Source organism: Leptinotarsa decemlineata, unplaced genomic scaffold (genome assembly GCF_025532065.1).
Source record: "Leptinotarsa decemlineata unplaced genomic scaffold, Ldec_3_MD MMD2_tig00026307_RagTag_RagTag, whole genome shotgun sequence".
Classification (NCBI taxonomy): Eukaryota; Metazoa; Arthropoda; class Insecta; order Coleoptera; family Chrysomelidae; genus Leptinotarsa; species Leptinotarsa decemlineata.
In genome coordinates this window covers 7528641-7735749 of record NW_027412681.1, presented here as the reverse complement: position 1 = coordinate 7735749, position 207109 = coordinate 7528641, and the positions used below count along the sequence as shown (strand labels likewise).

Sequence of the window (207109 nt, the reverse complement as noted above, 5' to 3'; positions counted from 1 at the left end):
TATGAAGTTCTCTCGAATAAACTCATTATTATATGGCACAGTCGAGGCAATAATTTTATCGATTTTTTTGGGGAATTACTTTTCCGACAATCTGAAATTGCAATGGATGCCATTCCTAAAAAAGATCGACATAAACTCAAATTTCGTTCAAAAAAAATTACTTTTATTTTGAGGAATAACTGACTTTTTGCCTTGATCTGTCTCTTGCAGTGGCGTACGGAAATTATACTGAAGAGATGAGGAAAAATTATGATAAAATATATAGAATCACAACTTTGAGAATGTTTTCATTTTAATGCAATACTATTTTTGAGAATGCAGTGCCTGCTATTATGGACTTGAATTTCAATTTTCAATCTCAATTCTTTATTTATCCATTCGAGCAAATACAGCTATAGGACAAGTCAAAAAACATATAGACACACAACAAAGTACAGTGAGTAAAATGATGAAATAAAATAAATTATGTACATGCATAACAAGGATTGCAGACAAAATACAATTAACATAGGATAGTGAAATAATACATGTTTACAGGTTGTTCTTTAAAAACCATACCATATAAATATCATAGTTTCTAGAAAAAATATTCAAAACTCATTTCATTTCATTTCAATAAAAAAATTCAAGTCTTCTCACTTCCTGACAAAAATTAAAATCTACATTTTAAATTGTTTTTGGGGTTAAATCGTTGAAAGCATCTCTTTTTATGTCTACGAATTCTGAAATGAATTGCAGTTAAATCGTATACTTCAGAAACTACGTTTTTTCTCAAAAAGAGTTAGAGGCGTCATATCCGATGATCAAGTTGGCTCTTCTATTAAATTACGATTTCCTATCTATCGGTTTGGAAAATTGTCAAACCCGAATGAGTTTTCAACAAGTTTTAGCAAGATAAACATTCAACTAGTTTTAGCAAGATGAAAATTATCTATACCAAATCATAGGTGAACATGGTGAAATGCCCCCTGCATTACCTGATATGAAACCCTCATATTCAGGATTTTTTTGGACTAATCACAAGCACTATAGGAAAATCCTTGAGGCGCTCTCAGAGGGGTGCCTGCTAAAAAGTGGCGATTCACATTGGATTTGAGTCACTGGAGAATGAATCCATTTGGAAAAACGGAAGTTCATTCCACAGAAATGCAGTTCTCCAGATGAAAGAGTTCTCAAACAGTGAACAGTGAATCTCAAAACGATGGGCAACCACAGTCCGTCGCGTATTTTTGATATGTACTGCTCTTGCTGGAATGAAATGTGTTAAGTCACTGAAGAATACTTCCCGTGAAAGTTTCTATAGAAGAGAGACAGATCTCCAACCTTTCTCCGATGTTCCTGTCTATCAAGGTTGCACGTGATGTTCGAGTCTCCAATCAGGCGGATGGCTCTTTGCTGGATAGAATCCGGCAACTTCAGGGTATTTTTGGGGGCAGAGCTCCATACATGAAAACAATACTCCAAAGATGGTCTGGTCTGATCTTTATGAAGCATCAAAAATTGCTGAGGCGTGTACATAGTTTTTTGGTTCGGAAAAGTGTTTCAAGCTTTTGAGAAGCAGCCTTTGCAATTCCAGCGATATTATTGTGTCATATTGACATATTGTCCCCAATAAACTTATCGAAGCAGAAAGCGGAATTGTCTGACCTGACATTATAATATCCGGTTCGGAGACATTTATCTTCTTGGAGAAAACCGATGGCTGGGTTTTTATGGCATTGAATTGAACCTGGTTTCTTCCACCCCGATTCGAAATCACTTCTAAATCCTTATTGAGATATGCAACCTCCTGCTGCCAGTGAAGATGTATCTCCGTAGCCGATGTCTTGGAATCCAAATGGAATGACGAGACAAGTGTGCTGTCGACAGCAAAGCAATATATTGGATTCTTGTTTTTTTTTCAAGTCGTTAATATACAATAAACAGAGGGTTGGAGACAAAATGGGTCCCTGGGGAACACCAGCATTGCTGGTGACAGTATTTGAGAGATATCCATCGACGGCTACTTGCAGGGAACGTTGTTTCAGGAAGCTGGAGAGCCATAAATAAAAATGATTCGACAAGCCATGGTATCGAAGTTTGGCCAGTAAATCTTCATGCCACACACGGTCAAACACCTTAAAAATATCAAGCGCAACAGCTCTTGATTCTTCATGTTTCCCGATTCCAAATATGGGTGAGATGAGATAGAAGGTCGCCGGTTGATCTTTGTTTCCGAAAGCCATATTGATGACCGCTCAAGATGTTGAAGACTTCAAAATATTTGAGGACTTCCTCCTTGATCTTTGATATCACTTATAGTAAAGCGACTGATCTTTAGTTATTTGGAAGTTTTTTCTTGTCCTTTTTGTGAATAGGCTGAACGCGAGAAATCTTCCAACAAGAAGGAGAAACCCCTTCCTTGTAAGACAGGTTGAGAAGTCTGCAAAATACTGGTGCGAGTTCGTTTAGGCACTTTTTAAGTACGATGACGGGCACTTCATCAGGGCAAGGCGTCTTGTTGACATTAAGCTGTTTCAAAATTCGCCTGACTAGACGCTGTAGAAAAGTAATTTCCGGCATTGTGAATTCTAGTGTGGGGAATAGTGGGTAGTGCCTTTCCCAGAAACTAGAATGTGGATTGGGATGCAAATTGTTAACCTAGTAGATTTGGCTGTTGTTGCAAATGAACCATCCACTTGTGTAAGTTGTGGAATTGTGGATTTTGTAAACTTCTAATCAACAGCTATAGCTACCGATCAGAAGGATCTAGTCCCGTTGGGATTGGCAAGCAGTTCATCCGCAATACTCTGATCCCACCCTTAAAACCGGAAACAGCGGCACAGCAACGATACGTTAGCACGAAAGCAGCTTCACGCTGCCTAGGCCGTTGAATGGTATCTCACCGTGCGATGCCGGGTGGGACCAGAATCTACCATGTAATGCATTTAACTAGAGTTTCATTTCAACACCTTAACACGTGTTTCAATCAGCCAGTGATCATCTTCAAGAGAAATAATAAACTTCCCCTTGAAGATGACCACTTGTTGATTGAAACACGTGTCAAGGTTTTTGAAATAACGATTTTTTCTGGAAATAAATGTAAGATTCATTCAAGTTGACTTGGAAACATTTCCTTGAGATCAGTACATTCCTTGCACTAATTTGCAAGTTTTATCTACTAGAATTAAACGATAATCTGAGCACAAAGCCTAGTATAAAACGTCCGAGTTGTGAAGAGAACCGAACTTAATTGTTTCACCGACATGACACAGATAATCTAACAAAAAAGTTTTCGAACTATGACAACATGGGTCAGTTCTTTATATACGAATGATAATAACTCGGGAACGGCTGATCCGATTTTTGGGATAGAGAATTGAAATACTCATCAAACGCTCCACCAGAGTATCTCCTTATCTTTTTTCTTTTTGAAAACAAGTTGGCTAACCTTTGGCTAACTATAACAACATCTGGTTTTAACATAATGGTGCTCCACCGCACACTACCAATGAGTATCTATTTACCTGACTGAAAGGTTTGGTGATAAATGGAGAGGGAATAATAGGCCGGTGAGGTAGTAAGCAAGGTCCCCAGACTCAAGTGTTATAGATACATTTTTATGGTGTACACTGAAAAATGAAGTTTTTGATTCTGTCTTTTTTTTATTGGCTTTTCAAATGAACCAAACTCGGTGAGATTTTGATCCAATAACTTGAACATAGTTCGATGTGGTTTTCGTCTTTCGTGATACAAGTTTAAATACATTTCCGATGTCCTAACACTGTTTCTATCGTATTTGTAATAAATTTGTATCATATCTCTCTTTTCTTCATTCGTGAAAGCCATTTTTTGCCAAAAATCCAATGACTTATACAATAATAAAATATCACTGAGTGTAACAAATTAAAAGTCAAATTTAGAAATATCAAAGTTAAAGCCTATTATGATAAGAATTAATTTTTTCAATATCTCTAACTTTTCGAAAAAGAATGAAAACTTATGATACATCATTGAGAAGGTGGAATCTAGTTCTATTCAAAACAAAAAGAATCCAATCTAGCGCCCATAAGAAAAAATAAAGTTGATGATTGGTGGCCGGAAGACAAAACATCGGATAGCAAATCTGAAAACACCATTTTATAGGAGGGAAAAAGTTGCAATGTAGAAGTGCCATGTAGAAGTTCCGGTTTTTTCTCGGAATTTCAGAATTTTCTCAACGGCAAATTGTTAGTCAGGTAAATGCGCGACTTTGCCCACATTTAACTATCTTCCTATCTCTCATAGTTTCTGAGATCCTAATGGTGAGGATCGTATTTGAAGCACCCTGTATAATACTGTTCAGCTCCAAAAGGTGAATATTGTTCAATCACTGAAAAATTTTGAAGTATTTCAGCAGGTAACTGTTAAACCGTTTCAACTTACCCACCTGGTCAGTTGAAACGAAGTAAGTTGATAAATATCTGGAAGAAGCATGATTTACACAATCTTATAAATTATAAATAACCTCTTTTCATCGAAGGTAATTACCATAAGCCAAACATGTTTTTTCCAAAAACTAACCTTTTCAAAGAAGTTACTAGACCGTAGAAAGAGCACGTCAGAAGGTAAACACCTGCAAGAGTATTATCGGATAATTTCAAGTAGTACATGCAGTACATACAATCAGTGGAAAATATTACCTTTGTTAAAAAAAATAAACATGGTAGTGGAAGGATTCCATCAAAGTATATTACTTGGAAATGATCGCAAATATTAATTGATACAGAATTGTTTACAAAATGTGGATGATACGTTAATAACAGAAGCGAAAGTCCGATCACGGAAAAAACATGTCTCACATTGAATATTCTTTATATATTTTTTGTACAGTTTGGACGTTCTAGGAAATATTTGGCATGTACAGAGTGGCCAAATTGGATACTCTTAAAGAAAAACTCCTGTTTTCAAATGGATAGATGAAAACTGATGGCCGCGTGCATTTTTGAAAATTTGTTGTTACTTTTTTCCTGTCAGAAATTTCTCGTTTCATGAAAACATTTTCGAAGCACTTTTTTAAATATAATTCGATGGTGTAAAAAACTTATTTTTTCAAATGAGACATCAATAGTTTTTGATGGAAAACTATTTTATGGGACACCCTGTATATTCCTGTACCCTTAGACAAAGTCATCGGTACTTTTGATGCACTGTGTTTTATCCCAACACCAAACCGTTATTTCCAACTCCTTTCATCTTCAGGAGAAAGATTAAGGTGTTAAAAATAACGGTTTGGTATCGAGATGAAACTCTAGTAATATTCACAATCATCAATTTTCATTTATCCAGTTTGAAAATAGGAGTTTCCCTTTGAAAATGTCCAATTTGGCCCATTCTGTACAGTCTTCTACATGACGAGAAAAACTCCGAAAAACAAGTGTTCTCCCAGACAAATTCCCATTCAAGAAGTACTTTATTGTGAGATTTTCACAGTTTTACGGAAACACAACACGTGTTTTGCCATACAAGGCAACACGTGTTGCGTGTTTTTTGAGTAAGTTATGGCTTTCCAGACAAAGGTTCCGAAAAAGAAGTCGTCTAGGGAAGATGGGCAGTCCCAAAGAAGCATTGAACAGTGGAGCACGAAAAATCGCGCGGAATAGCAAATGAGAATAATCCAGAAGACAACAGGTCCCGACCAAAGTTTGCGAGGCTCACAACTTATCCTGAAGTTTGTCCTGAAGTTGGTAGCGCTACGGGTCTTGATGTGATAGGTCACGCGGTCGATTTGCTGAGACCTGCTGCTGAGTAAGTTGAACACTTACTTACTTATTGACTACAACATTGTGCATTTTACTACATTTTCGAGTCTTTCGGTTCTCTACTTCAACCAAAAAGTTAATTCGACAATAACGTGCCATCTACGTCGGCGTCGTGCTTTGAAAGAGTGAGGTTTTGATGGGCGTTTTGTCAGCTGTTCCAATGGAATGTTTCCTGACTGGGTGAATTTTGGTCTTCTGGGATTCCCACAGTCCTTTCTTCTCCTTCGAACTGAGTGAGGTAGTTGTCCAACAGGACGGCAGTATTGCACTTGATCTTCTGACGGTCCTTTATGTGGATCTTTTTGTGGGCAGAAAGAGTGAATATCACTATCGGTGTAGTATGTCCATGTCTATCACCATTTTTGAGGTAGACACTTAGATGTGGCCAAACGTATCGGTCGTGAAAGAACCCCAATAACATTGTCTGACCAATATACTTTTCGTCACAGTTCTCACAGTTTATTTCATACAGGGCGTTCCAACGAAAACCTGACTCCTGTAAGTCAGAAACAGACGTGTAATCGAGAATTTCAAAGAATACGTCATTTTCATTCCTAGAGAGACTAATTCTGATAACGAAACTGCCCCTATTTTTTGGCATGGCATGGCATGGGGGAGTCGAATGATACATAATTTGGAAGGTCTTTTGTCCCTCTATTACCTCTATAATTTTTATCGAAATTTGTTTATTCGTTATTGAGATATTAAATGTTGAACATTTTATTTGAGAAAAATGATCAAATTCGCTGTCGCTCATTTTATGGAGGAAATCGATCTACAAATCTAGAAGACTCGACGCAGGTTTTCTAGATTTGTAGAATTTTTTCAATTAGGAGTAAAAGTTTTGAAATGCACTGTGTTTCAAGATGGTTCATTTTACTGGAGAAAGAATAGAAATTGTAAATTGATGGATGTAGCCGTTACTACGTGGTAGGAGATCATAAAGAAAAGAGAAATGAAAATTTCTATGTTTTTTACCACTTTTAATTGTAACTAACGTTACTGCAGTTCCGTCCTATATGGACATTCTCAAACTAATACAATAAACTAACAATCATTCATTACATTCGCCAATATATACCATTCAGGTACTTGATTGAGTACCTGAATTTACAGTTCACAATGCGGATGTGCCAATTTAAAAACCGGAGAGTAAATCAAATCGATTTGATCATTCAACAGGTTGCACCAGCAATGTTTATGCTTGTAAATTTCCAAGGATTCTAAATAAATGAGTTTGCAACCCTTCCTTGCATAGTGCAGAATTTCCGTATCGCTTAGATTCGGAAACTTATGGTTGCATGCCAAGGAATGGTTTGAAAATGTCTAATCATTTTTTTTTCTAGTCTGAAGGACCTTTCATGTTCAGCATGCCGTTTTTGGAAATTTTGTCCGCATTGTCCCACATAAACACTATTACACTCCGGACACTTAAACTTATAAACTCCAGATTTTTCCAACTTGTCGACCTTATCTTTGGCATTGAAAAGGAAATGAGGTAACCCGGCATGTGGTCTGAATGCTACTTCCACATCGTTTTTCTGAAGAAACCTGCGATTATTTCTATTCTTTCTCCAAAATATGTTAGCGGTATCCATTTCTTGATTTCTAGTTGTTTGACCTGAGGATATATTGATCTGTAAGTGAATTTCCGGCTTTGTTTCCTGACTAACTTCTGGATAGTATCTGTATTGAAACCATTATTATGACCTATCTGTGTAATTGTATCAATTTCCCTAGCTAGATTGTCTGCAGACAAAGGCAGTGAGAATGCTCTATGCAACATTGAATTGTAGGCTGCTAATTTATGACTGTCTGGATGGAAAGAATCGCTTGGAATGGTGATGTCTGTATAGCTAGGTTTTCTGAAAACATTGAACTCGATTGTTCGATTCTGATTGTTCTTGGAATAGTGAGCCATTGAAAACAACAAAAAACTTTATATTGGGCTCATATTACAAAACAAATAAAAAGAATGAACGGGTATGTTCAGAGACCATAACATGTACCGTGTAAAAATATAACATGAGAGTAAAACAAAAACGATAAGCAAAGATGTTTGAAAGGTAAGATCAAAATCCAACAAGAAAGCATGTCTAAAAAAGCTGATTCTCAAACAAACCAAAAACCAAAATTACCTCATTCGAAATTGGCGGACATTCTGAAGTGAACTTGCTTAAACGCCGTACTATTTTTTTAGCTCCAAACCCTTGTGTACTAATTGCTATGTCACCAAATAAAACAACAATTAACTCACTGACCGCAATTTCCCGTAATACCATTATCGCAAAATCACTTTTCGGAAAGTCCCTTGTCGCAACCCTCTTCCGCTACTGACTTTCGCGACCGTTTCGCGACCCTCTTTCGCAACTGTCCGATAGCCACTGTCCCAATTAACCACCTAATGAGTATTCCCAAGTCCGAAAAACTTTTCCTAACACTCAACCCTTTTACTGTCCCCTGTGTGTTGTGATCTCTGGTTAAAATTCCCGAATTTTTCCATAACCCTTCCTACTCAAGACCTATGTCCTTCTTTTCATCGAAGTCATTGGTCAGTTTTTATTTTAAATAAATTTTCGGGCCCACCTATTCAGATATGGCCGAAACAGGATACATTTGTTTAGTCTAGCCTGAACGAAACATAACCTTCATGATGCCGCCAAAATTCAACAATCATAAATTGAATTCAATGCTTACTATTTTATTACTATTATCGATTTCGAAAAACCGGGTGACCGACCCTGATCTTTTTGAATGAAATAATATTTTTCTTTAACTATCGTAATGGCAGTTATTATCCTTCAGACCAAGTAATTGTATTCATGAATATTCTTTTACGACATTTCGTCATGAAGGATTTGTCTACAATATTTGGCGGTTTTACATAAAACATTGAAAGTTGTAGAAATATCATTATGAATAAACAAATGAACATGAAATCAAGCCACTGAAGTTGAACATAGATGAGAATGCATTTACCATGTGAATGAAACAATAGCTAGGCAAATACGGATTTAATTTCATTTTGCCTACACATCATATATATATATATATATATATATATATATATATATATATATATGTGCCTACACATATATATATATATATATATATATATATATATATATATATATATATATATATATATATATATATATATATATATATATATATTATATAAAACATCTGAATATACCGGATAATTCCCTACATCTGGCTAAAAAACATTAAACCACACAATTATCAACAATATACAATGAATTAACATTCGAGTATATTTGTTGTGCGAAACGAAAAGATTCACAATTGAAATCATTTTAATTCTACCTGACTATAAGTATTTCATTCACTTCTCTGAATACCTACATTTATGGTTTCATTGTTTTCTCACAACTACTTTGATTTTCTATAAATATCATATTATAATTGCTACTTGCCATAACACTGGGTTTTTCAATTACAGATTTTTTTGTTTCACCTTCATAAATAACAGATAGAAAAAACCGTGTATTTATTTCTAAACTGATCCAAGCTAACTTATTTAACCTGTGTTGTCATTTAATATTGGTTCTGAAACTCTTTTTAGGGCTTTTTCAGTATAATATATTATAGTAATACAGTCTGACGATTATTCAATTCTTCTCTTTCTTTTTCTAATATATATATATATATATATATATATATATATATATATATATATATATATATATATATAATAATAATAAAGGTCTTTATTATTTTCAAATAATATACATATAGATTTTAACATTGTATGCAAAAAAAAAAAAAAAAACATTTCTGAAAATAAAGGGCGAAGTTCATTTTCTGCAGACAAACGATAGTTTTACTACGAAAATGTTCTTCCACATATATAGCTGGGCTGTTACAAAGAAAACTCTCTTTGTTATATGTCAAGCTTTCGGTATATTTCACACCTTCGTCAGGACAACTACAATAATAAGATTATATATCTTGTAAAAAATATATAAATATGGAGAACTTACTAACGTGAGAATAAAATATAAAATGGTTCAAAAACAGATAGAAAAGCATTAAATAATGACAGTTGATAAAAGTTTTTGGCTGACAATGTCAAGTGGTGCCTGATGTGGTTCTTCTCGACCACCAGAGCAAAACGATATTTGTCGTGGAGTTTTCAGCTCCTGGCGAGACGAATATCGTCAGAAAAGAGAAGGAAAAACGGAAAAAATATCGAGATTTTCTCTTCGAACTCCGCAAACTCTATCCAGATCATTCTGTCAAGATGGTTGTTCTGATTATTGGAGTCCTTGGTGGAATGATGTCCTCTCTACTCTCGAATCTTAAAATCATACCGGCTTGCCGCACTAAGGCAGAAATTTTAGCCGCACAGATGCAGAAGGCTGTCATTCTTGGCTCACTGCCCTTGCTCAGGGCACATGAATGTCGGACCCAATGATCACTTACCCCACGGTGTGGGGATTGGTCATTGGTTGATAATGCTGGCGTGCCCTCTCGAATGTATCGGGGCTTCGGGAGATAGGGTCTGACCAGCGCACACTACGGCGAAAAAAAAATATTTATTTGCATAACAAAATATTACAGATATAATGATAACACAGAATTGCAAACAAATACCGTTGATACTCAATAAGTGAAACACTTGTTTTGAGTAACAAATTAAATTGAAAGTCAAAAATTTAAAAATCTGGTCATTACACTAAAATATAACATTATAATAAAATTCTTTCAATTTAAAAAAGGAATAAATATTGGACATTTCGCAGTTAAATCACAAAAGTTCTAAATATCCCTATGAAATGAGCAATTTTTTGCCTTGTTTGGACAAAAATGAAACGTTTCAAGGACTTTTTGAATAAGTGAATCACATTTATGTTACGAATTAACTCCGAAACTGTATTGAATAATTTTGGATTGGGTAGAGAAGTGCGTAGGCTTAAATAAAACCAATTTCAATAAAAGGAAAATGAACAGAAAATTAAAAATTGAACAATTTAAACAGAAATGAAAAATTTTAAAATTAAAAAGTTTTCAAACCAAGTTACTTCATGACGTTTTGATTGATTCACAATCGTGTTCAGGTGATGGTTATTATCCTATCGCCTCTTTCTTTTCTATGGTCTACCGGTTCAGAGGGAGTTGACCGTTTTTTCGCTTGATCACAGGTTTCCATATGTTGTGTATCTAAACGATAGTTTGGCTGAATGCGTCGTTGGACAACACATATGCAGCTTCTTTGAACTTCTTCTTGAAATAGTGTTCCTCTCTGTAGATCATCTCAGCTTGGAACCACTTGATGTTATCTTGATGAGTCCAAACATGCTCTGCTATTCCCAATTTGCTGTGTGTTTTTCTTGTGGAACTCACAGGGTATCCGGTTGAATGCAATTCTAGGAATCGCAGTCCGCGTTTGGTGGCCTGGTTTTCGTGAGGCAGGTTCTGATGTTGTACTTGGACCCAATTCTTCTGACGTAGAAGCCGTCACAACACTGATTGTGATGGCTTCTCTTCCTTGTGAGGCTCTTACTGTCTTCTAACCAAAGTCTGTTCTACCATGACTCTGCAGTAGCCATTCAATTGAAGATCTTTTTTTATTGGTGCTTAGTTTTTTCTCGGGACCTTTGTCCGTATTACAGAGCCCAAAGCACGGTCTACTAGAGTCGTGATAGGTGGATTCGTGATTCAGATATTGCCCCGTGTGAGTGGATTTTTGGTAAACAGAAGTTTTCCCCTTAGTGTCGGTCCTTTTCACCAATACGTCTGAGAATGGCAATTTGTTGTGGACTTATTTCTTTATTATGAAGTTGATGGAAGGTCTTACGCTATTGATGTTCTTCAGATAGGTGACTAGTTCTGTATTTCCATGGTTCCATACTATGGAAAGAATTCGTCCTTCAGTTGAAAATAGCAGTTTCGTACACTGCATCCTTGTAAGTCTATGATCACTTTTATAGGTATTTACGTTCTATCTTCCAGGTCCTTTTCTTATTTTCATTGTATTGTAATTGCAATTCACGTTTTATTGCTTGATAAAATTGATAACTTCAGTTATTCATTACAATCTCATTTGTTTTTTTAGAGATTACAAATCATATTAGAATCATATCAGACAATGGAAGTTCGAGCTAGTGAAATTCATATTTCTATATCTTGTACAAATAGAAGAATTAATAAGAGCGAATGCAGTGTTGGCAAAAAATACATTCTGCTAGATAATTTTCCATTTTTTCTCAACACAAAGCATTTTTTTTTATTGTAAAAAAATAATGTTTTTGACAGATTCAAAATGTTGGATGGTTGCCAATCCAATCTGTTTTTTTAACTTCTCTCACAATTTCGAAAACAAAAGTGTTTCCAAATTCTCCCATAATGATTATGTAATTGGAGTAATGAATAGAACTTCAGGAAAATATTTTAGGTGCAGCAAAATGAGAATATCAGCAGGAAACTGCCGATATTATCATGAAAATCAAAGATTGATTACGACTGACCGCCTTTTTGAGCTCGGTTAATCTTTGATTTTCATGGATTGAGGTTATTTATGAGCCCATAGATGTCATCTTCATCTTCTGTATATATTTGAAGTTTGCGATCGAGTATAAAGATCCACGGTTGCGTCATTTTTGAGGTGGAATAAGAAATAAATCAACAAAACTTCGTATAACAAAAAATGTAACTCAAATAAAAAAACATTGGCGCAACCTTCATACAAGGAGGTAGTATTTCGTTATATTATTAAATTAAAGCTATACTGTGGAGATCTCATTTCAGTTATCTGAGAAATTTTTCAAAATTATTCAACTGACTTTTCTCTTCAACTGTATTCTCGTCGACATTATCAATTTCGTTATATTGACTAACACGTATGAGATTGCGAGTATGCAGCACATTAGGAAAATGGCAACATCTACCATGAAGTATTCAAAGAATGTCATATCGGCTGCAGGACTGCGGAGATGTTTGGCTCCCTGGTGTCTGATTACATATTCAACCCACCAAACTGCCTTTTCCAACCCCTGCAGCGGTTGGTCTGTCAAAATGTCTTTTGCTTTCCGCACTTGATCCTTATATCTGAAAAATAAAGTTAATCGATAATGATAATTGTAATATTCAATGCCAGATGCAACATTTACTTTTTAGCACAGTACTGTTACTGGTTTTGAATTTCATTGTCTATCAAATTATCGCCCAATATCATTGCTCACGACCCTATCAAAAATAATCGAAAAACTTGTAAAGATTCGCCTCATGGCCTTCATGGAACGCCACAACCTATTTAATCAAAATCAATTCGGTTTTCGAAGCAATAGAAGTAGCAATGATGTTCAAACTTTTGAAACACCTATATGGTCCAACAAACAATAGAAGAATAGTTGCAGCAGCATTCTGTGACTTAATAAAAGCCTTTGACTGCGTGCATCACAGAATATTGTTGCGAAAACTTGAATATTATGTATTCAGAGGATGTATCCTCAATTGGTCCCAGTCCTACTTAGAGAACCGCATATAAAAAGTGTTCATCGGACAAGAATCATCAGAATACAGGTACATATTGCGGCGTTCCACAAGGATCAGTTTTGGGACCAGTCACTTTTTTTGTTATGCTTGAAAGATCTGGCACTTCTTAACGTTCAAGGCAAATTAACCCTTTTTGCTGATGGTACCACCATCTTGTGGCACGGAAAAGATTCTTCAACATTAAAGATAACAATTCAATTTTTTAGGTCAAAACACAAGCAGTACGGGTAAATCTTCGAGGCGCCTTCAGAGGGATGCCTGTGCTAAAATAGCGATTCACATTGGATTTGAATCGCTGGAGAATAAATCGATTTGGAAAAACTTTCTCAGGAAGTTTATTCCACGTAAACGCAGTTCTCCAAATGAAAAAGTTCTCAAACAGTAAAGTTCAAAGTGTACTGAGTAGAACCTCAAAACGATGAGCAGCCACAGACCGTCGCGTATTTCTGATATGTATCGCTCTTGGTGGAATCAAATGTGTCACTTGAACACCTCCCGTGAAAGTGTCCATTTTCCAACGTTTCTTCGATATTCCAGGCTATCAAGATTGCACGTGTTGTTCGCGTCTCCAATCAGGGGGATGGCTCTTTTCTGGATGTATTCCAGCATCTTCAGGGAATGTCTGGGGGCGAAGCTTCATACATGAGAACAATACTCCGAAAAAGGTCTGATCTGAGCTTTATAGAGCATCAAAAGTTGCTTAGGTGTGCATAGTTTTCTGGTTTGGAACAGTGTATCAAGCTTTCGAGAAGCAGCCCTTGCAATTTCAGCGACATGATGCTGCCAAGATATATCGGTGTTCATTTTAACCCCCAACAAACTTATCGAAGCAGAGAGCGGAACTGTCAGACCTGACAATATATATCTGGTTCGGAGATATTTATCTCTTTTTGGAAAAAACCGATGCCTGGGTTTTTGTAGCATTGAATTGAACCTGGGGACTTTCACCCCAATTTGAAATTAATTCTGGATCCTCAGTGAGGTATGCAACATCCTGCTGCAGATGAAGATATGCCTCCGTAGCCGATGAAGACAAGTGTGCTGTCGTCGGCAACGCAATACATTGGATTCTTGTTTTTTTCCAATAAGACGTTGATATACAATAAAAAGAGGGTTGGAGACAATATAGATCCCTGAGGAACACCAGCGTTGATGGTGAAAGTATTCGAGAGATTTCCACCGACGGTCATACGCAGAAATTATCCGACAAGCCATAGCATCGAAGTTTGGCCAATAAGCCCTCATGTCACACACGGTCAAATACTTTAGAGATATCAAGCGCAACAGCTTTTGATTCTCCATTACTCCCGATTGCGTTAGTCCAAATATGGATGACATACGATAGAAGGTCGCCTGTTGATTTTTGTATTTTGAGGTTCAGGTGAAACACACCTTACACCTTGCCTTTCATGTAGACCTACGACTTTGTAGGTACGTGTGGCAGATACTCAACGGAAAAACAACAACTAACCCAGCTGATGCCGCGCAGAGAGTTGAAGTAAAACCAACAGGCGCCTTCGCAACGTTTTCGATTTGGAAGATTCGTCGCAAGTTATTTTCCACTATGAAAAGCTGAAATTAATTTCGTTTGGTCGATACGACCAACCGATTGGCCGGTTTTGGGGTACTTGCCCCATCATCAGTTCCGAGCATCAGTTCCCACTCCTGGGTGGGAGTCTGAATAATGATTAATATTTCGGAGAGGTGCATATGACATGCTCCAGGTTCAGGTGAAAAACACTTTACCCCTTGCCTCCCATTATATTTTTTCATAATAATAAAGTACATTCTCTCTCTCTTTCTCCCTCTCTCTCTTTATCTCTCTAAAGTAGTCCTGGAGTAAAATGAAATGAAGCTTTCTGGTTTTAATTTTTGCATCTTCATACAAAACACTGTGAGAAACTTTCAAAATACTTAAAAATCAATTCAGTTCGGAATAAACTCTTCACAAAGCAGTGACGGCTCGTGCGTTGGAGAACAGGGGAGGCTAAAGTAATAAAGACTATATACACACAGAAAAGCCCGCCGGAAGCGCAAAAATTTTTATGTTGTTGCACGCTTTGCTTAATACTAAAGTTAGGAATGGGCATGAGACATTGCGTAGAAAGTGCATGAGGAGCTATGGACTTTATTTCTAGTTTGTGAACCATTTAAATGGCCGGTCATGACCGCAGCCCCATCATCGGTTTGCGCAATTAACTTTTGCCTAAAATTATAGGTGTCACACGTACGAATTAAAAAATTAAACAAATCGTCAGCTGTGCGCCCAGATGAAACATCATGAAAACCCATAAAACGTTCTACCACATTACCATCTTTGACATATATAAAAACAATTAAAAGTTGTAATGTACAGGTAATATAGGTAGTTTCTTCAATTTCCCATGCAAAAAAAGAAACACTTTCAATCTCCATGCTTATATTTTCCTGAATAATATATGCCACACTGTCTATAAGCTCATTTTGGATGGTTTTTGAGGTGCCCGAAAAACGCTACCGTTTAAAAAAGTGCCAAATTATGAATCATATTTGTCCCATAACATTAAAAGTTCCTCGTAATTGCCGCGATTAATCGAATCTTCGGTTTCATCGTGTCCACGAAAAGCTAATTCTTGGGAACCAAAATAAATCGTAATATCGATAAGTCTTTTTGAATTCGACCGATTTTCCCTAACCTGATTTTTAAAAGAAACTATGGCCTCTTTTTGAGCTGTATCTGAAGCTGTTGCTATATTTTGTTCGCTAAACAATTCTAATTTACAATACGAAAATATATGCTCCTTAGATTTAAAATGTCTTTCTGTAGAACGAAGTAAATTTTTTAAATCGGAGTATTCTATTTTAAACCACGCTTGGTATTCGGTTTGTACGGAAAATGAAACACAGTGCCAACAAAAAAGTTTTTCTCGTTTAATGGAGCCGGTTAACCAATCGCATTTATCGTACCAACTAATATTATATCCTTGATTTTGTCGATTATCTGACGTTTTAATTGAAATCAAATTTGGTTGCTTCCCAGAGCTTCCCAGAGCTTTAATAATGTAAAATTTATTATCATAAGATAACGTATGTCTCTGGTTGGATCGGTCTCGTGGAGCCTGTGTTTTTTGAAGCGGTCGGAGGCTTGGCTCCCTTGCAACGTATGACATTTATTATTTCGGGTTGATGGTTTATTCGTTATTCGTCCATGGGCGGTGCGTTTGAGTTTTGTTGATGCAGGATACAGTGTGGTACGTACTACGTAGTGGGTGATAGTGTTTTTTCGGGCATACTATGTATTTATATTAAAAATTAATAGTAAAGTAATAATAACCAAGCATTTTTAGAAAAAATGTCAATATCTTTTAATTTATTGCGATGAATAGCCTCAAATTTTATGAGGAGGCTAAGCCTCCCTTGCCTCCTCTGACGAGCCGCCGCTGTCACAAAGAAATTACTGAATTTTCAATACATTCGCTTGAGTCTTTCTAACGCCACCGAAGAAAGTCAAGTTCCTCTACGGCAACGGAATTTCGCTGCGGTTGGCCACACTGATAGATTCTGAGGATTTGAATAGTATTTTTTCAAAATTTGTATGGTTTAAACCATTTTTAATATTCGTTATCGATCATTCACAACCGCGTACCTACCTCTTGTTCTCTGCTACCTTGAGAATAGCCGTTTTCAGTTGATTTTTCGTCATTGTTTTGTGATCTACTCCAATTGCTATTCCGAAATCTTCGAGTTTTTTCACGTTGTTTGGTTGATCACTCATGAAAGGCAGTCCAACCATTGGTACTTCATTACGGATGGCTTCTTCTATAGACTGAAGACCTCCTTGAGTGATGAAAGCTCTGACGTTAGGATGACCTAGAATTATAACGCAACTCTCAGAGATCGTATTCAACTTTTTTTTATTTTATATAGTACACTCTTCAGATAAAACCGATTACAGAATGGGAAAACGAAAATTGAAATAAACAAAAACAAGTCCAAAAAACAATGATGGAAACAATACAAACGAAAAAACTCATACATACAGGGTCGCTGAGATGTATGGAAGTGAGATAGTTAGCGAAAAATGTTAAGATACAAAAGTTTTAGGGTTTTTCAGAATATATCACACTGAATAACAATTAAGTATACAGGATCAGTCAGAAAGGCTCGAAAAAATAAAGTTGCTTTTTCGTTAAGAGAACATTTTTTAAATTCAAACTTTTTCGAGATATCGAATTTTGAAAATAACTTTCTAATAAATTATCCAAAATTGTTTCAGTCCATTAAGTACATAGTCCATCAAGTTTCCTTTCGAAAGTTTCCAGCTCCATAACGACGCCGCGTCATTCTTTTGTCTAACGGTGGTGATTTTAACAACAACTGTCAAAAATACATTAAGTGTAAATAATTTTCGCGCAAAAATAGCACGTTTAACTGATACTCGGCTTATTGAAATTCTAATGATCATAGGATACAGTGATAGAAGACGAAATTGAGACCCCAAGTACTGGATGAATTTCACTAATATAAAATGATTTGTAATCCCTGAAACAACTAAAAAAGAAGAATTGAAAATGAATAGCTGTAAATAACAATGATATTTAGCAAAAAAACCTGAAATGAAATAATAGTGAAATAAAATACAAGTAAAAATAAAACAATTCAACAAAAAATAAAAATAAAGAAATACAAAATGAAAATTTTTATAAATATAAAAACTATAAAAAAGATGAGAGATTTCAAGCCAAGTTAGCTGACGACGTTTCAATTGTTAGTATCCACAATCGTCTTCGGGTGATGACTAGACTGATTCCTCTGAGAGATGACTATTTATGGGTCGTTCGAGTACTTTCACTTATCCCCGCTTTCCCGTTTTTTCGCTTCACTGGTTCAGTGGGAGATGACTGTTTATTTTGTACAAGAATTGATCCAAGACTATTTCAATCGTAGAATCGAGTTCTTTGAACCACATATTTTTTTCTGACGAATCTACATTTTGTTTAAATGGGCACATAAATCGACATAACTGTGGTATTGGTCAGACCAAATTCCACATTGGCTGGAGGAAGTTCATACTTTACGGCCACAAAAAGTAAATTTCTGGTGTGACATTATTGGTGGACACGTCATAGGACCCTATTTTATAAACGCAAATTGCACCTCTGAACGACATTTATTACTTTCATGACAGCATATTATTCCAGGGCTTAGACGATTATTCCCGAATAACAACAATCTCAATTTTCCGGTAGAACAAATATATGGTTTCAACAAAATGGGGCTCCTCCACATTTTGGAAGTGTAGTACGGGTATATCTAGATGAAACTTTTCCTTACAAATGGATTGGACGTAGTATACAAGTTTAAGTTTTTGATTCAAATTTTGATCTGACAAGCACATTCAGAAGAACAAAGTTAATTTTACTCTCACACAACCAAGAGTTACGTAATCGATAGATATGGTAGAGCTTATGCGGAAGATGAATATGAATTTTTCGTCAAATATGATGCCTCGGTACTGAAATTCAGTTATTCTTAATGGAGTGTGCCCGCTCATTGCTTGAGATAAACGAATTGGTTATTTTTACGACCATATGACATCATATTTCACTTCGTTACAATTAGGACAAAAGGTTTGTTTGGTATCAGTTACGACTTTAAACTCAAAATTTCAACTGTAGTGTTGTAATTTCGATTCAAAATTTCAGAATTGAAGTCGACATTTCAAAATTGAAGTCCAAATACTGTTTTGATTATCTTTCTGTCTCAGTTGTGAAGTGATGAACCAAAAAATTCAATTATGTAATACCTTTTTATCAGCAACAATTCGAATCTCTTGAAGATGTTCAAAATGCTCTCCTGTAAAATCGAAAAAAAAACGTCACTTTGTGTTATTGGCAGCGATAGTCGGCCTCTAAAATTTTTAGAATTATAACTTGAACGATTCTATGTCCATTGAAGACCTCAAAACCTAGCCCTGAAATTCCAATTCCTGTTGTTTGTGATTTTCTATGTATGAATTCAGCCATTATTCCAATTATTTGTGAAACACGGTTTTTCCAAAGTAAGCACTTTTCCCAATCACCAGAAATGGTTTGATGTGTAGGGAGTATTGCGTTAGGAAAAGTACTCGTTTCGGATGCATCCTACGTCAAAGATTCCACTTCCACCCTTTATTCAAACACGGCAAAATCAAAGATAATTTTTAAACAGCGCAAAATCATTTCACTTATAGAATTTCAGTACTACCGAAAACTATTTCCACGATTAGAAATATATCAGGAAGCCATTTCTTCATTAACTCTAGTTTCCCATTCATACATCACTAGTTCACTTACCAAGTACATCTTGCTGGGGAATCCATTTCTTCGTCATCACGTTATCTGGTTGACCAGGCAAATAATCAGTTTCCCATTTCCAAAGAACTTTATAGGGAAGTTCAGATAGAGCCTGAATTATAACGTCTCTTATTCTGGTTGACATATTGGCACTGATAATGTTTGTACCAAGGCTCAAGTAGATCACACCTTCTGTCGCAGAGTCGAGATAATCTTGTAGATCCTATGAAATCAATGAAAACTTCTTATTGTACGAGCAGAAGTCTAGGCGCATGAAACATGTATTTACGTTATATCATACAATAGGTCATGAAATTGAACTGAATGTGGTTGACGTATAAGTCACTTCGGAAAAATTGCCAATAAATGATTACATCATTGTAAGAGTTTTATGAAAATTATCAGGTTTCCAAATAAAAACCTTCGAATGTTAACATATCATTCTAGAATAGGGGTCGGTCTCGCGTTCACAATGGGTGTAGACAGAGACGGATTCAGGAGAGGGTCCCGGGGCCTCCTCAGGAGAGACACTCCGACTATAAAGATATGTTTGTTTTCTTGAGTAGATTGACGCGTTGATAACCGTTTTCTCATCAAAAATACAGATTTAGGAAAGAATAATATTGAAAATATCAGACTTCCTTTCCAATACTCAATGTAGAAATGACACCCGGTGATGTGCGTTCATGAGAATCACACAACTTCCATAGTTTCTTGAGTAAATTAACTTGGCGATAACAGTTTTCTTGTCATCTAAACAGATTTCAAAAAAGAAAATCATTGAAACAATCAGATTCATTTATTGAGATTCCTTGTAGAACTGGAACCAGATGATGTGCGTTCATGGAAATCACACAACTCTTATCAACATAGTGAAAACTGTTTTCCTGTCACCCATACAGATTTCCATAAAAATTGTTGCAACAATCAGACTAACTTTTTAAAACCCCTTGTAGAATTGGAACCAGATGATGTACGTGCATTAAAAATCGAACAAATCTTATGGAATATTGAGTAGATTGATGTAGTGATAACAGTTTTCTTGCTACCCAAACAGATTTCGAAAAAAAAATGTTGAAACATTCAGACTCATTTTTTACGATTCCTTGTAGAACTGGAACCGGATGATTCCTAGCCCCAATTCACTTTATGAAATTTTCAATATACAAATAACAGGTTTTGAGAATACTGTAACGAATCTGAAGCCCCTGCTGACCAGTATGCCGGCTGAATCATGTAACAAACACATGACATCAAACCGTTACATTATATAAGCCCCGTTTCCCCACCCAAGAGGTCAGTTCAGAAAGTGAATCGTGCGGCTAAAAAGGAAATTTAAATAATGGAAATAAATTAAGCGTTAGTTGCTAAGTGTTGTAAATAAATTAGTTTGTCATCAGTGAAATATTGTTGGAAATTAATTTGTTTGAGACAGTTAATTCTTCAATTTGCCACAATATCTTCAAACTGGAAGAGAAGCAATATTCAATATTCATTCCTATTTCAATTTAAAAAATATTTTTTTCGAAATCTGTATGGATGAAAGAAAGAAAACAAATTCAACAACATCGATCTACTTAAGAAGTTGTGAGATTTTGATGAACGCAAATCATCGGGTTTGAATTCTACGAGGGGTATTGGAAAGTATAAATCTGACATTTTCAATAATTTTTTCCAGGAATCTGTTTCGGTGACAAGATAACAGTTCACATTACGTTGATCTACCCAAGATTCAATAGGAGTTGTGTGATTTTCATGAACGCACATCATCAGGTTCCAATTCTACAACGAATCTCAAAAAACTATCTGGCAAAAGTCTGATAGTTTCAACAATTTTTTTTCGAAATCCGTTTGGGTGACAAGAAAATTAATATCACTATGTTAATCTACCCAAGATTCCATACGACTTTTTCAATTTTTATGCACACACATCATCTGGTTCCAATTCTACAAGGGGTTTCAAAATGTTAGTCTGATTGTTGCAACAATTTTTTTTCGAAATCTGTATGGGTGACAAGAAAACGGTTTTCACTATGTTAATCTACCCAAGGTTCTATAAGAGTTGTGTGATTTTCATGAACGCACTACTCCTGGTTCCAATTCTACAAGGTGTTTTAAAAAGTGAGTCTGATTGTAACAACAGTTTTTCCTGGAAATCTGTATGTGTGACAAGATAACTGTTATCACTACGTCTATCTACCCGAGATTCCATAAGATTCTTTCGATTTTCATGCACGCACATCATCTGGTTCCAGTTCTACAAGGGGTTTGAAAAAGTTAGTCTGATTGTTGCAACATTTTTTTATGGAAATCTGTATGGGTGACAAGAAAACGGTTTTCACTATGTTAATCTACCCGAAATTCAATAAGAGTTGTGTGATTTTCATGAACGCACATAATCTGGTTCCAATTCTACAAGGTATTTTAAAAAGTGAGTCTGATTGTTTCAACATTTTTCCTGGAAATCTGTGAGGGTGACAAGATAACTATTATCATTACATTAATCTACCCGAGATTCCATGAGAGTTGTTCGATTTTTATGCACGCACGTCATCTGGTTCCATTTCTACAATGGGTTTAAAAAGTTAGTTTGATCATTCCAACAATTTTATTCTCGAAATCTGTATAGGTGACGAGAAAACGGTTGTCATTATGTTGATCTACCCAAGAAACTATGGAAGTTGTATGATTTTGATGAACGCACATCATCGGGTATCATTTCTACATGGGGTACTGGAAAGTAAGTCTGATATTTCCAATATTATTCTTCCCTAAATCTGTAAACGGTTATCAACGCGTCAATTTACTCAAGACTCCATAAAAAGTTATGCACCAAATAGTCTTAATAATTCCTCGTTCAACCTATAGTGATAGGTATTTCCAGCCACAGATATTAGTGCGGGTGCTAATAATTTCGTATCCCAACCACAGATTTTTATTTCCCTCTATGTCAGCATGTGTGGCTAGAAATCTGTGGTTAACTTCACGCCAATCAAAAATAATACTTTCGTTATGGATATATCAGAAAGCCCTGATTGCGAATATCCATTTAAAATCAATTTTTGATTTGATCAAGCATTCAGTGGCAATATATTCTTTAATTGATAATTTGTAATTTGTACCTATGGATAAAAGATAAATAAAATGAGTAAAATGAGTCCAAAAACGGTTGACCATGCGGGTGATCCTAATAAATTCTGGCTTCTTCGAGCTCAAAAATTTTGAAAATTATTTGACAAAATGACTGCAATGAAAATTTTCAAACGACACTATCTACTGAACGCGTCAATTTTCGTCCGTTTGTTGAAGCTACATATTGTTGTCGGCGATCCTACATCTGTCAAATTAGTTGTCATTTATTCAATATGTTTTGCCAAATCACCATTGACGGATCAAGCATTCAACAACACATGCAAATATTCCATTATTGGCATCAGGAATTTTTTTTCTATATGTAGATCGGTATCTACTATCCTTGTATTCTTATGTATCATCTGGTCACAACATACCTAGAAAATGTTTTTGTCCATATCTATTCAAAACTAAATTATATCATTACATCATTTCTAGTGTTCTACATGACAGGATTAATGAGTTTCCTCCAAGTATTTAATAGCCATGACCAATCCTGTGGGTTGGGCTACCTATCGGGCGCGTCCCCAGGTGGTGGATAGGGAAACGGCCAGGGAACTGGAGGTCCTATCCGGGAAGCCAATGTGGCCTTACATATAGGGTTGCCGGAATCCTGGTCAGTGGCAGCAGTAAGTAGAGTGAGGGGAACTAAAACTTCCCAAAATCCTTTGCAAAACATGCCACCGTGGACCAGCCTATCCAAGCTAAGGTGTAAAGAATCGTGCCGACAACTGAATAGCCCCAGGGTGATATGCGGTTACGAACACTCCCCTTAGGGAACTAGGCTCTTCCAGAGGTGATCAACTCTTCCCTTGCTACTCGTGGGAATACACATGAATAAAACAAACACAAAAACAAAAACAACAAAAACAAAAATCAATTTCGAGGCTGGACAAGAGTGCTCACCTCAATCTATGGCGGTGGCTGGGGAAGAAGAGAAATGTCCACCCCAATCTACCGCTTGGTATGAGGCTGGACAAAGCAGATCACCTCGTGATGTAATACAAAGACCAAGGCGTGAGCGCATTTGCGGCGCCGAGGCCAAAAGGAGAAAGAAAGCGAAAAAGGCAGAAATGGCAGCAACTACAAGTGCACCTTCCTCCTCCCCCATTCCACCTCCAACAGCAAGGGCACTTCCTGCAGTGGGAGCCAAGAGTTCCGCCTTGAATAAAGGCAAGGAACCGGCTGCCCCTGCAGGAAAGCTCCAATAAGGTTGAAATAGCGCAACGACAGTAATGTCGCTGCACCTTCCAAAACCTTCGCGGAAGTAACCATGAGACACCTCAAGGTTGCCAAAGAGAGTGTATTTGGCGAGTCTTGGCCTACACCTGCCAATATAAGGAGATCTAGTGACCTGTCCACCTTCCTGGAAAGGACAGGATGGACGATGACCTAGGAGGACAACTCCTTGGGAGGATGTACAATGGGTCACTTGTGACCCAAGTGCTGTAGGTCTACACTCACCCTTCCTACTCATTCATCATTAAAAATGAGGATGACATCTGCAGTGTTCCATTTTTCGATACAAAAATTATAAAAAGGAATGACAATACTCTTATTGAATCGTGGTATACAATGCGCGGCTCGGAAGATTTCTCCACTTCCATTCTCTCCATGATTATGACCAAAAGATTATTCTGGTCTCAGAAATGAAGATCACAGTTTGGTATATGCTACTCACTTACTCATAACATGGAAAGTAAGGAAATTATAAATTCATAAATTAAACTCAATTTGAATAACTCTTTGTCCTTGCCAGATATCATACTTTGGCCACCAAAAATATTGCTATTACTTTCATTATTATATAATTATTGATTTATTGTTATGTTTCTTTCTGTATTGACTAGTGAAATATTGTCACAAAGGTGATAATTTCACTACGAAGTTTGTTTTATAATAGTTATTTCAATAGCTGAATGAATTGCGTAGTGATATGACATTCTCTTTCGAAACAATTTCTTATTGACTTTGAGATTCAATATTTTTAGTATTTTAAATTCAACATCAATCATTATTGCTCATTATTCGATATACGAAAGTTTTATTGTCAAGTAACAGGTGCAAGCACTGATCTGAAAATTGAAGAACGACCCGGTATCCATTTTGGTCAAGGTCATTCAAGGTGAACTGGCGAACGTTGCACTGATGCATCTCGCATGCAGAGGTTAAAGCACTGAAGGTAATTTTATACCGGGAAAAACCAACTCGATTTCAACAAAAACCCTAATCAACGAGTTATGTGAACGGACAGAAAAAAAAGAATTTGGAATAAAAAATATTTCGCGATTCCTTCGACATCATTCAAAACCTGTACGTTTTATTACCGAGATTGAAACTCCTCTTTTTATCAGAATTTTTGGCAGGGGTGGTTTAATATTATGGTAGATAAAATCGTATTCGTTTTTGAGAGACATGTTTACAAGGTGATTCTTGACGATAATAATAATAATAATAATAATAATATTCATCCATTTGAAAGGTTCCACACAACATAATAATAAAAATAATAATATTACCTGATTAAAGAAAAATGGCGATAAGTGCAAAAACACTTGCTTCGCATAACAGGAACAATATTATCTCAAGAATTTAGTAAAACACAGATATAATATGCGATTTGCGAAGCATAAAAACTCAAAGTCGCCTCCGCAATTTATTGTCACCCTCAGATGTTAGAACGGTAAAACCATCAATCAGTATATGTTTCGAACCTATAAAAGTTCATCATCAGCTAATTATTTGAAAATGCTACAATAAAATTAGAACAACATAACAATAGTTGATACAATGAAGTATAAAATACTTACATGGAGAAGAAAATATTTTGACTTCGTATATTATTTCAAATCTTAACTCACCTTAGGAAGCGGCTTCTTTTCTTTTATATGCATCTGACTGACTTGAATCACATTCGGAACGTTGGCTCTGACATTGTGGACGATGCAGTTGCCGTTGACCAAGAAGATGCTCGTGTTTCCAATTACATCTCCCAGGTAAGGAACTTTGTTTCCTAAGTACTTTCTCACAGTCCTGTCTGCTTCTGGAAGGATGTACCAGTAGTATACAGTCCTATACCAGAAGTTGAATAGGACACTTTGAACTCTGTCCATGAAAGATAGTTTCCCTTCGAACCCTAGTATTCCTGAGAGGGGGGATATGACTGGGTGGGTTGGGTTTCCAACAGCGTCGTGGAATTCGGGAAATATCTCAAAAGAAGACATTCCTGAAATGGAAAATGATTATGAAAATGATTTGTTGGTCGTTTTCATGGAGTTACAGGAGACAATTGAAAAAGTACCTTATTACTATCACATTTTATCAACATATATACAGTGTTCATCTACCAAAACCTAATCATGAACTCAATAAATATCACATCTAACTTTTCACGTAGGAGGAACAATGTAATAACTAACAAAAACTAGGTATGTTAGTATTTCCTAGCTTCGGGAATAGAAAGAGTCATTCTCAGTTCAGAAATTAAACGACGGTCCTGTGCCTCATACAATGTAACATTTCAGGCAGACTGTGAGAGTGTTTATTAGAAATGTATCTGCTTGTTCCTTGGCCAGACGCACCGTCATGAGAAATTCTTACTCTATTCTATTTATTTCGTGTGGGCCCATTTTGATGAGAATGATATGGAAAAATCAGCTACCATCTTACTAAGGCGGGGCCACATGTCAGAAATGTGGAAATTTCATCCTGGTTTCAGAAGTTGGTCGTGCGGAAATTTTTTAGAAGGAAGTCTTTCTGGACTTCGAAGAGTTTAATATTTGAAAATAGGCGGGTGGCGTAATTTTGAATATTTTTTTATTCTGTCGTAAGAATAAAGAAGTGTCTAAGATTCGAGCGGAAATCGAGCAATGTTGTGCGTAAATTAGAAAAGATAATAATTCAGTAGGCCGAAACTCTGTATAAACGAGTTATAATTGAGGTGAAGTTTTGCTACGATATATTTTTTAGGACAACCTACAGGATTAGCCGGGACGACATAGACAAACCGCTGTGAGTTGAATATACATGTGGAATAAAATTTTTTATACATTTTTGGGAAAGAGTTAGCCATAAGAATCAGTATACAGAGTGGTTGAAATGATTGGGTTATAGTATTGGTCAGAAATTATCGGCCAAGCTAGCGTATTACAGACACTCTCCTATATCATAGAAATTCACGACGAAAGAATAAATTTTAGTTATATTCGAGATTTGGTTATTGTTATTTTTTTTAGAGTTTTTCTTTGTCTATTTTGTTGTATCATTTTTTCTTTTTTTTTTCTATTGAATATAGTATCTTTTAAGGTTTGAGGCTGGCTTTCATTTAATGATCTAGCGAAGTAACCAGTGTTTGCGAATTCTGAAGATCTTCCTGAACTGCAATCAAAGACCTCCTCTTCGTGCAGGAGGTCAAATTCAAGCCCCTTTCGGAATTATTCAGCATCCGAAATTTGATGTGGAGAAATCCCCATCTGATAACAGCAACTGCCAAATTTAATTTGACAAAACAATCACGGCATTAGCGAGAGGGTTTTCAAGGGTTGACCAATAAATAAGAATAAATCTAGCTGTTGCAGTGGTGAGGCCAGTACGTTATTACAGTGGTGACTACTACACCTTGAGTCATGTTTGATAAAAACTTTCGGTGCGAGGGTGACCTGCAAAGTTTCAGCAGTACTCGTCAATAAAAGCTAGTGAATGTCGTTGTTCATATGTTGACAGTTACTCACCAAAGTTTTAGCCATTATAGACGCGCAGTTGTTATGTAACAGTCGTTTGAGTTAGTTGACGTGAATGTTTTTAAGGAAGTGGACAAAATTGGGAATCGGTCTATCATTAAATATTTGTTTTTAGAAGGCAATTCGCCTACGCGAATCAAAGATGGATTGGATTCTGTGTATGGTGACTTTGTATGGTGTATGAGCAACATCAAATGCTTTCACTGGAATTGTACCTACCCAGGTACATCAGTTTCTACAGCATAAAATCACAAAATATGAAAGACGAACGACGTTGCTGCTTTTGTACCGTGTAGGGTACACTCACAACGTTCAACTTATACAAGTAGCGCGCTCGAGGATCGTTGTTAGAAGTTATGAATTCAATCATGTGTTGTCATGTCATGGCGGTGTAGCGAGTGTGTGTAACTAGTATCACGTGATTATAAATACTACATTTTGTAATAGAATTCTGTTGGTAACTGAAAGTTTCTTATACGCCCTAGAAAATATATTGCAAAAACCATGTACCTGCACAACGACAAATGCACTTTGGACAGAAATAGTTTTTGGTAGAAATTCGTCTAGATGATATTCAGAATGGATAAATACTCTCTTTGTTTCAGAAAATGTCATTTAGAAAACAAAAGGCTCCCACAGAAGAGGAATTACTGCTGTTTTTGGAAAATTACGATTTATCAGATATCGCCGTTTTATCTGACGATGATTTGGGATGGGATGAGTCGGAAAGTCAGCATGCTGACATTATGGATGAAGGAGGACCTGTTGATGATCCGGAGAGTGGGAGTGAAGCCGATTGACAAAGTGATGGTGGCTTGGATGGAGTAGCGGGGCCATCAATGGTGGGACCATCACCGTCTACAGTGGAGCCAAGCCTGTCAACGGCAAGACCAGGACCAGTGCCCTCAACGGCAGAATCTGTGCCGCTCACGGCGGGACCCAATGTAAATGAAGCTGATTATGTTGAAAATTTTTATAACCAGCACAATCTAACCAAAAAAGGAGATATTGTGTGGGTGGCTCATGTACAATATCAAACCAGATTTGTCAAATGGCATAATCGAAATAACTCATCTGAACTTGTAATTGACTTGCCTAGCCCAGTAGATATTTTCATACGGTACATTCCGAATAGTGTATTTGAAAAAATGGTGGATATGACGAATCTGTATGCTAATCAGCAAAATATAGCAAGATTTCCCCAACAAATATTGAAGAGGTGAGAAAATTTATTGGTATGCATATAATTATGGGAAATTTGCAGTTTCCCAGAGTTGAAATGTATTGGAGCAATGCATATGGAATTTCAATCATAAAAGATAATATGGTTTTGAAACTGTTTTATGAACTTAGACGTACTCTGCATTTGGTTGATGTAACTAGTAGAGAAGCTACTAATACAGATAGACTGTGGAATGTGCGATATATATATATACAATGCCCTACGGAAAAGATACCAGGAACTGCCATTAGAACGCAATCTTTGCGTCGATGAACAAATTATCCCTCTCAAAGGCCGGTTGAATATCGAACAATATATCAAAAACAAACCTAAGAAGTGGTGGGGAGTGAAACTATACGTGTTGTCTGGATAAAGTGGTATGATTTATGATTTCTTCATTTACCAAGGATCAACCACAGAAATGAACCCACTTTATATGCACTTTGGTGCATCAGCTGCTACAGTTATGCAGCTTTCTGATCGAATTACCGAACCTAATCACGCTTTGTTTTTTGACAACTACCTACTTCAGTTCTTATAACTTGTTTCAGTACCTTTGGTCAAAGTCAATATTTGCAGTGGAAATAATAAGATGGAACCGTTTCCGTCCTCAAAATTTGCCAAATGATAAGGATATGAAAATGAAAGGGAGAGGATGCTGAATGCATCAGTAAGGATGGCATAGTAATTACGAAGTGGTACGACAATGAATCAGTCATCCTGGCCACAAATTTTGTTGGTATTGGAGAGCAAGACCTCTATAGGAGATGGGATAAAACGAAATAGGAATATGATGAAGTGCCTAGGCCACAAGCGGTAACGAGGTACAACAGCAGTATGGGAGGTGTGGATAAACATGATTTTCCGTTGAGTATCTACCTCTCTTACGTTCGATCAAGAAAATTGATAATAAGGCTCATTTTCCACGTCATAGATCTGGCATTAGCAAACACATGGTTGGAAAATAAAAATGAAGCTTCAAATTTGGGTCTTCCACAACAAAAGAGCCTAGATTTACTAGCCTCCCGTCAGTCTGTGGCTGAACATCTTATTCTTACTAAAACACCCCCGAAAAGAGGCAGGCCTTCAACGGAACTTCCCAATGATGACCTTGAAAATAGACCTCAAAGAAACAGATATGAGTCTAGACATCTGAAGTATTCTAGATATGATGAATATCAACATATTGCGGAATATGATAAAAACAAATATAACTCAAGATGTGAATTGGAAGGGTGCAAGGAAAGAACACGTGTTCACTGTAATAAGTGCCAAGTGCATATATGTTTGCTGAAAGACAGAAACTGTTTCAAAAAATTTCATAGTCGATAGTTACTCAATTTCCAACTGTTCTGAACAATACAATCTTTCTTTACAATAAAAACAGTATTTTAGTTTAAATCCGTAAACTGGATTTGTCGTTCTGGAGCTACATGTCCTAAAAACTGATGGGAGGGGGTAAATGTTTTTTTTTCAACTGAAATATGATTGTTGATCCTTTATTAAATGGGTGAATATATCAAAATAATTTCACGGCATTTGTTTAGACAAGTGCCAGTGAAAGGAACGAGTACCACAGTGAAATTTTGGGCAGCTGAATTTAAACGTGGCCGTATAAGCTTGGCACACGATAAGCGTTCGGGACGTCGAAAAACTGCCGCTACCGACGAAAACATCGCTAAAGTTCACCAAATAATGCTAGATCACCGAATTTGAGTGAGATAGATATCAGAGGTTATGAACATGCCAAAAAATGTCTTTGTTACTTATTGAATCAACATTTAAGCATGAGAAAACTACGATTGCTCACGTAAAGCCAAAAACGTGTTCGGATGAACATTTCCAAGGCTCTGTTGGCGCAGTTTAGAGGCAATGAATCCGAGTTTTGGCGCCGATAAATTACCGAAGATGAAACTTGGATACACCATTATATACTCGAAACAAAAATGCAGGTCCAAATAGTGGACTGCAAAGAAGGAACCGGCTCCAAAAAAGCAAAAACTGTTTTTTCGGCTAGGAAATTGTAGACGACTGTTTTTGGGATAGCCATGGAGATATTTGAAAAACCATTACAGGAGCATACTACACATCATAACTTGCCAAGCTGAAGGCAGAACTTGCGAAAAAATGGCAACATTTTCAGAAAAAAAATCTGTTCCACCAAGGCAACGCACTGTCTCACACCTCAGCGGTTTGAACTGCTTGACTTTCCGCCTCTCTCACTAGATCTGGCCCCAAGCGACTTCTGTTTCCTATTGCTGTGAGCAATACTGCAAAATAGGTCTGATCTGAGCTTTATAAAGCTGCTGAGGTGTGTGCATATTCCTAATTCAGTACTGTGTCAACAAGTGCTGATTATTGATTTTGCATGTTGGATAACTTTTATTTTATTGAATATATCTCAACCAAATGGTTTGTTTTTTTCTATAATGGTAGTCTGAACATAAAACAGTGAACTGCATTTCGTTTTATCGATTCAGTGTATTAAACTATTATATCGTGTTTCTGATTGCCTGCTGTCAAGTTTTTCCGGTGAGAAAGTTCTCGAAGTACTTGAAAAGAGAGTAGTTGATTAGCGAGAGGTCTGGGGAGTATCGAGAGTGAGGTAGAACTTCGAAGCTCAATTCATTTAATTTTTGGACAGTGATTTGTGAAAAGTGCGGACATCCGTGAAGCAGGACTGGACTTCTCCTGTTGACCAATTTTTTATGAATTTTGTCAATTTCCTCTCATAATAGGACTCTGCTGTGATAATTTGTCCCGGTTGCAGAAATTTATAGTGAACCACACCAGCCACTGACCAACATACATTGAAATGTTTTTTTGTGGTGGGTTTTCGCCTTCAAGGAATGCCTGGGTGGCCAATCGGTGTCCAATCAATGTCCTGAACGTCTTCTGTTGTCGTAGAGGATCTACATTTCATCACACGTGATGATACGACCCAAAAAGAATCGTTTTGGTTGCACAAAAGCAAAGAAGAACAGACCTCGGAACTGTAGTTGTTCGTAAAATAATTTTTTGCTGCGAACTGGTTTATTTTGAGCAAAAAATTCGGAAGAAATTTTTTGTTCAGAATGAAACAGGCTATCGAAAATGAATTTTAGGGTTTTCCACCCCTCACAACCATTGGGTAAAACAAATAAATTTCTGGCTAAGTGTCTTTTTGGTAGTACAAAACATCAGGTTGATTTCAATATTGTTACTTTTTCAGTGCTTGTGAAAAAAATTGTTATACAAATTTTTTCCCTTTTTCAAGGGGCTGTATCTTAATAAGGGATGCTCCAATTGAATTTCTTTATACGAAAGATACCTTATCTTTTTTTCGATGAGGAATCACCTCCTTAAATGTTTAACACTTATTTAGTTACACCCTGTATAGAGTACAAAGTTTCTATACAATATAATGAATATTTGCATTTCATTAGTTTAGAATTCTATTGTCACATATGATACAAATTGATTTGAAATCCCTGAAAGAATCTTCAAAAATTAAAATGACAAGCTAAAAAATAACAATAATATCAAGCAAAAAAACTGCAATTACAATTTAGTAAAATACAAGCATCAATTGAAAATTGAACTATTAACAAGAAATGAAAATTGTTGCTTGTATTTTATTTCATTGTTATTTCAGTTTTTTTTTGCTCAATGTAATTATTATTTTTAGCTAATATTTTTAATTTTTATAAATTCTTTCAGAGATTTCATTGTATTGGTTTGGAATCTCTCAATTTTAATTTTCATTTTTGTTATTAAATTTTAATTTTCATCTTTTGTTAATAGTTCAATTTTTAATTGTTGCTTGTATTTTATTTCATTATTTCAGTTTTTTGCTTAATATAATTGTTAATTTTCAGCTTTTTTTTTATTTTCATGGATTCTTTCAGGTATTTCAAATCAATTTAGGTATATCATATTAGACAATGGAAGTCCGAACTAATGAAATACATCGTGTGAAGTAATTGGAATCTTTTGATTTTCAATTCACATTTTGAATTCTCTTCTTGACATAAAAATATCAAAAGAAGTTAATTTTCTTGGAACTATTTCAGATGAGAATCTCACCTGAAGAAGTCACATATAAAAAGTGTACAGTAAACTCAATTCAGCGTATTATTTGATCAAACAGTTAAAAAATTGTTTAGATAGGTTTGATTAACTAAATGTTTACTTTGCGAAGGAATTTTCTAGAGTTTTCATCTCTCAGAAACGACTGATAAAATTGATATTCAACCTAGGATACCAAGAAAGTTGTAGATCCGTTTTCAAAAGAGAACACTTGTTGTATGTGTCATTTTTGTGCACAGGAATCTTGACTTGTACATAACGAACTTGAGCATTCAGGGTCGTGATACTCGCCATGCTACTGATCTGAGGGTCCCTTCGCATAAGAGTGGTCATTTCAAAAAATCTCCATTATATAATGCCATACATTTTTATAACAGACTGCAACTTTCTATAATCTATAAAGAGGTTGAATTCTGCAAGTTTGTTCAGTAAGAAAGTTAAAAACTTATTACTGGACAAATGTTACTACAGTCATAAGGAATATTTAGAGGATTCTTTCACAGAAGAATAATAAGATATATAATCGTTATAATTTTTCACTTGCTGTTTTGCTTTAGTTTCAGTGTTCTGACTGGCGATATGTGTTTGTATATATGTGTGTATATGTATGTAAATATATATATTTTACTATTAATGCAGGTTACAAAAAGGATTTGAAGCTCTATGACTTCTATTTGATTATCTGCGAGCGCTTTAGACAACTGGTCGTGCTGTCATCTTCTAGGCACTCTTCTATCTGAACGTGTTATCCTGTTGTGTGTCTTTTTATACGGTCCGAACGCCGTATATATATATATATATATATATATATATATGTGTATATTTATTTGACTACGGCAAGCAAAATTGCCACATTTTATTTTATTAGTATTCTATATGTCTTTATGTACCAATACCTTTGTATATGCAAATATCAGTTTTTATTTAAGCTTCGACTTCATTATTTTATTCATAAGTGACGTACTGTTCTTTGTTTTACCTAATGAATCATTGACCTACCATATATATGCTATGTATCACAAATGGTGAATATATATTATTATTATTATTTTCAATTTTCATTTCTTGGTATTACTTCAATTTCTAATTGTTGCTTGTATTTTATTTAATTGTAATTTCAGTTTTTTTGCCTAATATAATTGTTATTTTTTAGCTTATTTTTTTAATGTTATAGATTATTTTAGAAATTTCAAATAATTTTATATCATATTAGATAATGGAAGTCCGAAATAATGAAATGCACCACGAAACATTGTCAACCACCTTCAAAATAACAAAGAATAAATATTTATTGAGATATGGAGCTACAAAAATACATGACCTCAAAATGGACACATTTATTGGAACAGCCTAGAAGAGTTGCTCGAAAACTATTATCATTTTTCACATTTTTCAAATGAGTTGAAATATCGAGGGTAGATTATTTTGAATCTGTCATTCTGTGTTTTAGATTGAGTTAACCTTATTATTTGAGACTAATGCTGTCATTTTGTATGAATATTACATTTTTCTCCACTTCATTCGTTTATTTATTTCCATTACTACTCTACTTTTTCTTACAAATTTGTAGAATTATCCTCTATGTAAAAATCCGAACACTACTCAACATGTAACATCGAACGTTGTTACATTCAAAGAAATCTCACCAATTTGTTTTCCAAATTACTTATTCATGTTTCTTGTTATTTACCAGACTTTATATTTGTATGTGCGTAATCAATTTCCCCTTCGTTCTCATTATGTTGGGTATTTTTGATTTCATGAGTAAATTTCATGTATATTGTATCATGTGAATTGAATTATGCTGTTTCAGAACTGACAGTGGGAATTCCGGTTTGCATGGGCCTTATTTATTATTTTATTATAAACCGGTAAATCCTAAATTCTGATGACCTTTATTTCAAATTTGCGTGCAGTATCGCCATTCTGTGAAATGGAGCATCATTCTTGTCATGAAACATGAAAACCCTTCACTTTTCGGAAATTAATTGTTACAAAATCCTAGGTTTTACGAGTGAATATTAAAGAGCTACGCAAATTAATGTTTTATGCATGAAGTCTTATATTTCATTCTAATTTTGAATTATTTGAATTTACATACTTAACCTTATCATTTCACAAATATGATTATCTATATTTGTTGATGTCGTCAATATTTGTGTGCATTGAAATAAATTGTTTCGATATAATCTCACGAGTTTAAATCTGGTTACTTTGCTGGCCATTTTATAGGTCCGGTTCTGACATTTCATCACCTTCAAAATATTGGGTTGAGTTATTTCCGAACTGCATCTTCAAGGTATAGGGAGCTCTGTCTCGCTGAGACCAAATACTTCAACTGTATCAGGATCTTTCGCATAAGGTAGGAATATCCAAAATGCGATCAGATCCAACCAGTCGAGATACCACCACACCAGCTCAGAATTTTTTGTACTAGTGAAATTTTGGAGGGTGGCAGTTTTGGAATCCGAAAGCTCTAGAATGCATGCATTAGGCTCATTACGGGTACGAGGACATGAGACCATATTTCACATCTTTTCGAGGATGTGGGTTGGTTGAATATGGAATCTAGACGAACATTTCATTCTGCAACATTTTCTCGAAAACTTCCTAATACAAAAAACCCTCTGATTTTTTCGAAAAAATATCCTTTATAACTGACATACACCATCCTAACTAGAGATTCAGAACACATTTAACAATATCACAGCATAAAACCTCTCCATTTCGTGGATTTTTCACTTACCATATTGCCTACTCATATAATCGGGTACCTATTGAATATAATAAACCTCTGCCAATAGGAAGTTTCAAACGAAAGATGAAAAACTATCTTCCTACAATAAATAGATCCAACTAATCGAATTATGTCGGAAATAATTAACCTTTCTCCAAACTCAAAAAATATATATATTTCGTATTTCAATTCCGCTGTGTATAAGGTTTGCACTGTTCTTGATAACATACTATATTTTCTTTTTTTTTTTTTGCGCTTACGGTTGGATGAAACAGCAATCTCTGCGATAATTAATCATATGCTGATATTGAATCCTGCCATTTGATTGTTTGTAATTGTATGGAACCATCAATAAAAGTCATAATAATAATAATCTACATGCTATATCCAGTAACATTCTATCATGGAGAGACTCCAAACTCAAAAGTCTACGGCCTCCCTGTTGTCGGGGGAAGTACAATCGAGGAACGGATGATTTGGGATGCAAACTCCTATAGAGATACATCATTTTTCGGGTCTTTACGTCGAGTTGATACAACTCCTCCCGAGTCCACTTAACTACTCCAAACGAGCAAAGACCGGATCTGTCATAGTTTGTGCCGCGGAGAAAGTTCGTCACTGCTGTTACCTCTTGTGAGTGGCGTTGTTCCACCCCGAGGTAAGTATAGGTCTCTCTGGCCTCCAAATGGTGTAGAATGCTTCCATTTACGAACTGCTCTCGGTAGTCCCAGCATCGTCCTCTTTTGAGATCGACCATTGCACATTTCTGTATCCCCAATTCCATACCGATAGTATGCGGGTACTCTTCCACCAGTCTCAAGGATTGATGAAGATCCTTTTCTCCAGAGGTATAAAGTTTGAGATCATCCATATAAAACAAATGGGTGACCTTGTGCCTTCGATTTCCGGGGGTGCCACAGTTATACCCCCGAGTATTGCTGAGCATAACGGACTATTATTATTATTATTATTTTTACCATAAGAGCCCTAAGAACATAATAAATCTGCAAGGGCCACTGCTCGCCTATACAATAGGAAACATCCCGTCACCAGAAACTGGTAACGTCAATAACAGGAATTGTATCTGACTTAGTTTTACTGTTCGACTTGGACAAGACTTCGGTTTTGTTTAATATGAAGAAATGAGAAGATAATTTTTTCGTACTGTCAACAACAACTTTTCATTTACAAATCTACCTCTCAATTGTCTTTTATACAGGGTTAAACAGGAAATTTACTATTATTATTTACGTACTATAAAATTAAATGAACAAGATTATCAATAATAAAGTTTTAAATTACACTTCCGCAGGAACACTCCCTCCCAGTAATGAATTCTTATTCATCACTATTCTTCGTGTTTATGAACATCTAGAAGACAAAGTTTGGTAACAGGTCCTCTGTATGTACCAATATTTGTTTTTATATCGACCACTTGTACTTTGCCATCTGAACTTGGATATGTTGCAGTAACTATACCTTCGGGCTAAGGGTTTTCTCAAGAGTTGGATGTCGACTATAATCACCATGTATCCAACCTTGATTTTTCTTGTGGGTGATGTGCACCATTTTGTTCTTCTGGTTAATACCGGCAAATATTCTTTGATCCAATTTTGATATTTGATATTTTGACTTTTTTTTATGCAAACTGTCAGTCTACTGACTTTGACTTTGTTTAATATGAAGAAATGAAAAGATAATTTTTTTGTACCATCAACAACAACTTTTTATTTATAAATCTACCTCTCAATTGTCTTTTATACAGGGTTAAATAGGAAAATTACTATTATTATTTACATACTATGAAATTAAATGAACAAGATTAACGATAACAAACGTTTTAAATTAAACTTCCGCAGGAACAGAAATAGTCAGGAATAGTCAAAAACGAAGGCATCAATGTTGCAGCTCTAGGTTACGTTGCCTTGATGGAAAATACTCAGTCTTCGACTAAGTTATCCCAAGCATCAGAAATGAGCCGTAAAAATGTTTTCAGAATACTTCATCAACACAAGTAGGTACCACCCTAACAAAATGAAAATTTCTATTTACAATCCCATCGGTCATGTAACGAAGCAGAATAAATTCACCCTAAACTAGATACATTCTGTTGTCAAAAATATATAGTCGGATGCGGCACAATACCACTTGCATCGATGAAATATAATAATAATGATATAAAAACTTACCTATTACTGGCGCCTTGAATTTAGCCCCGAAAATATAAACTAGTGGATGCAGAGCTTGCACCAACACAAGATCGAAGTGATTTTCATCATACTTCAATAATTCTTGAACATCCCTCTGATGCAACTGCGATTCGACAAGTTCCTTCATCATATTTTCAATAAACACGATTTTTGATACGGAGGATTTATGTTTCCCTAAATTACCAGCCAAGTCCTGTTTGACGAGCAAATCATATGCGAATCTAACGTCTATTTCGGTGAGGTTTCTCAAATTGGGGTCGTTCAGAGGATTGGGGGTTATTACAGTAACTTCGTGCCCCCTGAGAGAAAGTTCTTTCCAAAGCGGTTGGAAGATTATTTGGTGGCTTAACGAGGGAAACTGAAAAAAACCCAAAATCTTCGCTGAATCTGCACACGAAAAACAGACTAACACGAACAACAATAATGTTGACATGATGAATTGCAGAGTGATACTAATTTTCAAAGGATGCAGGAGCTCCTTGAATAACAGCAAGTCGGCGGATCCTTCCTTGAACAGGTTAATTAAAAGGAGGGAAATACCGAAGACCGCCGTTAACTTACTCGAGTGTGTTTTCAAGTTTCGTAAAGGTCAGGGCAAGTTGGATGGCCATGCTGGGTTTTCTATCATTATCACATCCAAACCGTTTGTAATCAATGATTATGTGAATTTACATACTCCGAAAAAAATACATTTCAATAAACTTTCAAACTGGCAAATTGAAAATAAATTAGAAAAAAATCTGTGTAATTCATGACTTGTTTATTTTGTGGAAATTCATGATCACTTTGTTGAAATGAATGAAAACATTTTTGGAGCTTAACGTCTTAGATTTGACTATTTCAAAAGTTAACAATAGTTTTCAGTTTAATACCTACCGGGAAAATACCTTCAGAGATCGTACAATTTCCTTTGAATCTTTCAGTTCAATCTCACATACATTCTCCGCTTTCTTATTAGTCAGTGGGCTATGCTTGAAGACTGGCAGTAAACAAATCTAAAGAAATGAACTTCAAATGTTCAAGCCAGTCTCGGATATACCTACACAGTAGGTTGAATGTACTGACGCCTATCAGAAAACAACTACTCCCCTGGCTAATACCACAAACGGCGTTGGATTATATCAAACAGGCGTCAGTGCAGGAATCTTCACAGAAAATTTCCTGCATATGCAATTGACAATACAAATGAAAGAGTCGACCCTCAATTTTGGAACGGGCACACTTGCAGACCGGTTTCGGGCTTATTAGCCACTCATCAGTGCAAGAGAGTGACCATCATCGACCTAAAGTCAATGATATTCCACAATTGAAAATCGGAATTTTTTCAGAGTATTTCATTCCTCGTCTTGAGTTGGAGCTAACAACAAAAATGTCACTTCATCCAGTTGACGAGGTACTAACCAACTGCGTATCCGAAATTTTCCCGATTCCGCTGAAAAAGGAAGAAAAACTTTATTATTAGTCAGTGGTCAGTCTTCAAGCATAGCCCACTAACTAATAAGAAAGTTTTTTTCCTTATTCAGAGGGCAAATTTCAGATATGCAGTTGGTTAGTACCTCGTCCACTAGATGGAGTGACATTTTTGTTGTTCGCTCCAACTTAAGACGAGGAATGAAATACTCTGAAAAAATTTCGATTTTCAATAGTGAAATATCATTGACTTTAGATCGATGACGGTCACTAACTTGCACTGACGAGTGGCTAAGGAGCCCGAAACCGGTCTGCAAGTGTGCCCGTTCCAAAATTGAAGGTCGACTATTTCAGCTTAAGATCAGTTCAGAAGATGCTCGAAATGGTTGTCTTGAACTTCTTGACATATGAACAGCCTATCTGATATTTCACACTGAACATTTTCGAACAGAGTAACGTCAATATCTCTAGTCAATATCTCTACAAATATTCATTATTCTCATCCGTATCTCCAATATTGAAGCGTGTTCAGTTTCGTACACCTTTCGCTTCAAATATCCCCATAAAAAAAGTCCAAATGTGTCAAATCTGGCAAGCGGGCTGCTCATTCTGTAGGACCTCGACAGTCAATCCAACGACCGGGAAAAGTAGTATCCAAACAGTTTCTTACTTGTCTAAAGTAATATGGTGGTGCTCCATCTTGTTGGAATACAATATTCATATCGAATTTATTAGGATTCGGATTTCAGCGATGGGAGGGTCAACATTAGTTTCCAGCATATTCGAATACAGTTCTTCAATTAAATTTTGATCAATAAATAGAGGTCCTACAGTATGGTTTCCCAATATTCCTGCCCGAATGGTAATTTTTTCTGGTTATTGGGTATGTGTATCCCGGAAAACGTGAGGGTTGCTGTCAATCCAATAACGACAATTTTGTCTGTGAACATTGCCGTTTAAAAAAATGTACATTCGTCGCTAAAAAAAATATTGTGGAGATAGGTAGGATCCTTGCAATGGTTTCCGTCATGATTTCGCAGAATTCTGTTCTTCGATCAGGGTCATCTTCAGTTAATTGATGTACCATTTTAATTTTGTATGGATGATACCTATTCCTCTTCAAAAATCTCCACACAGTAGAAGCAGACACCTCACAAACATTCGCGATGGAATAAGTAGACTGTTATGAATTTACTACCATCTCACCAATTATTTGCACTTGCTGTTCTTCCGGAATGGACGGATGACCTGGGGGCTTTTTGTCATGTCCACTACTGGTAGTTTTGAATTTGGATATACGTTCTCTCAAATATTTCTTACGGATAGGACAATTCGGAAAACGTTCATCCTTTCGGTTTCGTGAAAGTTACGTGTCGCACCATAAATGAAAATCGCTTCAATTTTTTCATCCAATGGACGAGAACTGACCATTTTCGAGATTGTTGACGTGGTACCTTTCTACTAGTAAAACCGAAAACTAAATGAGAATATAAACTGAACGATGATGTTCATTGTCGACATTTCTTGTAGTTTTTATGAACAAAAAATAAGTCAACAAACCTTATCGGGTTTGGAATTGTCATATGGCAGATAAAAAGGAATATTTCCAGAAATATCGATATTAATGTGTTCGTCTTCAGGAAATTATGAAATGTTCCACCATTTTGTAGTAGGTGAAGGTATTGACTTTATATTCTAGGGTTGTGAATTATTCTTCAGTAGCTTCAAAATGATGTGTCTCAAGACCCCCTTTCCATTTAATTTTTTTCCCAGTGACGTCCAGTCGCCATCCTGAAAGCTTCATCTGTCAATTTCACTTCAAAATAAAGTATTCATGCATTAATTTCATTATCCCAAATTTCAATTTTTTGAGTTGACCCGTTCAAAAAATGAAAGGGCGGGGGGATTAAAGAAATGCACTGTATAATTAAACTGTTTCGGTGAATAAATATTGTTGTGTCCAAACTTGAACAAGTTTTTGAAAGAGGGTAATTCGATTTGTCGAACACCAGCTCAGTTTGTTCGAAAAATAAGCCTTTCATCTTCCTTTATACCTTATATAACAATATTCCTCATTTGCTTGAAATGATTGAAATCAATTATTTCAACTATATGTATCACACCCGTCATGTATTTAGTTGTATCGGGGAGCCAAGAGCCATATGGTTCAGTGACTCTTAAGAGTAGCGAATAGTGCTTGTTTAATTATGTTGTCGGGTCTGTATTTGACCCCAATATTTGAGTTCAACTTGACTTTCATCCAAATTTTCCCAATGTTATTGAATGTTTCAATTTTTGTCATATCATCTCATTTATTATGGAAGTTCTCGGAATTTCAGTGAAGAAGGTTAATTGCAAACTCAGATTCAAAAAAAGTGTTTAGTTGACAAATGAAAATCAAAGTTCATTATAACTAGCACTTGTTACCCTTGAAATATTAATGTAAACTGAGTAGAAATCTTTAAAAATGTTCGTGAAGTGACAACTGAAATTTTAATTTCCGGAAATTATAATTTGCATTGACAAATCATTCCACATTCACTGAATGCTTTTCACATGTGACTCGCTAAACTGGTTGTTGTTTATTTTGGGTTTGGAAATACATACAAGTATATAACCCAAACTTGAAGTTAACCATGTACTATATAATTACTTGAATCGAATTTCCATTCCGAGCAGTTATTTAAAGTGTCAGTTTTACAGTCTTCGTAGATTTTCCAATTTGATTTCATTATTGAATCTGAGTAATGTGCTCGTGATTATAATTGAAATTCGTAAAATCAGACAACCCTAGAATATGAAGTCAATATCCTCACCTACTACAAAATGGCGGAACATTCAACAATTTCCTGAAGACAAACACATTAATATCGATATTTCTAGGAATATTCCTTTTTATCTGTCATATGGTAATTCCAACAACCCGATAAGGTTTGTTAAATTAGTTTTTGTTTATAAAAACGACAAAAAATGTCGACAATGAAGATCATTTTCCAGTTAGAATATTCTCATTTACAGTTGAGAATTCAAATGATTTCGTATGAACAAGTCATATTCATTAGCTGATTGAAGGAAGATGATTTCATTCATGACTTCGACCCTTTGCCATAACACAAACGATAGAGCGAACGGTATTTCAATTCACTTAGGCCTGAAAAACAAATATTCCTTGATACAATACAAGATAGTGCTGCAACCGGGGCAAATCATCACAGCAGAGTCCTTTTGTGAGAAATTCAACGAAATATACCGAAAACTGTCTAAGCAGCAACTGGCACTTGTCAACAGAAAAATGCCAATTCTGCTCCGCGACAGCACCCGTCCGCACGTTTCACAAATCACCTTTCGAGAATTGTAAGGACTAGGACTAAGCAAAAACGGCCTTCGTCGATTCATCGAATTTCGAGCACGCAATTTTAATGCTGTAGGAATCGATCGACACGTGTTACGTTGGCGAAAGTGAACTGATTGGAATAAAAAAAAATGAATACAATACTAATGTATCAACTAGAAACACCTGATGAGAGTAAAAACTGAATTGAAGAAAACATTTAGGAGAGTTAAGCAAAAAATTAGGTGAAAACTTGTGTGCAGCAAACTAGGAGGGTAATTGAAAAAAAACATAAGTCAGGCGTAGTAAGTAAAAACATAGTTCAGGTGTATTACAAAAATACATAATTTGGCTGTATTACAGTAGTAGTAATAAGCTCACACGGTAAAGTAAGTTTCAAGTTAGGCTGATGTATTTTGACTAGAGTGTAAAAGTTTCTCAACAAGGTTCTTAACTTGACCAATAGGTTCATAATATATGTAGAGATTTTCACAGAGTTGATTGTAGAGTTTGCTCATTGCAACAACTGGTGACTTGAGTAATATGTTTGTTCTAGAATTTGGTGGATAAAAAGTCAGTTCATTTCTAGAATTAATTCGTGGAACACGAAAGTTGAAGTGGGAGAGTAGTTCGGGACAGTCAATCAGTTTATCCACTAGTTTATTAATGAAAATCATAGAGTAGTAGGTTCTTCGGTTTTCAATTCAATTCGGTTCAAATATACTTTATTGTCTGAAGAATAAATTTTCATTGACAAAGCCTTTTGCGAAATATAAATAATATATAAATGAAATCACAAAAGTAAAATCTCTAAAAGTAAGTGATAACATGAACTGAAAATAGATATGTAAATAACAATAACCTATATAAAACAAACGTTCAGTATATAAGAACATGGTCAATAAAATGAAATGAATCAATTCAAACTAAATTGAATCAAATTAATAAAATATCGTAGATATTACAGTTAGTCTACTCAATTAAAATTATCATCGTAGAATTCTGCTGAGCTATAATAAGGTTTCACAGAAAGCAAGTCTTTCAGCTCTTTCTTAAGAGCTCTAAGGTCATTTATAGGGCCGTAGCGAAGAGAAAAACCAAGGGTGGGAGGAAATCCAAATTTTCCCAACTCCACCAGCAAAATTTCCCAACTTTCGAAGAAATGAAAGCCGAGGTAGTAGTTACTACTATAATATATTAATTTTCTTACTTAGCTATCCAAAGATTGGCTGAATGCTTATACCCGTTAGGGTATGCACAAACAAAAATAAATTTTGGTGATTATAAAAATAATAATGGGAATTATTCTACTTTGGACCAAGGTCCTTGATAAGGTCCTTGATCTTCCACCATGTTCACCATGTAAAGGAATATTCAATACAAATGAAAGGAAGCAACACTTAAATAATATGGTGCTTATTGTTTTCTACTATTATTTTTTTTATCTTCACGGCTCGAAATTTCCCTTTTCGGAAAAACAGCAAAAAGTTGGGAATTTTGTAAAATTGTCACTTCAAAATTTGTTGACTATTCAGGACTGTTTTCTTACTTGGGAGAAATCAAACTTTTTTGAAGATTTCAAACAACTCTTCAAATTATGCATGTTGGGAAATCCCAACCTTCTCCTGGTTCTTTTCCTTTTCTTATTACCTCTTCTTTTCTTTTCTCTCATTTTTATTTTTTTACTATTATTTTTTTCTATCTTCATGGCCCAAAATTTCCCAACTTTTTCCCAAATCGAGAAAGCAGGGGGTGGAGGTTCCCCCCGTCCCCCCATGGCGACGGCCCTGGTCATTTATGATTCTTATAGCTTGAGGAAGGTGATTGAACATTTTGAGACCGTTTTAAATAATAAAATTATTATTAGAAGCAAAAAGAGGCCGACAAGAGTTCCTAGGCTTCCTAGCTTTGCATATGCATCGTATTGCACGTTTTTGTATTAGTAATACTGATTGAAGGTATGTGGTAGAAAACACACCCCAAAAGCAAATACCATAACGAACATGGGATTCAAAAAGGAGATGATAAACCATTCCAGCTTGTGCAGATCCGAGCTCAAATGCAGTTACTAGTATTGCATAACATCCAGAGGAGATCTTGGATTTCAAAGTAACTACATGTTTTTTGAATTTTAAATCATTGTCAATGAACAAGCCAAGGAATTTAGAAGTTGATAAGTTGTCAATTTGAATATTATTTAGATGTTCTGCTGGATCTGGCAACGATAGGATTACTTCTGTTTTTGATAAATTCAAACTCAAGAGATTTGAGTCAAACCAGTCTTTCACTTTCGTGATGTCATTCTCAATAACTTCATACAACGTATGATTGTTAGGAGCATGCCACAACATAGTGGTATAATCAGCAAATGAAGTATATTTTCCTTGGATGTTATTAGACGATAGGTCATTAATGTAAATTAAGAATAAAAGTGGACCCAGTACCGAACCTTGTGGGACGCCGCAAGTAATTGTACCTGCATTTGAGTATGAAATGGTTTTGACCATCTGGGTGCGATCTGCTGAGTATGACTCAAACCACTTATTCCAGTAATACCGTATCTACTGAGTTTCCGTGAAAGAATTTCATGATTCACGCAATCAAATGCTTTGGCTACATCACAGAAGACCGCATCCACTGTTTCTTTGTCATTTATGTCATTGTAAAGAAATGAAAATATGGCATAGGAAGTGTTTTTTTGCTTTTGGAAACCAAACTGGCAATCAATTATTATTTTGTTCTCATTCAGAAAGTAAAGGAGTCTTATTTCAACTAATTTTTCTATCAATTTGGCCATTGCAGAGATTAGATAAATTGGACGAAGACTTGATGGACCATTAATGACTTCTTCAAAAAACTGAAAAGATTCCTTCTCTAAATGAATTATTTATTAGACCAACTAATATGTCGAGGATTCTCATAGGAATATTTTCTAGGATTTTTATAGAGATTTCATCTGAGCCTGTGGAGTTTTTATTTTCAATGGAAAATAATGTTTCATGAAGTTCGGTAATATTCGTATCATATAATATAAAGGTGTTCATAGCTTCAATATTCATAGTCTAAGGGGTCACCTTTTATATTTTCCGTCAAGTCCTCCGCAAAAGAGCAATAGAAATCATTAAGTTCAGTAGGAGAAAACGGAATGTCTACAAATTTTTTGTATCTCTTGCCAGTAAACTCATTAATGATACACCAAGTTTCTTCTGATTTATTCGTAGCTTTATCCATTCTACTTTTATAATATCTGCTTTTGGCTAGTGAGAGAGTAGTTCGGGACAGTCAGTCGGTTTATCCACTAGTTTATTAATGAAAATCATAGAGTAGTAGGTTCTTCGGCATATTCCAGCGGAGATTTGAGGTATGCATTGAAGAGAGTTAAAAAACTGTCTCTGCTACGAAAGCTCTTACAGTTACAATAGATGAGACCTAGCATCCGTTTGGCTGAGCATGTCATTGTGTCATAGTGTATGACACAAATGTGAGGGTCAAATGTAACACCAAGATCCCTTTGATGAATGCTTATTCGAGGAGGTGTGTTATTCATGCAGTAATCATGAAAAATAACATAATGTTCAAGGATGTATTTTGAGTATTTACATTTGTTTGTGTTGGGGGGAAGATTCTTTTTGGTACACCAAAAGAACAAAAAGTCAAGGTCTTTTTGTAAGATTAATATATGGGGCCAAAAGATTTTCAAATCATCTGCAAAGAGTAAGAAGTTACTTATGTCGTTAATGAAAAGTGAGTCGATTGAATCGACTGAGATATTACATTTTGAAGTAGACTCATAAAAACGGAAGAAAAATTTGAAACAATGTAATACATATGAAATGGAACTAACCTAAAAATCGCAGTGTTGTTTATTCCTTGTCATCATTGGAAAAATATTTACATAACAAATAAAAGTAAATTTTCACCTCCTAATGAATATCGAGCAGTCCGCTAAATATTCATCATTCACAATGATGATCAGAATAACAAACACTAGTGCGATGTGTCACTTTATTTGGAGACATAATAATAATAACTTTATTTTCCAACAGTTACCTATTTACAGGACAATATAAAATTTTATTCACAATGCTTAACCATAAACGAAAAATAAAATTAACAAAAATGAAAAAATAATTCTAATTGCCTACTTCAAGTACATGTTAGCAATTCCAATAATGTTGTGAATGTTAGTGAAAAATAAATCACCATGGGCACAAATGCTATTGAAATTTGTGCACATAACATATATTGGGGAATTGAGCATAATGTTAGTTCTTGCTCTGAGAGGTCTAAAAATGGATTGAGATCGTGAAGCTGGTCGTGGTACATTGAAGTTGATTCGTTCAAGAATTTCAGGACAGTCAACTCTCTCATTCACTAACTTGAATAAAAATATGAGCGACGCACAATTTATGCGATGATCTAAACTAAAAAGTTCCAAACGTTCATATATGACATCATTATTGATACCTCTCTCAGGGTAAGAACCATCTATTCTGAAAATAAGAAATTTACAAAACTTCCTTTGAACTCTTTCAATGGCTATTTTATGATTCTCATGGAATGGACTCCAGACGATACCTGCATATTCTATCTTCGAACGTACGTAGGTGAAATACAACAGCTTCATGGCTTTTATATTATGAAAGTTTCTGCAATTTCTAACAATGAAACCATAAGCTCTGAGAGATTCTGAAACTTTTTGTGAAATATGTCTACCAAACGTTAATTTATGATCAAATATTACCCCTAGGTCTTTAATCTCATCACATCTCAGCAGATCTGAATCCTGTATTATATACGTGAATGTATAAACCTCTTTTTTTCGACTATAACTCACTACTTTACATACATTTCTCCACATTGAGTTTCAATTTATTATTGCTACACCAATCAACAAAAAATTCTAATTGAGATTGAAGATTTACACAATCACCTACTTCCTTAATTACAGAAAATAATTTCAAGTCATCCGCGAAGCATAACCGCTCATAAGCTAAACTTTCACATAAGTCATTAATAAATAATAAAAACAAAAGTGGACCTAGGTTGGAGCCCTGAGGCACACCAGAAGAAGCTATATATGTTCTAGATTCATGAACATTATAGGAGACGAATTGTTTTCTACATGTCAGATAGGATTGCATCAGCTGACAGGCAGTATTCGAAAAACCAAAACTCATCAGTTTATTGAGCAAGATATAATGATCAATTTTATCAAATTCTTTAGAGAAATTCGTGTATATAACATCAACTTGGCCATTGTTATCTAATGCTTCTGAAATAAATTGAGTAATAGTGACTAGATTCGTAACAGTAGAACGCTTAGTAACAAATCCGTGTTGATGTCGAAATAGTTGCCGTTGAACAGAAGCATATATGCGTAATTTTGCCAATGCTCCTGCACAATCCTTCAACAAAAATGATGGGATCATATCTGGGCCTGATGTCAGTTTGTCCTTTAGTTTTTCAGTTGCAGATATAACCTCATTTTTTTGGATAGGACAAAAATGAATATGAACATTATTATTCACTGTACCAACTGAGCCAGATTTTGAATACACCTCACTGAAAAAATTACTGGAGGCATCAACAATATTTTGAGGATTCTCGAGTTTGTTTCCTAAGTAGGTTACTGATCCTGGTATTCTTGTGCTGTTATGAGTGAACATATGACCAGAATCTGCTAGGATCTCTAGACTACATTGTTTGTATATTTGCAAGATAGTTATCATGTGATTGTACAAAAGCGTAAAAAGAACACAATTTTATTATTTGTTTCTTGAAAGTTCCGACTTCAATCTCGAGATTTCGACTTTGAACTCGATATTTTGACTATAATCTCACACTTCCACTCCACAGTAGATTTTCCGGTAACAGCACCACTATTCCCACACTAGAATCCACAATGCCGGACGACTGCGTCTGGTCAGGCGAATTTTAAAACAGCTCAGTATCAACAAGGCGTATAGTCTTGATGGAGTGCCAGTCATCGTATTTGAAAAGTGTGCTAATGAACTCGCACCAGTATTTGGCAAACTTTTCAACCTGTCTTACAACAAAGGGGTTTTTCCTTCTTGTTGGAAGATTGCTCGCGTTCTGCCTATTTCTGAAAAGAGCCAGTAAAATCTTCCAAACAACTATAGACCAGTCGCTTTGCTATCGGTGATATCAACAATCATGGAAAAAGCCGTAAACCACCATATCCTTGAATATTTGGAAGGCTTCATCATCTTCATCAGGCTCCTTATAGAACTGTTCGAAGTTCATAATGAAACTGCATGATAGAGCTTTTACCAGATTCAAAAGAAGCAAGCTTCCCTCCTACTGGGATTATTACAAGCAAATGAGAAACCTCACAAACCGCACAATTAAGTTGAAAAAGAAGGCCTACCTTTGAAAGGATTTATCTTCCTTAGGCATACATAAAAAATTCAATAGAACCATCCCTGAAGAGCTCACTAATGCCAATGATCTCAATACCTTTTTTTGTAAAGTACATGCATGTACTTTATTTCACAAAATAATAAATCACATGAAGCCTGCTTATCTCCACAAAAAACTCAGGTTTTGGACCGACGTTCATAATCTCAATTTGAGATTCAAGAACTTGCTCACTCCCCCCTCACCACAATACTTCCCATTATCGTGGATCGTTTTCTTATTACATAACCTGGCTCTTTAACAAATTACCTAAATAACTAAAGAATTCAAATTGTATTATATTCAAGAAGAAAATCAAACATTTTTTGGTTATGAACGAAATTCCTAGCATGCTGAATTTTAAGTGCTAGTATCTATTTTCGTTTTTTTTTTGTTGCATGGACTTCTTTTCTTTTTTTTCTTATCAATTATAGTAATATACATGTGTTCAATGTGTCTTACATACCGTTTTATGCAGTATATTTTTAATCGTGTTTGTTTGGTGAAATGTTTGCTTGTGTGCACTTGTGTTTATGTTTACATAGTTGCACACGTTTTTTGGTTGGATGCTAGAGCAACGTCTGCTCATGTTGCGTTTTTTTCGTAGCATGATCAGAAATTGAATCCTGCCATTTGATTGGAGGTTATATTTTTATTTATATATGTATTTTTCTTTGTATTTTGTTCCTATCAATAAAAGCAATTATTATTATCAAGAGATTTGTCAATGTTACGGTATATCAAGAAGTTGGTAATTGTTTGTTTCTTCAAAAGAAGTTTTTGTAGAGAAGTCAATGTTTTCTTACTGTTTCTGTGCCAAACTTTTCACAACCTGAAAAACAAACAAACTCCTGATATAACTTTGTTTTTCTGTCGTGACAGTTCACTTTAATTTCTGATCCACTAATATTCTTGAATATTTTAAAATAACAGATTCAGCCCACTTGATAAGAATATGTCTCGCATGTTCGGTTTCATACTACGTAGTAGTAAAGACACGCTCGACGAAGCCATAGTATGGCGAAACACGTGTTGCGTTTTGTAAAATCGTTTGGAGAAAATCTCACAATAAAGTGTTTTTTGAATACCTAATGTTCCATCTGATTGTGAATCTGAAATGTTTGAAAATTAAATGCACAAAATGTTACAATTCTGAAAGACTTACTGGCGAATGTATATGTATATACTGGAGTTGGGAGAAAGAAATATTAAGAGCAGATAGTTGTTGGTTCACAGATGGATCGAAAACACCTTCCGTTTCTGGTGCAGGTGTTTTTACTCGCAGATCTAGGACAGTGTTATCTACCTGCCTAGAAACTTATGCGACTGTATTTCAAGCGAAAATTTACGCTATTGATATGTGTGCGGAGAGGTTGGCCAAATCCAACCTCACTCACAAGTCAATAAAAATATTCTCGGACAGTCAAGCGGCGTTGAAAGCTCTTGGCTCCTACCGAGCAACGTCTAAATTGGTAGCAAACTGCCAAAAAAGACTCTCCCCGAGAGGAAGACTAAACAGATTGCCTCTGGTCTGGATTCCTGGCCATACTGGCCTGGAAGGTAATGAAGCTGCTGATTCTCTTACAAAGGATGCTGCTGCAAGCGGCTTCATTGGACCAGAACCTGTCATTGGCATCGCTTTGGGCTTTGCCAAACAAACACTGAACACCTGGATGGCAAGAAGAGTTGTGGACTTCTGGCAGAAACTTCAAGGATTGGTTCACTACGAGGCGTTTATTCACCCTTCGAAGCTTGATTCCAAACAGTTGTTGGACTACAGTAGGGATGAACTACGATGTCTAACAGGCCTTCTTACAGGTCACTGTCATTTGAATCATCACATGCAGAGACTCACACTGTCGGAAGACAGTGTGTGTCGCCTCTGTCTGGAAAATGAAAACTGCAGAGCATATACTTTGTGCCTGCCCCGCTGGGGACCGAATCAGGTTCTTTGAGTTCTGCAGATCCATACTCTCACCATCTGACCTGAAAGACCACTCACCATACAAACTAATCGGCTTCGTTAAGAAGCTGGGTTAATTGGGCCGACTGTGAATAGGTGTGAGCCATAATAAACCCTTATGGGTTGCGGTGGAGGGGCGAATAGACCCACTCACTTTAGATCTACCTACCTACCTATACTGGAGTTCCAGAAGACTATGAGATTATTGATTTCCAAGGTATCATATTCAATTAGCACTTGAAAAAACTGATAATATAATCTGTGACGTATATGAAATATTGTTATAATTATATCATTATTCGAATATTGAATTTCACTTTCGATCAACATGAAATCCACAAGAACAAAATCATTTTCATCCAATGATCAATTTTTGTGAAACCCATTTCATCGTTATACAAGAGAATTTGAATTTCAACAAATATAATAATCATAACTTGTGTACGTCCATGGTTTTGTTGAAACAAAAACCGGTATACATTGCGATTATTGAATTAGGAATGTCAGAATTTCTCGAAAAACCAGTCTGCTGGGAAAAATTGAAACTCTTTTTATTCTTATCTTTTCCCAGAAACTAACACAGATGCACATTTATACCACTCCTTTCTCTGAAATTGCACATTAAAATATTGGAGTCAATGACATGCATATTTACACATTAGAATGCAGCGTATGAAACTGAGAAACAGTGAAAAGTATAATTAAATAATTATATGAGACTGAAGCGAGTTGCGAGTGTTTCTACCAGCGGAGTTGCTTTAAAAAAATAACTTCGTGTTTTTTTGATGGAGCCTGAAAAGGATTGCACATGTAATAATTACTGTATCTCACGGTACTGCAATGTGAGAATTGCAATGTCAAGGAGTCAGTCACTCAAGAACAGCTACTCCAGCAATAATAATAAACCGCTCGATAATGATAATGATCGATTCACTCAACTCAAAACATGAAGTGTATATACAGGGTACAGTAATTTTTCAAGGACAAAACACAAACACTACAGGAAAATCTTTAAGGGGCTCTCAGAGCGAAGCCTGTGCGAAAGTATCGATACACATTGAATTTGAATCGCTGGGGATTAAATTCATTTAGAAAAATGTTCTCAGTAAGTTTATTACACATAAACGCAGTTCTTCAGATGAGAGAGTTCGAAGTGTACTGAGTTGAACCTCAAAATGATGAGCAGACACAGTCCGTCGCGTATTTCTGATATGTACCGCTCTTGATGGAAACAAATGTGCCAAGTCACTTGAACACCTCCAGTGAAAGTATCTATAGAAGAGAGACCTTTCTTCAATGTTACAGGTTATCGAGGTTGAAGGTGATGTTCTAGTCCCCAATCAGGCGGAAAGCTCTTTTCTGGATGGAATCCAGCAACTTCAGGGTATGTTTGGGGCATCAAAAGTTGCTGAGGTGTGTACAGTTTTCTGGTTAGGAAGAGTGTTTCAAGCTTTTGAGAAGCAGCCTTTGCAATTCCGGCGACATATTCATGCCGAAATATATTAGTGTTCATTTTAACCCCCAACAAACTTATCGAAGCAGAAAGCGGAATTGTCTGACCTGATATTGTTATATCTGGTTCGAAGACATTTATCTTCTTGGGGAAAACCGATGCCTGGGTTTCTGTGACATAGAATTGAACCTGGTTACTTTCACCCCAATTCGAAATCCCTTCTAGATTATCATTAGGATTTGCAACCTCCTGTTGCCGATGAAGATGTGCCTCCGTAACCGATATCCAAATGGAATCCAAATGAAATGACTATACAAGTGTGCTGTCGCAATATATTGAATTATGGTTTTTTCCATGGAGGACTTACAAGAAGAGGTATCCTGTTGGTCTTTGTTTCTGAAAGCCATAATAATGATCGCTCAAGATGTTAAAGCCTTCCAAATATTTGAGTATATGGTGTTTTACGACTTTCTCCATAATTTTTGATATCACTGTCTGCAAAAAGTCTGCAAAATACTTCATCAGGACCATACGCCTTGTTGATATTGATCAATTTCAAAATTCGCCTGACTAGATGCTGTCAAAAAGTGATTTCCGACATTGTGGATTCTAGTATGGAAAAAGTGGGTGGTGCCTTTCCCAGAAAATCGACTGTGGAGTGAGACGCAAATTGTTAAGCTTATAGATTTGCTTTTTCTATTACTGTTGTTGCAATTGAGCCATCTGCTTGTATTAGCGGTGGAATTCTGGATTTTGTGAAGTTCTGATTAACAGATTTAGCTACCGACCAGAAGGATCTAGTCCCGTTAGAATTGGCGAGCAGTTTATCCTAAATTCTCTGATTGCGAAGTTATTTGCTTTCATTCATCCTAAGTTTGCAGCTGTTCGAGCATTGACAAACCTAGTTCGGTTTTTGGCACTGAGATTTTTGCGCCACTGCCGGTAAGCGAGATATGTTACTGTTTGAATTCCTGTACTAATTTATATTGACGTTGAATATTTGTATTAGTTGCTAAGATGAAATATTGAATAAAGTATGGTTTTTGACTCTCTGAAAGACGAATTTCCAAAATTATCAAAAATCGGTCATTAGGCCTGATATAATGAAATCATATACATTTTAGGTAAGAACTTCTGTTACGACGTAGTCAAAGGCTCAGGGAAAAGTCTGAAAGTCAGAAACTAGCTTCTCAAGTTCAGTCTCGTCCGGTGCTATTGAAATCTCATAGTTCCATAACTGAAAGAAGTTAAACCAGACTGCCGAAGACGAATATGAGCGTAACATTTGAAATGCCTAATCCGGTACCTTCGACGACAGCAATTTTTGTTGAACAAAGGTTGGCGGTTGGACTATGATGTATGGAGACAAATTAAAAATATTGTTTATGCAAATCCTGCACCAAGAAGGAAGGATATGGTTATAAGACGTAGATAAGTACGTCCTAGATGCCGATGAAAACAGTCATCCTGTTAATAACAATTTGAGTAAATCAATTATTGAAAATGGACAGAAATGTTTTCGAACATATTTTGGAATGATTATTATATTTTGCGTGAAAAAAAATGCTTATATTATTGATTTTTCGCTTCTTTTATTGAACAAATAGGATACACTTTTTTTAATTCACTATTCATTCACCTGAAACACTGAATTGAACTCAAACCTTAACGGCAAATCAATCAATCAATCAAACAAACATTTATTGAATCAGTTTTCCTTCACAATCACATTAGACAAGAAAAAAACATACCATCATCATAAAATACTGACTGATTCAACAGGTCAAACAAACATAAAAAAGATGAAAAAGTCAATATAAAACATAAAACATAAATCAAAAATAAAAACTTAATGAGCTACAATCCAAATTAAGAATCATGGAGAAACTCATTCACAGAGTAGTATGCCTTCTGCAATAGAAAAATCTTGAGTCGCCTTTTAAAGATATTGATATCTGAGGATTTAATGTCTCAATGAGCTTACAACATAGCCGAATGCACATGGGGTGATTCTTTGATACTGTCAATCTACTATAAGGTTGATGTAGTTGACAGCTATTTCTGGTGAAATATTCATGGATTTGCTCATTTCTAGGAATAATATATATATATATATATATATATATATATATATATATATATATATATATATATATATATATATATATATATATATATATATATATATATATATCAGTGTTTGATAGATATACAAACTTGCCATTGTTAATAACCTATAACGAATGAATAATGGCTTGCAGTGTCACTTGAAGATGCACCAGCCAGAATTTTGATTACCTTTTTCTAACTAACAAAACTTCATCCATCAGCTTCAGCTGATAGGCTCCACTATTCAAGACCATAGGAAATTACTGACTGAATTGAACTGCGGTATGGAAGTTTGAGAACATCAAGAGAGACTGTTTGTTTTAACCTACGAAGTAAATATATATGTTTACTGAGCTTCAGTTTGACACTATCAACATGGAACTTCCCGGTAAGTTTAGCATCAATATCAACACCTAAAAATTTAGTACAAGTAACTTGATGTATAGTTTCATTATTTAATCTAACCAAATAGCTTTTATCAATTGTTGTATTTTTAGTAACAAAGTTGAGCATTTGAGATTTAGCAGAATTTAACAGCAGGCCATTTATAGAACACCACTCAGAAATTTGATCAGTTACTTCATTAGCTTTCACAATTACTTCGGATATAGTTCCCGCAGATACTAAGATGTTAGTATCGTCCGCAAAAATAACAGTAATGGAAGCTTTTGAACAAAATTTCGGAAAATCATTTATAAAAACCAAAAATAGAAGGGGTCCAAAACAGAGCTTTGAGGTACCCCTCTTGATATACATTTTCTTTCAGAATTCATTCCATTCACACAGACCATCTGACTACGATCAGTCGGGTAAGATCCAACCCAATTCAATACAGAGCCACGTATACCATAAAACTGCAATTTGTGTAAGAGTATAGTAGTCTACGAGGTTAAAGGTTTTGCTCAAATCAAAAAATGATCCTGAAGTCTGCTGTTTGTTTTCCAAGATTTCCAGCGCATGTTTAATGAGTTGATCCAGGGCATGTTTAATGGGTGGATCAATTGCACTAACTGTAGATTTATTTCTTCTATAGGCATTCGGACTAGAAGAAAATAATCTGAATGATTTAAAGTAATCATATAATCTTTGATAGAAACAGTATTCAATAATCTTAAAAAACTGACTAAGTAGCGATATAGGTCTGAAAGATGCACAGTCAGATCGAGAACCCTTATTTTTGTATATTGACAAAACCTTTGACCTGACCTGACCTTTATGAGTCAAAGGCTCAGAAATCACATTGGCAAACTTTTCAATAACATGACCAGAAATTTCATCAATACCGGTCGATTTTTTCTTACAAACTTTTTTGATAACTTGTTCAATTTCCATTTCAGTTGCTGAATATAAATAGCTCTAATAAACCTTCTGAAGATTTTGTAGCCCGTAAATTTACGGTGGACATTTTCAAGAGAAACTGAAATATCTCGTGAACGCTTGATATTTGATGTAGGAAATGTTTCATGAAAATGAATTAAAATCATCTCTGAATTTCAAAACTATCCTAAAATATAGAGTGTTCACATCACATTCACGTGAGATGCCCATGTCCTCAAATCGCTCCTACAGAATATCTAATGAGGCATGATCTGTGTGGCACGTAGCGCCGTCCTGTTGAAATCACATGTCGTTGGTGTCCAAATCATCCAATTCAGGCTAAAAAAATTTGGTAATCATCGATCTATTGTGCTCGCTGTTGACAGATGACCTAGCCAATGTCGTTCTCAAAGAAATATGTAGATACGACGCCGCCAGCCCAAAATCCACACCAAACAGTAACTCTTTCAGAATGCATTGGACGCTCTTGGATCTCATGTAGATTGGTATCGTTCCAAATTTGATAGGTTTGTTTGTACACGTATCCATTCATCCAGAAATGGGCCTCATCGCTAAAGATGATTTTTCAATGAAAATTAGGATCAATTGTCAACTACTACAGAACCCACTCAGCAAACACACGTCGTTGTCGTTCAGTTCCTGGATCAGTTGAATTTTGTACAGGTGAAGGCACATGTCCCGACACAAAATTCGCCAAGCTGTGGTCTGTAGAACAAAACGAGTTCTTGTGAGCAACGCGAAATCGACTGCCTGGGATTCTCCTGCACACTCTTACAGCATGGGCGATGTTTTTGTCAGATCTTGCGTTTCATCGACGTACCGTTGTTAGGCGATCGTTTATCCGCCAAATTACGAATAGTTTTCTCGGTAGGACGATTATGGCGACTGTAAAATGGGCGAAGCGCGCGGTACGTTGCTCGGACAATTGTTTTAATAAATTGATGGATGTAGCCGTTACTACGTGGTAGGAGATCACTTTTACCACTTTTATAAAAAGTGGTAAAAAACATAGAAATTTTCATTTTTCTCTTTATTAACAATTCTTTTATTTGCACGTGTTATTGAATGCTATATCTGTCCACGGTGATTTGGCAGAACAGACTGAATAAATGACAACTTATTTGGCAGATGTGGCTTCAACAAGATAACCGTTATCAATTGTCAAAATCGGAAGTTCCTGTTGGAAGACCATTGAGATGAATCTTATTTCAGCTGTATATTTTCGAAAAACCATCCATTACAGAAGCCCTATATTGCCCATTCATTTTAGTCTGATTCAGTAAACGCTCCATATTATACGAGCAGCAGTCTGATTTTCCTTGAGCATCCACGAAAATCTCTGATAGAAAAATCCGTTTCACTACAATGTGTTGGTTAGAATTGAATAAATATAAGATCAACAAATCGTCAATTTACTTACGTCATCATTCAATATTCTTTGTAAATCAGAATTTCTATATTATCACTGTTGTAGAAGTTTGTATCAATAGTTTATGAACAACAAAAGTGCAAATGATACAAAGCAGTTGTGCAAAAACAGTAATCTGTAGAGTCCCGTGAAATATCTTAGTTCAGAGGATTGGTTCTCAGATACTCGCTGGCTTCACTGATATAAGAATTGCTTCAGAAAATCACGAGCTTCCTACCAATCAGAAGTTTTGCAGTTTGTAACACAATAAGAAGTGATTCACTATAGTCGCGGGAAAGGTGTATATACAGTGTCATCCCCAAAAAATGCATCAAATTATTAAGGGTTTTTCGACAAAATGTTTCTTGATAGGAGCTTGTGCATTCACTAAAACTAAACATGCACCAAGAAAATACAGTAAAACACACGTAATATACGAGGAGCCTTCAATATTTGATTTTGAAACAAGAGTAAAGTACTCTTATTTTGAATAATCTGGAGAAATGTTATTTGAAAACGTTGTTCAGCATTAAAAAATACATCTAGATTTGAAGTCATGACTATCTAAGCAAAGTATTATTTTTTTACCCATCCGAAAAATGAAAATTTGCTAAAACGATAAACAGACAGCATCACGTATACGACAGTTTATTCAATTACGCAACTAAGGTGTTAACCACTGTCAATTTTTTTGGAGATTAAAATAGTGTTCAAAGTTTTCAATACAGTTTTTGCACCCAAAAACTTCGAAAGTGATGTTACTTTTCAAAAAAATTGACCGTGGGTAACACCATATTCGTGTGATTTGTAATATTGTAGGCTTTCAAAATAAACCGTCGTATACAGGATGCTGTCTATTTATCGTTTCAGCAAATTTTTCTTTTCGTAGTCCCCATTAAAAACAATGGGTACAAAAATAATACTTCACTTAGGTGGCCATGACTTCAAATCTAGATGTATTTTTCAATGCTGAACAACTTTTTTTGAATAACATTTTCCGAGGTTTTTCAAAATAAGAGTACTCTTGTCTCAAAATAAAATTTTTGAAAGCTCCTCGTAAATTACGTGTGTTTTACTATAGCTACAGTTAGTGAATGTTCAGTTTTAGTGAATGTACAAACTTTAATTAGGAATAAATTTTTGTTGAAAAACCCTAAATAGATAAGTTTCTCATATAGTGCATACATTGAGGATGACACTGTACCTTCAATGGCCATGATGAAGTGCCCGTCATTGTACTTGAAAAGTACGCGAATGAACTTGCACCAGTATTTTGCAGACTTTTCAACCTTCTTGTTGGAAGGTTGCTCGCTTTCAGCCTATTCCCAAAGAGAGCAAAAAAATCTTACAAATAACTATATACCACCATATCCTCGAATATTTGGAAGGCTTCAACCTCTTGGGCGATCATCGATATAGTTTTCGGAAACAATGATCAACAGGCGACGTTCTATCGTATGTCACTCATATTTAGAATAACGCAATCGAGAAACATGGAGAATCAAGAGCTGTTGCGCTTGATATTTCTAAGGCCTTTGACCATGTGTGGCATGAAGGTTTGCTGGCGAAACTTTGATGCTATGGCTTGTGAGATCATTTTTGTGTATGACTCTTCAGTTTCTTGAAAGAAGGTTCCCTGCAAGTAGCCGTCGATGGATATCTCTCGAATACTTTCACCATCAACTCTGGTGTTCCTCAGGGATCCATACTGTGTCAACCCTCTTTTTATTGAATATCAACGACTCATTGGGAAAAAACCAAGAATCCATTGCTTTGCTGGCGACAACACACTTGTCTCTTCATTCCATTTGGATTCCAGGACATCGGCTACGGAGACACATCTTCACCGGCAGCATGAGGTCGCATATCTTAAAGAAGATCTAGAAGTGTTTTCAAGTTGGAGTGAAAGTAACCAGGTTCAATTCAATGTCACAAAAACCCAGGCATCGGTTTCTTCCAAAAAGATAAATGTCTCCAAATCGAATATAATAATGTCAGGTCAGAGAATCCCGCTATCTACTCCGATAAGCTAGTTGGAGGTTAAAAAGGACACCAATATCTCTTGACATAATTATGTCGCTGGAATTGCAGAGGATGCTTTTCAAAAGCTTGAAAAACTGTTCCAAACCATAAAACTGTATACACACCTCAGTAGCTTTTGATGCTTTATAAAGCTCAGATCAAACCTTCTTTGAAGTATTGCTCTGATATATGTAGCTCTGCCCCCAAACATACCCTGAAGTTGCTGGATTCCATCCAGAAAAGAGCCATCTGCCTGATTGGAGACGCGAACATTACGTGCAGGCTCGATAGTATGGAACATCGAAAAAAGGTTGGAGATTTGTCTCTCTTTTATAGATACTTTCACGGGAAGTGTTCAAGTGACTTGGCACATTTGTTTCCATCAAGAGCGGTACAAATCAGAAATACGCGACGGACTGTGACACCTCATCGTTTTGAGGTTCAACTCAGTACACCTCAAACTTCACTGTTTGAGAACCCTTCCACATAACTGAGTTCATGTGAAATAAACGTCCTGAGAACATTTTTCCAAATGGATTTTATCTCTATCGATTCAAATCCAATGTGAAACGCTACTTTTGCACAGGCACCGCTCTGAGAGTTTTTCAAGGATTTTTCTGTAATGCTTGTGACATTGTCCTTGAAAAAAGAGTTAATTTTGCGTGGTGTGCCTGATTATTCTTCATTGTAGACGTATTCAAAATTGAAAATATCATGAGGAAAAAAGAGTGTTGAAATTGTATGAATCAATTCTGTCGATACTAAGATCATTTGATCTATTGAATCCATATGGGTGAAACCTGTCTTATTTGGTAACCATATCGAATAAGTGAAGTGTATTCCGTAATTGTTTTTGAAAAAATACCTGGAACACATTTAGTATTTTCTGTTAGCAAGCGAACTCATAATTTTCTGTTTCTTGCATCTAAATAAAGGTAAAAATTGCTACAAGTTTTCATAATCATTTATTATCTTCAATAATAACAAAGTCATTAATGATACTTCCTTTGTTGAATACTGTTAAGTTGGTTTCGCTCTGTTATTTATCATTTTGATTTAACATGTTTTATTATTTCTTCCTAAATTTTACTATCAAATATTTTGTGATAGTGTCAGTCTAGTTTTCCCTAAATGCTGATACTTGGCAATACGAATGATATCCTCTCGAACGATCGGTTAATTCGCTTTCTCTTTTGTTAGTCCTTTCTTCGACCGACACCGACACCACCTAATCATTTTCACTACCACGTATGTGAGCAAGAGTGCACAGAAAACGAAAAAGAGTGCCACGTCTACGAGAAAGTATTCAAAAAATGACAAATCTGCCGCAGGGCTCCGGAGATGCTTTGCTCCTTTGTGGCGTATGACGTACTCAATCCACCAAACAGCCTTTTCAACCCCTTTCATTGGCTGATCTGTCAGGATGGCTTTGGCTTCCCTTACTCGCTCCTTGTATCTGAAACAGAATAAACGTTCAAATGTATAAAAATTGAGCTGTGAAACAACGAAAGGGGTATACATTCTGAGATGTATTACTCAGGCTTACAACAAGATTCTTGAATGGCGCAGTCATTCTTCAGTGAAAAACCCTAAATTTGAATTGAAAATGGCCATTCTTGAGCAGATACACGATCTTTTTTTTTAATAATAATAATGTTTTATTCATACTATTTCATTTATATATTTCAATTCTACCAATCATAAAATGAACAAAACAGAAAAAACCACAAGGTAATGAATTCGCGCGTGGCATGAAATCTTTGTCCGAACATTAGACGTGAACATCATTAGAATACAAATATTCTCTAATTTTGTTTAAATATAAAAACATACAAATCTAAAATTTGTTAATACTAGAAGATTTGAAATCCAAACCAAAGACTAAACAATTTAAAGTGGAATAAGATTATGAAAGTTCAAGTTATGTTACATTTCTAAAATATTGAATTTCATATCAGATTAAAGAAAAATTTTGGCACTAATATCACATTACAATAATTATATCAGAATAATTACATCTGCAGATTATATTATGAGTAAGTCCTCATGCAAGTCTATAACATACTCTGCTTGTAGCTATAAAGCTTTCTAGTGTTTCTGGCGGAAAAGTGAACAGCCAAGATCTGACCCTTTTGATCGTTGATCGTTGATCGTTTTGAGTTGATCGTTTTGAGTTCGAGCGGTAGCTCATTAAAAAGTTTTGGTCCCAAAAAAGTATAAAATTTCTGCCCTTTCGTTTTTTTTAGTTCTGGGTATCACAGTGTTAGTTTTATGCCTTGTGTTGTAATGGTGCTGAAGAGGTACCAACGACGATTTATGTCTATACTGCCTCAAGAGGATCGCAAAAACAAATATCTGACTTACATTCATTATCGTCGTTCCTTTATATAGGCTACATGACGGATATTCTCGCGGTTTTTTATATATCATGTTAAGAATGAATTTTTTAATATTTTGTATATTATTAATAAGTGTTTCCGAGGCTCCTCCCCATGCTATGATTCCATAGGAAAGATGGCTTTCGACCAAAGCATGGTACAGTATTTTTAGATATTTTATATTAATGATGTTAGATATGTTTTTGAATTTAAAGACCATGAATCGCAACTGTTCAATTACATAATCAATTTGATATTCCCAATTCAAATGAGAATCTCTATATATATATGCCTAGGTATTTAAGCTTATTGACGGACTCTATTTTCAGAAGGGTTCCGTCGTCATGTTGTATTTCCAGTTCTTTATATGGTGGTAAATTTGTAGAGTTGAATGTAAACGGCAAAAAGTGAGTTTTTTTATAATTGATTGTCAGTATTCTATCGTTGAAGAAATTTATTATATTTTGAAAGTCAACCTCCATGTTATTTTTGAGAGTGGTCCAGTCAGTTCCTTCGTAGAAAACGGCAGTGTCGTCCGCGAAACTTACAACTTACCTACACGTATCTTGTTCGAAAAGATCATTGATATAAAGATTGAAGAGAGTTGGCCCCAAAACAGTACCTTGAGGCACTCCATATATGATCATTTGATAACTGCTCATAGCTTTATTGATATTGACACATTGTTTCCTGTTACATAAGTAACTCTCAAATAATTTATGAGCCACTCCTCTTATGCCAATATTTGAGAGCACTGTCAGTAGTTTTGAATGTTCATTTGTATGTCAATAATCCTGTTGACATTCTGAAGCCGTTTACTCACCCCTTCATAGCTCCTCTCATCAATTACAGTATAAAAACAAAACAGTTTTCCGATAGAATGCCCTATGCCTGAATAGATCTCCTGGATCATAAAGGACGCGAAGTAAATTTTTTTAGATTTTTGTAAGTCGTCAAAATCTCAATAGATAAAAATAAAACCACAGTTCCTGAAATAGTACATGTGCACAGTGAAACAAAGTCACTGAATGAACAATTCGATCCACGAAATGTTAGTCACAACTCCGCTTTCTGCTTCGATAAGTTTGATGAGGGTTAAAATGGACACCGTCATATCGCTGGAATCGCAAAGGCTGCTTCTCAAAAGCTTGGAACACTATTTCGAACCAGAAAACTATACACACCTCAGCAACTTTTAATGCGTTATAAAGCTCAGATCAGAACCTTCTTTTGAATATTGTTCTCATGTATGAAGCTCTGCCCCCAAACATACTCTGAAGTTGCTGAATCCCATCCAGAAAAGAGCCATCCATCTGATTAGAAACGGGAACATCACGTGCAACCTTGATAGCCTGGAACATCGAAGAGAGGTTGGAGATTTGTCTCTCTTCTATAGATACTTCCACCGAAAGTGTTCGAATGACTTGGCGCATTTGATTCCACTAAGAACGGTACATATCAGAAATATGCGACGGACTGTGGCTGCTCATCATTTTGAGGTTCAGTTCAGTACACCTCGAACTCTACTGTTTGAGAACTCTTCCATCTGGAAAACTGCTTGTGTTTTGTCCTCAAAAAAGAATAAGAAGATAATATGAGAAAAAAGTGTTGATGCTGATTCGACCAGTTTAAAACCCTCTACCGCCCGTTTTTTTTTTTTCAATGAAAGAAAAAATTCGAAACTGATTTTTTTTTATTGAAAGATTAATTTCTCGAAGTCCTGAGTATACAAAAAAGTTTTCACCCCCCTTACAAGTTTGTGGGAGGTACGTTACTTGAAAGTAACACTGAGCGTTAATGGGTATGGAATAGCATGAAACAGTTCGAGTTAGGTGTTATACATAAATGTACATTACACTTCACACAATACATTTTAGGTGACCCGTTACAGTGTGGATATTTACATCTTCCCCTTTTTTCAGTAAAAGTTGGGCAATGACCAATTTGATCCTTGCGAGTATCTTCCGTTGGCATTGTAGCTACTTTTCCTCTTTTCTTTTTATTATCTATTTCTTTCTCAACAATAAATGAATTTGGTCTTCCTCGTTTTTTCGAATCAACTTGTGCTCCACTGGAGCAAAGAGTACTGGCCAGATCAATCTTGAATTGAAGTAATGACATCTGTTCTTTTTGTGATATATTGCATCTTTTGCAATCTCGTCGATATGAAAGCCAAGCGTTCACTACGCACAGGTCCATGAGGTGAAAATATATTTTGTTGTACCATTTTTTACTCCGAATTGAAGTTCTATAGAGAGCAATGAGGGAATCAACCAAGTCAACTCCTCCCATGAATTGATTGTAAATGCAGACAGCTTGTGGCCACAAAACATCAATTTTGGAGTTGGTCTTTTTATCCCATCTCTTCACTTCTTTTGTGGGATGAATGCCAACAAAGCTACTCAGTAAATGAACTGGCTTATTATCATACCATTTTATGGCCCTTAGATCAACTCCATCTATGCATGCTCTTTTTTCTTCTTTGCCAGCATATAATTCCCAGTTGTATACAACACCATCAGAACCACACAAGACAAATGCTTTATATCCCCACTTTCTGGGCTTAGCCTTCATATATTGCTTCAAACAATGTCTACCTTTGAAGGGAATCATCTGTTCATCAACACAAAGCTTTTCTGTTATCGGAATATTATTGAAATTTTTCACAAGTTTGTTGATAAATGGACGCAGTTTGAATAATTTATCATTATTATTATCCTGCAGCAAATCATTGTTATTGAAATGGAGTTTTGATTTTATTTGTTCCCAACGATTACGAGACATTGTTTCAGTTACTTTTGTTACATGACACTCTTTTTGCTAAAACATGCGAGTTTGTGGTAGGCCATAAACTGACATGCAGAATGTTATTGCAATAAACCTCTCTAGCTCCTCCACGGTCATCGAAAGTGGTTTATTGGGATCGCACTGGCAAGAAAACAGATTACTCTGTTTAACTATGAATTCTAGTAGTTCACCATTGACAAATTTTCTAAAATAATGCATATGAGTATAGGGAACATCGGTAGCCAGTGGTAATTCTCCTTTCCATGGTGCAATGGGTTGTATTGTTTGTGTTTTTACTGCTTTCCACAGTACTGTATCCTTATTGGGACCTTTTCTCCTTTTCAATTGGTTTGATACATCATTGAGAGGCAAATCGTCTTCGTCAGCTTGATTATTTTCATCTTCAGCAGGAGAAATATAATGAGCTAGGGGGTATCATCTTCAGAAGACCAATCATATTGATGGCCAGGGTCATCCAAAGTATTTTCTATTGGAATATCTTCATCACTACTATCATCTAACATGGAGTCTTCAGAATCCTCAGCATTTCGTATAATTCTAGTTAGTATTTCTGGATAATTATCTTTTGCGGTGGTAGGGTTCATTGCTGAAAATATCAATGTCAATTCATATCGGTCCACCGTGACTTTGAAGTAACATACCTGTTTCTGGGTAAATTTCCAACTATTCATTTTATTTCAATGATTATTATAATGGTAAACTGATTTTGAGGCATCAACTTCTACCACACGTATTTTTATTACACCTTTCACACAGTAATTTACAGTAGTTTAAGCCATATAAACCTTCACTAATGAAGCAGCCATGATACAATGGCCAATGTGTCAAATCTCATCATTATTTCAATTAATATCTTATAGATGGCGGTAAAATATAGAAGTGAAATCGTCCATATGTTACTCCGGATTAACAATGAGCTTTCATTGGACTTTGTGATGGAAATGAAGACAAATCATGATAAAATATAGTACGTTACTCTGGAGTAACACAGGGCCATAGAGGGATAACGAATCCAATCGATTCAGAATAGTGTAGTAGGGTGGTCAACAGTGGATCAGTGGTACCTAGACAGTGAATCAGTCTGTTATTGGTTTATCTATTGTATGTAGGCGCTTGCGCGAGATGCACGTGGTAGGTAATGGTAATGCCTCTTAGACTCACTTCGAAGCTGAGCGGTTCAGTTGATAGTCGAATTTTTAACAGTTGAATTTGTGTTTTGGAGCCTCCATTTCTTATTACCACGTAAGTCGAACTTTTTGTGTAATTTCATCAATTCTTCTATGATAGAGTTCTGGATATTTTCATTGTTTCAAGAAATCATCAGCATTCAACTTATTTTGTCGAAACCACATTTTGGTCTACAGCGGATCAGTGCACATGGTTATCAGTGGATCATGATCCACTGTGTACTCTACATCAGTAAACCTAATTCACGATGAAATGGACAAAACTATAGAGATTCTTCTCAGATAATTTTGTTTTCCCCAATCAAACCTAATTCAAAACACATCCAATTGAAATATTTTAAGAACAACGATTCATTTCACAGGAGCTTTGATTAGGTTCAATGGAATTGCTATTACAGGGCTTACATTTGAACTTTATATACCAATTTTGTTAATTTTGTTACAGAAAATGCCTCAAAGAAAAAATTTTGAGAGAAACATTGGCAAGCACACCCAGGCCCAGATAGAAACCGCGTTTCTAATGATTGAAGGTGGTTCGAGTATCCACCAAGCTGCGACAGAAATTGGTGTTCACGACATTAAAACGTTATGATGGGAGACGAAAGGCTGCTGAACCTAATGTGCAGTCGCGTTTTACTCCAAATTATGCTGTAAATAAAGTGTTTTCCGACCAGCAAGAAGTATTGAAAGCATATTACAAGAAATAAGCGCTATTATTTTACGGTCTTTCATCAAAAGATTGTCCTCAAGTAGCCTATCAAATGGCTATGATTGATAATCTAAAAATACCACCCAATTGGAAAGCGGAGAAGTTGGCGGGGATTGACTGGTTCCGATGTTTTCGCCAACGGCATCTCGATCTGAGTTTTAAAAAACCGGAGGCGTGCAGCCTCGCAAGGGCAACGTGTTTCAATGAAGAGGCTGTCAAGGCTGTCAAAATATTTTTTGACAATTCGGAAAAAGTAATCCAGCGTAGTCCAGCTTTTGCCGATGGAACTCGGATATACAACTTAGATCAAACAGGAACGACCACGGTGAAACCCCAGAGAGACCTTGGGCCGAAAGGCCACAAGAACTTGTGCAAAGTTACCAGCGGTGAAAAGGGAACATCATGCACAACTTTCTGCATTATTGGTGCTGGTGGTTAAGCATTGCCACCTGCCATTATTTTCCCCCGAAAAAAAGTCAATGATAGAATGACTTTTGGGACAGCACTTGGAACTCTAATCCTGGCAACATCTTCGGGTTGGATGACCAGTGAGCTGTTCATTGAAATAATGGGGCATTTCATCAAGCACAGCCAAAGCACGCCGGATAATCCCAGTATTCTGATAATGGACAACCACCACCACAGCCAAAGCACGCCGGATAATCCCAGTATTCTGATAATGGACAACCACCACTTAAGTATAGAGGCGCTTGACTTAGCAGAAACATCCGGAGTTACTGTCCTTACACTTCATCCTCATACATCAGCAAGAATGCAGCCCTTGGATGTGGGAGTTTTTGGTCCGTTCAAGAGTTATTACCACAATGCTATATGGACTCTTGGTTGATGCGTCATCCAGGTTGCCCAGTTACCATATACGATGTTGGAGAATTTATTGAAATAGCTTTTACAAAATCAATGACCATTTCTAACATAACGAAAGCCTTTCATATAACTGGAATATGCCCTTTTGACAGGGATATATTTTCCGGTGATGATTTCTAGCCCAGCACAGTGACATATCGACCGTTCCCAGCCAGCCTCGTTCCAGCCCAGTCTAATATTGGTGCAGGTAATATGGTATCATATAATGGTTCTGTTGTTGGACCATCCAATTGCAACAGTAATTTCGTATCACCAAAACAATTCAGGGCACCATTGAAAGCCAATCCTAGAACCAATAGAAGAAAATCAAGAAAGCTAGGAAAAAGCATCATAGCCAGAGATACTCCGGAAAAAAATGAGATAGCAACGGCCAGAGAAACAGCTCGTCCAGCAGAACAAGATGAATTTGTGCTTGTTCTATTTTGTACAAAAAAGCAAAAGGTTTTGTACACTGCAAAGGTTTTGGATACATTGAATCATAATATGGAATATTATGTCAGCTTTCTTAGATGTAAATCACAGCAACAATTTTGTATTACAGATGTTCCTGACCAGGCGTTTGTCAAAGAACAGAATATAAGACTCATCTTTCCGAATCCAACAATTAGTGGTACAGCTGAGCAACAGTCCTATTATGAATTCTCAATTGATCTTTCTCTATTGAAAATGCGTTAATTTTTTATTTTCCTATATTTCATCTCGAAAATGTATTTTTTCTGTTTTTCCATAATATATTCCTTTTGAAAACATATTGTTTTTCTATATTTTCATTTCTAAAATGAGTTAGTTTTTCCATTTTGAAATACGCGCATTAATCTTGCTGACTGATCCACTGTTACCTGTAGGCCGATCCATTGTAGACCACCCCTGGTCAACACTGAATCATTGTGCACTAAAAATTGAATATTTTTTTTATATTCTACTTGTAATACGACAGACTTTGAATTATCATATTTTGATAATTTTATAGTCCATGAAACTCCATCCAAAATTTCAATAAACTTTATGTATTATTTCACCAATTTGAAAAGTTGGTGATCCACTGTCGACCACACTACCCATCGAAATACTGTCATTATCTGTGTGATGAAAATATTACATATATCTCGAAAGTTTCCATTAATATATGGAATTTTACATATTTTTGTTATCATCATCACCAAATCAATTAAATTGTGTGCGTCACTGTCTGTAGACTGTAGAGAGAAAGTCACCGTCTATCGTAGGTCCCTATTTTCCTGTAATCCGAGTGCCCTCGAAATTAGCGTCTTCAGCACAACCTGTATCGTATATATTGAATAATTTATTCTTGACATACATAGTCTCAACGTATATACCCGGCTTATCATGGTTCCACATTATCCTTCCCCAAGAAGTTACGTGTGATGTAACTCAAGGTTCAGTTCTAGGGCCACTTCATTTCATTGTCTGTTGTAATGATGTTCTTGAATATATCCGTTACGTCAATGATGTTTCAATAAAAAAAGACGCCTTTTCTTGTCAACTTTATTCAACTTTAATGAATTTGAGTGTAAAATAAGCGACAATTTTGCAGAATATCAATAAATGGCTGATTCTCAATCAATTCACACCTAATGAAGCTGAAATTGGGGAAATCAAATTCACTTCGAACGGTACTTTGAGTCGACATAATTTCGAACGAAAGTATCATTTATAGTTTCAACTAAAAACTAGTTCATACAAAGATGGATTTCAAAAGAATATACCAATACTATCACATGACACATTGGTTTGAGAAAGAAGACTCATGAAATTAATGAACCGTTGTAGCGTTACCTTACTAAAAATACCTCTCTGAGAAAATCGAACTGACTGAATCTTACATAACACATAATAATCTTGCACCAAACACCTAACATTCGCCTTGCGAATGATACAACTGGTCATACAATTCATCGATTGAGGTTCAAAGTCCAACTGAAAAACTCTATATCTCGAACGTTCATGATCTATCTGTACTCCGACAACAGATGAATGGTTTGAAACGTTAAGCCATTGATCAAGTTCTGATGAAATTATCAACCTATTACTTACTTTTTATTTCCCGCAACTTCTAAAATAGCTCTTTTGAACTGATCCTTCGTCATAGTCCCTGGGTTTAACCCTATTGCGATGCCAAATTCCTCAAGCTTCCTAACGTTGTACGGTTGATCGGTGATGTAAGGTAAACCAACCATCGGAACTTCGTTACATATGGCTTCTTCGATCGACTGCAGACCTCCTTGGGTGATGAAAACTTTTATGTTTGGGTGACCTGAAATACACATGTCAATAAAAAAATTTTCGGACAGTCAAGCGGCGTTGGAAGCTCTTGGCTCCTACCGAGCAACGTCTAAATTGGTAGCAAATTGGCAAAAACGACTCTCCTCGATAGGAAGAGTTAACATATTGTCTCTGGCCTGAAAGGCAATGATGCTGCTGACTCCCTTGCAAAGGAGGGAGCTGCAAGCAACTTCATCGGACCAGAACCTGTCATTGGCATCGCTTTAGGCTTTGCCAAACAAACATTGAACACCTGGATAGCAAAAAGATGTATGGACCTCTGGCAGAATCTTCCAGGATTGGCTCACTCCAAGGCGTTTATTTACCCTTCGAAGCTTGATACCAAACAGTTGTTGGACTACAGTAGGGATGAACTACGATTTCTAACAGACCTTCTCACAGGTCACTCTCATTTGAATCATCATATGCAGGGACAGTCGGAATACAGTTTGGCAAATGATGAAACAGCAGAGCACATATTTTGTGCCTGCCCCACTGGGAGGCAGAGCCGAACTCTGAATAGGTGTGAGCCACAATAAACTCTTGCGGGTTGCGGTGGAGGGTTGAATAGACCCACTCACTTTGGACCTAACCTAACCTGAAATATGAGGGTATTGTAAGGGACGTTAAATGAGACTTTTGAATCGAAGTAAGGAATTTCATTTTCAACCGTCATTATGTACATCAAATATACTTCTAATCTTCTCTAAAGTCTAGTTGATACATTTTTGCTTCTATAGAACTTGGACAAAGGACTGTAGGTACGTAACAAATAAGTATTTGCGTGATATAAATGCATCATAGAGTTTGAAGTAACAGAAAATAATGCCTTGGTTTCACTGTTGAGTTAATATTTCTCATTTCCTTATGTTTTTTCATGAATATTATTACTGTGCAGGAACAAATACAAACACTGGAGATATATACATATACGTATTATTGTTCACTCCCAAACTCTGAAAAAGCGGAAAATACATTCGTGAAATGTTAGCAGAAGCATTGATTGTTTTTTATGCATGAATACATATTTTTTGCATGAAAACGAGATGAGATTTTGAAACAATAACTTCTCATTCTCAGTTTCAAAGATTAAGTGTGGTGAAAAAATGTTCTGTCATTTCATAAATATTATATACGAGGTATGTCCAGAAAATTAAGTGAAATTTCATCTTTCTCAAAAAAAATATATTCATTCCTCAATTTCCATTATGCTCCAATCAGCGGCGGCTCGTCAGAGGAGGCAAGGGAAACTTAGCCTCATCGCAATAAATTAAAAGATATTGACAAATAATTATGATTATTTTTTTCTGAAAATGCTTGGGTATAATTACTTTACCATTAATTTTTGATATGAATACATAATATGCCCGAAAAAACACTATCACTCACTACGTAGTACATACCACACTGTATCCTGCATCAATGCACCGCCCATGAACGAATAACGAAGAAACCATCAACTCGAAATAATGAATGCCATACGTTGCAAGGGGGCCAAGCCTCCGACCGCTTTAAAAAACACAAGCTCCGCGAGATCGATCCAACCAGCGCCATACGTCCCGATTTGTTATTTCAGTTGCAGAAATTATAGCGTTAGAGGAGGCTAGCCTCCAGTTGGTCTCCGTTAGTGTACGACTGCGTTTGTTTTTTATTTAATTATTCGGACGGGACGCGGTGACAGACCGGGACTGAAAAATATTTCGGTGAATCGTTTTAGGTTTTCTTGATAATATTTGTTATTTGTGTATAAAACAAGCAGTATTGTATTATAGCACTGCTTTTTGGTAATATGTTTAATGTGTTTTCAAAGTGTTCTCTTTCAATTTCAAGGTGTTCTCAGGTTTTCACTTTTCGGTAAGTTTTTTTCCATTTAGGTATTATGGTTAAGTTGGACGATAATAAAAAATATAAGCAAGGAGATTGAAACTGTTTCTTTTTTTTGCATGGGAAAATGTTTAAACTACCGATATTACGTGTACATTACAACTTTCAATCGTTTTTAGATATGTCAGAGATGGTAATGTGGTAGAACGTTTTATGGGTTTTCATGATGTTTCATCTGGGCGCACAGCTGATCATTTGTTTAATTTTTCAATTCGTATGTGTGACACCTATAATTTTAGGCAAAAGTTAATAGCGCAAACCTATGATGGGGCTGCGGTCATGGCCGGCCATTTAAATGGTTTCCAAACTAAAATAAAGTCCATAGCTCCTCATGCACTTTTTACGCATTGTTATGCCCATGCCGTAAATTTAGTATTAAGCAAAGCTTGCAACAGCATAAAAGATTTTTTTTCAAGTTTGTCTGGATTTTCGGCATTCCTTTCAAAATCCACCAAAAGAAGCCATGTTTCAAATGAAATATGTGGTAACCGAATGCCAACTTTTGCTGCTACGCGTTGGAATTCTAAATCTACAGCAGTAATTTCAGTGTATTCAAACAAATTTATCCTACACATTGACTTTCTTAAAACCGACGACCAAAGTCTTAAGGAGGCGAGAGGTTTCAAATATATTTTAAATGATCACAAGTTTTGTTTCTTGTTATAAATATTCAAATTAATATTTGAACATACCGATGTTGTTTTTTCTATTCTTCAAAATAAATCAACAGATATTAATTACTCAAAACAACGGTTAAACAATTTAACAGAAATTTTGATGAATTTTAGAAATAACGATACATTTTTTAATAATATTTTCGAATCAATTGATTTAACTCTTGAACCGCCGGCGCCGAAAAAAAGAAAAACCAATTCAGACTTACCCGATATATATATATATATATATATATATATATATATATATATATATATATATATATATATATATATATGTATATATATATATATATATCTCTTTAATTCGTGAGGTTGCAGTCAATAGCTGGGCTGTTACATTTATTAATGTTTTTCTATCTGTTTTTGAACCATTTTATATTTTATTCTCACGTTAGTAAGTTCTCCATATTTATATATTTTTTACAAGATATATAATCTTATTATTGTAGTTGTCCTGACGAAGGTGTGAAATATACCGAAAGCTTGACATATAACAAAGAGTTTTCTTTGTAACAGCCCTCACGAATTAAATCGATTTATAGTTAATCCAGTCACTAATTATATATGAATATATAAATAATATATTCATATATATATATATATATATATATATATATATATATATATATATATATATATATATATATATATACAGTGTGACCCATTTAAAATGGAACCACCCCTGTAGAATGTGCATTTTTCAATCAATCTCAATTTTTTTTTATTGAAATATTAAGCATGAAAAACTGTATTTCGACACTAACTTTCACAATTTTAGTTTCATTTCCAAGGCACTCTATGGTTTTTTTTGTTTGTCAAAAACGGCAAAAGTTTATTAGGCAATTTTTGTTTTCAAATTTGACTACACCACTGGATTCGTAGTCGTTATAAATCAAAACTGTCAAATTTTCATTAAAAAATATTTGTTAACAACGAAGTTTCAACAACTTCAATTTTGGAAACAAAGTATTTGTTTGTAATTTTTATTCAGATTATAGACATATTTGAGATCTGACAACACTGTCATCACCAAGTAGAACACCAGTGAATTTGTACAGTGAAAATCCGAAGTCAACAGCTCAATGCGTTCTACAGTTATAACTCCTGAAAATATGTGAGAGATTTGTGGTGCAAGCGTTTTGTAATAAAAATCTGACTACGCCACTGGATTTGTGGATAATATTCCCTTAAAATCATTCATTTGAGTGTAGGTTACGAGAAGTGAAAATTAAAATAAAAATTGAATAATTGAATAACAGAAAATTAAAAGTTCATTTTCAAGTTACGCAGTAGTAGACCAAGTTCAGAATCTCATGTCATGGGATCTCCCAATTGCGCTTTTACCAAATCTTGATAGAATCTTGAAGTATTAATGGTCATACTTGTAAACTTTTTGGAAGTTTCCCAATAATAAATAATAGTACTTCTGTAACAGCGCACCTGGAAAATCACATTTTATGAGATTCTGAACTTACTCTACCTTCTTCTATAGCTGATGAAAATAAAATGTATACAAACAAGTTTCAAAGTATTTATTCAACAATTAATTGCCATTAAGAAAAAACTGATACTAAAATAAACATTGATTTAAAACTAAACATTCAAATTTTTGTGGCTTCTACCAAACCTCCATTAAGTTCAATACATTTATCGTATCTCTTCCGAATATTGTTTACACTATTTCTTATTTGTTGAACTGTAATTTCGGCACAAGCTTGTCGTATCCTTTGCATGAGTTCAGCTCGATTCGTTGGTCTTGTTCTGTATATTTTTTGTGTCAGAATACCCCACAGAAAAAAGTCTAATATTGTTAGATCAGGCGATCTAGGTGGCCATTCAATTAAGTCACTACCTCGTCCTATCCAATGATTTGGAAACTGGTTATTTAGCCACTCTTTAACAATCCTCGAATTGTGCACGGAACAGCCGTCGAGCTGAAAATATAAATTTACTTGTTCCGCAAGAGGTATTTCATCTATTTCGTCCGATAATTGGTTATTTAGAAATTCCAAAAAATTTTGCCCGTTTATGTTTCCATCAAAAAAATATGGACCTATTATTCTATTTTGTACTATACCACACCAAACTTTTTCGGAATATTGACTTTTACAATTTATGATCCAGTGCGGATTTTCCGTAGCCCAATACCGAGCATTTTGCGATGAAACTACCCCATTGGTGCTGAAAGAAGCTTCATCACTAAACATTATGCAGTTTAAAAAATTTCTTGTATTCAGGTACTCGCCTTGTGCCCACAAACAAAATTCCATACGTTTCACTTCATCACCTGCCTTTAAAGAGTGAAGAAATTTAGGTTTAAATGCTCTCATTTTGTTTTGTTTAAGACATCGTCGAATAGTCTCTCTCGGTAAGTTTAAATCCAAACTGGCGACTCGTAAACTTCTGTTTGGGTGGTTTCTAAAATAATCTAAAACAGCACCTTCGTTTAAATTTCTTCTTCGGTGATTATTTTTTAAAATATGTTTGCTGACTGCACCGGTTTCTTTAAATGTTTTGTTAATTTTACTGACGGTGCTTCTGTCAATGGGAAGTCGATTTGGATGTCTGTGATTAAATATCCTAGCTGCTTCTCTTTCACTATGATAATTGTCCCCAGAAATTCTCACAATTTCAATTCTTTCTTCTAATGATAATTGCAAAGCCATTATTAAATGCACGTAACTAACAACTATTATTTTATTTATGATTAACTGTCAAAATCACAGCCTACTGTTGATTTATTATAAAACCTTTGCATAATGAGTTCAGCTTCCTCAAATTATTGATATCTCCTCTAAAAGATTATTTCAGCTGAGTTATGAAGAATTCACAGGAAACAATTTTTGTCCTGCTCTCTGTTTTATTATTGAATAAATGATTTCCATGCTTTAAATCAATTTGATTTTAGCGGCTATGCGGAAGAATGTACTAAGTACTGCATAACTTGAAAATGAATTTTTAATTTTCTGTTATTCTAGAATACACTTCTCGTAACCTACACTCAAATGAATGATTTTAAGGGAATATTATCCACAAATCCAGTGACGTAGTCAGATTTTTATTACAAAACGCTTGCACCACAAATCTCTCACATTACCATATTTTCAGGAGTTATAACTGTAGAACGCATTGAGCTGTTGACTTCGGATTTTCACTGTACAAATTCACTGGTGTTCTACTTGGTGATGACAGTGTTGTCAGATCTCAAATATGTCTATAATCTGAATAAAAATTACAAACAAATACTTTGTTTCCAAAATTGAAGTTGTTGTAACTTCGTTGTTAACAAATAGTTTTTAATGAAAATTTGACAGTTTTGATTTATAACGACTACGAATCCAGTGGTGTAGTCAAATTTGAAAACAAAAATTGCCTAATAAACTTTTTCCGTTTTTGACAAACAAAAAAAACCATAGAGTGCCTTGGAAATGAAACTAAAATTGTGAAAGTTAGTGTCAAGATACAGTTTTTCATGTTTAATATTTCAATAAAAAAAAATTGAGATTGATTAAAAAATGCACATTCTACAGGGGTGGTTCCATTTTAAATGGGTCACACTATATATATATATATATATATATATATATATATATATATATATAGTGTATATATTTATATACAACTCAGTAGCACTTGTGCTGATTTGAACTACGCCTTTTGTTCAGCAACTAGCTTTGTAATCCTGGAAAACAACAGATACGATTATTATTATATACACTGGTTCGCACTAATATACAGGGTTTAACAGAAGTACGTAGAAATATTCGAGTGACGTATTCCAGAGACAATTTCAAGAAGAAAAATTTATATAAGCTTGTGTCCGGAAATGCTTCATTTCGGAGATAAAGGGTGAATTTTATTGTTCGTTTTTTAAAAATAACTTTTTCAAAAAATCAGTTATTTACACTAAATTTGGTCTCCGGGGTTGCTTCATCATGGGAAATTATAATTTCGTATTAATTACTATATAACATCTAGAGGGCGCTGCGGACACTGTGATTATTTATTTCGAATTTTTGACAGTCAAATTTTGGTACAATTTTCGCTAAGAGAAAGGCGCTGAGTGAAGTTGTTGAGAACATTACAAAAACTAAGTAAGTGGTGGATCTAGTCAAAATAAACAAGTCTTTCCTATAAAATATTCTTCTAAAAATCATCCGTTTTCGAAATACAAATTGTTGAAATTTTTCAAAACATGCTTCGTGTTTGTCATAAGTTTTTTGCAATTTTAGTTATACGAATAAAAAAATGTGATAGATATCCAACGAAGGACCTGTAATATGATTTTCGAACACAAATGGAATATGTTGCATTCAACAAAGTCAGTTTATGGCTTATTTACTCTTGAATTGAAAATAGACGGACATATTCCGTCATATGCGACATCTTCTACCCTTCTTTCGAAATTTCACCCCCCATACAAAGTAGGATATAAATCAAGATTGTTGAAATGAAAATAATTGAACCGGAAAAAACGAAAGAAACCCATGTGGCTTTTTCAGAGATTTGGAGAAAAGAAAAGTCAGCTACCACATACCATACTGAAAATGCATTCCAACGCGAGTGCTATACGAAATTCACTGGATGCTTTGGAAATTATGATGAAGTACTATCGTTCTGAATCCATTAGTGAAGCCAAAACGCGTAATTCCAGCGAGCTTTTTGTAACACTTCGTGTATCAATGAAACTTATCAACTCACCCAAAACATCTTGCTGGGGTATCCACTTCCTAGTGAGAACATTATAGGGTTGATTTGGTAAATAATCTGTTTCCCACTTCCACAGAACTTTATAGGGAAGTTCTGATAAAGCTTCAATAATGATGTTTCTTATTTCGGAAGAAATATTCGCACTCTTGACGTTTGAACCAAGACTGAAGTAGACGACCCCTTCGGGTGCAGAATCCAAATAATCTTGGAGGTCCTGTAATTTTAACATAAAACTAGTTTGATGTACCCTCAGTCAAAGTATTACAAATGTTTATATTTTGCCTATCTCTTGAGACAATTTTTGAATTCGAGTTACGAAAATTTGCCATGGAAATGAATATTTTGGATGAAATATGGAAATAATATTCCGAAAGGAAACCGATATGCAAATGTGGTTTTCCTCTATTAAAAGCACAAATGTGAAGGATAAGTAGTTGTTTCCTGGCAGACATTTTTCAGATCCTGAGGTTTTGGAACGTTGAAATTTAATTTCAATTTTTTGAGCAAACATCAAAAATATCGATTTCTCTCGGACGAATCAATTCATTTCCTGGGGACGTATTGGAGCTTCGATTCTACACATTGAATGAAGCTCTTCGGAACTGTTCATGATTGATAGGTAAAAGTCAAACTCAAGTTGTTCATTCATTGGGTAGATACACCTTATCAAATCTAGAAAGAGACCTGAAATTTCTTACAACCTGCGAGTTCTTTCTTTCTTTGACATTGACGACAGTCGTCGTCTTGAAAGTTTTATCTGTCAATTCTGCTTCAAAATAAAGTATTTAGGCATTAATTCCATTACCCTAAATTTCAATTTTTTGAGTTGACCCGTTCGAAAAATAAAAGGGGGGACATTAAAGAAATGCACTGAATAAAAGCCTATAACCGTTTTTACGTGAACTATAGCCGTTTACCACAAATTATAACCGTTTGACTCAAACTATGCATAAATCTGTAGCCGTTTCTTGCATGAACATATAGCTGTGTTTGCATAAAGAAAAACCTTCAGCAGTTTTTGCAGCTTTTTAGCAGAATTACCCCGCAGAATGGGATTAGAAATAAATCCCTTATGGCAGTGTAGATGAATAAATAAATAAGTAAATACACAACCAAACGCCTTTAGCCGTTTTTGCATGAACATATAACCGTTTATGCATAAATAAAAACCTCTAGCAGTTTAATTGATAAATACATAATAAACGTCTTCAGCCGTTTTTGCTTGAACCTATAATCGTTCATGTATGAAAACCTATAGCCGTTTCTTCAGATTTTTATCAGAATAACTCCGCAGGATAATATTGGAGCTGACTCACCTTTGGTAGTGGCTTCTTTTCTCTGATGTGAATCTGGTTAATCTCAATCATATTTGGAACGTTAGGCCTGATAGGATGAATGATTGGATTGACTGTTGTCAGAATAAGGCTCATATTCTTTTCCACGTCTCCCAAGTAAGGAATATTCTCCCCAAAATGTTTCCTGGCTACCTTGTCTGCCATTGGAAGGGCGTACCAGTAATATAGAATTCTGTATAGTATGTTGTGGAGTACGCTAGATATCTTATCAAAGAAACCCAATTTTCCGTGGAGATTAAGCATGATATCTGGAGCTACCAGTGGATGGGTTGGATTTCCTACCGCATCATGGGCATGAAGGTACAAATCCATGGAAGATATTCCTGAAATAAATGATGTTTTTACTGGAATCCATTAATTTGAAATGATATTATACTAGAAAAAAGTTGATAGTGAAAATTAAGGAATAAAGTACAATTGATCTACAGTTAAAATTTCCCAAGGATACTTCGAAGTCCAGAGTCTTCTGCATGTTCCCCAAGAACTATAGAGATTTCATTCCTTTTCGTTTCCTTTCGTATCGTTTCTTTTGGTTTCGTTTCGTTTGCTTCCGCCCCTTTTCGTATCGTTTTTTTCCATTCCATTTCAATCCCTTTCGTTTGTTTTCATTTCCTTCTGACTTCATCTGTTACGTTCTTTTCGTTTCTTGTCGTCTCTTTCAGTTTTGTTTTCTTCCGTTTTGTTTCGTTTCGTCTCTTTTCGATTCCCTTTGTTTCCTTTCATTTCATTTTGTTTCGTTTGGTTTCCTTTCCTTTCTATTCCTTCCATTTCGTTTGGTTTCATTTTCTTTCGTTTCGTTTCCTTTTCTTTCATTTCGTTTGCTTTCGTTTCTTTTCGTTTTCTTCCATTTCTTTTTTTTTCATTTCGTTTCGTCTCTTTTTATTTCGTTCCGTTTCTTTTGCTTTCTTTTGGTTTGCTTTCGTCTCTTTTAGTTTCTTTTCATTTCATTCCGTTTTATTTGCTTTCATTTCGTTTTGTTTTCTTCCGTTTCGTGTCGCCTCTTTCCTTTTCTTTTCCTTTCGTTTCGTTTCGATTATTTCCGTTTGCTTTCCTTTTCTTTCATTTCCATCCGATTCGTTTCGTTTCTTCTCATTGCGTTTCGTTTCGCTTCGTCTCTTTCCGTTTCGTTTCGTTTCGTTTCTTTTCATTTTTCATTCGATTGATGACCTATTCATTTTGTAGAATTCCATATTGACTATAGGATGAAGAAAATAACTTTCGTCTGAAGTCTACTGAGTTTTTCATTTGTCACGACCGGTTTCAGTTTGTTGAACCATTTTCTGTCAAAATGAATCAGCTCCAAACTTGGAACTGAATTGATGAACAACTCATTTTTATCGCCAACATTCTTCGAATTATTTGGTAGATTGATCCGTTTTTGTTATTGTGATATTCAATTTTAGCGTTTTTCACAACTTGGAATTACTATTCTGCAATTCATATGTGAAATATGCGTTTGACATCATTATTTTAACATAGTTCCGCATATCATTATGAAACTGGACATTTGTTTCGTTTATATCTCCGTGAGGTGGTCCGACTCCTCTGTACCTGTACGTTAAGGAGGTTGCGTTGATGACCATGTTACGTGATGATGATGATTACGTGATGAATCACCTTCAAACAGACCATGTTACGATTGCACAAATAAACACAGAACTGGCTGGTATCTCAATCGCCACAAAAGAAATAACCAGGAAAGGAATTTCTGGCAGAAACATAACAACCTACACTCATAGTAGACACGCCCTATAAACTTTGAACAGACAACGTGTTATCTCAGGGCTAGTACTAGAGTCCCATCAAAATGTAGCCAAAGCCTCGGTAAACAATAACATTACCCTGAGGTGGGTGAAAGGACACGACAGGAGTGAAGGTAATCGCAGTGCTGACACCTCAGTCCAGGAAGCGGCTGGACTAAGAAAATTAGGACCCAGTGACATCTACGGCCTGATGACTTCGACAATTGCGGAACTTGCCACATGTCACACCCATGCTCAATCCCTAAAGAGATGGGATAGAATTGAAAGATGCAGTCTTGCCAGGATCACCCTGGACGACCCTGGGAAGCTGGCTCCGAAGAAATATCTGGCGATGACCAGGAAAAACCAACGCTCAACAGTAGGATTTCTGACTGGCCACTGTCAACTAAGAAAATACCTCCATATTATGGCGCTAGTAGACACACCTCTATGCAGGATGTGTGAACAGAAAGAAAAAACTGTCAGGCATGTCTTATGCGAGTTTCCGGAGTTATCATTAATAAGAGAGTTTGTGTTCGGCGAGTCCTGGAAAGGGCAGGATGGACGATGACTTAGGAGGCGACTCCTCGGGATAATGTAAAATGGGTCACAAGTGGCCTAAGTGCTGTGGGCCTAGACTCAGCCTCCCTACCCTACAGATACAGATCTCCGTGAGGCCTTGTCCCTCATTTCGAAAGTATTTTTTAATCATGCTGACTCGTGGTCGATACTGTTGACACCCAAAAAACAGCAAATAAAAAGGTTACAGCTTGTATTGAAAGTTTCTTCTTATTCGAAAAATGAATGTGAAAACAACAGCCGTTTCACAACTTCATTGGTGTTCTTCGATCCCTGAGACATTCCACATGTGCATTCGTGATTTGCTTCGATTATAACCTGGTCTGTTATTTGAAAGGATTGCGGTTACTCACCAATGACTGGAGCATGAAATTTTGCTCCAAAACCATACACCAAGTGATTGATGTAACTTGTTTGTACAAGCACTACATCGAAATAGTTTCCATCATAATTCTTCAAATTCTTCTTGTTCTAACTCGTAATCAAGAATATCCAGATAACAAGTGAATATTTTGAAGATGGAACTCATTATGAAATTTGGTGATTTAACTTTACTAGTTATGTCCAACTTTTTCCATAATTCGTAAACGATTTCCACATCTATTTCTCTGAGGGTTCTCAAACCGGATTCATTCAGTATGTTTGGTGTTATTACAATCACTTCATGACCCTTTACTGCGAGCTCCTTCCAAATCGGTTGAAGAATTATCTGTCCGCTCAATGACGGAATAGGAAAAAATCCCAAAATTCTATAACCAACGCTGAATTGAGCCAATACCGTTAAGCACACAAATATCTTATTCATTTTCACCAAACTCAAGTTGATGACTGATTAAACTTTGAAAAATAATTGGTTGGAAAACCTACTGCATTATCATGGGTAACGAGGCGTAAATACACGGAGCCAGCATTATGACTGATAAAGTATGAAGAAAAACTAATGATAATCAATGACATGCAATTTTTTGCAGTTGGTAATCATTGGAATGGAGAATGCAGTGTTAGGCGAATATCATTTTCTCGGCGAGGTTTCAATTATTCGTTTACCATGAATATACCGTAATGCTCAACAAAAAATAGGAATTGATACATAACAAGTATGGAAAAACGTTGAAAATCATGTCCCGGAGAATAATTTTATTAAATTCGAAACGTCGGCAAGAAAACACTTTTTTTTTAAGAAAAAATTTATCGAGTTACCCAATCAACCTTATCTCAGAAAAATTAGTGTATCACTAAACTAGTTAACTAAACACATTAATATCGATATTTCTAGAAATATTCCTCTATTTCTAGAAATCATGACGGAAACCATTGCAAGGCATCCTACCTGTCTCCGCAATATTTGTTTTAGTAACAAATGTACATTTTTTTAAACTGCAATGTTCACAGACAAAATTGCCGTTCAAATTATCTAAGAAGTGCAAGTGTGTTCCAATAATTGAAAATCTATTGCGGCAGTTGTATCGCCAACAGCATATGTCAGATATAATCCAACGCCCTTCGTGGTATTAGCCAGGGGAGTAGTTGTTTTCTGATAGGTGTCAGTCCATTAACCTACTGTGTAGAGAGATGAGACTGGCCTGAACGAATTGTTCTTAGATAATTTGATTTATAGCCAGTCTCCAGGTATGCCCAGGTATGACACCAACCCTCACGTTTTCCAGGAAACACATACCCAATATCCAGAAAAAATTAACGTTTGGGCAGGAAGTTTGGGAAACCATATTGTAGGACCTCTATTCATTGATCAAAATTCAACAGGAGAACTGTATTTGAATATGCTGGAAACTACTGTTGAGCCTCTCATCATTGAAATTGTCGAAGCGAATCCTAATGAATTTGATATGATTATTGTATTTCAGTAAAATGGAGTACCACCACATTACTCCAGACAAGTAACAAACTATTTGGATACTACTTTTCCTGGTCGTTGGATTGGCCATCGAGGTCCTACAGAATGACCAGTCCGCTCGCCAGATTTGACACCTTTGGGTTTTTTCATGGGGATATTTGAAGCAAAAGGTGAACGAAACTGAACCTGCTTCAATTTTAAATATACGGCAGAGAATAATGAATATGTGTAAAGATATTGACGTTACTGTGTTCGAAAATGTTCGGCGTGAAATATCGGATAGGCTGTTCATATGTCAAGAAGTTCGAGGCAATCATTTCGAGCATCTTCTGAACTGACCCCAAGCTTATTACCTCATATTATGTTGTTAAATGTCAATGTATTCAGGCAATTATTGAAAGTTTCGCCATTTTGGAGTAGTTGAAAATATTGACATTATATCCTAGGGAGCATTTGTCAGGAGCTTTAAAAAGCTCCCCCCTTTCAGTTGTTTTTTTCTCCAGATCTTGAAAGTATCATCTGTCAATTTCACTTCAAAATAAAGTATTCATGCATTGATTTCATTATCCCAAATTTCTATTTTTTGAGTTAACCCGTTCAAAAAATAAAGGGGGGGGGCATTAAAGAAATGCACTGTATATATTTGTGAACTTATAGTCCAGTGGTTCTCAACCTGGGGCACGCGAACCACTAGGGGTTTGCCAAGTGTTGCCAGTGTGTTCGTAGAAACATCGTAGAAGTGCAATAGCGGAACTTCATGAATAAAATACTTATTTCCATTCAGAAATGTAAGTACCGACAAAAAGTTCTAGTCATGCAGCATGACTTCGTGAACAAATTTTCCAAACACGTCTGAAATGATTCTGCGCTTTTATAATTTTTACTCCACTCTAAAACTCTATAACCATACTGAGTAAACGGCTACTCCAAAGGAAAAATCGTAGTGCTTCGGCGAGTACAATCAGTTACGAAAAATCTCTTGAAGTCAGAGGAAACTCAAAATGAAGAACTCTAGAAGCAAGCTTTCTTTCTCAAAAGACATTAATGAATTGGTGACGAGGGTCAACTAAATCGCGTAGATTCCTGGATATGTCTGATGACATTGAGAAAACAGGTATTACAGGAATAAAAACAGCAAGTACTGTGCAATCCAAGTCAATGAGAGTACAGATGTGACTAAATGTGCCGTACTTCTTGTAATTGAACGATATATCTACAACAACAGGAGCCAACATATTTATCGCTATTAATGGATGCTTTATGGAAGATGACATTTTCTTGAAGAAATGTTATGGACTACCTACTGATAGAGCGTAATCTATGTCAGGCTGACATAGACAGCCTTGACATAGACAAAGAGGTGGCAGCCAATATAACATGGACGCACTGCTGTACTCATAGACAATATCTTGCTCAACTACAGATCTGAAATATAGATTGACAAAGCTGTGAAAATCATTTATTTCATAAAATCAAAAGCCCTCAATTGAAGACTTTTCAAATCACTTTGTGAAGAAATTGACGGAATACAGACACGTCAACTTATACTCTCATATGGAAGTTAGGTGGCTTTTTCGTAGCAAAGTCCACTAATGGCTGTTGAAGCTGAGCTACGAGGTAGAGCAGTTTTTTTCAGAGGAGGAATTGGAGCATTTCTCTGCCCAAGCAACGGGGAGATACAAACTCTGTCTCCGAGTTAGAAACCGTCTAGCAAACGGCCCATTTAGAAGTCGCAGTGATCACTCCACTCATTTGGCTTGATGGGTATAGAGGTTCCTGACAAAAGGAACAGGACCTGCCGCTAGGGGCCTGAGACCTTAGCTGTCAGCATGTTCAGTATATGCAGTTCCAGCCTATATCCGTCAATATAACACGGCCCTGGTAGTACTTTTTTACCACCTACAATACTTTTACGGTATCAACGAGATTTATTTATTTATTTATTTGTTTTATTGGTCACAAGTACACCATGGTGTCTGGACAAGTCACATAAAATACACATATATAAAATTGTAAATTATAAATTATTTACATTATAAAATTACAACATGATCACTAACAGATGACATATGAAACAAAATTTAAAAGTGAAACATAAACATATTAAGGTCCATATATATTATTAACAAATCTGTAAGTCATATTTATAAATAAGAGTTAGGAGTATTATGTAATAATTTGAAACAAATTAAACCAAAAGAATGAAAAAATAACAGGAAGTGTGATTCAAATTAACTTAGGACAATTCGAAATCATTTACTTCGTAGTAAGCTTTCCTCAACAGAATACTCTTCAGTTTCTTTTTTAATATTTCCAGGTGTGTATCTTTCATTTCAATAGTTAATTTATTGAACAGTCTCATTCCTAGATAATTGCGACTAGTACTTGCTAATTTATGTTGTGGAATCAGCAGGTTGTCTCTATTTCTTGTATTATAATTATGATTATCACTAAGTGTCTGATAGTTGCTGATATTTTTTTCTATGAATACCAAGTTAGAATATATGACTGATGAAGGTAACGTCAAAATACCTAGCTGTACAAACCACGGCTTACAACTTTCCAATCTGTTTAAACTTACAATTGCTCTTTTTTAGAGTAAAAAAATAGGTTGTAAGTAGATAGCGTGTCCCCAATTTAATAATCCATATGTCATAACATCATGAAATAGTGAATGGTATGTCATAATAGCCGCTTCCCTACCTTAATTAATTTTAACTTGTCTAATAGCATAAATGGCCTTAGATAACCTACTCAAAAGATTGTCTGTGTGAGTTATTGGTGAGATATTGGTGTTGCCCTACGCTCCGAGGGATATTGAATCCGTTTTGGAGAACGAACAGTGTCGAATTTATTGGCACTATCTGTTTTCTTCTATACCCATAAAAGCTAATAAGCTTGATGTAGTTCTTCCCGACCATCAGAGCAATACGATATTTGTCGTGGAGTTTTCAGCTTCTGGCGAAACAAATATTTCCTTCGGCAGAAACTCCAACAAATCTTGTATCAGAACTTTTAGCTGCCACAAACATGCTTGCTTTTTCGATCCCATTCTATTCTAATGGACTTGAGAGGAGCTATGCTAATTAGGACATAAAGAACGATACACTTTTATAGGAGTTTACATCCCGAATCCCCTGACAACTGAGGGGCTGTGGACTTTCGAGTTTGGAGTATTTCCCTAACAGGATTGTTTGCGCAGTTCCTCTGTATGACAGTGACTATGGAAACGCAGCTGCTCGATTTGGTTCTTGACACTGAAAGGCGTGACCAGAGTTCTGTCACCCAGGTGGAGCATGTTCAGCCAAAAGCTCACAATGAAGCCTCAGAGTTAGGGAAATTAGAGTGGCAATTGCATAAAACAAATTTTTGGAGGTAATTACATCGATAGTGTCGCTCAAACTAGAGAAATTGAATCAATTTTTTGAAAAAACTCTCCTTCTTGTCTGCAAAATGAAATTTGGTTGCCTAACTGATGACGAATGAAACCCATAGACATTTTCCCGTTATGTGACTATTTTGTATCGGAATGTATTGAAACGTTGACGTCACCAACACATACCGTCTTCCTAACATCACAAATATTTTTGGCTCCTTACGCGTTTGGTGGCCTGGTTTTCGTGAGGCTGCTACGGATAGTGTTCCCAGATCTGAAACAGGTTCTGATGTTATACTTGGACCCAATCCTTTTTATCCTTTCCGACAATTCTCTGATGTAAGAAAGTACAGGTACTGGTTGTGGGCGTTTCTCTTTCTTGTGGAGCCTTGATGTCTTCTAGGTAAAGCCTGTTCCACCATCACTTTGGAGTAACCATTCTGTTGAAGGCCTAGTTCCTTTTCAAGACCTTCCTTTGCACTACAGAGCTCGAAGGCACGGTCTAGTAGAGTCTTGATGATTCCTCTCTTAGTCGATTGATGGTGGTTGGATTCCTGGTTTAGATACTGTCCCGCGTGAGTGGGTTTTCGATATACAGTTGTTTCCCATTTAGTGTCGGTCCTCTTCACCGATACGTCTAAGAATGGCAATTTATTGTGGACTTCCATCTCCAATATGAAAGTGATGGAAGGACTTACATTGTTGATGTGCTCCAGGAAAATGTCCAGTTCTGCATTCCCATGGTGAAGATGTCGTCAACGTATCTCGATCAGACGCGGGGCTTCCTGTGGGCTTCTGCAATGGTCAGAGTTTTAAACCACTCCATATATATATATATATATATATATATATATATATATATATATATATATATATATATATATATATATATATATATATTGGCTATAACCGGTGAAAGTGGCGATCCCATTGACAGTTCCTCTTCTTTCGTAAGAATTTGTCCTTCAGTTGAAAGTAACAGTTTCTTATATAGCATCCTAGTAATTCCATGCATCGGTAAGTTTGTTCTATCTTCCAGGTCTCCATTTTCGGATAGCTTCTTCTATATGATTTGAAGTGCTTCTTCAAATCATACAGGAACGTTGGTGTAGAGGCTCTCCACGTCGAAACTGATCAGTTGATCCTGCTCTTTGACTTCGATATCCCCTAGTAGTTCAACAAAATGTCTTGACTTTTTCACAAAAGATGTTGTTTTTTCTTGCAGGGGTTTAATTATTGGTAGTAAAAATCTTGACAATTATGTGTAGCTGAATCTCTGGAGCTGATGGTCGGTCTGAGCGGAACATCCTGCTTGTGGATTTTGGGTATTCAACACAAGTGTGGTGCGGTGTTAGCGATGATCTCTCTTTTTCCGAAAAATAGACTTGGTATTTTTTTCAAAGTCTAACACTTTCTTTCAATTGATGTAGTAGGGTCCCCTTATGATGATGTTGTCTCTACGTAGCCCATTCAGGGCTCTTCGTTCTTCATTTCTGATGTTAGATGTTGGAACTGGTTCTCGATCTAGCTGTTCTCTTATTTTCCATATGAATTCTTCTGCCTTGATCTGATCAATAAGGGAACTGGTGGATTCCACTGCAGTTATTATTTTCAAATTGGTGCAATGACTTTGATATCCCCTAGTAGTTCAGCAAAATGCCTTGAATTTTTCAGAAAATATGATGGGAGAGAGGAAAGAGGAGATGGGTAAACTCACTCGAATGACCTATAAATAGTCGGATTTCGGAATAAAAAGTCCAGTCATCACCCGAAGATGATTGTGGATACCAACAATCGAAACGTCGTGAAGTAACTTGGATTGGAATCGTTTAATTTTTTTATTTTTATTTCTTGTAAATATTTTTTTTTAATTTTCAGCTCGTGTTGATAATTCAATTTTTTTAATTTTTTTTGGTTGTTTCTTGTATGTTAATTCAATGTAATTTCGGTTTTTTTACAGATTCTTTCAGGGATTTCAAATCAATTTATATCATATTAGACAATGGAAGTCTTGACTAATATAATGCACCACGAAACATTGTCAACCACCTTCAAACAAATATTGTTCTCATGTCTGGAGCTCCGCCCCCAAGCATACCCAGAAGCTGCTGGATTCCATCCAGAAAAGATCCATCGGCCTGATTGGAGACACGAAAAACACTTGCAACCTTGATAGCCTGGAACTTCGAAGAAAGGTTGTGGATTTGTCTCTCATCTATAGATAATTTCACGGGAAGTGTTTAAGTGACTTGGCACATTTGATTCCACCAAGAGCGGTACATATCAGAAATACACGACGGATTATTGCTGCTCATCGTTTTGAGGTTCAACTCAGTACACCTCAAACTTCACTGCATAAGAACTCTTTCATTTGGACAACTGCGTTTACGTGGAATAAACTTCCTGAGAACGTTCTTCCAAATGAATCAATTCTCCATCGATTCAAATTCAACGTGAATCGCTACTTTGGCACAGGCACCACTCTTAGAGTGCCTTAAAAAATCTGTAGTGCTTGTGTTCTGTCCTTAAAACAATGTAATAAATATTTCCGTTTCTCTTTGTTTCTCCATGTTAATCCCAAATCTATTTTTTTCACACTTTTTATGATCAACCGTTACTCCATTTCATTTACAGGTCACAAAACATTTCCATATTTTCAGATAATTTATACACTAACACGCAAACACACAAATAGACCGGAACGTAATAATTTTCACAATATCGCTATGTGTTCTGATAAAGAAATTAAAAATAAATGGTGAGTTGGTTAAACTGTAACAAACCATGTAATGTCAGTGTTTTCCAATTTTTTTTTCAGATATCCATTACATTATCACGTTAGATCACATTTTTTTCAGATATTAATTTTTCAGCCATCTTAGAAACGGTAGGTTCTACAAGAACGGTTGAATGGAACAAAAGTTACCTTTTTAGGTATGTAAGATAATGGTATTCTCAGATCGACAAAATCGACAACCGTTTCTGAGTTATTTGCAAAAAAACTGAAAATGATAGATTTTTTATTGATCTACCGCCTCCATTTTCAACAATATCAAAAAAAAAAACAGAAAACTTTTTGAATCATTCCATGTTTTTCATAATCTGGTCCATTCCATTTTTCATTGCTACGTTTCGTTCATTGAAGTCCATCGTCAATATATTTTTTTAAACGAAACTGTATATTTTTACATTTTGGTAGTCATTGTAATATCAATATTATTGACATATTACAACATATGTATTTCTCGACGTTTCTTTCAAAAAACACTTCATCAAAATTCCATCATTTGACTTGTTTCTCAGTGAGAAATCAAATTTTCAAATATCGTTGCAAGCATATAGTTAAGAGTATTGTAATACACCACATTAAAAAAGAAACAATTGCGAATGAGAATGTAACGAAATAATAAACCGTAAAAAATGAACATCATAAGGGAATGCCTCATATTACTTTTTTTTTATTTCTCAAACAAATACTTGCTCTAGAAATACTGTGCTTGTGGCAGTTCTCTTACATCTGTGGAGTGATAGCGATCCAGGCACTCCTTATTGAATCTTTCAATTCCTCAATTTTCAATTAAAATTTGTTCTGAATACTTTATCCTTTATGAAGCCCCACAACGAAAAATCTAGAAGGGAAAGTTCAGGTGAACATAGTGGCCAATTAATAGGACAATTATTTCCTATCCATCTCCCTGGCATACCTGTATTCAGGAAATTTCCGCACAATCTCCTGAAATGGACACAACACTCCAAAAAGGAGGCAAACTACGGAAACGTGTTTCTGGATATTGGCGAATCGTTTTACTTCTGATTTATATCATACACACTCGATAAAATATATATCTGTATTCATTTTCTGAACCCGGATTTCACGTAACTAGCTATAGCTGCCTACGTGGTCACGTTAGATATAGCCTGGGAATTCTAGGTCTTCTTACTGGAACCACAAATGTGCGGTGGGTCCTGTTGTTAACTCCTTGCTGTTGTTTCCTGTTTTCGGCAAAGAAGTGTTGCCCATCTTTACACTTGGCTGCACCGCTGATGGGGCCAATAGCCAGAAACACGTGTCCGCGGTTTGCCCCGTTTTAGGAGTGTTGTGTCCACGAATCGTTTTATTTTTGATTTATATCATACACACTAGATAAACTATCTTAATGCTAGAAGTTGCCCCTTTCCTCTCATGCAGACCTACGACTTTGTAGGTGCCTGTGGCAGATACCCAATGGAAAAACAATAACTCACCCAGCTAATGCCGCACAGAGATTTAAAATAAAACCATCAGGAACCTGAGTAACGTCTTCGTCTTGGAAGATTCGTCGCAATTTCCCATTATGAAAAGCAGAAATTAATTTCATTTGGTCGATTCGACCAACCGATAGACCGGTTTCTGGGTGATTGCCCCATCATCAGTACTAGGCTTGATCTCTTCAGAGTTGTTTCCTGGCTCTGGCTGCAGGTGGAACAGTGACCATTCCACTGAATCAACTGCAGAGAGATTCTATGACTAGCTGGAGTTCTGAAGAGACCCTGCCCGGTACTGATGATGGGGCAATCACCCCGAAACCGGTCTATCGGTTGATCGGAACGACCAAACGGAATTAATTTCTGTTTCCATAGTGGGAAATAACTTGCAACGTATCTTTCAAGTCGAAGACGTTGCACAGGTGCCTGATGGTTTTACTGCAACACTCTGCGCGGCATTAGCTGGGTGAGTTGTTGTTTTTCCATTGGGTATCTGCCACATGGGTATCTGCCAGCTGTAAAAACCTGAGCCGGGTGTACAGCATACATTTTATATCGGCCAAACCAAGAAAAAACTGATCCAAAGGTACGAAATGCATACATAAACCCAATAATATATGAATCAAACCTCGCAACACACGCCATACAAAACAAACATAATTTTCCCCCACCAGAGAGCATAAAACATGAAACTGCATGGACATCTAGGAAAACTTAAACGTCCATAAGTACAGCAGTCATAATTCACTTATCGAGGAACAAATACAAATCAAAACACAATAAAACCTAACATTCAATATATTACACAAAACAATGCACACTCCTAGAAACAGTAAACCTAAAGAAAATCCAATACAAAGAATATTACCTGATATAACCCAAAATCAGGCAAATTTACCTGAAGTAAGTGAAGTACCTGCACTAAGGCGTTCGGACCGCATAAAAAAAGGACAAACAAGAGGTTGACACGCTCAGTTTGAGTAGAGCCTCAACGATGACAGCACAACCAGCTGTCGAAAGCGCTCGCATATTAATAAATAGGAGTTATTAAGCTCAAAATCCTTTTTATAACAAATATTAATAATAAAAATATATAAACGCATCAACATGCAATATATAAAAGGATATTCAATCACTTTTGAAAAATCTTTCAGACCATTTTTTAACCTCAAGAGGTTGGGAGTGAAAAGTAGTAGTTCAACACCTTTTTTGCATATTTTTGAAAGACGATTTCCACAATCCTTTTGAAATCTTTACGATTATATCACACTTCACATTTTTTCAAAAAATATGCATAAAGAATTTGGAAACTTGTGTGATATCCAACTCAACTGAATGAATAATCAGAAAAAACTCACCGATAAGGGGGCTCTCAAATTTTGAGGCAATGCCATGCACTAAAGGATATATATGACTGAATTGAACAAGAATCACATCGTAATATTCAGTCTTATTATTAGTTATAGATTTTACTTCTTTCTGTTCGAGCTCGATGTCCATAACTTCTTGAAAAAATGTGTAAATATTCATGATGGATCTCATTTGATGATTTTCTAAGCTGATTTTCTTGGCTACATTCCATTCCTCCATCATTTTGTAGACGAATCCGACGTCTATTTCTTTTAATTTATTCAAATCGGGCTCATTCAGCACATTCGGTGATATAACTGTCACATCGTGGCCACGTAAACTGAGTTCTTTCCAAATAGACTGAAAAATTCTCTGATGACTCAAAGAAGGAATAGGAAAAAATCCTAAAATTCTGGAAGAGTTTCCAGGACTGAAGAAAACAACTATTGTTATTAAAATTCTGAATCTCATTTCAGCTGAATGCATGAACAAACTAACTATGAATCACTATGACGACCTTTTCATGTATGTTAATTATACTGATACTGAATATATCGTTGAATAGTAATACAGGGAGAGTCAAAAAGTATTTTCAGCGATTCAGCAAGAATATGATGTTCGGCTGTGGTTTTTCAATAAGTGGTACTGAACCGATCTTGAGATGTCTTATCGGATTTGCCAAACCTATCCATGAGAAAACTAATAATTCTTCCTCATGAATTTGTAGTCAAAACTTTTTTATTACGCATAGAATAATAGATATTGACTATTGTCAGCTGAAATATAAGTGTAGCAGCAGAGTATACAGTCCGGTTCACGAGTTCCATTTCATAAGCAACTTGATCTCCAGAACAGAAAATATGCTTTATAGATTTTGTTCGGTTAGGTTAGGTAAAAGTCAGTGAGCCTATTCGATTCTCCACCACAACCCGCAGTAGTTTATTGTGTGATCTTTCAGGTCAGATGGTAAATGTGTGGTTCTACCAAAATATGAAAACCTGATTAACTCCGCAGCGGGGTAGCCACAAGGTACATGCTCTGCTGTTTCATCCGTTTCCAGACAGAGGTGTCACACACTGTCTTCCGACAGTCCGAGTCTCTGCATATGATGATTCAAATGACAGTGACCTGTAAGGAGGCCTGTAGTTTCTGAATCTGTGTCTGTAGAGTAGGGAGGGTGGGTGTAGGCCCACTGCACTTGAGCCACATGAGACCCATTGTACATCTTCCCGAGGAGTTGTCTTCCTAGGTCATCGTCCATCCTGCCCTTTCCAGGAAGGTGGACAGGTCACTAAGAGACATCTCCTTTATATCAGCAAGTGTAGGCGAACCACACACTATGCATAGACGTGTGTCCACTAACCCCATAATATGGAGCTGTTTCCTTAATTGACAGTGGCCAGTCAGAAATCATACTGTTAAGCGAAGGTTTTTCCTGGTCACCAGATATTTCTTCGGTGATAGCTTCCCAGGGTCGCCCAGGGTTATCCTGGCAAGACTGCATCCTTTGATTCCATCCCATCTCTTTAGGAATTGAGCATGTGTGTGATATTTGGCTATTTCCGCAATTGTCGAAGAAATCAGGCCGTAGATGTCACTGGGTCCTAAAATTCTCAGTCCAACTGCTTCCTTGGCTAAAGAATCGGTGCCCTACAACCCACTTCAAAATAATGTCATTCATCAACCGAGGTTTTGGCTAAATCTTGGTGGCACTCCACTACTAGTCATGAGGCTAGTACTTGAGTAGTTTGTCCCTTTTGTAGTCCAACACCTGTTTCTGATTAAAAAAAATATCTGTTTTTCCATCAACCAGCTGTCGCACCCCTACGAACGACACCCCTCAGAAGTCGAAACTTGTGCGAGCCAAGGATTAAAGGTCTTACCTTTCAACGTGTGATTTCTAACACGGGTTGGACGATAGTAAGTTCAGACTAGAGCTTGAACCACCGACCAACACGGCAGTCAATTCGAGTGAGTGAACAAAGCACCCACGTCGAACCGACTGGCTGCCTGGCTACCGACCGATTTCAAACTTTGAAGGATGAATGAACGCTTTGGAGTGAGCTAATCCTGGAAGATTTTGTCAGAAGTGTTTAAATATTCTTGACATCCAGGTGTTCGTTTGACAAAACCTAAAGCGATGCCAATGATAGGTTCTGGTCCGATGAAGCTACTTGCAGCACCCTTCTTTGCGAGGGAGTCAGCAGCCCCACTGTCTTCCAGGTCAATGTGGCCAGGAATCTGAACCAGAGACAATTTGTTAGGTATTCCTATTGGGTAGAGTCGTTTTTGGCAATTCGCTACCAACTTAGAAGTTGCTTGGTAGGAGCCAAGAGCTCCCAACTCCGCTTGATTATCTGACAAAAATTCAATTCAATAGCATAGATTTCCACTTGAGATACAGTCGCACAGGTCCCTAGGCAGGTTGATATCTCTGTCCTGGGTCTGCAACTGAAAACACCTACACCAGAGCCTGGAGGTGTTTTTGATCCATTTGTGATCCTACAACTATCTGCTCTTGATATTTCCTTCTCCCGGAGGATCCAATCCTCTCTACTCTGAAAAAGTATTTTATAAGGAAGTTCGTAGTTAACAGTTGGAGACATACTGTCAGGAGTCATTCCCAAAATGCTGTAACTTCTAGTGTCAGCCAACAGTTTAATGTACTCTGCATTAGATTGCAATTGCGGATGTGCACAAGTCTATATGTAGTCCATATAGCCTCTCTCTTCAGAAAAATGTGGATAGGAGGTAGATCTAGAAGGATCTCCATGGCCGCTGACGATGTGGTATTGATGGCGCCACTGATGGCCAGACAAGCTTCGGCTGAGCCATTGTCTCTAAAGCCTTTGGCCACCAGACAATTGCTCCATAAGTGATCATTGGTCTGACAATCATCAGGTATATCCAAAGGAATGACCTCACAGTTGAGGGAAAGCGCTGAATCGGCCAATTTTCTCCTACTGGTGAATGGAATTATCACAGTTGTTCTGAGGTTGACAGACATCTGCTGCCTCTGGTACCAATTGTTTACTTTCTAATACAGTGGATATTCTTCAAACAACCCGGGTACTTCTGGGACGACCGTCGACATATATACAATTAAAAAAACGATGATGAAAAGTGAGTAAGGTTAGGTAATGAATTAAAAATGTCAATGGTTGAAAATAGATGGGGAAGTGACGGTGTTGATCTGTTCAAATTAGTCACGTAGCATTTTATAGTCAGATATAAATTCTCTATCATCCACTCTATATTTATTCATTTTTCTGTTCTCCTTTATGTTTGAGATGAAAGCATGTTTTAGAGTTTTGAACCAAAATAGAAAATATATCTGTATGTATGGCTTCTCCTGAATTTTGGTACTTTGGTGTGGAGAGATATTCCACTGATCTAGTTTGTCTTTCTTCCAAGGTTTTTTAGATCTGTTTTTATTCATAAACATCCATAGTAAACATTCTTGAGAGTATAGGCATCGTAGATCGAAAACTTTTACAACTTTGTACAGTTTATCAGTAGAGTAGAGTTTTGATCTTCTAAATGATACTTTGAGAAAAGGGTTTCGAGTAGTTTGTAATCAACATAATGTAGTATCGTACATTCTACCCCCAGGCAGTGTTCCAATATGTGGAAACAAACCGATTACGCTTAGGAAGTGTACATCATTATCAGATTTTTTGTCAAATATTTCGCGTAGAGTATAAACATTCCTCATCGAGATTCTCAGTCGTTTCACTACGTAGTTAAGATGAGCATTCCATATTGAGTATTGGTCTATCATCACCCCTAAATATGTTGTATCTTCTGGGAATAGTTTGTTATATCTAGGTTAATCACTTTTTTGTAACGTTAAGATTAAAAATTTAGTTTATTCAATATTCAAACTCAATTAGTTATAGTTCAGTCATGATTATATGTCACATAGTACTTCTTCTGAATCATTGTATACCTTTCAATCAGATATTTCAATCAGATATCAAGTGTTCAAGACATCAAGTACCCTTCAAATTCATCAATTGAATCGATACTATTTATATAAACGAGACACAGTATTGTACCAAGAACTGTTCCTTGAAGTACCCCTATTGTGACCTCCCTAAGAGTGCCTTGATGACTGTCAATTCCAGTTTTTTGTATCCTATGATCTAGATAATTCTGAAGTAAACGGAAAGTTGGTCCTCGTGCACCATACTGATATAAAAAGGAAAATTGGTATACGTTTTTCAGACTCATCAAAAGCGTTCACGGTTTTCTCAGTCAGACCATTATAGCACGTTCGTTATTGAAATAACTGACGAAACTATACAGCTTTTTTGTTATAACTTGATTGTCAGTAAAGAAACTCATCAGCCTTGTCTTTAGAGAGAGTTCAAAATGCTTCGCGAAATTATAGGTCTATAGTTCCCAAGGAAATTTCGTTTTCCTGTTTTCTATACCGAAGTAACAAGTGCCTGTTTCCATTGGGATGGAATTTTGTCCATTTTGATGGTTGAATCCATGATATGATGTTATGTATATATGGATATTCTTCATAAATAACGTCGTTTATCCATCTGGTCCAGGCGAACAATTATTTTTCAGTATAGTAATCAATTCTATACTTCCTTCTTTTGTTACTGTGGTCGAAGAACATGGTAGACTATACCGAAAAGTTTTTCAGAACAGGCAGTGGTAATGATTGAACTTTTTCCATTGAAATGTCCATTGAAAGCACCCAATTGAAAGTACTTCTTCTTGTGCTATCTCTCGATGCATGTTTCGCATACAAAATCACAATTAAAACGCCTGAGGAAGTTATTATATAGCGAAACACGGGTTGTGGTTTTGTAAATTATCCAGTGGAAATCTCACAATTAATTGTTACTTGAATAACAATTTATCTTCGTTAAGAGATAACTAGGTTCAACTGAATTTCTCAACTTAGAACTTCTATATATATATCGACATAGATATAATAAGATTAAAACTTTCTCTTTGAAGATGATCACTTGGTGATCGGAACACGTGTCGAGGTGTTAAAAATAATGATTTGGTGTTGGGAAAAAACTCCAGTAATATTCGTTACTACACCAAAGGTTCCAAACAGTGCATCATAAGTATATAATGTATCAGTCAAAGACCTCCATATATCGGATCACTATGCCCAAATAATTAATATTCCTCTTATTAAAGTACATGAAAAGGACACAAAGTCTAAAAATAGCTATAGAAGGCAATTATCGGAAGAAAATATTTCAACTTTCAAAATACTCTTAGCTAGCGAAAATTGGGATGACCTTTATGTTCAAAGCTGTCCAAACAAAGCATATGACGAATTTCACCAAACTATTCAATATTACTTCGAAGTAGCCTTTCCTATGAGACGTAACCAGCCCCGTTGATCAACAAATTCGTTGATTTGAAAAACTTGATGTCTCTGTACACAGATTGGGCTAGAACAAATAATGTGTATAAGAATATTAGTAGGCAGTTAACTAAACCTTATAGAGAGAAACTCAGGAATAACAATATTATAATCAATAATCGCAAAATAAACTCTACTACCAACAAAACAAAAACCATGTGGCAAACAATTCGATAAATACAAAAATCGGGTAACAAATATAAAGAAAATATAATCTACAATGAATATTACTGGAGTTTTTTCCCCAACACCAAATCGTTATTTTTAACACCTCGAAACGTGTTTCGATTACCAAGTGATCATCTTCAAAGAGGAAGATTAAAACTGACCAGTTTTAAACCAGTTTTAATCTTCCTGTTTGAAGATGATCACTTGGTGATCGAAACACGTGTCGAGGTGTTGAAAATAACGATTTGGTGTTGGGAAAAAAACTCCAGTAATATTCATTACTACACCAAAGGTTCCAAACAGTGCGTCATAATTTATAATCTACGATAGTGAAAATGAAGTTTCAAGTACTGATGTGGCCAATAACTTCAATATCAATTTTACTGGCAAACAGTGTGCGGATTTGGCACACCCAAAAACATACGAATTACGCAAAAAATACAAAATAGTTCTCAATATTTTTTTGCATACTTGTGATGATCACTCACCAACAATTGGGGATGGAAATCTAGCTCCAAAACCGTACAACAGAGGGAGAAGATGGCTGAATTGTATCAAAATGACATCAAAATGTTCGGTATCACTGCGTATAAGTGCCTCAACGGCCTCGTGCTTCAATTCACTCCCTATCACTTGCTGTACTATACAGAAAAAGTTCCAGATGATGATCAGTGGTGATTTATTCGAAGCAAGATTCTGAATTAAATGTGAGTTGTGCGTCACTTCATATTCGCCTAGAACGTCGATTTCCGTCAAGTTCTTTAATCTGGGATCGTTCAGAACGTCTGTAGTTATCACAGTAACACTGTGTCCTCTGAGGGAAAGTTCTTTCCAAATCGGTTGGAAAACTCTTTGATGACTGAGCGAGCGTGCCGGAAAAACTCCTAATATTTTCGTACCTAATCCGCAGTCTAACAATATAGCGAAGAACAACAGGCGGGGGTTCATTTCAACTAGATTTCTTTGGTCAACTGCTTTTCAGGACGATTCACTATCAACTGCCTTTGTTTTTTCACATTCATTTCGATTATAATTACAAGCGATCAGGTACAGCCTTATTCACAACAGGGAAGTTAAAACGAAAATAATTAGTGAGTACTTACATTTCATTATCTTTGCATAGGGTTATCATTCATTTCTTAATGAGTACTATTCTACGTTTGTCAAAAAACAGGCAATTGACTGCAAAATGACTGCAAAATGAATAAACTTTCCTGAATTTGGGAGAGTTCTTATGAACTTTCAATTGAACTTTCGTTGCCTAAAAATAATAAAAGAGTTTGATTTACGTAATTTGTATAAATAATCTTGATCCACTGTTTCTCAACGTTTTATTACTATAATTGTTATGTATCAATTCAGAAATGTATTTTTGTTGATTATTATTATACATTCATGATAGACGAATACCTATTTTTATCATTAGAAATGTTTAGTCTGCTGAATTTCTATCTCATCTTCTATCTTATCTCTTATCCATTTTTTTAAGACAAAACACAAGCACTACAGGAAAATCCTCAAGGCGCTCTAAGAGCGGTTCCTGTGCGCAAGTAGCGATTCACATTGGATTTGAATCGCTAGGGATTACATCCATTTGGAAAAACTTTTTCAGGAAGTTTATTCCACGTAAACGCAGTTCTCCAGATGAAAGAGTTCTAAAACAGTGAAGTTCGAGGTGTACTGAGTTGAACCTCAAAACGATGAGAAGCCACAGTCCGTCGCGTATTTCTGATATGTACCGCTCTGGAACATCTCCCGTGAAAGTATCTATAGAAGAGAGGCAAATCTCCAACCTTTCTTTAATGTTCCAGGCTATCAAGGTTGCACATGATGTGTTCCATGCTTTTGAGAAGCAGTTTTCACAATTCCAGCGACACGATTGTGCCAAGACATATTGGTGTCCCTTTTAACCCCCAAGAAACATATCGAAGCAGAAAGCGGAATTTGTCTGATATGACATTATTATATCCGGTTTGGAGACATTTATCTATTTGGAGAAAACTGATGCCTGGGCTTAAGTGGCATTGAATTGAACCTGGTTACTTTCACCCCAATTCAAAATCACTTCTAGATCCTCATTAAGATATGCAACCTCCTGCTGCCAGTGAAGATGTGACTCCGTAGCCGATGTCCTGGAGTCCAAAGGGTATGACGAGACATGTGTGCTCTCGTCAGCAAAGCAATATAATGGATTCTTGGTTTTTTCCAATAAGTCGTTGATATACAATAAAAAAAGGGTTGGAGACAATATGGATCCCTGGTGAACACCAGCGTTGATGGTGGAAGTATTCGAGAGCTATCACGTTATTCTCCTCACTATCCTCGAATTCATTGGTTTGTCAAATATCGCGATTCAACTTTTTGAAAACTATTCGAGCGAGCGAGTGCAAAGAATTAAACTAGATAATATAGTATCCAGTCCATTGAAAATAAATCGCGGTGTTCCACAAGGATCGATTTTAGGTCCTCTTCTATATATATTGTATACCTCAAACTTTGTGAACAAATACTCCAAAATAAACCTATACGCTGATGATACACAATTACATCTTTCATTCCACCCTTCGGACATGATTACTGCAATGCAGATGCTAAATGAGGACATAGCCTCATTGATTTCTACCTCTGCGCAGCATTGTCTTCAAATCAATGCTAGTAAAAGTTCAGTTTTGGTCTTTGGGGCTAAGAGAGAACTGAATGGCTTTCAATTAACTGTAGACAAGGATATGGTTGCACCGACTGAACATGCAAAAAATTCAGGTATCATCCTTGATTCAAACTTCAAATTCAAACATCACATCAATAAATGCATCAGTATTGCCTATATGAACATCAAACAAATTTATACCAACAGACAATGTCTCAACAAAAAAGTGGAAACCATACTCTGTGAATCTCTTGTATTATCCAGATTTAATTTTGGAAGCACAGTCTATGGGCCATGCATTGATTATGAAGATAAACGTAGAATTCAGGTTGTTCAAAACAATTGTCTATGTCTAATACACGGCATCAAACGTGGCCAACATATATCTCATAAACTCAAAGATACCAACTGGCTCAATATGGCAAAACGGCAATCATTACATGCTGCTTGTCTATATCATAAAATTATCACTGAAAAAGCTCCCAAATATCTATACAAGAAATTGTCATACCGTTCAGATATCCACAATATCAACATTCGTTACAGGGGAAGACTAACACCCCCCCATACACCGTACAGAATTATTCAAAAAATATTTTTCATACCAGATCACACGAGTGTACAACCTCAATCTCTGATGAATTCAAACTGATGTCTTATTGAAAAAATTCAAAAGAGCATTGAAACGGAAATATTTGAACGAAATCTAATGTACACCCATTGTTAATAAGAATGGTAGTTCGTAACATTACTACCTTCTTTTTTCTAACCGTTTATAATTATGTCTAATATACTATTGTGTCAATTATATATTTAGTACTTTCACCCAACAATTTGTAAATAGTTTTGAATATTTTTCTCTGTTATTTTTTCTGCCGATTTTTTTTTCGTTTTTTTTGCATTACATATGTGTATGTGTGTATATAGGTACATATTTGTGTATATGTATTGTGTATACATGTATATATAGTTCTTTTTTTGGCCTGAGATGAAAAACAGAGGTTGCATCTTTTGGTGCAAACAACTGATCTTCAGCCTTTCCCGTTTATTTATTGTATCATTATGGGAATGAAGACTTATTATTATTATTATTATCCATTGACGGCCACTTGCAGGGAACGTTCTTTCAGGAAGCTGAAGAGCCATACACAGAAATGATCCGACAAGCCATAGCATCAAAGTTTGGCCAGCACCCCTCATGCCACACACGGTCATGATCGGGTGCAAGTAGTTTGACATCTTCAAACAGTATCGTATGATCTCCTTCGCTAAAATCGGCTACTGCCGATTTTTCTATATGATCTAATCTACAGTTTCTCCGATGTTCATTCAACCTTGTACCCATGGATCTTTTGGTTGGCCCGAACACCAAAATGCAATATACCAAAAAGAGAAATTGTGGCCTCAAAAAACCTGAACTCAGAAGAGGAGATCATCATTCTACCAGCTGACACGGGAAATGCCACAGTGCTCTTGAAAACAGAAGAATACATAAGAAAAATTTAAGAACATCTTGACCCGTCCAACTACCGCAAGCTGAAAAAAGACCCAACACAATCAAGGTTACGGAATATGAACCGTTGGAAACCACTCAGAAGAGCATTTCAAAAACAGAAGCCGTCCGCCAAGGCTCTACGGTCTTCCGAAGATACACAGAAAAGGTTCCGTTGAGACACACAGTGAGTGCAACCTGTTCGCCTATGTATTACTTATCAAAACACCTTTCATTGCTCCTGCAGCTTCATGTTGAAAAAACAACCTCGTACGTCAAGGATTCAACTGACTTTGTGGAAAAAATTGAGAATATAACTTTGGAGCCAAGTGATATTCTGGTCAGTTTCGACGTTGTGTCCTTGTTTACCTACGTCCCGCTGGAAGATTCTTTGAGAGAGATAGACAACCTGTTTCCTAGTGATATTTGTCGTACTCTTCGAGGCCTGCCTCACGAAAAGTTATTTCCAATGGAGGGGAGATTTCTATGAGTAAGACGGTGTAGCGATGGGAAGTCCACTCAACCCAGTGATAGCCAACTTCTTCATGGAGAAATTTGAGAAGAAGGCAATCAATGCTTTCGATTTCAAACCAGCCATTTGGTTACAATGCGTGGATGACACCTTCGTTATCTGGAGACATGCGAAGGACAAACTGAACCTATTTCTCAACCACATAAATGCTCAACACCCTAGCATCAAGTTCACCATGGAGACTGAACAGGAACAACGAATAGCTTTTCTAGATGTACACGTCGAAAAGTGTGGCACAAGACTGACACATAAAGTGTACCGAAAACCGACACATACGGACAGATATCTGCATGCACTTTCGAACCACCATCCAAGTCAAAAATGGGGAATTATCAATACCCTGACAGAAAAAGGCCCGTAGAATATGTGAACGGGAGTTGAAGCATCTTCAAGTGGCTTTAAGATCGAATCGATACAGTGTGACCGAGATCAACAAGGCCATGAAACTGAAGACTTCTACAATTCAAAATAGGGAGGGAACTCAAACGGTTGCACGTGCATCTCTACCGTACAATCCCTAGGGTTACAGACATAATCGGAAAAATCTTAGGGAAGCATAATATAAAAACAGTGTTCAAACCCACCAGGGAAATACAACAAAGCCTGAGATCTGCGAAAGACAAAGGAGATCAACTATCAGCTGCGGGGGTACACAGTAAAAAGTATTTCTTTAAAAGAAGATCATAGGTTGCTTTGAAATTTTTATCTCTATTGGAAAAACTATTACTTTATGCCAACATCGCCATGTTCCACCAGAAAATCACACTTTTTTCAACTAAGAAATCAAATTTCTTGGCCTTTCAATGACATCATTCGTTTGATTATATCATTGCGAAGATGAACTATTTTGAATCAAGAAAATATAATATCATCTTAAAATCCACCACCTATTTGAAGGGAAAAATAAACTGTTTCGAATGAAGAGCAATATCAACTTGATCTGAACACATAGTGTTTCTTTGAATTTAATACTGTATCCCTTCAAATAACTCAATTCGTTTATAACAAGAAATTTGTGAATCTACATACAAAACTATATCATGATCGTCTGAAAATGACAGTAATTTTGTATAGAATGAACAGGGTTTCTTTTAAAGAAGTATTTCATTCATTTCAGTTTGGAAAAACTTGTGGTGCTTCCTATGACCCTCTTAAGTGAGAGGGGAACGAAGAATTCCGTGTAAGCATCGCGTATGCGCCAGTATGTGTTAGAAAGTGATGTTGGTGTGTTGCGTTTTTGAGGAGGAAGTGTTTTATGTGTCTGTAGGCAGTGCAATTTCTTTCCGATTATTTTGTATCTACCATAATGAAACAGATTTCACAAGACTGGGGTCTTGCACAGTTGAAAGATATTTTCATGGGTGAGTATTATAATTGGATAAAACTCCGCTATATCAGTAAGTACCGCGTTGAATACGTAATAACGAAGAGAAAGTGGTAAACTTTGACGGCAACTCTTAATTTTGCCTTCATTTTGCGAAAATTATAACAATGCTCCGTATTTTTCACACATATGAATTATAACATTTGCCGAGCTCTGCAAGTGTATATTAATTTAAACTGAAAAATCCTCTGAGTTGATTCAAGTTTGCCAATCTCTTGTTTTGAACATACATTTCATCTTGTTTCAAATAAGAGCATTTTCTCTAAATAAAATTTGATTTTCTCTTAGACCGAATAAATTTTTTATTGAAAGATAGAGGTACTTATTGTTTCGACAATAAATTATAATACAAAAAATACCAAAATAGGCACCAGTAGGTATAAAAAGCCACTTTCTGATTTCAACATGTAAATATTTGTTGAATTCCGAAACGTCATTGCTTTCTGTAATCACTTCAGAAATGTTTTTATGTTATTCATTGGGAACAGATTGAATATATCCTACTCAGCTTGAAATTATTTCATAGATTTCCTTTATGAATGTGACAAATAGGTAGAAATATAAACAAACTCACTAGAGATGAAATATAAATTTCCAAAAGAAACTTGAATGCTGTTATTTAAGTAGCGAATCATATTTCCTCAAGTATGTCTGTATGATCATGAGTTTCATTTTTCTAACGAAACATTTTATATTTTTCATTGATCCTCTAATAATACTATAACGGTTCCAAAATTATTATTGTGAAATGCAATTTTCCTGTTACGACTTCTGTTCACTTCAAAGAAATTTGAGGTACGTCTTTTGAATTGATTATTTATTTCTGATCAAATAATGTTTAAACACCTTTTAACTTGCTAGGAATAGTATGTTAAATAATAAGACCTCAGACAAGTTCAAAATTTTGAGGGTTGTCATTCGCATGCGAACAACAATTGGATTGGTTTACGGAATAAACCCACTTAAACAGGATTTTATTGAAAACATTTTTTTTATTAAGTGGCTGCTGTTTTCATATTTATTTTTACCTTTCTATATATTTGAAATAGTGGCTAAGGATAATATGCTGATTTCTTCTTTCGTTTCAGAATCCAAGTGATGTTCCGGCAATTGTGGATAAACAAAAGCAGAATGCAGAACTAGATCGACGACAGTGATTTTTTTAATGTTATTTACCAGAATGGCATCTAGTTTTAATAACTTCATTTGTGTAAAATTACTAATAAATTATTTCAGTTTCTTGTCTGAGTTGTAATGTTGTTTATAGGTTTCGATTTCATTTTATTTGTTAATTTGCAATTTGTCAAGAGTATGTCCCTTTCTTATATATGTTTTCCTATTGAATATTTATTTGTGTTATTTGTATAACAGTATGCTCTCTCAAAAGTGTGCGGTTGGAATATGATATTTAAGCAAAGATTAGCAAAGAAAATTTAGTTCTCTATTACGTTTTGTTTTTAATCACATGCTTCTTCAGTATAATATTCATGATTTGCAATTGCTTCAAATAAACCAATCATAATATGTAATGTAATATTTAGTTTCTTTCCTTACCACTTATAGCTGTTCATATTACAGATGAGATACTTTGGATTCAAGTAACTAAATACATCCAAATGAAAGGGACAGTTTATAAACAGAAGCCTAAGTTCATCTTTGATGAAGTAAAATGAGTTTTTTTGATTTATATAAATAGAAGCGTTTCAATAAAAAATGCTTCTCTTCAAAGGAAAACAATTAATTTCTCATACGGAGACATTTAAATAATGTTCCAAGTAAACATATCATTTTTTCAAAACCCAAAACAGTTTTGCTTTGAGAATAATTTTGCTCAGACTAAAGAATGCATATTTACTTCTCTTGAGCTAATGTAATGATTTCTATTGAAATGTATGCACAATCTTGGTGGAATATTTTTTTTACTTAAAAGAAGCGTTTATTCAATCCATTTGAAATAATGATTCAAATTCAACTTGAGAGAATATGTTTCTCAGTTTGAAAAAATATTTCTTCATGAATATAGGAGAGCAAGATCTCTTTAAATCGAGATAATTTTCATTTTTACTGTGTGGAATCCATTCAGTCATCACGATACCGTTAATGTCGAAAAAAACGATCAACATTGCCTTGAATTTTGATTTGGACATCCTTGGCTTTCTTGATTCTGGGCGATTACAGCTTTGTTTCAATATCGTATTAAAAAATCCAAGTTTCGTCGCAAGTAATGATGTTTTTCATCAGTCCGGGATCTTCTTCCGAACAGACATGCTGGCGCAAGAGTCAGAAGTCAGGTTTTTTGGTACCAACTTCGCACAGACTTTTGTCATGTGTAATTCTCCGTGCAAAATTTTTCTAACCGTTTCTTTATCGGCGTTTATAGCCTCGACAATCATCCGGATGCTCATTTGATGATCTGCACGCATATTTTGGTCACTGTTTCAACTCCAGAAACACCACTCAAAAACACGCTCACGAGATAAATAATTGTCCTCATAGGCCTCTTGCAACAATTTATAACACTCAGTGAAATTTTTTTCAATTCAACGAAAAATTTGAGATTGATAAGTTGATCCTGTTTTTCGTCACACATGGTTTTCGGCACTAGAAACCGCTACTGCACAAATACTATAATAGTGACGAAAACGTGTTTTGGTACGTGAATAGAGAAGATTTCCAGACACCCAACTCACTTCTCGCGCCTCTACGGCGTCCCATAGGCGCTCAGTCTTGTTATTTAATAGCCGGACCTCGAATTGCATTCAAAAAAGTCATAGAGAAATTTTTAGCCAATAAAAAAAACCCAACTCCAAACAAATCGTCAAAAAAAACGTTAAAATCATTTCTAGTTTTAGGTTGCCCAATGAGTTTAAAAGTTATATTTTCTTCATTCCCAGCACGACTAGAAGATAAAGGAGATATCAGTGAAGAGCAAGGTGAACGATTCCACCAAGATATTAAGGAGATGGAAAAAATTACCAGGGAAGATGTGGCGTCTCAATGATGGCAGACCTACTGTTGGACGCTTCAGAGAGTCCTTCCAGATGCTTCCTACAAAAGAGAATGTACCAAAAGGAGTCTCACCAGGGAAAAGAAATGTGTTTAATACTTTCTAATTAAAATAATTAGTTTTGTTACGAAATCATAAATATAAAAAAATGCTTAGTCTTTCATCTTCCATTTTAAGGTGATAACTTGTTCAACATAAATAAATAACTACATTGTTAGAAAATATGACAAAATGTAATGTTTGAATACAGCACAACCAAAAACATAAGAATTATGCAAAAAAATATAACTACTCTCAATATTTTTGCAGACTAATGTTATGTTTACAGTAGCTGATCACTCACCAACAAAAGGGGAAGAAAATTTAGCTCCAAAACCGTACAACAGAGGGTAAAGGTGGCTCAATTGTATTAAAATGACATCAAAATGTTCGGTATCATTACGTATGAGTGCCTCAACGGCCTCGTGCTTCAGTTCACTCCCGATAACCTGCTGAAATATATGGAAAAAATTCCAGATGATGATCAGTGGTAATTTTTTCGAAGCAAGGATCGGAATTATATGCAATTTGTGCGCCACTTCGTAGCCGGATCGAACGTCGATTTCCGTCAAGTTGTTCAAACTGGGATCGTTCAGAACGTCTGTAGTTATCACAGTGACTTTGTGTCCTCTGAGGGAAAGTTCTTTCCAAATCGGTTGGAAAATTCTTTGATGACTAAGCGATGGTGCTGGAAAAATTCCTAATATCTTCGCACCGATTCCGCAGTCTAACAAAATAGCGAAAAACAACAGGTGGAAGTACATTTCAACTAGATTTCTCCGTCAACTGCGTTCGAGAACGATTCACTATCAACTGTCTTTGTTTCTTTTCATTTATTAGAATTATAATGACAAACATTGCAAAATACTATAATCTCTAGCAGATACATTTTTATTTACAATAGGAGAATTAACACAAAAATAAGTATGTAGTGAGTGGAGACAACATGTGCAAACATTTCATTATATTTATAAAGGGTTACCATTTACTTTTCAATGCCTTCTCTACATACATTTGTCAAGAAACAGGCAACTGTTACTCAAATTACTGCAGAATGAATAACATTTTCTGAATTAGGGAGAGTTTTGATGGTCCAGAACAATTGAACTCTTGTTGTCAAAAATAATGAAAGAGTTTGGTCAATGTACTTTGTATAAAGCCATTTAATCGACTGATTTTCAACGTTTTTCCATACTTGTTATGTATCAATTCCTATTTTTTGGTGAGCATTATTATATATTCATGGTAAACGAATACATTTTATAATCATAAGACATGTGCAGTTAGCTGAATTTCTGACTGAACCTTTATTCATTTCGAAATCAAAACTAAATCAATAATGAAAAGGATTTACGTGTATGTAGATTATGAAACTGTCAAGGTTGATAAGGATGTTATATCTCTCTTTTGAATTATAAGTTTTCAAAAATTATTCATTTCGAAAATGGAAAAACAGTACTGAATTCCCCCTAGTTGCACAATTACAAAATTATAACTTGACAGTGAATACAATTAGTTATAACTAACTTATTTCGTCACGCAGGACGTTATTTATAGTAAAATAATTGTTTACATAAGCTGAACATAGAACAAAGAGAATAAAAGTACTTATTCGTGTCGTCGTTTGAAGAAGTACGTATTACCAGGTGTTGATTTCGCAGAATCAGCGTTGACATTTGATTTTGTTTACTACCTACATGTCACCTTGGGTATGAATGAAGAAGGTCAATAAACAACATATAACAACTTCCTTCATATTCAAAAAAATAGTGCGATGCGGCAACTTTTTATGACTGGGTTAGGTCCAAAGTCAGTGGGTCTATTCGACACTCCGCCGCAACCCGCAAGGATCTATTGTGGCTCACACCTATTCACACTCAACCAAATGAGCCAGCTTCTTAACGAAGCCGATTAGTTTGTATGGTTAGTGGTCTTTCAGGTCATATGGTGAGAGTACGGCTCTGCCGAACTCTAAAGACCTGATTCCCCAGCGGGGCAGGCACAAAGTATATGCTTTGGTAATGAGGTAGTCGAATAGTCAAGTTGCAAGATTCCCACCTTGATACCCAAGACAACCTTCCCATATGAGGGTTTTTGCACGTCTGCTACACCTGACGATGCCTTAGATTCAGCCATGCAGGTCTTTTTCGCCTCTGGTTTTGGTGAATCATTACTTGAGCGCAAACGTTTGCTAACCTGCTCATGGAGGATGGTTTGTTCCCCCATCTGAGACAGATTCTGCGTACGCCACTCAAGAATTTGGTGCAAGGCGGTTTTATAAGGTACCCCGCTCTTGAGGAGAAGACTCGCTCGTTTTCTTACTGCACCACCAAACCTTTTTTTTTTAATTCAGTTGTTGGATCAGGAGTTGTGGAGTTGAAAAGCTCTCGCTCCTGAACTAAATTTACAGGGAGGTCAGTTGGAGTCGTAAACTCGACATCCATCTCCTCTGTAGACTCGCTCCTGAACTGAATCTACAGGAAGGTCCGTTGAAGTCGTTAACTCGACATTCATCTCCTCTGTAGACTCGTTCCTGAAGTAAATTTACAGGAAGTTCGGTTGGAGTCATAAACTCGACATCCATCTCCTCTGTAGACTCGCTCCTGAATTAAATTTACAGGTAGGTCAGTTGGAGTCGTAAACTCGACATCCATCTCCTCTGTAGACTCGCTCCTGAACTGAATTTACAGGAAGGTCCGTTGGAGTCGTTAACTCGACATTCATCTCCTCTGTAGACTCGTTCCTGAAGTAAATTTACAGGAAGTTCGGTTGGAGTCATAAACTCGACATCCATCTCCTCTGTAGACTCGCTCCTGAATTAAATTTACAGGTAGGTCAGTTGGAGTTGTAAAGTCGACATCTATCTCCTCTGTAGACTCGCTTCTGAACTAAATTTACAGGGAGGTCCGTTGGAGTCGTAAACTCAATATCCATCCTCTCTGTAGACTCGCTTCTGAACCGAATTTACAGGGAGGTCAGTTGGAGTCGTAAACCCGATATTCATCTCCTCTGTAGACTCGCTCCTGAACTAAGTTTACAGGGAGATCAGTTGGAGTCGTGAACTCGACATCCATCTCCTCTGTAGACTCGCTCCTGAATTAAATTTACAGGAAGGTCATAAACTCGACATCCATCTCCTTTGTAGACTTGTTCCTGATCTAAGTTTACAGGAAGGTCAGTTGGAGTCGTAAATTCGACATCAATCTCCTCTGTAGACTCGCTCCGGATCTGAGTTTACAGGGAGGTCAGTTGATGTCGTAAGCTCGACATCAATCTCCTCTGTAGACTCGCTCCTGATATAAGTTTACAGGGAGGTCAGTTGGTGTCGTAACCTCGACATCCATCTCCTCTGTAGACTCGCTTCGGATCTAAGTTTACAGGGAGGTCAGTTGGTGTCGTAAGCTCGACAACCATCTCCTTTGTAGACTCGCTCCTGATCTAAGTTCACAGGGAGGTCAGTTGGTGTCGTAAGCTCGACATCAATCTCCTCTGTAGACTCGCTCCTGATCTATGTTTACAGGGAGGTCAGTTGGTGTCGTAACCTCGACATCCATCTCCTCTGTAGACTCGCTTCGGATCTAAGTTTACAGGGAGGTCGGTTGGTGTCGTAACCTCGACATCCATCTTCTCTGTAGACTCGCTTCGGATCTAAGTTTACAGGGAGGTCAGTTGATGTCGTAAGCTCGACATCAATCTCCTCTGTAGACTCGCTCCTGATCTAAGTTTACAGGGAGGTCAGTTGGTGTCGTAAGCTCGACAACCATCTCCTTTGTAGACTCGCTCCTGATCTAAGTTCACAGGGAGGTCAGTTGGTGTCGTAAGCTCGACATCAATCTCCTCTGTAGACTCGCTCCTGATCTATGTTTACAGGGAGGTCAGTTGGTGTCGTAACCTCGACATCCATCTCCTCTGTAGACTCGCTTCGGATCTAAGTTTACAGGGAGGTCGGTTGGTGTCGTAACCTCGACATCCATCTCCTCTGTAGACTCGCTTCGGATCTAAGTTTACAGGGAGGTCAGTTGATGTCGTAAGCTCGACATCAATCTCCTCTGTAGACTCGCTCCTGATCTAAGTTTACAGGGAGGTCAGTTGGTGTCGTAACCTCGACATCCATCTCCTCTGTAGACTCGCTTCGGATCTAAGTTTACAGGGAGGTCGGTTGGTGTCGTAAACTCGACATCCATCTCCTCTGTAGACTCGCTCCTGATCTAAGTTCACAGGGAGGTCAGTTAAAGTCGTAAATTCGACATCAATCTCCTCTGTAGACTCGCTCCTGATCTAAGTTTACAGGGAGGTCAGTTGATGTCGTGAGCTCGACATCAATCTCCTCTGTAGACTCGCTCCTGATCTCCATGAAAGTTAAAAGGGACTCACTGGGCATTCGATGAAGTCTTGGAAGATCTCGTATCAAAGAGGCTGAATCACGTGCGTCACCAAAATATGAGATTACCAGTAATTCAATTTCATCGCAGGTTTGAGGTATTCTAGAACTGACGAGTTCTGATGCTTTTCCGTTCCATTCATTTTTGATATGAATTTGATTTTGTACAACCATGCGTTAAGCGGTATTACAAGCATGTAAAAATATATTGATGATAATAATTTTATGTGCATCGTACTCAGGTATGATTGAAAATATTCCATTGAATTTGTAACGCCAAGTTCGGGTACAGGGTTTGCTCTATGGACAACCAAAGGAGTCGACCTTGTATTGCAAATTGCATATGCAGGAAATTTTCTGTGAAGATTCCTGCACTAACGCCTGTCGGATATAATCCAACGCCGTTCGTGGTATTAGCCAGCGTAGTAGTTGTTTTCTGATAGGCGTCAGTCCATTCAATCTACTGTGTAGGTATATTCGAGACTGGCTTGAACATTTAAAGTTCATTTCTTTAGATTTGTTTACTGTCATTCTTCAAGCATAGCCCACTGACTAATAAGAAAGTTTTTCTAATATGTTTCGGGTCGTATTCTGGAGCTTTATTGGGTTTGAGTGATTCAATAACTTTTTTTCCTGTTGCCGGTTCCAAAAAAATTGAATGGCAGATTTTTTAGCCCGTTAAAAAATAAAAAAAATTTTTGACAGTTTTTAGGAGAATTGTTAGGTTTTTTTTGTTCACAGTAAAATCACGTGCAATATTCCGAAAGTAGTTATTTGAAGAAGAGTGTTCAATTTCTTGGGCTTTGTATAGGTTAGGTTAGGTCGAAAGGGAGTGGGTCTATTCGATCCTTCATCGCAACCCGTAAGGGTTATTGAGGCTCAACCCTGTTCACTCTCGACTAAAATCAACTTCTTAACGAAGCCGTTAGTTTGTACCGTCAGTGGTCTTTCAGATCAGAATGTAAGAGTACGGCTCTGCCAAACTCTGAAAACCTGATTCGGTCCCCAGCGGGGCATCACAAAGTATGAGCTCTGCTGTTCAATCATTTTCCAAACAGAGGCGACAAATACTGTCATCCGACAGTCCGAATCTCTGCATATGATGATTCAAATGACAGTGACCTCTGGGAAAGTCTGTTAGACATAGTAGTTCATCCCTGTTTGATATGAGGCTTCAAAGAGTGAGTAAACGCCTTGAAGTGAGCCAATCCTGAAAAATTCTGCCAGAACTCCAAAAATCTTCTTGACATCTAGGTGCTCAATGTTTGTTTGGCAAAGCCTGAAGCGATACCAATGACAGGTTCTGGTCTGATGGAGCTGCTTGTAGCACCCTCCTTCGCAAGGGAGTCAGTAGCTTCATTGCCATCCAGGCCAGTATGGCCAGGAATTCAGACCAGAGACAATATGTTGAGTCTTCCTATCGAGGAGAGTCGTTTGTGGCGATTTGCTACTAATTTAGACGTTGCTCTGTAGGAACCAAGAGCTTCCAACGCCGTTTGACTGTCCGAGAATATTTTTATTGACATGTATATGAGGTTGGATTCTTCCAATCTTCCAGCATACAATTCAATAAAGTAAATTTTCGCTTGAAATACAGCCGCATAGGTTCCTAGGCAGGTTGATATCTCTGTCTTGGGTCTGTGACTAAAAACACGTGCACCAGAACCTTAAAGTGTTTTTGATCCATCTGTGAACCAGCAACTATCTACTCTTAATATTTTCTTCTCCCGGAGGATCCAGTCTTCTCTACTCGGGAACACTACTTTATAAGGCAGTTCGTGGTTGACAGTTGGAGGCATAATGTCAGAGGTCATTCTCAGAATGCTGTGGTCTTTGTATAGCTCCAATATTGTTTTCCTCTGATTTTTACTATTGACATTCATTGTTTCAGGACACTTCTAATTTTTTTACTTGTTTGTTGTTTACTTGTTTTACTCACTTCTGGTTTTTCTCAACATGAATTTTAAGTTATTTTCATAGTCAATACACTCGGTTTTCAAATCTTCATTTGTTGGATCTCTTTAGTATTCCTCCTATATGCTATCCCTATCATTAATTTACTGTACTGATATGGAAGTCACCCAGTCTGATATGTGTCTTTATGGAATCATGTCTATGAAAAAAACAAAAAATTCAAGTACACCAAACGTTTTCTCAATCTTCGGTTCACAACATACTGAAAATTCATCGTCCAATGCAAATATGTAGATCAAGAGAGATAAAATTATCTTTCAAATGGCATTTAGATACTATTCGTCATCAAAATATTCCATTTAACTTGGATTTTCATATAAAATGTCATTACTTACCAATTACAGGAGCAGAAAACTTGGTGCCGAAACCATACACAAGTGGAAAAAGGTGACTCGTTTGTAAAAGTACAACATCGAAATATTTTGCATCATTTTCTATAAGCTTTTTTACAGCTTCATGTTGCAGTTCACTACTCATAACTCGTTGTATGTCATGGAAAATATTCAAAATTTTGATCAATACAAAATTTTTTGATTTCATTTTTTCCAACAATTTCAAATCTTCAAACACTTTGTATCCAATTCTCACATCAATTTCCGTCAAATTCACCAAACTTAAATCATTCAAAATATCTGGTGTTATCACAGTAACCTCATGTCCTCTGAGGGAGAGTTCCTTCCAAATCGGTTGGAAAATTCTTTGGTGGCTGATGGATGGTGCTGGAAAAAAACCCAGAACTTTTGAACTTTGTACATAATTTGCAAATAACGCGATGCAAACTATTGTCAACCTCATGTTATCTCGAGTTGTTTGCTAAAACTGAATGTTTTTTATCTTTTTCATTTCATTTTCTGTAATCAATGGAAGCTCACCAAAGCACTGATAACCTAATCCCTCCTAGAAATATTCCTTTCAATTAAAATGATATTTCGTTACCAAACTTCTCTTCACTTCATATAATGTGTGCGATTTCAAAACGCAACACCCTGTTATTTTGGAGCCCATGAACCGATTTTGAAAAATAAAGACGTCCATGTATAACTAAAAACAAATATATATAACTATAAAACAACAAAACACGACAGATACTAAACTGTACATATGAAGGTAATTAACAGTTTTTTATCGAGAGTAACTAATAAAACTCGTCAACGGTGTAGCAGTGTTTTTCGATAAGATATTTTTTCAATTGTCTTTTGAAAATGCAGATGTTCATTGAGTTCTCAATAGAAACATCTAGCTTGTTATACAGTTTGGGTCCAAGGTATAGGTGACTCTTCTGATAGAGGAAGGTTCGGTGAGGATTTGCTATCAACAACCCTCTAATTCTAGTTGCGTATGGGTGGTCTTGCTGATTTGCGCTGAATTTTACTCTATTCTTACGAACGTAGAGACACATTTCATATATATACAGACCAGCAATTGTGAGTATTTCCAGCTCTTTGAATGAGCTTCTACATGAGTGTCGCCATCCTAAACTAGCAATTATTCTGACCGCGCGCTTTTGTAATATAAATACTCTTTCAGCAGAGGAGCTCATACCCCAATTCAAGATTCCATAGCGCAAGTGACAGCCAATAGTTGCATAGTACAGATTTAGGAGCACCTCTCTTCCACAATGATTCGACATAAATATCAATGCATAACAGTTCTTTCGTAGTTTATCACATAGTGAATCTATACATATGAGGACCCCAATTCAGCTTATGATCTAGAATTAGACCTAGCATTTTTGTTTCTAGTTTGGATGTCAGCTCTAGTTAGCTATCTTCACATATTTTGAGAGTTTCGGTGTTGTTCTGCATTGTGAATAATTCTGTTTTGCTGATTTTTAGAGCTGAATGATTTTTTTCAGCCCATTTCATTATTTTCTCATATACGGATTCTGTTGTTTGTGCAAGTGCTAATGTATTACAATCAGTGACCAGAACAGTGTATCAGTGTATCGTCTACATATGCAACTATATGTACTTTTGACAGACTATTTAGGTATTGTATCATGTCGTTCGCATAAATAGACCCCTGTGGAACTCCTTGCTTGCAGGCCAAGGACTGACTGTGAACACCATGAATTCTCACTGTTTGTAACCTGTACTCTAGATATGACCTCATCCAATCTTGGGCAACTCCACGAACCCCATAGCAATGAATTTTCTGGATTAGTACATAGTGATCCACACAGTCAAATGCTCTAGAAAAATCTATGAACCACAAATTTGCAGTTTGTTATCCAAGGTTGTTACTACGTGTTGTATGAAATCATATAAAGCTGTTTCCGTGCTTTTATTTTACATGAAACCATGCTGGTTTGTCGAAAGTAATTCATTTTTGAGGAGAAACGATAAAAACTGATTTATAATATTAATTTTGTAGACCTTGGATATACTAGAGAGAAGACTTACCCCTCTATAGTTCTCATAGCTTTTTGAGTCTCCTTTTTTGAAGTGCGTTAGTTATCTGATGACAACTCCCAAACTCATAATTTTTTAACTGACCCTGTATAACAAACTGTACACTTCAAAGGAAAGGTGAAGTAGCAATTGACATGAGAAACACATGAAATATTCAAATACGAAGTTTTATCATCGTAATAGGTACAGATAGATGCCCCTAGTTCAATCAAAAATCAAAAGTTGAAAATGTTTTATCCATTTCCTTTGAATTTTTTGTATGATTTCGGCAAAAACCTCATGATTTAATTTCATGCGGCATATTCATATGATAAGATCAATAAGTCAGGCCCTGTTTTTCATAGCAGGCTTTGAAATTGAGTAATTTTTGACAGTTAGTACTTGGTGAAGAGTTTTGCGAATGGTAAATCTCAACTTGTCGAGAGAATTGAGATTGTGCGTTTAGTTGGTGATAATGGCCGCGGAAGAATTCAACAAAAAACATCCGAATCGTGAACCAATTCAACATACAACCGTCTCCAGGACCAACAAAGTGGTCGACCTACAGTTATCCAGGATGAGGATTTGAGAACTCTGGTGACCACTGACCCATCACGAACGGGATGGCGGAGAAACTTGGCGCCAACTATTATGCGGTTTCTGATGGTTTAAAATGTATTGGAAAGGTCAAAAGTCTCGAAAAATGGGTGCCCTACGATTTAAACGATCGACAGAATATGTCACGTTTCGAAGTATGTTCTTCTTTGTTTTTAAGCAACCAAAACGATCCTTTTTTGCGGCCGATCATCATGTGTGATGGAAAATGAATCATCTACGACAACAGGGGACGTTCAGGACAGTGGTTGACACCGCTGAGCCACCCAGCCACTTCCTAAACGAAAAAATACACCAAAAAAGACCATAGTTATTGTATGGTGTGATTCACTATAACTTTCTGGAACCGGACCAGACCATCACAAGTAGAGTACTTTTGTGAAAAAAATCAACGAAACATACTGAAAACAGCAACAGCAGAAGGCAATGATATCAAGCGGAGAACATTCTTCAGAATGTTTTGTTTTGTGCCGCCTACCCCCAATTCGAGCTGGAGAGCTTCGTAACCTAACCAAGATAGATTCGATCTTGGAGGCAGAATCAAAAGCTGAAATCGTTGAATATGTGGACGCTGTTGAGAAATCAACCATCAAGTATGAGGAAAAAAGAACTCTTGGAAGGGGTACTGGCACAGAGCCAAAGAAATCATTACTCCGTCAACTGTTGACAGGAGAATCTACTAAGATCAAGTCTGCTACTGAGGTAGCCACTCCCAGACATAACTACACCTTTCTTGAGATGTCCACCGAGGTACCCAGTAACAATACTACCATTTCCGAAGAAAATCCGACATTCCCTGATGCTGCTGATATTACTACGGAGACTATCGGCCCTATTACCATATGAAAGTCTCCAACTATTCCAAATACCATCATGGGGTAGTCAGTGGCACTACAGGATGATGGTGTAAAATTTTTATTGAAAACACATACAGTGTCCGAGGGTTGGTTAACTCATATTAGACAGCTGATCGGCTAGGAAATAGCTGAGCGTCATCGTCTTCTAGTCATCGAAATTGAACTAGCTGAATTCGATCGGAACTGAGAATCCTTCGAGAAGGACAATGAAAATATTCTCACCTTAGACCAAAAACGTGTTCGGACGAACATTTCCAACGCTCTGTTTAGGCAAAGTAAATCCGAGTTTTGGCGCCGATTAATTACTGTAGATGAAGTTTGGATACATCATTATACGCCCTTAACGAAGATACAGTCCACACAGTGGACTGCAGAGGGAAAAAGTGATGGCTACTGTTTTTTGGATAGTCATGGAGTTATTCTGATCGATCATCTTCAAAAAGGAAAAACCATTCCAGGAGCATATTATAGTAATAGTACAATTACATAATGTTAGACACTAAATGCTCAGAAAATATCATCACACTGAAACTGAAACATTGTTGTCATTTATGCTCATCTGTTCAGTATGATTTCTGTAAGCCATTACAAGAGACAGATTGAGGCAAAAACGTCAGTCATTTCTGAAAATTTAACATCTACTATTTTGGAATTATAGTATATGCATTATCACGTGACCAAATGAAGGCAGAACTTGTGTAAAAACGGCCACATTTACAGAAAAACAAAATCCAAGACTCAGCGTTTCACACCTAAGCGGTTACCATGGTGAGTTACGGTTTTAACTGCTTGACCATCCGCCTCACCCACCAGATCTAGCTCCAAGCAACTTGTTTATGTTTCTCATCTGAAAATTGCGCTCAAAGGACAAAAATGTTCATCAAATGAAGAAGCAAACACTTTTGTGCACTTTTACAGAGGAAAACGACGAGTACGATTTGGACGGGTTACAAAGATGAGAGCATCGCTGAAAGAAGTGTGCAGATTTTAAGGAAGATTATGTTGAGAAAAACATTCTGAAAATATATCTTGTATTTTTGTTAGGTTGGAAACTCTTTAGATCATTCTCCTATCTACAACCAAAGAAATCTATTTCTGTTTGAAATCTGTTTCAAAATCTGTTTATTCCGTTAACCAGCTGTCGCACCCCTACGAACGACAACCCTCAGAAGTGGAAACTTGTACGAGCTGAGGATTAACGAGGCCTTACCTTTTAACGTGTGATTCCTAACACGGGTTGGATGATAGCAAGTGAAAATCGATCGTTCAGCCAGAGGATTGAACCAGCGACCAATACGGCGGTCGATTTGAGTGAGTGAACAAAGCACCCACGTCGAACCGACTGGCTACCGACCGACATATGTTTACTTTTCAAATCAGAGAGTATGACTGAGAACTTAGAAGTAATTCCCTTAATTTATTCATTTTCAATAAAATGGTAACAGATATTACTGACGAATCTGAAAGAAATATTAAACTTAAGTATCAGTAGTATCACCACGAAAAAAAGTTACTCATCAAGATAGCAATGAAACCCTAGCAGCTCTAAAAAATTTCGAATTGGCCAAATATGGATGAAGATGTGAGAAACACTTGTAATACAAATATGAACTATCCATGTTTATAATTAAACAAATTGTTCAATCGTTATCATGGATAGTATTGTTAATTTCATCAAGTAATGGGTCAGTCATAAAATATGAACGTCATCCAACAGCATTAGTCTCGGAACCAACACCAATAGGACGGTATCCCGATTGGTTAACGTGGGTGGTTTGCTCGACACACTCAATCGACCTCTGTGTGAACCGGTGGTTCGAACCGCAAGGCCGGACGATCGATTTCCACTCCCCATCGTTCAAACCGTGTTAGGAATCACATGTTAAAAGGTGGAACCTCGTTAGTCCTCATCTCGCACAAGTTTTGAAATTTCAGAGTTGTTGTTTGTAGGGGGGGTGACAGCTGATTAGCGGAAAAACAAATGTTAATAGACAGAATAGAACAAAGTCCACTAGAAAATATTTATATTGATTTTTTCGAATACTCATGACAATACTTTCTCACAATCGTTGATAATTAATCTATATTTGGACAACCTCATTCTATAAATTCTCTCTCAGCGGTAGGAACAACAAATAAACTCATTTATTTTATACTCCGCTATGCAAATGAAATCACATCTGATAACGAAGTCGAATTAAAAAACCATATCATTCTAGATTTATGTTTATTACGTTAAATTGGTATTCACTGTACAACCGCGTATAATCTAAATAGTAACAGCCCCATAAAAAGATTTTATTCCAGTCTAATTGAAATTCTCAGAGTATTACACGAAGAGAAACAAGATTTTTCAATTACGCTCTCTCATCGTATACTAACAGCATTCACACAAATACTGGTTACACACCCTTCCAAATATTACGAGGACGTTCAGATTATAAAAACCCATTCAAAATGGATGAAAATGAACAAATCACTCAATATATACGAAAACATTCAAAGAATTAAAAAACTGTTTCAGATCTCATGAACAACAAATCAACGAAAAAACAAAACTTACAAAGAGCTAACAGGCATAGACAAAGAGAAATTACGGTAGACGCCAATAAACCTATTTATAAAAACCACCGGACAATGTTGAACAAAAATCAATAATTAAATTAAATGAAAATGGATTATTAGGTAAATTCACCATTTCAGATCTTTGAAACTGCAACGTTTTGTTAAAGACGAAACAAGACAAAAGAATGAATATCCCCATGATGACTTTCCTCTTTCTACCTTTGCTACTTACCTCAAAAACAAAAAAATACATTACCTAATACTTTCCTTCCAATTGCGATACGCTGAATTAATCGTATCAAAACATTAATTTTCCTATCATATTAAATTAATTCAAGCTAACCTTCACATTTATTTTTTAATATTATTATACAGTGCATTTTCCTCTCTTTTTATTTTTTGAACGGGTCAACTCGAAAAATTGAAATTTGAGCTGATGGAATTAATGCATGATTACTTTATTTTGAAGTGAAATTGACAGATGAAAGTTTCAAGATGGCGACTGAGCGCCATTTGGGAAAAAATTGAATGGGAAGAGAGGTCTTATGACACATCATTTTGAAGCTCCTGATGTATACTTCAAAACCCTTGAATATGAAGTCAATATCTTCACCTACTATAAGATGGCGAAACATTTAATAATACCCTGAAGACAAACACATTTATATCGATATTTCTAGAAATATTCCTTTTTATCTGCTATATGGTAATCCGTCCCAGATCATCCGTCCATTCCGGAAGAACAGCAATTGCAAATAATTGGTGAGATGGTAGTAAATCCTGAACAGTCTAATTTTTCCGTCGCGAATGTTTGTGAGGTGTCTCCTTCTACTGTGTGGTGACTTTTGAAGAAGAATAGGTATCATCTATACAAAATTAAAATGGTACACCAATTTAATGAAGATGACCCTGATCGAAGAACAGAATTCTGCGAAATCATGACGGAAACCATTGCAAAGCATCCTACCTATCTCCACAATATTTGGAACTTCCATTTTGTGCATTTAGAAACTTGAGTTTCTGATGAACTGACCATACCACACAGTCCCCTACGGCTCTGAGGAATGATTGATTCTCTACAGCCCCCTACGATTCTAAATAATGATTCTTGCTCCACAATATTTGTTTCAGTGACGAATGTACATTTTTTCAAACGGCAATGTTCACAGAGAAAATTGACATTATTGACCAACCCTCACGTTTTCCGGGAAACACATACCCAATATCCAGAAAAACATAACGTTTGGGCAGTTATATTGAGAAACCATATCGTAGGACCTCCATTTATTGATCAAAATTTAACAGGGGAACTGTATTTGAATATGCTGGAAACTACTGCTGACCCTCTCATCACTGAAATCGTTGAAGCGAATCCTAAGGAATTCGATATGGATATTGTATTCAAACAAGATGGAGCACCATCACATTACTCCAGACAAGTGAGAAACTATTTGGATACTACTTTTCCCGGTCGTTAGATTGGCCGTCGAGGTCCTACAGAATGGCCAGCCCGCTCACCAGATTTGACACCGTCGGACTTTTTTATGAGGCTATTTGAAGCAAAAGGTGTGTGTTACTGTGTTCGATAATATTCAGCGTGAAATATCGGATACGCTATTCATATGTCAAGAAGTTCAAGGCAACCATTTCGAGCATCTTCTGAACTGACCTCAAGCTTATTACCTCATATAATGTAGTTAAATGTCAATGTATTGAAAGTTCCGCCATTTTGTAGTAGTTGACCATTTTGACATTATATTCTAGGATTGTGAAGCATTTGTCAGGAGCTTCAAAAAGATATATCACAAAACCTCCCTTTCCATTTAGTTTTTTTCCCAGATGACGTCCAGTTGCCATCTTGAAAGTTACACCTGTCAATTTCACTTCAAAATAAAGTATTCATGCTTTAATTTCATTATCCCAAATTTCAATTTTTTGAGTTGACCCGTTCAAAACATTAAAGTAGGGGGACATTGAAAAAAAGCACTGTATAGAAAACGCTAATTTTGAGAAAACCTCAATCGAAAATAAAAATTACTACTTATTCAGTAGAAATTAATAATGAAATAAATTATGCTACACATAACATATAAGCTGTCTGATCAAAAAATAAGGTGAGTTTTCATTTTCCTAAAAAAAAAGATTTATTCATTCATCGATTTCTATTTTTTCCTATTCGGATTTTCATCGGTTGTTGATGTGCTGGGACAAGCGTCTTCATTCACATCTTCCTGTAAAAATATTGTACTACTTGTTAATATTTTTCTGACACTAGAGTACAATCATCGTATGCCACTGTCAACATTTCAAGTATTTTTAAACAAAATTTGATGCAAATTTTTGGTATAATAGCAGAAAATCGCGGAACAAGCAAAACACTCTAACTTGTATGCCTCTCACCAACAAACTGAACATGCTAAACAGCTGAAACTGAAATATGTTCGGGACGAATGTATCAACTGAAATCGCTAATAAAATGTACGTAGCCCGCGAAATTTGAACATTCACCTTATTTTTTGAATAGACGTCGTAAGTATTGTAACGAATTTGAAGCCGCCCCTGACAGATAGGCCAGCCGACTCATCGAACAAACACATGACCTCACCTCAAAAGAATGCAGTCGGGAATCTAAATTCTAGTACCGAACCGACTACAGATTTCTAGAAAGGACCGTTACCGATATGAGCACGGATTCCCGACCCAAGAGGGCAGTTCATAAAGTGAATCGAACGGCTAAACAAGAAATTCAAATAGTGGAAATAAATTAAGCGTTAGTTGCTAAGTGTTGTAAATAAATTAGTTCGTGATTAGTGAAATATTGTTGAAAATAAATTTGTTCAAGACAGTTAATTCTTTAAATTTGTCACAAGTGGTGATCAGAAGTGGATTTGTGAAATGAATCTGTGAGCGCTTAGTGGAAAATCTTTGTATTGCGGTGAAATTGACTATAAGAGAGACACTGGTGATTCGTTGTGTTTCGCGAAGTGGACAGTACCGGACTACGGAAATATAAACTAATAGACCTATTTCGCGAAAAATAGACTTGTGAAAGTAAATAAGTGTTTTTGGACTCGATTAAAATAAGTGGACATATACAATTTTGTGGAAAAAAGACAATAAGAAACAAAATGTGTAATTTGATTTTGAGTCAGTCAGTATTATAAGACAACAGACGACACTAAAAAAAAGACTCCTGAACGAAATGATTGAAATAACAAAACATGGTCGGATATTGAAAACTTACACACCTAATATTTCAATCTAATAGAAAAAATCAAATAATAACTAACTTTGGAATCATTAACAGACTGCTTTTTCCAAATACAATTCTCATTTATTTCATGGGATTTTTTCGAATTATAAAGAACGATTTACAGACAGTTCAGATTGTTAATCCCTTCGTGTCTATGTCAAAGTCTTTCAGGAACCTGTGTACGTATTTATATTTTATGTCGAAATTATTCACTTCACCCTTCAACTCGGAAAGCCGCTCTAAATGTAAGTACTCATCAACGTTGTTTTTTCGTAAAGTGTTCGAAACGTTTATTATTTTTCAACGATTGTTATATCACATAATTTATTTTGTTTCTAACAGAACTGCTTTGTAAATTTCCATTTTAATATGTATGTCTTGTTCTTATACTTCAGAGTCCTGAAGATGAAACAATAAAGTTTCGAAACGTCGACAATTCAGAAATTGTTCAACATTTTGACCGAATTCCCGCCAACTTGACAATCAAAATCATATTCAACGGTCGCCATCCTATTCAAATATGCAATTTAAAATTTTCAAACAGGAATTCAAATTTTGGTATAGTTTCCTAGGACTTATAGATACATATAAAAATGTGAAGAGTATTCTTATATCTGAGTCTAGCGCTTGTACTGGGTGACGGTCCAGGAAAGTTATAGTTAGTATCTTGCAGTTAGATTGAAAATCTCCAAATGATTTCTTTCAAGGTTTTGGTAAAATTAGTTTTCCTACATTCAATGTCTCTATAGAAATAAGGACAAAATACAAGCACAAATCCTTGAGTAACTCTAAGAGCGGAGCTCGTGCGAAAGTAGCGATTCACATTGGATTTGAATCGCTGGAGATCAAATCCATTTGGCAAAACATTCTGGAAAAAGTTTATTCACATAAACGCAGTTCTTCAAATGAAGGAGTTCTTAAACAGCCACAGTCAATCACGTGTAAGAGAATAAGGACATAAACTGTGAAAAAAAAATGGAAATGTCCAATATTTTTGTACTATATGTGTTTTGATAATAAATTTATTAAAAAATAAATATCACAAATGATTTCATCCAAATAAGTTAGTTTTCTTTCAATTTAGTACGCCTAGAGCACAATATATATCTAAGTAGTGCGAAAACTTTTTCTACGGCATAGAATGACAAGCAAATACACAATAGGATAAAACCAATAACATCCAGCATAAAGTACTCAGCGAAAGGCATATCAGCAGAAGGACTTCGAAGGATTCTAGCTCCTTTGTGTCTTATTACATATTCTATCCACCACACTGCTTTTTCAACCCCTTTTATTGGTTGGTCAACGAGTATTGCTTTTGATTCTTGAACTCGCTTCTTGTACCTGAAAAGTTCATATTCCATACTATAAAGAGCATTACAAATCAAGTTCATACAGTGCAGTAATAGTCTCCTCACCCAATAATTTTTGAACAGAACAAGATATCAAAGTCAAACAAAATTTACGTATAATAGGAAAATTTTCAATCCTTTTTTAAAGAAAGATAATAATACTTGTTATCCACTGTTTGGAACCTTCAGTGTAGTAATTGATATTACTGGAGTTTTATCCAAACACCAAACTGTTATTTTCAACACCTCGACACGTGTTTCGATCACCAAGGGATCATCTTCAAGTGGAACATTGAACTAAGTCAACATACAATGTTGTCTTATATAATAATAATAATAATAATAATAATAATAATAATAATAATAATGATGAATGTCTTTATTGTTTACAACTAGTAAGGTTCAATAGTTAATGAACAGTATGGACAAATATATAAGTTGGAAACAAACGGCGTAGTTCAATTTTTATAACGATAAATCGTTATTAATTGCTCTTCCACTTGACCTGAAAATATCGCTGCGGTGTTATAAGAGCATAAATCTTATTTTAAATCACCGAAGCCCACTCTTTTCGATTATTTCAGGAATATTATTATAGATTGCGCAAACTTGATAACTGAAACTGCGTCTGAAAATTTTAAGTCAAGTCAAAAACTAGGTGGTGTTAATAAACCTTTATTTCTAACAATGAGGTTGTGAACTTCTGTCCGATGAGTAATTTTTCTAAACAGATATGTTGGGGTTTTGGTCAGTATGACTTTATGGAAGAGTACTGCAGAATGAAGAACTCTTCTATTACTCATATTCAACCAGCCAACAGTTTTAAGTTTGTGTGAAATTCTTTGACGTCTCCTTATGTCGTAGATCACCCTCAAGCAAGAATTTTGAACTTTTTGAAGTTTTGATTTATATTGACTAGTTAAACATGGACCAAAGAGCACATCTGCATAATTGAAATTCGAAAGGAATGTTGCCTCACGTAATATAGTCTTCGACCTCAGAAGAAATGCCTTCGACCGTATATAATCCTCAACATGAAATATGCACGTTGTGAGAGTATATTGACGTGTTTTTCAAATCTGATATCGGCATCTAGAAGAACTTCTAGACTTTTTGCTTCTTTAACAGTTGTGAGAGAAGTTTATACTAACAAGTACAGTACTGCGATTGATTTTAGAGCCGAAAACAGTGACATTAGATTTATTTGTATTAATAATCAGACAATAGTTTGAGGCAGTCATTTGTGAAGTGTCATCAGCATATAGGTGTATTTTGCAGTACTGAAGATTCTTGACTAAATTCGACGTATATATCGCAAATAGCAGTGGACCCAAAATAGACCCTTGCGGAACGCCACGATTTAATGAAATATATTAGAATTCAACTCCGTCTATATTGACCTGTTGCTGAAGATTTTTCATGAATGATCCAAAGAGCGAAACAGCACTATCGGCGAGACCCATATAAGATAAAATTCTCAATAAAATTCTCAAAGGCCTGACTAAAATCCAATAGTATCAAACAAGTACAATTTCCCTGATCTGTGGCTCTAATTATATCGTCGAAAACGTGCAAGAGTGCAATTGTACAGCTGTATCCCTTGCGAAAACCTGACTGAATCGAAGGTAGTATTGAGAAGTATTCGAGATATTTCTTTAGCTGGACTCCCATTGCTTTTTCCAAAATTTGCAATATACTGATTGCTCTGAGATCTTTGAAATTACTTGGATTAATCTTTTTTAGTAGTACTTTTACAGTGTCGGAAACAAATCAGTTGCTAAACAGGAATTGATAATATGGGTTATATAACATATTATATATGGGCAACATAATCTAATATAATCAATATTCAGTTCATTAAAACCTGCAGTTTTCGTTTTGATAGAAAACAATGTTTGGTAAACGAATAGATCGTCAACTTCTCTGAATATAAAATCCCCATCTGTGAGCTTATCATTTCCATAGAACGTAAGTATTTCCTGTGGTGGATCACTAACAGGTATGGAGTTGATAAAATATTGGTTGATCTCGTTTGGATTTTTCAAATTATGAGGAATATCAAAAGATTTCTATATACTAGTCCTAAATTAATTTTACAGTGTTGCCTTATTTAATAGTTAGGTGCATCTTTTGGACAAAAATCTTTTTCTTATATATTGCACCATAACTGTACAATCTCTTCCTTATCAAATAACCAGTACCAAAAATCATTTTCTATTAAAAAAATCCCTATTAGATTTTTTTTAAAAAAATCTTGAATTTTAATCAGTGACATTATCGAAGGAAAAAAATCAATAATTTTTGAAATGTAATCTAGTTTGTACAAGTTATTGTACCTTGTATATTTCCTACTATGTATTATATGTATGCGTCTGAATATGTCTATTGGACGTCCAGGTGTGTAAGCAAATGTGTGAAGTGTATGTATGTTTCAAAACAAAAGAAGAAGTTGTTTAGACTTTTGTCAGATTGTTTATATCTTTATTATTTATTTCAATCCTTGTTTTACCACTCCGAAACAAGTATTAAGTTACTTCTCGATTACCAGTTATTCATTCATCCATTTATGTAATTTGTACTTGTATTGTCGTTTTTTTTAATGAATGATGAATGAATAATGAATGACATTATCATTTTTATTAAAATTATAACAAAATTGTTGTGTTAAAGTGTGAATTTCTACGTACTTTTTGTTTTCAACTACCTCCAGAATGGCATTCTTCAGTTGCCCTTTCGTCATAGTTCGATAGTCCAGACCAAGACCCATTCCTAGATCGACAACTCTCCTCACATTAGTAGGTTGATCAGTTATGAACGGTATTCCAATCATTGGTACTTCGTTGTAAATTGCTTCTTCGATAGATTGTGCTCCTCCTTGGGTGATGAACGCTTTTATGTTTGGGTGACCTCAAAAAAAATATTTTTTACTGGTAGGGAACTGAAGCTTCCGATAGATGAAGTGTGTGGCAGTCCTTTCGATGAATCTCAAGCGATACCTCTTTCAGAATATGTGAATGACCTGAAGGAGAGACTGGAAATTATACACGAATTTGCCAGGATCAAATTACAGCTTTCCAGGACAGGATGAAGATGAGATTTGACAAAAAGTTGCTGCCAGTAAGTGAGCTTCAAGGAGGGCGATGTAGTGTGGCTCTACCAACCCCAACGTCGGAAAGGTTTGTGTCCCAATTTGCAGAGACCATGGCAAGGACCTTACTAGGTAGCCAAAAAAAAAACGATCTGCTGGACAGAATCCAATTGTCACCCAGAAGCAAGCCTAAAGTTGTCCACATAGAGAGGCTGAGATATGGGTCTTGATGTCCTCTCTTGGAATGTTGTTCGGGGCCAACAACCTCAAGGAAGGGGTTAGTGTTGTAAGTCATGCCCTAAAGAAAATAACGACGGCTGCCACTGGTAACCATAAACCAATCGTGATGTAGCAAATAGCGCGCGAATGTTCGATGTTCCCTGCCGCTCTAGAAGCAGCGAGAATAATGCTACCAATTTCGACAGAATTTCGGTGAAATTTCTACTGCATTCGATTACGATGTACAGGGTGTATTCCTGATCGAAAAAAAGATAAGATCTTTCGTATAAAGAAATTTCATTGGAGCATCCCTTGTTAAGATACAGCCCCTCAAAGAGGGTACATGAAATTTGTATAACAATTTTTTTCACAAGCACTGAAAAAGTTACAATATTGAAATTAACCTGACGTTTTGAACTACCAAAAAGACACTCAGCCAGTAATTTATTTGGTTTACGTCATGGTTATAAGGGGTGGAAAACGCAACCCCTAAAATTTATTTCCAATGTAACTTTTTGTCTTATTATTTGTTTACCATTCAAAAAGTCATTTCCGATAGCCTGTTTCATTCTTAACAAAAAATGTCGTTTGGGTTTTTGCCCAAAATAAACCAGTTCGCAGCAAAATATTATTTTACGAACAACTACAGAGATACATCGTCATAAATGCGAACTGGATTTTTTGTTATTTTGTAGTTAGTACCTGCATTAAACGATTAAAGGGTAATAAACAAAATTAATTTATTAATGACAAAACATACAACATGTAGAAATCATAGTAAATTTTCAATATGTCTACCTTCAGACATTACGCATGCGTCTAGACGTCGGCGCATTGAGACTCGTATTCGCTCAAATATTCCTGGAGGCTCTCTGATTACCCTGCGCGCATCGATGATACGGTTTCTTAAGTCCTCTACATCGCGAATAGGAGTACGATGAATCAAATGCTGTAAATGGTCCCAAATAGAGAAATCGAGAGGATTGAGATCCGGGGATCAAGCGGGCCAGTTCTGTGGTCCTTCTCGACCTATCCACTGATTTGCATATGTTTCAGTTATATGCTGACGTGCTACTTGATTAAAATGGGCGGGAGACCCATCATGCATAAAAAATATATCCCTTTTGACGCCCAAAGGAACTTCCTCCAGCAGTACTGGATGCACTTCTCTTAAAAATTGAATGTATGCCCCACCATTTAATCGAGGAGGTAGAAAATGGGCCAAATTAAATCATCCCCAATAACTCCGAGCCACACGTTGAGAGAAAACTGTTCTTGAAGGTTAGTTTCGACAATAGAGTGAGGGTTTAATGAAAATTTTTTAATGAGGTAATTATGAAAATTGATAATCTCGTCCCGAAAAAAACTACATTCGTCTGTGAATTCTATCGTCTTCAGAAAGTCACAATTCCTTCTAATCATTTCCAGCATCCAATTGCAAAATTCAAGACGGTTCGGAAAGTCTCGCGGTAACAGTGCCTGTACTCGTTGCAGATGGTGAGGGTATAAGAGTTGTTCCTTTAAAATTCGAAATACCGTCGTATAATCAACATTTAGCTGGAAAGCAATCTTTCTAGTACTGGTAGTAGGTTCTTCCTCAATCAAATTAAGTACTGCTTCTTCAAGCTGTGGTGTTCGTACCTCTCGATGGCGACCACAATCTTGCGCTCTTTTGTCGAATGAACCATATTCTCGTAATCGTTGATGAAGTCGAGCAAATATTCTATGTGAAGGATGCTGCCGTTGAGGATACATTTCAGCATATCTTCTAGAAGCTTCTAACCCATTCCCCTGCGACAGACCGTAAACGTAATGCATATCAGCCATTTCCTCATCTTAATAACAAGTGAATTATTAAAGTAACAAATTAGGAACAGAACAACAACACACAATTAGTATTAATTCAATTTCGAAAATTAACAAACTGACAGCGTCATACCAATTTAATTGTCACTATCGCTAGTAGCGACCTACTAGATAAATTAGTTTCGTATTTTCGCATTTATGACGATGTATCTCTGTAGTTGTTCGTAAAATAATGTTTTGCTGCGAACTGGTTTATTTTGAGCAAAAAACTCATGAGACATTTTTTGTTTAGAATGAAACAGGCTATCGGAAATGAAGTTTGAAATGGTTAACATATAATAAAACAAAAAGTTACATTGGAAATAAATTTTAGGGGTTGAGTTTTCCACCCCTTACAACCATGGAGTAAACCAAATAAATTCCTGGCTAAGTGTCTTTTTGGTAGTACAAAACGTCAGGTTAATTTCACTATTGTAACTTTTTTAGTGCTTATGAAAAAAATTGTTATACAAATTTTATGTACCCCTTTTAAAGGGCTGGATCTTAACAAGGGATGCTCCAATAAAATTTCTTTATATGAAAGATCCTATCTGTTTTTCGATGAGGAATCACCTCCTTGAATGTTTTACACTTATTTAGTTACACCCTGTATAAACGCTAGCCAGAAGCATATCGACACACTCAAGTTAAAGTTACAGTGGCGGTACGCGAAGCGATCTAGTAAAGCGATAGACATTCGAATAATAGTTGAAGTTGTAGTCGAAGTTGTAGTTGAAGTGATTGTCGTTTTGAAGTGAAATAAAGTTAAGATTGATTAGTCAGTGCAGTCAATTATTGGACAATCCACGGGGAAAAACGTAACAATATTATGACCAAACCTTTGTGTGACCTTTGTGAATTGTATAAGCTGTATTCATGAAAAGTTTCATCCGTTCAGTTATTTAGGCGTGAAAGAGCCACAAATATACATACATACATACATACATACATCCTCACAAACTTTCACATTTATATTAGTGTAGATATATTCAAAATAAGCAAATCTGAAATGCAATAAAAAATCACTTGCGGTGACGCTATATATGTGTTTTGTTCGAACTAATTTTATTTCAGATCTGTCGTACCAGAAGTGTTCCAATCTTTCTGCTCGATCGAAACACATCGAGCAGAGATAGAGAACAACTTTCGTCGGAAATGATTCAATGTGAGTGCCAGCAAAAAACAAATTATAAAATATGGACATATCCATGAATACACCACAACAGAGAGACATTTCTTCCTGTACCTGTCTCAAGATTTTTTCAACGCTTTTTCGAAGCATTCGAATATTTAATCACAATATTACTCAATAGTACTTTCGGAAAGTTGTGGATAATAAAAATGTGGAATGTTAACATGATTTGAGTAGCATTGTTATTATTATTATTAATGAAACCTTTTTTTCATAATGAAAATATCATAAAGAATCACCTAGAACATCCTGTTGAGGCAACCATTTCCTTGTCAAAACGTTGTCTGGTCGCCCCGGCAAATCGTCAGTTTCGAATTTCCACAAAATGTTGTACGGTACTTCAGAAAAGGCTCCCATGATCACATCTCTCATTCTCGAAGTCAGATTTGCGCTCTTCACATTGGAACCGAGACTGAAGTACACCACCCCTTCTGAAGAGGAATCCAAATACTCCTGGAGATCCTGAGGGATATAACGAATCATTTAACAACAATCTTACTGAATATTGCATCAAATTATATGTTTGTTTGTTGTTTAAAATATGTTTTTCGTTAACCAGCTATCATACCCCTACGAATTATAACCCTCAGAAGTCTAAATTTGTGCGAGTCGAGGACTAACGAGGTCTTACCTTTTAACGTGTGATTCACAACTCGTTAAAAGGTAATATGAAATAGTAAATTGTATAATTCATGTAGTATTGAAATTCACAAAATAGTTTTATTTTTCAACAATCAGACTTCATAAAATTTTTCCCATGTTCCATTTTTCATTTGTTAATCCTTCTAAATTCATAATATTTCACATTCTAGATTCATAAGTCACTGAGTCCACAAATTATTCTTATTCGTTACCGTATTCATTCTGAACATTTCTCAACAATTTCAATTGATTTTCAATTCCAAAACTCTTTGACACTGCATGTTAATTATTTTCTACCAGCTAGAAACTTTTAATGAATCTCACTATGACTTTCGACATTCTCAAGCTCTCTGGAGTTTTCGATCTTTTTTCCATATTTTACCACATTCATTCAATTATTTTCAATACACTGATTTGATTTTCAAATTTTCCCATGTTCCATTTTTCATTTGTCAATCCTTTTAAATTCATAGTATTTTGTGTAACATTCTAGATTCACAAATCACTGAGTCCACAAATTATTCTCATTCGTTACCGTATTCATTCTGAACATTTTTCAACAATTCCAATTGATTTTCAATTTCAATTCAATTCCAAAACTCTTCAACTATGCATGTTAATTATTTTCTACCAGCTAGAAACTTTTAATGGATATCACTATGACTTTCAACATTCTCAAGCTCTCTGAAGTCCTCGATATTTTTTCCATATTTTACCACATTCATTCAATTTTTTTCAATACATTGATTTGATTTTCGAATTTTCCAACTGCATGGTATTCAATACCACCAGTCGATTGGAAAAATTGTTTATACTAATTACATCACTACATTATCTATATTCTCCAATTATATTTATTTATTTATTTATTTAACGACGAAGCCAATTTACACAAACATATTTAACAAAGTGTGAAGAGCTACAAAGTATTTTTAAATGCTCATATCTAATGTCTACATTACAATTCACAATTTTACAAAACATTTAGCGAAGTGTGGAATATAAAATATTAATGAATCATTATGTCTTGTGACTGCATTACTAAAAGATGAAACAAATCTGGTACTTACAAAGAAAATGGTAAGGTGAAGAAAAGTTTCTGAAACGCTATATCCTTTTCAATTGATTTTTAAAGACCTGAAGTGACACATAAAATAGATCTAAGTTATTATGATCTTGATTTCCCAGCTTCAGAATACGAGGAATCGGACTGTTCAAAGCATACTTGGTATGGAAAAAATGTATTTGAAAAATGTCAGGATTTCTCGTATCTTTTTTGTTTGACATAAAAAGTTATTAGTTGAATGGTTAATATCACTATTTATTATTTTGAAGAGGAAACTCAATTCATAGAAATTCTCCTATTTTCCAATGATTTTATATTTATTTTTGATACGTGAAGATTAAAATTAATTTCGCTATCAAATTTAACTTCCAGATCGCGAATAAATGTTTCTCTTTTAAGAGCTATATTATTCAATGTATATTCAAAGAAAATTGGATTTCTAATTTTAGCGAACGTACTGATTTGACACTTATCAATATTGACCTCTAACAAATTATTTCTACTCCACATGGAAGAAGCTTCGAGATCTTTTTGAACTGATTCAGCATCTTCCCGGCAAGTAATTGTTCGATGAAGTTTGAGATCATCCGCAAACATAAGAAATTCTGAATATTTGTAAAAAAAACTCTATGGCGGATACAAACAAGTTGAACAGCAGTGGGCCCATATGGGATCCCTGCGGTACCTCCGATGGAACCTGAATGGGCATAGATGTTGTACCTCCGTATTTTACAGACAAAGTTCTACCAGTTGAGAAGCTATTGATTACTTGCAAAATATTCCTGCCTACACTAAGCAAAGGCTTCGAAAAGTCAATATAGACATAGTCAACCTGTAGTCAGTTGAGTAGTTTGTGTGAAAAAAAGTTGTTGAAAGTAGATTTACCTTCTGAGAAACCATGTTGTTGGGGATTGGGCAAAGACTTACAGTCCCAGGAAAGTTTTTTTTGTAAGAAAAGAATCAAACATCTTAGCCATCTCTGACTGATTGCAAACTGCTTTATAATTCATAATATTTTTCTCCTAGTTTATGTATTGGTTTCAGGAAACTATGTTTCAAATTAAAAATAAAAGTATCCCATCAGATCCCATTATGAGCTTAGGGGAAACAGAGAGAACGTAATCTGTTATATCCGTAGCAGTAATACTGTAATTGTTGATATATACTTTGTTATCAAATTATATTCAGGGGTAAAATTCACTGTCTGAGGCAAACAAATTGACAATCTCAGAAGTATTGTTACAGACTTCATTTTCATGAAACAGGGCTGAAGATAATTTATAATCCTTCCTTTTACTCTAATTTTCCTCAGTACATATCCTCAAAAGTTCTATATCCCAGTATTGAAAAATGTTCAACATCCTGTATTCAACAAAAACAAAATTCAAAATAATACAGTGTGCCTCACTTCAGTAATGATCGAGATAGAATGATGAAACTCTTAGGACTGACGGAAATGCTCTAAATCCATCTACCACCTAAATAGGGTTTGCCAAAGTGATATACGCTGCCCGCCACTCGCGATGGAACAACCCATTTTACAGTAAAACAAGGTATCAAAGATGCAGATATTTTTACGGATTCGTTTGGCTGTGAGGTGCTATCATCCATTTTCAGCCTCTCTGAAGAAAATGTCACAGCACCACATTCTCAGATTATCTGGATAGTATGGAGCAGTGTATGAAAAATTATCGATGGCGGCATCTAATATAACTAAGTAAGACCCTTCGTAAAACTAATTCTGGGTGCCGAACATCCAAATTGTAACTCAACTAGAAGTGAGAGATCTCCTATTGATTAGCAAATACCGCAAAAAAACTATTTTCAAAGGTTGACGTCTCGGAAACTATACATTTTTGAGCTTTGGCAGTGGATACTTTCAATCAGCACATCAAGAACTACAACATATCAAAATTTCGGAAAAATTCATGGCAAGCCATTCCTCATAAGAAATATGCGGGGTCCTTTACTAAAATATTGAGGAAACATTTTGCCAACCGAAACAAAATAATCTTTATACTCATTGCAACACCGAAACAACCGTTAATTTTTAAAGACAAAATCGCACTCGATAAACAGGTAGAATTTAGATTATTTTACCTACTCGCTGAATTGTCTGAAATCATTTGAAGGGATTGAATTATATCTGTTTCACTTGATAAAAATCATGTAGTGCCCTGAGATTACCATGCAAAACAGTTGCTCATTGATATTTACTGTCAACTTGACAATATTGTTGAAAGATCGTGTTGTAATAACCCCCAGACCAGTTTTCAATGCATTTGTTTTTCTAGTATTGTTGTTTCTTGTATCACTGTTTTTCCTGTTGTTTCTATCGTGTTTTTGTTTCCATTGTGTTCATTGTTCCTGTGTTTGTTTTGAGTATTATTCCTGTGTTTTCTTGTTCGTGAGTTCCTGTTGATATTGAAATATTTTTAAAATCCCTATTTTAACTGATATCAGCTCATTTTGATTACCAGAGTTCAACATGGCACGTCTGTCAGTCACTTCAAAAAAAATTAAATTGTTTTAAATGTTGGTGAAGGCGCGAGGTTTTATTGTGAAGCGGCCGTTGAATTCAATAAAAGGCACCCGCTAGAGGTAGCTGTACACCCTGGAACTGTCCATAAAATACATAATTTCTTCGTGAGCACCGGCCAAGTAACAAAGGACAGAAAAATTGTAAAACAACAAATTGAAGATGACGCCATATTGGCGGCTTATCAAACTGATCCTAGAATTAATTTAAGAATCTTATCGCTTCAACTCAATATGCGCCGCTGTAAAATATAGAGATGTTCAAAGAGGCATGAAATGCATGCGTTCAAACCCAAATTTCTACATACTTTGCACGAAGGACATGAAATCCGCCGTATGAAGTATTGTTTATGGATGCAGGAAAATTATCCCAATGATAGGAATTTTTTAAAGTATATATTATATAGTGATGAGGTTACCTTCACCACCAATGGTGTTGTGTCTTCCCAGAACATGATTTTAGGCTGAACAAAATCCAAATTGTAGATAGCAAATATCCTAGAAACTTAATGTGTGTTGTGGTATTCTGAACAAAAATATTATCGGGCCATTTTTTTTATCAAAATCTAAACGGACCACTATTCGATGATTTTCTCGAAAATGCATTTTCCGATGTATTGGAAGAACTACCTCTAGATGTTAGACATACCATGATTCCTCATTTAGATGGTAGGTAGGTCTAAAGTGAGTGGGTCTATTCGACCCTTCACCGCAACCCATAAGGGTTTATTGTGGCTTCAGTTAGATGGTTCACCAGTTCACAATAGTAGCATAACAAGGGTCTGGTTGAATAGGAACCTACCTATGAAATGAATAGGACCCAGTACCCCTCTCGTAGTATGGCCACCAGATCTAACTCCACTGGATTTTTATTTATGGGAAACGTTGAAAAATAAAGTTTATGAGGATAGGCCAACAAAAGGTGAAGGTATCCGTGCAAGAATTATACGAGCCTGTAGAGAAATCACACCTAGAGAACTGAGAAGAGTTGGAGAAAATAATAGGAGGCGCTTAGAAAAATGTGTTCGCTCAGAGGGAAGTTTGGTAGAAGGCACAAAAATACAAAATTGTCAACAATTAAATCAATTGATATTGATTGTTTTGTTTTTCAATTGAAAACGTGATTTGAAAAGTACTACTTTGAGGGTGTTTCTATGAGAAGTGAGACACACTGTATGTAACACCACGTATATCTCTCCCAACTACCGACACAGTAGGTTCTGGATATTGATAGATGGATATGGTGGATAAGATAGACAATTATGGTGTTCGTTTTGGATGCTATTATTGCTATCATTTCTTTTTCTGCTTATTAAAACACATATAATATATTTTTGATGTAGATATGTTTCAAATAATCATAAAAAGTTTTCTTATTCGAAGTTCATTGTAGAAAACGCTCAGTGCAATGGAAAAAATATGAATAGGTACCTAAAAATAAAAAAAGCTTTCGAAAAACTCTACGATATAAAGGGAGACGTGAAAGTTGGTATTATGTTTTTATTCAACTCAGTCAACCAATTTCCAGGGCCGTAATTTAAAAGGAAATTATTCACACAATTATAATCGAATATTACCGAAACATCCCGAAATATAAAATTTAATTTAGGCCTCAGTATGAAGTGAACGTTTACGTTCACGCAAAAACTACAAAAAAATACAGGTCCGTATTTCAAAATTCAAAGATTGGGGTGGCCCAAGTCATGTGACACCCTGTATAAAAGATTCATGGACATATTCTGAAAACATATATCAAGTGCCAATGGCAAAAGTGGACAGATTTTCAATGTGTCTGCGAATAGAGAAGATATAGGCAAAAAATAATATTTTTTTGTTTTTCCTGTATATCTCCAGAACCAAAAGAGCTATATTCGATTTCTTTACATCATTGAATAGAGCTTTGCCACAATTTAAACGACACCCTATCTCTTATCGTTTACGAGATCTCTATGTACAGAAACAAATTTGAATAGCCCTGTATATTTTGTTGATGTAAATTTGACATGGACATTCTATTCAGATTTTTTCTAAGGACAAAACACAAGCACTACAGGAAAATCCTCAAGGCGCTCTAAGAGCGACGGCTTTACGAAAGTAGTGATTCACACTGGATTTGAATCGCTGGAAATTAAATCCATTTGGAAAAACGTTCGCTGGAAGGTTATTCCTGAGATCCATCAATTCCAGTTTCGTCCCACGATTTTTTTGGTATTCAAATAAATCGCAGAATCCGGTTTCGGATCGAAGACAGGAAGAAAGGTCACAATGGAATAGCCTACTAGATCACCGTAACTCAATCCATCGATTTATTCTCATGGAGTTTTATGAAATTTCATGTACATTTTAAGACCTGGCATCATCAGTAACCTGAAAGACCAAAACAGTATGAAAAGCAGGAACGTATCACATGAACGTATACAAAATATCAGAGACGAATTCAGTGCCCGTTCCGGTTATTGTCAGACGATCAACACTTTGGAAATGCATCTTAATTTTTTCTGTTTATTTCTGGTAGTATATCCAGCAGCAATATAACACGTAACGAAACCAAGCCCATAATAGATATTAAAGAGAAGACGTTTCTTATCAAAAACTAACCTAACCTTTAACCTTATTTAACTTTGAAAGTGGGCTAATTTACATAACTGTAAGGGTAGAAATGTGAGTGCCGGAAATTAGGTCGCTTGCTCAGGAATAGAGATCACCTCTATTTATAAGATGATCCTTTTTGTCTACGCAATCTGTACTTATATGCAATATGAATGAATGTACGTGAAACACTGAAAATTAATCAAGGTCTGAAAACAGCTTTCACGCTCTAATAATTTTAATGATTCATAATAATGTCGAACTCATTTACACACTTACTCATTCTCGTCGAAACATTCTCATTCATAAGTTTTGCAGCACCTATTCATATACCTTTCAAAACTCACCTTGGGAAGAGGTTTCTTTTCCCTGATATGCATCTGATTGACTTCGATGACGTTGGGCACATTCGCCCTAACAGTCTGCATGATGGGGTTTACATTCAACAGAAGAAGACTGATATTCCTCTCGATGTCTCCCAAATAAGGCATGTCCTCTCCAAAATATTTCCTGGCTACTCTGTCAGCCATCGGTAAGGCGTACCAGTAGTATATCGCTCTGTACCAGATATTGAACAGAAAGCTTTTGAGTTTGTCGATGAAGGATAAATCTCCCTGGAAGTTCAACATCGAATCCGGGGAGATTATGGGATGCGTGGGATTCCCAACGGCGTCGTGAGTATGCAAAAATACGCCACAAGACGATATTCCTGAAACGAAATTATTGATTTTATAAAATGTATACCTTGCACTTTGGCTCGGGTTTATACTGGTGCAGTTTACAGTGAAACATAGTTCGGTGAAACTCTGTGTATTTGAATGTGGGTACGGGCTGGTATGCATAAAAAAGACAGTCTTTTTCTGTTGAACGTACGGACAATCAGTTCTGATAAAATAAACTATATTCGGAAAGACATTTCAAATTTAAATAACCTTGAGCTTTTATGTTCAACAGAGATAGGAGTTAAAGAAAACTGTATAAATACTTTTCATCTCAATGGAGTTTAATTAATTAGTTCATACTGTCGGCCAATAAAAAAAGTGGAGGAGTAGCTATATGGGCCAAGGAAAATATTGAGGCAACTCCATTTAATTTATGTAAGTTCTGTGATGAAAAAATTTTTGAAATTTGTGCTGTGACGTTTAAAAAGGGTAAGCGATATACTGTTTTCAATTGTTACAGATCTCCCTCAGGAAATAGTGATGTATTTCTGGATAATAATCTCCTCATATATCCTATATGAGGAGATTATTTGAATAAAACCCATGTCAATATTTTTCTTTGTGTGGATTTTAATTTCGACGTTTACAAAAATAACGAATTTCATGAGTTGAGCAATATTTTATCTATTCATGGCCTAACTCCAATAGTTAAATGGCCAACACGAATAAAGTTGGAAACATGTACTATTATAGATCAAATATTTGTAAATTCAAATGAGAAAGGAACCTGTTGCGTGGTTGACAATTTTTACTCTGATCATAGAACAATCTTATATGGATTTCCATTGCATGAAAACGAACACATGGAAAGTCTTAGCACGAAACGATACTTCACACGAGGATCAATAAAAAATGTTGGAACCGGTTTGATGTCTGATGTCTGGTTTGTTGATTACTGAAAAAGTTAGTTTGTCCAGTAATAATCTCAGTGATCTTTACATACTACGAAAATATAACCCACTATTCTCAGATGTGTATCGTATCTCAAAAAAGAAACATAAAGCCTTAGTAGAAAAAACCAAAAAGAAACATTATCAAAACATCACCCTCCTGCATAAATATGCTGGAGGGTGATTGCGGAGTTGTCAAATAAATCTAGAGCTTTTCAAAACATAAAAATAAAAATGGAAGATGAAATGATTAAAAATCTTTTTTGTTACTGCTCCAAATGATCTGGTTTCTCAATTAGACGAAAAAAGCATAGAACCAACAGAAAATACAGATTCCAATCTCAATTCTATTTTTCTGAATCCATTTAAGGAAAATGAGTTACTCAGCATATTAAAAAATAGACTAAAAAATAAATGTTCGACAGGTCCAGATGAAGTTCCTCCTTTTTTATTAAAAAAAGTTATCAAATCGATAATATCACTTCTCTTTCATGGTGAATTTGTCTTTCTCTAATGGCGCTTTCCCAAGAGGACTAAAATGCGGGAAAGTGATTCCAGGTCATAAAAAAATAATCGAAATAATTTGGAAAATTACAGACCAGTAATGATACCTTTCAATTTTCAAAAAGTATTCGAATACTCTTTTCTGGACCGTCTTATAACATTTATTGAAAAATTTTAAATTATAACCGAAAACCAACATGGTTTCCGAGAATCAAGGTCGACGATAACAGCTTTAGCTTCTTTTGATAGCACAGTGGTAGAACATATTGAAGGAGGTGAAAGTCCAGCTACAGTATTTTGTGACTTAAACAGGGCTTTCGATTGTGTGAACCACGCTAAGTTACTAGAAAAACTGGAAAGATTTGGTATTATAGGGGTAGCGAATACTTAGGTATCAACATTCATAGAAAATCGTACCCAGTATGTTAGTATAGCCCAAAACAATGGCAGCAAGACTCAGAAGGTCAACTCACAACTGAGAACTTTCGAGAGAGGTGTTCCTCAAATAGTTAATAACTCTTTATTCCGCTCAAATAGACCCCCAATTTAGATATGGCATTTTATTGTGGGGTATGTCAACTAGGTGTACTGAAGTGTTTATAGCACAAAAAAAGATTGTTCGCTGTATGGCAGGGGTATCTAGCTCTCATTCATGTAGATAATTGTTTCCAAACTTAGGTATATTGACAACACCATGTGTTTATATATATGAAGCATGTATGTATGTTTTCCGAAATAAAAATGAATTCACACTCAATGATAACGTGCACAATTATCATATGAGAAAGAAAAAAGATATACATTTTCAAACGGTCCGTTTAAAGCTGAGTAATCAATCTCCAAATAGCATGGGCGCTAGATTATTCAATAACCTCAAATAAAAGGAAAGGAAAGAAATGTTTTTAAAAAATTATTGAAACAGTTTCTGTTGGAAAAATCTTACTATTCAGTTGCTGACTATCTCAATGAATGTAATCGTTTTAAATTGTTAAATTTTTTTAAGTAGGTGTATGTATTATATATTTTTATATATTTTATTGGTGTAGTGCTATGACAACTTTCAATGCAATTTTTAGGATTGTCAATTAAGAAAGAATAAAGGAGTAGTAATAGTAATAAAGATAACTCTAGTGTTTTTTTTTTTTTGTTAGACAGAACACAAAATAGATAGATAGATAGAAGATGATGTAAGCAAGTATTTTAAAATACAAAGAATAGGAGTATGTACAGTTTTTTATTTGGACGAAAACACTTGAAAGCTTCAAGTATAACAGAAGCAATATTCTTGATAACATACGTCTTACTCACCTAAAAATAGGTAGACCAACCATTAAATGAGTTTTTGCTATTAGTTACACGGTTCTGCCAAGTTTAGATGATCAGTCACGTCGATTCAATAAGTATGAAGTTTTAGCAAAGGACGATGAAGTTATTAAAAACTAACAAAATATAACAAATGTTGCAGGCAAAAAACTCTTCATATTTCAAGTTTGAAAGAAAATACTCGAAGTAGGCGTGTGAAGAGTTGCCTAGGTTCCGGTTCAGGAATGATCTTACAGTAAGAAGTTTAATTGCGTATACATGCAAAATCAGTAGCCTATGCATGTTTCATTATAGTAGTTCATGTCACGTAACGAAATGGAGTTTCCAAAACCAGAACATGTGTTTCGCTATACATTAGCTTCCTCAACAGTTTGGATCATATGACCTTCAACCTGAATTATGATTAATAATTTTATCTGTGTTTAGGTAAAAAGTATTGAAAATTTTTAAACATCATAAAAAAATTCACGAATTCATTGAATGGACATGTAATTTGTGCTTCATGTAATAACAATTTGAATCATACGACCTATGACTAATAATTTTAACTAAGTTTTCAGAACTCTTGAATCTATCAATTTCTTAGCATTCCAAAAGATTGAGTTCCATACCTTTCTCCTTCAAATGTAATACTTCTTAGTCGTAGTTGAATTCATGTCCTTCTGTCAAAAAATGGTTTGAAAATGTGTAATTGGTATTCACCTTCAAGAAACTACTCTCAAGTTCTTTTATTCTTTGGGGAAAGGTTCTTCCCATTTGACCAATGTAAAATTATGGGCAAAAACCACGAGTCAACTTATATACTCCTGATGATTTACTCTTAACTGAAGTTTTGTTTTCATTGTCTTTCAATTAAATTGCTTAAATTTTCATTTGTCTGGTAACCTACGCCCTATTATCTGTCGTTTTCAAAAAATTTGCGATATTATTGTTATTGACTTACCGGACAAAAAGTAATTCGAGATAGATCAGGAGTATCTACATTTTCAATATAAAAATGAAGAAGTAGAAAGCCAGAAGTTTTTTCCCCAAAAAATTACGTACGTCTAGTCAAGCGAGATTACACAACGCGTAATAAAACTAAATTGAGTGGATGGTATCTAGGATTCATTCATATTCACATTCATATTGGTAACACCACCTCTTTGGTAGAGATATACCTGAGTTGGTTCACTAAGCTCGTATCATCTGGATGTCGTTAGATAGTTGAATACTCTTACTTCAATTTCAATGTTAATATACAGTAAACTTTCTGTACTGTGCCTTGCTACTACTATGTCCGTTACATCGGTAGTAGTAGTATTCTTTGCATTTGCATTATTTTCAGCTAATTATGGGTACCACAAGGGAAGATATTTATATTTGCCAATCCAAAACCACGCGTACGAAAAAGAGGTGCAAAAGCAGTTGTTCGAAATCCTTTCGGTCGGCTATTTATTGAACTCTCAAATTATCAAATACCCAAGTGAGACTATAATCAAGAAATGAAGAAGGGGCGGCAGATTGCGGTTTGGTAAGTGATTCAATTGCTACGCTCTTATAACGCTGATTATTCAATTCTAATCACTGCCTTTCATATTTTTATACAGTCCACACGTACATACATTAGGTCCTTCCAGCCGGATTTGTTGATGGAATGGGTACATAGTGTCAAGGGAAAAATTGTTATTTCGGTGCGATAGTGCATTCATTATCAATAAATTGGAGCAGGTTACATAAGAACTCTGAAAGGTTTTTCTTTGCTGACGACAGCACTCCAAACATACCCTGAATTTATTGGATTTCATCCAGAAAAGAGCCATCCGCCTGATTGGAGACACGAACATCACGTGCATCCTTGATAACCTGGAACATCGAAGAAAGGTTGGAGATTTGTCTCTCTTCTTTCACAGGAAGTGTTCAAGTGACTTGACACATTTGATTCCACCAAGAGCGGTACATTTCAGAAATACGCGACGGACTGTGGCTGCTTATCGTTTTGAGGTTCAACTCAGTACACCTTGAACTTCACTGTTTATGAACTCTTCCACCTGGAGAAAACTGCCTTTATGTGGAATAAACTTCCTGAGAACGTTTTTCCAAATAGATTTAATCTTCAACGAATCAAATCCAATGTGAATCGCAAATTTCACACAGGCACCGCTCTTAAAGCGCCTTAAGGATTTTCCTGTAGTGCTTGTGTTTTATCATTAAAAAAAACCAGAATAGTGTTTGCTGTTTACTCCTCTCGAATCTCGCAGTGGGCAGCTACTCGTATACTGTTATTTCTCACTATTTATAAAGTTTCTTGATTAGTTGACATTTGAATTAGTATAGGTATCAGCTGGAAATTCAGTTGATCACAGCATTGCTCAAAGTGAAATTGGGTTGACGCTTTGTTTGGATTATGTTTTTTATTCACTGGTCACTGGTCTCAATTTTATTGAAGTGCATCACAATTTATTAAATTTTTCTCTGCAGTTTTCATTCAACCCCGATTCTGAATGTGTCCGTTATAGGTATCCTTTGAAGTGTGTCTCTCACTCTGCTTCTAGTTTTAAAATTCCCGGGCCAAATGAGCCAAAGTTGAAAATTTCACTTGCAAAGGGAAATGGAAATCGTGAAGCTCGAAGGATGTAATGTTCGCACAATTTTTCAATGTAGATACCATGACATAGAAACTATCAGACGTAATTTTGAAGAGTTGCATAAATCCATTGTTGGATTGCTGCTCACGGTTGATCCTGAAACACAAGCAATCGATGAACATGCCCAGACTCCTGTGTCGTTCTACAAAGACTTTTGTCAGATCAATGCTATTAAGACGAGAATATTCACAGATCCGATTTCCTCTCAATCAAGTTCACATATTCAGCCACAATTTGCCACAATTTGATGATAGCATAAAAGACGCAAACTGTTATAGACATGTTCAGTTCTCTAGTTCAAACAAATGCTGATCGTTCCAGTATAGAACTATTGGCAGATTATCTGTGTTGAACACAGATAAATTTACAAAATCGACAGGTGCCAATTATGGTGGTCTGAACCTCTCTGAGGTCCTTGAATATTCATCTTCTATGTATATTGACAGGTGAACACGGTATCCCGCAAAGGTCAACCTTCGGACCGCTTTTATTCTTGACTTATTATCACCTCAACTTTTACCTGAACACGTTACAATGCATCCAGTATTCTGATGACATTTCCTTGATATAAAAAAATGAAGACATTTCACACCTTCAATTGTTGAGGCGATCAATCTCAACAGGAACAAAAACTTTGTTTGACAATGTTTTGAATGGCTTCCTGGTTTTACCGTGGTCTTCTTTGGTTATAATTCCCAAACGTTTCAACTGCAACGGCGACGTACTTCCTGCGCGATTTGGTTAGTTTGGCTTCGTTTTGGCGCTTTTCAATGGTGTGTACCAGGTCTTTGGTAGGTATGATGTCTCTTCCTTTCTGTTGGAGTTCTCTTTTGTGTTTGAGTATTTATATGGCTTCTGAATACATTCCTGGTGAATAATGATTTGACGTTACTAGCCTCTCTGTCTGTTCAATTGGCAACTCCTCTTGTGCTCAATTAGCCGGGTACCAATGCTTCTTTTAGTCTGACCGATATAGACTTCATCACAGTTACATGGAATCCTGTAAGCTCCCGCTAATTTGAGTGGGTATCTACTGTCTTTTGCTGATCTCATATACTACGATATGTTCTCCGTTGGTTTAAATTTTCTCCTTCCTTAGAATTTAACCGATTCGGTTGGTGACACCTTCTATGTATGGCAGATAGACAGTGCCGTGGCGTTGATCTCCACTGGTGTTTCGTTTGACAAGTTATTATGGATAAGGAAAATTCTACAATGAAGAAGTGATGATGAATTTTTCCATGAAAGGTTATCTTGTTCCAATATAAGCTATCTCCTTGTTCTTCTTCTTAATGTTTTTCCTAACTTTCGGTTTTTATACATCTTACACATTCATTGTAAGAAGAGAGGTCCTAAGTAGTATATCAACTTTTATACCAACATTTCATTCAACCGTGACAAACTTGTTCATTTATAGGTTGAGTGAGACATGTAGTGTAGAAAACAACAACCTTGGGTAGATAGGGTGTTCAATTATAAATTTTATCATCAACCGTTCACAGAAAGATAGTAACTATATAACACTTTTTCATTATTGACCTTAGCTTGTGAATATTGATAAAATAAATGAAGTCTGATCACGTACCAAAATAAATGGGGTATGGAAAATAAACATGATTTCAAAATATCATCAACAGGAAAATATAACGAGTGTTGTTGTGATCAAACAATATTAGGTTTTCTGAACGTTTCATTCAGTTAGGGGTTCCACAGCAAAAAACTGAGATGCTCACATAATTCACAGAATTTTAGGTATTCGAAGTCAAAAATATTCAAATCGAAACATCAAGTAGCATTATAGAATTAGTTGAATACTCAGAACTCAATTCTAGTACTGCCACAGTATAGTTGAAGAGTGCGACAGATGAATCAATGCATGTTTGTCAGGTTGTGAAAATAACATCAATTTCACATACGGTCGGCCTGAACAGGCCGTTTTCAACGGTTTCATTAAGCTTGCCCTGTTTGTTTCTTCATTTATTTGGGTCCAATTTATTAAGTTTGATCTCCATCCTGCTGACAGATGGATCTGAAATTTGGTACACACATTTAGTTACTATGACAATACAATTTAATGAATTCTATATCATTATAAATCCGGGATGGCTACAGCTACAAAATGCAGCTACAAGTAACTCAATATGGATATCAAACACAAGCACTACAGAAAAATCCTTGAGGCGCTCTAAGAGCGGTACCTGTGCAAAAGTAGTGATTCACATTGGATTTGAATCGCTGGAGATTAAATCAATTTGGAAAAATGTTCTCAGGAAGTTTATTGCACGTAAACGCAGTTCTCCAAATAAAAGAGTTCTTGAACAGTTAAGTTCGAGGTGTACTGAGTTGAACCTCCAATCGATGAACAGCCACAGTCCGTCGCGTATTTCTGGTAAGTACCGCTCTTGGTGGAATCAAATGTGCCAAATCACTCGAACACTTACCGTGAAAGTATCTATAAAAGATAGACAAATCTCCAACCTTTCTTTGATAATCCAGACTATCAAGGTTGCAAGTGATGTTCGCGGCTTAGAGGTGGAGCTTTATACAAGTGAACAATACTTCAAAAAAGATTTGATATAAAGCATCAAAAGTTGCTGAGGTGTGCATAGTTTCATGGTTCTAAACAGTATTCCAAGCTTTTGAGAAGCAGTCTTTGCATTTCCAGCGACATGATTGTTCCAAGACACACACGTTAAAAAATATGCAAATTCAAGATGACGGATCACTTATTTTTCCACAACTACCTCAATATGGGTATCAAATGACAGGACTTGACTAGCACTATAGTAGTGCACTATGAAACAGATGCAAATCCAATATAATCTAAACATTGAACTTTGTCAACTCTGAATCGGGATGCAAGCAGGGATCTTCCACCCAAGCCAAGATTTTGTATCGTGTGGCTAAAAGTTATACGCGATACACCACCCAAGTTAAGTCTAAAGGTTACGTGTCGAGAACTGTGTGGTATTAGGGTGGATAAAAATTAGAAACTAAAATGAGTTGTATTGAAAAATGTTTTGAAAACTAAAAAATAATTCGGGAGGTCCTAGGTGGCAGTCATCTCATCACTCTCCTCAGCAATCTACATTATTGATCAGATAAAAAAATTATAATATCGTTTGGCGTAGCCAACCTAAATAAATATGTAAGTACTGTGCCCAACGATTTTATTATTTTGTCAACTAATCAATACCGTTGATTGTTGAGGAGAGTGGTATGTATGATTTTTATTTTTCATTTTCATTTTAGATGATTCCACTATTGATATCCCGGAAACACTAAAACCTACAAAGTTGGTTAAATTGGACAAAAGTTTTTAATTTTAGAGACATCGAGAATATCAGTGATTGTTTTTCAAAAATTCGTCAAAAAATAGAATTTCACTTTTTGGCTCTAACGCCTCCATTTCGAATTATATAAAAAAGAAGAGGAACTTTCAATACTTTTTCATATTTGTCATTAACTGATATAAAACATTTTGCCATGCAACGTTTCGTTCCTCATATTTCATCATCTACTTTTTTAAAAAAGGACCTCTAATTGAAGAATGTAAACTTTCACGGCCGAAGATAACTGTATAAAGGCTATTTTGCGGGTTTTCTTGCCGTGGTCTGCAGGTTTTTATGCTTGACTTTTCTTCTACTGCAACAGGAACGAAAACCAGAGCATCAGCTCAAGTATTTGGACCGTTAACACATCGCCTTTGAAAATGTCTACCGCAGCATTAGACGAAACATCAGGCATAAAAACCTGTAGACCACGGCCAGAAAACCTCAAACTTTTTCATCGATTTTTATTGTCACTGTATTAACAAATTCAGCTATGTATTACAATACATGTGTTTTCCAACGTTTTTCTCATCATCACTGTATGGTCATACAATTTTCGGTCAAAGCAACCTCTAAAAAATTTGAACCAATATTTTTCTGGTCTAGAATTCAGAGCTTTACATAAACTCCACATATAGGAAAAACAAGTGATATAGCAAGTAACAAACCCGAAAAAATTATCCCCACCATCTCCCAAGCCCTCCTTATTATTTCTTTCAACTCGTCAATGTTGCCAAAAGTTGAGCCGAATACCTTTATATACTTTAGTCATGTGATGTAAAAACCTAGATTAGGTCCTAGTTTTGAGTTATGCTACTGTATCACTATTAATGCACTCATGTATAAAAATATTCTTGGTTGAGTGGTAGAATAGCGTGAGCTAAACTCCACCAAGATGAAAATAAAGACCATTTATTATTATTATTTCATCAGTTCGGACTTCCATTGTCTAATATATTATAAATTGATTTGAAATCCCTGAAAAAAATTTAAAAAGATTAACCGAAAATAACAGTTTCATTAAAACAAAAACTGAAATTACAAAAAAATAACATACAAGCAACAACCAAAAAATAAAAAATTGAAATATTGATAAAAGCTGAAAATTAAAAAAATTTAAATATATTATTAACAAAAAATGGAAAATGAAAATTAAAATATTTCAAACCAATTTACGTCATGACGTTTCAATTGTTAGTATCCACGATCGTCTTCGGGTGATAACTGGACTCATTCCTCCGAGATCTGACTATTTATAGGTCATTTGAGTGCTTTCACTTATCCCCTCTTCTCTCTCTCCGCTTCATTGGTTTTAGCGGGAGATGACCGTTTGGCGGATGTTGATCGTTTTTTGCTTGATTAGAGGTTTCCATATGTTACGTATCTCTACGCTAGCTTGACTAAATGTGTTGTTGGACAACATATACGCGGCTTCTTTGAATTTTCTCCTAAACCAGTGTTCCTCTTTGTGGATGATTTCAGTTTGAGCCCAATTGATGTTATGTTGATGAGTCCAAACATGCTCTGCTATTACGGATTTGCTGGTTTCTCCTCGCTGGGTGTGTTTCTTGTACTCAGCAGTACGAACTTTCAAAGGCCTCTTAGTTTCACCAATGTATGATTCTCCGCACTCGCAGGGTATCCGGTGAATGTAATTCTTGGAATCGCTGTCCGCGTTTGGTGGCCTGGTTTTTCTGAGGCTGCTACGGATAGTGTTCCCAGATCTGAAGCATGTCCTGATGTTATACTTGGACCCAATCCTTTTTATCTTTTCCAATAATCCTCTGATGTAGGGAAGTACAAGTACTGGTTGTGACGGCTTCTCTTCCTTGCAAAGAAGCCGCGTATATGTTGTCCATCAACGCATTTAGTCAAGCTAGCGTAGAGATACGTAACATATGAAAACCTCTAATCAAGCGGAAAAGAACCAACTCCCGCCAAACGGTCATCTCCCGCTAAAACCAATGAAGCGGAGAGAGAAGAGGGGAAAAGTGAAAGCACTCGAATGACCTATAAATAGTCAGATCTCGGAGGAATGAGTCCAGTTATCACCCGAAGATGAATGTGGATACTAACAATTGAAACGGCGTGACGTAAATTGGTTTGAAATCTTTTAATTTTTATTTTTCATTTTTTGTTAATAATATATTTTTATTTTTTCAATTTCCAGCTTTTATTGATATTTCTATTTTTATTTTTTTGGTTGTTGCTTGTATGTTATTTCGTTGTAATTTCAGTTTTTGTTTTAATAAAATTTTCACTTTCGGTTAATCTATTTAATTTTTTTTCAGGGATTCCAAATAAATTTATATTATATTAGACAATGGAAGTCCGAACTGATAAAATACACCACGAAACATTGTCAACCACCTTCAAATTATTATTATTATTATTATTATGAGAATACCTATCAAATGAGAGATCACAAAGCCTATCTGCCTATTTTAAAAGAAATGTCTTAGCAACGAGTAAAGCAACACTACTTTTTTTATTAAAAAAGTACTAAAAATGATACCCTTTCACGTATATTATATCTGACCTTGATGTCTTGTCTGTTCCAAAATCAAGAGAGGAGGACTGTTCAATGCATAGTTACAAACATGAAATGGAAAAAATCACATCAATGAACAACATCAGTTTTTCGATTTGGAAAAAGACAAGCTACTGCAGGAACTCACCTACAATAGGAGCTTGGAACTTGGCAGCAAAACCATACCCCATTGGTAAAAAGAACTGCCCCTGTATAATGAGGTCGAAATGCTCCTGATCGCTTTTAATGAGTTTCTGAACTTCCCCATACTCCAACTCAGCCTGCAGAATCTCAGCACTCATATCGAATAGGTTAACAACATTGCTCATCAGAGAATTTTCCTTGGGCACCCTTTTGGCAAGTCCCTTTTCGCCAGACAGCATCTTGTACGAAAAACCCACGTCAATTTCAGTTAAATTCGTCAGAGATGGGTCGTTCAAAGCATTGGGGGTGATCACCGTAAGTCGGTGTCCTCTTAGTGAAAGCTCTTTCCAAACCGACTGGAAAATGATCTGGTGGCTCACAGAGGGTGCAGGAAAAAAGCACAAGATGTTGGCACATTGTGTGTACTCTATGGTAACAAACAGCACAAATATCAACTTCAACATGATGAATTAATTTTGATGAATACTACACTTATTTTCGCGAATTAAAAAGTATTTATTCTTTGCGTTACGCAGAGGCGTGCTTTTCAAAGTTTTTGCTGTTCAACATCATATATGTTGAAGTACGATGATAGTGTACGAGCATAGGGTTGCACGGCCTTAGTTATGATTAAAAAAACAAAATCAGGGCTGGTAGGTGGTGGTGAAATGGAACCTGAAGTACCCAACGTCTGCTACTGCGGCAGATATCATTAGTGGTAAATGCGTTGGCTGCAAGGACAAAAGTCTCAGACTCTTTCATTGCTGAGACTTCGAGATGAACCTCAGCATTTTGAACATTCAATTCTGGCAAGCAAGAATATTTCGACTATAATGATTCCATTGGAAATTATCCACAAATAAACACAAAAAACTTTGGAAGACGTGGAATTTGAAACAAAAAATGATCTACTTCAATCAATCTTGATATGGGAGTTGAATCCCAAAGAAATTGGTGGAAATGAGGTAGCTTCCCAGAGAAGTGAGCCATCTTTCTCTGTACCGAAAACTTTCTCTACACATGAAGAATGAGATCCAACAATGAGAACTTGATCAACTGGGATATCGCTAGAGCAAAGGATCAGCACAAAACAAGTGAAAACGTATTTTGGTCTATCGCTGAAAAGAGCAAAAAACCTTCTAGGTTGGGAAGAATTCACAAACGGAGCTGGGAATAATGTTTCATCTAACAGCTCAACTTTCTGGTCATTCATACACAGTAAGAAAGGACATTTGCGTATACCGTTATAATAAAACTTGGTGATGAGGTATTTGACAAGCCTGGGAATATTTTCAACGGATTCGCGAAGTACTTCAGAAGTGTATACTTGATTTCCGACGAGAATATTCTTCGTGAAAATTCTCATGATTCTGATTTAGATATATCAAACATCCCTGCCTTCTCCAACACCGATATCGTTACAATTAACAAATAAACTTGCCACAGGCGTTGACAATGTTCCTAGTCTTGTGATAAAGGATTGTATCGACATTCTGTCTTCTTTAAACTCATCGAGATATGTGTGCAAAATGTTATGTACTCCCATATTCTCCAACTCAGTATGGTTTTGTACAACAAATATCATGTATGACAAATCTTGCATGTTCAAATAAATTTCTCTCTCTAGATATCTGGACCAGCAAATAAAGTCGGTGTTGTTTATTTCGATCAAATAGCCTATTATGTTCTTTTCAGTAAATTAACCAAATTGGGACCCTCTAACCAATCATATCTAGTTAACAGAAAACAATTCGTCGAATAGGAATCTTTCAAATCAGCTCAATACGTATTTACGTCTGGGGTGCCACAAGGTTCTAATCTTGGACTTCTTTTATTTTCAATTTTTAATAATGATTTGGCAACCTTTCTGAATATTCTCAGCCTACTATTTACAGACGACCTGAAGCTGTATTATAGAATCAACGATATTACTGACTGCCAAAGTGTACAATTTGAATAAATTGATGGATGTAGGCGTTACTACGTAGTAGGAGATCATAATGAAAAGAGAAATGAAAATTTCTATGTTTTTTACCACTTTTATTTGTAACTAACGTACAATATAAATTAGATGTAATCAAACTTTGGTGTAACAATAATCGTCTACTACTGGACGTTTCCAAATGTAACATAATATCATTCACAACAAAAAATCGAACTTTAATGTACCATTATTCACGAGATAAAAGATCTTGGTATAAAATATGACAGTAAATTAACATCTACAACACATATAAGGAATATGACTGCTGATGCAAATAGGATTGAATTCATTAACAGAAAGACAAGGCAAAAACTTCAAAAGTATTGCCACCTCAAAATTGCTATATTTGGCGTATGCTCCATCTAAGTCAGAGTATGGGTCTGTGTTATGGAATCTAGTTTACATCAATTGAAAGAGTGCAGAGAAAGTTCCTAAAATACTTATGTCTAAATGTTGATGGACAATACCCCACGAGAGGCATTGATCATAGCATTTTGTTGACCCGATTTGACATGTTTGGAAAAAAGGAGAGTTATTCTTGGAATGAAATTCCTGCATAAATAACTTGACAGTACAGTTCTTTTACCCGAGATCAATTTCTTAGTACCAAGAAGCGGAGTTCGACACAATCTGAAGTTCTATTGCGAAGCATCACACACAAATGTTATGCTACCATCACTATTGAATTTCATGTGCAGTAGCTCCAATAAAATCTGTGAACACTGCGATATTCATTTAGACTCTCTAAACGCCTTGGTATCTTGTATCCACAATCACTTTTAATAATACTATAAATAACATTTGTGTCAGTACTGCTACATTGCATGATTTGTAAATTTTTGTGTCACATACTTATTTTTTCATTCCTCTTTTAAAATTCCACGTATATGAATATTTTATATATACTTACTTTGTCTCAGCACTTACTTTTATACATTTCTATGTTACAATATTTTTGGTATTTATTTCATGTATACTTTTCAATAATAGCATATCCTGTAACTGGGTATCCTTGTTGAAAATAAATTGCTCTCTTTTCGTTTCATTAGAAGTCTCAGTATCCAAAAATAGTTATAGATTAGAGCTATAAAAAAACCTGTCACGAAAGTAACAGTATAAACATTTTAGTGTAGTAAAACAACACGTCAAAACTATGAATACTTGACTCAGAGGAAATCTGACTAGAAAAATCAGAATCTTAATTATTGAAACGATTTTGAAGAACACTATATAGTTAATGCTCAAATCTATTCAGTGAATTTGGATTGGAATCTGACACATATGAATATTGGATTATTTTGTGAAAAAAACCTATTTGTGCACCAATGATTGATTTAATGATAACATCATTTGGTAATAAAATTTCCCAAGTCCCTGTTAGAGTTCCCTCTATGTCGATGCAATTCACAGTTTCAACATCGATTCATTGTTTTTCCCCGATAAACCAACAACTTTGAACTATTCACCCAAAGGTTGATTATAATCTTCTTTCGTAGTATCATAATTCATGACATTCACAATATTTGTTTTCTTCACGGTTCGACTACATCATCGAAACTCCTGAAGGTGATGATTTACGTAAATTACTTTTTGAAAGAATATGTTTTTATCTGCTGGTAGAACGAATAATTCTCAATACAAACTCTTTCTTTTTGTAAAATTCAAATGGCGTGTGAATATTGGAGCAGTGACGTGAATTCCGACCAAAAGGTCCAGAGTTCGAATCCGCTTTCCACAAGAAATTTCTCTTACGAAATTTTATCAATTCGAAAGTGGATTGATTCTGACTAGTTACATGCGTAACGAGACTGCGAATAGCTTCACCGACAGCAGAAGGTTACATATCATAATGAGGATCTAGAAGTGATCTCGAATTGGGAGGAAACCAACCAGGTTCAATTCAATGCCACAGAAACCCAGGCATCGCTTTTTTCCAAAAAAATAAATGTCTCCGAACCGGAAATAACAATGTCTAGACTTATGATGCATTGTTTGGAACCTTTGGTGTAGTAATGAATATTACTGGAGTTTTTTCCCAACACCAAATCGTTATTTTCAACACCTCAACACATGTTTCGATCACCAAGTGATCATTTTCAAAGACAAAGATTAAAACTCAATCTTCGTTTTCGTTAAATCTTCTTCTTTGAAGATGATCACTTGGTGATTGAAACACGTGTCGAGGTGTTAAAAACGATTTGGTGTTGGGAAAAAACTCCAGTAATATTAATGTCTAGACTGACAATTCCGCTTTCTGCTTCGATGAGTTTGTTGGGGGTTGAAACGGACACCAATATGTCCTGGCACAATCATGTAGCTAGAATGGCGAAGGCTGCTTCTCGAAAGCTTGGAACACTGTTCCGAACCAGTAAACTGTACACACCTCAGCAACTACTGATGCTTTATAAAGCTCAGATCACACTTTTTTGGAGTATTGTTCTCATGTATGGAGTTCCGTCTCTAAACATTCCCTGAAGCTCCTGGATTTCTTCCAGAAAAGAGTCATCCGCCGGATAGAAGACGCGATCATCACTTGCAACCTTGATAATCTGGAACATCGAAGAAAGGTTGAGGATTTGTATCTCTTCTGTGGATACTTTCACGGGAAATGTTCAAGTGACTTGGTACATTTGATTCCACCAAGAGCCGTACATATCAGAAATACCCGACGAACTGTAACTGCTCATCGTTTCGAAGTTCAACTCAGTACACCTCGAACTTCACTGTTCAAAAATTCTTTCATCTGGAGAACTGCGTTTATATGGAATGAACTACCTGAGCACGTTTTTCCAAATAGATTTAATCTCCAGCGATTCAAATCCAATGTGAATCGCTACTTTCGCACAGGCAAGGCTCTTAGGGTGCCTTAAGAACTTTTTTGTAGTGCTTGTGTTTTGTCTTAAAGGAAAAAAATAACTATGATGTTCCTAGGTGGTAGAAGAGTTGTTAACATAAGCTAATAAGAACACGAAGCTCGTGGTAATACATTTCGATGCCGTGAACATTGAAAATTACTGAACCAATGCTCGAAATCGTATCACATGCATAGTTCGAACTGACATATGCGCCTCTCTACAGTACATGGACTACAGACGTTCCGATAGCGTTGTCTTTACTAGAATAACGATCTTCGTTATTCAAGTAATGAAAGAGTTTCTCAAAAGTTGGGATCGAAGTAGTTTGAGTTCGACGTGATGAGCAGCTGAAGTATTTCTTTCATATACCTCCTTCATGGGAATCAAGCGAGCACTTCCCATGTAAAAATCTATAGACGAGAGGCAAATCTACAACATTTTTTCGATCATTCAGGCCAGTGATTACCAAACTGATCCAGATGGACCCCCCAGGGTCCACGAGAGACTTGAAATGTTGGTTTGACTTCACCTATCAATGTAGGCAGATAATATTTTAAGAAGTTCAGCGACTGTTACAAAATAACTTGCAGATTGAATATCACAGAACTGGGAGAACTGCGGTTATTCCTAACAAAACTGAAGACAAATATCGATAATTTGCTGTCAATCCATCAACAAGTACATCCCTCCCATCAAAATTAGTTGATGAAACTATATCCGAAACGATATCGTTCAAATTCTTGAAAATGGACCACACGGCTCACCACTAAACAAATCCCTTCTCGAGATTCTCGTTCATCACTCCCCTTTCCAAAAATGGCACATCTCCTTGCCGTTCTCATTATCAAAGATCACCTACCGCGCAAATCTATTCTGAGGAATTCACCCATATAATTTTGGCAACACCTCAATCCTGACTTTCAGTTTAACGAAAATAGAAAATCTACCTCGAAGGGATCCGAATGAATCGGTCCTATTGGAAAGAAAAACTTATCAATCTGTACCAGAAACTAATTATCATATGTGTATTGAGAAGTGAAAATGTTAGCGAGGCAAAAGGTGTAAATTGGATCGCGTACTCCTCAGGAAACTTTCGGGTGTTCGAAGGAAAAGTTTTCCCTCATCTTTTCGGATGATATTTGCCTTGCCAGGAGCTGAAAACTACACGACAAATATCGTCTCGCTCTAGTGGTCGACAAAGACTACATCAGGCTAATAAGCTTCTATGAGCCTGAGGATGAAAAACGAACAGTTCCAATAAATTCGGCACTTCTCGGTATCCACAATCAAATCAATATCCCCCAGAGCGTATGTCAACACCGGTGTCTCGTGTAGGTGGTAATAGAGCACTATTAGGGCCGTATTGTATCGATGGATATAGGCTGTGATCGCATATGATGGTCATGCTGACAGCAAGTGAATTGAGGTCCTAGACGTCTCGCAGCAGGCTCTACACCTTTTGTCAGAAACCTCTTTACCCATCACGCGATTGCGGTAAACTAAGGTGTTGAAGAAATCACCCTGGTAGGCCATGATGAACCCCTCATTTTCCGACTTCAGCCCACTCGACCTGAGGAAAGCGAAGGTCATAAAAAAAAATAACGTGAACCATAAAATAATTCTATAAAAACATATCTCAGTTGATTTGACGGAAACTTCGGTTACTTATATTTGTAGTTAACACAACGATTTCCTCATATATCAAATATCAGTTAGTGAACAAAGCTGAAGGAATTTCAACTCTGATACGACCAATGCTCACTGTTTATCATCTAACTTGTGTTAGGAATCGCACATTAAAATGTGGTACGTCGTTAATCATTAGCTCACATAAGAGAACAAAGCTAAAGGAATTTCAACTCTGATAGATCAATGTTCAGTGTTTATCGTCTAACTTGTGTTAGGAATCGCACGTTAAAATGTACTACCTCGTTAATCATCAGCTCACATAAATTTTGTTGGGTTTTCATTCGTATAAAACAGTTTCTGATTAACTGAAAAACTTATTTGAACCCCTGTTTTGGATCTCTATGTGTGCAATACGTTGACATTACCCAGTGAATTTCAGTGTCGTTATTAGTTCGTATTGGACAAATAAACAAATCGTTCATCATCTCAATTGGTAAGAAATTATGATTCTCATTGGAGTGTGATGAAGATACTTAGAAAGGTTATCACTTTCTCGAAATAAAAAGCCATTTTGATAACACATTATCGTCTAACCTTGCGTTTCACCGTTTCAGAGATTTCAAATCATTTTTATGTGCGACATGACCTGAGTTCTTAGTGAAGAGAATGAGTGTAAGTAAGATTCACTTTCTCAAAAGAATGTTCTAATATACAATCATTGTAGTTGAAAATTAATTATTTTACAGCATGTATTATCTATGTTATAAATCGACTTTTATTTGAGAAAATTTTTAGAACTAATGGTTTGCGTAAAGATTATTTTGTCAGCTGAATGCATCGATATGAAAACAAAATATCAATTCTCAAATTGAATCAATTTTTTCAAGTGAGTAACGATACATTTCAAGAAGTACATTTGTTTGAAAGTACAATCATTCAATGCACAGTGTTCGAATAGATGAATGGGATCTGTAAATGACTCAACTTATATTTTTCAACAATAGAATGTCATTGTTGAGATCTATCGTGCCTCAAGATCGCAGAGCCGGCACCCGAGTCACCTGACTCATTTGGCACGGCTACAGTCATCAACATATTCACAGGTCACATACTCTTTTCGATTTTAATGAAATTGCTACTATTCTGAATCATGTTTCGATTCGAATGGAAAATGTCCCATTATACCAATACGTTTCCATTAGGATATTGATTTTCATGGAATTGTTTTCCTGCAGCTTAACTGCATTACCTTTTCTTCGATCATATATATATATATATATATATATATATATATATATATATATATATATATATATATATATATCAAAAGGGGAAAATTCGTGGACAGAACACTCAAAAAATAGGGGCAAACCGCGGACACGTGTTTCTGGCTATTGGCCTCATCAGCGCGGTGTAGCCAATTGCAAAGATGGACAACAACTGGTTACCAAAAGTGAAAAACATCACATATGCACGGTGTCACCAACAGGAGCTAACCGCACATTTGTGGTTTCAGTTAGAAGACCTAAAATTCCCAGGCATCATCTAACATCACCACGTAGGCAGCTATAGCTACCTGCGTGACTTCCGGGTCCAGGATATAAATACAGAGATATAAATATTACCGAGTGTGTATGATATAAATCAAAAGGGGAAAATTCGTGGACAGAACACTCAAAAAATAGGGGCAAACCGCGGACACGTGTTTCTGGCTATTGGCCTCATCATGATTTATATCATACACACTCGGTAATATTTATATCTCTGTATTTATATCCTGGACCCGGAAGTCACGCAGGTAGCTATAGCTGCCTACGTGGTGATGTTAGATGATGCCTGGGAATTCTAGGTCTTCTAATTGAAACCACAAATGTGCGGTTAGCTCCTGTTGGTGACACCGTGCATATGTGATGTTTTTCACTTTTGGTAACCAGTTGTTGTCCATCTTTGCAATTGGCTACACCGCGCTGATGAGGCCAATAGCCAGAAACACGTGTCCGCGGTTTGCCCCTATTTTTTGAGTGTTCTGTCCATGAATTTTCCCCTTTTGATTTATATCATACACACTCGGTAATATTTATATCTCTGTATATATATATATATATATATATATATATATATATATATATATATATATATATATATATATATATATATATATATAGAAATACGGAATAATGTTGGGGATGCAGTCAAAATTGCTGGGCTGTTGTTTAAAGAATACTCTTTGTTATATGGTCGAGCTTTCGAGAATGTTTATTCCCTTTATCAAGACATCTACAATAAAATTGATAACATTGAAGCAAAATTGTAAAACAATAGATAAAAAGTACTTACTAACTTGAGGTTATAGTAAAAAGTCGAAAATTTCACTGAGAAACACAAAATTAGTCCTTTTCATTAAATTTTTATGGTTTAAAGAAAATATATATATGAAACTTATTCAGAAGTAACATTTAGAGGATTTTAAATTTTAAATTTTAAATTTTAAATTTTAAATTTTAAATTTTAAATTTTAAATTTTAAATTTTAAATTTTAAATTTTAAATTTTAAATTTTGAATTTTGAATTTTAAATTTTAAATTTCAAATTTTAAATTTTAAATTTTAAATTTAATTTTAAATTTCAAATTTTAAATTTTAAATTTTAAATTTTAAATTTTAAATTTTAAATTTTAAATTTTAAATTTTGAATTTTGAATTTTAAATTTTAAATTTTAAATTTTAAATTTTAAATTTTAAATTTTAAATTTCAAATCCTCTAAATGTTACTTCTGAATAAGTTTTATACATATATTTTCTTTAAACCATAAAAATTTAATGTGTGACACTTTTCTACATAATGAAAAGGACTAATTTTGTGTTTCTCAGTGAAATTTTCGACTTTTTACTATAACCTCAAGTTAGTAAGTACTTTTTATCTATTGTTTTACAATTTTGCTTCAATGTTATCAATTTTATTGTAGATGTCTTGATAAAGGGAATAAACGTTCTCGAAAGCTCGACCATATAACAAAGAGTATTCTTTAAACAACAGCCCAGCAATTTTGACTGCATCCCCAACATTATTCAGTATTTCTCCTTAACTAGTCAATCAAGACTACCCATCGCTTTATATATATATATATATATATATATATATATATATACTTATGTTTCGCTTGCGTTTACGCAGCTATTTTTATCAAGTACTTTCTTGGTTTTTTCTCATTTTGTCTTCAATCGAGCACCGCCTGCCCCTGCCCGGTACTGACGATACCCAATAGGCTCAAACAGCTGTATACCGGTGGCTCTTAAATTGAAATTACTATGGGAATGATTAAAGAGTACTTATCTATTTATTTTTTGATTTTCATGGAATTATTTTCCAGCAGCTTGAACTGCATTAACCTTTCTAGATTTTATATATATATATATATATATATATATATATATATATATATATATATATATATATATATACATAGAAAGCGGCGGGTTGTCTTGACTGACTTGTTAGGGAAATATGGAATATTGTTGGGGATGCAGTCAAAATTACTGGGATGTTGTTTAAAGAATGCTCTTTGTTATATGATCGAGCTTTCGAGAATGTTTATTCCCTTTATCAAGACATCAACAAGAGTTTTATCCCAACACCAAACTGTTATTTTAGCACCTCGAAATGTGTTTCAATCACTAAGAGTTCATCTTCAAGAGAAATATTAAACTAACTTAGTTTATTCTTCCTCTTTTAACACCGCCACATGTGTTTCAATCACCAAGTTATCATCTTCAGCAGGGTGGCATTATATCCATACCCTGAATAATCACCAGTATGCTTGTCAAAGCGACAAATCGACAGATTTAGCATTAAATAACCTTGTAAGAGAAAATCTCCCAATCCCTTGACAACAAGGTGATTGTGGTGGCTGTATTTCTCGATATTGAAGGAGCATTTGATAATGCACTGCCCAAATTAATAAAATTATCTCTGGCTAGGAAAGGTATAGAATCGACCTTGAATGGCTGGATCTATGCCATGATGGTAAACAAAACTGCAACTATGACTCTTCAAGGCGAGGCCATTAGGTTCAGAGTCACCAGAGGCCGCGTTCAAGGTGGGGTACTACTCGACAGAAGAAAAGTAGATCTGCAAGCTCATGCAGATGGCCTTGTCATCTTAGCAAGGGTAGCTTGTAATATCCTTCAAAGCACGTTGGACGTTGTTCACAGTTGCTGCCCGAGGGGGTGGAGATGTCCGTCAATCCCAGAAAAATGTGATGATCCCCTTCACCAGGAGGAGAAAATTGGACGATCTAACGCCACTTTTCCTCAATAGTGAGGTCATTCCATTTGGAACGGAGGTGAAATATCTTGGTATTGTTCTTGATAAAAACTCACCTGAATACTCACTTGGAAAAAGTTTTACACAAAGCCAGACTGTCTCTATGGACATGTCAAAGAATTTGTGGTAAAACTTGGGTTTTAGGTCCCAAACAAATCCATTGGATTTATGTGATGATTGTCAGACCAATGATCACTCATGGTGCAATTGCCTGGTAACCGAAGGCTTTACAGAAAACGGCCCAGGCATAGCTCTCTGGCTTACAGAGACAAGCTTGTCTGGCCATTAGTGGTGCAAATGTGATATAGCGCAACGTTATTTCTCATCGTTGAAAGGAAAAACTGTCATTCAGTTGAAGCAATGATATTCCTACTCAAAATTTTTTCACCAAAAAATAGAATCACTCATTATGCATATTAAGAATAACCTTCAAAAACATTGATTATTAACATTCAAGTGAATGAAATACCTTGAGGTTATTGCATGTTTTTTTATTGTAGAGCCGACGTCCTTTGAGCTCTGGCAAGAGTAGTTCATTACAAATGATTCTATTATGGATTGCCCATCTTCTGGTAGTTATTTCTGCAGTAACTGGTGAGTACTGATTTTTTTTATTCAGTTTGGCATGAAAAAAAGAAACAGAATAATATCAGTTATTTATATAATTTGTTCTGCTGGAAATATAGAATGAAATTCATCGTTAGATTTTGAAATGATTTCGGGACGACTCTCAAAATGACTTCAAAACACGTAATCTGTAAGTGAAAATTTGTTTGAGGGACTCTGAACTGAAATTGATTTTTGCAGCAGTTCACTTTATTAGTGCTCATACAGAAATTCGAAGTAACTTGTTCAGTACACTAAATCAATATTACACTAAATATTTTGGATATTTTCAGTAGGAAATGCCAGTTTTATGAACTTGAAAATGATATTTTTTAGGAGAGATCAGTTTTTGGAAAGAAAGCTTTTTGGCTTCAACTTCTTCATTATCAACAAAAAACTGTGGGAACTTTCCAAAGGAACAAAGAAAGCAATTGAGCTCAAAATGAAGTCTCCTGGATGATATTACACATGTATCCTCTGTGCATAGTGCACGTGATCTCCGAGACAAGTCTGCTCGTACAGAGTCGCACTAAGAAACGACCCATTTTTTTTAATAATATTAGGCTGGGTATAGGACATTTTTGTAGGTGGAGTCTAGGGACACAAATTAGCAGTTTACTCAGCCGTATCAGAACTTGACATTTCAAAAATTTTGAGCTTCAAAATAAAGTATATGTACACATCACAGGCGTTAAAACGTAACTGACGACTCCGACACTGTAACAATAAATTCCTCCAGCCGATTGAAGTTGAATTTGATTGGCCAGCGTAAGGAGGCTTATTTATCTCGCCCAATAGATGCAAATGTGCGTGGTGATCAAGCTTCGATCATGCATCTGTCATTGTTTGGGTTTCTTTTTTTGTTGGATGGATAGAGCTTACATATCTTTGTAAAAAAAATCATTTTTTCCTTCTTTTATTTTCCACAATTTTTTTTATAAAAACCAAGGAGTGAAAGTAATTTCATCAGCACCAATATTGTTTTTCTTCAAATAATGAAACTGATTGGTTCAGTACCCCATTTTTCTACACATTCTTTGTAGCATAAGTAGAAAAAGGAGTGATATAAATTCAATTTGATGTTTGAATCGATAGGAGTAGATTTTGAGGAGAGATTCATTTTCGTGAAAGAAAATATTTGGGCGAAAGTCATTTCTTGTGAAGGAAAATCAGTTTTTGGGTATTTTTACCTTCCACGTCTTTAACAATCTCCATTACTTTCATATTTTCCAGATTGTGGAAGGTAAAGCCAAAGAAGGTCGATAAAAATATTTAGCTTTCTACTTCTCTATCTTTATACAAAAAATGTAGGTACTTCTGATGTATTATAACTCAATATATTCGTGAGGAACATGTACAGAATTCAAAATAGAAAATGATCTTTTACTATATCCAACTTGAAACTCTTCATACAATGCTGTGGCAAAATGAGGATTCAATTCAGTTTTGTTGTATACGAGTATGTGGTCCCAAAATCCAAAACAATTTTTGTCTTGCTCACTTCGTAGTTTCGAAATGATCTCAAATTATTTATTGGCATATATATATATATATATATATATATATATATATATATATATATATATATATATATTACAATGTAGGTTTTCACGGATGGTAGAATATGATGTGTTGTTTTTCCGGGTGTTCATCCGTTGTGTACTATTCGATAGTCGACGTTTCGCCATCATCTCAGATGGCATTATCAAGACGAGTTACTGCTTCGCTTCGAGAGGTGTAACTCTCGAAGCGAAGCAGTAACTCGTCTTGATAATGCCATCTGAGATGATGGCGAAACGTCGACTATCGAATAGTACACAACGGATGAACACCCGGAAAAACAACACATCATATATATATATATATATATATATATATATATATATATATATATATATATATATATGCTAATAAATAATTAACAATATATATATGTGGCAGATACCCAACGGAAAAACAACAACTAATCCAGCTAATGCCGCGCAGTGAGTTGAAGTAAAACCATCAGACACCTGTGCAACGTCTTCGATTTGAAAGATTCGTCGCAAATTATTTTCCACCATGAAAAGCAGAAATCAATTTCATTTGGTCGATCCGACCAACCGATAGACCGGTTTCGGGGCGATTGCCCCATCATCAGTGCCGGGCTTGGTCTCTTCAGAACGGTGTGAACCGTCTGAGTATCACGACCAAACAGACCAAGCTCATCCTCAGTTCAATGAGGATGGAGCCTAGCTTCCTTACCCCTGTAGCTGATTTTTGTCAAAAAGACAAATGTTTTCATAACTGAGAGATGGCGGCGGTATAAAATTCCTCAGACATCAGTACCGCCCTTCACGGGGTACCCCTACCTGGCTGGGGTGGGATGGATGAAAACTTTGTTCATCCGTTAACGGGGGACGATGACGACCAAACAAATATAATTCTAGCTAGTCATAGAATCTCTCTGCAGTTGATTCGGTGTCTGCGCCACCTGCAGACAGAGCCAGGAAACAACTCCGCAAGTATACTCCGAGGTGGGAGTCGCATGAAAGGAAATGGGCAACCTTAAGCATGTCATAATGCACCTCTCCGGAATATTAATCATCATTTCGACTCCCACCCCGGAGTATGCTTGTGGAGTTGTTTCTTGGCTCTGTCTGCAGGTGGCGCAGTGGAACTCCCACTGAATCAACTGCAGAGAGATTCTATGACGAGCTGGGGTGATACTCAGACGGTTCACACCGTTCTGAAGATGAAATGGTCGGATCGACTAAACGAAATTGATTTCTGCTTTTCATAGTGGGAAATAATTTGCCACGAATCTTCTAAATCGAAGACGGTGCACAGGTGCCTGATGGTTTTACTTCAACTCTCTGCGAGGCATTAGCAGGATTAGTTGTTGTTTTCCGTTGGGTATCTGCCACAACTATGTTTCAGCATTGAGGAAGAACACAACTCAAAACTTAACTACCTGGACATAACCATAGGATATAACCACAACAAAACACAATTTCAAATGGCAATATACAGGAAACCTACACAAACAAGCTCCACCATACCCGCAAGTTCAAACCATCCACCATCACACAAAATGGCTGCCTATTCATATATAGAATGGTAATGATACCACTCAGCAATGAAGCCCGAAACAAAGAACGGAAAATCATATACCAAATAGCGAACGAAAACGGATACACCCAAAAGACAATAGATAAACTAGAAAACAGAATCAAACGAAAAATACAGAACAAGGATCAAGCTACCCCAACAGACAAAACAACACAACGATGGACAGCATTTACGTACGTAGGACACCAAACCAAGAAACTAACAAACATCTTCAAACCACTGAACATAAACATCACATACAAGCCGAACACGAAGATAGCACAAAAAATAAACAACTATGGAAAAGAAGAAGACAAAGACCAAAACGGGATATACAGTATACAATGCTCGGACTGCAACAAATTCTATATCGGCCAAACCAAGAAAAAACTGATCCAAAGGTACAATGAGCACAAAAAGGCATACATGAATCCAACAGTATATAAATCAAACCTTGCAACACATGCCATACAAAACAAACATAATTTCCCACCACCAGAGAACATAAAACTAATAAAACAAATCAACAAGTGAAACCGCATGGACATTTGGGAAAACTTGAACATCCATAAATTCAAGAGTCATAAATCACTTATCAAGGAACAAGTACAAATCAAAACACAACAAGATCTCACATTCAATATATTAAACAAAACCATACACATTCTTAGAGAAGATCTAACACGAAGAAGAGTACCTGATGCAGAACAAATACAGGCAAATCCACCTAAAGTACCTGAAATACCTGAGTTAAGACGCTCTGACCGTATAAAGAGACAGACAACAGGATGACCAGTTCAGTTTGAGGAGTGCCAGATGATGACAGTACTACCAACTGTCGAAAGCGCTCGCAGATAATTAATAGAAGATATAAAGCTTCAAATCGTTTTTGTAGAATTTAATATTGATATATATATATATATATATATATATATATATATATATATATATATATATATATATATATATATATATATTCATTTGATTATTATGTTTCTTTATAGACGAGCAATATGCCTCTATGCCAAAGTTATTCGAAGTTGACGATTACGACACTTGCATGATGCTAGGGAAAAAGTCATTTTACTGTTCTGTATCATACAGAGTGGTACCACTGAATGCAGAGAATCCCACGGAAATATGGAAAATTATAAAGGTAGGTTTAATAATACGTTTGTTTGCTAGCATGATTTTCACCAGGTTGTGTTAATCCAATTGCATCGAAAATTATGATGTTCTTCCCGGACGACTAAATTGTTACTATACCTGTCAATGAACTAGAATATATAATCGATATCAAATAACATTTCGTTTCAGTTTCATGACATTTTTTTCAGGAAGTCAGCAGTTCAGAACTTCATTACCAACATGATCTCCTCCGTCGCCTCATCTGCATTCCGCAGACCTGCCCAAATGTCCAAGTGTACAACGAATCTGATCCCATCTTTTTGAAAGAACTCACCAACTGTTTAGACGAGGACTATAAAAAAATGGAACTACATGGGACAGTTGAGGAAGTCCACTGCAAATCGTCAAATCCTATTTATGAGATTGACACAATAGATTTAATTACTGCGTAAGTTTCAATATCACTGAAAGAGGGAATCAATGGTACCTATTTAGTATTGATAATATCAATTTCATTCCGTGCAATGTTTAACAGAATTTGTTTCGTATCTCAAAATTCTCGGAAATTTCAAGTATTATTCAATTCGTAATTAGAACCATCTAATCTCAAGTATTCTGAATCGGTCTAGTAGATAGAACGTTCCCTGCAAGTAACCGTCGATGGTGGATATCTGTCGAATACTTTTACCACCAACGCTTGTGTTCCCAGAGGATCTGCATTGGAGACACTCCTAAATCTACCTCGTTTACACTTTGTGATAACAGGGGAGGCCAGGATGGGCCAATTTAGACTGAAAAACTCACGGAACTACAAAAAATCGGACCGAACAGAAATTTCGGAACAAGTGAAGAAGCACATATTTAATATGTGTAGGGACCACATGACACCGAAGTACACCTTTAACACAAACTTCACGGCCAAAATCATAAGCCGGTAAGAGTGGAAGACCATTAGTCATCCCGAAAACATGTTTGGAAAAAACACCTGGTATACAGATGGATCGAAGACCAGCAAGAGCGGCTCTGACAAACCCGAAGGTGACATCAAAACCGGTCTGGGAATGTCATGAAGAACTGAATGAACTTGCAAACAGGAACAAATTAACTTTGTACTGGGTGCCAGGGCGTTCAGGAATCACAGGTAATGATAAAGCTAATGAATGCGCTAGACGCGGATCATCAACTTCATATATAGGTTCTGAACCAGCTCTGGGGGTACCAAAATCATTGGTACGAAACCAGATAAGGACATGGACCAATAAGACGCCGAAATCCATCTTGATTTTCTTCAGGTTGAAGCCTGGCTCCCTTCCCCTTTTAACTGATGTTTGCCAGAGAGACAAACGGGTCATGGACCAATAAGAAGCACACAGAGTACTGGACAACAAACAAACACAGTAGAACCTTCACTAGGGAACCGTCCGAGAAAAGAACCGAAGAACTACTTCAATATAGTAGAGATCGACTCAGAATAATTACAGTCGAATTGGTGTAAAAATATCCAGGTTCAATTCAACCAGGCATAGGTTTTTTTTGCAAAAAGATAAATATCTCCAAACCGGATATAATAATGTCAGGTCAAACAATTCCACTTTCTCCTTCGATAAGTTTGTTGGATGTAGAATAAATGTTAATATTTATTCCTGTCTCGATTGCATAATATTTTTTGACGGAAACTTTTTTCCAGGGCAGTATTCATATTTTATATGGTCTTCGTTTTAGCAGTTTCATTTTATGACATGATTCGAAGAAATAAAACGTATGAAGACTATACGAAGTTCAAGCAGAGTAACTGTAAGTATATTCTTAATATAAATAATAATGTTTTTATCAATGTTCTTCACTCTGAAATTCAAAATAATAACACTCATTGATATAAATATTGTAAAAACTCATTTGCAGAACTGCGTGTATGTGAAATAAACTTCCTGAGAACGTTTTTATAAATAGATTTAATCTTCAGTGATTCAAATCCAACGTGAATCGCTACTTTCGCACAGGCACCGCTCTTAGAGCGCCTTAAGAATTTTCCTGTAGTGTTTGTGTTCTGTCCTTAAAAAAATTATTTCGTGTACTCAGAATACATTCAAAATAACGACTCATTCGTACGTAGTATAATAATGATATCTACAGGAAAAGGGGGTTCTTTCTGATATTATTGATTACGTCACTTCCTTCTCCTTGGGCGGGTGACAAAAGCCCCCCAAATTTGTGAATAGCATGGGAAAATTGGGTGAGATATGGTTCTGAAGTCCTTGAAATTATCTTCTACCTGTGCGGTATTAGAATTTTAAAATTCCATTACATTTGAAAATTACAATTTATTCAAATGCTCACTTACTACAGCTTGTACCCGGCTTGTTTAGAAAATATCCACTGTATTAGAAAGTACACAGTTGGTGCCAGAGAGGGCAGATGTCTGTCAACCCCAGCAAAACTGTGATAATCCCCTTTACCTAGTGGAGACTATTTAACGCCACTTTCCCTCAATATGTGTTGTCCAACAATGAATGCAGCCAAGCTAGCGTAGAAATACGCAACATATGGAAACTCGTAGTCAAGCGGAAAACGACCAACTCCCACTGAACGGTCAGCTCCCGCTAAAACGGTGGAGCCAAGAGAGGAAAGAGGGGATAGGAATGACCTATTCCTCTCGGAGGAATGATTCCAGTCATCACCCGAAGACGATTGTAACTTGTAATTCGTGATGCATTTTGACTTGGAGTGTTTTAATTTTCATTTCTTTTTTTTCGTTCAATGTTCAATGGTACTTGTATTTTATTTAATTGCAATTTAATTTCAGGGTTATTTTGCTTATTATAATTGTTATTTTCAGCTATTCATTTTAATTTTATTGATTCTCTCAGGGATTTCAAATCATTTCATATCAAATTAGACAACGGAAGTTTGAAATAATAAAATTCACTATGAAACATTGTCAACCACTTTCAAACAATAAATATAAAAGGCTCTGGAAAATCATCTGTTGAATTTTTGTTCACTGAAAATTCCACTCTTTTAAAGAATATTCACAAGAAACGAAATGAGATTGTACCCATATAGGTTGTAATATGTAAGTAAATGTGGAGTTACGACGAATTATATTCAATTTGTATAAGTATAATGGATAATAAGTTATTAGTATTATTATTACAAATGGTCCAGAAAGATAAAACCACGGTCTTGTGGTTTGGGCATTTGGATGATAAAATTCCATAATAGGTTGGAAATTCAAAACCGAAAGTTTCAATATAAAAAATGATAATGCAACTGTTTTTCATTCAATAGAATTTGTAAGAACAGAAACGGTTCATACATATCACTTATTCAATAGATTGGTAGTGTCAATATAGCTAGAAATGAATCAACTTGAATATGATCTCCTAGGAAAAAAGAATTTTGCTAGTGCTAGTATATTACTGTTATCATCTTTTCTAGGTGGAAAACTAGTTACAACTTTTTCTATACCAAGTAACTGGAATAAGCTCACAAGTACACCGACTGGTCCAGATTTTGAAAAACTTCGAGGGGTACAAGGAATTCGAGTTTATATGACCATTGTTGTCATTGGAGTTCACACTGCTGTAGCACTTGTTGCTAGTCCTATACTGAACCCGCGATATACTGAAAATGTAAGATATTTTTGTGTTCCTGGATAGAAAATGGCACAGATCTGTTCTGGAGCTCTCGTTTATTGATTTTTTCCAGCTGAAGATTTCTCTACATGACTAATTTTTTCTGATCAAGCGAAAGGTCACTCCACAGTCGATTTTCTGGGAAAGGCACACCCACTATTCCCACACTAAAATCCACAATGCGTGAAATTACAAAGCGTCTGGCCCTGATGAAGTGCTCGTCATCGAGAAAAATCTTCCAAATAATTATAGATCAGTCACTTTGCTATCAAAAATCATGGAGAAAGTCGTAAACCACCAAATCCTCAAATATTTGGAAGGAAAGATCAACAGGCGACCTTTTATCGTATGTCACCCATATTTGGAATAACACAATCGAGAAATATGGAGAATCAAGAGCTGTTGCACTTGATATTTCTAAGGCCTTTGACTGTATGTGGGATGAGCGTATACTGACCAAACATCGATGCTATGGCTTGTCGGATCATTTCTGTGTACGGCTCTTCAGCTTCTTGAAAGAACATTCCCTGCAAGTGGCCGTCGATGGATAGCTCTCGAATACTTTCACCATCAACGCTGGTGTTCCCCAGGGATCCACATCGTCCCCAACCCACTCTTTATTGTATATCAACGACTTATTGGAATGAACCAAGAATCCAATATATTGCCTTACTGATGACAGCACAACTGTCTCGTCATTCCATTTGGATTCCAGGACATCGGCTACGGAGGAACAGATTCACCGTCAGCAGGGTGTTGCACATCCTAATAAGGACCTAGAAGTGATTTCGAATTTTTGTGGAAGTAACCAGGTTCAATTCAATGCCACAAAAGCCCAGGCATCGATTTTCTCCAAAAAGATAAATGTCTTCAAACCGGATATAATAATGTTAGGACAGACAATTCCGCTTTCTGCTTCGATAAGTTTCTTGGGGGGTTAAAATGGACACCAATATGTCTTGATACCATCATGTCGCTGGAAATGCAAAGGCTGCTTCGCAAAAGCTTGGAACACTGTTCCGAACCAGATAACTGTACACACCCCAGCAGCTTTTGATGCTTTAAAAGCTCAGATCAGACCTTCTTTGAAGTACTGTTCTCATTATGGAGCTCCGCTTGTAAGCACACCTTGAAGCTGATGGATTTCATCCAGAAAAGAGCCATCCACCTTATTGGAGACGCTAACATCACTTGCAACCTTGATAGTCTGGAATATCGAAGAAAAGTTGGAGATTTGTCTCTCTTCTATGAATACTTTCACGGAAGGCGTTCAAGTGTTTTGGCACATTTGATTTCACCAAGAGCGGTACATATCAGAAGTAAGCGATGAACTGTGACTGCTCATCGTTTTGAAGTTCAACTCAGTACACCTCGAACGTCACTGTTCAAGGACTCTTTCATTTGGAGAACTGCCTAGAGAACGTTTTTCCAAATGGTTTCAATCTCCAGCGATTCAAATCCAAGGTGAATCGCTACTTTCGCACAGGCACCGCTCTGAGAACACCTCAAGTATTTTCCCGTAGTGCTTGTGTTTCATCCTTAGAAGAAGTGCATCATAATCAGTTGATTCATCTCCTTTTTTTCCAAAAACCAGTTTACAAGGAGCTCAGAAGGAAAAATCAACAAAATTCATGTCTCATTTTTCACTGTGTGCAAAAATTAAAAGTGAGCTCTGTAACTTGATTATCGATGAATGGAAAATAATTACTGCAAAAATTTCACATCAAACGTTGACATTCCTATACTTTCAGATGAACGACTTTCCAGACTTCGCAAGTGAATTTCCCAGACGTGGAGTATACATTTTGACATTTCATTTCATGATGTCCACTTGGATGTTGATTAATTCGATGCTTGCTAAAGTAGACAGAAATGAAGAGGTGGATTTCAAGTTTGTTATGAAATCTTTATTGAAGAGATATGTAAGGTGAGAATTGTTGATATGCTTTCTAATATCACTATTATACGTCAAAAATCTCAAAAATGTACTTGTGTCAGAAACCGATTGTACTGAAAAAAATTAATGCAATGAATATACGTTTCAACACATCACGTTAGCATCATCAGTAGATGAGGGTGATTGAAAGAGTTCTCATTGTGTTGTGTTTATTCATTATTCGAATATTCTGATGATTATTTCGTAAGAGAGTTGTTTGAATAGTCGCTGTTCATAGACCTCATTATATGAGCTGTTCCAGTGCTACCAATCAAACATAATCATTATTTGAAATTTCACTTCATTCATATAACTCAATTTCCGCATAGAAAATAACCGAAATGATTTTTTTGGAGGTTTACTCCCACTGTTGCTCTGATAGTGGGTTTCTTCGCAACATGGTTTCGTCATATACCAGCTGGTCCTTTCTGGCTTGCTGTCTGTGAAGAAACTGAAAGGTGCAGGAAAAACTGGTGGTTGAACATGTTCTTCGTTCAGAATCACATTGACCGCTACAATATGGTAAGTATACGTCATTATAAAATCCGTAACTGAAGGACACACACGAATGATTCAATTTTTTCAAAGAAAGGTTTACTCTCTCTTATGCCAAAGAAAATTTTCCGAAATGTTCCGGAAAATTTGAACATATACAGCAAAGTGAATGATTGTCTGGAAAACAGTGATACGATGGGGAACTATTTATATTTCGGGAACTGGCAACAATAATGTCAGTAGGTTTGAAATTTTTAGCATCAAGAATGTGTCGATGAACTCAGTTCTTTGTATGGTGATGAAGCACTATCAAAAACCACAGTATGTCGCTGGTATAGTGAATTCAATCGTGGTCGTAGTTCGGTCGCCGACGAATTCCGTGGAGGTCGTCTAAAATCGGTTATTGTGCAACAAAACATCGATGCAGTGCTTGAACTGATAATGAAAGATTGTCATGTGACATATTGTGAGAGGAAAACCCAGGTCATTCGCCTCACTCATGGATACCTCATTGCCGGCGACACCAGCACTATGTGTGAAGTGAGCGACTCTTCCAAAGAAAGACTAACTCATGGCATCCCGCCTTCAATCAACGCCTTAGGACCTGAGTGTTATATTGAAAATATTGTAAAATTTTTAGAAAATGTCAAATTTTTAAACCTTATATAGGGTGTCAACAGACGATTCTTTAGGTAATTATTTTAAGACGAAATATTCATTTAAACATGGGGCCGCAAATCCTTCGTTCTCAAGATACAGGGTGTTAAAATAAAAATAAAATAAAAGTTATTCGTAAATATCTTAAATATCCTTCACCAAATTTTGTTGTAATTTTACAATGGTATTCATAACATTAAGGGATCTGAGTTAGCCTGACCGTGATTCAATTTATTGAGTCCAGTGGCTTCTCGAGCGGGTTTTGAACGAATATTTTTGACTTAAAAATGTACGCCACTGACTTATGTGCAATTTTCATCATTTCTTCGGATTGAGCAATCAGAAATACAACTTTTTTGCCTCCTGAATTTTTTCCGTATCTTGCTTAGTTTTTGAGAAAAAAAAGTCGACCTAATTGCATATCCCTGGACCTCACAAGGAATAATATGGGGAATTGAATGTTTCTTTTGGAAATTATTATTTTTACAATTTTTCATTACTAATTATGTAACAATAACAACAAATATTAAATAACATTAACATCTAGACTAACGAATTGCACTAAATTAAGTTGGAAATGGCCTCCTTCGGCTTCAATACAACCGTCTAGCCGCCGCATCATTGAATTTCGCACTCTTCTGAAAAAACCTGGCGTATTTTTTATTATGTCACATGAATTAATAATTTTATTTCGTAAATCCTCTTCCCTTTGAATAGCAGTTTTGTATACCAACGTATACCTACACTAAAGTGTGATGGAGCACCATCGTGCATGTACCACATACGGAATCTTTCCTTGACTGGAATTTCTTCTAAAAGTAAAACAAATTCTAAAAATCTTCGGTATTCTTCTCCATTAAGTCTAGGTAGTGAGGCCCAATGAGATGGTCACCGACAATTCCAACCCAAATATTAAGAAAAAACTTTTCTTGAAAATTATTTTCTATCAAAGCGTGTGGATTGTTTTCGGCCCAAATGTGATTGTGGTGGAAGTTAATAATTGAATTGCGAGAAAAACAAGCTTCACCTTTAAACAATATTCAACTCAGGAAACCTGGATTCCTTCTTATTTTGCCACGTACACCATACAAACTAATCGGCTTCGTTAAGAAGCTGGGTGTATGTGGTCGAGTGTGAATGGGTGTGAGCCACAATTTAACCTTTGTGGGTTGCAGTGGAGGGTCGAATAGGTCCACTCACTTTAGACCTACGGTGTTGTTTTCGAACAATTATGAACAAGCAATGACGAGTAACTTCAAGATTGACCGTACGACCATGTGGCAAGAACACATGATGCAGTAAACCACGGTTATTGGAGAAAACAGTAAGCAAAACTTTGACATTTGATCGAACATTTGGTCTTGGCTTTCCTGGACTCTTCCATTGGGACGATTGGACTCGGGTATCGTTGTCATAACCATGTACCCATGATTCGTCACCAATTATAACTCTTTCAAGCGAATCTGGATCGCCGTAGACGTCATTCAATGAATACCATGCGATGCTCGTGTGACGGTTTTTTTTTTTGGTCAAAATTCTATTTTGGAATGAACTTCGCTGTTACAAGCGTCATGCTCAAAATGTCCGGAAAATGTACATGAAATGAGCCAACGACATCTTCAGCAACTCCTCTAATTGTAATTTAACGAATTTAGATAACAATTTTCTTCACTTTCTCAACATTTTCATCGGTTGTTGATGTGCTGGGGCTTGTACCACTTGTAAACATTCTCCTGATTCAGAATACAATTACCGTATGCCACTGGCAACATTTCAAGTGTCTTGAGCACTCAATTCCATTTTTACACAAAATTTGATGAAAATTATCTGATCCGTTTATTTCGATAACAGAAAATCATCGAACACGCAAAACACATGTTTTTATGCATCTCACCAACAAACTGAACATGCTAAACAGCAGAAACTGTGAACATATATTCAAGACAAGTGTACCAACATAAAAAATAAAAAAGTCGTAGTCAGCGAAATTCAAACAGTAACCTCATTATTTGAACAGAGCTCCTACATTCATTTCTTTAAAATATCTGTACTTCTCTGAGTTACCATTTTTCAGGACCTTGATTATTCCAATAATAATCTAACTCAATTACAGAGGTGGAAAAGTCTTTCAATTGGAAAACAAAACTTTTTACAACATGCATCGGCATTTATATTTTTTTTTACATCGCTGATATTCAGCTGATGTGTAGTGGTACGTTTTTTCCCGTGGGTTGACCAATAATTGGCTACACTAAACAATAATCAAACTCAACTCTATTCCACTTCAAATACAACAAACACTTCAACTAAAACTTCAACTATTATTCGAATGTCTATGGCCTTACTAGATCGCTTCGCGTACTGCACTGTAACTTCCACTTGACTGTGTCGATAGGCTCGTGGATAGTGTTTATATATCGTAATCGAATGCGGTAGAAAATTCGCCGGAGTTCCATCTAAGTTGGTAGCATTATTGTCGTTACATCTAGAGCGGCAGTGAACATCGTTGATTCGCGCGCTCTTAGCTATGTCACAATTGGTTTATGGCTACCAGTGGCGGCCGGCGTTATTTTCTTCAGGGCATGAATTGCATCAGTGGTATTGAATGAATAATGAAATATTCTGCACTTCAGTTATCTTCTGAAATCCAGGCAAGTAACATTTGGTTTTCTTTCACAGTGTCACATTGTCAGTTGGTTCCTCGCTGTGGAAATGCAGTATTATATAATCGCATCATTATTGTTGATGATTCTACTGAAGAATAGACACAGGATTCTTCCTGTTATTGGATTCCTCATAGTTTTAAACATGTTCTTCACTTTTCTTGACCACCGCAGACATGGATATCCCTCTACATTGTCTTCTAAACCAGAGTGAGTATTACATAATGGGGGGAGGTTTTCATGAAATGAACATATTAGGGCATACAAAGTCTCAAGTCGACACCACCCTGTTTCATTAATAATGATGAAAACAATCACTTTGAACTTGGTTTCCAGAGAGGTTTTCAGAGTCTTGTTCAATAAGAGGCCTCAATGGCATGATCACTTCGCCAGTTATCATGCTAGCGCTGCTGGTTCCATACTTGGACTGGGATTTGGATACGTTTACTATGAGACTAGGGATAAAACAATCTTTACCAAAAAGGTGAGTTACCATTTTCGTGGTTTTGAACTGCTTACGCATTATATACTGCTTCTGTCATTTCCTCAGAGTAGCTTTCTCAATTCATGCATTATTCATTTCATACATTACATTTGTGAAAGCATTCGATTATTTCGATGCAAAATTGAATAAAGGAGTAAAACTTTTCCAGAAACCTATAGTTCAGAAGTTATTTAGGAAAAACAGAAAAAATAGACGAAATCTAAGGATTATTGTAGTACCAGAGTTACCATTCAAAATTTTGTACAAAATCTGATACCAGAATTAATAAAACTGATATTTAAAAAAAAATCCGTTTAAAATTTGTTTTCTCGTAAATCAGCTGTCGCCCCCATACGAACGACAACTCTCAGAAGTTGAGAAACTTCTGCTAGCTGAGGACTAACGAGGTCTTACCTTTTAACAGATAGAGATCATGTTGCGAACATATTTGGGGACAATTTCTCTTCAGTGGTAGAAAATAGCTTATGCCCGTTAACGAATGTGAAATTGACGCAGTAATTAACAGTCTGAAAAATAAAAAAGTACAGGAATTGATAATATATCAGTGAGAATTTTAAAAGGAATTAAGTTACACATTTCAATACTTTTAGCTCATTTGTTGAATCTATCAGTCACAAGTGGCAAATTTCCTTCAATTCTAAAAACAGCCATGATCATACCAGTTCATAAGAAGAACGATACATCGGATACTATCGTCCCGTGGCCCTGCTGAGCATTTTCTCAGAAATTTTTTGAAAGGTTATAAATGAGAGAATATTAAGGTTTAAGATCCTGTCCGATTCTCAACATGGTTTTTGCAAAGGCAAGTCCACTCAATCAGCTACTTGGAGATTCTTAGAAATCATATACGCTTCTTTAGATAGTGGTAATCATGTTGCAGGAGTATTCTTCGATCTGTCACTAGCGTTCGATTGTTTAAATTTTAAATTCACCTGTAATGAATATGCTCTCACTCTTTTCGCAGATGACACGTCTTCAGCTGTATCAGCAGAGAGTCAGGAGGAATTAAAATCAAAAACAGAGGAATTAATATCACTTAGTATCTTTCTTTAATTTCTGTCGAATATAATTCAATATTCAGCATGGTATTAGCCGGGGAAGTAGTTATTTTTCGTTAGGCATTCACCAGAACATACTGTGGTAGAGATGCGTATTTCGAGATTTTATTCAGAAATATTTATTTTCTTATTTGAGAACAAGTACATTCCTATACAATATTTAACATATGAACTTATGCATATACAAATACGCATATTTACATACATAACTGAATAGAATCAGAAATAAACCATTCATTTCGCAAACATTCTGAAATTAAAAACAAACTGTTTTGAACTAAACATGATTTTGTATCTCTCTTGAATTTATTGGAATTTAGAAAACATTTGATAGCGTTATCATCAAAAGCACTGAAATTAATGCGTTTTTATATAAATATTGTTCAACCACGCTATCTAGATCCATTCAATAGGTTAGAGGTATAAAACTTCTACAACTGTTTGAAATTTTTCAGCTCACTTTTTCATTAACGATATTTAATTTTCAGATTCATGTTATCTTGTGGTGGATTCTATCACTCGGCTTCCTAGGATTAGTTTCCTTTTTCCCTTCATTTTACAATGTAGACCAAACTCCCACTCATTCCGCCATCTGGGTAGCTTTAACCCGACCTCTGTACGCTGCAGGAATGGGGCTTCTAGTCTTAGGGATGGCACATGGCCAAGGGGGTGAGTACCACAATATTCAAAAATCTTTCAATAATCAATAGTGATGTCAATAATCAGTTCTGAATATTCAAATTTTTTCAAGTTTCACCTTGAGTTTACAGACGAATATATTCAAAAAATTCGCAGAATACAACTTTCCATCTATGTACTGAAAATTATGGAAACCTCTTTACAAAAATATGTATATCATGTACAACAGGAATCCAAAAAGATTTTTCCCAAACAATGATCTCTCCTAAAATTATACCCCTTTCAATTAAAACAATTATTCAATTTAGAACTTCTCTTCCGTCTAATATCAATTCATCTAACAGCATCATCAATATGTAAAAACTGATAATTCAATTCAATACTTTCTATTCGAAAACTAATAATTATTCAGTTAACTAGTTTAATGATCCAATAATTTTTCTGAAGAGGGGTTGGTTGGGTTAATGGATCAATTTTTTCTTTAAAAAAAACAATTGATTTCTTGCCGACGTTTCGAATTGAATTAAATTCTTCTTCAGGGTTCGAAAGGTAGTTTCTTCGTGTTTATAATAGTACTATTTAAAAAACCATCAGACATATCATATAATAATAATAATAATATGAGCAGAGAGGGTCGAAAAGCGGGAGATCGCTGGATGTAAAGAGAACCTGCTCATCGATAGATGTGTAACGCAGGACTCGTAACCTGTGTATGGCCTGAATCGATTACCGCAAGGCATTTGATACAACATCGCATGAGCTCATCTTGCATTTGCTCAGATGCCTTGCGGTACCCGACAAAATAGTGAGATACCACTGATACCCCTCTGGCGAACTCGCTTCACCATAACATCTAGTCAAGCCAGAGTCCAAACAGGGTGGGTCACTGGAGTGGCCTCTGGAGAGAAAGATCTCCATCAGTCCTTGAGAGAATAGACAAATATGTAATGGTCCATCTCAAAAGAGGACGGTGCGGAGACTACGGAGAGGATGTGCAGCTCGTAGATGGAAGCATCCTACATCATTTGGATGCCGGAGAGACGTATACTTACCTCGGGGTGGAACAACGCCACTCACAAGAGTTAACAGCTGTGAAGAAATCTCTTCGCGGCAAGTATCAGCACAAACTTCGACAGATCCGGTCATTCAAACTGTCGGGGAAGAACAAAGTTGCTGCAACAAATATGCTTGCCGTTCCAATCTTACTCGACACGTTTGGAGTAGTGAAGTGGACTCGGGAGGAGCTGTATCAACTCGACGTAAAGACCTGAAAAATGATGCATCTCTATAGAAGTTTGCATCCCAAATCGTCCGTTCCACGGTTGTACTTCCCCTAACAACAAGGAGGCCGTGTACTTTCGAGTTTGAAGTGTCTACATGACAGAATGGTACTGGATGTAGTCTGTAAAGTCGTCAGGAGTTCAGATCCCTTCTCTGCATGGTCCGCGACCATGAGAGATCAGGAATTGGAGCATTTCTCTTAAGGGGAGCTGCCCGAGCAGCTGATGAACTCGGTTTAGGATAAGCCAACGCATGGGGTCTTCAATAACATTGAAGACCTTGGCTTATCAAAGCGCCTGACTTTCGCTTTTCTCAGCTCGAGTGGGCTGAAGGCGGGAACTGAGGGGTTCATCATGGTTTGCCAGGATGGTGTTTTTAACACCTCAGTCTACCGCAGTCGCGTGATGGGTATATAGGTTCCTGACACAAGGTGCAAGGCCTGCCGCGAGGCCTCCGATACCCTGATGCACTTGCTAGCAGCATGTCCATATCCATCGACATAACGCGGCCCTAAGAGTGTTATATTACCATCTACGGCACTCTTACGGTATTGACGAGACACCGGTGTTGACCTACGCTCCGGGGGATATTGAATCCGTTGTGGGGAACGAGAAATGCCGAATTAATTGGAACTATTCGTTCCCCACCCTCAGGCTCATACATCCTAATAAGCCTGATGTAGTCCTTCTCGACCACCATAGCAAGACGATATTGGTCGTGGAGTTTTTAGCTCATGGTGAGACGGATATCGTCCGGAAAGAGGAGGAAAAACGGATTAAATATCGAGAGTTTCTCTTCGAACTCCGCAGACTCTATCCAGACCACTGTGTCAAGATGGTTGTTCTGATTTTATTGGAGTCCTTGGTGGAATGATGCCCTCCCTACTCTCAAATTTTAAAATCATACCGGCCTACTGCACTAATGCAGAAGTCTTAGCCGGGCAGATGCAGATGCTCACTGCGCTTGCTCAGGGCATATGATTTTCGGACCCAATTATCACATACCCCATGGTGTGGGGAGTGGTCATTGATTGATAAGGCTGACGCGCTCTCCCGAATGTATCGGAGCTTCGGGGAATAGGGACTGACCAGCGCATACTTCGGTAAAAATAATAATAAAAAAAATTTCATCAGTTCGGACTTCCATTGTCTAATATAATATAAATTGATTTGAAATCCCTGAAAAAAATAAAAAGATTAACCGAAAATAACAATTTTATCAAAACAAAAAACTGAAATTACAATAAAATAACATACAAGCTACAACCAGAAAATAAAAATTGAAATATTCATAAAAGCTGAAAATTAAAAAATATTATTAACAAAAACAAAAAATAAAAATTAAAATTGAAAGATTCCAAACCATTCAGGGATTTCAAATCAATTTATATTATATTAGACAATGGAAGTCCGAACTGATGAAATACACCACGAAGCATTGTCAACCACCTTCAAGCAAATAATAATAATGATCGGACCCAATGATCACTTACCACACGGTCTGGGGAGTGGTCATTGATTGATAATGCTGACGTGCCCTCCCGAATGTATCGAAGCTTCGGGAGATAAGGCCTGACCAGCACACACTACGGTGAAAAAAAAAATCATAATAACAATAATAATTTTTACAGTGATAATTTATAAATAATACAAATACATGGAATGAACAAAATGATACATATTTGAAAAAAATAAAAACATTGCAAGTACAAACTTCCGAGACAACTCCAACAAGAAAAGACATGCATGAAACATTCGTTGAAAAACAATTTAATTGAATTCGAAACGTCATCAAGAAAACAATTGTTTTTTTTTATAAAAAATTGATCCTGTTACCCAACCAACCCTTCTTCAGAATAATACTTAATCACTGTTATTCTTGAAATCAGGAATGGTAATATTTGAATTTCCACCTTTTTACCATCAAATAATTACATTTTGGATATGCCGGTGTGGCCAAGAACAAAAAAGACTATAATAAGATGTGTAGGGTAGGTAGGGTAGGTCTTGAGTAAGTGGGTCTATTCGACCCTCCATCGCAACCCATAAGGGTTTATTGTGGCTCACACCTATTCACACTCGGCCAAATAAACCCAGCTTCTTAACGAAGCTGATGAGTTTGTATGGTGAGTGGTTTTTCAGGTCAGATGTTGAGAGTACGGATCTGCCGAACTCAAAGAACCTGATTCGGTCCCCAGCGGGGTAGGCACAAAGTATATGCTCTGCAGTCATTTACCAGACAGAGGCGACACACACTGTCTTCCGACAGTCCAAGTCTCTGCATATGATGATTCAAATGACAATGACCTGTAAGAAGGTCTGTTAAACATCGTAGTTCATCCCTACTGTAGTCCAACAACTGTTTGGAATCAAGCTTCGAAGGGTAAATAAAGGCCTTGGAGTGAGCCAATCCTGGAAGATTCTGCCAGAAGTCCATAACTTTTCTTGCCATCCAGGTGTTCAGTGTTTGTTTGCCAAAGCCCAAAGCGATGCCTATGACAGTTTCTGGTCCAATGAAGCCGCTTGCAGCACCCTCCTTTGCAAGAGAGTCAGCAGTTTCATTGCCTTCCAGGCCAGTATGGCGAGGAATCCAGACCAGAGACAATCTGTTTAGTCTTCCTATCGAGGAGAGTCTTTTTTGGCAGTTTGCTACCAATTTAGACGTAACTCGGTAGGAGCCAAGAACTTCCAACGCCGCTTGACTGTCCGAGAATATTTTAATTGACTTGTGAGTGAGGTGGGATTTATCCAATCTCTCCGCACACAATTCAATAGCGTAAAATACAGTCGCATAAGTTCATAGGCAGGTAGATAACTCTGTCCTGGGTCTGCGACTGAAAACACCTGCACCAGAACCGGAAGGTGTTTTTGATCTATCTGTGAACCAACAACTATCTGGTCTCAATATTTCCTTCTCCCGCAGGATAAGATATGTACTACAATAAGATATGTACGAATGAGAAATATTAATGAATCTGCACCAAATAGGTCTGTTAAAAAAATAGGGTGGATTTTCTTTTTTATTAAATAATGTTCATTCATTCATCACTTTTCATTTTGTCCCCTTCAAAATATTCCCACTCCGAAATCATACTTTTGTCGACGTTTTTTCTTCACTTTGAAGCAGTTCTGGTATGCACTTTTTGATATGTCTTTGAGCGATTCGGTTTTTATCTTCTCAATCTATAGATACTTCTCAATCTATAGATACGAAGTGTTCAAGTGACTTGACACATTTGATTCCACCAAGAGAGGTACATATCAGAAATATGCGACGAACTGTGGAGGCTCATCGTTTCGAGGTTCAACTCAGTACACCTCGAACTTCACTGTTCGAGAGCTCTTTTATCAGGACTGCGTTTTTTTCTCATAAACGCTACTTCCGGTATCGCTCTGAAAGCACCTTATGGATTTTCCCGTGGCGCAAAACGCTATTCTATCATGAGTCTCGAGTCTCTTGGAAACAGAACAAGTCGCAGGGGGGCAATTCTGGTGAATACGGTGTCTGAGGCATGATAACGGTGTTGTTTTTGGACGAACAAGTTATAACGAGTGATGCAAAAGCTACGAATTGTTTGTCACAATACTGGACGTTTTCTTTGTATTGCTTCTTGTCAGTGGCGCGATACGACCATGTGACAAGAACTCTTGATGTACCTACTACGCCACAGTAATTGAAGGCAACACTGGGCCAAACCTTGACATTTGATGGATTTTAGCGTGCTTTTTAGGTCTTGACTCTCCTTGGCTCTTCCATTGGGACGATTTGACATTGGTCTGATATCACAACATCCTCAGCAACTTCTCTAATAGTAATTTCACGATTCTTCATAACAATTTACTTCACTTTCTCATCATTATCTTCGATTGTCAATGTGCTGAGGCATCCTGAACGAGCGTCGTCATTCACATCTTCTCGACCTTCTGTGAAGAGCCTGTACCTCTTGTAAGCATATGTCTGACTCAGAGTGCAATCATCATGTACCACTATCAACATTTAACGTGTTTTTACAAAAAAATTGTTGCAAATTATTTTACCTATCTCTTTCGATGCAGAAAATCGCCAAACACCCAAAACGTTTCTAATATTTTTGCTTTTCACCAACAAACTAAACATGCTAAACAGCTGAAAGTTTGAATATATCTTCGAGACGAATGTAATTTTAAAAAATCACTAATGAATTGTACATAACCTGTGAAATTTCAACATTTACCTTATTTTTTTAACAGACCCCGTATGATAACTGACGCTAATAACAAATAAACAGAATAGCCAACATAAAAAAAATATTTGTTTGAAGGTGACTGACAATGTTTCATGATGAATTTCACTAGTTCGGACTTCCATTATCTACTATATAGGAAGGAACTAGACATCATCAAAAATGATCTTCAACGGAATGGCTACTCCAAAGCGATGGTAGAAAAGACTTTAGCTAGAAGACAACAGGAGCCTCGCAAGGAAGAGAAGCCGTCACAACCAGTGCTTGCACTTCCCTACATCAGAGGATTATCGGAGAGGATAAGAAGAATTGGTTCCAAGTACAACATCAGAACCTGCTTCAGATCCGGTAATACTATCCGTAGCAGCCTCACGAAAATCGGGCCACCAAACGCGGACTGCGATTCCAAGAATTGCATTTACCGGATACTCTATGAGTGCGGAAAATCCTATATTGGTGAAACTAAGAGGCCATTGAATGTTCGCATTGCCGAACACAAGAAACACACACAGCGAGGGGAAACCAGCAAATCAGGAATAGCAGACTATGTTTAGACCCATCAACACTACATCGAGTGGTCCCAAGCTGAGATCTTGCACAGAGAGGAACATTGTTTTAGGAGAAAATTCAAGGAAGCCGCATACATGTTGTCCAACAACGTATTCAGCCAAGCCAGCGTAGAAATACGCAACATATGGAAACCCAGCATCAAGCGAAAAATGGCCAACTCCCGCCAAAACGGTCATCTCCCACGGAACCAGTGAAGCGGAAAATGAAAAGCGGGGATAAGTGAAAGTACTCGAACGACCTATAAATAGTCATCTCTCGGAGGAATCAGTCCAGTCATCACCCGAAGACGATTGTAGATACTAACAATCGAAACGTCGTGAACTAACGTAACTTGGAATCTCTCCACTTATTATTTTTATTTTCTTTTTTCTTTTCTTTATTTTTATTCATTCAATTGTTCTATTTTTACTTGTATTTTATTTCACTATTATTTCATTTCAGGTTTATTTTGGTTAATATAATTCTTATTTTCAGCTATTCATCTTTAATTCTTCTTTTTTAGTCGTTTCAGGGATTCCAAATCATTTTATATAGTAGACAATAGAAGTCCGAACTAGGGAAATTTATAGAAAAAATGCATATGCATTCACATACAAACAATCCCTTCACGTATTCTGTTTATTTGACCAGTGTCATTAATCTGAATCATCAAAGATGCAATCAAAAACGCGAATCAACGTAACGAATAATTAGTATTTGATCTCAATAATTCACACTAATTGCTACATTATATCAATTGTTGAACAATTATGAACACGCAAATTTTATTTTCCTTATAAAAAGACTGAAAATGCGTTTCAACTATTTTTTTTTAGTTTTCGAAAATGTTTTTCTGAAATAATAAATTTAATTTTCAGGTTACCTGAGAAGAATGTTAGAATGGGGCCCACTCAATGGTTTAGCCAAATTATCATACTGCGTTTATATCGGTCATACAGTTTTCCAAAACATCAGAGTAGGAATGATGAGAACCCCGGAATTTGTTAACCAGTACACATTTGTGAGTTGATGTTTCACTAGATTTGCTTTATATTAGAAATAAACATTCCACCACTTTCGAATTTTGACAAGACCAAAATGTCTTGATAACAAATGATTCACCCAAACTAGAGGCGAAAAAGCCTTACATGGCTGAATCTAATGTATCATCATTCATTGCTAACTCACAGATTCTCTCATATGGATAGTTTGCTGGGGTCATCAAGGTGAGAATATTATGCCCTCAACATCCAACAACCTCAGTATCGATTAATCAACTGTAGTATGACATTATGACTGCCGTAGAAGATATTCCTGAAGATGGTTCACAGGTACGAGTTGCATATTCCTGCCTGTTTATCACAGGTTACCTGACAGACTCAGAAGACTGTTTCCTGGCTGATAGTAGCATATAAACAATGTGTAAAAGCCAAATGGAATAAATTCATTATTTCGGTTTCTGTACATATTTGAAAAAAATCCCGAAACACGTCAAATGTAAATTATAATTTGGCATTCTTCAACGTAAAAATGCTACCCCTACTTTCAACCCCCTTCGAATGACAGGCACAACCTCCAATGTTTCAAATGGGAAGTATAGGTTTGTGATATATCGTTTGGAAGGTATCTTCATTCTCTAGTCAAAAATATTATCGCTTTAAAGTTTATTGCAACAATGAAGATAAAATAAATTAAAATCATGTGGTTACCGAAATTCGATAAAATACACTCAAAAACTAAAATGTAATGCAGAACGTAATGAAATGTGGAATACGAAAAAGAACTATGTATGTTAATGAAGTAGATATTCAAAATATTCACCGCGAACATCCTAATCTCAGATAAAACTGTCTTCTAACAGTATTCAACATATCAGGCGTGACCGACCGAATCGCAAGAGTTATTGGTTCTTTCAAGTCATTCAAATCTGAAGGTTTAGTTCTGTACATATTGCTAATGATGAAAGATCAGGTGATCGCGCTGGCCATTCAATAGATCCTCCCTACCCTATCCACCGATTGGGAAATGTATCAAAGTATTGCCGTACATGAATTAACTTGGTAATGTGGTGGTGCTCCATCCTGTTGAAACCATATCGTATTCACTGAAACTTGAGGGTTTCCTGGATCAGCATTAAATTTGCTAAACTTGGAATGACATCATTTTGAAGTAGGTAGTGCCAAATAATTATCGCCATTCAAGTTGTCCTCAATGAAAAAGAGACCAGTGATATGGTTTCCTACAATCCCTGCCCAAACATTAACCTTTTGAGGGTATTGTGTGTGTTAAGAGACAAAGTACATAACGTAAGTAAAAAACATAACGTCTTCTAATTGGACGATATTGTTATTCAACATGTCCATCATTTATTCAAAAAAATAAGGTCTTCTATCAGAATCGTCTTCCATGGGCTCCTGAGTAGGTATCATTTGGTAAATTTTCGTTATGTGGACACCCGGCGATTTTGAAAAAATTTTTGATTGTACTTACGTATTTTGATGCGTAGATTACGAATCCGAAAGAAAAAAGCGGCGCTCTCCCTTATTTAAAAAGTTACGGCCCTTCAAAGTTCAGAAAAGGGCAACTTTTCAGCCTTCTTTTTCACTAAATAAACTATTCAAAAACACAAGCATTTATTCACTAGGTCACCTTTACACCTTATTCCTCCTTCTTTAACACTTTTCACTTCAATAATCAACATTTTTCTTATGAAAAACTTAATTTAAAAACGAATGCTTCTCCTGGTGACATTATTCTATTTTTAGGTTAGTTACTAGTGACATTTCAGAAAAAAGCGGTTGGTATTTGCCGTCGCCTACTATTTCAAATTCGTAATACACCACCAAAAACCAATTTACGATCTAAAGAATGAAGGTAAAAAACATTTGAATTACTTCAGGAATATGGACTGCATCAATCGTACCAACCATATCATTAACCTTAAAAACGTAAAATACAGTGATATGTAACCAAAAAGCAGCTCCGTACATTTTTTAACATTTTTTAACATTTTTATAAGAAAAATGTTGATTATTGAAGTGAAAAGTGTTAAAGAAGGAGGAATAAGGTGTAAAGGTGACCTAGTGATTAAATGCTTGTGTTTTTAAACAGTTTATTTAGTGAGAAAGAAGGCTGAAAAGTTGCCCTTTTCTGAACTTTGAAGGGCCGTAACTTTTTAAATAAGGGAGAGCGCCGCTTTTTTCTTTCGGATTCGTAATCTACGCATCAAAATACGTAAGTACAGTCAAAAATTTTTTCAAAATTGCCGGGTGTCCACATAACGAAAATTTACCCAGCTGTTTCTTTTTCTGCCCCACATGACCAAGCTGTGACATACAAAACAAGTTGACATGGTGTTTTAAACTAACGTTGCCACGGAAATTATTTACAGTTGCTTTAAAGAATACCATCTACAGAGGACATTACTATGGTTTTCGCTTAATTTCTTTTTATCAATACCTCATCATGAAAAAAGTTTTGAGTATATTGCAATAAGTTTCGAGTGTATTTTATGGAATTCCGGTAACTACATGATTTTAATTTACTTTATCTCAATTGTTGCATTGAACTTGAAAACGGTAACATTTTTTAATAGAGAATGAAGAGACCTTACAAAGGATATATCACAAGCCTATATTTCCCGTTTGAAATATTGGAGGTTCTACCTGTCATTCGACGGGGGTTGAAGGTAGGGGTAGCATTTTCCGTTGAAGCTCGTCAAATTATAAAATTAAATTTGACGTGTTTCGAGATTTTGTTAAAATATGCACCATAACCGAAATACTGAATTTATTCCATTTGGCTTTTGCACACTGTACCTATATAGTACCCTGACGAACGAGATTCTTCCAAGGCGGCTTTCATTGACTGCATTTTTGTAAAAACTTTTTCCACACCAGAACAAAACACTAGGCGTATTTCGCTAATCAAGAATAGAATGATATAGTTTATTGATAATGTTGTTTACGTTTATTTACGTTTGTGGTGGTGCATTTCGTTAGTTTGTCTAATATGATATTAATTGATTTGAAATCCCTGGAAGAATAAAAAAAATTAAACAGATTAGCTGAAAATAACAGTCCCACCCGAAGACGATTGTGGATACTAATAATCGAAACGTCGTGAAATAACTTGGCTTTAAATCTTTCAATTTTTAATTTCCATTTCTTGGTAATTGTTTGAATTTCAATTGTTGCTTGTATTTTATTTCACTGTTATTTCAGTTTTTTTGCTTAATATAATTGTTATTTTCAGCTAATCTGTTTAATTCAATTGAACAATAAAGTTTTATTAAAACAACGATAAAAATAAAATAAAAACAACAATAAAAATTAATTGGCACTCCGGGGCGACTTCATTGATTCCAGTGGCGCATTTGCTTTTTCAGCTGCAGGAAAACCCGGAAAAACCTACAGCACCACATCATCTGAAGATCTTGATCTAACAATGTCCTCTCTCTTAAAAAACAAAATGTAGCGTGTCTCCAGAGGCTCCAATAAATTCAATGCATCGCCAGAACACTTCGTGACACGACTATCGTCAAACTTAAACCAGTCCGTTTCTTCTTTGACCAAGGCGTAATAATGACCAAACTCAACGCCAGAACCACAGTGAACAATGACTGCATGAATATTATAATAGTGGTCTGCCAGGTTCAAATGTTCATCTATTTCGAACCTTCCAAAGAGTTTCTTGCTTCCGTTAGAGGTTGAGTCTTGTTTAAAAATCATCAGTGTTAGATTGACTGGAGTCTCAGCTATACTCGTTTCCTTATAACAGTCAGTTAGTTGGGCGCATGTTTGACAATACAGTCGATCATCACCTGTTAAAAATTCCATTTTCAGATGATTTAACAATAAGCTTTGCACATACTGGTTATTAGTCGTATTAGGAAAAGCTAGAAGAAGTTCCAGAAATTCACATAAGTTTTCGGTACTTCTTGAACATTTACCACAAAGTAAACAAGTGAGGATTTTTCCAGCAAAAGATTTACAAACACAAGACGAGATGGGTTGTACGGAATCATTCAGTCCAGAGCGGTCAGGAGTATTGATTTTGCTATTGTTTTGCTCACGAAGAGTATTCAACAAGAACCCCAAGAATTCGGAACAATCCTCTTGTTGTCCTAATTCAATTGATTCTTTCGGGAATTTCAAATCATTTTATAACATATTAGACAATGGAAGTCCGAACTATAAAATGTATTGAGTTTTACATTAGTCGAAAACAAAATTAAAACAAGCTGAAGGTGAAGCTAAAATACATTCAAAGAGTTTAAATTTTGATATAATGTTATCTGATATAATTTCGATCTATGTTAACCCTGATGTTATCGCTGAGATACTCGTCATAATTATAAACAGCCTTGCTGATCAAATAATTTTTTTAACTATTTCTAGATTCCTGCTACCTCAGGCTCTTTATTCGTATGTCTTCTTTTCTCCTTGTTTTATGGTTATATATTGTATTAGAGCTCTATACCAATTCAGATTGTCTTAAATGTCTTGAACATATAATATACTATATCTCTCTCTGTCTCTCTCTCGATGGAGTGGTAACTCCAACTCTAACTTCAGCACAATAGACCAAGTTAATAAGAACACGTAGGTACTGCTCTTAACTAGAGGTCAAATACTCTGAATGAGGAGAGTGTCCCCATACAACAGTGTACCGCGTACTTCATCTAGATTCTGTAGCACATTTCATATTCCGGTTTTCAATACACTGCATCATTTTCATTCTCCCATAACTACTATATCTAGAAGTGTTAATAATACTCCTAGTGTAGATATATTTTTTCTAACGTTCAAACAATTCAGAAAAGAAATTCTTCGTTTCATTAAGAATTGATCTTACTATATATATAATTATCATATTTCTAATTGTATACACCTGTAAATGGGCATTTGGTCCTGCTGGATATATTGAATAAATAAATAAATACTCGTATGGCATAAGTACATGAGGATGAAATGCTCATGTACTTATAACAGCATGAAATGCCATTATACATACACTCATGGCAATCCAACTTCAGAGTGTTGTCTGAAAGGACTTCAAAAAAATTCAACAGAGTTTGGACATGATGCTTACTTGGTAAGCGAAACACGCGTCTAGGGTGTTTTATTCTGGTGTGTAAATTTTACCTATCAAGTTGGAACCAGCGCCCAAAAACAAATCATTCGTACTTTGGTTCTTTCATATCATGATTTTGTTCAGGCCATCTGCATTTATATTTAGGAATATTCCTAATCACTTCGTTGCATTTTCTGTTATCATTTGAGTCCATACTAATGATATTTAATTTTCCAGGTGACGCACATGCTATCAGACGTCGCGATAGCTTTCCCTGCAGCTGTTTGGCTCACCCTATTCTTTGAAATGCCGTCCAATGAATTAGCAAATATGATGTTCAAAGTCAAAAAAAACGTCGAAAAAAAGAAGAACTGAGTACTGCCCATATCGAATCTCAAGAGTACAATCATAATGAAAACCAAATATACAAATTATGTTCAATTCTTTTTTTCAAAAATTTTGTTGTATTAAAAGCATTCAGAATTTGTTTTCAGTTATTTACCCTTTTTTTTTAATTTCACCAAATATCTCGTTAAGCCATTATATTCAAAAATTATTCAGTTTCTTCAGTACAAGATCCGGAATAAGAAATTTGAACCCCCATCTATTATTTGACGGTGGCAAATATGATGATAACATGTCAGAAAGAATACGAGTAAGCATTGAAAAAAAAATATTTCTCAAAAATTCACCTTGAATACTTAAAAAAACACCTCCGTCAGCTCTCAGCTCCTGATGATCTGAAAAAATTTCTTGAAAAGCCTTTACACAAAAAATAGATCTGAGTGGAATTTATGATTATATGAAAGTTTCTCTGCTCTGCGGTTTATCCAAATTGATAGAAAAAATAATAGCAAACGATTTTTGGAAACTAACACATTTTCGACTACTCGGTACGGTATTGTAAAAAAAAAGATCAATTAAAACAGCTTTCTACCACATTTTTGATCACAATTATGAGCATAGATTGATAATAATAATTTCGTCTTTCAATTATTCTGTGATCTATCGAAAGCATTCGGCACGGTGTGTGGTGAATTTTTTGTAAACAAAATAGGTAATTACAGTTTTTCATTCAACATCATGAATTTGGTCAATTCTCACAAGACGAGAACTATAATTCTCTCTTACGATAATGAACTATCTGACTCTCATGATATGAGACTCAGTGTGCCACAAGGATCTTCAATCGGTCTTTTACTCTTTTTGTTATATGTTAATGACATGCATCAATAAGTAAAAAAAGGTCAATTAACAATGTTTGCTGATGATACTACCATAACAGTAGCAGGCTCAACCGTTCATCAACTTGTTTCCAATCTAAAAACCGTTATCGATGACCCCAGCTTTTGTTTTTAGGGAATTAAACTGATCACCAATAATCGGTTTTTATGAAATTCTACAAAAAAATGGTACTCCATCGCGTGGTCGAAATGAGTGGCATTCAAACGTCAACAGAAATTAAGTTCCAGTGAACACATCTCTATGCCTGGATTGGGAAAAACATATCAATCAACTCTGTGAATATCTCAACAAAACCTTTTTTACTATACGGCGGTCCACCCTAAATGAAGCTGGTCTTTTTATACACTACAAAATATTCGCTTGAACTTCATGGCTTGGAGAGGACCAATTGATCAGCAGAAGTTTGTGGCTTGTGGCCCCAGCAAGGATTCTGAAGTTGATATTTGATCTGAGGTTTAGCGTTGTCTGCTGACCTTTTATCATATATATATATATATATATATATATATATATATATATATATATATATATATATATATATATATAGGAGGAATATAATCCTCACTTCTACTTGAATATCTCCTCTAGTATCTGTAGAATAGGAAGGGGGAGGTGTAGGCCAAGACTCGCCGAACACACACTCTCTTTGGCAAACTTGAGGTGTCTCACGGTGGCCTCCGCGAAGGTTTTGGAAGGTGCAGCGATATTATTGTCATTGCGCGGCTTCTTCAACCTTTATGAGGTTGCCTCCGTGGATGTGCACAAGTAAGGGAGCTTTCCCTTCCGGGGCAGCCGGTTCATTGCCTTTATTCAAGGCGGAGCTCTTGGCGCCTGCCGCAGGAAGTGCCCTTGCTGTTGGAGGTGATCTGCTATGTCCAGCCTCATTCCAAGCGGTAAATTGGGGTGGACATTTCTGTTCATCCCCAGCCATCGCCTTAGATTGAGGTGGGCACTTCTGTCCAGCCTCGGGATTTTTTTTTGTTTTTGTTGTTTCTGTTGTTGTTTCATATCTGTTCCCACGAGTAGCAAGGGAAGAGTTGTTCACCTCTGGCAGAGCCCCGCATTACCAGAGGTAGGCTGATTACAATGAGGTTTCGCCCGGTTCCCCAAAAGAATCGTTCGTGACCATGCGGCCATTCAACTGTCGGCACATTCCTTACATCTTAGCTTGGGTTGACTGGTTCACGGTGGCATGTTTTGCGAAGGTTTTTGGGGGGTTTTAGTTCCCCTCACCCTACTTATTTCCGCCACTGACCAGGAGTCCAGCGACCCATCCATAAGGCTACATTGGCTTCCCGGACAGGACCTCCAGTCCCCTGGCCGTTCCCCTATACGCCACCTGGGGACGCGCCAGATAGCTAGCCCAACCCACGGGACTTCCACTTGGATTTCGAAATGTGTTATGTTCGCTAGACATAAGTTACCGGTGCTTGCTATAAATGGAGCTGAACACAAACACAACACATAGCATAAGTCTCTTTTAAAAATTCCACAGCACAGAATGTCATTATATGAAAAGTTCCCACAGTACAAGATGATCAATTGTTACAACAAGATGCCCAAATGGCTGGTATGAATAATCGATGCTAAGAATCATCGCACGTTAAAAGGCAAGTCCTTGGTAATCCTTAGCTCTCACAAGCTTCGTAATGGGGCGACATGTGGTTAACGGAAAAACACATTTTGACAGATTTCAACAGCTCAAGATGTTATCAATGAGAAATCAATAAGATAGTTATCAAGAATTCTTGAATGCCACACAGATCTCTTTATGTATTTCTAAACGGTATCAAAAATTTACCGGGTGTCAATTTAAAAACTTCTCACCCTTAATATCTCTGTTCCAGTAAATAATATCGAAAATCGTACAGACAAGTCAATTCATTTCGGAGGGGGATACTTTGAAGAGTTCATCAGATAGTGCGTAAACAAATGGTTGAAATCTGATTTTGTTCTGACAGTTTTTTTTATATATCAACAAAAGAGTTCCCCTGATAACAAAAAGGAAAGGTTCGATAGTAAGATCACTTCATTTAGGCCAGTAGAATAACCGCAAAAACAAACACTTTCCATTTATGAAACATGTTCGTTCTACTTTGGGAATTACCAGGGTCAGGACTTCCGTGTGGACACTGTGTATGGTCAATATTAAATAAATGGTGGTTATCGACAATATACATTCTTGTCACGTGGTATTCAAGTTTGGCCCACCTTCAATGCCGAAATTATGAAACTAGTCACGAAATCATCCATTTGTGATTATCTGAAGTAACTAGTATTATATTATCTGGGTCTTACCAAAATTACGAAATTTCAAATGACAAAGGGAAAATATAATAATGGGCATCTCTTCGAATTGACAAAATAATAATGTACAGTGGTTTCTTGAAGTTTTCAAGAATAATATAGAAGTTAACATAATAGCTGTGTGGTATAAAATATTTTCAAAAGTTAATAATTGCCCAAATGAGTTAACAAAAACTATTTCAGTCTACAGTAATCAGAGACAAATCAAATTTTAGTGAGACATCAAAAGGTGATGTAGTCGATTGAACTCAGCTGTGGTCCTGCTGCTGGATGAACGAGAAACATCTACAAAACTGATCTCTGTAAGGTATCTTGCATAAATATCGGTCGCATGTAATGCAATGTCCAGCATGGTATTATTCGGGGAAGTAGTTGTTTCCCGACAAGTATTTACCAAAACCTACCTATCGTGTAGTTAAGTTTCTCGATTTCATAGTCACCAGACTCATTTTGATCATCATTTTTGAACATTTGTATGGAATATCGGTTGCAGTCGTCTCCAAATAAGTGACCCAAAATAAACTTCTTTGAGATATTCGTTTTGCGGCAGAGGTTTTCAGTGTCACTATTTTTCGGGTTTGAAGGCCGTCGAGGTTGTATGAACTTCAGGATTTATAAACCTCTGAGGAAGATAGCCACTCGTGCCAGAGAAACATCAGGAAGAAATTTCAAAAACGATTCTGAGTTAGAATACGTTTTTCAGCAATCGGAATAGATTTTTTTCGGAATTCTTCAGTGTTCTGGTCACTTGGTGTGAAATTTGTAACGAGTGGGTACAAATTGGACACTTTTGAAGGGAAATTCCTGTTTCCGAACTAGCAGATGAAAACTGATGACTTTGCCTGTCGCTCAAATTTTATGACAAACTCATTGATGAAAACCGCATGTCGATATCCATCATCGTTTCTAAGTTACAGCATGTTTTTCGAAAACGTGCATTTTAGAAAATATGATGTAACTTCTTTTTTCTTGTCACAAATTCCTTGTTTCTCTGAAAATATTTCCAAAGCGCTTTTTTCCGTAAAATTCAATGGTGTGAAAAACTTATTTTTTCAAATAAGATGTCAACAGTTATTAATGGAAAACTATTTTTAATGAGACATCCTGTATATTCCTGTTTATTTCAATTGCACTTGAAATTACCTTCTGCTAGAGTCATCTTTGAAATACAGAGCTTTTAGGTTTTTTCATGTAGACTTTGAAACGCATACTTCGATCAAGTGGACTTTGGACGATGCGGCGATGAAACAGAGAAATAAATTGTTCGGTAGTAGCTATCAAATGTTGAGAAAGCTTTTCACAGCAGTTATTGAAACGCATAATTTCAATAAAACCGATAACAATGTATACTATATTTACTACTAATAAATGAAAGAAATAAGTGAAGAAATTGAATTAATTTGGTCGAGTTTGAAGAAATGTCAGTCACAACCCCCGCGAGTTGCAGTGAACCTAGCTTTTACCTACCTACAGTGAGAGAAATACTTCTTACAGGTCAGATTCGCAGTTGTATCGCCAACAGCATATGCAGGAATAACTTCAGTGAAGAATCCTGCACTGACACCTGTTGGATATAATCCAACGCCCTTCGTGGTATTAGCCAGGGGAGTAGTCGTTTTCCGATAGGTGTCAGTCCATTAACCTACTGTGTAGGATGTTGAGACTGGCCTGAACGAATTGTTCTTTTAGATGATTTGATTTATAGCCAGTCTTCAAGTATGCCCACTGACTATACGTGTCAGATTCTCTTGTTTCAAACAGAAGTTCAACAAAAAGTAAACGTCGAAATACCTCTTCATCCTCATCTGCGCCTGAAATTATTGTTCGTTCACATCGAGAGCAACACCCAAAGAAAAACGTTCCATCTCCCAGACAGTTCAGTCATCTCCCTTTTATAACATTTCCAATTGAAGAATTCCAGCATTCGATTTTTGGAATTGATAAGCGACTAAAAACTGTCAAAATACCTTTAGAAAAATGTCAAATGTTTCAACAGTTAACAAATAAAAATGGCAGAAAGATTTGAATGAAGACAATGGAAAAATATCAGGGATGTCTTCTTCTGACAAGCAGAGAAAGTGAAAGATAACATCGATTACATGAATAACGATGAGATTGGAACCTTTGGTGTGAAAGTTGAATACCTTTTTTCGAGATCAATTGCCCTAACACCAAACTGATATTTGTGCACTCTACGCGTGTTTCGCCAACAAAGTTAGCATCCTCAGGAGAAGAAAATTGATAATTTCAATTTTCATCCTCAGGAGAAGAAAATTGATAATTTAAATTTTCTTCTCCTGACGATGCTAACTTTGTTGGCGAAACGCGCGTCGAGTGCCAAAATATCAGTTTGGTGTTAGGGTAATTGATCTCGAAAAAAGTTATTCATCGATTACATGATTTTGCCAAAATATAAAATGGTGACGAAATTCCATAGAACTCAAAAAATACATGGAGGTACTATAATCTATGTAACCACAGAAAAATCATTTGATTGCTCTGGAATTGACTGTAGTATGTTTCGGTCTCCCAATAGTGATCTTTACAGCTTCCTGGAAAATGGTTATCAGCTTCTCATGAAATATTCAAATGTTTTTGATTACATTTTTTTCTGTGGTGACCTAAATGTCGATTACTTAACAAACTCTGTAGAAAAGCAGCTGTTACATGAATTGATGACCTGTTTTGGCCTAACAGAAACTCTTCCAAGTGAGCCAACTACAATCTCTTGCAATAAAAATGGCAAAATTGCCAAATCAAAAATTGATTACATATTTACCAACTGCCCCAAGTTAATAACCAGGACATATATATTGCAACCAAATATGGGTGATCATCTGGCAATATAGGATTTTCCGCACTCACAGGGTATCCGGTAAATGCAATTCTTGGAATTGCAGTCCGCGTTCGGTGACCTGGTTTTTGTGAGGCTGCTACGGATAGTGTTACCGGATCTGAAGCAGGTTCTGATGTTGTACTTGAAACCAATTCTTCTTATCCTCTCCGATAATCCTCTGATGTAGGGAAGTGCAAGCACTGGTTGTGGCGGCTTCTCTTCCTTGCGAGGCTCCTGCTGTCTTCTAGCCAAATTCTTTTCTACCATCGCTTTGGAGTAGCCATTCCGTTGAAGATCATTTTTAATGATGTCTAGTTCCTTCTCGAGACCTTCCTTCGTATTACGGCCCTCTTAACCAAAACGATATGCTGTTTCCGTCATTAAGTTTGTGATAAAATTTGACCCACAGTCACAGCCATTAGCCATCTATCTAGTTTGAAAACAGGAGTTTATCTTTGAAGGTGTTCAATTGGGCCCACTCTGTACATTCTCCATTTCCATCATTCGGGTATAGTTACCATATTCTGTACGAATCGATTTTCTCTGCATTGTTGCCTTGAACTACTTGCTCCTATTTGATTTAGGTTGTACTGATGTTGCAAATTCTTTCTCGCTATTCACCTTAATCGGTAAAGGTAAACAACTCTTTCGGTCGTAAATTAAGTACGGAATCATTATTCTACTTGTGGCCAGCAAAACGTAACGTGTCTTATGAATTTTTATCGAGATCTTTTTACAATTTCCCATTATTAAAATTGATGCAAATTGTAAAACGTGATGATAATATCAAACGCAATTTGTGTGCTTTCGTAAGAAAGGAAATTATTTCCTTTTCCAATTCACAATTATGTTACTGGAATTCATTTACCTATGGTGTCAGGGTGTTTATATAGATTCACCCCCATAGGCCAATGTCTCATGTATAACGAAAAGTTAATTCAGAATGATTAGGCCAGAAATAGTACGATGAGTGTAAGTAGACACAGAGATACAGATACAGAGTGAACCATGGCCTGCCATAAGTACCGCACCCCGATGGCTTACAACATTAGTGTCGTTTAGAACCCTTGATTGCATTCTATTACTTGTTTGCCTTTTTTTTCGAATACCTTACCTCTCTAACACAGACCCGTGGTTTGCCCAACGTGTGGATCTCTCACCTGCCATGGTGTATTCTATGTACTATAAGCAGGTAGGTGGATTCAAACTGAATAGTTCTATTTCACCCTTCACTGCAATCTGCTTGGGTTTATTGAGGATTAAACCTATTCAGGCTCAGCTAAATATAGAAAGTGAGACTCTTTCAAACATTCGAAACCTCATGGCCTGAATTTCCTTGTAAAAAATAATCTATTCCAATCTGTCACCATGGGAATTGAACAGGACCAACGGACAGCATTCCTAGAAGTAGTCATTGGAAGATGTGGTGCTAGACTAACACACAAAGTGTACCATGCAGATACCTGCACGCACTGTCAAGCAACTATCCTAGTCAAAAGAGAGAAGTCATCTCTAAGATATCTAAGAATATCTAAGAATATGTGAACTAAAGCATCTCGAGGAAGAACTGGAACGTCTTCAAATGACCTTGAGATCAAATGGATATATTGTGCCCGAGATCAACAAGGGGAGGAGATTTAGATGGTTGCACGTGTGTATCTACCAAATATCTCTAGGATCCCAGACAGAATTGAAAAACTCTTGAGGAATCACAGCGTTAAAACGGTTTCCAAAGCCACTAAGAGAATACAACGAAGACACAGTTCGGCTGAAGGAAATTCAAAAGATCCATGGGAACAAGGCTGAAGGAGCATAAAAAGACTGCAGACTAGGCCGAACGGACTAGTCGGCTGTGGCGGAACATGCACTCAGTGAAAGAAACCACAGGATTATGTTCAAAAACTCATTGCCACCCGACCAGGGATACCATAGCCGACTGGTATGGGAGGCAAAAGAGATCCACAATCACACGGATAATTTCAACAGAAAAGAAGAAGCTGTGAGCCGAATATGGAATCCCAGTAAAGGAAGTTCAAGAATAGCAAACGACAAGTAGAAAAAGGTCGACAAATGTTATTGACAATTTACCTAATTCAGTTACAGGTATTAGCATACCAAACTACCGGAATTGGCATGAATACGACGGCGTTCAAACCCGAAAAATAGTGACACTGAGAACCTCGACCGCGAGAGCCTTAGCCATTTTGTCAATCTATTCCAAAGTTAGCAGACCATGGTCTCAATCGAGGATCTGATGAGCTATCAGAATGCAAGTACCTTTAAGTGAGTTGGGAAGTAGGACTCCTGTAACGCATTTCAAGGAGTCGCTTTCCTATGTAATCTTACTGAATGTGAACTTGCTACAAAAATATGCTTTGTATATAACGTAGTTGATAAAGGAATCCATCTGTCTATTTGTCATGGCTGCAGATCCTCTTAGGTATTCTATAGCCATCCAAACCATATTGGACAGCTCTGAAGTCACACCTTTGAACCATATTCAGAAATTTCCCTTACTGCAGTCATAATAGCAAACTGAAAATACTCCAGTCGATTGGTCCATAGTGAGGTTATCGAATGTGCAAAGTGCAAGAATTCGCCTTTAATGACCGAATCAGCCTTTTCATGATAGGGGAACTGTAAGTCATCCGTACTTGACGATATGTCAGATTCAGTCATGCTGGGCTCTTTCGCCTATGATTTGGGTGCATCGTCATTTGACAGTTAGCGTTTGCTGGCCTATTCAAAAAGAGTTTTTTCTTTTAGACCATTTTCTTTTAGACTAAGGATCAGATTCTTCATGGTCCATAATGGGTCCACGAGTAGATTGGGAGAAGAGTCCCATTACGGCATAGTCCCGAATAATCGTGATAGTTTCACAAAAAACGCAAAATGTGTTTCGCTATACAATAGCTTTTTCAGGCATGTCTTTATTGGGTATATTTTGAATTCTGACTTTTCTATTACAAACGGGCAATGTTTCTTTGGGAAGTTGAAATAAAGTTGAAAGTGATTTCGCAAATGCTCCAAAATATGTAGCATGGGTTTGAAGATATTTTGCATGTTGATATGGAGGTTGGAGTAACACTTGACTGAAAAAGTGAGATTTTGAAAATCAAACCAAGGCAGCAATAAATATAGGTTAGATCCAAAGTGAGTGAGTCTATTCGACCCTCCAACGCAACTCGCAAGGGCTTATTGTGGCTCACACATAAAAACCTGATTCGGTCCCCAGCGGGGCAGGCACAAAGTAAATGCTCTGCTGTTCCAGAGTTAATGAGGTAGTCGGATAGTCAAGGTGCAAGATTCCCACCTTGATACCCGCGACAACCTTCCCATATGAGGGTTTTTGCACGTCAGCTACACCTGACGATGCCTTAGATTCAACCGTGCAGGGCTTTTTGGCCTTTGGTTTTGGTGAATCATCACTTGAGCGCAAACGTTTGCTAACCTACTCATGGGGGGGTTTATTCCTCCACCTGTGACAGATTCTGCGTACGCCGCTAGAGAATTTGGTGCAAGTCGGTTTCATAAGGTACCCTGCTCTTGAGGAGATGACTCAGTCGTTTCCCGGCTGCACCACCAAATCTTTTTTTTTTGGTTCAGTTATTGAATCAGTAGTTGGAGAATTGAGAAACTCTCGCTCCTGATTTAAATTTACACGGAGGTCAGTTGGAGTCTTAACCTCGATATCTGTCTCCTCTGTAGACACAGCATCAGAAAGATTCTTGAGTTTACTCTGTCCATAAAAGTCCCACGAGTGACTAGGGAAAGAAAGACAATCACGGCAGAGGCTCGCATTACCGTGACAAGGCGATGCTACGACGGGAGGACGCCAGGTATCTCAAAGGTTCCATACAGACAGCTGATAGGCTCAGTGTTATTCATTCTCTCGGCACGGATACACACACCTTATGATCAGGTCACCACAAGTGATTATGTCACTCCCGTATCCAGCGGGGCTACGTGGAAGCATGCATCCGATGGTCGGTTTGCTCAACATCCACGTCTCAATCCAAGGCAAATATGTTTAAAATATCTTTTTTTCGTTAACCAGTTATCGCACCTTTACGAACGACAACCCTCAGAAGTCGAAACTTGTGCGAGGTAAGGATTAACGAGGTGTTACCTTTTAACGTGTGATTCCTAACACGGGTTGGACGATAGCAAGTGAAAATCGAGCGTTCAGCCTGGGGCTCGAACCATCGACTAACACATCGGCCGATTGACTGAGTTAACAAATCACCCACATCGAACCGCCCGGCTAGCGACCGGGATGAACAAAGATAGCCAACCCGACAACAATAAATATAAGTTATTCTTCAAAAGAATTGAGGATAACATTTCCGATTCGAAAATTCAAGGTTTTGCAAAGATTTTCAGAAACGTTTTCCCCTTACAAACAAACTTGGCGTGTATATATATTACGTTACGTTATCAATTGAACACTTCATGAATAATATGTGTTTTCGTTTTCATGATCTGACGTAATTGTTGAATAAATAAATAAACTTTCTGTATTCGGTTACGATAATTAAAACCGTTCGTTGGTGATTACAAAAAGTACGGGGTTTTTGCATCTGCAACAGTTTTAAAAAGTGTTACTTATTATTCCGTACTTGTCTCTGGGAACAAATAAACTTATATTATGGAAATTTTCGTATTTTTTAGTACTGATGCAAATTTGTATTGTTCCGGGATACACTCGGCCATAAATCTCTTTCCCTTGTCCCACCTATGTCACGGATTACATTGAAACTAAAAAGCAAATCAGAGTTGCTTCAGCAGGTGGTGGTTACTATAATCAAGGTACTCGATCTCGTCCTAGATTTCATACACATTCAATAGTTGACATTAAAAAATGTGGCCACACTAGTTGAGTAGAGAGAATGAAAAATGAAGAGTGTTGTACTGAGTGTTCTGTTATTGCTTTGGATAAATATTTTTACGTGTTCCGGAGAGTATGAGGCGGTTTCAGGTGAGTAGCTGTATAAGCTTCAGTGGAAACCACCAAAAGCTATGAAAAAATGTTCTAAACTGTTTCTATGGTATCGGAGGCGAGCCAAATCTATGTTTTTTAAATGTTTCATCAACTTTCCTGTTTCTAGAACCTCCCTTTTTCAAGATAGAAAAGGATTCCTTGTTTGAGAAGTCAATTATTTTTGATTTGAAAGGGTTATATTTTTAGGAGTGATTAATTTTTTTTGGAAAGAAAGTTTTTGGCTTTCTACTACTCCATCTGATACAAAAAAATGGATGAGAGAATCTTCCAAAGAAAGGAAGGATTAATCAATTTGAAAATAAGTAACTCTATACATGTGTATTTTCTATAATGTTATCCAATTTGGTACTGAAGAGCCTTAAGGCAAGTGTCTTAAGGCGAAACACGTGTATACCAGTTAGGGTGACAGTGTTCCATGTGAGTACAATTTATTACCATTCATTCAAAGTAGAACTCATGTGAATGATATCTGATTCTTATTCCTCCACAAATGTTCGATATACAAACTGAATAGAGAAAAGTATCTTCTGTATAATTCAGTGTTCATATAGAAGTATTTGTTTCGAAAGAATTTTTTTCTTTCGTGTAATTCAATGTTCATATGAAAGTAGCTGTTTCAGGAGGACTTTCTTTCAGTTTGTGTCTGAAAGTTACTTCTTTGCATGATCTACACATCCATGTATAGAGTAACTTATTTTCAAATTGATTAATCCTTCCTTTCTTTGGAAGATTCTCTCATCCATTTTTTTGTATCAGATGGAGTAGTAGAAAGCCAAAAACTTTCTTTTCAATTATTTTTGTTTCTTTGCTAAGGTTGGCATTGAATAAAATCCATTCGCCAAAGAGTTTTGTAATTGTAGGGAGGTTTATCTTCACATTAATTTCGTTCAAATCTTGTTTTAATTTCAAATACCCTTTTGAAACAACTATATTCATATGAACATTGAATTATACAAAAAACACTATTTCTTATTCAGTTTTTACTGTGTACACTGATGAAAAGGGTGAATTTTAATACATTTGATGTGACAAAGAATGTTTCTGGTGTTCCAAATCATTTCATCAGGGGTAGTTTATCTACAAATTTAACTGGGTTTGAATATCCAAAACATGCAATTCTCTTATATTTTGAACAGATAAAGAATATGCATCTATGCCAGTGTTATTCCATTTGGACAATTATGATCAATGTATGCTACTTGAGGATAAAGCATTATTTTGTACTTTCACATTCAAGTTGCAACCAACTAGTCAGAACAGTTCTGTATGGCAAGTTATCCAGGTGAGAGAAATAAACGATGGAAAATATACTCTTAACTCCCACCTTTTTTTTCAGAAAACCATTTCAGACCCTAGGAACTATAGACACGATCTTCTTAGGCATGGAATATGTGTCCCGACTTCTTGTCCAAGAATAACAGACGGACTTCATGAGTTCACAGTGAACGAGACTATAGAGGCATGTTATAATCGAAAATACCAATCTTTGGGTCTGAGGGGAACTATAAAAGATTTGAAATGTGACTCAAGTAGACAAAATGAATTTTATGATCAATATGATATCGTTTTTGCGTGAGTTTCACGAAATTATTCATTATCTAATGTAGCTAACTTTTTCTAACAACGCCATCTATTAGTATTATATTGTAGTGTGTATAGGACCTGATACTAATCCATCCCTAGCACTGTTAGTTTTTCAATACTCTATATTTTTAGGATTTTTTTTATATCTTAAACAGTTTCGGTCATATTTGCATCGATTTGCGAAGACTCAGCAAATAATCAGAAAAAAGAATTATATGAGAAATTGAGCAATACTTTACGTATTATTTATTATCCAATGTAGCTAACGTTTTCTAATAACGCCATCTATTAGTATTGTACTGTATTATGTATAGGACCTGATATATCCCTAGCACTGTTGGGTTTTCAATACTTTTCACTTTCAGGATATTTTTCATATCTTATACAGTTTCGATCATATTTGTATCGATCAACTAAAGCTCAGAAAAAGAATTTTATGAGAAATTGAGCAATATTTTACGTATTATTCATGACCTAATGTAGCTAACTTATTCTAACAACGCCATCTATTAGTATTGTACTGTACTGTGTACAGGACCTGATACTACTCCATCCCTAGCACTGTTAGTTTTTTAATACTTTTTACTTTCAGGATATTTTTCATATGCTATACAATTTTGGTCATATTTGCATCGATTTACGAGGGCTCAGCAAGGTATCAGAAAAAAGAATTTTATGAGAAATTGAGCAGTACTTCACGTAAGTTGTAAACATATTTCCAACGACAACTTTCAAAGATATGTTTTTTTCAGCCGGAAAAATCATAGCAGCCTTCTCCATTCCCAAAAACTGGGAACGTTTGAGGTCGACAAATGAAAATCCTGATACAAAAAAACTGAGATCCATTCAAGGAATTCGTTTCTACAATATGATATGCGTCATACTGTCTCATACAATCATGATGACTTTCGCTGTGCCAGTAGCCAATCCAAAGTATTCCGAAAATGTAGGTGGAGTTTCACTGGTACATCAGTACATGATGATCACAAGTGTTTCCTGATTTTTTTCTTCAATTTATCTTGTGTGATAACTAATACTTAACAAAATGAGATCACTGACAAGTGAAAGTCATTGAACTGAGCTAACAAATAGAATAGAATAGAATTAACATTTTTTCTAATCACAATGTAGACATTTTTCATAACTCTGAAACTCAGGACATATCCATTTTTTTCTCTAGGGTTGGTACAACCACACAACGTTTTCCAGTTTGAAGTATATATCCCCCACTTTCCTTTCTAGTCGCTTGTTAATCTAGTCGTTGGGCTTCCACTTCGTTCCCTGATCTTCCCAACAAAATCATTACATGCATTTTCTTCAAGGTGTATCGTTTGGGGTCGATTCAGCACTAGGCTGAGCTCTTTCATTGAGTATCAGCTGAGCCTATTTCCTCTAGGTAACTTTTCTTGGATACTATTCACCAATTAAATCGAACACCTTCGTTGAACCAGCTGCCAGCAAACCTTAAATCTTCATCTTTTTTTTGGCTAATGCTCATCCAAACTATATCTTCCATTTCCAGAACCACGTAACTTCTGCTTTCCATATGCCATTTCTCCTCTAGCTGGGTTCGCTCATCGGTACTTTCTGCCTATATTCGTATCTTCTCTCTAGAGTTACTGTTGATCTGTGCCTTATCTTGGATGTTAATTACTTGTGACTACTGTCTAATGTTTACAATGTTCTGACTCCCCTGAAATCGATATCGTTTGCAATGCTTTGCTTTGACCTTGAAGAATATTTTTTCTTCGCCGCAGTATCATGTCACTCTAGTCGTCTCAGTTTTCCACAGTTGTAACAACCTATCTTAGGTATGGATTAAATGAACTCGTTGATTTTCTCTTTAGACATGGGAAAAATACTAACACAGTTGTTTTCAATAAATACTCTCTGGCAGAAAATGTTAATTACAGGTAATGGTGGATGGTATCTATCTTTGAAGCGTATTGAAACATATACAGTGTGTAAAAGCCAAATGTAATAAATTCATTATCTAGGTTACGGTACATATTTTAACAAAATCCCGTTCGAAAGGTCTGTTCATTCTCTACTCAAAAATGTTATCACTTTCAAGTTTATTGCAACAATTAAGATAAAGTAAATTAAAATCATGTGGTTACCGAAATTCGATAAAAAAACACTAAAAACTTATTGCAATATATTCAAAACTCATTTCATGATGAGGTATTGATAATAAAAAAGTAAGCTAAAACTATAGCAATGTTTTTTTAGATGGTATCCTTTAAAAAACTGTAAATAATATCCATGGCAACGTTAGTTATAAACGCCTTGTTAACTTGTTTTGTATGTTACAACATTAGTTGTCAGTATTTTAATTTAAGTTTGAAGTTTGTTAACTTCAAGTCTGACAAATGGTTAGATTATCGGAAATGCATAAAATAACAGTGTTACAAATGATTGGTTACGGAGATAAAAGCCGAACACAACAAGAAGTAGCTCGCCTATTTCATGATAAATTTTCTAATTTACCGCCCAAATCTCAAGGTACAATAAGCAAAATTAGTGTTGCCACAAGCTATTTTTTGATCGAGGTAGATTTCTGGAAGGAAGCGGGGTATACCTATGATTGTCGTTCTTTGTTCTATGATAAATTTGACGATCCTAATCAAAAACATAAGTCACATGTCATCGCATCCAAATTTGGGATCGAAAATATTAGCTTCCATGTTCTTATGATAGTCAACATTGCAGTCCTCAAGTTTTTTTTATAACTTCAAATAATTTGGAGCCATCCTTTACTTTCTCCGCAATGCACAATGATTAGTCGCGTTTCTTTGTTTGCAGGCTTGTCAGGCGTACACATTCTCGAACCATCAGTCCACCCTTTCGTAACAGTGTCGTGAGTGTTATACCAAGTTTCGTCCAAAAAGAAAATTGGCCATTGTTCTTGTCTATATTTAGTTATTTGTTACGCAATTCCACTATTCTTCTGCTTTTCATAACTGTTTGACGTTTGTTTATTATTTTAAATCTAAATATTAGTTTCTTTACCCAATTCTAAAGAGTTTTGTCACAGCAGCTCACATTATTGCGGGAAATATCCAATTTATTCCTTATGATTTCTGTTGTTGGAATCTCATGGCTTGTGTAACAGTCGTATATTGTTTTCTTCAATGATTTTATCAGATGAACATCTAAAGTTTTTAGTAATTCCGTATCACATCGCGTCTTGCGTTCATAAGGTTTGTTTTTGGCTATTTTACATCACATCATTTTACATTCTTTTGCTTCATATCTGAGCGGGGTAAAATTACTTGAGGGGAGCGAGAGGGTCTAATTGAATTCAAGAGGGGTGGAACTACCTCGTACGGGGTAGCTGTGGCAACAGTGAGCAAAATAGAGAAGCAGTTTCGCGAGCTTGGTCGTGTGGGGCAGATAAAAAAAGCAGCTGCCAATTCAATGAGTGATGAATTCAAATTAGATGTGATGCTTGAGTTTTAGGAAAACCCACATACATCGAGTAGACAGGCATCCACTACATTCAGTGTTGGCCATACATCGATAGTAAACATATTAAAAAAAAATAAAATGCATCCCTATAAAATGATACCTACTCAGCTCATGGAAGACGATTTTGATAGAACGTTATGTTTTCTATTGAGTGTACTTTGTCTCTTAACAGTCATGCTGATCGGCAAAATTGCCGCTACTGGTCAATGGAAAATCATCACTGGATGAGAGAAGAACACACGCAATACCCTCAAAAGGTTAATGTTTGGACAGGGATTGTGGGAACCCATATCATTGGTTTTTTTTATTGAGAACAACTTGAATGATAATAATTATTTGGCACTACTTCATAATGATGTCATTCCAAGTTTAGCAAATTTATATCCTGATCCAGGAAACCCTCAAGTTCCAGAAGATGCGATATGGCAGGATGGAGCACCACCACATTACCAAGTTAATGTTCGGCAATACCTTGATACAACATTTCCCAATCGGTGGATAGGGAGGTGAGGATCGATTGAATGGCCAGCGCGATCACCTGATCTTTCATTTTTATGGGATATGTAAAAAGCAATGTGTACGAAACTAAACCTTCAAATTTGAATGACTTGAAAGAACGAATAACGCTTGCGATTAGGTCGGTCACGCCTCATATGTTAAAGAATGTTAGAAGACAGTTTTATTAGGAACATTTTGAACATCTACTTCGTTAACATCCATAGTTTTTTTCGTATTCTACATTTCATTACGTTTTGCATTACATTTTAGTTTTTGGGTGTATTTTATCGAATTTCAGTAACCACATGATTTCAATTTATTTTATTAATTGTTACAATAAACTTGAAAGCCATAACATTTTTGAATAGAGAATGAAGAGACATTCCAAACGATATAATCATAAACCTATACTTAAAAAAATTGGGGGTTGTACCGTCATTCGAAGGGGGTTGAAGGTAGGGGTGGCATCTTAACGTTGAAAAATGTTAAATTATAATTCACATTCGAAGTGTTTACATTTGGCTTTTACACACTGTATAAATTACCATTCATGCTGTGTCTATGGTTTGAAATGATTCAGTTATAAATAGTTTCAAGATAATTCGTGTAATTCATGGATTTCAAATCTACCTATTCATTTGCATGCTGACCTTCACTAAACAAAATTCCACCACATTCAAGGCCACATTTCAGGCCGTAAAACCCTGAAAACAAACAAATCCACCAAGAAAAAGAAGTCACTGATATATTCAAGGCAATTGATTCTGACCTCATTTCTGAGTACATTATGCTGTTATTTTCAGATGACGAAGGCACCTCTGAATATGTTTTTGGCAAATGGCAACTACGCTGTCCAAACATTTTTTCTTATATCTGGTTGGTTATTATCGTTCCATTTCTTTCAAATGATGGAGGGAAAAAAGAGTATCAGTTTCAAATTCCTAATAGTGGCATTCATCAACAGGTATATCAGGTATGTAAATATGGGCACAGGGCCTACATTTATCTTAGTCAAAAAAGCAAAAGTCATTCCTTGTTACTAAAATTGATATCAAATCATCTAAAAAAACAATTCGTTCAGGCCAGTGTTCATTCACCTACACAGTAGGTTCATGGTCTGACACTCATCAGACAACAACTTCCTCCTGAAGATGATCACTTGGTGATTGAAACATTTGTCGAAGTGTTTGAAATAACGGGTTGGTATTGAAATAAAAATCCAGTTATATTCATAACCACACCAAAAGTTTAAAACAGTACATCACAAGAGCTCCCCTCCTGGCTGGGGGCGTTGGATTATATCCTACAGGTGGCAGTGCGGGGATCTTCTCAGAAGATTTTTCTATTATTATTTTCTATTATTTTTTTCTATTATTGATAATCAATCCTTTCAGAGTATCATTCCTCGAACAAAGCTGAAGCGAACAACAAGCAACATATCTGTCATCGCCCCCTCTGGCCGTAGACGAGGTACTAACCAACCGAACGGTGAAATAAATTTCACCTATAGTAAGCGGACATACTTGAAGACTGGCTATAAATCACTTTTGTTATGTAGTTACCGAAAAAAAAATATTTTGATATTTTTTTGAGAATTGCAATGAAAGATTTACTCTTCTATTCTAGATTAACTCCAACTCTTGCAGTGATGATAGCATTCGAATGTACATGGTTAGTTCATTTGGGACAAGGGCCAAACTGGGACATGGCTATAGCTGAAGAATACAGAAATTGTCGAAAAAATTGGTGGACGAATATAATATATATGAATAATTACATCGATAGTAATAATATGGTGAGTGACCCAAATCGTTTATGAAAGTTATTTTCAGGGATTTTGGCCATGGTCTGCAGATTTGTATGCCTGACGTTTCGTCTACTATTACGGTAGACATCAGCAAAGGCGATGTAGTAAAGGTCGCAGTGCTAGAGTTAGTGCTAGAGTTGTTCCCGTTTCGAACGCGGTAACTCCGCGTTACACATTATACGAAGGAAAGTGAAGTGTTTCTGTCATCTAGATTCAAGACACCTTGTGGTCAAACACAGCTTTTGGATAACAGTCGAATCCACCTTATAAGCAAGCTAGGTTCATTCCATATACATTGTTTTTTCTTTCATTTTTATATAACAATTCCAATCAAATTAACTACTGAAAGATAACATGAGTATCGAACGGCTGAAAACGAAAACAATAAGACGTTTTTCCAATATCAGGTGTTACATCCTCTAGCGTGGACAATAGATTCCATCCTCCGATGCATACCACGAATAAGCGTTCGAATATAGCTCAAGTTAGGTTAGGTCTAAAGTGAGTGCGTCTATTTGACC

General features: G+C 36.1%; 5 protein-coding genes across 11 annotated transcripts in view; 2 read left to right on the top strand and 3 right to left on the bottom strand.

The window, feature by feature from the left end:
- Positions 1-12424: 12424 nt before the first annotated feature.
- Positions 12425-38187, bottom strand: LOC111512940 (UDP-glycosyltransferase UGT5). The gene is made up of 5 exons (XM_023169105.2): positions 37700-38187; positions 25606-25970; positions 19613-19835; positions 16928-17147; positions 12425-12851 (listed from the first exon to the last, which is right to left on the bottom strand). The coding sequence occupies exons 1-5, from the start codon at positions 38151-38153 to the stop codon at positions 12578-12580; spliced, it is 1536 nt and encodes a 511-aa protein (XP_023024873.2). The 5' UTR covers positions 38154-38187; the 3' UTR covers positions 12425-12577.
- A 21939-nt stretch (positions 38188-60126) lies between these two features.
- LOC111508063 (UDP-glucosyltransferase 2) lies at positions 60127-113053 on the bottom strand. 6 transcript variants are annotated; one of them, XM_074181349.1, is made up of 6 exons: positions 112561-113053; positions 105801-105872; positions 78012-78373; positions 76687-76909; positions 69197-69416; positions 60127-60630 (listed from the first exon to the last, which is right to left on the bottom strand). In XM_074181349.1, the coding sequence occupies exons 1-6, from the start codon at positions 113018-113020 to the stop codon at positions 60351-60353; spliced, it is 1617 nt and encodes a 538-aa protein (XP_074037450.1). In that variant the 5' UTR covers positions 113021-113053; the 3' UTR covers positions 60127-60350. The 6 variants fall into 6 exon arrangements, with proteins under 6 accessions (XP_074037450.1, XP_074037449.1, XP_074037452.1 ...); XM_074181348.1 differs by lacking the exon at positions 112561-113053 and adding an exon at positions 106175-106685; XM_074181351.1 differs by lacking the exon at positions 105801-105872 and having other exon boundaries at positions 112561-113052.
- Positions 113054-122909: 9856 nt separating this feature from the next.
- On the bottom strand, positions 122910-149003 carry LOC111508065 (UDP-glucosyltransferase 2). Its single transcript, XM_074181325.1, has 5 exons — positions 148513-149003; positions 136784-137145; positions 129841-130063; positions 125945-126164; positions 122910-123249 (listed from the first exon to the last, which is right to left on the bottom strand). The coding sequence occupies exons 1-5, from the start codon at positions 148970-148972 to the stop codon at positions 122970-122972; spliced, it is 1545 nt and encodes a 514-aa protein (XP_074037426.1). The 5' UTR covers positions 148973-149003; the 3' UTR covers positions 122910-122969.
- Positions 137569-188323, top strand: LOC111508066 (O-acyltransferase like protein). 2 transcript variants are annotated; one of them, XM_074181324.1, is made up of 13 exons: positions 137569-137587; positions 159800-159893; positions 164000-164151; positions 164333-164571; positions 165811-165917; positions 167562-167755; positions 169510-169685; positions 170051-170216; positions 173526-173719; positions 173846-173993; positions 175561-175741; positions 182642-182784; positions 188076-188323. In XM_074181324.1, exons 2-13 carry the CDS (start codon positions 159842-159844, stop codon positions 188211-188213), a joined length of 1890 nt encoding a protein of 629 aa, XP_074037425.1. In that variant the 5' UTR covers positions 137569-137587; positions 159800-159841; the 3' UTR covers positions 188214-188323. The 2 variants fall into 2 exon arrangements, with proteins under 2 accessions (XP_074037425.1, XP_074037424.1); XM_074181323.1 differs by lacking the exon at positions 137569-137587 and adding an exon at positions 155572-155648.
- Positions 188324-198946: 10623 nt separating this feature from the next.
- Positions 198947-207109, top strand: part of LOC111513898 (nose resistant to fluoxetine protein 6) — a 23330-nt gene continuing 15167 nt past the window's right edge. Inside the window, exons 1-7 of the mRNA XM_074180987.1 lie at positions 198947-199204; positions 200365-200510; positions 200565-200800; positions 201405-201511; positions 201565-201758; positions 205585-205754; positions 206408-206576. Of these exons, the coding sequence (XP_074037088.1) occupies positions 199123-199204; positions 200365-200510; positions 200565-200800; positions 201405-201511; positions 201565-201758; positions 205585-205754; positions 206408-206576 (1104 nt within the window). The 5' untranslated portion in view covers positions 198947-199122. The remainder of the gene's footprint in view (positions 199205-200364; positions 200511-200564; positions 200801-201404; positions 201512-201564; positions 201759-205584; positions 205755-206407; positions 206577-207109) is intronic.

Excerpts from the sequence above, each read along its gene's own strand:
- LOC111508065 (XM_074181325.1), bottom strand. The coding sequence starts at position 148,972 with ATGTTGAAGTTGATATTTGTGCTGTTTGTTACCATAGAGTACACACAA. Across the intron at positions 130,064-136,783 it reads AAAAGAAACCTCTTCCCAAG|GATCTCCAGGAGTATTTGGA; the intron begins GTGAGTTTTGAA and ends TATATCCCTCAG. Across the intron at positions 126,165-129,840 it reads GCCTCAACAGGATGTTCTAG|GTCACCCAAACATAAAAGCG; the intron begins GTGATTCTTTAT and ends ATTTTTTTTGAG.
- LOC111508066 (XM_074181323.1), top strand. Across the intron at positions 165,918-167,561 it reads GAAGTTCAAGCAGAGTAACT|GTGGAAAACTAGTTACAACT; the intron begins GTAAGTATATTC and ends CATCTTTTCTAG. Across the intron at positions 182,785-188,075 it reads TTGTTAACCAGTACACATTT|GTGACGCACATGCTATCAGA; the intron begins GTGAGTTGATGT and ends TTAATTTTCCAG.
- LOC111512940 (XM_023169105.2), bottom strand. The coding sequence starts at position 38,153 with ATGTCAACATTATTGTTGTTCGTGTTAGTCTGTTTTTCGTGTGCAGAT. Across the intron at positions 19,836-25,605 it reads AAAAGAAGCCGCTTCCTAAG|GATCTACAAGATTATCTCGA; the intron begins GTGAGTTAAGAT and ends TTGATTTCATAG. Across the intron at positions 12,852-16,927 it reads AAGGTAGCAGAGAACAAGAG|ATATAAGGATCAAGTGCGGA; the intron begins GTAGGTACGCGG and ends TTTATTTTTCAG.
- LOC111508063 (XM_074181349.1), bottom strand. The coding sequence starts at position 113,020 with ATGAGGTTGACAATAGTTTGCATCGCGTTATTTGCAAATTATGTACAA. Across the intron at positions 78,374-105,800 it reads GAGACGCCACATCTTCCCTG|GAATATCTTCCATGGATTTG; the intron begins GTAATTTTTTCC and ends CATTTATTTCAG. Across the intron at positions 69,417-76,686 it reads ACCCCAGCAAGATGTTTTGG|GTCACCCAAACATAAAAGTT; the intron begins GTGAGTTGATAA and ends TGTGTATTTCAG.